This window comes from Myotis myotis, unplaced genomic scaffold (genome assembly GCF_014108235.1).
Source record: "Myotis myotis isolate mMyoMyo1 unplaced genomic scaffold, mMyoMyo1.p scaffold_m19_p_12, whole genome shotgun sequence".
In the NCBI taxonomy this organism is placed as follows: domain Eukaryota; kingdom Metazoa; phylum Chordata; class Mammalia; order Chiroptera; family Vespertilionidae; genus Myotis; species Myotis myotis.
Window position 1 is genome coordinate 22,839,615 of NW_023416316.1, and position 288,358 is coordinate 23,127,972.

General features: G+C 41.8%; 2 protein-coding genes and 1 pseudogene across 3 annotated transcripts; 2 read left to right on the top strand and 1 right to left on the bottom strand.

The window, feature by feature from the left end:
- Positions 1–12,412: 12,412 nt before the first annotated feature.
- LOC118667244 (acyl-coenzyme A amino acid N-acyltransferase 2-like) lies at positions 12,413–18,119 on the top strand. The gene is made up of 3 exons (XM_036330181.1): positions 12,413–13,611; positions 13,840–14,042; positions 15,120–18,119. The coding sequence occupies exons 1-3, from the start codon at positions 12,978–12,980 to the stop codon at positions 15,759–15,761; spliced, it is 1,479 nt and encodes a 492-aa protein (XP_036186074.1). The 5' UTR covers positions 12,413–12,977; the 3' UTR covers positions 15,762–18,119.
- Positions 18,120–23,325: 5,206 nt separating this feature from the next.
- Positions 23,326–215,264, bottom strand: PLPPR1 (phospholipid phosphatase related 1). 2 transcript variants are annotated; one of them, XM_036330184.1, is made up of 8 exons: positions 214,951–215,264; positions 112,104–112,211; positions 60,149–60,337; positions 46,171–46,303; positions 38,478–38,728; positions 34,128–34,304; positions 30,313–30,444; positions 23,326–24,658 (listed from the first exon to the last, which is right to left on the bottom strand). In XM_036330184.1, exons 2-8 carry the CDS (start codon positions 112,164–112,166, stop codon positions 24,626–24,628), a joined length of 978 nt encoding a protein of 325 aa, XP_036186077.1. In that variant the 5' UTR covers positions 112,167–112,211; positions 214,951–215,264; the 3' UTR covers positions 23,326–24,625. The 2 variants fall into 2 exon arrangements, with proteins under 2 accessions (XP_036186077.1, XP_036186078.1); XM_036330185.1 differs by lacking the exon at positions 30,313–30,444.
- On the top strand, positions 119,948–121,034 carry LOC118667703 (annotated as a pseudogene).
- Positions 215,265–288,358: the final 73,094 nt, after the last annotated feature.

Genomic DNA, 288,358 nt, shown 5'->3' on the forward strand with positions numbered 1-288,358 from the left:
AACACCTCTCCCCTTGGCCCGGTGGAGAGATCCACTAACCGGGACTTAGAAGGGCCCCGACCCACTCTTAACCCAAGGGAGAGGGTTTGCTTGTGTTTTTCCAGAAGGTGAGAAAAATCCCACGTGGATTCCTGCCCGCAACATCAAACCCTGCACCACCAGCGATGAGCCATAGAGCACCATCACCATCACCTCCGGTAGAGGAAATGGAGGACCTGACCATAGAGGACAACCAGCTGCAGCGGCGGAGACGACCAAGACATTGATGAGCCCACAACATTACCTGGGTAAACATCAAGAATCTACAAGACCAAGCTGCATGCATGGCACCAGAAGGCAATCCGTCAGAAGGGACATTATTCCTATTAATGTGTGCCATCATAACAGCGAACTCTCAGGCGCGAGCACAACATGTATGGGCGGCCATACCTCATCCAGGGCTGCTCATGCCTGTCAGCGCTGACAGCCTACAATTCCCTGCTGTCCAAGAGTCTGACTCCTCTGTGAGCTTATCCTGTGACGGAGCGGAACCGGTCTCATTGCCATAGAACGGGACAGTATGGGCTGATAGCAGTAGCCCTAACCTCCTTAAGTGGACTCTAGATAATGGGACTGCCCCGGGACAAGGGTGGATATACCTAGCACCTCATGCAATAATACCCGAGTAAAACCCGTTGAGTTTAGTTTCTTAAGTGATGCCCTCAACCGTCTAACCTCCTGGTTAAACCCAGCCAACCTCCTCATTTGGGAAGTCATGATAGTAGGATTCTTTGTAGGAATAGTATTATTTCGCTGTTTATACAACATGTTCAATAAGCTAAGTGCCCAGCAAGCCATGATCATACACGTCCAGCAGGCGCTAATAAGAAAAGAAGGGGGAGATGTGGGAAGAGCTCAGGAGATTTATCTCAGTGCAGTGGCAGATGCAATGGCGTGAGCGCACTCCGCCTATACAAGCTTACTCGGCACACCGGGAAGTGGCAGTGCCCGCCTGAGTAAGCCCCCTAGAGCCCCTACATAGTACCCTATCTTTCCTACCATTGGTTGCCCTAAGGATGGTGTAAACTTCTGATTGGTCTGGAATGTTATATATGTCCCTGTACTTAAACAATAAAGTCAGACTGCGTCTTGAACCTGTCTCCGGAGTCTGGCATGCTTCGTTAGGACTCCGTCGGCCTCACCCCCGCGGGACCCCCTGCCTCAAGTCACTTGGAACTGCACCCAAAACCACACCGCAGCCAGTCTCACCAAGGCCAGCCCGGGTATCTTCAACTGCATGAACTCCTCTGACCCCAGGCCTTGCTTTGTGGTCACAATAGTTCCCCAACTAACCTTATATGGAGAGTCGGAACTCACTTGGCTGCTCCCTCCATCCCACCCCGGACCTGCTGGGCCGCCTTCCTCCCTGTCATGTTAGGGGTGAGTATCGCTGCCTCAGTAGGCCTCACCGGGGGGGCCCTCGGGAACAGCCTGGTCACTGCTTAGGACTTTAATGACAAGCTCCAGTTAGCCCTGGAGACTACTACTGCCTCTTTTAGCCTCCCTACAGTGGCAAGCGACATCAACAGCCCAAGTAGCCCTTCAGAACCAGCACGCCTCAGACCTTCTGACTGCAGAAAAAGGAGGAACCTGTATATTCCTTCAGGAAGAATGCTGCTACTACATCAACGAGTCCGGAGTAGTGTAGCAAAACGTATAGACCCTGACTAAGCTGAGTGAAGAACTACATGCAAGACACTTCGAGGACAACTCTCCTTTTGACTGGTTCCAAAGCCCCTTAGCTACCTGGGTCCTACCCATGATAGGGCCCCTGATTCTCATCTGTGTCTTTTTTCTCTTAGCCCCCTGCCTCCTCAAGTTCATCCGATCTTGGATCACGGAGATGTCACGAGTGACTGTGAATCAGCTCCTGCTCCATCCCTATACTCGGCTGCCCTCTGATCTGCCTCTGCCTGACCATGGCCTTTAAAAACCTCCCCTTCGTTGCCCCTGGTCAGCTGGAAGCAGTCAGAACGAGTAGGCATCCCCTATCACCAAAAGGCCAGGATGTTAGGTCGGAGAGAGCCCAGGATTGGATACATGCAGACGTGTGATGAGATAATGGACCCTCCCTGGAATTTCTAACAGATTGGCGTGCCAGACACAGATACCGGCCCCTTCCTGGAATCCACATGACCCCCACACAGATACTGACTCCTTCCTGAATACCCTGCTGACCCCCTGTGGCGGGGACTTCCTCAGTTCATGCCCCCGCCCCTCACCCAACCGCAGTATAAAACAAAGTGCCCCCTCCCTGTGGGTGCGAATCCACGGGCCCTGTCTTTGGGGTTTGTGGGTCGCCCGGGGACGCAGATTAAAACCTTTTCCTTTTCTCCTCTTTAACCATTTGGTTCTCTTTGTTCTCTATGCCGCTTCCTGAGCCACCTAACCTAACATCTATCATTTAAAAAAATTGAATTCCTCAAACATTTACTGAGCCATTAATATGTGCCAGGCACTATTTTGGGAATCAAGGAATAGAGTGTTGAGCAAGGTATAATTCCTGCCCTTGAAGAATAATTTATCATCTAGAGTAGTGCTATCCAATAGACTATTCTATAATGATGAAAATGGTCTATATCTACATTGTCCAAGGCAGTAGCCACTAGTTAACTGTGCCTACTGAGCAGTTAAAATGCAATGTGAGTGAGACATTACATTTTAAATTTTATTTTTTATTTTTTGGATTTCTTTTCTTTTTTAAAAAATTGTTTTATTGCTTAAAGTATTACAAAGAGTATTACATAGGTCTCCTTTTTTCCTCCCCTTTGACTTTCCCCTGGCCTCCCCTACCCCTCAGTGTCTTATGTCCATTGGTTATGCTTATATGCATGCATACAAGTCCTTTGGTTGATCTCTTACCCCCGCTCCCGCCCCCCAACCCTCCCCAGCCTTACTGCTGTAGTTTGACAGTCTGTTCAATGCTGGTCTCCCTCTGTATCTATTTTTGTTCATCAGTTTATAGTGGTATTTATTATCCATAAATGAGTGAGATCATGTGGTATTTTTCTTTCATTGACTGGCTTATTTCCCTTAGCATAATGCTCTTTAGTTCCATCCATGCTGTTGCAAATGGTAAGAATTCCTTCTTTTTTACAGCAGCATAGTATTCCATTGTGTAAATGTACCACAGTTTTCTAACCCATTCATCTGCTAATGGGCACTTAGGCTGTTTCCAGATCTTTGCTATGGTAAATTATGCTGCTATGAACATAGGGATGCATATATCCTTTCTGATTGGTGTTTCTGGTTTCTTGGGATATATTCCTAGAAGTGGGATCACAGGGTCAAATGGGAGTTCCATTTTTAGTTTTTTCGGGAAACTCCATACTGTTCTCCACAGTGGCTGCACCAGTCTGCATTCCCACCAGCAGTGCACGACTGTTCGCTTTTCTCCACATCCTCTCCAGCACTTGTCATTTGTTGATTTGTTGATGATAGTCATTCTGACAGGTGTGAGATGATACTGCATTGTTGTTTTGATTTGCATCTCTCGGATGATTAGTGACTTTGAGCATGTTTTCATATGTCTCTTGGCTTTCTGAATGTCCTCTTTTGAAAAGTGTCTATTTAGGTCCTTTGCCCATTTTTTTAATTGGATTGTTTATCTTCCTTTTTTTTTTTTTTTTTTAAAATATATTTTATTGATTTTTTACAGAGAGGAAGGGAGAGAGATAGAGAGCTAGAAACATCGATGAGAGAGAAACATCGATCAGCTGCCTCCTGCACATCTCCTACTGGGGATGTGCCTGCAACCCAGGTACATGCCCTTGACCGGAATCGAACCTGGGACCTTTCAGTCCGCAGGCTGACGCTCTATCCACTGAGCCAAACCGGTTTCGGCTATCTTCCTTTTGTTAAATTGCATGAGTTCCCTGTAAATGTTGGAGATTAAACCCTCATCGGTGATAACATTGGTGAATATGTTCTCCCATGCAGTGGGCTTTCTTGTTGTTTTGTTGATGGTTTCTTTTGCTGTGCAGAAGCTTTTTATTTTGATGTAGTCCCATTTGTTTATTTTCTTTTTAGTTTCCAATGCCCTAGGAGCTGTATTGGTGAAGAAATTGCTTCGGCATATGTCTGAGATTTTGTTGCCTTTGGATTCCTCTACTATTTTTATGGTCTCCCGTCTTACATTTAAGTCCTTTATCCATTTTGAGTTTATTTTTGTGTATGGTGTAAGTTGGTGGTCTAATTTCATTTTTTTTTTTTTTTGCATGTATCTGTCCAATTTTCCCAACACCATTTATTGAAGAGACTGTCTTGACTCCATTGTATATTCTTGTCTACTTTGTCAAATATTAATTGAGCATATTGGTTCGGGTCGATTTCTGGATTCTCTATTCTATTCCATTGATCTATATGTCTGTTTTTGTGCCCGTGCCAGGCAGTTTTGAGAACAGTGGCTTTGTAATACAGCGTGATATCAGGTATTGAGATCCCACCTACTTTGTTCTTCTTTCTCAAGATCGCTGCAGCTATTTGGGGTCTTTTTTTATTCCAGATGAATTTTTGGTGAGTTTGTTCTAGGTCTGTGAAATATGCTGTTGGTATTTTAATGGGAAGTGCATTGAATTTATAGATTGCTTTGGGTAATATGGACATTTTAATGATGTTGATTCTACCAATCCATGAAGATGGTATGTTCTTCCATCTGTTTATGTCTTCCTCTATCTCTTTTTTCAACATCCTGTAGTTTTCTGAGTAGGGGTCTTTTACCTCTTTAGTTAGGTTTATTCCTAGGTATCTTAATTTTTTTGGTGTGATGGTAAATGGGATTGCTTTTTTATTATCTCTTTCTGTAAGTTCACTATTGGTGTATAGAAATGCCATAGATTTCTTGGCATTGATTTTGTATCCTGCTACATTGCCGAATTCATTTATTAAGTCTAATAGTTTTTTGATGGAGTCTTTAGGGTTTTTTATGTACAATTACATGTCATCTGTGAATAAGGACAGTTTTACTTCTTCTTTTCCAATTTGGATGCCTTTTATTTCTTCTTCTTGTCTAATCGCAATGGCTAATACTTCCAGTATTATGTCCAGTATTGAACAGGAGTGGTGAGAGTGGGCATCCCTGTCTTGTTCCTGTTCTTAAGGGAAATGGTTTTAGTTTTTGCCCATTGAGTATGATGTTGGCTGTGGGTTTGTCATATATGGCTTTTATTATGTTGAGGTATCCTTCTATTCCCACCTTGCTGAGAGTTTTTATCAAAAATGGGTGTTGGATTTTGTCAGATGCTTTTTCTGCATCAATTGATATGACTATGTGGTTTTTTTCTCTCAATTTGTTTATGTGATGTATCATGTTTATCGATTTATGAATATTGTACCATCCCTGGGATAAATCCTAGTTGGTCATGGTGTATGATCTTTCTGATGTACTGCTGGATCCGATTTGCTAAGATATTGTTGAGGATTTTGGCATCTATGTTCATGAGGGATATTGGCCTGTAATTCTCTTTCATTGTGTTGTCTTTATCTGGTTTTGGTATGAGGATGATGCTGGCTTCATAAAATGAGCTTGGAAGTGTTCCTTCCTCTTGAATTTTTTGGAATAGTCTGAGGAGGATAGGTTTTAGTTTTTCCTTGAATGTTTGGTAAAACGCCCCTGAGAAGCCGTCTGGCCCCAGGCTTTTGTTTGCTGGAAGCTTTTTGATGACTGCTTCAATTTCTTCCATAGTTATTGGCCTATTGAGATTTGTAGATTCTTCCTGACTGAGTTTTGGAAGGTTGTATTTTTCTAAGAATATGTCCATTTCCTCCACGTTGTCTAGTTTGTTGGAGTAGAGTTTTTCATAGTATTTTTTTAACAATCATTTGTATTTCTGTGGGGTCTGTTGTTATTTTGCCTCTATCATTTCTGATTTTGTTTATTTGGGTCCTCTCTCTTTGCTTCTTGGTGAGCCTGGCTAGAGGTTTATCAATCTTGTTTATCCTTTCAAAGAACCAGCTCTTGGTTTCATTGATCTTATGTATTGTTTTTTTGGTCTCTATGTCATTTATTTCTGCTCTGATCTTTATTATCTCCTTCCTTCTGCTCACTCTGGACTTTTCTTGTTGTTCTCATTCTAATTCTTTGAGTTGTAGAGTTATATGATTTACTACCATTTTTTTTTGCTTTTTGAGGTAGGCCTGTAGAGCTATAAACTTCCCTCTCAGGACTGCTTTCATTGTGTCCCATATGTTTTGGATTGTTGTGTTTTCATTGTCATTAGTTTCCAGGATGTTTTTAATTTCTTCTTTGATCTAATTGGTAACCCACTCAATATTTAATAACATGCTATTTGGCTTCCAAGTGTTTGAGTGTTTTGGATTGTTTTTACTGTAGTTTATTTCCAATAGTATGCCATTGTGGTCTGAGAAGATGCTTGGTATGATTTCAATCTTCTTGAATTTGGGGAGACTTTGTTTGTGACCCAATATGTCGTCTATTTTTGAAAATGTCCCATGTGCACTTGAGAAGAACATATATTCTGCGGCTTTGGGGTGATATGTTCTGAAGATGTCAATTAAGTCCATCTGATCTAGTGAGTCATTTAGGATTGCTGTTTCTTTGCCGATTTTTTGTCTAGAGGATTTATCCAGTGATGTCAGTGGTGTATTAAAGTCCCCTACTATGATTGTATTGCTGTAGATCTCTCCCTTGATATCTTCCAGGAGTTTTTTTTTTTTATGTATTTGGGTGCTCCTACATTGGGTGCATATATGTTTGTGAGGGTTATATCCTCTTGTTATATCGATCCCTTTAGTATTATGAAGTGGCCTTCCTTATCTCTTGTTATGGCCTTCACTTTGAGGTCTATTTTGTCCGATATAAGTATTACCACCCCAGCTTTTTTTTCATTTCCATTTGCCTGAAATATATTTTTCCATCCCTTTACTTTAAGTCTATGTGAGTCCCTTCTTCTGAGGTGGGTTTCTTGTAGACAGCAAATGTATGGGTCATGTTTTTTTAATCCATTCAGCCACTTGACATCTTTTGATTAGAGCATTTAGTCCATTTACGTTTAAAGTTATTATTGAAAAGTACTTATTTGTAGTCATTTTAATTTTTTGTGTCTGTGTTCTTTCTTACCTTTTTATTTCTTCTTTTTACACCAGTCTCTTTAGCATTTCTTGCATTGCTGGTTTGGTAGTGATAAACTCCCTTAGCCTTTTTTTTGTCTGTGAAGCTCCTTATTTCCCCTTCAATTTTGACTGATAGCCTTGCTGGATAGAGTATTCTTGGATTCAGTCCCTTGCTTTGCATCACTTTGTAAATTTCCTTCCATTCTTTTCTGTCCTGACGTGTTTCTGTTGAGAAATCATTTGATAATCTAATGGGAGATCCCTTGTACGTAATTTTCTGTCTCTCTCTTACAACCTTTAAGATTCTCTCTTTGTCCTGAACATTTGCCATTGTAATTATGATGTGTCTTGGTGTGGGTATTTTTGGGTTCATCTTGTTTGGGACTCTCTGTGCTTGTGTGACTTTTTTCTTCCCCACATCAGGGAAGTTTTCAGACAATATTTCTTTGAATAGGTTTTCTAAGCCTTGTTCCTCTTCCTGTTGTTCTGGCACCCCTATTATTCATATGTTGCTTTGTTTCATGTTGTCCCATAGCTCCCTTAGACTCCTCCTGTCTTTTAATTTTTTTCTCCAATTGCAGTTCAGTTTGGGTGTGTTTTGCTTCCCTGTCTTCTAATTTGCTAATTCGGTCCTTTGCTTCTCTTAGCCTACTTTTGAAACTTTCCATGGTGTTTTTTATTGCAGCTATATCACTCTTGATTTCTTCTTGATTATTACATAAGTTGTTGATTTTTTCATCCATTTCTTCTTGATTCTTGCATAAGTTGTTGATTTTTTCCTCCATCCAGTTTATGCACTCTAGGACCCTTATTCTGAATTCTTTTTCTGACATGTTGTGTGCCTCTGTTTCACTTAGCTGCTTTTCTGGCGATTCATACTTTTCTTTCCTTTGGGATTTTTTTTTGTCTACCCATTTTTGGCCTCACCAACTGATCTAGATGTTGAGTCGCGCAGGGGCTGCTCCTTGGGTGGCAGTGGCTCCTCGGGCTTCAGTTGCCCCTCAAGTGGTCGCAATAGCGGCTGCTCCTCAGTTGGCAGCGGCTTCTCTGGTGGGTGCTGTTCGCAGAAGTGGTGTCTCCTCTGGCTGGTAGGTGAGGCTGCTTGCCCAGCTCCTGTTCCTTGGACGGGGGGGGCTGATCACGAGGCTGCTGCTCTTCAGGTGGGGATGGGCTGAGCGCGGCTGCTGCTCCTTGGACAGGAGCGGGCTGCTCACGTGGCTTCTGCTCCTCGGATGGGCACAGACTGATCACGTGGCTGCTGCTCCTTGGATCAGGACTGGCTGCATGGTGCTGCTGTTCCTCAGATGGGGCTGGCTGCTCGTGAGGCTACCGCTCTTTGGACAGGGGCAGGTTGCTTACAGGGCTACTGCTCCTCGTATGGGTGTGGGCTGCTCATGCAGCTGCTGCTCCTCAGATGGGAGATGGGCTGCACGTGTGGCTGCAGTTCCTTGGGCCAGTGTGAGCTGCACGTGCAGCTGCTGCTCCTCATACGGAGGCTGTCTGCTTGCGTGGCTGCTGCTCCTCAGACAGGAGGTGGGCTGCTTGCGTGGCTGCTTCTCTTTGGGTGGGAGCGAGCTGTACGTGTGTCTGCTGCTCCTCAGATGGGGGCGGGTTGCTCACACAGCTGCTGCTCCTTGGATTGGGCAGGCTGCTCATGCGGCTGCTGCTGCTTGGACGAGGACAAGATGCTTGTGCAGCTGCTGCTCCTCGGACTGGTGCAGGGTGTGGGCTGTGCGCAGCTGCTGCTCCTCGGATGGGGGTGGGCTGCACAGGGCTGCCGCTCCTCAGACGTAGGCAGACTGCTCGTGTGGCTGCTGCTCCTCGGACGGGGGATCGGGCCACTCACACAGCTGGTGCTCCTTTGACAGGGGCAGGCCACATGAGGCTGCTGCTCTTAGGCCTGGGGCAGGCTGCTCGCGGGGCTAATGGTTCTTGGACAGGAGCGTGCTGCTCATGTGTCTGCTGCTCACGTGGTTGCAGTGCCCTGGACTAAAGCATTGGGCTGGTCAGAGGGGAGTGTGCTTCAGAACTCACAGGATCCTGCACCTGGGGTGGCTGGAGACTCGGTGACCGTGGGACCACAGCTGAGGTAGCAGGTCCTTGACAGGGGTGGTTGTAAAGTCCCAGGTGTTACCTGAGGGCATCCTGGGTGGAGGTGAGGATGGGCTCTCAGTTACATCAGCTCTCCCCTTCAAAAGGCAAGGCCTCTGAGGAAGAGCTGGCCTCCTGGTCCTGTTTGCAATGGTAGCAGAGGCTGCCTAGTTAGGCGAGCCCATTTAGCTTTACCCCGAATGTCCTGGGGGGTCTAACTGTGCCTCATTCACACACACACACCCCACACGCAACCACACACTCCTCTTTTGCTTCCTTGCTGCTGCCTTCTTCCTGCCTCTGTAGCTGGGTCCAGGGCAGCCATGGGCAAACTATGGCCCGCGGGCCGGATCCGGCCCATTTGAAATGAATAAAACTAAAAAAAAAAAAGACCATACCCTTTTATGTAATGATGTTTACTTTGAATTTATATTAGTTCGCACAAACACTCCATCCATGCTCTTGTTCTGGCCCTCCGGTCCAGTTAAGAGCCCATTGTGGCCCTCGAGTCAAAAAGTTTGCCCACCCCTGGTCTAGGGTGTAATTGACCCATTAGTTAATGAAATTTCCTCTCCAGGTGTCTGGTTATGTGGCTTGTTCTCTAGCACTTTAGCCAGACAGGATAAAATTCACCTTAACAAGGCATGACCCAAAAGGAACAAAGCATGAATTACTCACGACTCCGATAACCCCAATATAAGTGACCACCGGCACCGCGTGGTCTGGTCAGGGCTTCAGGCTGCCCCCTGTGGGCTCAGTCCTCCGTAATTATGGAACCCAGATCTCAAATCCCCATGCCAACAGTCCTGCGGATTTCCTTTTCCCCGTCAAAAGCTGTACCTGTCCCAAGGGACACGGCTGTGTGCTGCTGCCAGGTTTCCCATTGACCCTCTGGGCTCAGAGATATGGCAAATTTTCCTGCCCAGATCCCTGGTTTTTACCTTTCCAGGGGAACTCTGCCCTTCCCGGCTGCAAACTTTTAAATTTTATTTTTAATGAACTGAAATTTGATTAGCTGCATGTGACTAAAATGGAGAGATGTAGCTGATAAAGAAATAATAAGCCCTGTTTAGATTCAGACAACCTATTACTTACTAGTGTAGCTAAATGTGCCAGCTCTCCGCTCCTGGGGTCTTTGTCTCGCACCCCAAAGGGCAGCTCTGAAACAAAAGGAGCCTGATGACTTCCACACAGCTGGGACATAGCCTGTGGTGAGAAGCTGCTCTGGCCTGCAGCAAAATGGTCCTAGAGCCTGCAGCTCTGCCCTGAAGGGCTGGGGGAGTGAGGTGCAAAGTGCTGTGCTGTCCTGGAACAGGGGTTTCTCAAGGTAAAAACAATCTCTGTCCCACTCTCCTCAGCTCCCACACTCCATCCACCCCAAAACAGGCTTTCTGTGATTATCTGGGTATAGCTTCTGAATGTTGGGAAGTTAGCCACATACAAAGAGTCCAGGACCAGGACTAGGATGAGGCAAAAGAGGCTCCTGGGATCCAAACTTTCAGAATTTGGGGGGCTTGGCAATGCCAATACATTTTGCTACCTAGGTGCCCTTTTGCCTCACCTTTTGTCCTGACCCTGATAGAGTGACCAGTGATTTCTGAGTTTCAATTCTAAATTGGTGGGAGAAGAACAACCCGGGCAAGTCTTGAATCATGTATCTGGACCTGATCCAATCACAATGACCCCAGGGTTGAGGTCACATGGTATAAACATAGGTACTGAGAGTTATTTTCTGGGCTTTTGGGGGTGCAATTCTCAGATAAAGGGGAATCAGGTCTTGGGGAAGAAATCTCAACATCTTATATTATTACAAAAGCACTATTTAAGTAGAGTACTTTTATTACATTTCTGGTGTTATTATGAATCTCATAGCTCCCAAGCATGTATATGGTATGAAGCATGAGTATTAATAGGATCCTTAAAGTTTTAGCCTATTGTTCCTGTCCTTGAGAAGTTTTTAGCCCAGTTGGGGGATCAGAACAGAGGCGGGATGCCTGCTGGAGAGTGGGTACGAAAACAATTCAAATTAATTCAACTTGAAAATAAAATCTGTTAGAGTCAATACTTTGTATAGAATTTTGAGAAAGAAAAGAACAAGAAGACCTGGGAATGGATTTTTAAAATAGGGGAAATCACTGGTCCCTTCTTTATGATCTCTTTTGGGGGAGACAAAGGAAACAGTAGATATAGAGGCTTGCAGGAAGGATCAGATCAGAAAATACCCACAGAGCATCAAAATGCTACATGGGACATGGGATTTTTAAAATGATTGTCCCATCTCACTAACACGAATGAAAGACCCATGAAGTCTGAACTGATGCCACCATCTCCTGTTAAGAACTTTTTGGGTATTGAGGAAAAACATTTACAATTATTCAATTAACTCAAATGGTCCAAGGCTTTAGGTTTACACACCATGACCAGTAATGCCGGTTGTTGATAGGAGATCAGGTTGGGAGGGAATGAGGTCTTTGAAGAAAATCACATTAAAAAAAGTGCAGAAAGGCACTTTCCTCTTGACCATCGCCTTCCTCCAATGACTCTCTTTCCACAGTGAAGGACTGGACACCAAGAGCCTCTTTTCTGTCTCTTTCAGTTTATTTCCTCAAGGCTTTTCTACTCACAAATCTAGCCTTGAAAGTCTTGAATTCATATTCCCCCGTAAAAAATTAAGGATCCCTTGGAGAATCAAACTTTTTGAGGGGACACCTACTGCTACAATGTGTGAGAAGATATTACTGGAAAATCCCCCACACTGCATACCTGTGTCAGAGTCTCATAGAATAATTTTTTTTTTTCAGAGCTAAATTTTGGGAAGACCTCACTCTTTTTTCCCCCTGAGGAAGTGGTAACTGTTTCTACGAGAATAATTAGAACAACGCTGACCAGGTTGGGTTGCCTTTTCTCCTTCGGTTTTCCCGACGTCAGTGCCAAACTCACAGCCCACAAAATGCTCTACTTTTCATGCTCCAGGTTTTCTTTTATCGATGCCTCTGATTCTACTTCATATTTTCCCAGGTCCCTATTTTATTTTTATTTTACTCTGTATTTGTTTGTCTGTAAATAGGTTCAAATCCTTTGAGAAATGTGGATTTGAAAAAAGGAAGGAAGGAGAGAAAGGGAGACAGGAAGAAAGAAAGAAAGAAAGAAAGAAAGAAAGAAAGAAAGAAAGAAAGAAAGAAAGAAAGAAAGGGAGAAAGAAAGAAAGGAAGAAAGAAAGGAGGAAAGAAGAAAAGGAAGGTAGGAAGGTAAGAAAGGAACACGCCAAATTTTCCTCATAATTGAGCAGAGTAAGAAATGGCTGATCAAATATACATTATAGTTTCTTTACTACAAACATAGAGACAAGATCATAAAGTTTTATTTTCCCTTAAAAGGAACCAATAATAGGAACTGTGAAAAAGCGGGAGGTCAGATTTACAAGGGCAGGGAGAGCTTAGAGACAGAAAGTAAACGCACCACAGTATATTTTCTGTTTATGTGCCTGTAGCCCAGGTAGGCTGGGGGCAGAAAATCAGCACTGGTCGTCCTCTAAGCCCTTCCTCATGCACCTTTGGGTTCCAGTAAACACCCTGTGAAATTGGTCCCATGGATATTATCTCCACTGAGGAATTAAAGCTCAACTGTCTTAAAGCCACACAACTAAGATTTAACACACTGTTATATAATGGATAAGACAGGAGACAGTGGTGCCAGACCCAGCTTGAATTTCCAGTTCTACTATTAATTATTTATGAGACTTTGACGTGTCACTTAACCTGCTTCCTCCTATTTAAATGAGAATACTGGGCACTCTGCACAGTTTCCTCGCCCTCCTCGAAATGTTCAGCAGACCTTGTGCCGTCTCCAGAAATCTAACTTGGCTGGACCTCACACAAGCCTGGTCTGGGCCTTTCCCTTGGAATTTTCTCCAATGCAAAGCCTCCTCTTCCGCTGCAGGGAAGTCGCCAATGTTCCAGCTGACGGCCACCCCAGCCAGTGCGCTTTCTGATGAGCCCGTGCACATCCGAGCGACAGGCCTGCCTCCTTTGCAGCTGGTGACCCTCGCGGCATCTCTGAAGGATGAGAAGGGACACCTGTACCGGTCCAAAGCCTTCTACAGGGCTGACGAGGCTGGTGAGCTGGACCTGAAGCAGGCTCCTGCAGTTGGAGGCGACTATGTGGGGGTCCATCCCATGGGCCTCTTCTGGTCTATGAAGCCTGACAGGCCTTTTGGGAGGCTGCTTAAGAGGGATGTGAACAGCCCCTTTTTGGTCACTCTGGACTTATACGACTCAGTTTGCTCCCAGGATTCAGCCACGGCTCAGCCCCGGGCCAGCCAGGTGGTGCAGCGCTGGTTCAGCAGCCCTGGGACGCAGCGGGTGCCCATCCGAGAAGGCCGCGTGCGGGGAGCTCTTTTTCTCCCTCCAGGTGAGACTGGTCTTCGGTGGTGGAGAAAACAGTGTTGATGGACATAAAGACAAAATCAAAGGGCATCAACGTATTGGAGGACTAGTATGTCCCACGATCTATTAAAACAAACTTGCCCTTGTGTGTTTGTGTGTGAAGGTGGAATTCATTTTGCTCTGCCTGTGCTCTCTGCTTGACCCTCTTCTCCCTCTTTCTAATCTCATTCTCTCCTCTCTTTGCTGTTCTCAGGGGAAGGCCCTTTCCCAGGAATCGTGGATATGTTTGGGGGCATAGGGGGTCTAATTGAATTCCGAGCCAGCCTGCTGGCTGCCCATGGCTTTGCAGTCCTGGCATTAGCATACTTTGCCTATGAAGACCTGCCCAAGCACATGCAGGAGGTGGACCTGGAATATTTTGAGGAAGCTGCCAACTTGCTACTAGCTCATCCCAAGGTATTAAAATTTTTTTCATTTTACCTTGTAACCTTATAGCAAAAGACAAAAAAAAAAAAAAAATCTCCGATGTCTGTTCTGATCATTTTACCAGTCTGTTCAAACCTGGTCATAGTACAACAGTTTACAGTTAAAATGGGAATGCTATTATCTACCTTGTAGGATTGATGCTCATATCTGCCTTAGGGGACTCTGGGATTGATTGGAGATCAGCTTAGTGCTTACTGGCATGAAGAAGACAAGAAAAAAAAGGGTGGATATATTATGATTATTTTCAATGGGCAGAAAGCCAAGACTTATTGCACTTAAAGTGTTTCCTTTTCATTTACGATGGTGCTTCAATGTTTTACCAGGTGATTCTGATGACAGAAGGGTGTTGGGAATACAATTGTGAGCAAAATCATTTACCAGAGGCTATGTCTTTGCTGTTGCCTATCCAGAATGCTGGCCCTTTCCTCCCTTGTCTCTCAGACCCTTTCCTCCCCTCTGCTCCCTCAGCCTACAATAGAAGGAAGGACCCACTCCTCTGACCTACTGCTTTTCCTGTTGGACTGGGTCCTTAAATTCACCTGTCGGTAGAATTCAAGTCTTTTCTCATTAGGATTAGCCTTTGGGTTAATGGACGTGCAAAACCTCTGTAGCTGTAAAATGCTACTTAAATAGGAATGACACTGAGATATTATTTGAAAGAACCCAGGAAACCTCTTTTCCTAGCTGGAGAGAAGAATTTGATTCTTCAGAAAGCTCACCTGCCTCTGCTTTTAGGATGTAGATTGTTGCTGGTGTATTAGATCCTTTGGGCTTTTACAGAACTCTGCCTTTGATAAAGAGTGTTTATTTCTATTGTTTCCCTTGAGCCTTAATAAGAATCCTGCAAGGTAGGTAATACTATCATCCCCACAAGACAATAGGCTTAGAGAGGGGAGGTGGGTAGTGTTCACAGTTGCAAAAGCTGGTGACCCCGAGTGCCAGGACTCCCTCCTCACTTGTTCTAATGGCCGTCATACTAGCTAGTGGCCTGTGGCCCGGCTTCTCAGTGGATGGCCTGCCATGGGTTCCCTTCATTTTGTGTTTCAGATCCGAGGGACAGGCATCGGAGTGCTTTCCGTGTGCAAAGGTGCAGAGATTGGGCTGGCCATGGCCTGCTTCCTGAAGCAGGTGGTCGCCACCGTCTGCATCAATGGGCCTACTGCCCTCTATGACTTTCCGTTCAGGTACAGGGGTCTGGTTATGTCACCCATTCCCTCGTTTCTGGAGCGTATGCAGGTGCACGTCTCAGGGGCTGTGAGCCTCCTCCGCTACAGGGGGGACCCCAGGGAGAAGCTGAATCAGCGGAGCGTGTTTCCTATTGAAAAGGCCCAGGGTCAGATCCTCTTCATTATAGGAGAGGATGACCAATCGGTCAATAGCAAAGAATATGCTAAGCAGGCCCTGGAGCAGCTGAAGAGCCATGGGAGAAGCAATGGAAGGATGCTGCTCTACCCAGGGGCAGGCCACCTTCTAGAGCCGCCCTATGCACCCCTGTGCTACGCATCCCGTATTTACCCCATTTCCGCTCCCCTTAATAACCCTATTTCCCTTTCCTATAATTACTCCTTTTCTCAACCCCTGCTCTGGGGAGGGGACCCCGCTGCGCATGCTGCAGCGCAGGAGCACGCCTGGGGAGAGATCCAGAAATTCTTCAGGCAACACCTCACTCAAACCAGAAGTGAGCTCTGAGCAAGCGCTGAGGCTGAGATGGAGGAGGATAAGGCAGGGATGTGGTGTGGAGAGGGGCCCTTCTGATTTCTCTATATTCACAATCATCTTGAATGAACTGCAAGAAAACTGGACGAAATCAAAGGATCAGGGCATAGGTGCCTCTGAAGTATTTATGACAAATTTGTATGTACTTTGAATTTTTGTAAATTGAATATTAGTTTATATACACCAGGAAATGTTGCTATATCAATGCAAACTGAATCTTTTGTACCCCTGTTAGGGATATCTTGGGCCCAGGTATTGCCACCACCTCAACTTTCCTATCAAAGTTGGCATCTCTAAAAATGGTCAATTTGATGTTATGTGTTTCATGATGAGATGTAAGGTATAGTACCCAGAACTACCTCTAACAACACTGTTGAATTTGAACTTAATCAAGCCTGTAGATCAAATGTCTAATTACTGTGGTGGCTAGAAAACAAATTAAATGGCACTTACAAAAATAGTCAAACAAATCCAGATTGTGGGTCATTCCATGACGTGGTCTCTTTACAAGTTGATTACCAACTGACCTGGTTCTTCACAACTTCGTTGCATGAAAAATTTGCAATGGAGGGATCAGACTGTCATCTGAATTCTTCATATAGAATTTGATGTTAACAATTATTTTCCCTCAGTGCTCTGGTCTTTTTATTTTGGCAAGTGTAATGCTTGCTATAGATTTCCAGTTGATACTTTAATTTTTTTTTTTAGAATAGGATGCTTCTTTTTATTCCCCAAATATATTTCTTATTACAATTTCAATCAGGAATGGGATTGAATTTAATCAAGTGCCTTTGTTGTTTATTTACATGCTATCTCCTTTTCCTCTTAGTTTGACTCACCAAATACTTGTCTATTTTAGTGATCTTTTCTAAGAATAGCTTTTGGTTTGGTTATCAGTCAAATCTGGTTCATCAATTTCTGTTTCTTTAAAATAAATGCATCCCCAATGAGAAGTCTGATTATTACTCCTTTGTGGGTTTTTTCCTTCTTTCTTTGAAAGCTTTTTACAATTTTCTGTTTGTTCTTAGTGTTCTGAGAGTCCATCAAAATGTGGCCAGGAGTGGGTCTATTATTTCTGTTTTATTTTGCTTGATAGTCTATGGGCCAAAAATTATCCCATGTTCATGCCTAAAACAATCACAGGCATGGGAAATGAGACCACCATAACATCTTAGACAATCAAGACTTACTACCCATGGGTATGGAGATGAGCCAAGCATCCATTGAAGAACATGTCCATTTGGTGGACAGTGAACAAAAATGAGATCCATTACTAACAAGGGCTATTGAATTGCCCAACAGCATGGTTTGCCCCACCTGCTTTTCCTTCATAATCTTCATAACAAATGAAAGCTGGGGGGAGTGTTCTTCTGGTGAAACCACATTTCAAGTGTTTTCTGTAACCTATGGACAAAGATTACTCCTGAACTGTCTTGTCCAGACATTTTGATTCTCCAGGCTATTCCCTCCTTCCATGTATCCTTTGCCTGCCTGCAGAAGTCCCTTTGGTTTAAATTAATATGTGGAAGACTTGTTATTTTCCTATTTAAGTACATATGTGAGTCCCAGTGATTTTTGCCCTATCAGATTCCCTTTCTATGGTGGTTAGACAAAAGACAACAGTTTATGTGCCTCTTAATACACAAATAATTCTAGACCTGTCAGCCCTAAACAGTCTCTGGATTTTCTTTATCTCTGAGGCTTGCCAGTCTATTGTTTCACTATCATGTTTTAAGCATGACTGGGTATTTTTTTTTCTCATTCTTCGTATGTGCTCTTCACAGACTTCTGTTGCTTCTGGTAGAAAGTTTTATTGGTTTTGAAATCTGTGCTGCATATATTCTTGGTAGCCTAACCTTCCTCCTTTCTAGTAGTATCTAATTGGGTCCCTGTGCTCTGAGAATTCTAGACTTAACTCCAGCCCCACAGGTGAGTGTTAATTGGTGTGGACCAATCATATTGGTCTTTTCTCTTCATCCAGTGATTAGTGTAGGCTTGGACATGTGACATCATTCTGGCCAATGAGATGTCAGAGACATCTGAAGATAATGGAGATTGAAAGAGACATTTGGGAATTTGGGGTGAAGTTTTCCTTGTCTTAGAAAACAAAGATATGGGAGATTTTCCCTTTGGATGTTGTTTTGTCTTAAGACTGAGGACATATTGGGGCCATGAGAGCAGCCAGACCGAGGACAAAACCAATACACAAGGTCTGAGCCAAATGAGTTGCAGAGAGTGGAACTAGGGCTCTAATTATGTTGTTTTCATAGCTGTTTAACCTTTGGATTTTTTGTTATTGGATTCAATAAATTTCCTTATTTGTTTAAGCTATGGACTGTGGGCTTGTCTCTTATTTGTACTGAAGACTATCGTGGACACTCTCCCTTGATCTGGACTGAGGTGGTATAGTAGGATAAATTGCACAGCCAAAATTTTAAAATGAAAATTGAGTGAGAGGAATTAAAAATCAGTAACCATTTTGAATTTATTTATTAGACTTTTAAAATTTTGTAAGCTCACATAATATGCATAACCTGAGCATTATGTATTGTAGTGAGCGGTGACTGTGTTACATTTTCTTTGTGATGATGGGATAGTGAGAAGTGAAATCTATGGTGAGTAGAGTCACCTTCTGAGTGGAGATGAGCTGACAATAAGCCACCTATTTTACAGAAACGCAGACACAAAAATGCTTATTGAGTGTTTACTGTATACTAAAAACTCTGCTAAGGCTTTTCACAGTTAGTTACCTGATTTAATTCTCACATTAACTTTATGGTGTACCTTCCCCATTCAATGCTCTCACTTCAACAGTGAGCACCTGGTGAGGCTGGGAGTTCAACTTGCACTGTAATTCAGCCAATCACAAGATAAGATTCTGGGTTTGATTTTTAGCAATCTCAGCCCTGTGGCTAGAGGAGATAAGGATATTCTTCAGAGCACACATAGAGGCTTTCAGATCATTTATGGGCACATAAGCTTGGAATTAAAATCCCCGAGTTCATCCTTTTCTTCTTCACTTTGTCCAGTGACATTAAGATCAACTAGGTGATCTTACATTTGTTAGTTTACCAACCAGTCAGTACCCAAATGTGTATTAGTTGAGACTCTCCAAAGAAACAACAGCAACAGAATGTATACAGAGAAATACATTTACTATAAGGAACTGGCTCATGAAACTGTAGAATCTGAGGAGTCCCAAGAGCTGCAATTGGCAAGCTGGAATCGAGGAAAGCTGATGTAAGTCTAGCCTGAAGGCCTAAAAACCAGGAGAGCCACTATGAAAATTCCAGTCTGAAAGCTGGCAGGCTCAAGGTCCAAGTGCCAATGCTTCATCTGAGCGTGAAGGCAGGAAAAGACCAATGTCCTAGCTCTAACAGCCAGGCAGGGGGCATTCCTTCTTACTTGAAGGAAGGTCAGCGTTTTCATCCTACTCAGCTTTCAACTCATTGGATAGGCTTTACTCAGTCTACTGATTCAAGACGTTAATCTCATCCAAAACACCCTCACAGACATACCCAGAATAATGTTTGACCAAATGTCTGGGCACCTGGTAGTTCAGTTAGGCTGATATAAAATGAACCATCACAGCATAAGGAGACACTAAAATATTTCCATTTTAGTGCTGTGTTAATTAAGCAGTGGAGAGCTTACTTTACCTAAACTCACATAAGTAGAGATAAGTTAACAATAGGATTGAATTTACAGTCTTTTCCCAAGACTCCTGTAACTATTATTTCACCGAGCTGACAGCAGTATCTACCCAGGTTGCCGTAGCTTTTCTGTTATGGCTTCTAATATAATTGAGGCTGAATGTGGTAAGTGTCCTTATAATTTCTCAGTTTGTTTGGCTCAGCATGTAATAGTAAAAGAGAGACTTTGGCAGTTAAAAAAAAAAAGTATTATGTAAAGTCTCTTACATAATAGTAAAAGACAGACTTTCTCCTAGTCCAAAGTCATGGGACGGGGCCTTTGCAAATACTTTGATATTACCACACGCACAGAAAGATAAAGCAGGCCAAACAGAGGTGTGTTTTGACCTCAGTGAGAAAGGTCCAGTGAGTGTTCGCCATTGTCCGGAATGAGAAAAACTGGGACAGAGAAGAAGACAACCCATCAGTTGAGGAAAATCAGAGAAAAGTCATGTTGGCCATGGGACCAGGGCTGTGCAGTCAGCTTTTCCCAGGGCTTATTGAAATATCCATATACACTATTTTATTTTATTTTCTTGGCTGGGATTTCATGCTCACCGAACAACCTTTTAACTAACAGAATGGCTTTGTAGACATCTCAATTACAAGATGGGGTACCAGAGAGAGAATGTCAAATTCTGGACACCAGAGAGAGATGATTCTACCATCAATTAATAAATGGCTTTTTAGTTTAGGTTATGATGTGTTAGAGATAATATTTTTAAATGTACTTACATGCATTTCTCTCGGCATTCCCTTGCTCCTTTCCCCACCCCGTGCTATTTACTTGCTTTGGGGAGGTTTAAAATTATTACAACAATCATGTGAAGAGAAGAAAAGTGTTAATGTCTGAAAAAGGGATTGATTTTACCATGAAGAGACTGGACTAACCGGAGGAGAGGCAAATACACTTAATAGGCAAATTAAGTTTACTTTTTCCCCCTCTACTCAGTGGGATAGAGAGGCTCATTAGGAGGTTTAGATTAGTGTTAGAAAATATTTACGCAGAGAAACGGGTTATCCTGCTACATTCAATTGGTAAGAGTCCTTCACAAAACACTGGTCATCTCTGAGGAGCTCAGAGCCTAGTTTCAGCCCCGCAGGCTGAGGTTCAGACCTGGCATGTGGTGACTTTTGTCCTGAGAATCCTGCGTGAGTGATCAGGTAGAATCAGAGACCACACCTTCCTTGCCTTGACACCCTGCCCCACCAGTTGTGGTAAAGTTACTGTGAAAAGCTATGGAAATACGCTTATGGGGGGGGGGGGGGGGGGGGGTGGTGGTAATTGTTACTCCCAAGCAGGGGAGTTAATTTTAGAAAAGTTTCTCTAGAAAGCAAGTGTTACTGAAAGCTGTCATCTCACCACATCCAATCCAGCTTCAAATCCTGCTGAGTCTACCTCCCCGCTGTTTTTCGTATCCTTCCAACCCACTCTCCATCATTACTACCACTACCCTCGTTCAAGTCGTAATCGTGGATTGCCCAATACAGCGACCTCTTAATTGATCATCTCCTTTCCATTCTTGATTCTGTTCAATACAGTCTACACACAGAAGCAGCTCAGAAGGATTTCTGAGAAAGACAAACCTGATATGTCGTTCTCTTGCTTACTGAGGGCTTTCTGTCTTTTAAGGGTGTCCTGTAACTTTAGAGTAAGTTCTAAAATCCACAACAAGGCCTCCAAAGCCACCAACATGCTCACCAGCATCATCAAACACCTCTCACTGTCCTCCAGTCACTCTGGCTTCCCTTTACTTCTTCACGTGCGTAAAGCTCTTTCCTGCCCCAGGACCTTTCCACATGCTGTTTCCTTGGACTCATATGCATTTCTCTGCTTCTGTCTAGTCACTTCCTACTCATTCTAACATATATGTCAGTTTTTTAAAGAAGCCTTTTCTATTAACTATCTTGCCTTATCTAAATCAGGTCGCCCTTCAAAGCACTAATTATGTATCAATTGGCTTGTGGTTGTTTTCCTTTTTTTTTCTATACTTGATTCTAAGTTCCATGAGGGTAAGAAGTAGGTCAATTTATTTTGCTGCACATTCCCCGTTCTTAGCATAATTCCTGACATACCATAGAAGCTCATTAAATACTTATCAAAGGAATAAATGTATCAATCGATCCCGGGACATCAGGATCAAGAACAAAGACACAACTAAGAGGTTTGGTGTTCATTACAAAATTCCCACAGTAGTACAAGGGATGATAGAAAATGACAGGCTAGTTCTAGTACACATTTTGAATTCAGCAGGGCAGAAATAGTGTAACAGCTTTAATGTAAATACTCCTTAAAACAAACTAGGGCAATCTAGTATTTAATGTATCTGCTTCCAAGATATTTAACACACTTGAGAGGTTCTGGTGGTTGCACATAATATGGAAATCAAGTCAACTTTTTGAAACAAAAACGCTACCCCTGGCTCTTCTGCTCTTTAAATCATCCCAGCGATACCCACTCCTTCTCTTTCTGAGTATGGGATTATGCCTGTTTGCATTCTCCAGTTCAGTAGAGCAACATACAGCCCTTCTGTCGATCACAGCCTAACAGGGAGATCTTTAGGCCTTACTGAAAGAGACACCCACATGTTCATAACTGCTGAGTGCAGTCTCCTCACCCTTACTATTCCTGTATCTAAATAAACTTATCTTTCACATGCCTTTAGGAGCCATTAAAATTCTCTTTATGTCTAAGTGAGTCAGGTCTCCTTTAGCCAAATTAGGAGGAAGTCTGTAATCCATAGACGTGACACATTTTAACTGTTTACCCTGTCAAACCCTGTTCTGGGTGCTGAACCAAAGACATAGTTATCCTCAGGGGCTAATCGTCTCATGAGGTTGCTTATATCAACACTCTTTGTTAGCCTTTCTTTAGTTTCTTCCTACTTCCCTCTCACAGTGAGTCAGACTTCTCAGGCTCCTCTGGGCTTTCCTTAAAAAGAGGAAGAAAAGATCATTGCAGAATTCACTCTTTCTGAGGCTAAGTGATCACTTGTCCTATGTAGACAGAGGGCTTTTTTTGGGATAAGGCCCACGTGAGGGGTCCCTAGCCCTAGGAAATGAATCTCCATTGGCAGGCTTGAAAGATGATGTGAGGTCCGTGAAGCAACTTGGGGCTAAATAGGGGCAACACCAAGGTTGCCATGGCATAATGGTAGGAATCAGACTGGCTCAGGGGTCCCAGTGATGTGAACCCAGACATGCCCCTTAGTTCCAAGTACCTTAGCAAGGTGTCCTGTGGAACATGACTCCGTCATGTACCAATATACCCGAAGCCAAAGGCCAGGAAATAGGGGTCTGTGGTTAGAGAGCTCGGGACATTTCTACTAGGTCCTTCCAGATTGAAACCAGAGAGAAGAATACAAGGATAATGCTCAAATCATCAACTTAAGTTCTTGAAAATACCATCTGGTAGGTAGATAGTTAAATGGCCTCTCATTGAGGCAAGAAATGGATAATGTAAAATCAGTATAGCCTGACAGCATTTTCCAGAATGCCTTTCCATGAGCATGAAATAGAGTTGAATTTTCACTGTTGTTATAAAATAAAAATCCTAAAATATGTTTAGAAAACGAATCAGTCTGAAATTCGGCAACATTACATGTAGATAGTTTATATAAGAGCCCAAAGCTTGCAAGTTCCTTCTCATAAACAGAATCCATCCTTCTCATGACATGCTTTTTTTTGTTGTTTTTACCTACAACATCCCCAGAACCATCTAAGTAGGCATTTCACCTGTACCACCCCCTGAACCATCTAAGTAGGTAACTTTTTTTGTTGTTGTTGTTTGTTTTTGAGGAAAAAGCCTTTGGATACATTGAAGGCATCGTGATGTAGTGGGAAGAGTGGAATTCGGAGCCAGGCAGACCTGGATTCTAACACTGGTGCTGTATGTGCAGCCTCTTTTAGGATTTAGCTCAGCAGGCTTGGAACTGCAAAGTATGAATGTATACTGAGGACACTTCATTGTGATGATTCCAATACCTCTGCCCAGTGGATGAAGCTGAAAATAAAGGACATGAGCCAGAATACATTTTGTGATAACTTTTTTTTCCCCTTCTCTTTAGAAAAAAAAAAATATGTACAAAAAAAGGTAAGAAGAGCCAACATGGAAGTGTCAAGAAAACATTCGGATAGGTACAGACAAGGGAGCTCCTCTCTTAAAGGAGTGTCACATCGGTTATCACCATGCTAGAAAAGTGAGATGCAGTTAAAATTCTAGAACAATTAAAAGCCACAAAATCAAGCTGTTGCTCTGGGCTCTGGGTTGTAGATGCTCTGATAATAACCTTTCTGTAAAATAATACTGTGCAAACTGTAAAATATTCATTTTCATATAAAGTCCATACAATATGATATACAAAACTATTGAGTTGACAGGGGAGGCTGGTGCTGGCTGCTTTTGAAAGAAGGCTAGGGTCACATGCCTGCCCAAGGGCATAATTCCAGAATCATCTTGAGTTTCGTAGATGGGAGAGACCATTGTCTAAGAAAGAATCATATAATCCCAATATCCCTCAAATTCAGGATTTTTCTGCCAATTGTTTGTGTAACGAGGTGACTTCATTAATATATTACTTTAACTTAGAATGCAATGACACATGAAGAGATCAGAACACCAAGTTCTTTTTGAAAGTAATATTTCTTTCTGTACAATTTGATTTTGACATTTGCCATTATCCAACACTGTCCACCCTGCAACTCAAAAGTTAACTTTCATTAATATTCAAAAATTCTGGAGGAGGCAGCAACTGTGATAATAAACGGTTAAAGTGAATTGTTAATATTAATTTTATTTCTGTGTCTATAAAACTGAGAAAAGATCTGTGTACAAATATCACAAAACAACATCAATCATTGAATAAATGTGGTTCTTCAATGCACACTTGAACAAGAAGAAAATTTTGTTGGTTTGAAATTCTGGCATAAATATATTAAAGCTGACCAAAAAAAAAAAAAAAAAAAAAAAAAATCAGGGCAAGCTACATCACTTCCTCATACAAAAATGTACAAAACATTAGCCTCTAACTAGATAAACATAATACTTGTCTTCACAGTTTGACATTGAGTAACTGTGTGTCTTGAAGTATTGAATTAGAGGGTGATTAAAAAAAACACAAACCAGCTTGTGACACATCAGCCGTCTCAGGTAACTTCGGTCATGGAGGCAGAGTGATTCTGCAAACACAAGCAGATAAAATCTTAGCGATGGGTTGATTGACACCTACATGCACACACTCATCTTTCCCTCCTGAATCTCTCTTGCTTTCTTATCTCCTCGAGTTTGCACAGGCTGTTCCCTCTCTTTGATATGCTTTTCTGAGACCTCTGAAATTATTGCCTCTCCTGGTAAATCTTCCCTCATTTTTCAACCCAAATCAGATGATTTTTTCATCCAAATTTGTTCTCTCTATATAATTCTGCTTTATGTTATACTTACTATATATAGGATCTCAAATAACTATAGCTATCTCCCACATCTTTTAAAAGGAAACTAGAGGCCCGATGCACGAAATTCATGCAAGAGTAGGCCTTCCTTCCCCTGGCTGCCGGCACCAGCTTCCCTCTGGCACCCGGGACCCGGGCTTCCCTCATAGCCCAAGCTTTGTGCAGAAGGTTGTGCGGAAGGATGTCAGTCTAATTTGCATATTATGCTTTTATTATTATAGATGTTTTTAGTATTGGACAGTTCTAATTTTTGAAAAATTTCCATATTATTTATTCTTTGAGTCATGAGTTATATAGCAGTGAGTTTAATATTTTCAAATGCATAGGTGTTTTTTAGATATTTTTGAAATTTTTTTCTAGAGAATATAGTCTGTATGATATAGATTCTTTAAAATTCCTTGAGATTTACTTTATAGTCCTCTATGTGGTTTGTTTTCATGTTTCATGTGTTTTGAGAAGGATTATACATAATGCACATTAGATCACCCTTTTTAAACATTGATGTCTTTACTATATTTTGTTTGCTTATTAATTACAGAGAGAAATGTGCTAAAATTTCCTACTATGATTGCAGCTTTTTCTAGTCAATTTTTGTTTATATGCTTGTTTATATAACCCCTATATTTTGTTTATATAATTTATATATGCAGTTGACCCTTGAACAACATGGGTTTGAACTGTGTGGGTCCACTTATAAGCAGATTTTTTCCAATAAATACTATAAATGTATTTTCCTTTAGGATTTCCTTTCTTTTTAAAATATGTATTTTAATTGATTTCAGAGAGGAAGAGAGAGGGAGAGAGAAATAGAAATATCAATGATGAGAATCATTGTTTGGCTGCCTCCTGCATGCCTCCTATTGGAAATCAAGCCCACAACCCAGGCATGTGCCCTGACCGGGAACTGAACTTAGATCTCCTGGTTCCTAGGTTGATTGTCAATCACTAAGCCACATTGGCTGGGCTCCTTTATGATTTTTAAAATAATATTTTCTCTTCTCCAGCTTACTTTATTGTAAGAATACAGTATTAATATATATAACATAAAATATGTGTTAATTGACTGTTTATGTTCTTGGCTTCTGGTCAATAGTAGACTATTAGCAAAGTTTGGGGGGAGTCAAAATTTATACATGGATTTTCAACTCTGTGTGTGTGTGTGTGGGGGGGTCAGGTCCCCAAACCCTATGTTGTTCAAGAGTTAATTGCATAACCCGCACCTTTTGCGGCCCAAAGCTTCCTCTTTTGTTTGAACTTAACCTCTCCCATCTCATCCTCAGCTCCCAAGTGCATAGAATTGGCAAATAACTTAAGAAACTGTGGCTATAGCTGTAATTAATTATTACAGGTTTCCTGATTCCTGTTTGAGAGCTCAAATTAGAATTTTAGAAATTACCTATTTTGTATTTTTCAAGGTACTCTTATCTGTCATATTTGTAAAAATTAAGGCTGGATGCATTTTTACCATAATGTGAAAAATAACTGTTATAGTATGCTTCCCTTTTGAAAATTGATTTTTGGCTAATACTTCGGTCATTTATAATATTCCATTTAAGAGTAAAAGCTTAAGAAAAAGTCATCCAACACTCTAAGATAACTAAATGGGTGACTTTGGGCAGATTTCTTTCTCTCCGAGTTCGTGCTCTCCAAGTCCTCTTTGCTACTTAGAATATGAAATCTTTGATATCACTGGCATGAAGGGGGCCAATAGAATTCCTCTGGGAATTTTTCTTAAATATAATCTTTTCCCCCTCCAAATTGCTGAATTAGAATCTCCTGGAGTAAGGTCCCAGGCATTTGGATCTCCCATGGATTAGATTCTTGTGTGTGTTAAAGAAAAAACAAGTCTTCTTCCCCTCTCCCCCATCTGGAGACACAAGGAAACGAAATTGTTCAACACTAAGCTTGATTGCTCTGGGGAATGTGGGCATGCAGATGCAGAGAGTGGCTTGAAGCCAATGTCTTTAGGATCCTAATAACTCTATAGGACCACAGAATAATGCTTTGGAAATGTGGCCATTTTTGTTTTGTTTGCATTCTGTAATTATCTACTTTCTGGTTTCTCTTCAGTACTTAGGAAAGATTTTAGAAAAATGCACCCTGTCTCCATCAACCCAACCAAGGGGAGTCACAGAAGGCAGACAATCAAATGTGAGTTGATATTTGAGAGAGGAAAGCAACACAGTAGCTCTGGGGACTCCATGTGGCAAAGGGGAAAGAAGGTGTCAGGAGGAAGGAAAGAGGGACGACTGGGTACCCTCCCCATCCAGACAATCTACTCTTCTCCTTGAGGTATTTTGAACAGTCGGATGGATTTCATGGGTGTGAATGGTGCTCTGAAGAGAGGTTCAGATCTCCTGTCCGATCCCCCAGATCCACCTCCTGGGTAGATGGCTCCAATTCAGCAATGGCAAAGGACTAGCTTCTAACCGAAAACATGGGTGTTGGAATTGCACAGGGGAGCTCTTGCCCACAGGGGAAAAGGGAGGAAATATTTATATGGGAAGAGCTATAGCTCAGTTCAAACACACTAACCCCTAGGACATGTTTCCATTTTCAAATGAGAGTTGCAGATTTCAAAATGAAATGTCCCTGGAATGAAATCAGGGCCTTGAGAAATAGATAGGCTTGTGTCTTCATTTTGACTGGGTTACGTAAACACTTTGTGCTTTACTCACTTCATCTATAAAATAGAATAATGATGCCAATTGCAGGATTCTTGTGAGATTGAATGTGATGGTTTGAAATAAACCAGCTTTCTTGACCAACAAATACAGGGAACATTCTCTTCACTCGCCCTGTGGAAATATTTGACATTAATAGCGGTGGGTGGTTACTTGAACCTCCCACGTTGGTATGAAAGACATCACTTGAGAGGTCAGAACTTCCATCCAGCTTCCTGTAGCTTCACTTGGACTAGCCTGCACAAGTCCTGTTCGCTGTTGCTCATACATTTCTAATTCCCATCGAGGTTCTATGGCCTGATTTTAGGTTCTTTGTTTTGACTCAAGCGTCTAGCTCAGGCGTTGGTTCTGGCTTGCATCTGTCTACTCGCCAAACATTATTTCACACCCAGTGAATGCCAGGAAATATGAAGAGTCAGGAAGATATAGTTCAGATCCTCAAAGATCTCTAAGTCCTTGTAGGAGGCAGATGTGAGGGGATATTCTTGGCTTTAATTGTGAGGGGCGGTCCAGAGGGACTCTGAGGGTCCTCTGGCCCAAGACTGGTATTCAGGGAAGGCCTCAAGTTGTACCTAGATGAGGTGATCTACCTGGATACAAAGATATGTGAAAGAAGTTCCACTATTGCCTATTGTGAGCAATAAATCAATATATTAATTAAAAGATTTTTAAAAATCTATCTTATGAATAGCAGTTTTTGAAACCCTGTTTGGCACTTCATTTTTCAATGTAAGTGGAATCTCCCAAAATATGGCCTGGTTGTCTCTTGGCCTGGTCAACTATTCATGTCTTGAAGAGAAGAGAGAAGGTGGAGAAGGCTTCAGACAGAGGGTTACGCTTGAGCAATGTCGGGAGGGAAGATGGGTCGACAAGAGGTGTCCTTAGACGGGGATGTTCCAGGTGAAGTAAACATTTACAAGGACACAGAGATTGACATGTTTGTGGAACTCAGCAAATATTTCTGTTTGCTTTTCAAACCGACCTTTGTCTTTAGTTGCTTCACCTCAAAAAATAGAGGGAGCCACTCTGACGTCACCAGGTATAGAAACTTAATGAGATAGGGGAAAAAAACTAGGGAGGGTCTATTTCACCATTTCATTACAAGGTCTCATTTTTTAAGCTAATTTGACATTCCACCTGCATCAACAGGCTTTCTATAAATAAACCAGTAAGATATTTTCAGTACATTCTTTCTAATTAGACAGTCAAAAATTTCATCTTAATACAGGTTAAGAGAAAATAAACAAATAAAATACTTGGCACTGGATTTAAGGGAGAGCCCTAAATATTTTTTCCCAGGGTGGAAATAGCTTTATTGGATTTTTCTTCTGGTTTATTGATAACATTTAAGAGTATAGTCATCTTAGAGATATGGCTGATAGTTAATGATCTTTATTTATTTATTTATTTTTAAATGTATTTCTTTATTGATTTCAGATAGGAAGGAAGAGGGAGAGAGAGAAACATCAATGATGAGAGAGAATCATTGATCGCTGCCTCCTGCACACCCCCTACTGGGGATCAAGCCCACAACGTGGGCATGTGCCCTTGGCCAGAATAGAACCTGGGACCCTTCAGTCCACAGGCTGACGCTCTATCCACTGAGCCAAACTGGCTAGGGCGTTAATAATTTTTAAATAAAATAGTGAAAAATATTTTTATACTGTACTGATATGAAGCACACACTAATTCCAGGGGGGTGGAGGTGACTTACTTTCCTTTGCAGGATCTATACAAATGGATTAGAAAGAAAATGCCATATGGAAACAAGATTTCAAGATAGATTGTTATAGAAAGTAAACATGTGGGCAGAAATCACTCCCCTCTCTACTTAAAGAGCTACCCATTTAGCTCTCTGACATGCCGGGTATGTGGTTTTGGGCAAGTGATTTAACACCTTGATATTCAGTATTCCTATATTTAACCCGGAAATGGGGATGATACTATTGATTCAATAGGTTTTTGTTCACATCAGAGAATATTTGTAAAGCCCCTTGCAACTGTCCAAGGTAAAAGTGAGCGAGTGAGGAATGCCATCTTCTCCACGCTTTCCCTGTCTTCTCAGACAGAATGTATCTCTCTTCATTTATATTCACACAGCAAATCTTGGACCTGTGACTCATCATGCCAGCTTATGATGACTCACTGACATCTGCCTTCCTTAATCATCTGAGAGTTCTTTGAGGGCAAGGATGGTGTGGCTAATTATTTTCTGTATCCCTGGTGTAAATAAGTGATCAGCAAGTATTGTTGCATCGGATTTTTGATGGTTGTTATCAGAACAGATCCAAAAGGACACTTGCATCTATTCTGTCAATAACCTTGTAAATGTGCTTCTAGTTTACATCTGTCAGTACATATAATAAAACCGTTTTCTTTCCAAATAATGTCCTAGTTATTGAATCAAATGGACCTCCCACATAAGTGGTCCAGATTTCTTAACTGTGCTATCCCCCTGGAGGCCAAGGTGTCCTGAAGCAGCCGAGGTTCACGTGCGGCTAAGAACTTCCTGGGACTCATGATTGCCAAGCCCCAGGATAAAGGCAAGACTGCCGGAGGGGAGCTGTTAAGTTACCAAGGGCCTTTACACCAGACTTTTACTGCTGCTGGGCGGATGCAGTGGTGCCTGCTCTCAATAGAATAGTTGAACGGAACAGGCCTGAGCCTATGGGCTTGGTTGCTATAGCCACTTTACTATACCTGTGCACTTAAGGTTTCCAGAGGGCTCTCTATCCTTGGGAAAGCCATTAGGGGCACTCCACGGGGATCCTCAGGTTTGGGTTTGGAAGGAGATCCTTGTGTTCCTTTAAAGTTATGGACCACACACATTCCCTGCAGGATGAGGGGTAAAAAGATCGGGTCAGACTATAGCTGTCAGGGCTTGGTCATCTCTGAGAGTGGCAGGCTGTTCCACTGGAATGTCATTGCCATAGTGACTTCTTCCTTTGAGCCAGCGGGTAGGGACCATGGAAAGACCTTGGGCGCAGCCCAGGGTACCTGCTGAGCACATTCTAAGTCAGTGATGGCGAACCTTTTGAGCTCGGCGTGTCAGCATTTTGAAAAACCCTAACTTAACTCTGGTGCCGTGTCACATATAGACATTTTTTCATATTTGCAACCATAGTAAAACAAAGATTTATATTTTTGATATTTATTTTATATATTTAAATACCATTTAACAAAGAAAAATCAGCCAAAAAAATGAGTTCGTGTGTCACCTCTGACACGCGTGTCATAGGTTCGCCATCACTGTTCTAAGTGCTGAGGAAGCACCCGTGGAATCACCAGATGGCCAATGATAATCCGTCCACCCACTGAGCCTGACCTGTGAAATGAGAGTAATATAATACCTACCTCATAAATTCATAAGGATGAAAAGACACGATGGTTATAACACACCTGACATTTATTGAGGGCAACTATGTGTTGGGCATTGTCCTGAGACTTTTACTTACTTCATTTAATCTTCTCAACAATCTTACAACTTAGGGAAGGAGGCACAGAGAAGCTAGGTAATTTGCCCAACGTCATAAAGGGATTTAAACTCCATAGCTCACACCACTATTATATTTTGCCTCTTAACAAGTGCCAAACATATAGCAAATACTCATTCACTGTTAGCTAGTCTTTAACTTCTACCTAAAATGATCATCCTTAAATCATGTGACCACTATAGGCTGGAGATTAAATAACTCATTAGTGACACTTTTATTGCTTCCATTAAGAAACTTTCCCTCTAAATAACTACCTACTCTTCTTTATTTCCTACTGAGGCCCCTTCATACCTCAGTCTGTTTTCACCATCTGGTCTGCTTCTGTTGCCCATGCAGTTTGTCTGTTTCTTTCCACACTTTTCTCTCATTGTTCTGCATCTTTGCTTCTATATCCAGTGCCTCTGAGCCTTTCCTGTCATTCTTCCAACCCTGCAGAACATTTTCATAAATATTCCCTCCCTCCCTCCATCTCTGCTTAAACTCCCTCCACTCAGGAAATGGGAGAGGTGGAAGGTGTTGAAGTTGAAGAGACTCTGGAGTTGAAAAGACTCAGGCTGGCACAGCTTATTGATTGTGTAGCCATTGGGCAAGTTACTTATCTTTGAGCCTCAGTTTCCTCCTCTATGAAATGAGGATAAGAACACTGTGAGGGCTGTCCTAGGGGCACATGAAGTGTCGGGTATATAGTAATTGCTCAACTAATAATCTCCCCCTCCACCCATCCTTTTCATCTTCATAGGAAACACAAAACAATAATGAACATATGCCACAAGTGTGCTCCTCTTCTTGGACTCTCCTCTCCTTTTCTGTCTGCTCTCCAAGTCTCTGCTTTGGAATGCTTCCAGTCTTTTCTATAACATCCTCCCCTTCCCATATTCCAGCTTACTGAGTGGGCATGTGAGGTTGTGTGCATGTGCACATGTAGTTACAGTGTGGTCTGTCACCTGCCGAGCAACTCAACAGCAGGGCTGGGTCTTACAAAAAGATCATTTGTGGAGAACAAGTTTTGACATTTGCCGTCAGTTGGGAAGCCAATAACGGGCCACGCAGTAGGAAGCAGGGCTATGAGTCACTGAGAGAAAACAAGTTTAATGTTAAAGCAGAATCTGTATATGGGGCCTTAGCAAACACAAAGCATTTTGTAGGTTTCATCCTGGAAAAACCCCATCGCATTTTTTTTTTTTTTTTGGGTAGTCAACACTGCTCTTTCTCTCTAGCTGGGGCGGGCTGGCTCCAGGGCTGAGGGACAGCAGCATTGGCTGACTTTCCTTTTGAGCCCTCTCATGGATGCAGTCTTGATGTCTCTTTGAAAACTCTACCCTCTCTGAAGTCACCTCTAGTCTTTCCCTCTTTAAAAAAAGCAGCCTTAGGAAAATATCCCCTATGAGACATCAACGCCTCAGAACATCCTCAGCACCACGCTTCCTGCGGCTTCACCCAGCGATTTTGCGTGTAAGGACACCTTTCACTGTAGAAGAAAAGCCTGGATCCATTAAAAATAATTTTGAATTGGAATGGAGTTTCCCAATCAGTGTTCTGAATAAGTGTGAGCATTTTCTGTGTGCACCTTCGCCAACAGAAACACTGGGAAACGGTTAGTGGTTGGGAGAGGCGTGTGTGCACTTTATATATGTTGGGAGGACAAGGAGGAGTTAGGCCATAGGACTGTGAAATCCTTCTGTGTGGGATGCCAGTCTTACTGACTGCAGAAAGGAGGGACATCCAGACTGCGCTGGCTTCAGTCTCAGACGGGAAGCGGGCTGAATATTGTGAGGGATTCACTTCATGAGCAACATGTGGCTCTCCAGGCCTGGTGAGTGGCCGTAAATCCTCTTGGGCCTATTTTAAATCCTTGAGAGGATTATTAAAAACCCGCACCTCTATGGTATGCCCATGCAACAGAATACTATACAGCAAGAAAAAGGAATGAATTGATACTAGTACATGCTACAACACGAACGCCTCTGATAATAATTATGCTGGGTGAAAGATGCCAGAGAAAAAATACATACTATATGGTTCAATTTCTATGAAATCCTAGGGAAGGCAAACTAATATAGGGTGAGGAAAAGAAGATCAGTGGTAGCTTGGGAATGAGGGGAAGGAGAGGGTGGGAGACAAGGACGAATCTAGATGTCAAAATTGATCAAATTGTACACTTGTTGTGCCATATGGTATAGGCCTATCAGACCTCAATAAAATTGGAAAAAACACACCCCCCAAAACAATAAAAATTAACCCATCTCTTCCAATCCAACTTGGATTAAGGGATTTCCTAATTGAAGACGTAGGCAGGTCCCCATGTATTTGAGAAACTAAAATATCATCAGAAATATAAAGATATGGAGAAAACTGTGTGACCCTCAGCTCTTCTCTAGGAAGAGAATAATAGTTGCTGAGAAGCCACTTGTAGCAGAAACAAGATGTCTGAGGGCATGCTCAGATAATAACAGGCTTTCTGAGAAGTCTGTGGTTAGCTGAGAGTGTTCGTATTTCTGAGTGAGATATGCAAGTCGGCAGGAGCTCAGTGTCCTGGGATGCAGGGGAAGAGGCTGCCTGCTTCCACCAGCGGTCTTTGTTCTCTGTGCTTCCCCCAAGCAACACTTAGCTTCTCCCAACACATCCTGAACAAACATTTTAGAACAATGGCTTGAAGGTATGCAAATCACTATCTGCCCAGCCCCAGTCCCAGCCCCAATCCCAGCCCCAGCCCCAATCCCAGCCCCAGTCCCAATCCCAATCCCAATCCCAGTATTGAAGAAAATGGAGCAACCATTCTTCCTGGGCAATCTTCTCCCCCATCCCCAGGGGGAACATGCAATCACATTTCTGAAGGAAAGGGTGCGTCAGAAATCATTCTTGCAGCAATAGGATGCATAATACTTGCAGAATAATTGCAACTCTCAAGGTTCAGGCCAGAGAAACATGGGTGTAGATTGGGACGTCTGGGAACCTGACTCCCCATGGTCTTGGGCAGCCTCTCAGAGGGGACGAAAGGGAGAAAGAGGGAAGCTGACTTACCAGAAACAGGGCTACCGCAGTGCCCAGAATGAAGCCTGCGATCACATCGGAGCAGTGGTTCCTGTATTCAGAGACCCGGTTGAGGCCTGTCAGGAAGGCCATGCAGAGGGTCCCGAGGCACAGCACGGGCTTGGCCAGTCGGCTGCTCTTCGTCTTGATTGTGCTTGTGATGTACATCTGGAACAGGACAGAGATGGGGAGTGACCCGGAGGCTCCTCATACAGTGCACGCACATGCACGCACCAACGCACGCAAACAGGGGCTGTGCCAAAGCAACCACATCAACCAGGTGAACAGCTCCCCTCAGCTACGCAGTAGAGTTTGGGTAGAAAGAACAATGAAGCAAGAACAATGGACAGATGTCCATTAATGTGGTGTTTTGTATTCTAGGGGACATGTGAACAAAAATTATGCTTGACAGGAAGAATGGGCATGTAATAATGATCAGATTCAGAAGACACAGGTGTATTTTTAAAAATATATTTTTATTAATTCCAGAGAGGAAGGGAGAGGGAGCTAGAAACATCAATGATGAGAGAGAATCCTCAATTGGCTGCATCTTGCACACTTCCTACTGGGGATCGAGCCTGAAACCCAGGCATGTGTCCTGACCAGGAATCGAATGTGACCGCCTGGTTCATAGGTCGATGCTCAACCACTGAGCCACACCGACAGGCTCAGAAGCTGCAGTTTTCACGTAACAAATTTAAGCACCATTTTGGGTATTAAGAAACCCATGTGAGATTCTCAGATACCAAATAATCCTTCTATGAGAATGAAGTTTATGGAGAAGATCAGGTAGGTGAATGACTCTACATTTTACTTTTTGCGTCCCCCAGACTGCTAGCTGATTCTTTACACTTCCAAGCAATCAATACAAAAACATTTATTGATTACTTGATTGACTAAATTAGAACTTCCCAGTCAGTGTGTCACATGAATAGATTTCAGTTGTGCTGGAAATTGATTTCCACATTCCTTGGGACAACTGTGATCAGCTCTATCCATTCATTGACTCTAGTATATTTTAAAGTATTAATTTACAAAACTGTGTCAGGACATACAAAAGACTGGGAAGACCTAAACTAAGTAAAGAATGATTAAATTTATGACACTTGAAATTTATGAAGCCTGAGTGTATGTAGGCTGTTCTTTAATTTTATTTTTCAATTACAGTTGACATTCAATATCATTTTATATTAGTTTCAAGTGTAATATGTAGGCTATTCTCATTTCACTGTGAGGAGCTGGGCCATGCTTCATAGGCTCAGTTATCAAATGGGTTCCCAGTGGCCTAGTTAGGAAGATGTGTCTCTCAAATAAAAACTTTGTTAGATCTTCTTTGGTAATAGTTACAAGAAACCAGTAGAGGGCACTATTGATCCATCATTTCTTGAACAAAAGTGAGAAATGCATTTGCAACCCTGAAAAATAGTATGCTGATACTTAATTTATAGACTGTGGTGTGTTTGTGTGGCCTGAGCACATGCAAGTTCCAATAGGTGCATTTTACAATATCAGAATGGAAACTTAATTTTCTAGGATGATTTTCAACATGGTGTGAACACAGGGTGATGGGATTCTTTTCATTACATGTAGCAGATACCCTGAAAAACTGGTGAGATCAGAGCTACATAAATACAGCATGTTATTACCATTCTGAGGCTGTGTAAGCAATGCTATGTAACATTTATACCAGGTATATTTAAGTTTAGTTTTTCTATATTGTTTTTAAATATAACCTTTATAAATCTTTCCTATTAAATTACAGACTATTAAGAGTATGAGGCCTACAGTTAATTAGCATTCTTCACAGTATGAACTAGTACTTAGGAAAAACCTGTTGAGTAATTTCTGAAAGGACTTCACACATAATAGGGGCTCAGAAATGTTTGCACAATTGGAATCTTGTATCAGGGTTTATAGAGAGGCGTGACTCGAATTGGCTTATATCTGAATCCTTGAAAATGTGCTATAGCCGCATCTATTCTGAGTGAGCTGGCTCTACTTACTGTTTCTCCCCCAAAATAAATTTACATCTTACTTGATGAGGGCAGTTTATTAATTTTTATAATGGTATTGCAAAATTAATTTCACATAGCAATGAGTTGAGCCTGATAAAAATATAGAAAATGGTGCAAAAGTACATTGCTTCACCCTGGCTGGTGTGGCTCAGTTGGTTGGGTGTCATCCCATACACTGAAAGGATTCCTGGTCAGGACACATGCCTGGGCTGAGCGCTCTCACATCGATGTTTCTCTCTCTCTCTCTCTCTCTCTCTCTCTCTCTCAAAACCAATAAAAATATTTTAAAAGTACATTGCTTCATATAACTTAGGTTCTAGATAACTTAAGGCAAGTCAATATTTTGAATATGAAAAAATATGGTGAATGCCTGCGGAGAGGACTTTCTTTGCTTAAAAGGAAAGAAACCTGGCATGGTTGTTTGTTTGTTTGTTTAAATAAAGTGAAGAAGCCTCACTGAGCTATAATGGATCTGCTTCGTAAATTGAGGCTTCGGTGTGATTTATGTTTGTGTTTTCTTACTGTGGGGGGAGGGGCAGCTGAAATAACTTTCATCACGCATTCATTAAAGAAAAACCTTAAAGGAATAATGAAGAAGACATTTTGGATAATTGGTGGTTGGTAAATTGGTGCTATGGATGTGATCCTGTAAATGGGACTCCAAGGAAACTTTGTTTTAGAGAGAATATTTATCGATTATCTTAAAGTCTACTAAAGAGACAGACTAGTCGTGAGCCGCTCTTTTCCTCCCTGAATGTATGTAATTCAGAGTAATTGCAGGAACTCTCTTCCCTCAGAGGCAGACTCTCAGGGAGGGGATGGGGACGTGCTCCCCGGGGGGTGGGGGGCATGCTCAGACGCTCTGGGCAGAATGGGCAGTTTGAACGGGGTGTTTTCTCAGTCTTCTCCTTCCCTCACCTTTCATTGAGAATCACTAGACCAGCCATCTCCTGAGTACAAAATGGGTAGAAGGAAGGGATATTTTCCACCAATAGTTGCACTTCCACGCTAACTGCCTATGATATTCAGCCTTTGATCTGATCCCTGTCAGTTCTATGCAAATGAAGGGAACCAAAGTTTTTCCACCCTGAAGCTGCCTTTTTGGGATATTGATTTTAAGCTGTTTATTAAGAAACAGGACCTCCCCACTTTTCCTGCCCAGGGGATTCAGAGAAACCTGTTTCAGGAGGGAGATCTTAGGATGCTGCTATAGCCTAATATGAATTAAGTGTGGTAAACAGGAGGGCTTGGGGCTGGAGCCTAGCAGCTAGCTGGCCCTGTGTCCCGCCATTTCTGAGTTGCCTAGCAAGGATTTTCCTGCCAGTGTGTTCTGCTTTCTCTCAATTACCTGTGACTCGCCCATCCTCACTTCTGAAATCTAATTTCCTGTTCCCCACCTTTCTCTTTTGTCCAAAATGTCTTATATACCCAAGGCGGCGTCATTGTTTTTTGGAATTTTCATGCCTATGAGAACTCCCAGTGCATATCTATTGAACTTTTGGGTTTTGCCCTTGTTAATCTATCTCTGTTAATTTGATAATTAGCACAGCCAGAATCACTTAGAAGGTGGGAGGGAAAGTATTATTATTTCTTCTAGCCCCCACAGAAGCAGAGGCCAGAGGAAGATGAAATGAGATCATTTCCCACATGGAAGAAATTAAAGATTAGGAAAAAAAAGCGAGACCATCATTTCTCCTTGTATTTTAAGATGAGTTGCACTTTAGGCTTTCTCTGTGATAACGGCAAAAAATGTAGAGAACATTATACCTCAGTGGGGGCACCAAAGCCTGAGAGCTCTGGAGAGCAGGGAGCAGCGAAGTGTTGGGTGTTGTGGGATCAGCCATCCATGTGGCAACGCGATGGAGAAGTGTCAGGAGGAGCAAGGGAAGCTGTTTTTCCCTGGGGTGTGTGCACTGCAGGGCCAGCCGTTCCTTTATGGCCCACACCTGCCAATCTGTAGGCAGGTGTGAGGAGTCTGTGCCGTCCTGGAACCAACCAAAACTTTGGCAGAGAGTGCTGTTGTGGGCTGTGAGAGAATCCTAGACACAAAGCCAGAAGCCTGGGTACCAGCTCTAACTGTGTGTTCTTAGCTGTTCTCAGGACCTCAGTTTCTGCATCAGTAAAATGGGGAGATTTGACTAATTGATTATCAACCTTCTTTCCAGAACTAATATCCTCTGGCAGGGTGGGGGCAACAGCATGATATCACCCAGGAGAAACACTTTGTAACAAGACTTTGATGAAAGAATGGGGGCGAGGACGGCAGAAAGACACACATCCCAGCCATCGCTCCACTTGGGAGAGACGGCCAGACTCGCAGACTCACCGTGGCATATAAGGCGGAGTAAACGCTCAGGGCAGCGTGTTTGGAAGGAAAGGATCTCCGAGCCTTTTCGATCACTTCCAGGTCCCCGGTACAAATGTTCCCATTGTTTATGAACTGGTGGTGGGCTCGGCAGTCCGTACTGGTGTAGTTCGGCTTGCACACCGTCAAGAAGTATGGCGTTAGGTGCCCAGTGACCACTTGTCCGGCGTTTACAAAAATGTCAGTAGCAAAAAGCCCAAACGCAAATACCCCTAGAAGAAGATTGAAAAGAATTAGAAATGGTGTCGCACACTGTTGACTGGTTTTATCTCTAAGAGGAAACACTGAGTCCAGGATAACCTATTGAAAACAGTTTCTCCCTGGTGCTGTTTGGAAATGCAACTTCTCCTAGCAGGCGTTACCTATCAGAGTGAATGAGGCTGGGGAGTTGTCCTTAAAAGAGAGAGAAAAGATCATTCCGGAAACCTTGATTGAATTGCGTGTTTCTTTTGATGTTGGGAAGAGAAAATGAGAAGAAGTAAAGAGGATTAAAGACAGATGCTGTTGACTGTATTAGTTTGCCTATTGCTGCTGTAACAAATTACCATAAACTGAGTGGCTCAGAACAACACAAACGTATCCTCGCGCAGTTCTGAAGGTCAGAAATATAAAACAGGTTTCACTGGGCTAATAACAAAGTGTAGGCAGGGTTTATTCCTTCTGGAAACTCCAGGGTAGAATTCATTCCTTGCCTTTTCAAGCTTCCACAAGATGCCTTCATTCCTATCTTGTGACTCCCACCCCCCTTTTCAGCAATCATATCATTATGACCTCGGCTTCCACTCTCCTTCTCTGACTCTCCCTTGCTTCCCTCTTGGGTCCACCTGGATAATCCAGGACATGGTCCTCATCTGAAGACCCTTAATTTAATCACACCTGTAAGTTCCCTCTTGTTCTGTAAGGTGCCATGTCCACAGTTTCCAGGGTTTAGATGCGGACATTTTGCGAGAGGAGGGCATCATTCTTCCTATCACACACACTGCTGTTTGGCTGAGAATCCTGTGGTTGGGCTTTATTTCCTGGATTCTCTCTGTTCTCTGGTAAATTCCACAGGATTCAGCCTACTAAGTGTGGAAATGATGGGCAGATTTCCTCACAGGAGGCCCCACTGTGAATTCTTCCAAAGCCTAGAGAGTACATGTAGAGATTATCTGTTAAGTATATCAAGAGAGGCTATTCAGAGCCCAGGTGTATACAAGCTGCTTAAAGGGATAAAGTCGACTTTCCAAATGCAGCTCAATTATGGGAGGAGTTGGCACGTGTGAGAGGCAGCGTAACCCTGGTGAATGTCAAGGGTCTGCTCTAGTTTCAATTAAAGTTCTACCCAATTTTGACTCCCATATTCAATGTCCTGAATCTGCAAATTGTGCTGATATCAGCACTCGAAAGTTAATCCATTATAGCAGAATGGAGACAGGTGTGGCTGAAAGCTTCATCCGGTTTCACTGTGATCTGTATTGATTGCTACAATTTTCTGTTTTGTGGCTTTGCCAGGATTCACATTCTCACAATGAGAACTGGCTCTTTCAACGGCATCAGCCAGCTCACCCTCGCAGGGTCTGACCTCCCAGAGCAGGCACTCATTGATCATTCGTGGCAATGTTCACCCCTACAGTCTGCAAGTCTGAATGGTTAGAATTTTTTTTTTTTTTCATCTTCAAGCAGGATTCTCCAAGAGCAGGTCTGGGGCTCTTTCGAGGGGGCAGTAAGTCCGTCTAGACATTCTTTTCCAGGAAACGAGGGTAATTTATGATCTGAAAGGGGAAAGTGACAGCGTTTTCCTCTGGCATTGTATTTGTCAGAAGTGCTTCCAATGAGGGCGGGTTCGTTCTTTCTGCGACAGAGGATTCCGAGGCTCCTTGGCTCATGTCTGCAGTGCCAGCTCTGTGGCCACGGTGACGGTGACAGCCGGTTCTCTTGGCTGTCGCGCGATAACATTGCTGAAAGTTGCTTTCCCCTCTCCTCTGCCTCCCCTGGACTACGTCTACCTCTCCTGATGGCTTAAGAAGCATCCGCTGCCCAAACATTTCATTCTGGTGCATTTGATGTAGCCTTAAAAGGGCACTGCAGCAGGCTGGGCAACACCCACCTGGCACAGGCCATGCCAACAAAGGGCGGTGGGACCTGCAGCGCTGGTGATTCACAGACAACGGCAGATCCCACAGCGCTTTTGTAAGAAAGGCCAGCCATGCCTGGCGCTCCACTCTGAGCTCCTTGAGTGTATTTTACAAGCCTCAGAAGCTAAAAATAGCTGTGTTTGTCCTCTGAGTCTGCCGGAACACCACTGATGGTCTCCTATATTGCAAGGTATTATTTGAAGGCATTTTAAACATGTTTAGGTACCCTAAAACTGGTGTCTAAAGGCCTTTAGGTGAGATCCTATTTTTGAAAATTTAACAGATGCTTTTTTCATCTCTGTCACTCTTCCTCCTTGTGGGTTCTATTTACCGTAGGGCTCGGCTCCCAGTGGTGCTCCCTGCCCCAGGAGCTGGTTATGTTTCTGAATGGATTTACAGCAGACACAACGCAGTCTAAAGCTGTGGGTCCAGCCTTATTGTTGTTGCTTCGTTTCTTTGGAATTCTGAAGAGGCTTGGCTGCGATGACCAAGAGCCATGGTCTGAAGGACCAGACCACTGGGTTTCAAGATCAACTCTGGGCTAGGGGAGGGTTTGGCTGAGGATGTCACCCACCCAAGGAGGAGAGAGAGCCCTCCCAATCTGGCTGCAGGAGTCAAGGGCCACTCCCATGCTCCCTGCCTCATGCTGGTTGTCAAATTCCAGGGGAAGGATAGCAATCTCCAGAACAATTTGGGAAATCCTGTGCCTCTCAAGGTGTAGCCCAGAAGCTCTGCACACCCCATCAGAGAAGTTTCACATGCAGCATGGGATCAGAGCAACAGGGCGCCTGATTAGCATGATGGGAAGACAGGAAAATGCTTTCTCCTTAACACGCCTTATTCACACGAGAAGTTTCCTAATGAAGATTGCTTATCTGTAGTTACCATGTCCATCTCATTTTCTTGCAAGGACATACTGAGCTGGAGAGATGTTTGATTAGGACTGCCACGGATACTAGAAAATAGTAATAATAAAGATAAAATAATGGAAGTTAATACACTGTGCTTAGTATGTACTAGGTATTGTTCTAAATACTTCAAAGTATTACTGCTCTTAATCCCCACCACAATTCTATGAGGTAGACACTATTATTATTTCCACATTTCACCAATGAAGAAATTGAGGCATAGAGAGGTCAAATAACATGACCAAGTTCACACAGCTAATAAGTAGCAGAGCTGAGATTAGAAACTAAATAGTATGGCTATAAATCCATACATTTAATCATTACCCTCTACGCTTATACTTTAATGTTCTTTAAAAAATATGGGTAGACATTAGGCCATGAAAAAATCGCTTTAGCTCTGTAGGCTTGGTAACACACACACACACACACACACACACACTGAGAAAATGGGAGGATATAGAGCATGCCCCTGATGAATGTATTGCCTTGAACAACAGAACAAAAATTCCTCGAATTTTTAGCCAGCAATTTTCCACCAAGAATATGACAGAATATCTATATGTAATCACTGAATGAGGCACTTTTCTCATCCCTTAGGCAAGGAATCAGCTTTTTTTAAATAGTGTAATATAAATACCATTGGTGTAAATTGATCTATAGATATCAAATATTATCTTATGCTTCTAAAAGAAGTTTCTGACAGAATTAAATGTATCAGTTCCTTGGATAGTTAATTTCGTAAGTTCAAGATTCTTTGGTCTCGGTCTCCTCTAGACTTCACAAAAACACCCAAGATTGACAGCAGTCTACTTGTCTTGATGACATGGTTTTAATTCTAAGTATAGGTTTTATTTAAATTAATTAATCTGAACCTCAGTTACTTTATATCACAGGTTTATTATGCAAATCATAGAAATAGTTATAAAAACATTTTGTAAATTGTGAGCTATATATAGATGTTATTATTTTTATATCTGAGGAAAGTAGATGCCCTCAGTATTTTAAATAAGTTGATTATAAAAATAGTTTTGAAACAGAGGGAAGAGACAAGAACCCTATAATTCTAACAACTTCAAACAACACATTTAGTATCTTACTCATGATATTAAAAAAATATCCTCTATTTGTCATATTATAACTATTCATCATCATAAGTGAAGATGAAGGATAACTACTTAAAGATGGTGAGTAATCCACTAGAAACACCCCCAAATATTTTTACTAATGAAATAACAAATATACTTCTACTTCCCTGGAGCATAAAATTAAATAATGTTTTTGTGACTTTAAAAAAAGTCTCCACAAGAATATCTTCTTTACTTCCCACCTCTGAGGACAGCAACTCAGTGCTTTCTCTCTCAAATGTCATTCAAAAGTGAGATTTGTTCTCTGCACTGAGCAGAGTAACCCCAAACAGCCTCATCACACTTCCTGGGCCTTGAGCAGAGGCTAATCCTGGCTATGCCTTTTAGATCAACTAAGGCTCTCAGCTTCAGCGTACCTCCCCTCCTTGCACCCTTGCTCTCCATCCACAGGGCCAATCCTGATATGTAGTAGGGAGTACCAAACATCTTTTTAAATAAATATATTTTTATTGATTTCAGAGAGGGAGAGAGAGATAGAAACGTCAATGATGAGAATCACTGATTGGCCCTGCAGGCCCCACACTGGTGATTGAGCCCACAACCTGAGCATGTGCCCCACCGGGAACTGAACTGTGACCTCCTGATTCACAGGTTGATGCTCAACCACTGAGCCAGGCCAGGCAGAAGTAACCAACAGCTTAGTCTCAAAGTCTGGTGGCTTGCCTACTCATGGAGTCTGGATGCTGAGGTTCCATTTACTTCCCCTAAGATCCATCTTGGCTTTTCGACCTGATCGATGTATCTTTTCTTCAACTCTGGTTCCTGCTGCTGAGTCTAGAAATACCTCCACCTGGGTTGCTCCTGACATTTTTCTTTTAAACTCTTATCTCAGAACTAAAGTTGGGTGCCTGGGCACTGAAAATTACTTTTAGAGCACCCACCAGCCTCAGCTTCCTCAATCAGCACATGGAGCTAGCCTAGTTCACTAGGCACTTGGTTGGCTGGGATGGTCCCTGTCCTATGACGTCACTGCCACCTTTAGACAGTTCTCATTGTAAAACAGGTTCTCCCACCCCATTTAAAACTGCATATCTGCCTCCACAAACTCCTTATTTCCCTTTTCTACATTATTATTTTCCCCTATAGCACTTTTCCAACAAACGCTATAATTTACTTATTTGTTTAATGTCTGGTTTCTCCCACGAGAATACAAATTCAATGAGGAACAAATCTCTTTCTATTTGGCTCACTAATATGTCTTTAATACCCCAATCAGTGCCTAACGTATAATACATGCCCAACAAATTATTCACTCAAGGTTGAATGAATATGATCAGTTTCCAAGTTTCTATAATTGAAGTATAGAAAGTAAATGCAAGTAGAAATGGATTGATTGAATCAAATAAAGTCTCTTTTCAGATAAAGTACATTTTAATGACTTTCAAAACTGAGAAGGATTTTCTAGTGCTTGAAAAGGCTAACATTAGACTTGTCTCAGGGTATCAATTCTTATAACCATAAAATACTATGACCTTTGAAACTGCATTTAAAGTATTCATGCTTCATTTAGATCACACTTAATTTATGGCAATTAATTAGTGTTACATGAATTAACTATTTACCATGGGACTTTCTATTCTGCCCAGTGCTACCAATTCCTTAGACCTGACCTAAATGGCAGAAGACTTGCTTGGAATGTAATTAAGTTTTTATTAGAAATAATAATAAAGCACTTATGTGATTCCAAATGAAAAGCCAACAATAAATAGCTTCTGGGTAACAGGCTATTTTAGGTGCTAACAGTCTAATCTTAGCATATTTGCATCCATTTTTTTTTCTTTAACTAAAAAAAAAAAAAAAAAAAAGGTAGTTATTCAGGAAGAGAAAGTTAGTTTATTTTCTTCTATATGAAACAACCCAAAAACCCTCAGCGAATTCTAATGCTTTTCAATATTAAATTAAAAAGTTACTATTGGATAATTGATATTTACATGAAAATATTTATTCAAGTATATCTGTGTATGAAAAGGATATAACTCAACTTATCTTCATGAATTTGGGGGAAAATGTGACTTCTTTATTTTGTTTTGCTGCTGAAAAAGCAAAATATAGGTGCTTATCTTTTGAGAATTTAAATCTTTGTATTGTTCTTCAATGTCATGCAATACCAAAGGAAATGGTATAAGGGAAGGGAAGGAGAGTGAAGAAATGAGAAAAGGGAGCACCCTGGTCAAATTTGTTAGTTCAGTCAATGCCTTTTCTTCCTTCACACATCATGTACATGAAATCTAAGAAATTATACAAGGTTTAGAAATGGGTAGAGGAGTTTAGTTATGAGCGTCTATACATAATGCCTGGGAGGTGGGACATCTTATAATGATAATCTTGGGAAAAAATGTATTGTTGGATTTGTGAATCCAAGGAATTCAATCCTCCCTGGCAAGGTCAACACAATAACATTTATCTACAGGAGGAGATGGCTTAATTAGAATGTTTTCCCCTTGACTTTGCTATTCTTGTCATTTTCTCATTTAACATTGAATTTGGATCTGTGGAATGGGGTGAGGGGCTATCTGTTGAAGTCTATGCCACACAGACTAGAGAAGACAAGGAACTGGAGACCTGCGGTGCCACTTTCAGCAGTGCTTTGTACATTGGAGATGATGTTAAAGAACGGGGCCATCTTTCTGAATAGCCTTTATTTTGCCACCCCTCTTTTTTTTAAAAAATAATGATTAGCTAAGTTTCTTATTTTAAAATTATACATATTCATGATAAAAAATTGGAAAATACAGAACAACAGAAAGCAAAATAATAAAAATTATTCACCCATTATCCTACAAGACAAAAGAGACAACAGTTAACTTTGAGCACATTTCCCTTTAATTTTTTTCTGAGATGCACATACACAAACAAATACAGATGCACATACCACATACATACATTTATATAACGTGGTATCCTTTTTATTTTGAAATAATTATAGATTCATAGTGTCTTGACTTTTTTTCACATAACATTGTACCCTGAATATTTCTCCTTTCATTAATAATTCTTACAAATACCATTTTCTGAGGTTGCAACTCATCGTGGTAGCATTATTTTTAAAAATTGTATTATTATATATTTCTAATTTATATTATGATAAAGTAATTTTAGTCCATAAAAAGTTATCTATATCTCTGATAATTTCCCTTGGACAGATACTTTAAAGTGGAATGTTGGGTTTAAAATAACAGTTATTTTTAAGACCATTGAAATATATTGTCAAATCACTATGCAGCAAGGTGTATCAACTTAGCCTTCCCAGAAATCTATTAGAATCCCAAGTTTCTTCTCATCCTTGGTAGCAAAAGCATTATTTTTGTTAAAATAAGTACCTCTCCGCTTCAAGGATCAAAAATGTGACTTGGCGCTATGACCAGGCTCAGTGTCTGCACTTGGTAAAAGCCTCAAAGCACCTGGCTCCAGTGGGTTTGTCTTTACTAAGTTTAGTAGGTTTTACCCATAAGCGTGACTCAGTTCAGCGCGCTCTTGTACTCACCTATGAACCTTACGATCCTTCGGAGTAAGGGGTTCAGGTAACAGCATTCTCCGGTTAGAATCGTTTTCTCCTGGGCAATCAGAGATTCTCGGGTTGACTTTATGAAATACATGGATATCTCACCAATAAAAATCTGCAGAAGGAAGGTGTATGAAATGTCAAATTGGAGAGCTGTCTGATAGAAAAGACCAGTGGATTCACCAACAACACAAAGAGCTTCTGAGGCTCCAGAATCCTTTTAAAAGATATCACGTTGGGGAGGTGGAGAGGTAAAGAATAGTTTGCATTTGAACTTGTTGAGAGTATTAGAGAAAGCAATAATTAATCTCAGATCACTTTCAGACTATAACATTAAATCCTAAGGCCATAAAACATCAGTTAAAATAAAGAATTGTAATAGAATTTACGACAAGGTTTATTCATGCTGGGATTGAATTATTTTTTAACTCCATATGTGAGTTGCAATACTGAGAAATAAGTGGGAAAGCCAGTGTTCCCAACAAGGCACTACATGCACACAGCACAATAAGTTATGACTTCGTGATATGCAATCCTACCTTTATTGACATGATAAAGCCTATTTGAATGTTTGCCTGAGCTACATTTCTCCTCCTCTAAACTGGTTGACTGTCCCTTCTTTATGACTGGCTCCTCTGTCTTGTTATCTTGAACTAATACATGTGCATTATAATTTAAATCATAATGCCTTTGCATAGATTGTAAGCTCCCTCATGACAGAAACGACATCTTATATTTCTTCCTTATGCTTATAGCTCCCAGCACAGTGTACTCCCATTTAAAACAAGGAACTAGCATGAGACAAGTTGTCACCAACTCTGACACTTCCATAATTGAAGACTGAGAACCACCAATGAAGAACAGAAAGTTAATAGTTATCATTGTCTATTAAAAACTAGGTGTCAGGCCCTGGCCAGTTTGGCTCTGTGGATAGAGTGTCGGTCTGCGGACTGAAGGGTCCCAGGTTCGATTCTGGTCAAGGGCAACTACCATGGTTTCGGGCATATCCCCGTTAGGGGGTGTGTAGGAGGCAGCTGATCAATGTTTCTCTCTCATCGATGTTTCTAACTCTCTATTCCTCTCCCTTCCTCTCTGAAATCAATAAAGATTATCTATCTATCTATCTATCTATCTATCTATCTATCTATCTATCTATCTATCTATCTATCTATCTATCTTAGAGGCCCAATGCATGAAATTCCTGCACTGGGGGACCAGGGTCCCTTAGATTGGCCTGCGCCCTCTCGCAGTCGGGACCCCTCAGGGGATAGGCACCTGCTGGGTTAGGCTCGATCCTCCTGGGGATCTGTGAACCAGAAGCCAGGCTCACTGCTCCTTAGCACCACCATGGAGGTGGTAGAGGCTCCTGCCACAGCCACTGTGCTCGCCAGCCGTGAGCCTGGCTTCTGGCTAAGCGGCACTCCCCCTGTGGGAGCACACTGACCACCAGGGGGCCACTCCTGTGTTGAGTGTCTACCCCCTGGTGGTCAGTGCATGTCATAGTGGCCAGTCGTTCCACTGGTCGTTCCGCAGTTTAGTCGATTTGCATATTAGGGTTTTATTATATAGGCCTGGCCGGCGATCAGGGCCGATCTGTGGGGCAACTGGCAGGGCAATCAGGAGACCCCGCTGGCACCTGCCTTGGCTGGCCTGGCACCACCCACTCGCCCGCCCCACCCCCGCTGCCACCATCGGTTGCCTCCCTCTCCAGGGCAACCAGCGCGGTGATTGGGGGGTCCCTGCTGGCACCTGCCTTGGCTGGCCTGGGGTCTGTGGGCTGTGGGCAGCTCCTGCATTGAGCGCCTGCCCCCTGGTCAGTGCATGACATAGCAACTGATTGTTCCACTATTCGTTTCGCTGTTCAGTCAATTTGCATTTATTATATAGGATATATATAAAGATATATATATATATATATATATATATATATATATACACATACACACACACACACACACACACATACATACACAAAACTAGGTGTCAGGCACATTATCATAGCATTTTTCATGTTCATAAGATCCCCAGTGCAGGTATTATTACTCTTGCTGTACTAGTGAAGAACGAAAGTTCAGCAAGAATAAGTAACTGACTATCTAGAGCACACACTGGCACGTGAGGTACCCAGAACAGCTGAGTGCCGAAGTCCACACTTCCCACCACCTCATATGCCACTTTTATTTTCCTAATCCTTTATTTCAACATTGCCTCAGGGCAGTGGTTGGCATACTCATTAGTCAACAGAGCCAAATATCAACAGTACTTCTTCAAAACAGACTCGACCAGGCCGAAAACCGACTTCTGCGCATGGGCCACAAAGTTTCAATCGCACTGTACGCGCGCCGGCACATGGTATTTTGTGAAAGAGCCACACTCAAGGGGCCAAAGAGCCGCATGTGGCTTGAGAGCCGCAGTTTGCCAACTACAGCCCCAGGGGAATGTGATCGGACAGATGCTCTTCTTCGCTTTGTATATCCTGTGGTCTCAGATAAACTCTACCAATGTTTAAGAATTCCCACGCCTTACATTCCCCCGTCATTAATATCTGTTTAGATGAATACAAATAACAATATCGCGAATGGCACATGGGTGATGGAAATTAAACTATAGAATTTTAAAATTGGAATCATTTATAGATGTTTGCCCTTTCCTTTTACAAGTGAGGAAATTGAAAGTCTCGGGGACTTGGCCACACACAGGCAGACTGTGTCTGAAGCAGCTCTAGGATGTGGCCTCTAAATAGACACTGTCACCTGGTTGTGCAGCTAAGATCCCTGAGCTATATGGGGGTTAAATAATTTGTCCACGGTCATCATAGCTAGTAAGTCACAAACCCTAACTTTGAAACCAGGAGAGCCTGGCTCCAGGCTCCAGCGTTCTTCCTCTTAACCACTACACTCTTACTCACTAGTGACTCAGTAAAAATATTTGTTGAATTTGTGTTTAACAATGAGAACATAGAAAACAAAACAAGTTAAATGCAATATGCCTTAATCACTGAAAAACCCATATGACACTAAAGTACAAGGAAGACTAGTAATAGCAGAAATAGAACTGTAGGCAGTCAGAATGGGTGGGAAGTCAATTGGAATAGACAGAAGTCAGGGTCAGACAGGCAAACGATGGGCCAGCATGGATCACCTTGGCCAGTGCTGGAATATTCTGGGCCTAACACCCCTGGGAATTAACAACGAGTTACTGAGCTCTGTCATGTAAAAATACCTGAATGGCTTCAAGAACCCAGTCCTCCCTCTTTGCCCCTAAGACCGATTGCTGCCAAAATAAGATGCCATGGGGCTTTGTTTGTCCCGACTGTTCATGATGGAACTGCATTGCTCTTCTTTATCTTAGTGAACAGATGGGGGTAAATTCATGGATGCTCGGATACAGGGGATAGTATTTCCTTGAGGGAGTTTTATTCCACAGACTAGCTCAGGCATTCTTGTTGTACATGAATCTCTTACCTCGTGTTTCTCCTTTCTAGGTCTTATCGCAAATAATTACATATTATTATTGTTATTCTCTGTTACGGGAAGTCATGCCTCTCTTATTCTCTTTTGCACCCCAGGGGCCTAACCCAGTGGAAGGTACATGGTAATTAATCAATGTTGAATGAATTAAGCATGTCAGAGTAATGAAGGTCTTTTGGAATATAGGTTTAATGAGGAAGATTATAAAAAAAAGAAAAGTGATTTCTATTATTTATCTTTCCAGACTCACTGGAAATGTCACTGCTCTTTTCAAAGCCTTGTCAGGCCCCCTCGGGAAAAGGGAGACCCTGTCTTGTCATTGCTCCCACAATACATCATATAGATCTCTATCCTGACATCTAGCCAATTAGCTACAATTACTGTTTGTATGCCCCTCTTCATTGGACTATGATGTCCTTATGGGAAGAACTTTTGCCTTCCCTGTATGGTACCTAGAACAGGACCAGTATATAGTAGACTTAATATTTGTTGAACAAATAAAACATTGAATTTTTAGAGGTTCTTCTTATGGATAGAACCCTCTGACCTTAATTTCTCTGAAGATGAACACTGCAGGAAATTCCTAATATGGACTAGACAACATGCAATTAGTGGTGTATTGCTTAAGAATAAATAGAAACCAAGGACTAAGGAACACATAGTAAGTGATCTTTTTCAAACAAGATTTACTTATAGATTCATTTTTCATTCACCAGTTTTGGAGAGGGAATCGTCCTAACATTGGAGACACATCTGTGGAGGTTAGGGGAGTGACACAAACAAACTAAAAGAACAAAAGCATTGCTTGCCACAGCCATTTCAGATGAAAACATTCTTACTGTATAGGAAAGAGCTCTGCAAATTCTAGAAGTTCTACATTCATTGAAGCTTTCTACTACTCGTGCAAGAGGGCAAAAAAGCAAGAAAATGGCTCTGGCTGGTGTGTCCAGTGGTTAGAGCGTTGGCCTGAGCACTGAAGGGTCATGGGTTCAATTTCCAGTCAATGGCATGTATCTAGCTTGTGGTTCGCTCCCCACCCCTGGTCAGGGTGTGTGTGGGAGGCAACCAGTGGTTGTCTCCCATGGATGTTTCTCTCTATTTTTCCCTCCCTCCCTCCCTCCCGTCCCCCCTCCCTCCCTTCATCTCTCTGAAAGCAATGGAAAAAGTATCCTCAAGTGAGGATTAAAAAAAAAGGCAAGAAGATATGTGAGAAAATCTATACACAACCTATTCTTGTTAAAAAGTACATGTACAGCCCTGGCCAGTTTGGCTCAGTGGATAGAGCATCAGCCTGCGGACTGAAGGGTCCAGGATTCTATTCCAGTCAAGGGCACATGCCTGGGTTGCGGGCTCGATCCCCAGTGGAGGGTGTGCATGAGGCAGCCAATCAATAATTCTCTCACCATTGATATTTCTATCTCTCTCTCCCTCTCTGAAATCAATCAATAAATATATATATTTAAAGTACATTAAAAAAAACCTGAAACAAAATCACTTCAAGGTATAGTAGACCAAATAGAACTTAGGCAAAAGGATATGGGGTTCAAATAAATCCATAAGTGAAATGTCTCAAGACTCTCATGTCAAAGTGATTAGCAGCACACAAAAAAATATTACCAATAGCCAACAATATTCAAACCACAATTGAGGTATGAAGCATAAAAAAAAAATCAGAGCAAGGATATCTATACTAATCTATATATTTAGTTATTGACCTAATGCCTAGAATATATTAAGTGATAATGAATGTTTACAAAAGAAAGGAAGAAAGGAAGGGAGGGAGGAAGGGGGGTCATCTTACACTTTGTTAGGAAGCTCTTCCTAGTGTTTAGTTAAGGCTGATAGGAAACAATCTAGCTCTTGGTCCCAGTGAGTGGGCTTCATGGATGTTCATTTTCCTGACCACACATAGGGTGCTATTTCTCCATCCACTGGATCCCATAGTCTCATCTAGGGCCTGATTCTGCTTGGAGAAAGGGAGAGGGAGGATTCTTCCTGATCAGGGGAAGGGGTCTCCTTTCCTGCCAGGCCTCCAGCCCACGTTGGATGCCATTTAGCACATTGTGTCAGATTTATGACTCTGATTTTGGCAATGGCTGGGTTCCTCCATCTGTATCGTTGCCACACACACTCTGCCTCTATCTACCACTCTGTTCAGAGAGCAGCTGGGGCATGTGGGATGCACCATGTGTTCCATTCTGGCTGCCCTATTATGGCCTTTCTCATTGTTAGCTGACAAACATCGTATCACTCATGGCAAATGAGAACACCCTCTGGTGAGAAATCATCAAGGCCAAACTCTAGATCTGGCAATGAATGAACTGCAAATGGATTCCATTAGTGCATTTCTCACCCCCCAGCTATACCTGCAATAATCCCTAGGGACAAAAGACATTTAGATAACAGTAAATATTCTTTAAAGTAATGAGGTAACGATTCTATCTTGATAAAGTTGTCTTTAAAATATGGAAACCCAAATGGCAAATAAATAAATAACCCTAGAATGTAGTATATCAGTTTGGTGTGCTATCTTTTAGACTTCACTTCTTCACAATGTTTTATAGGAGATCTGGTGAGTGATTAATAAGTGATATAAATGCAAAATATTTAAGGAACAGTTTTTAGATTTCAAATTATAAACAGTCTACAGAAAAGAATACACACTGTAAGATGTATTATAATTCTATATTGTAACAGGGATTCACTCCATGTTGTATGTAGTTGTCATTAAAAAGGGCATTTAGAATTACTGGAATATATGTTTTAGGTGCACATACATGCTAGGTGTAGCTCTGATAATTGGCAAGGTCAAAGTCAGTGCTGTTTTTTGACTGCGGGCTGTGAAGTTGAAATTACGGCTCTCTTCCTTCTTGATGTGTGACTTTGGGGAAGTAATTGAATCTTTTTAAGCCTCACTTTCCCCCCTTTGTTCATGATATTGAACATGAGGGTAATAACTGTTGTAGAAAATTGTTGAGAGTATTAAAAAATATGTCAAAACATCTATAAGTGCTCAAAGCATGATTGTTGCCTTTGCTTCCTGGTCTATCTAGGTAAGTATGCCTGTTGGAATTGATTTTTAAAAAATCATTGGCCTTGGTCCTGCAGCCAGGAGCCATGGTGTGGCTCCAGCTCTGCATTGCTCCAACCAGGTGTTTGACCTGGAACCTCTCTGCGCCTCAGTTTCTGATCTGTCATTCTGTCAGGCTCTCATCTGTTGGACTAGAAGACCATGAAGGTTCCTTTGCAGCTCCAACATCTTTGCTTTATGATAGGAGCTGACAAGAGAGGCTGATTAAGGGAAACTGAAATCACATCGCGGGCTTCAATCTCAGCCCTGTCGGTTAAGCTCTCCAGGCCCAGCGTGGAACTTATATATCCAGTTACTGACCTAATGCCTAGAATATGTTAGTGATAATGTTTCTCTTCCCTTGAAGCAAAGTAGACGCAGCCTCACACTCCTGATGTCCTGATCCACTGGGTTCCTGAAGGACAGCAGAGGCTGGCAGTCCCCTCTCTGAGTTTTGCTCTGAAGAAGAGGAGAGGGTTCTTTCCACATGTCCCAATATTAATGTCTAAGTGGCTTCAGAGCTTTCAGTCCTGGAAATTTTTATTTATAAATTTTTTTGTTAATCCTCATCTGAGTGTATTTTTCCATTGATTTTAAGAGAGAGTGGAAGGGAGGGAGAGAGACAGAAAGAGAAACATTGTTTTGAGAGAGACACATCGGTTGGTTGCCACACCCACACACCCCGACCAGGGCCAGGGTGCAACCGAGGTACGTGCCCTTGACCGGAATTGAACCCGGGACCCTTTAGCGCCTGGGCTTATATCTATCCTCGGAGCCAAACCGGCTAGGGCAGTCCCAGGGATTTTTAGAAGCTTCCAATGTGCTTTCTGAGAAGCTTCCATAGGCATGAGCATTTCCAAGACGAACAGACATGGTTTTTGCTGTAGGTTTTATTTAAAAGTGACACAGGAGATTTTTTTTTTAATGGGTAGCTTTTTACAAAAATATATATTTTATTGATTTTTTACAGAGAGGAAGGGAGAGGGATAGAGAATTAGAAACATCGATGAGAGAGAAACATCCATCAGCTGCCTCCTGCACACCCCCTACTGGGGATGTGCCCCCAACCAAGGTACATGCCCTTGACCGGAATTGAACCTGGGACCCTTGAGTCCACAGGCCTTCGCTCTATCCACTGAGCCAAACCGGTCAGGGCCTAGGAGATTTTTATACATGTAGACTATGCTCCAGTCCTGCCTGCCAATGTCTTCATACTCTGCTTAAATCTTTCCTGCTGGGTGTCACTGGCCAACCAGGTCTGCAGAGAGGGGCTGGTCCTCTCACTGCTCAGTTTTGGTTGTTTTAAGAGCTCTTGACTTCTGCTTCATCACACCTAAGTGTAAATAAAGAAAGTCAGCTCGAGGCACTTCTTATGTTTTTCAAAGCTCAAGGCTTGCGCTAGAATCAAGGTCACTGGGATGATGGATGGCATTTTGAAAATCGTTCAGCAACTGAGATAATAAGTGTTTCATCGATTGCAGCCTCCCTGCTGGTCTTAATCCAGGGGCTGCATCTACCCATTCAGAAGGCTGTCTTAAATTCACACTGGTTAGAAAATGTAGCTCCAAAGTGATACCCTACATTTCTAAAGCACAGTCGTCTCTTATGCCTTTTTTTCTGGACAGTGGATACAAGAGAAATGGGAATTTAAAATGAGTTAGTTAAAATACTGCTCTCAATAAAAAGTAAAATGCGTGATGATCACCAAGGAAATTGATCCGCATGTCTTTTCGGCAAACAATAGTCTTTTGAAGACATGCATGATCAAAGCTCCTTAAAACGGTCACTAGTCACTGACCATTAGAAGAGCTATCTCGAAGGTGGCAAGCAAATCTCCCTGTGGAACAATGTCAGGGCAGAAAACAATCTGTAAAGGAATTGAGAGCACTCACGGACTGAACACGGGGAAATGAATTTGTTTCTTTACATCGTTTTTAAAATTAAATCTTTATTGTTAAAAGTATTATACATGTCCTCTTTTTGCCCCCATAAGCCCCTTCTAGCCGGCCCCATCCACCACCCCAGGCCTTCACCACCCTATTGTCTGTGTCTATGGGTTAAAAATTCACGTAAATCTTTCCCAGAAAAAATTGAAAAATTGTATATTAGCAACAAAGAAAGTATGCTTATGGGAAAAAACAACAACAATAACAAAACAAAAACACAAAAAAACCACACAAAAAAGTCCTGTGGTAACGTACAAAAGGAAAAAAGATGTGAATTATGAGGCCTTAAAAGGGCTTTCAACAGATGAGATGCTCAGAGCCTGGAAGGGGCGGATGAGGAGGCAGGACAAGGTCCTACAATGGCCCCTTGCTTCAGCAGCTGTGCGCGCAGCAGCCCGCACACAGACTTGCATTTACTGAGCCCACTCTGTGATCCACAGTGTGCTTGGGGCTTTTATATTCACTGTGAGAGCTTACAGCCCCGACACCCCCTAAGTGAAGGTTCATAACTTCCTCCACATTGAGCCTTTCTACCAAACTGTGCTTGTCCCTTCCTTCCCTGGGAAATTCTAGCGGAGCTTGTGCGTGCGTGCACACTGCATGCAAATGGCGGGCTGTCCCAGTTCTCTCCGCTGGGTGTCAAATGCTCTGCAGCTTCAATGCTAAATACTCCCCTGTTAGTTTGTTGTGAGGCCAGGAAAAAGGTTTAATAGCCATTTTCTCATGCCCTGTGGCACTGGAGCGGAGATCAAATAAGGGTAAATCAGATTCTCTGCCCAGTTAAATCCTCTTATCTAAACGGCTCTCTGCCTTGGACTACGAGTGGCTGAGTTTATTGAGGAGGCCCGAGGCAGTAGTCAGCCAGGGTTTCCAAGCTGGTCCGAGTGCGCCCTGTAGATTTCTGGGAAGCGTGGGCCACCACTTTTAGCTGAAGGGTTCTGGACACAATAAATCCTCCAAGCTCTAACTGTTTGTTTCTGAAGGTCTGGGTCAGCAGGGCCTGTCCCTGTGCAGTTTCTCCCACGTGATCTTGCCTCAACACGACGCTGATCTTTTTTGACAAAGCACAAAGGAGAAATAGGAAGTGACAGGTCAAACACGTTGTTGTTTTCCTGTGTCTTTCTTGTGCGTCCCGGCAGTTTAAATGGGGCTGTGGATGTGCGTCCACAGAGACACAGTGCAGTGTAGGGTGCTAGGTGTTCCTCTGGGGAATGTGCTTGAGAATGCAGAGAAAACCAAGGGCTGGTCTAGTTCGAGCTACTTTTTTGAACATTGCCATTAGTGCCACACGAATGCGTTACCCCAGAGGACCCCTGCCTGCTTTTGACTCCAGGGAAAATAGGATATACGTTTAAGGAGGAATAAAAAAAAAATAAAGAGAACATAACCAAAAAGCTACAGTTCTATGAAACACCTGACCAGGTACAGGATTGTAAAATTAAACTCCAGAAAGAAAGTTTAGACCTGGGGCTCGAGAATCTGACATTTGGAGCCTATCGATCAGAAAGCTCTTTTCCTAGCTCTCATGAAATATTAGAACTGGAGAGCTCTTGGAGACCATTTAGCCCAACCCTCCTCTTATTTACAGACGAGACAGTGAACCCATAGAGCAGTGGTTCTCAACCTTGGCTGCACATTAGAATCACCTGGGAATCTTTTTAAAATCCTGATTTCTGGGCCTCATCCTCTGGAAATTCTGTTTCTTTGTTACTAATGTTGTGGCCCCACCCCATAACAAAGAAACAGAATTTCCGGAGGATGAGGTCCAGAAATCAGGATTTTTAAAAAATATATATTTTATTGATTTTTTACAGAAAGGAAGGGAGAGGGATAGAGAGTTACAAACATCGATCAGCTGCCTCTTGCACATCCCCTACTGGGGATGTGCCCGCAACCAAGGTACATGCCCTTGGCCGGAATTGAACCTGGGACCTTTCAGTCTGCAGGCTGACGCTCTAGCCACTGAGCCAAACTGGTTAGGGCCAGAAATCAGGATTTTAAAAAGATTCCCAGGTGATTCTAATGTGCAGCCAAGGCTGAGAACCATTGACCTAGAGGGAACATGACTTACCAGAGGTCACACAGTCACTGGAGGCAAAGCCATGCTGGGGATCCCTGCCTCACCTGTCAGATCAAACCTGAGTTGGACCACTCTGCAAGGTGAAGAATGAAGGGTGCACACTCAGAAACAGGGCCTGTGCTGAGTTGGCTCTTGGGATCTGTGTCCCCGTGGCCCAATAAAGGCTGCTTTTGGATGAGCCATCCCTACTCCTAGGATGGGGCAGAAGAAATGAACATAGCTCCTTGCTCCCAGGCAATGTCTCTGAGTGTCTGGAGAGTTCTGTGTTTTGACCTGATGCTGCTTGCTTACTTTGTGCTTTGTTTTGACCTTGGGGGGAAGATCAAGCACCATCAGCTGGGTTCAAAGGCCACATGGCTCTCTGCCACGAACGCATCAGCTATAATCAGCCCTGGTTCCTAGCAAAGCCCCTTATTCAGGAAGAAAATAAAAGTGGAGCCAATCTCCGCCCAGTCATACATAGAACTAGCTGGGACCTAGTTCTATTTTTCTATATTTGTTTTTTGACCAGGTGTGGCTATGCTTTTTAGAATTGCCATTTTCAAGTCTTATAAAAGAGTGGTCATTTCATAATTATTGCCAGAAGAACTGGAGTATACCATTTGTTTTAAAATATATTTTTTGATTTGAAAATAATATGCATTCATGCAGAAGTGGAAAGAAATACATAAAAATACTAAAGAGATTTTTAAAAATGAGCTGTACCATTAATACTCAGAGATAATCATTGTAAATTTTAGTTTATTTCTTACTAGTGTTTTTATATATAAGTACACATTTGGGATTATACTTGCAACACGCACAAGGTATCTTCTTAGGGTCTATTAAATATTAAGACCCATAGACAACCACATCCTACACGTGGCCTTGGTCCCCTTGGGAGGAATCATAGCTTGCCCACGGGGCAGCATCACATGCTCCTCTTCAGCACGTGTCCTTGCCGTGGTCCAGCAGAGCATTACAGCTCAGGTGTAAGGGGGCCACAGGTATATAAGAGGATGCAGGACCCACCAGGCTAAAAAGCCTCATGTCCTGTAGGAGCTGATACAGGCATAGCTTTCATGGACATGCCCCCAAATGGACATGCCAGTTTCTGGCGTCTCTGCCCTCGAACGTCAAAGCATGGTACCTCCTTGGCTAATTATAGTTCTCTGAGTCCAGAGGGATTCACCAATCAGGGCTTACTTTTGCCTAGTAACATAGAGCATTTTAGACATGTTTAAACATTTATTCTATTCTCTTTCTTTTTCTAGGGAAACAAAGCCAGAAAATTAAGAGAAGTTTAGATTATCTTGGAGAAGGGAAAAAGGTTTCCCTTCTATATTCAATTTTTAGCCTTTAAAAAATCTTAACAATAAATCACAAGCAGGTTTCATTGCTATGAAAGGTGTTTCAAAAACATGGCTGACCCATACTATATTTACACAATCCTATAATATTGTGTATTTAGCTAGTTCCAAGTTTTTTTTTAACTATTAAACTACTGCTGAGATGAAAATCCCTTTAGACAAATCTTTGTATTTCTTTAAAACTCTGATTATTTCCATAACATAAATTCAGAAAATGGAATTAATGATTGGTTCTGAAGTTTATAAAACTCTTAGTACATCTCTGACAAGCTGCTCTTCAGGAAGAAAAGATCACTTTACACTCTGACTAGAACTGAATAAAAGCATCCGCACCTTCAACAACACGGGCTATGTCTCTTTAAAACATTTGTCAATTTTCTATGGGAAAAGTGCTGTATTTTTAAATATTACGTTTCTTTAATAATCGGTGAGTTTAGAATTGTTTATATGCACACAGCCAACTCATGGTTTTGCTACTTGTCTATTCTTGTCCTCTCCCATTTTTACTTTGGGAAGTTCATCTTTTTAAGTATGAAGGATATTTACATTTGAGTCTTACATGCTGCAAACTTTTTTGCAGGTTTTATATACTTTTTCTTCTGATAGAAATGTTTATTTTTAGGTAGGCGAATCTCCCAGTCCTTTTCTATATGCTTGCATCGACAATCCTAAGTGAGATTGTTGTGACTATGGAGGGTGCTTTGTGGTTGGGTTTCCAGACAGGTTCTTTCTCCCTTGCTTCTAACCACTTAGTACATACATGCCAGACACCGAGCTAAGTCATGTTTATGTATCATCTGATTTAAGTCTTGAGACAACTCTATGAAAGAGTTGTCACATTACCCCCATTTTTTATGGGGGCGGGGGCAGGCAAAGAGTGACTTGCCCAAAGTCACACAGCCAGCATTTGGATCTAGGTGTCGGATTGCAAAACTGGTTGTATTAATCACTCTGACACATCATGTTTAATCAGTGCTGACCCTCACTCATCCCTACAGCAGTCTTATCAAAATGATTAAAATAATAAAGCATTATGATTCCTTATGTCTACATTACCTTTCAAAAGTTTATTCCTTTTCTCATCTTAAAGCAAGCAAAAATATGCATAGGAAACAATACTGGATCTGAATGCCTGAGCAATCAGTATATTCCTCAGTGCACCAGCAAGCATTTATATTACTGTCCAAAAAAGAAGGGAGAAGGAGAAGGCAGCTTGGGGAGGAGGCAGAGTTAGGAAAGCATTTATTGGAAGAAAATGGGGAAATGATCACTGAGATTACATCCCAGACAATCTGACTTTGTAGCATGTTTTGGCACAGAAATGTTTCTTTTAAAACCCTTGCCAAGTCATTTTTAAAATTAAAATGTCTAAGTGTTAAATCACTTTACCAGATAATCCAGATATGTGAGCTTTATGCTTTGAAACAGTCTCCCTAAAGGATTGTCTGGCCTTTGTTTTGGCCTCATGAGAGAAAGGAATGAAATAAATGAAGGTAAAGTTACAACTTAATTGAATGTGATGTAACGTGAACAGAACCAGAGCATCAAGAATGAATCAGAGCAAATATCAGGTCAAGCGATTGCTCTCATCTCTGGAAGTTCAATCAAAACATCAGGAGACACAGGCCCCGGGGATTCTACTCCACTCTGATCCAGAGGCTTTAGATCAACCCCAGCATTTGCATTCAAGACCTCTTCTTAATACACACCACTCACCGTATATTTTTTAAAGAGCACAGTAGCTGTCCTTCACACATTAGCCGACCATGCCTGTTGAGTTATCTCTCACACACACACACACACACACACACACACACACACATATTTAAATTCAGATACCAGAAAGCAAAAGCCACTTATAAAAGACAAGACCTATTTCAATGAGCTTTTATTGCAGAGTCCCACTGACTCTGTTTTGGCTGAAACAGGACACCCCTGATAAGGCTGCTGCTGAATGCCCAGGAAGGGAGGAAAGAGGAGAGAAGGCAGACAGAAATGTGGTTTAGCATCTGACGACAAAGCAGGGAGTCTATTTCTGTACTTACAATAGCAGTCGGGGTGGCAGCCAGCACACAATAGAGCACCAGAGGGGTGATGAAGCTTTCTTCCTCTGTCCCCGGGTAAGGCTTCATTAAGTCTCCGTCCTGGCAGAAGAATCCTTGGATGTGCACCTGAAAAGTGTCAGTGCATTCGAAGTAGTAGGCAAGCAGCACTGTCCCGGCCATGATGACAAGCTGAAAATACAGCATGGCCACACAGAGGCATTAGCAGGGCTTCGCAGCAGCGCTCGCCCCTCAGAGCACAGTCCCTCCATCACCCCGCAGCTTTCCTGGTATTGGTATTGGCGCGCGTGTGCGTGCCTGGCTCGGCATGCTCCGGGCTCTGCGAGTGTGTGCTCGCCTGTCTGCCTTGTAACATCTGTTATCTAAACCTTCCAGCAAATAACGCACAGCTCCCATCTGGGAGGCACAGCACAGCGAGGCGAGCAGGGGACCCAGCCTCTGTGGCCACCCTCTCAGAGGGTACGTGGGAGCCAAGGCAATGTTTCCATTCAGGACAGAGGTGAAAAGTCAAAGGGCAGTGGCAGAAGAATTGGCAAGATGTAGATGTGAGTGAGATCTGTTCATGAGAAGTTCCATAAACTGTGAGAGGTAGACTTACCTTATTATAAAATATTAGAGGCAGGGAAATCATGAATGAATGGCGAAAGAAGGAAGGAAGGAAGGAAGGAAGGAAGGAAGGAAGGCTACTACTTTCACTGGAAAACGGGAAAGATAAAAATGAGGTAAACAAAAGCAAAAACATACATATACACATACACATACATATGGTGTAAATTGTAAACGGACTTAATAGAAACTTTTAGGACATAGAATTGTCTTAACATCAAATATATTGAAATCAACAATAATGGTCATATGTCTAAATTTGAAATTTTGGATAGCTGCCTGACTAATTTAATCCTGAAAGCAGCATCCAGAGAGCATTGAACGAATGAGTGAATGAACCAATTAATTGCAGGGCATGACGTAAAGAACAGGAAAGCTTGGAGACTCAGGGTAGTAGAGGTAGGTGGGAACTTGGGCAGCCTATGGGACAGAACAGACCCATTGGCATGAGTACCCTTGCCCTTTGCTCCCCAATGAGTAGCCATGAACCCCTCCCTGTCATTTTCAAGCAATCTCAAACTGCCCAGAGAGTCCCCAGTGATGTCAGTTAGAGATACACAGATGCAAAAATAGAACAATTCAGTTCTCGATTTCTTTTCCATGGAATATTCTCTCGTGCCATATATTTAAAAAAAAAAGCTTATACATTTACTGCAGGGACAGAAACACCACATTGCTTCCACTTCCAGGCACAGAGAGGCCTGTCTGCCTTGCCGCACTGATGACACTGCACAATTAGCTATCAGCATCCTCTCTTCTTCCTCTCTGTCTGGGCCACGGTTCATCACTGTCTAGGTTTACACCACTGGTGCCAGCTGGCACACTTGCCATCTCTGTTGCCTTCTCCAGCCCCCTTTAGGGGGGATGCATGGGGGGAAGCCATAATGTTGGTGTCATATGAGCAGATGGTGAAGCCGTGCTGGACCCAAGAGCTGGTGGAAAGGTTGACGATGTCAGTGAGAAAGGAGCAGCTATGGCTGTGGGGTGGGGATGGGGGTGGAGGTGGGGGGGGATAATGAGGTGTAAGGAGCTTATGTACCAGGGATTGCCCTCAGCTGTCTCTTTCTAAGAACGACAATCCAATATACCCTGTATATGAAAATGCATTAATTCCTGATCATTCCACAAGGATTCAGAAGGCAGAATCCACCACTACTTGAAATCCAGCCTCTCAGGGTTGAGAGCACTGTGTTTCTACCCAGGATCTCTGCAGATCAGAGAAAAGTGAATGTCACAAACAGTCATAGCTGGGAAGGGCACAAAGCTGAGAGAAGAGGCTGAGATGATACGAGTGTTTTCCATCAGTCTGTAAAGTCTGGAGCAATTGCAGAGCACTCATTTATATGACCTGATAGAAGCTGAGAGAGCGGGGGAGAGGCAATGGTGGTATAGACTCATCTGAGTGAGTGTGAATGTGTGTGTGTGTGTGTGTGTGTGTGTGTGTGTGTGTGTGTGTGTGTAGTGTATAGTGTATCAGAGAGTGAGGGCAAAGACATAAGCCCAGGACTTACCCAAAATCAACCAACCAATCAGAAACTCCATAAAACTGAAGGTGTTGTCCACTATGTCCATTTGTAGAGGCCTGCTGCCCTGTGGGAGTAGGATATGCTAACAAGGACTTGGGCTGCTCAGCTTTTAAAGACGATATTGAGGGTTAGAGAAAGGATACACCAACTGTGTTCAATTTCTTCTCAGTTAAGTACCAAAGGAAGGTGGCCCTGGAAATCATTCCTGAGGGTAGCTGAATGTTCTCTTGGCCATGATGTGCCACGTTTAGCCATTATACTCTGATGACATAAGGAAGAATTAAGAAGGAAAATACCCCCATAATTTGGAGATGAAGGCCTAGCCTTTGGTCTCTGTTCTGCCACTGACTGGCTTTATAATCCTAGACATATAACTTTGGCTTTTCTGAGCCACAGTGGGGGGAAATACCCTAATGAGCATAACATAACATGGAAAGTGGAATTAAATAAGAAGACTTGGAGAAAGTCTTTGCGTAGCATATGATACATAAAGCATTATGTAATAGTACATATGTTATACAAGTACCTATAATCAATGAAAAAATTAACAAAAAAAGGCAGACCAATATAAGAGATGAATAGCCAAAAACAGTTCTGATGGAATAAATGCATACATTATTTGGATTTCCTTTAATTTATGAACATAGTTAGACCCATAGCCCAATTCTCCTTTAGGCCAAAGACTGGTGAATTTTTGCCTAGGTGAGTTTGAACCAAGTTAATCTTTAGTCTTCATTGTATTCTAATGCAGCGGTCGCCAACCGGTGGTCTGCAGACCACTGGTGGTCTGTGAGATCTCAAAGTTTGGCGACTGCTGTTTGGGGCAGAATTCTGAGCTGGCTCCCAAAATTTTTGCCCCAGGTGTACATGTTTGGTATAACCCTTCTTTCTGGGTGTCAGTAAGACCTATAAATATAATAGGATGTCACTCCCTTGATTATGTTACATTATATGACAAAGACTTAGGAATTGTGATGATGTAATTAAGGTTCCTAGTCAGTTAACTTTGAGTTCACGAAAAGGGAGATTATCATGGGTGGGCTTGACCTAATCCGCTGAAACCTTTAAGTGAAGTCAAAAGAGTCGAAGCATCAGAGACACTGAAGAAACAAACCACCAAACTGGAAAAGACCACATGGCCAGGAATGGCAGGCTGACTCCGGAGCTGAGGGTCTCGGTCCTATAGCTGCAAAGAACTGATTTCTGCACAACCAGTGAGCCTGGAAGAAGACCCTGAGCCTCAGGTGAGACACAGTCCCAGCTGACATTTTAACCTCCACCTAATAAGACACTGAGCAAAGAACCCAGTTAACTCACACCCAGACTCCTGACCCACAGAAACTGCAAGATATAAGGCTGTGTGGTTTTAAATGCCTATGTTTGTGGCAATCTGTTACATAGCACAGAACACTAATGTCAGCAGAGAGGCTCTCAGCGATCTCTATGAGCAGGTCAGTCTCAAAGGGCTGCTCTAATGGGGCAGCAGAATCGCAGCTCTTACGCTTTCCCTGAATCTCCTTCATTATGCAGTGATCCCGGAGGCGGCATTTCAACACCAGGATCCTCTTTTATTATTTTCCTCTGTGGTTCCCAAACTTGAAACATGTTTCTTTAGCAAGTTGCATTTGTTTACTTTAGAATAATTAACTTGATTTCTAATTTTAATGAAGTAATTATTTTTAAATTAAATGTAAGAGCAGGTATTCTGACCGGCATGAAATGAGCAGAGCAACCAAACCCCAAATCAAAGAAATCAGATATTTTGTTATTCCTTATAGGTTTAGCATGGGTAAATGTACATTTCACTTCTACTCAAGCTTTTTAAAAGACAGAAAATATCTCACTGGTCCTGGTAGTTGACATCATCTGAGATGTTCGTCCAGACTCTGATGTCCTCTGAGAATTACACATGAACCCACAGTCATGCTTCTACTGCAAGACTGATTCCCTGGCTGGCAGCCCACTTGAACTATGGCATGAGCTTCTCTCTCAAGAATCTGAAGTGAGATACACAGACCTTTATTTAAAAAAATATATATATCTTCAGAGAGGAAGGGGGAGAGAGATAGAAACATCAATGATGAGAGAGAATCATTGATTGGCTGCCCCACACTGGGGATTGAGTCTGCAACCTGGGCATATGCCCTGACCAGGAATTGAACTGTCACCTCCTGGTTCACAGGACAATTCCTCACCACTGAATCATGGCAGCTGGACAATTCACAGACATTTGTGTGTCTTTGTTGATCAGTTGAACTCAGGACTTACAAAGAACTACGAGCTGCCTAGTATGGCCATCTATACCTGGAACAGCTGTGAAAGCTAATGGACAGATACATAGAGAAAAAAATAAAGTGGACATGCAAAGTCAGGAGACCAGAAAGCCTGGGGAGAAAGAACAATCTTGGTTCTGGTGATTTTTCAGATTCTCATTTTAGTTTATGCGGAAGCCAGTCTATGCTTCTGGGATTCATAGGATTCACTTTTGTCCTTCTTTAAAAAATTCCTTTTTGGCTTCACATAATGCAATTGATTTTTGTTCTATGAATCTAAAGAGCCATATCCAAAACAACCTATGCTGTTCTTATAGGATATAGTCCTTTAGGGCTCTGGAACAACCTCTGCTCCAAATCCACACATACTCTTAGGTTCGACTTCTTTATAGGAATGAATCTAACTGGGCAAGCTAAGAATAACATGTGGGTGAGCTGAATGCCGGTCATTAGACACTGACACCAAAGGCATCACTTCCCTCTTGCAGAGGAAGGGGAGAAAAGTGAAGATGTGAGATCAGGGCCTTTGCTATATCACCCACTCCAGTCAAAAACACTAAAGAAAATCTTTGGGGCTTTAAAGCTGATGTTCTCCATCCACCTTCCCAGGCAGTGAAGGCTGAGGGTCACTGCAGGCGCTGAAGTCCTTGTTGAAGTCCCCGCTCCGGAGCCTCTCACAGCGGACAGGAGGGCGCGGCCTTTTCCTCATTTCCAGGTCCTTCTGACTGTGGCTGTGAGGTGAGCTGATTAACAGGCTGTGTGGATGCCTTTAAAAGCACATTTTGTGTCTCCTCAACTGTCACCTGAGAAAACATGCCTGGACCAGGATCGGTAACCAGGACCAAATGGCTGCTTCTCAGGGACCATTGACCTTCATGGATGTAGCCATAGATTTCTCTGAGGAGGAGAGGGAATACCTGGACCCAGCTCAGCAGAAATTGTACATGGATGTGATGTTGGAGAACTATAGCAACCTGGTCTCTGTGGCTATGTCACCTGAAGATACCCAGGCCTTTTTGCCAAAGCCCAGAATACAAGACTTATTCTCTGAAATAATACTGAGTACATATAATGGAAACACAAGTTATCAATAGAATGCACATTGGAAAAACTTTAAGCAAAAGTGGTATATTAATAATCATCTGAGAACTGAGTTTGCAGGGAACCATTATAAAAGTGGAAAAGTCTTTGACCAAATGTCCGATCACAATACGCATCAGGTTATTCCTATTGTGGAGAAGACACACAAGGGAAGTAAATGTGTCAAGTCTTGTCTGCAATCTTCAAATTACACTGAACAAGAGAATATTCATACTGGGGAGGAGGCTTACAAATGGAATGCGTGCAGTAGAGTCTTCAGTCAAATATTCAATCCAAATAAACTGCAAAAAATCTATACTGGAGAAAACCTTATAAATGAAAAGATTCTGGTAAAACATCTAATTGGCTCTCAGGTTGTACTCTAAATCAAATAATTCATCCTGGAGAGAGGCCTTACAAGTGTAAAGAATGTGGCAAAGCCTTTAGCCGGTCCTCAAACCTTACTATGCATCAGAGAGTTCATGGTGGAGAGAAGCCTTATCAAGGTAGAGAATGTGGGAAAACCTCAGTCAGTCCTCAAGCCTTAATTGACATCAGAGAGTTCATACTGGATAGACACCTTTTAAATGTAGAGATTGTGGTAAAGCATTCCTCCATCGTCCAAGTATTATTCGACATCAAAAAGTTCATACTGGAGACAAGCCTTACAAATGTAGAGAATGTGATAAAGCATTTAACCACTCTTCATCCCTTACTTATCATCAGAGAGTTCATACTGGAGAGAGGCCTTATAAATGTAGAGAATGTAGCAAAGTCTTTAGCAGGCCTCAACCCTTACTGCACATCAGAAAATTCATACTGGAGAGAAGCCTTATAAATGTAGAGAATGTGGCAAAGCTTTTAGGTGGACCTCAAACCTTACTTATCATCCAAGTGTTCATACTGGAGAGAAGCCTTATAAATGTAGAGCATGTGGCAAAGCCTTTACTGCCTCAGAATCCCTTACTTATCATCAGAGAGTTCCTACTGGAGAGAAGCCCCATAAATAAAGGCGGTGTGGCAAAGCCTTCCGGCATTCCTCAGGCTTTACTGACCTTCTGATAACACCTACTGGAGAGTAGCCACTGCATGTAGAGAATGTGACAAATCTTTTGGCAGCTTCCCAAACCTTACTGCATACCAGAGTGTTCATATTGGAGAGAAGCCTTATAAATGTAGAGGATATGGCAAAGACTTTAGCAAATCCTCAACCCTTACTGTACAGCAGAGAGTTCATACTTGAGATAAGTCTTACAGAAATGAGAAGTGTCATTAGTCCTTCAACAGTAGTGAGAACTTTGGGAATACCACAGAATTCTAACTGGGAAGAAGCCTTATGCATATGAAAAATGTAGAAAAGCCTTTAAAAGGCATTCTTGTATTACTGTGCACAAGAGACTTTATACTGAAGAGAAACCTTACAAATGTAGAGAATGTTGTAGAGCCTGTTTGCACAGCTGAAAATTTACTTAATATCAGAGATTTTTATAGTGGAGGAAAGCCTTGCACTGTACAAAATGTGAAAAAGTGTCTGGCTGGCATGGATCTGTGGTTTAGCTTCAACCTATGAACCAGGAGGTGCAATTCCTGGTAAGGGCACCCAGGTTGGGGACTTGATCCCCAGTGTGTGGCATGCAGGAGGCAGCCGACCAATGATTCTCTCTCATCATTGATGGTTCTATCACTCTTTCCCTCTCCCTTCCTCTCTGAAATCAATAAAAATGTATTTGTTTTAAAAGAAAGAAAGAAAGAAAGAAAAGAAAATCTTTGGAAATACAATTGCCCAAACATCCGGGATAGTTAGCCCTACTCTAGGGAATGACAGGTGTGATGTGTGCGATAGACTTATTATGTAAATAAGTAGGTGGGAGGGGGCGGGGCCCTTTGAGTGGGCATAGGGAGGAAAATCTCATTAATCTATAAGGCTGAGGCCTTCTCAATTTTTAAAAAGCCAGTTGAAGAAACTACACTTAAACTATAATTTCCAAAGGAAATGTAATTTTCTTGCCATCTTTAAAATTTCTTTCATTAATAATCAAAAGAGGTTTCCAGTAAAAGAGATATGGCTTTAATCAGCAGACATAGCCGCCGGGTGAGCAAACCTTGATAGCACAAGTGAATGCACAAGCCTAGTGTTTGAATCATCATGGCAGTTTTTGTTTTCTAACTGAGCACTGCACTGGCTTGGGGGAGGGTGGTTTGTCTTTCTGTGTAAAGAATGGCTTTCTAATTGGTCCTAACAAATCGTTTTGAGCCTTGTGCCTCCTCTGAAGAAAAAAAGAGAACTTCATTGTTACTTCCTTTGGCCTGTCCGTGTTATAATAATATCCACATTAAAAATCCTAATGTATGATGTTGCAAATAAAAGTAATTTACGACATTCTAATCCACTTAATCTTGGAGAAACAGGAGAGGATAGGATTTCAGCCCAACAAAAGAAATTTGCCTAGTCATTATGGCTCACTGGAATGGGATTGAGCTCAATGAGGCTCCATGGTATGTCTGATCCTGTACTTTTCTTATTTGGGGGTGGGGGCATGTAATGGGTTTTTCATCCCTAGGAATACTGTGGTATAGGACACTAGGTACAGATGCTGTAAAGAAGAATCCAGAGTGGATGCACACTGGCTTAGCCGAACACTGGAGTTCCTGAAATAGCTCTGGAAGTTCCCCTTGAGCACCTCTGCAGTGCGGTGAGATGTCTCCTCCGGTGCTTCTACAGCTCCCTGGCAAAACCTGCAGGACCCGAGCCCTCACAGTTTGCATCGCCATCTCTGATTTTCCTGTGTCTCCCTCCACCAAACTGTGAGGCCTGAAGGGAAAGTGTCCTTCATATCTGTAACTCCAGTTTAGCACAGGCACATAATAGATTTTCAAAACATATCAGTTGAATGAGTGGATGAGATTCTAGAATTCATTTTACTCACAGTAATTCTGGCATCTGTCCAACAAACATATAACCTGAAACTGCTTAAGACATCTTATTAGCATGTTGGCTAAAACTAAAGTTTTGAATATAAATCAACATGTTCTGAACAGTGATGTCTGGTATGCAAGATCTTAATAGGTGCTTTGAAAAGAAAGAGTTGTAATTATTTTGCTCTAAAAAATGAGGGATATTTTCATGGACCTACTGTTTCATGGTTTTAAATGGAATATATATAATATATAATATACATAATCTACACTAATAAAAGAGAAACATGATAATTGGCATACGACCGCTACCCTTTTCATTGGCTAATCAGCGAGATATGCAAATTAACTGTCAGCCAAGATGGCAGCCAGCAGCCAGGCAGCTTGAAACTAACATGAGGCTTGCTTGCCTCAGTGACGGAGGATCGTTGGAGGAAACCAACGTTCCCCGCCTGCAGCTGCAGGCCTCTGAGCGGGCAGTTTGCAGTTTAAGAAACATTGTCACAAATACCGCTGGACTTCAGCCAGCAGATTCGCAACATTGTAAGCAAAGGCCAGAAACCTACTTTCAGCCGCGGAGGCAGGCCTAAGAGCTGGAGCCAAGCCTCAAGGTAAAGCTGGCCCAGAATAAAAAAAAAAAAAGAAAAAAAGGAGCGGTTGGGAACTTCAGTCACCCACCAGCCTGAAAACAGCCCTCAGCCCCTCACCCATACTGGCCAGGCACCCCAGTGGGGATCCCCCACCCTGATCCAGGACACCCTTCAGGGCAAACCAGCCGGCCCCACCCATGCACCAGGCCTCTACCCTATATAATAAAAGGGTAATATGCCTCCTGGCACCGGGATCAGCGTGACAGGGGGCAGCACCCAAACCCCCTGATCGTCCTGCGGCTCTGTGTATGACAGGGGGCGGGGCCCCAACCCCCTGAGCAGCCCTGCTCTGTGCCTGATAGGGGGGAGCTCCCCAACACCGCCCCCCCCCCCCCCACGGGCCCTGCTCTGTGTGTGACGGGGTAGAGCCATAACCTCCCCATCGGCCCTGCCCTGAGTGTGAGAGTGGCGGCGCCCCAACCCCCTGATCGGCCCTGCTCTGTGGGTGATAGAGGGCGGTGCCCCAACCCCCTGATGGGCCCTGCTCTGTGTGTGACGGGGGCAGCGCCCCAACCCCCTGATTGGCCCTGCTCTGTGCGTGACAGGGGGTGGCGCCGCAACCTCCCCATCGACCCTGCCTTGAGTGTGACAGGGGACGGTGCCCCAACCCCCCAATTGGCCCTACCCTGAGCGTGACTGAGGGTGGCATCACAACCTCTCAATCTGCCCTGCTCTGTGCATGATGGGGCGGCGCCCCAACTCCCCAATCGACCCTGCTCTGAGCCCGACCAGGGCCTGCACCTAGGGATTGGGCCTGCCCTCTGCCACCCGGGAGCAGGCCTAAGCCAGCAGGTCGTTATCTCCCGAGGGGTCCCAGACTGCGAGAGGGCACAGGCCGGGCTGAGGGACGCCCCCCTCCCCCCCCCGAGTGCACAAATTTTTGTGCACCAGGCCTCTAGTATATATATAAAATCAGTTGCTATTAAGTATTACAATCACACTGTTATCTCTTAAATGAAAATTATGGAGACTTCCTATTTGTTATTTACAACATGAATCCTCTTCTCATCATGAGTCTTTAAATTACAGATCTATTTGGGGGGAAAACAAGCACTATAAATGATTTTATGACTCTAAATGAGAATAAAATATATAAAAAACACTGAATATTCTACATGCTGTGTAGAACAAATGTTAATGATTCAAACAAAAACCCCAGCAACACTAAAAAGAACAAGGTAGAGCTTCCTGTTTCTTTTAAAATAATTTTCGACAGAAGTACTTAAGATACCATTTTCATTTCCCTACCAGAAAGCAACATGATTCTTCTTTCTCCAAATGCCTTGCTAAGTTTCTTGGGAATTAGGCAAATGAGAAGAAAAGGAAAAACATTTTTCCAAATCAACCAGTTTGTTCTTCTTTCTAATTAAAACAGGTAAATCTCAATGTTGCACAAGATTTAGATGTTCTCATTTTCCTTTAAAAATTACCAGGTAGGGACTTTCCATATGTTCCTTAAAATTACTGGTTAAGTTGCCTCTGTAATAGTGCCTCTCCCAAACACACTGTGCTGCATAAATGAACACAGACCCGATGCTCACTCACACTCCTGGAGATTGTGTGATCACAGGTGCTCAGGCCTGCACCTGCTTCGCTCCGGCTGCATCTAAGCAAAGTCAGTTATCCTACTGAAAGCAATTTCGTGAGCATCTAGGTTCATTTCACTTGTCAGGCTTCGCTCTGTGGGAGTAACATTTTGCATCGATGGAAATGTTCTTTGTCTGTACTCTCAATATGGTAGCTACTAGCCATGTGTGGCTACCAAGCCCTTGAAACGTGGCTACTGAAACTGAAGAACAGACTTTTAAATCTTATTTTATCTTAATTTATTTAAAATCATATAGCCACACATGTCTAGTGGCTTCCTATGAGACAGGACATGATGACTTCATTAGCAGGGTTGTACCATGAACCAAACATAAATTTGAACCTTTTAAAAAATTATAAAACACTCTAATCAGAATTAAATCACTAGAGATGAATTATTATTAACATGTAGTATCTATTTATTTTTCTAGGCTTTTTCCTCCCCATATGAACACACACAATCATAGGTAGATTTTAAGATGTATAAACCAGAATTACACTGCACATGTTGCTCCATAGCTTGCATATTTTGATTATCTTCCTATGTTAGTAAATAGAGAGCTTTACAGTTACATGAGTTAATATATCCCCCCCCCCTTTTTTTTTTGCTAAGCCAGTCTCATTTTTGTTATTTCCCGTCAAGGAAACTGACACAGATGTGTTCAGGGACCAGCTTCACCTTTAGGGGTAGCATGCTGGGTGTACCAAGGGCTCCTTCTCAGGATGAGATATGACAAGGAGGTGCAAACCCAAAAGCGGAGAGCTGTGCATGCAGGCAGAAGTCCTTAACATTATTTATACTCAAGAGGAAACAACTGAAGGGTTTTGGGCAGGGAAGTGACACCTTCACACCTGTCACTGGACAGGGCGACCTTGGCAGTAACCCATGTTAGCGTGCAGCAGAGTCCCTTGTCAGAGAAATCAGAGTTGGTGGAAAGGTCTGTTTACAGGTCAGTTACCAGGGACTCGGCATATCACTGATCCTGCTGGGCCATGGCATTTCCGGAGCAAGCTCACAAAATCCCGCTTAGTTCTCTCACCACAGAGAGGAAGTAAAATACCGTGTAAGGTTAGTTTTCGACTACTATTATGAAGATGTAAAGAAATTCATTAATTGAGCTTTTATTGATAAACTATGCCAGGCATTAGAGAAACAGCAGTGCACAAAGTGAAGTCTCTGTCACATGGGGAGGCCGTAAAAAAGGGTACATTTGGGATGGGGAAAATAAGATGTTTAATTTTGAACATACACACTTTGAGATGCCTCGTAGACATCCAAGTGAAATGTCCAGGAGGCAGTCAGATAAGCAGGTAGAGACACATTTTGGGAGTCATCAGCGTATATGATCACCTAGAAGTGAGCAGACAGAGAGAAAGGAGGAGTCAAAGAAATGAGATGACTGAGCAAAGGAGACAGAGTTGGAGAAAAAGTAATAGTGAGCCATGAACTAGATTCTTCAAAGAATGAGGGAGGGAGTGGTCCAGAACTTTGTATAACTGCACCAAGGAGGCAGAGTGACTGGTACCAATTGATGGCATGAGTTTCCAAGCCTGGTGGTTTTTAAGGTGAATAGGGCAATTGTCTAGAAGTGATGAGAAGCAAGGACACCCACCTTGTCTCCCAGGCCAATAGCACAAGGGTGTGAGGAAATAAAACATAGGCACTGGGAGAGCTCTAGGGAGCTATGTAATTGCTAAAGCCAAGCTCATAGTAAGAAGAGGAAGGAACTGTTCAGACAAGGTTACAAAGACAAGGGACTCTAGTGATGACAGACTTGTGAGTTGTGGAGTGCACAGGTAGGTGGGAGATGGAGTCAATTAGAGATGGTGTTGTGTGGGCACAAGAGGCCACAGGGTGAGAGATTGCCTGGAGTCCTTGGTTTCTAATTGTGGTGAATATAGACAGGAATGAAGGACATAACAGAATTAGCCCCTGTATTTTTTGAGGCAGATCAGTGGGGATGCATTGAGAAGGAAGGAAGAGACAGAAAGCCCTTCTGTGTTGTGAATTAAAAAACAATAAACCTTTGAGTGCTAATGCAGGAATGTGATCACTTAACAAATGATTTCATCGTAAAATGTGTTTTCTAAGTTGTGGCAGTGTAGCACGAGCATCTCTAGGCAGCATGGACTCAACCCTTATCACAACAAGTGTGTGTTGAATATCTGTACTGTACTGGGCCTGGGAGAGGATGAAAAGAAAGGAAGGAAGTCATCTCTAGGAAACGTGTGTCCTTCATTGCAGCTGTGCCTCTTGCCTAGCAGGTGACAAGAAGAGACTTGGCAGTTTCAAACCTTTTGTTGTTCGTTGGGATTCCAGGAGGCGCAGCTCCTCCTTTGTCTCCGGGGCATACCACTTGTCCACTTTTCCTAGTGCTCCTATGTTGGATAGCTGTAGCTTAGAAATGCCTGCACCATTTTATAACAGGCACCCAATAAACGATCAGATGACATGCATACAGGACTGACATCTTCATTGTTCAAAAATGTGGAGGACCTAAACCCATCTGCCACACCCAACTAGGCTTCCTGTTCCCTGTGTTTTCTTTAAAGAAATGAGAAAAAAATAGTAGTTTTAAGTCAACAGAACTAGAATGATCAAAACATGCCAAACATGCCATGCTCCTTCATCCATAATTATGAAAGACAGCAGTAATTCTTGGGGTTCTTTCCTGATGAAGCCAGTTGGGTCTTCCAATCTCTTTCCACATGGTACTCCAGCCATTACAATTGATTAGAACTAGGCCACCTCTGATGACAAGGAGCACCACCTGTTCAGACACATAAAATGGGTCCTGAAATGGAATATCACAAGGTTTTTAGTAGATGTTGGAGGCATTTCTGTGCTCCTTCAAAGTACTTCATGTTCCTGCAACAAGAAAACTAGTTCCAAAGTATCCTCTCCAGAGGAGAGGGCACAAGAGGCAACCTAGCATGGGGGGTGGCCAGTTGTTTGCTCATCAATGATGGTTTATTTTAATGTTGGAGGAAGCCAGTAGCTTCAGTTAAGATGGCTATCTCCTGCCCCAGGGATGGCCCCAATTCTGGCATCTGATATTGTTGCTGTATCACGGAGTTTGGCATGAAAAGTGATGCAAACATGGTGATTCTACTAAATTTAGAGCATTGAATGGAGCAAAGATGTTCTCCCCTCTAATCTTAGGCTAAGGTGTCCGCCAACGTATTTCGTTAGGAAGATGTTATTATACACCATCCCCCCACCCCCGCCCCACTAACAATCCTAAGACTGTGTCTCAATTTGAGTCTCTGCTTGGGAGAGGCTTTCTTTTTTTCTTTTATTTTAAAAATATATTTTATTGATTTTTTACAGAGAGGAAGGGAGAAGGATAGAGAGTTAGAAACATCAATGAGAGAGAAACATCAATCAGCTGCCTCCTGCACACCTTCTCCTGGGGATGTGCCTGCAACCGAGGTACATGCCCTTGACCGGAATCAAACCTGAGATTTTTCAGTCTGCAGGCCAATGCTCTATCCACTGAGCCAAACCGGTTAGGGTGGGAGAGGCTTTCTTTACCTTGTCTTTGAGAGGAATGTCTAGCCATGAACATAAACTCAGAGCTTGGAGTCATCTGAACAGTTCCATTTAGAGAAGCAGATACTGAAAAGATACAGCATTTTTGTTCTTATGTTCTCTCTAAATTGAACTGAGATAAGAACAGGAATTAAGCTGCTTAGAAATCTGAATTAGGGGGACAATTATTCTAATACCCAATGATAGGGGAAAGGCTCCCAGAGTGCATAATCTCCCGATTCTGATGAAAAATTGTCACTCTCTGGCTATCTATGCTTGACTGGAGGTTCTGCAAAGTCATCTAAGCCTCCTTTTCTTGCTGTTATTCTCTCAGATTGATATTTGTTCCTTTTCAAATGATTGTTCCATTTTAAAACATTCTGAACAAGGCACAATGCATAATCTGTATCATTTAGCACTCCAAATACTCTGCCATTATGCCAGGGTTCTTATGGCTGAGCATGCCTTGTCAATGGAAATTTATTCAATGAAATGTGAAATTACTTTAGAAGATACATTTAGAGCATTCGCTCTAGCCAGGCATGTTGAGCTGAAACGGTTCAGGGATTTAGTTACATATTAGGAAGTTAATAATTGTTTATCATTGGGTACCTTGTCATTCTTGACTGCTGCCTCTGCCTTTTGATCTGTCACATGGCCTCAGAGGGTAGAAAGTCCAGTGTGTGAAAGTTCATTTCAATGGTGTCTTTACATTCTCATGACATTTTTTTTAAAATATATTTTATTGATTTTTCACAGAGAGGAAGGGAGAGAGATAGAGTTAGAAACATCAATGAGAGAGAAACATCGATCAGCTGCCTCTTGCACATCCCCCACCGGGGATGTGCCCACAACCCAGGCACATGCCCCTGACCGGAATCGAACCCGGGACCTCTCAGTCCACAGGCTGACGCTCTATCCACTGAGCCAAACCGGTTTCGGCTTCATGACATTTTTGATGTCAGAACCAGAGTGTGTAGTCAAGGTACTGGTCTGAGCTTTGCCAACTGTCCCCTTCCAACCTGCATCATCACCATCATAGAGTCTCCAAAAGTAGGTTCTGATGACTATTAGTATTGCTGTATGAGCTAAGCCAGGTTTAGCCAAACCCATTCCCAGGCAATGGCTCCCTTGTTTCCTATGAAGGAGGACAGCAACTCTATTCCCTTGGAATCAGAAAAAAAAATATGTTTAGTTGGATATATTCAAGAGGAGGTTATATTCACTTAGCAAGTTCAAGGACTCAGAGGTGTTGGAGAGGGAATCTATAATAATAAAAGCGTAATATGCTAATTAGACTGGATATCCTTCTGGACGACCTTCCAGATGAAGCCCGGGTCCCGGGTGCCAGCCAGCAGCCAGAGGGAAGCTCAGGTTCCGGGTGCCAGATGGGAGCCAGTGCCGGCAGTTGGGGGAAGGAAGACCTATTCTTGCATGAATTTCGTGCATCAGGCCTCTAGTAATAATAGTAATCATGCAACTTCAATTCCTAAAAAGATTACAATGAGTACCCTAAGTCTGAAAGATATATCCTTCCACCTGGGAGCCTATAAAAAATCAGTGTCCTGGACCAAGAGGTCCCCAGGGATGGTGCATACAGCAGAGCCATTATGTTCCCGAAGCCTGGTGTGTGGTGGGTGCTCCATGAGGGCTTGTTCAGTAAATGAATAAAAGCCAGACTAGGATTCAAGATCCAGATGCTAGCCAGATGGGTGCCAATACCCACAGACCACTGCTCCTACAGCCCACGTTCTCTCAAGCGCCTCAGGACAACCATTAATAACAAGGAATGCTCTGTAAATTGCCATGTAGTAAATCTAAACCCCATTAGAAACCAAAAACACTTTTCCTCCTAAATATCTCTTTAGAGTCCCTTCCAGTCTTTATTATGGTTGTAAAAATCCTCTTCTCTGACATTACAGGTGAAGAACAGGTTGATGTAAGCACCCAGTGACATTATCTAGAAGGCCGAGGCAGGAGGAGTGAGAGGAAGCTGGAGTTGCTTTTGTGTTGCTTATTTTCTGTGTGTTCCTCTCTTTTTGAAGAATCTCCTCTGGAGGCCAGATTTCTGAATCTAGTTGTGTAAAGGGTTTGGCTCCAGGTGACATATTACTGGGGTCTCCCTCCTTCTGGGAGGTGCTGCCCATGGTTCAGGGAACAGCATTGATGTTGGGAGAATCCTTGTCACTGCAGCAAAAACCTCATTGGATGTGACTACAAGCAGAGGTATAAAAAGCATCTGTGTGTTCCCATTTGCTCTTGCACCTCTGCTTTCACCAGGAGAACATGCCTGGTTAGCTTGCTAGAGGGCGCCATTAGATATATGGAGGAGAGTCAAGTCACCCCAGGTGACAGCCAATTAACCCACAGAGATATGTGAGCCCCAGGCAATAACTGGTCAACTCTCAGACTTATGAGTGAGCCAAACCAAGATCAGGAAAACTGCCCAGTAAGGTCTAAAAAGCAATCTACAGATTCATAAGCTAAATAAACGATCACTGTTGCACACCACTGAGTTTTGGAGTGGTTTGTTGTACATCATTATTTTGGCCAAAGACACCACTTTCCATTACTGTTAAGGGGTATAATTCAGTGATAAAAGCACCTGACTCTAAGCTGGGAGCTTAGGTTCAAATCCTGCCTTTGTCCCTCACTGACCTTGGGAGAGTCACTTAAATTCTCTATCTCTCAGTTTCTTCATCTATAAAATGAAGACAATACTATCTACCAACCGATGGGTGATGTGAAGATTAAATGAACTAATTACATATGAAAACCTTAGAATAGTCTCCAAGTAGCACTATACATGTGGTATTATCACCTGCTATTTGTTGATTTGCAACTTTCTTTGCTCTTAGAAGAGGAAGCACTGATCACTCTGAGCCAGGATGGGTTCAGTAAGCATGAGTCGGGTCATCTCAGACTGATCTTATTTCATTCTTTAATGGAGTTACTAGGTTGGCATAGCAGGGAAATGAGTTATTTGTGGTATATTTAGATTACATCCAGGAACCTGGCAAAATGTGACCTTGAGAACCTGGTGGACAAGATAGAAAAGTGGACTGGATAATAGGTATATTGAATATTGGAGGAACTCAAAGTGAGTTTATTAATGAATCAGTAGTAATATTAATGGAGAATTCTAGATGTGGTCATTTCTCAGTCTTATGCCAGTGAATTAGAAGTCAGCCTTATCAAATCTGTGAATGATGTGGGCTTTGAAGGATAGCCTATGTACTGAAAGACAAAATCAGAATCCGGAGATTTCTCAACAGGCTGGAATGAATGACTAAATTTAACTTAAAAAATTTCATAAAGATAAACAAAAGCCCTAACACTTGGGTCTAAAATATATTGCTCAAATACTGGGTGATGGTAATGAGAGGAACATTAAATGTAATTTAATTGAATAGCAATACTTAAAGAAACAAGACAGGGGAAAGCCCATTCACTCTCAGTTGTTAACTAATTTGTCTTCCTTGGAAATACTGCTCTCTCTTATTTTTCTTCTTTCTGAGTTGTGGACCTTCCTGTCTTCACTGCCTCTGAGCACATCTTAAACATTTAAAACAAACAAAAAAGTGTAAAGCACAAAATAAAACCCTCCCTTGATTTTATTACTGCCTTTAACCCAATGTGTTTACTTTCCTACACTGTACAGTTACTCAGATAACTTCAATTTCTGGGTGAAAAAGGTGAAGGGATTGAACAAAATAAAAACAACCCAAACACCAAACATAAACAGACAAACAAAAACAATAAACCCCTCATAGACACAGACAATAGTATGGTGATTACCAGAAGGAGCGGGAGGGATGGGGGCAAGCAGAAGTGGACAAAGTGGAGTTAAATGGTGATAGAAGGAGACTTGACTATGAATGGTGAACACAATACAATATACAATTACTAGAGGCCCGGTGCACAAATTCATGCACAGGAGAGAGAAGGCAGCTATCAGGGCCTGCTGGCTGTGGGGAGGGACCGCAGGAGGTTGGCGGCAGGCCCTGATCTAGTTGTGTAGATGTGCTGAGGTAGCGGCAAGCAAAGACCACAGACAGAGCACCCCAAAATGGCCTGAACACCAGCTACACTCTGAGGTGGAAATACAGCTCTACTTCACTGCCCATGCTTGGGCCGCCTCACTCTCCCCAGGGCAGAGTTGCTAACAGACAGGTCATCTCTCCTACCTCAGCCACACATTTTCTCGGGGCTCCACCCCCAAGCATGAGAGGTAGCTGACTTTGGCCAATGGTGGCATACCGCTGTAGGAGTGCTAGCCAATCAGCGATTGGGAGCCCAGAAAGGCACTGGCCGAGCTAGAAGTGGCTGACTCACCAGTGGTGGCAGAGGTAAGATGGTGGTGGTGCTTACTTGATACCTTTGCAGTTAGGCTGCTGCCTTGCTTTTCCCCTTCTGCCCCCTCCAAGCTGCTACACTGTCTCAATCAGCATTGGGGTCGCTCTCCTCCTACAGGCTTCCCGGACCCAGATTCTCCAGTGACCAGAGCCTTAGCTGGAGAGGTTGGGGGGAGGGACCATGAGAGGTTGGCTGACAAGGAAGGTTGGCTGAGGGAGCTCACTGACCACCGGGAGAAGCTCCTGCATTGAGCGTCTGGCCCCTGGTGTTCAGTGCGCATCATAGCGACAGGTCAACTGGTTGTTCCAGTTGTTCAGTCGTAATGGTCACTTAGGCTTTCATATATATAATTATATGGTAGCACACTTGAAACCTAAATAATTTTATTCCCCAATGTCACCCCAATAAATTCAATGAAAATTAAAAAATATATATTATAATTTGTTCCCTCAAAAAATAAAACCATCTTGCATTATCTTAGGAACACTATAATAGCAAAGAGCAACTTTTAAGACTCAGTGGCAGAACAAGGCTAGCAATATGAATGTGGCTATTGGTGCTTGGCTTAAGGTCATTGCTTGTTTTGTTATTGGTTATTGGCTACTAGGACAGCAAAATTAACTGCAAATGAAAGGAGTGGGTGTGGGCTGCATAGAAAGCACTAGGAGCTTTGATTTTGCATCTGCCTGAAGAGACGTGGCAGAGCTCAATGGAATATGAGTCTCACAAAGATCCAACTGGCCTTGTGCTGATTAAAACATCTCAGTCCAAATTCACTAATTTTCCAATCTCGTGAGGAATCCGCATCTGACATGACACTGCTTGCTTAAGAATATGTGGGCCGAGCCAGGAGATCTAACAATTTCTAGGCATTTATGAAGAAGCCCTGAGATTGCATGTTCTTGGGAACATTCAAATTACACTTTACAGAAATGGAATTTGTCTCCTCTTTCCTTTATTGAGTTAAAAAATAACTCTTTTTTTTAAAAAAAATATTTTTACTGATTTCAGAGAGGAAGGGAGAGGGAGATAGAAACATCAATGATGAGAGAGAATCATTGATTGGCTGCCTTCTGCACGCCCCCTACTGTGGATCCAGCCCACAACCCAGGCATGTGCCCTTGACCAGATACGAACCCGGGACCCTTCAGTCTGCAGGCCGATGCTCTATCCACTGAGCCAAACCACCAGCTAGGGCCAAAAATAACACTTTTTAAAGTGTTTTGTAACCAATGAAGAGAGAGAGAGAGAGAGAGAGAGAGAGAGAGAGAGAGAGAGAGAGAGAGAGAGAGAGAGAAGACTAAAAATTAGCATACCATTTGAAAATAGGAATTTTATATTCTACTGGCATTCTGACATTTTGTCCCTTTGGTCAAATGTAAATGTATTTGTCTTTTTTCTTATAGTTGACAGTATTCTTCCTGGGAAAGAAAAGAATGTCAGGAGAAGAACATTCTTTCTTTTCAACTTTTGAAGAATTAAAAAGAATTAGATTTGTTATAGCAAAAGCTGTTATAGCAGGCAAAGATGCAATAGGTTGCTTTGGTAGGTGACATGTTTCTATCACTAGGGAAACCAAGAAATTACTTGATGGAGGTGACATTAGAAGGAATTCAAGTAAATCAAGAGCATTAGGTTTTAAAATCTCATTATGACATAAGTTCTAAAATACCAAAGAAACAAAGACAAATATGAAGATATTTGTTGAGAGACGTCTCCCATTAAATGTAAATATAATGTAACAGAAATTATATTATCATAATCAAATGTTAGTTCTGGTTCTCATTTTGTCAGGTGCAAATCTCTATCGATACCTTTAAAATTGTTTTTGTAATAAATCCAGCCAAGCATGAAATAACTTCGGTGTTAGTAAAGGCTAATAGAGGAAATTACACTAGTGAGAGGCTAATAAAGCCAACTAAGATGACCCTAGAAGCACGAGTCCCTTTCAGACAAGGCTGGTGAATACCGTGCCTGTTGTAACACAGAGGGTTATGTTCTCATTTTCTGAAGGAAGTTCTGGGGAATTTATCAGCAGGGGGCATTGGTGTTCTAGCAGCAGGAGAAGAATAAGTGCTCTTGGTAATTCTATAAGCACTATAAAATGATCAACAAATCAAAGCGGATAGGAAACTATTTTTCTTAGAAAAATCTGCATAGAAACATCATCTGTTTTAAATGAAACTGAAGGAAATAAAAGTACAGCATGTACATATTCGGTTTTTTCCCCCCAAAATAAATGAAAGATGTTGGTGGCCTTAAAAATTGTTTTTGAGCAGAAAAAAAATATCACAGCAGCTGTGGATTCAGCATTTCCAAGTCCTAGGAATTGAGGAGACAGCTGAATCTGCATGGTGGTGAACAGCATCAGTGATGCTTACAGCTCCCACTTAGTTGTAATGAGAATAAAATTCAACCGTTCTCTGTGTGGAAAACTTCTCTAATACAACAAATACTGGTCTGGTCTCTCCCCTTCCACTGGTACAGACAGGCAAAGGCACACAATCATGAAAGGAATTGGGAGGGAAAGGGAGAATATGTAGATTTGGAATGCACAGCGTATGGCATGAAGAACTGCATTTCTTCACTCTAGAACACATACAGCCCTGTAATTTGTCAGGGATAAAAATTATTAAACACCAATAAAAAATAAGTGCAAGTTTTCCCATATCTACCATCATATAAATGCCAGATGGCTGATATAATTACTTATGAATGATTACACTTTATAGAAAATTTTAATATCCTACCTTTCTCACCCTCTATCCTCAAACATACTTTTAGTGTTACACCTTAGAAGTTAGAATTCTAGGATTTAAAATTTGATATCTTAAGGAACAACACAAAGGAAGAATACATCAAACCCACATAGACACACCTCTAGATTTCTCATATTTAATTCTACTTGAACCATGGTATGGCTGTCTAATTCCAACCCACCCTAAGGCTCATCCAGGTTTTTGCCTTAGTTCATTCCGTACATACTAATGACGCCCTGCCGGGTAAGTGGCAGACTTGAGCTAGGAGTACATACTCCTCTATAACATTTGCCCTCACCCCTGAGGGTCATACTCTGAACTCCTAGAACATGAGTTTCCAGTTGAGTTATATTTCCCTCAACTTCATAAACTCTTAGAGTATTTCTCCCTGCTACTGCCTACAAGCACAGAAAGAAAACAGCCCCACTCTACAACGAATAAACATTGAGCAAAGTTCACTTGGATATTTCTGTAAAATATGGGTTCTGTTATTGTGGTGACATGAATAAATCTTAACCTTCTCATAGGCAAGAAATTTCTGAGTAATAAACTCAAAAAATGTTGACTTTTGTAGTGACATTTTCAAATCAGTTCAACAAATTTGGAAGAAAAGAGTCATCAGAATAGTTTTGCAATTGCAAATAATTTTTAGACCAAAAGCATATTCAAATAAGAATTTTTTTTTTAAAAAAATGTGGGATCTCACACAGGTCTTTTTCAAAAGCACCTGGAAAAAATAAATTATTGCAGTAGGAGAAATTTTGCTAAATCCCTGTTTCATGTGGATTAATCTGTTTGGGGGCAGAAAAAAAATACTTAAAAAAACTCAGTTTATAGCTAGCAGACTTGAAGCCCAACCGGTATGGCTCAGTGGTTGAGTGTCAACCTGTGAATCAGGAGGTCACCGTTTGATTCCTGGTCAGGGCACATGCGTAGGTTGTGGGCCCCATCCCAAGTAGGGGGCAGGTAGGAGGCAGCTGATCAATGATTCTCTCTCACCATTGATGTTTCCATTTCTCTTTCCCTCTCCCTTCCTGTCTGAAATCAATAAAAATATATTTTTAAAAAATGGCTTCCAGGCAAATCACTGCCCTCTTCTGATACTGTAGACAGTCAGTCAGAGGGCCAGGGAGTCTCCCCCACTGACCAAGATGGCTCTGGGGGAGGTTAACACTGAGCCACTGAGCATTGCCAAAAGTTAGAAAGATGCATGGATAGGGCCCCCATACATTGAAACCTAGAAAGATGAATGGACAGGACCTGAGCATGCCAAAAGCCAGCAAGATAACCGGATAGGAAAAAAAATCCCTCCCCTCTAAGAACTGAAGGCTTGAGCAGGAAGGGGAGATGGTCTTTGAGATGAGAGTCCACCATTCTCCCAGGTTGCATGGCACCTGAATAAATCTCTTTCCTTTTGCACCAACACCTGCCTTATCAGTTTGTCTTTCATTGCAGCAAGCAGCCAAAACTACATTTTTGGGTTACACTTCCAGCAAGTATTATTTATCAAGGCAACATTTTTTGTTCCTTATTTCTCCTCCCATTCTAGTGGCCTTGATAGTGAAAGGGTAGATAGGGTTGTGAGGAGAGATGTAATGAAAGCTTACATGAAGAAAAAGCTCTGGCCTTCGAACTGTACAGTTCATTTCCCTGCTCTGCTGCTAACCAGCTATGAGAACTTGGGCTAGTCATTCAAGCTTACCTCATCCCAGTAAAATGGGGAAAAATCATTCCTAATACAACGGGGGGGGGGGGGATATCAATTTGTGAAGATAACAGCCTTCTGCTAAGGAAAATTCTGGCCATTGATAGCTAGGCTTCTTCTCTATTCTTCCTTTTAATTAAATAGATCCAGAATTAAATGCTAAAAGGCAGGGTGTATTAGAGAATTTACACTGAAAATTTAGAATAGAGAGTGACTAAAGAAAAAAGCTCCTTAAAAACATGCCTACAAATAGAGTGGTGTTTTTGTTTTGTTTTCTTTTTAATTACCAGCCTTTGTGTTTAGTGATGTTCATTTTTAAGGGAGCCAGTAAATAGCACCCTTTTCACCCACCAAGTATTTTGAATCCATTAAGAGAGGTGTGAGAGAGATCAAGCTAGTCTCCCTTGGTATTTCTAAGGACTGGTTTGGAGGATGGGGTTGAGATGGATCTTCTAATACTGAACCACAGAATTAGGTGGGCTTACCTACTTAAGCACAGACAGTGCTAGAAAACCACAGTCCTTCCCCACAAAGAAGGCACAGATCAGAACATGTTTCCCGTGGTATCTGGCTCCCAATGGGTAGGAAGGAGGAAGAAGCTGAGCCGTGCATGTCTAGTGCTGCTTCCAAACTTTGCCAGTGATGAAACTTACTCTACCCCAGAGCAGGGGCAGCTGAAGGGGTGGAGAAGCCAGGATTTACATATACCCTCATCCATATCTCTTCTCATGAAAGGAAAAAGCAGGAGTGGGAAATGTGCTTCTGAGAGCATAAATCATGTCAGCATTCCTGTTCAGCAGAATGAATTGGATTTTGCAATAATGAAATTTATCCTAAGTAACAGAACTCTGCATCCATAGCCTTAATGTTTAAACAGACCGCACATTTCATCACTCTGATGAATACATTCTGGTTTTATTCTGGAACGGCCTGAAATGAGACGTGATATGTCTGGATTCTCCCCCACCCCCTCTTCTCCGCTTTATTAAACCTTTTACTGCATTTAATTTCCAGAGAGGACTGGATGGTTTCCAGGGGAGGGAGGGGAGAAGGATGTACGCTGCTGTCATGATCTCTGACAGTGAGACACAGGGCACTGATTTTGACAGCAGTACTCAAAATCATAGTAATTAGGGAAAATACCCACATCCTTATAAGCAGAGTGTTAACTGATTCTAAGAAACTTAATGAGAACTTACAAGAGGAAGTATACTTTTGCTACTGAGAATTAAACATTAATTAAAGTCAGACGGCAATGGTTACATTGCCTCTCCACCTCAGTCACTTGGCAAGGCACAGAGACGGGAGAGGCCTTAGAATCTGCTGACCTTGCTGCTGCGGCCCTGCAAACGGGTCCTTTAAATTTATGGTCAGTTTTAAGGCTGAATTTTACTTCCCGTTAAAGAGCTTGTTAAGATCTTGTTGTAGAGATGGAGGCTTTCAAGTAGCCAGTACTTTAGACTTAGGCATCTTATTTTGCAAAAGCCCTTTTAATCACCCTTTTAATTACAAAGATAAAAAGGGTGATTAAAAATCTACTGCTAATAATTTGTAACAACATCAAATTATTAGCAGTAGATTTCTTTGAATGATTGGACAATGGATGTTTTCTTTTTTTTTCTTTTCTGCGTTTTATGCTCCCTGCTTTTATACATGGAAAAAATAAAGTAAATTTTCATTTCTAAATGTCTACTGATTCTCCAGGAAGAGTTAATCAGTGACCCCAAATTAGCTGTAAGGCACTTAAGAAACTAGCTTTTGTTTCTGTTTCTATGATCTTGGAGATGTGGAAAATTTGATGAACTGGAAAATAAACAGATATTATTTGAACCTTACATTGAATTTTTTTTTTACGAAACGACTACAGACACTCTTTATTTTTATTTCAATATAAAATTGAGAATTAATTAAGAATTAATGTCTCACTTTATATGTGGAATCTAAAAAACAAAATAAAACAAACAAAATAGAGACAGAGAATAGACCGATGGTGGACAGAGGGGATGGGGTAGGGGACTGGGTGTGAAAAAGGTGAAGGGATTAAGAAGTACAAATTGATAGTTACAGAATAGTCACAAAGATGTAAATTATAGCATAGGGAATACAGTCAATAATATCGTAATAACTATGAGGCCAGGTGGGTACTTGAAATATCGGGGGGGGGGGAGGAGGGGGAAGATAGGGGGGATAGGCCCACTCTAAAAGTACATGATTGTCTAACCACTATGCTGTACACCTGAAACTAATACAGAATAATATTGAATATAAACTGTAATTGAAAAAAAAGGATTAATATATCATTGTGGCTTTGATTCAATAGCAAACCTCTGATCCAATAATAAATAAGGCAAACTTATGGAAGCAGACCTAATCATTTTTTCATTCTGAGCTAAGAACTGGTTGATTTTGACAGGGCAGGTCAGGGGAATGGCCAATTTGGTCAGAAGAATCTCCTAGGGGGATGCAGCTCAAAATACTTTATATTGACTCCTGGGTAAATAATATAGTGACTTGGGGAGAGGGATCTTTAGACATTTGATTCCTTCAGCTCACGTAGTTTGTATTTCACCCCTGCAAATTTCTATTAACTTCCTATTGTTCCTCCCAGTAAACTCATTCTCCTCCAAATTTAGCAGCAACCCTGTCCAATCACCTCTACAATGAATTGACTATTTTACTCTTTTAAAATTATGGTTTCCCCAGTTTCTATGTAGCATTTATGGTGAAATCAATGGGCTCTGCTTTTAAACAATCTCATATTTCCCAATCTATCATATCTCCAATAGTCCCACTGGAATTTATTGTCAATTTTAACCTCTGTCCAGTTTCTTTTTTGTGTGTTTAAATTTATTGATTAAGTGTGCCTTATTTATCCTTTTTATCTCTTTATATTCTATTTTCTCCATTTAATTCCCTGATATCTGTTTTATATACTTACTAGAGGCCTGGTGCATGAAATTAGTGCATGGGTAGGATCCCTAGGCCTGGCCGGGGCCTTCCTTCCTGCTGGCCAGGGCCTTCATTTGTTCTGTGCTGCCCCCTGGTGGTCAGCGCACATCATAATGAGCTATTGAATTCCCAGTCTCATAGGTCGAACTCCTGAGGGAACACTTTGCATATTAGGCTTTTATATATATAGATGCTTTCTTTGACAGCCTTTTTATACCTTTTTTTATACTGCACTTTTAAGTGTGATATATTCTCACCAAACTTCTGAGGAAAATACTATATCCACTTCCAGGTCCAAATAAAGGATGTGGACTCCTTGCTTTCTTTCTTTTTCTTTTTCTTTTTTTTGACTCCTTGCTTTCAGAATCCAGCCTTTGTACTCCTGCACCCCACCCTGATGTGACTTGCACGGGTTGGTCTTTGTACCAGAGTTACAATCAGCTGGGTTTATGCTAGTCCTGAAAGAGGGTCCTACAGTGGGTATGACCATAAGGGAATTTGCAATATGGTTTTTACTCACCATTTGTATTGGTTTTTGTCTACCCTCCTCAACAGGTCAGGAGCTTCCAGATCAGGAGCTTCCAGATTGTGTGTGTGTGTGTGTGTGTGTGTGTGTGTGTGTATGCAAGCGAATAGGCACACTCTTTCTCACAGCAAAGTGCCCCAAATATACTAGGTACTCCCCTTAAGTTTATTGAATTGACCTGAGTTGAAACAACAGCAGCAACAAATTTGAAAAGCTAGACCCCTCACACCTTCTAAATAACTTTGGGCTTTCTGATTTTCATTGGGTCAAATGAAGAATGCACAGGTTTGTTTGTGTTTTTTAACCTCAAGATGAAATGACATGTAGCCTGAGCTGCTGATCCCCAATTCGTCCTGAACCTCTTTTCAGGAAAAAGGCTACGGGAGAGCCACAGCTCCGACTGCAGCATAATACAGAGATGCTGATTTACCTGCATGCCCGAGTTAGTGCTGGTTCCCGGGGATGCCCTGAAGACTAAGGCACACATTTAATGAACTCACAGTGTAGGAAGGGAGATGGTCCTATGCAAAACTAGTACAATGCAGAGGGGCAGGCACAATTCTAGAAGCATTTAGAAGACACAGTAAAAGCCCAGAGAAGGGATGTCTGGTCAAGAAAGGCTTCACAGAGCAAACAAAACCTCCACCCTACCATAAATCTTTTGGGGAAAATCATTAGTTTTGAATTTGGGTCTTTTTAGATTCTGAGAACAAAAGTTGCCAGGATGCCAGTTGTTGAAGCAAAGGTAATACCTATGCTTTTATAAAAATTTTCATACAAATGTAACAGATAAAAATTTTGCCTATAAAATAGGATATTTTAAAAAATTCCCTTTTAAAAAAAAGTCAATTTATATCTGAGTTTGAGTTGCCATCGCATGGGGCCACAGAAATTTATTCTATAATAATTAATGGGATTCCCCAGGATCTTAAGGGTGCATCAGAGAGCCCCAGGGTGCTGGTCTGTACTGCGCTGGGCAGCCCCGAAGCCCTCAGATTCCTGCTCACTCAGGTCTTTCTAGTTCCAGTGGCTCCGCTAATTCTGTGCCACAGTTTGGTCACAGGTATCTTTGCTGGGACTCCAAGCCTCTGGGCCCAAGGTCCAGCCTCTTTGATGTCCCAAGTGGTGGTCACCTTTGAGGTCTTGCCAACACACAGAAGTTCTGCCACCCAGCTGGACATATGCCCCAGTAATTGAAAGACCCACCCATTTTGTTCCTCTTGTCTAGTCTTGGGGAATATCCTTCTCCTCTGAATATAAGCTTTGCTAAAAAAACAAGAAAAGTCAGTGAATTTAAGTAGTTTCAGCTGTTTTCATGGCATGGCTCCCTGGCATTTGTCAAGTACACTGAGCCCCTGGCTACTGGCTTGATGTTGAAATGGAATGGTGTGTGTGTGTGTGTGTGTGTGTGTGTGTGTGTGTGTGTGTGTGTGTGTAGGGGAGTGGGGATAAACACACATACAAATTAATATCGCACTATATTTTTCTGCCACATAAGCTACATGTTTCCCAGGAAACTCACTTTTAGAAGAGCTACTGTGACACCTGCCCAGGGGACATGCAGTGGAATCCTCAGGTCAGGGTGTAAACTCGGGGACTCAGAGAGAAGGTGTGGGGGGAATGTGGTGAGTGGGAGAGATCAACCAAAGAATCTGCATGCATAACCCATGGATACAGACATTAGGGTGGTGAAGACCAAGGGGTAGGTGGGGGGTGGAAGTGGGCTAGAAGAGGTTAGTGGGGGAAAAAGGAGACATATGTAATACTTTCAACAATAAAGATTTAAAATTAATTAATTAAATGTAAAATAAATAAAATGAAAAAAAAGGGACTGAGATTGAAAAAGATGAAAAGAAGTCATGGGCTCTTTGGTCTTGTAGAAAGAACACTGAATTGGGAGTCAGGAGGCATGGGGTTTGGTCTTCGTTCTCTCACTAAAGTTACTGTGTGAGTGGACAAGAGACTTTACATAATGTCTCTGGGCCTCAGTTTCCCCAATGCTAAATAAGTGATATGGATGGGTTGATCCTAAGGGCCCTCCAAGCCCTAATACATGTATCTGGTTGGTGTAACAGGAGTGGATCTATCATTTTTACAAAGGCATCTTAATAGTCACCAAGTTATTGTCCTAATTTTGACACTTTTAAGCACTATTATTTGGCTGGACAAGAACAGGAACAGTGGGGAAGTAATGTGAAGTGGGGGTGCATGAAGCCTCCAAAGGTAAATTTAGTTCATAAGTAAGCATGGGCAGAAAGGTGTGTCTGAGGCATGTCACTCCCACCGGCTGCTGGGGGCCTCCTATTGTTGCTCCTTTCTGGCCATCTTCACTGCGTGCGCCTTGGTCAGCTGCACATTTTGCACCTGAGATGTGAAGTTCTGGGAATCTGGGAGTTTATGGGTGAATTCTTGTAAGGTAGCGGTCTGTCTGGCTCTCGCTTTGGGCGAGCTGTGTGGGACCAGAATGAGCCAATCAGCCCTGCGCAGTGAGGTGAGGAAGGGCCCTTGTTAAGTCTGTCTGCGCTGTCTTCTATTTTTGGGATCCTGCCATGTGAGCAGTGACAGTATTTCTCTCCACAAATGGCCCATCAGAAATATTAAAGATGCCATGTGCTTTAAAGGAATTGACTTAATGATTCTTTCCACTTAAGGAGGAATTGCTGGTAAAATCCATTCCTCAAATGACCCCAAATGACAGATTGCTGAGCAGGCTCAAATTCAGGCCCCACATGTGAACAGCCTTTCACACCCACAGATCCTCTCCGGAGTGTTGATAAGCGCCAACCCTGGGCCATTGGTGGACACTGGGAAGGAGCCCACAGGGCATTTTCTCCACCAAGTGAAACTGCCACAGGGGTGTCCTCTTCATAAGGAAGAAATAGGACATTCCCTCCAGGCTCAATGACAGAGGCCTGGACATCAGTAACTTTGGGTTCAGTAAGAAGGAAAAAGAAGTTCAGTCATCTAAGTGGAAGCTTTAATTAAGTTTCCCGCCATAACTGAAATGAATGCTCAAAATTTAATAGTGGGTCGTATCTTTTGGGGTATGGCCCTGGAATCCTCGTTATTTTCCTAGCAGAACATTTTTAACCATTGGTAGTGTGTAACCATTAACCACAGCAAAGAATCCACCACCTGATTGGGAGAGAAAACTCTTTGCAGAATCTTTCCATCGCATTCAGCCTCTCCCATTGTCAATTGTCAGAGGCTAAAGCTCAGTGGCATCTTTTTATTATTCCTCACAACAGCTCATCTAGGGCAGCGAGAGGCTTTGTGAGTCCATCTTTATAAGATGGGCGAGATTTAGCCCCAGATATCAAGCCACAGGTTCCAGCACAGCAATAGGAACAAGAGAGGGGTTTGAACAGGGGTTTCATATTGTTCCATAATTTACTGAAAATTTTTATAAAACTATAATCTGAAGATTGACTTGTTTTCTACAATGATTAAGTACTGGTTTGGTTACATATATTGACATATTATGTGTATATGGTTCACATCTATATTTATATATAATTTTCTTTAAATTGACAGAATTAAACTAACTGGGCTTTTCATTTATACTAGAATTGTCATGCCATCATTTCCCAGAGAAGCTCAAGCTACCTCAAAATAGAGCATAATTTTCCCAACCCATGTATTAAATGCATTTCCTAACACCCTTAGGTGGCTGGTCAGGCAGAAAATAGTCTGTGGCTTTCTTTTGCTGCCCCATAGATGGGATGGGCAATCCCCTTAGAACTTATCATTATAGGTCCTTGTTGCTGCAGGTAAATTAGCAAAAGGATTTAATAATTGGGTGGGGGAGGGGGAGTTGTTTTTCAGAATATGATGGATAGTCTTTACTAAAGTTCTGGAAGTTCTATCTTCTGGATGTTATGGCCAGCACTAGTCTATGCCAACTAGAATGTTGCCATGCAAATTCAGGAGACATTTGTCCCCCAAAGTTGGTATCCTCTATAGCTGTTGACTTCTAGTCCTTTTGGGACCTGTCATCCTGAGGCTAGCTCAGACCTTTCAGAGGCAGAAACATGGTGTTTCCTTTAGGACTGTGGTTTAAAGCCTTGTGAGTAGTGAAAAGTTTGCACGATTTCCTCCAGAGCTCCAGTATTAGAAGCATACTGCCATGGAGGTGCCCAGGAGATGGGGCGGAGGGAGGAATCACACAGGCTTCCTCCTGGCCCCATCCCTCACCTTCTTTGAGACTGTCAGAAGCCTCATTCTCTGCAGAACCCAACTGGAGGGCTCCTGCTCTAAGTTATCTGCAGAAAAAGCCAAATCCTATACAGCTGTCGGCATTCTCAGAACATATAATAGAGAAATGGCTATTTATGTTTGTGCCATCCTACTATATAACATGGATCATGGCAAAGGGCTGAGTTTAACTCACAATCTGTGAAAGGTTTACGTGGGTTTGGGATGACAGCTAAAAGGAATATAGAGATTGAGTTGGTTAGGGGGTTGTCTGATGCATTTTGGTGTAGCTAAAAGCCACATTCTCACCAGAGCTGAAATAAATCCACATGACACCCTGTCAGGTAAAGAGCATGCACAAATTTTATGGCCAAGTTGGCTTGTCAAGATAGCCTGGGAATGAGCAAACATTCTTCCTATTTGTTCTATTCCAAACAGCAGAGTTGGAATTTTAGCAAAACCCATGTTCCTGTACATTTGTGTGCTATCTTTCTCCAAGTCCCTTAGGGCATACCTATCTGGGGCAGGGCTGGAATGCTTTATAACTGTCACATACTGCTGGCTGACCCTCTTTCTCAAGTGCTACTTCGATTCTCACATTACTGCAGGGCTGCCCTAGCTGCTGCTAATTTCTCTGAGGACGCGGTGTTACTGCCTGAAGAAGTCCTGCTCTGCACTTCTGCTGAAGAACTTGCTCCGCCATTGCTACAGATGCTCTTGTTATTACATTTTGATGCTGATTTTCCAGGCACTCTGTGTACCACTGGAAGGGCTAAGGATGCCATTACACTCAACCTTTATCTTTCCTATTTTCTTTCTTTCGCTCTTCCATTCATTTGTTCCTGAAGGATAGGGGAAAGGCAAATAATGTTGAGCATATGTCTTGGTAAATAATAGATTCTTTGTAAATATATATTTGTTGGTTGATCTCCTTGGAATTAACTTTTTTTTGTTTTTTTTTGTTAATCCTCATCCGAGGTATTTTTCCATTGATTTTTAGAGAGAGTGGAAGGGAGGGGGAGAGACAGAGAGAGAAACATCGATGTGAGAGACACACATCGATTGGTTGTCTACAGCACGGGGATCAAGCCTGCACCCAAGGTACATGTCGTGGCTGGAATCAAACCTGGGACCCTTCAGTCCACCGGTCAACATTCTGTCCACTGAGCCAAACCAGCTAGGGTGGGAGTTCACTTTTGATGACAAAAAGCACAGGCTTTGGCGTGAAAGACATGCCAGTTTGAATCCATGGTCCATGGTCTGTTTTTTGTAAGTGGTATAACTTTGGGCAAGCTACTTCTCCTCTCTGAGTTTTCATCTCCTGATCTTTCAAGTGGGATAGTGATACCTGTGTCAGGGTGGTTGTAGGAAGACACGATACAGCGAATGCAACTTGCTGGGTATACAGTTGCTGCTCAACAAGGTTACGTCACTTTCCCTTGCACTTGAAGAATGAAGAGCAATCCCACTTGCAGTGTGGACAGTTGGGCACTGCAGTCCCCATAATGAAGACAGGTTCTGACTGAATGATAGGGACTGGCTGGGAGGCTCTCCAAAGAGCAGTGGGCTGTCCCCTAACTTGGCCCTGTCCTAGGCTGAAACCTGTTCTGTTTCACCACATTGGTCTACTGGGTGATTGTCAAGTGGTTTCCAGAAATGCCAGGTTAAAAAAAACACAAACCCACACAAGTCTATGGTAAAAAATCTGTGACAGAATAAGCGGGGGGATTAAGTAATGAAAACTACCAACTGTAGGAGACAGGTTAAAAGATTTGGTGTAAAGACATATTACTTGGCCCTCCCTAGCAACACTGACCTGAAGACAATTCTGGTTGCCACACCTGGAGGGGAGCCGCTGCTGGCATTTAGTGGGTGGAGGCCAGGGGTGCTCCTAAACATCTTACAATCCACAGCACAGCCCCCACCCCAAAAGTCATCCAGTCCGAAATGTCCCTGTGCTGAGGTTAGGAAACTCAGACCTAGAAGACAGGCCTACTGGTGTCAGTGGAGCACTCAAACTAGGTCTGGAGCCACATTTTTTCTGCCAAAACACTACGGGAAATGGCAAGTATATGAGATGGCATCACCAAAGGGAGAACTGGGGGGACCCCCTGCCCCTGTTCTGAGGCCAGGGGAGTTCTACTTGGGATCGGTGGGTTTCAGAGTGAACCAGGGAGAGAAGCGTCAGCTGAGAAAATGCCGAGATTGTAGAGCAACTGGGGGGTGCAAACCTGAGTCCCCAGCGAGGGCTCATGACAGTGCTGCAGTAGGAGGATGAATGTCACCCTGGGGGGGGGGAGGAGGGGGAGGAGAAGAGGTGCGGTGGGGTGGGGCAGGTGTGGGAGGCGCAGGACACAGACACAGCTCTGGAGCACTCCCCGCATCTGAGTATTGTGAGGTGAAATGCGGTCAAAATGTTGAGAACTTGGAGTCAGAAGGAATAGAACATCTTAATTTCATCAACCAGCTACTGGCCTCCTCTACGTGATATGTTGTTTTATACTCTTTATACACAATTGTATATATTACTATGTCATATTAATTATGTTATGTGTGTGTGCATGTGCTGAGGGTGCACATTATAGAAACTTCTAACAGCTGGCTTTAGAAATGTAACCATGAAGACTACAGCAGCATTGCCTAATTCAGCCTAACAGGCATTCCCAGGTGTAAGAGAGAAAAGGGTGGGACGGTCCTGGCAGTCATAACCCGGCCCTTATGGTAATGATAATCATCAAGGGGTTGCAAAATGCGTCCAGATTTCTGCACTAAATGCTTCTTTTCTCATGAAGCTTTTGTCACCAAATGGCTGGAGTGAATTAAAGGTCATGCACCCCGCACCCCAGACCCTGGGCAGAGCTGCTGAGAATAACTCAACTGGGGAACCCCACCCCTGCCCCCCAGACCATCCAGCTGCTAGGTGTCAGGGAGCCCCATTCATCTTCAGTGAGAGGCAAGGGCAAGGACTAGGTGTGAATGGCAGAGCTTCCTGGCCAAAACGAGATGACATGTTTCTCTTTTCCATGGGGGAGAAGTTGGGCAGAGGGGAGTGTTCACTACACGACTGGCTTAGTAACGGCTTCATCAACCTCTCTAAAGTCTTCATAGATGAGTGTGGGCTTGCACTGTGCGTGGATCTGGTGGCAGCTTTAATTATCACCACTCATCTCCCTCCCCTGTGCTCACTCTAATTGCCTTTGTGACTCTGCTTAGCAACTTATGTTAAGACATTTGAGCAGTTCTTTTTCCATTGGTGAAATCTTTGAAATAGTCTTTCTGTTTTCCATGCTTTAATAGGTTTAGTTTGCTACCTGCTGAGGTTGCTGTAGTCTTAATTGTTACATTTTAAAAGACAGCTGTTAGAAGTTTCTATAAGTGCACACATAACACCATAACAACTCAATTAAAAATTAAATACACTATTTTACTTTCCCATGCAGTATACTAAGATGTTTAATATAATAACAACCTCATCCACCCACCCACGCTGTTGGTTCTGTTTCATTAGAGAACCCTGACTAATACACATTTTCAGTTTGGATTCTAAGGTGACCCTTTATGTCCAAAGGACTATACTCTTTTCAGCATATAAACCCATTAAGAACAAAACTCCCAGAAGAACTGAAGTCAGAGAGGGACAGAGCTATTGTATCAGTAAGCTATGCCCAGGGTCAAGGAGGTGGGCATAACCAGAACAGTTCAAATTTGTTTTCCAGAAGGGATACAACCAAATAATAAATGCACTTCCAGAATACTCTCTAGCCAAGGCCACCAGGGACACACCTGCAGGTGAGCAAGCTGGGCTTGTTACTCCCTGCAGGGAGGAGAAGGCACGCCGAGGGGAACTGTGGGAGTCTCAGGAAGAGGATGTTAGAAAGGACGACAGGACTGGGGATTTGACAGCGATTTGAAGAAGATCCAAGGAAGCAGGCTTCGCTCTGGGTCGGGTAATTTCGGAAAGAAGGAATAATTTCATGATTATCTGAATAAATCTTATCTAAGGGCAGGCAGACTAGAGGGAGATTAAAGCTGTAACTAGTAAAGAAACAATAGTCACTCCTATTAGCTGAGAGAGGGGATGTTTGGCATTTTCTTGCTTGGATAATGTGTGTGTGTTGTCGGCTCAGATGTGAACTCAGAGTGGTCTTGTTTTTGTCTTCATCCATCATCGTCACAGAATGGCCCTGTCCGATGTTGATGTCCTATGCAACTGTCTGTGTTCAACAGGACGCCACGGCCTAGCCGGCAGTACCAGGCCAGCTCCTGTGTGTCAGGGCTGCTCTTCTCTTTCCATCTTAATGAAGTTCATTCCTGACTGGCCGGGTGTCCCCTGTGAAATCTCCACTCCTATCTTTTTGATTACTATTTTCAGCAGCAATTTTAACTCTGAAATTAACCTGGGGCTCATAATACTATAATTACAATTAAAGCATGAGTAGAAAATTAAAATTAGTTAAGATTAAAAAATGGAGGGGTGCTTAATTACCATTGTAAAGATAAATAAATAAAAAAGAAAATTGCATTCTTCTTCTAAATTTTTGGTTTTAAATGCCTCTCTATTTTTACCAACAAAGTTGCCAACAGACATGTGTACATTTTATCATATTCATAGGATACCCTGTCAAATGTTGGGGGGACATTGATGAGAGACTATGAATCCTCTAACACTCAAGGCAAATCAAGTATCCCCTGAAGACGGCTCTGGGGAGTGGGGTGGGTGGGATGCACCAACTCATTTTCCCTGTCTGTTCCTAACACTGGGTCTTCCCCACACAAACCCCACAGGGCCCAGGGAACTCCTGCGCCCCCTGAATTAAGGATCCACTGGCCTCTGAACTGCTTGCTTCATTATCTACACATGTCTACCTTTTTCCAAATGACCCCCTCAGTGCTCTGAAGACGTAGCACGGTTACTTTAATTTCTTGTGAGGTGCATACGATCTATACCTCACTACCCCAAAGCCAGTGGTGCAGTGCGTATGCCTAGGGCAGCATGCTACTGTGTGTTTGATTGCAGCACTGACCACTGTTGGTGGGGTTAGCAAAGCATGGCTCATGATCACAACTTAAAGCAATTGTTAGGACATAGAAAATATACTTAAACCAATATACTTGGTTTCATAATTCTAATAATCATTTTACATCTGAAGGAAGCTTAAGTGGTTATGAAAATAATCCACATATTTCCAAGAAGTACCGCTCATTCCTCACATGCAGGGCTCCATTATTCCTGGGCTGGGACCTGGGTTAATCGTCACTGCACAATCAAACTGTCTGCAGGAATCAGAATTAATCTTGAAGACAGAGCAAATGATTAAATCTGCAAGGCTGTGATCCAGAAGATAGCCGATGTGCTATTTTTAAACTTCTCACTGCTAAAATAACCCACACTTGCAGAAATTCCTTCAAGGGACTACCTCAGTAGCTGAAAAAATGGGCAAATCTGGAATAACCAGATTCCTTTATATTCATGTGACGTTGAAATCAAATACTCTGGCTAGCAAGGAAATTGCACTGTCAACTGCTCACAATATGTTGCCAATTTTACCCTGTGCATTGCCATGGGTTGGACTAAACATGAGTCCTTCATTGTGAGAATTGGTCGATCCTATCTCTCTGATCAATTGACAATGGAAAGGAGGTTGTGAGGAAGGAAGAAGCATTGATTACTGGGCTGTGGAGGCACTGGCTGACTAAACATGCCCAAGAAATCTGAGAAATGACCTTAAATATAAAGATAAATAAGAAACGAATGTTTCATCCTCTCCAGAATTATCTGAAAGGTTGGTCCTGTCTGTAACACACCTATGCTGCAATACCCATTCAGCACACATCTCTACTAGCCAGGAAGAAGTTACAGCAGAAAAAAGGCTGCCTCTTTGAATACCATGGACCTCACCCCTTTGTTTATTTGTTTAGTTTCAGAGAAAGCTCTGTGAGGAAACTCAGAGTAGATTGCTGTACATGGATGGAACACAGAACACTCCAGCTCTTAAACTTTAATATGTGTCAGAATTACCCGGAGGGCATATTCCAACACAATGATGGGGCCCACCCCCAGACTTTCTGATTCATTCTATCTGGAGTGGGAGTTACGAATTTGCATCTCTGACAAGTTCCAACATCATGTTGATACTACAGGTTGGAGATTACCCTTTGAGAATCATAGGTCTGGTTCTTCCACGTTATTAGTTTCTGAGCTCTCTCTTTCACTGCCCAGGGCTCTCACAGGCACACTCAGTAAATGATTGCTAGAGAGTGCGTGAGGAAACCAAGGACCAGGGGGCCAAAATGGCATACCCAGGTCAGACATTTCTCTTTTTGAGTCTGGCCCAAAGGGAACCACTAAAGAAGGTGGTAGTGGCCAGAGAGATCTCTCATTGCAAATGGGAAAAGGACCAAATTGCAGTTTACAACTAATAAGAATTTGTGTGGGTCTTTTAGAAAATCACTCTAAGGATTCACTAGACATTTTCTATCTCCTTTTTCTCACTGCTGTGGAAAAGGTAGTTAATGAAATTACCTTTACAAATGTATTAATTTATTCTGCCCCAAGGATATTATATTCAGTGATTTGGCAAAACTAATCTGAACTAATAATAGACACACATTTACTGAGACTAAGCATATTTTCCAATAGAGAGATAGTTAGCCACTTGGAACAAATGAAGGTTGAAGTATAAAGATTACAGCATAGCTGCAGTATCCAGAAGAGGTGAGGGTGTTTACAAAGAGAGCAGCACAAATTGACTAAAATGCAAAGCTTGGCATGCTGACAAAGAAAGCTATCACAAGGGAGTGGAAAGCCCACCACCACGACCAAAAAATTCTCAACCACCAACGGATACTCGGGGTCAAGAGACATCTCCATGTGTGTGTCTCTTAAAGATGCCCAAGCAAGAACCACAATTTCTCAGAGCCCTGGATTTTCTCCAGTGTAATCAGTGACTGCCCATTCACTTCCATCCTGACAATGAAATACATATCCAGTGAGTGCTGTTCCTTTAATAATCCTAAATCTATTCACAGACCAGAGTTGAAATCTTATAAGCCTATAGGGACCAATATAAGTTGAGTGAACTTAGAAGAACATAAGATAATAGTAATAATGGGACTTGGTTAACCAAGAACTCTAGCTTCTATTTAAAGGAGACACTGTTTCCAAGCTCTAGGAGATGGTTGCATTACGGGATATGATCCAGGTATTGCCACATCTTTCAATTTTTCAAGAGGTCTCAGAGCTTGGTAAGTGTCCTGACTGTTAAAATGGTGTGTGAGCACTAACTGGTTTGGCTCAGTGGGTAGAGCATCGGCCTGTGGACTGAAGGGTCCCAGGTTCAATTCCGGTCAAGGGGATGTACCTTGGTTGCGGGCACATCCCCAGTAGGGGTAGTGCAAGAGGCAGCTGATCGGTGTTTCTTTCTTATTGATGTTTCTCTCTATCCCTCTCCATTCCTCTCTGTAAAAAAATCAATAAAATATATTTTTAAAAAATAAATAAGATGGTGTGTGACCCGAACAAATGATGCTTGTGGTTAGGATGGGGCCACTAGCCTTTCATAGGACCTCTCCTTAGACTCTAGTCCTCACTGTTTTCCTAACTATCTCACTATTTAATTCTTCTCCTTCTAATTCCTGAAGGACAAGCCAGGCAGATCATAGTTCCATCAAGAATTCTTTGATCAGTTCACATGCTAAAATACAGTCCATTGGCGATAAAATTGCCATTGGTGGTGAATAGGAGTGGCCCAATGTCACATAGCCTGGAGCTGACTTAAGGGGTAGAAGCTTGGGTTATATTCCCCATGCTTACCCCCACTTTCTCCTCACCCCATCATTCCATCTCAGCTCCCTGCTACAATGTTCTGAAAGTGCACATGGGCTCCAAGAAAGGGAATACTTTGCCCAATAGTTTAGACTTTAGGGTATGAAAACCTTCAAACCATGGCTGGAGGAAAAACCACAGCATCAAAACACACATACACACACTAAATCAAAGCAATCCTATATAATAAGAGGTAATATGCAAATTGACCCTCACACCCTCATGTCACAAGATGGCCACCCCCACGTTGTCACAAGATGGCTGGCAGGGGAGGCAGTTGGGGGCAACCAGGCCTGCAGGGGAGGGCAGTTGGGGGCAACCAGGCCTGCAGGGGAAGGCAGTTGTGGGGGACCAGGCCTGCAGGGGAGGGCAGTTGGGGGCGATCAGGCCAGCAGGGGAGCAGTTAGGTGTCAATCAGGCTGGCAGGGGAGTGGTTAGGGGGTGATTAGGCTGGCAGGCAGAAGCGGTTAGGAGCAATCAGGCAGGCAGGCAGGCGAGCGGTTAGGAGTCAGCAGTCCCAGATAGTGAGTCGGACATCCCCCAAGGGGTCCCAGATTGGAGAGAGTGCAGGCTGGGCTGAGGGACACTCCCCCCCCCCTCCAGTGCATGAATTTCATGCACCGGGCCTCTAGTAGAGGATATAAAGACAACTCTGTTTAATTCTCCCAGTCCAGGTACAATGAAATAGAGGGCAGCCTTTGTAATAATCCTACAGGTTAGTGTGTTCTGATGCTTCTAGTTCATTCTCTATCTCATTCTTCTTCAATTCTTGAAAGTGGAAGAAAAGGGGACTGGATATTTAGATTTTCCTTGAGGGTTTATTTATTCATCCACTGAACCAATATTTATTACCTTCCATTTGCTATACATAGAGTTATAGTACACTGAGTGAGACAATAAAAACACAAACAAGAAAATTAAGATAACTGCAGATTGTGAAAAGCATAATCTGGCAAATAATCAAGAGAATGCAAATAATCACAGCAGAAAAACCTCTTACCACATATGTGTTTGTTGCATGTCTACTCTCCCAAACTGTGATAAGCAATGTTCCTTTTGGAGGGATTCCAGTAGGAAGGGGCTATGATCACTCTAAGACCTGAGGAGGCAATGGAGAGGTTGTTCTGGTGTCCACTCTGCGTCCTCAGCTGAGCATCGGCCAAGCCGGGGAACACCCTTAAGGGATCCAGGTGGGGATGTCAGAGCCAAAGGTGATTATAGGTAGTGCTAGCATGGGATGTGAGCCCTCCTTCTCTTTAACATTTATATCATGATATGACTTTTCATCCCTATCTTGAAATACCTGATTTCCCTTATTCATAGTGTGATACAAAGTCCTCAAAGAGGCAGGGGTTGGGGCAAGTGAGCCTTACAAATCCCTAGTGGACTTGAGCTGGGTGCTAGTAACCCCTACACACCACTTAGAGTCTAAATCAGCAAAAAAAAATACAAAGTGTTTTTTTAAAAATATTAAGAGATGGAGGATCTTTTATACTACTCTAACCCTGCTGAGCTTAGAAAGACAAATGAGAAATTCAGAGAAATTTGCATCACATGGGGGAGCACGCAAATTTTCAATAGATATTAATCTCTACAGACCACTTAATCATGTCAGTCACAAGAAAAACAAAAGACATAATTCTCTTTCTCACATTCCTTCCCCTGTTCTGAAACATGAAAAATAAATAGTCTCATTTGTAAGTGGGAAAAGAAATCATTTTTTAAAATGTTTTTATTGATTAGTAGAGAGGAAGGGAGATAAAGAGAGTGAGGGAGAGAGGAAGAAGGAGAGAAAGAAACATTGCTGTGAAGGAGAACATTGATTGGTTGGTTGCCCTCCATACATGCCTTGACCAGGGATCAAACCCGAAACCAGGTATGTGCCCTAACTGGGAATCAAAACCATAACCTTTTGGTGCATGCGACGATACTCCAACCAACTAAGCCATCCGGCCAGGGCAGAAATCATTTGTTTCTAAGGAAAACAAAAAAACAAACATTTGAAAAGGACATATTCTGAATGCCATGGAAATTTTTGCTCATTTTGGGAGTAAAAATAAAGACAGAATTCTTTATTTTGTCAGGGGAGAGCAGTTGGGGGTGGCCAGGCCTGCAGGGGAGGGCAGGCACATTACATCTAAGTAGACACATTACATCTTTCAGAAATAAATATGTGTTTTTGCACATGTTTTAAGGCTATATTTTCCCTACTGATCCCTACTTGATCCACATAACAGATATAGGTGTCATTGCTTTATTTCATAGGACAATCATACTTGAAGCTAGAAGAAACCTCTGTATTCAGTCTGTACCTTTTACAGATCAGCAAAATGAAGATTAGAAGGTTTAAGGTGAATTCTGCAAGGTCACATGGCTACAGGTCACACAAGACAAAAGTTGGAAACCTACATTCCCTACCTCCTGGCCTAGTACTGTTTCCAAAGGACCATGAAGTATCTTCCCCCCAGCCTAGCATCTCTTCTGGGATCCCATACAGCTTGATTTTAAAAAAAACCAAAAAAAAGCAGAAAAAGTACTTTTATTGCTCCATCTATAACATAGCCTGGGCATGGGAGACATCCCAAACTGACGGAGTTAGAAGAAAAACTGCCTTGCGGCTGCTTTCAGGGATGGCACTGCCCTCAAGTGACTCTGTCCTGACAAAGTAGAAACTGTGGAAAACATGTATCTGCAGGAGGTGAGTAAAAATCAATGGTTTCAGGCCTTAGGATCACTTGACATTTCTTATAGCTCTTGGCAAATTCCATTCAATTCCGTGCAATGAGTTTATTGAACATTAACAGCAGAGGCAGCCAGTGTCCTGCCCATAGTCCCTTGGCATTCACTGTTTTCTTACAAAGCACCTCTCTGCTTGAGAGCTTCTTGAGGTGCAGGAGTATGCGATGCATGCAGGACTGGCCAGTGTTCAGAATCAACACCCGTTGGAGTAAACCTCAAACAACCACACAGCTACTGTATGATAAATACTCCAGCTTCCTCACCCCACAGTTGGGATAACTCTGAGGCATAATCTGGGTAGCCTTCCAAAATCTCCAGCATGCACTGAGCCCCAGACCTCCACCTGGGAACCTGCTTTTTCATGCCCCGCCCTGTATTTGCTTCATTCCTCTTCATTTCCCTGCTCTCCACAGGGACGTTCTGGGATTATCATCCGGATAAACTACCTGAATTCAAATCTTTGTTTCAGGCTCTGTTTCTGAAGGAATCCAACCCAAGATAAGCATCTACTCTGTAAAAATAACTTATTTTTAATAGGTATCAAGAGATATAAAGATGAAAGAAATAGATATGAAGATGAAAAACATATTGTCTTTTTCTACCATGCATAATGCTGCAATGCACACAGGAGTACATATATCTGTACGCCAAGACATGGAAACAACCAAAGTGCCCTTCGATAGATGACTAGATAAAGAAGATGTGGAACATATATACAGTGGAGTACTACTCAGCCATAGAAAAGATGAAATACTGCCATTTGTGGCCACATGGATGGGTCTTGAGAATATCATACTAAGCAAAATAAGTCAGAAAAATGTAAAAAACCATATGATTCACTCATATGTGGGATATAAAACTGAAAACAACAAATGAACAAACAAGACAAAATAAACAAACAAAAAAATCAGACACAGACAGTAGTATTGTGGTGACCTGGGAGAAAGGGGAGTGGGGGGCAGTAAAAAAGAGTAAAGGGGGTCAAACGTATGGTGACAGTAAACTTGACTTTGAGTAGTGAATACACAATGTACTAATACTATACAGATGATGCATCACAGAATTGTACACTTGAAACCTATATAATTTTATTAACAATGTCACCACAATAAATTTAATAAAATTTAAAAATAAATAAATATATTCACTCATGAAGGAGTCTCACAATGAAAAGTGGAATTTGCCATTAAGAACTCAGCATGAGCCCTAACCGGTTTGGCTCAGTGGATAGAGCATTAGCCTATGGACTGAAGGGTCCCGGGTTTGATTCTGGTCAAGGGCATGTACCTTCGTTGCCGGCTCGATCCCCAGTAGGGGGCGTGCAGGAGGAAGCTGATCAATGTTTCTCTCTCATCAATGTTTCTAACTATCTCCCTTCTTCTCTGTAAAATTCAATAAAATATATTTTTTTAAAAAAAACTCAGCATGGAATTCTCTATAGCAGGAAGGCAATGTGGTAAGATTATACACATCCAGTAAACAATGAAGGCCCTGATTTCACCTGGAAATATATGTCAGAATTTGTCACTGCTTATACAATGCATGCTTGGATGTTCAGTCCGAATGGAAAAATTTCACCAACCCAAGGTTGTTTTTCAGTGGCCAGATCAACACAGAACCCCCCAAACTGACTGGACAAATTTAGTTGGCTATTTTGCATCTTGGGTTTGAAGTGTGTCAAAACTATGCCTTTTCATTCAACTCTGTCAAAATAGTCTAATTTCTGTGGAAAGCAAACAAATTAAACAGTGAAATTGTGTGTGTCTTTAGGTTGACAAGTCAGCAATTTGAGTTTTCACTTGAGCCAGAGGCCGTGCCAAAGTCACCCAAACATTTGCAGGTCGCAGACTTTGGCTGCCTGGAACCCTATAAATAACTCTCCTTCCACCCACGACAGGTTACCGAATAAAAATGACAAAACAGAGCAAGTTGAATAAACATAAATGTAAAGAAACCTCAAGGGCACCCTTGAGCTGATCAAAAGCCTGCTTTTCTATGGTGTGTGGTTCTAGCTGGTTTGTCCTGTGAGCTAATGATTAGAGAGCATCTACCTGCTGTGTGCTGGGACCTTAAAAACTATTTAACCTCAGAACAACCTAGTAAAGTAGGTATTATTATTATTATCCTTTTATAAATGAGAGAATGGAAACTTGGAGATGCTCAGTAGCCTGCTGAAGGGCATACAACTATTTTGTCAGATACTCAAGTCTAAAGTTCCCCCAAATATTACACTGTCTTCCTTCAGGGCTGAAAAGAAAGCACACCAATATTTCAGCTTCAAAGGGTTTTGTCTCAGGAAATGCCAAAGATGAATTTGAACAATTATCAGTTGAGGGAAACTTATATTTTAGTAACATAGAGTTGAAATTTTTACTTGTTGAAATAACATATAGTTCCAAAGAAAATGAGTCTTTGAAATGCCTTCCTTTTTTTGGCTAAGTATTCTTTTGTCTACTATCAAAAGAAAATGAATTCACAAGTTACCTAAATTCCATGTAATATACCCAAAATTAAGTGTTTGTACTTTTGTATAAAGAATTCTGTATTTCATACTGGATGTCAATAACTTACGTCAGCCTTAAAAAAGTTATTTAGTTATTTAATTTTTTTTCTGATGGAAACAGTAATCAAATTCATGCAATATATATTTATATATATATATATATATATATATATTTAATCCCAACACCCAGAGATGAGTACTGATTTTTGTGCATATCTTTTCTTTCTAGGCATATGGTTGCATAGGCACATGCACATATTTCCAAAAAGGCATCACATTTTATGTCTGTACTGAGGAATTTGAATGAAAAAGTTATCTGGCTTGGAGGCTACAATATCTACTGCCATGATCCTAACATGTCTGAGAAGTTAGTGAGTCTGATGGTCCGCCCCCAAAAAACATTTTCCATGAATTAATCTGCACGGAGAAAGCAGAAGGAAACAATTGAGGGTAGGAGAGTTAAAGTGTGTGCTTTTGGGTATTGGTCCTTCCACATGGATTCATGTCTAAGTTCTGTGACCAGGAGGGCTGTAGACAAAAACGTCAGCCACAGCAGCATCCACTGTAGCTCAGGTGACAGAGTGAGAGGAGGAGTTCGGCGCAGGGCTTCTTCCCAGCCTCTGTGCAGGGAAGGCATCAGGGGCTCAGCGTTAGCCTTCCCCATCTGCACAATGTTAGTGATGACGAGAGTGAGGCGCCTTTCTGTTGCTTCTGTGCTTGAGGGAGTGAATGTGCATGGCTGGAGATAATGAGAATCCTCTAATTCTCTGAGTAACAAGAGCCGGCTTCATGAGCGCACATGACAATCCTGGGCTTCACTGGGGAAGACCGCAGGGCTGCTGGATCGTCTGTGAGCAGGTGTCAGCAACAGACAATGAGATTTTGGTTCTTACTGATGTCATGCCAGCTATATGCACAGTCTGGTGAAGCCTAGAGAAACGCAGGTCATAGTCTGCTCTGAACCCATTCCCTCTCCCCTAACATTCTAATTTGAATATTTTTTCATGGAATTAAGTATTTTTCTATAGTATGATTTTTATGGATGCATAATGTTCCACTTTTTTAATGAAGAAAAGAATTTTTAAACCCCCTGTATTTTAATATTAGGGCTATTTCATCATTAATGATTTTATGAGAAGTAGCCTTATAGCAAAATATGCCATATCCATGATTATTTCTGTAGAGTAGAATTAAAGTGTACTTTTGGGGTAAAAAGGGGGAATGCAAAAGCTTGAAGATTTTGGTACCCAGTTCCAAACTGCTTTCCCTACAGATTGCTAATTTATACTTCTTTTCTTATAAGTGAGCATTCCTATAAATTGTATTTTTATATGCTGTGAGATAGATCAGAATGCTTTTGTTTGTTTTTTTTTTTGGAACAAATAATCATAACTTTGCATTGACTTAGAAATTAGGTTTCATATAATCTTGGAATTAAGATTCAAAAAAATAAATAAAGAGCTTGGCCAGCCACACATACCAATGACAACTTAGACTAGTTCATATTATATTTAAAGGATAAATTTTATGCAAGAAAAATGCATCAAAATCCTTTCACCTGCAGACTGTGCAAAATAATATACTGCAGAGAGTTATGTATTTCATTACAATGTAGACAGGAGCAAAGGTGCCTTTCTTCTGACCTCAACCCTGCCTATGCAAAATCCTCCCCTGACATTTTATTGTTATGGCCATTGGCATTTTTAGAAAACAAGAAGTGGGTGTGGTGGAAGGATTACAAAAAGAAGGAAGTGGAAGGTCCCCAGGCCCAATGCTCAGTCCTTCCCTCAGAGTCCAAGCACTTGATTTCCTGCAGAGCTGTACCTCCACCTCTCCTGATCCTTTGTCCCCTGGGGCCAGATGCAGTTGCTTAGTCCTAACTTCTCTTCCCCTCGTGATAATTTGTTTTAACTGGAACCTTGATCTCAAAACATCCCACTTGGAGAGACTCAGTGCTGAGGAACAGAGGAGCCCTCACTCAGCCGACGAGTATCTGAGGATAAGGGTAAAGGGTAATGACCACCATATTTCATTTTAAATATCAGCACTGGTGTTTTGATATGATGGAAAATAGGTACCTAAATATTGGTATTGTTCTTTTGCTCCATATGACAAACACTGGTCAAAATGATGATTAATAAAAAATGGGAAAGTACTTTACAATTTGCATTTGTCATTGCAATTTAGAAGACCCACAATTTTTTCATTGCCTTGTTTGAAATCTTATCCAACAGCACCTCAGTATATATTCTAAAAACATTGGTCCCCAAAACCTAGCAGTATTGCCAATGTCCCTCTCTAATGTCAGGATTTTGGTATTTGTGTGTGTATGTGTGTGTTTGGTTTGTTTCATTTTTTGTTTTTATCTGTGTTCCAATAGGTAAGAGCAGTTATTTTAAATTATTTTTGTTAATATTTATTAGATACTTATTACTTGGCAAGTACTTTCAGGTCCATTACATCATTTATTTCTTTTTAAAAAATATATATTTTATTGATTTTTTTACAGAGAGGAAGGGAGAGGGGTATGCCGGAGTCCATTCATTGTCTTTACTAGCTGAGTTTAGACAGAGATCCCCCAAAAGCTAGTAGCCCTTGAAAGTCCTAGCAAAAGTCAGGGCTGTGCACCACCCAGTTAATCTAGGAACCACTCAGTTAATTTAGGTAATAATAGTTGAAGCATCCCCACCTTAGTTCACTTAATTCCTTAGATACTTTTGTAGATCCTTGTTGATTATTGTTAATCAGATACTCCCGGAAATCTATTGATGAGCTAATCAGATACTTTGTCTATTCCTGGAAATTGTCTGCTGATCTGTGTGTCATTGAAACCTCCTTACCCTAAGGGCTACTCCAGATCAATAAAAGCTTGGTGAGGCCTGAGCACAGAGGAAGTCCTTTGGGATTTGCAGCCTGGTCCCCCAATATTGCAAAATTATCTCGTGTCTTTTTCTCTCATTTGCTGTGCGGCTCCTCTTTCAGATACCGAACCCTACTCCACGCAGAACGTGGAGGGAGTCTTACTCAACAGGGGTAGAGAGTTAGAAACACCAATGAGAGAAAAACATCGATCAGCTGCCTCCTGCACACCCTCTCCTGGGGATGTGCCTGCAACCAAGGTACATGCCCTTGACTGGAATTAAACCTGAGATTCTTCAGTCTGCAGGCCAATGCTCTATCCACTGAGCCAAACCGGTTAGAGCACCTCATTTATTTCTTAAAAGTGCCCATGAGGAAGTTTTTATTTCCATTTCACAGATGAAGCAACTGAGGTCCAAAGAAGTTACTGTGTAGCAGCAACAAACGGCCAACTGAATGAACCTAGGACTTTCGACATCAAGTCGTTTTCTCACTCTACTCAATTATACATGAGGATTAGGTTTTTAGAATTCTCCTAGGCAAAAACCAACTGAGTTTTAAAAAATTAAAGGAGAAAAAGTTCTCAATGTGACTTAAACATAAACATCTAAGACAGTAACAATCTAAGTCTCAGGACTAAAACATTCAGAGCTGCTAAATCTAAGCACCTGTAAGTAAAGATCAGAAAGCCAGACCAAGACTCATTGTTTTTTATAACCTGAGGCACACAAAAAATGAGAAACATTGAGATGGCACATTTCCAAAAATGATGATGTGAAATTCTTTAACTTCTGGTCCCTGAGAAAAATGCTCAGAATCATCAGGTTCTTGCAGAATTTCATGAGATTATTTATCTCCAGGCTGGGTTTTATAATATTCACCTAGTAGGTTCAAACTGAGAAAAATGAGTTGTCAAAAACAGGCAATAAAAATCGCAGGTACAAGCAACCGTCAAAATGATAAAACTGTCACATCTGTACACATTAAGGAACAATTGCATTCATTACACCCAAAGTCCTGGTACTTAATATTGTCTTCCAAGGAAGCTAAGCTCCACTTAGAGTTTTGCTCTTAGCACAGATATATTTGAAAGAGACTTGACTGAGTTATTCATGAGTTTACAGAGAATTCGGTGAAATTGTTGAGAAAAATCTGTTGGTATCTGGGAAGATTTGTCAAAGGAATATCTCAGTCCTAAGCATTTTTGGAAGAATATATCTGGAACTGACTATGGAGGCATAAAAGACCTTATACAGCTCATATTTTTTTTTTAGGGGAAAACTGATACTCTAATCACCAAAATGAGTGTGTTTTTCCCCAGGGAAACCCTCCTTCTGTAGGTCCTCAAGTATGAGAGGGGTTGCTGAAATGACAGAGAGAAAAGGAGAAAGGAGGAACACAGCGAGAGAGGGAGAGAAGAAAAAAAATGCATAGTGAAAGAAAGGCAGAGAGGAAGGTAGGGGAGGTGGAAGGAGGGAAAGAAAGAGACAAAGAAGTACCATGGGGGAAAAAGTACCATAGAGAGAATATCTGATTATTTAGATCACTATTTTTTTAGCTATCTTGTTGTAAGTACCTTTACCTCACCAAAAGTTAATATTATTGAGTTCAAGGAACAGAAATGAGAAAGTAAATGCCCTCAAAATAAGAGCAGTAAGTGAATAACCTGATGTTACAGTAGACCTAGATGGGAGTAGAGAAAGGGTTACATGTCAATCTCAGTAACAGGATTTGGGCTTTAATGTCCATGGTGATAGGACATGAGGACTCGAGTTGGAACAGAGACTCCTGTGTAAAAGTCAGAGTTCTGAAAGTTTGCTTTTCATTTCAGAGAAAATTTGTTCTATATAAATCCACCTGCTGGCATCAGAAGACTACACGGAAAGTGAACTTGGACTAATTACATTTTCGGGATGTACAAGTTTGGGTTCTGGATAAAGAAGCCTAAGCTCAACAGAAACATGCATGCAAAATTCCTTCAAAGAAAATACTCTTAAAACCTAAGGCCCACAGGAATCCAACAAAGGAAGCAAGTTCTGCTAAAAATTAGCTCAAAACAAATTATAAAAATAAATGAGGTAATAATTCACCATGTGCTAGAGACAGCAGACACAACATTCAGGAGAATTAGCATACCAATAATTTCAGATAACAGAATAATCTGAAAGAACATAAAGGAAAAACCGTAACTATAAAAACAGGCAGATTTTTAACAACATAAACAGGTTAAACAAATCTAATCTAGCAGTCAGAGAACAGAAGTGAGAGATAAGGTAAAGATGTAAAGTCAGAAACAAGGTAAAGGTGTCTGTCCTCTACCACTGCTTTTACCCAATATAGTACCAAAGCAATAAGACAAGAAAAACAAATTAAAACCATAACAATCAGAAAAAATGAAACAAATCTGTTACTACCTGCAAATGAAAATAAAATCTAAGAAAATTACAGACATACTCATAGAGTTTAACAAAGTTTTTTCAAGGAAACTGATATAAGAATATCAACACTGATCCTATAATGCAGCAATAAACAACTGGAAAATGTAATTATCCCCCAGTAATTCCACTGCTAGGTGTTAATCCAAGGGAAGCTCTTGCTCACATGCACATGAACACAGAAATAAGAATATTTTCTGCAAAAGAAAAAGTTGTAAGAGTAAAAACAAAACCAACTTGTAAAAGTGAAAAAAATTAGGAAAACAAACAAAAAAGAACCAACCAAGCTGTCCCTCAATAGGTATATTCACACAATAGGATAAAATGCAACAATTAAAATGAATAATTGCCAATCTGGATAAATCTCAGAAACCTAATGTTGAATGAAAAGGCAAGTTGCAAAACAAAGAAAAGAAAAAGTTCAGTACAGTATAACTTATGTGAAATCTCCCTAAAATATTATTTATGGATATGTACACATGTAGAAAAAATATGAAAAGCACATGTGAATCATACAGAGGAATGAAGCCTCTAATTTCAAAAATCTAGTTACTTCTGGGTTCAGGACAGTAAGACTTTAACCTTAGCTGTCCTGTAATATTTTATTTTCCTTGAAATAATATTTGATGAACATATAGCAGGGTTTTAAGATGTGGTCTTGATGGTGGGTGCAAGGATGTCTATTGCATTGTTTTCTCTGTTGGAATTCTTTCATGATTAAAAAATAACAGTGAAAAGATATTCATTGATCAAACTGACATTTTACCCAAGTTATTTTTGACCAAGTTTTCTGATATTTCAGTTAAGTCAAAATACCTGGAATAATGTAGATAAACAAGAAGTGTTTGATGAATGTAACACATGAGAGTTTTAAGAGCCACTTTGAGATTCACCTCCTTCTCTTTCAATTTCTACTTAATTCTATTCATTTTCTTTTTCTTTCTCCTCCTTGTTTCTGAGAGAACTCACTGGTAAATCTTAAATTTCCATGCAAAATAAGGATGACAATGCAGCAAGAAAAAGAATAAACTATCTTTCCTCTCCCAGATTTTTAGACTGATATTTATGTTTGTGTCAAGTTAAGGCACAGAAAAACTGATTTATGTCTCTTGCTGCCTGCTCTACCAGTAAAGCTCATCATTCACGCATTAGCAGGCTAAAAAATCTTCAGAAATATAGCTTCCAGCAATAAATTAAAGCTCTTACTTTGAGGTTTGGTTCCTGTTTGATTTTTAAGAAAATGTCCAATAAAATTGCTTTCGGGAGCATAAAGATGATGACAGATGACTTATACTCCAATTTCTGCAGCTCACTTTAAAAATTCATTTTTCTTATAACAAAAGAAAGTTTTACCATAAAAAATTAATTCTATGGTGTTCTACCCTTTCCTGGATGAGCAGCAGGAGAAAGGACTCCTTTTCCTGCATTACAATTCCAATATGAACAACAGCGACTAGAACTCAAAATATACATGACGGATAGTTATGGTCTGAATGGAGTTACCCTTGGTCTTGTATAGCAAGTTAAAGGAAGAGTATTAAGAATATGTGTTTATAAAGAGAGATGAGTTCTTTGCCTACCCTTTCAGAGATTTAGCTTAGCTCTTGTCTATGTGCATCTCAGCTTATATTAATACCTCTGTACCACCCTAATTTCCTATTTCCACCTGACTCTGCAATACAGATTCATAAATATCACTAGAAAATAAATCATCAAGTAATATTTGCTCATCTAAACTACAAAGGGGTGTCTATAAGGTGAAACTTAAGGATCAAACACATATATTATTGATCCCAAATCAGAATGCTCAAAATCATCCACCTGACTATATAGATGAAGTTATTTCAAGAGTTAAAAGATAAAAACACTTGTTGCATTGATTCAAGAGTGTGTTTAAATAGCACGTGTACTGAAAGTATATCTCTGCTAATATAAGCAGAGGTTTAATCCTAGTGTTTGTTTTCACCTGGCGAATTAAATGGGTCAACATCCATGTTCCTGTAACACTCAGCTAAAAAGATCCCACAACACAAGAACATGCTACAGCTGACTGACCCTTGGGATGTGGAAACTACCAGGCAGTTACCCTGAAAGGAAATTCTGACAGTTACTTTTCAGCTGTTTACATTTTCATATTTGAAACCTGATCTTCAGGATAAAAACATACCATTAGATACCTATTCTCTATTGAGAAGGAAGAAATACCACTGCCTCTGGCAAATGAACATCTTATGTTGAGATAACCTGGAATAGCTTTTTTTTATGTGTGTGAATCATATAATTCTACATTTCTTAAAATTTTCATGTCTTTGTCTGCTCCATAGCAAACACATACAGAGGGAGATCCAATGGGAAGGGGTACAAGAAGTTTAACCAAAAAGGTGCTAGAGAAACTGTTTTCGGGTACAAACTTGGAGCAACTCAAGAGAATCATTCATGACCAAAGAAAATGGCACAGTACATGAGCTTTCAATACTCCACTGAAGAAAAATGCCCAGTAGAGATAGACAACTTGAAGACTTTTTTCTTTATTTGGACTCCAGGGCAAAGGACTATCAACTAACATCATCTGTAAACTGCCTGGTGTATTGAATTCCTGAAACATGATATTGATTTTTGAAGAATAGCTTCATTTAAATGTTGCACTCATAATTAATAATATATTGAAGTTAACACTGAATATAAAAGAAATATAATAAACACAATTATTTTGTACCCCCATGGAGGTAAAGTTTATATGTTCTATGGCTTCCTATTAAAGAAACATTGCATAATTTATTAAATCTTTATCCTGTTTGTGCTATCAAAATGTAATTATCAATCATAAGATGAAATAATTTTACTCCAATTTCTCAGCATAAAAATTGCTACTATGATTGCAATTTTTCCATAAAGGTAAAAAAAAAAATACACATACCTCAACAAATATAAAACATGGGATGATGGAATAACTTCGCTGAGTGTTGTTTCCTACAGCCATTTCTTACACCATGAAGCAAGGCTGCACCGTCGACAACTGTCCAGGCTGAAACAGAAACACGTAGCATGGTGTAAGACCATATGTTTACCAGTCCCTTAGGTATTTACCTAAAAATATCAGTTGTCCTCTAGATAAGCAGGCTGTAGTCGAACAATGCAAAATAGTGATCTACAATGCAGTCAAGTCAAATTAATAATCATTCCAGAGAAAGGAAAATGATATATACAAGCCATGAACAGTCTTAGAGACAAAACCAGACAGGGAGTCCCTGTGCACACAGCCGTAATCAGCAGAATTCTAATTGCCTGGCACTTCACAGTGCCTCGTGCCATGAAACGGTTTCTGCTACAAGATAATTTGGTATTGTCCATCCTACAAGGATCTCCTCTTTCTGTGCCCCATCCTCTGGGTTTGCAACTTAGGGACTTATGTGTTTCTGCTCTTGCGGACAATTGTGCCCACATACTCATCTCGGATGTCCTTCCATGGCCACTCTTTGCCCTGGCTCCCTTGACTACACGGCTTTAACCACCTTGGATCAATACATCACTAATCCCTCTCACTGGGTTCCTTCAGCCGTGTGTGTGTGTGTGTGTGTGTGTGTGTGTGTGTCCCAAACACAAAACACTGACGCCATAATACATTCTCTTAACTGGTAAGAATGGAGTAGTTGGGCAGCAGCAGATAATTTTAGAACATTTCTGTCCTATTTTGACCTGAAACTATTTTATTAGGAGATGAGTCCATTGCGGTCCTTCTCTTAAAAAACCCCAAAACAACCAAGCAGAGATTTGAGACTTTTATTAAACTTCCGAGGCCAGCTAAAATGAATTTTCCACTACACCTTTCATTCTCTATGCAAAAGAATGCTTACTTAACACGCTTCAGGGGTCTGCTGTTTATTTCTTCTTTTCTGTTTGTCTTGTTTCTGTGTCACCCTTCCCCATGGTATGAAGAGTGACACAGGGGCTGCTATGGCCACCAGCATTTTCTTAAAGGTCATGAATTAATGCCAATTTTTTTTTTAGACTTGTGTTTCCTTTAACTAGGTCCTTCCTTACCTCTTCCAGAATGAAACTTTAAAACACATATCCTTTTCCAAGACACCAACTTTGGACTTTTCGATTAACACTTTCTCTGATCAAATTCAACATTATGTCTGACATGCAGCCCGCACCAGTTTCAGGGCTATGCTGGACAATGCTGAATATTTACTTATATCCACCCACGAGACGCCAATAGCAGCAACCCTCCTGCCCAAGCTGTGGCAACTACAATGTCTCCAGACACTGGCAGCTGTCCCTGTCAGGGTGGGGAGGAGAAACAGCAAGGGGGGCATATGGCCCTGGTTAATTTAGGGGGACAGAAAGTGAGCCCCTGGGACATGAGAAGTTTTTGGCTGAGGAACTTGCTTCATCTGGGGTAAAGGCCACAGTTTTTCCAAAGGGGACAAACCTTTTCTTGCTTGGTACCTAACAGAGGAAAATCTGAAAATGATTGAGTTGCCTTACTGACATTTGTGGAAATGAAGGGCACCTCAAGCTCAGAGGCCATGATTGGGGTCATATTAAAACTCCTGTAAGTGGTGTTATTACCACTTCAAACCCATAAAGGAAATCAGGGCTGTTTTATCCATTGGGTGCAATAAGGCCCAATTCCTAGGGCCTGTGAGCTAGTTAAGAGCTCATGAACATAGACGAAGTGAACAAAAAGGCACCCAAACCATGAAAAACCAAATGAATAAATATGTAAGTATAAACCTAAAACTGTAAAATTCGTACAACTACATTCATGACTAAATATTAGTGTTCATAACAATTTAATTCATTTGAAAATTATTTGTAGGTAAAATTTTCTTAATTCTAAAAATTCCTTTGCAAAAAAACGATGATGATTGCAAATTAAATTAATGACACAGGAACATAATTCCAAGAGAAAAGTCTTAAATTGTCATTTTGCCACAAAATAAAAATTTATCATCAGATTACTCTCTCTTATGAAGTGGCACCTCAAAAAAGCAGCACAGAAAACAATCTTAAACAACCTTAAAATAGTCCTGGAGGGATTTTGCTTCCAGCCAAGAGGAAATGATTGTAACTGGATTTCACGCCTGACACAACTGAAAAATAGAGATAAAGGAGACAATGGTATTCAAGGCATTGGCCTGGCTGTGAGGCAATGAAGGGCAGTGATCCCTGAAAGGTGGGAACCAAAAGAAGTGAGTCCCCATGATTGCCCTAGTTTACTTCCTGGAGACAGTCTCCAGGCCACACACAGAAAGGGGGAACCCAGAAAAGTGGCTGGTGGTCTCCCAAGTTGAGTAGTTAGATCTGGGAACATAAGGTGGCCAGAGCACCATAGGGGAAGGCTGCACAGAGAGCTGGGTGGCTGTGCATTGGTCCCCTCGAGTCTTCTGCGCAGTGCTGAGGGGCATGGGAAGAAACTACTGAGGGCCAGAGAGAAACCATCCAAGGATTGAGGCCAATAGTCATCGGGGTTCACACAATTCTCAAACAGGGACCCCTAGTGGCGCTGAGAAGTATTCCTTGCAGAGTATTGATTTTTTTTTCCTTGAATATCTCTGCTACAGAATGCTGATTATTTATTGAGATTCTGGGCCACCGAGCAGTGTACTTTTCCCTGGTGTCAGGGGACACCGGAAGCAAGAATGTGACAGCACAATCCATTCTCAGGTCTTTGACATGAGTTTTACAACCTTCAAAGTGGAGAAACTTTCTAAAAGCTCCTCAGAATTCGGTGGTATCAGATTGAAATGAGATAATGTCGAGAAAGGGGAAGAATAGAGCTTATTTTCTATGTGGTCCACATCTTAATTGGAAGTAAGGTGGGGGTGGGAGTTTTCAGTAGAAAAGAGAAAACTGAAAGGCAAGAAAAAAATAAGTTGAGAGAGGTATAGTTTATGAAAAATAAAATATATTTAAAAATATAAGGGAGTGAACAAAAAATAAAATATAAAGAGAAAGAACTCGTGGACATGAACAACAGTGTGGTGATTGCAGGGGGCGGGGAGAGTGGAGGCAGATGGAAGTGGTATAAGGGGATAAATGATGATAGAAAAAAATAAAATAAAGAAAAACTTATATTACGAGTTAGCCACAATTCCCAAATCCAACTCCTCTTTGACACATGTTAAAGAGGCATTAACTTCCTTGGTGTAACTGAGCTACCCCTTACTGTTCTGGATCATTTCTATTCAGCACATTATCTCCAACCAGGATCACAGCGTGCATTTAACTTCCCAATGCTGAAAAACCTTTTCTTTTTTTTAAAGCAGCAAAGACATTAAGGGATAGGAACAAATTAAATGGGATTGTAGACGAGTGCAAACTAGATTTCATCAAGAGATGGTGTGGGATTTAAGAAGGCGCTGTTGAGGCTTTCAAGAAAAGACTTGACTGTTAAGTTTGAGAGGTGCTTTTCAAAGCTTGTAAGGAATGACAGTGTGAAAACCCACGTATGACATTAGGGTGGAATCGGCACTCCCTTTTTTCTCCAGTCTAGCCCCCTCCACATTCTCTCAGAACTAGATCCATAGTTTAGCCCTTGAAACAGCCCAGATTAAGGCAGAGAGATACAAAGGGCATAAAATCCATCCACAATCCAGTCAAATTTTCACCAACGACACAGGACTCAGGGGTCCTGTGAGGATACCAGGCCCCCACATTGTCGTCAGTGGCTTTTTAGACCTAAGGATCATTCCTGGTTCCCTCGGGCCTCCCATCGTGCACTGGCCTGGTCCTTGTGACCAGTCACTAGCTCTGTCCCTACTGCTTACATATGATGAATCACGCTGATTCAGGTGTCCAATTTACCCATGGCTGTCCTTCAGGCAGACTAGCATGCCTGGCTCACACTTCAGCCCTAAGCCTGAATGGACAGTCTTACTGCTCCCCCCGCCCGACCCCCCCCCCCCCCCCCCCCCCCCCCCAGCCTCTATCACCGGAGCAGTACTTGATGTCCAGGGCCCCTGCTCCCAGGCCTCTCAGAACTGAGACAGAAGGTTGCCTGGCTAATGTGTAAGCTTGCAATCATTTTTTTACTCTCTTTAACCTCTCCAGGCCCATTTTATAACAGTCTCTGCTCCCTGCTCACCCCAACCTTTCTATACGTCAGCCTCTCACTGAGTCTCTGCAACATGCCAAGCTCTTTCTCAGGCCTGGGCCCTCTCACATCCCACCTCTTAGAGCACTCTTCCTCCTCCATGTTTGCCCAGCACATGTCTGCCTCTCCTTCCGACTGGCATTAAACACCATCTTTAATGGCAAAGTACCCTTAACTGCCTGACTGGCTCCGATCTCTCTACTATACACTTTCATCCTCCTCCTTCGTGATATTGTACAATTGTTTAATATCTGATCCTTTTCTAGACTGTCCGTCTGCTTCACTCCATGTGACCAGAACGGTAACCTTAGCACCTTGCACATCGTCGGTACACAAATGCTGACACTAACATTGTGCTTAATCTGCTCAGCTCCATCATTCAATATCACACGTGCCCTGGGTCCGTTCCTTACCTCCTGACCCCGCCCTAAGCTAGGTCTGGGGTCCATCCTTTCCAGGTCTTGCATGAACCCAATAATACAGTCCTAATACAGGTTTTAGGTCAGTCCCTTCTGCTCACTCCATCCAGATAAGTCCCACTCTACCTTGGACCCAGACAACAAGGAAAAATAAAGTGCCTGGAAAGCCTAGAAATAAAAATGTAAACCTAAAACGTATGTCAAAATGTAAAATTGAATGGGGAAATTATTCCACTGAATTCTACCTCTGGATCTCTTTGATTGTTAAAAAAAATCACTTTCGATTGCTGTTCTAAAAGATGTGTTCCTTAATTATATAGAAATAACAAAAGCTGAAGTAAAATGGGGGGTGTGGGGGTGGGGGGGAGTCCAAGTGTACCTAGAAGTAAGCCATCTCTGGTAGAGGCCAGTCTTTCCAAAACAAGCTGTAGCACAAGGATGTGCTGAGCACAGAGCTCAGCAGATGCCCGGAAGCTGGGGAGAAAGCAGAGAACATACTACCATCTAATTGGCTGTTGGAAGGGGTACCCTGGGTCATCTAGGGACCACCGCCAGGAGAACTGCTTAATAGGAAAACACATGCCCAGACACGCAGAGCATGGTCCTAACTTCTTTTTAAATTGTTAATATTGTTTACCCCTACTTTTCCACCAGGAAAAAAAAACATAGCTGGGAAAAGTAGCAGGGCACAAAGAGCTTTTCTTGATGAAAGTGTAGTTAATGTTTCCTTCAATAAAATCAAAGGCTGGAAGGAAATGAGGTTTTGATGCTCAGTTAAACTGGAATCTCAATGCCCTGAAGCAAGAACACTCAGGGACACACATGCATGCACCCACCCCTGAAGGACGCAGACATTGGGTAAATTCCAAGGAAAGTTGTGCTCAGCTTAAAGTCTGGGGAGAAAATAGGCAGAGAATATGTCCCAAATGCTCTCCATTGAAAAGCAGTGAATGTGATTTTGTTTTGTTTTAATCATCACCCAAGGGCATTTATTTATTTATTTATTTATTTATTTATTTATTTATTTATTTTAGAGAGAGTGGAAGGGAGGGTGGGGGAGGGGGAGAGAGAGAGTGGGGTGGGGGGAGAGAGAAACATCGATATGAGAGAGAGGCATATTGATTGGTTGCCTCCTGCACTTGCCTGGACCAGGGCCGGGGATCGAACCTGCAACTCAAGTACGTGCCTTTAACGGGGCATCGAACTTGTGACCCTTTGGTGCATCACACCAGCCAGGGCAGTAAATGTGATTCTTAAATGTACTTCAGTGTTTGCATCCTCTTGCATCTGGCTCTGGTTATAACATTTCAAAAGTGACTGCAGTATCAACAACAAACTTTACGATGATGTTGTCATCATGATCTATGTTGTACGACTGACTAGATTAAAGGTAAAGAATTCCCCTTTACCTGAAAGTGGGTGACTGCTGGAGTTAGGAAGACTTATCAGGGACCACAATCATCTAGGTGAGAAGGAATCAGAACCAGGTAGGAGATGGCTTCAACCCAACTTTCGCATTTTTGAGATCAGCAGAGAGAAGAGATAGATAAGAGCCCCTGGTTGTGCCTAGGCCTCTCAGAAGCGGCCTAGAAAGGGAATTTATCTTCTGAAGGTCGGGGGGGGGGGGGGGGGGCGGCAGAGCGCCTTGTCAGACTTCCCAGGCACTGGTCCCTCTACATTTCCCTTTGACGTCTGTTGTGGTCCTCGTTGTCAGGGCCACGGTGGTTTCTGATGATCCAAGGGATGGGATCAGTAAGTAAGTGGAGAGAAAAAAAAGCAAAAGATCAATCCAGGTGAGAAACTGCTGGAGAGGAGCGGAAATGCAGCGCTGGAGTAGAATCCTAAAGGAAATGTGCAGGGAGGTCCTTTAGGGGGGTGGTTCCAGGATATTACACAGCCCTTTATGGCCTCGCCTGCAGGGGTGTGTGTCACAGGCTGCTCCGAGCAGTGGGGAGGCTGTGACACTGCTGTTCTGCCAAGGAAGACTGCATTTCCAATTTAAAGCTCAGCTGCCCAGGAACCAAGCTATTGTTTTTCAGAAGAGAAGACAGGGAAGGAAGGAGGGAGGGAAGGAGGAAGAAAGAGAAGGAGAGAGAGGCAGACAGAGAGAGAGAAAGCCATGAGTTGAGATACCAAATCTATGCTTACGTCAAATCTCTAAAACAGAGTAGGTGTGTGTGTGTGTGTGTGTGTGTGTGTGTGTGTGTGTGTGTGTGTGTGTGTCTCATTAGCTCCTTGGTCCTTGGGCGCTCTCAGGATTCACTGCCAGGAAGTCCTTGTGCCCTCATGACTGGTTAATTAAATAGCTCTGTTGGGCCCTGTTGGGGTCTCACAAAAGACAGGAGAAAAAAGTGAGACAAATTCCCTTTCTCCATGAGAGATTTCAGAGGAGGATTCAGACAACACTGGCACCGCCTTGCTTTGCCTACACTGCTGCGTGATCTTGGGGTGACTGCACCTGTTCTGTAGTGGATTTTGAATGAGTGTAAGTATATGAGTGTATTGCCCACTCGCCTCTCTGATCAACGTGTATTGAGGGCTTACTATTCCATGCCAGGCTTGATACGAAGGTATAGCTTTATAGTCATAGTTTTATGTTTACCGTAACATGCCTTGAGTAATTGGCATATGGTATTGGAGATATGCTGACCATTCTCTTTTACTATTGCAACCTGCTTCCTTCATCTGGCATTCCTGATCTCACCCTATATCTTTCTCTTTTATTTATACCTCTGTGGTCTAACATACTTTATAATTTATTATGTTTATTTTATTATCTTTCTCTAGCTGTGAGAATATATGTTTCACAACTCCTTGCTTATTTTGTTTGCCAACTGAACCCCAAGTGTCTCTTGGAAAGATGATGACATTCAACAAATAATGACAAGTCATATAAAGACAATGTCTCTCTGAGTCCTGTAATGGGGTTAACCTATAGGGATCCAGGAAAGTCTCCTCCAAAGAAGCAATCTATGGATACCCAGGAGTGAAGAGGGTGGTGGGAACAGCATATGGAAAGTACCTGACAGGAGACAAAGCGTGGCCACGTGGCTGAAGCATGAAGAGCACCGGCAATGGGACCTGTAGAGACCAGAGCAGAGAGGGCCCAGGTGATACAGGGCCAGGGAGGCCTTGTTAAAAAGTTTAGAATTAGTTATGAGACTACTAGTCACCTATCGAAAGGTTTAAGGAAGAAAGCTGCTATGCCCGGCTTTATTTTATGAAAGGATTGTTCAGGATATGGAGAGTAGTTTGGAACAGTGGGGCAAGAATAAAAGGGTCCTTTCCGTCCCTTTCTGGAATTCAAGATTACAGAAGTGAGGACGTGGTGTGTCCTCTGGTGGGACATTCCGGGTTTCCCCAAGTCTTCTGGGAGGAGCTGTCATCAACTGTGCTGACACCACAGGAGCCAAAAATCTGTGTATCACCTCTGGGAAGGGGGTTGGGGATGACTGAACAGATTGCCTACCACAGGTGTGGGTGGCACGGTGAGGGCCCCAGTCAAAAGAGGCAAACCAGAGCTCAGAAGGAAGGTACATCCAATGATGGTAATCCAACAACAAAGTCATACGGGAGAAAAGATGTTTCTTTATTTTGAAGATAATGTGGGGGTCAGAGTCAATAGTAAAGGTGAGATGAAAAGTCTGCCATCACAGGACCAGTTGCAAAAGAGTGTGCAGATTTGTGGCCCAGGATTGCGTCCGATGCTGGCAGCATCGCACGATTCTCTGGTGTATTTGTGAAAAACAAACAAACAGAAAGTAAAATAACCAACAATAAGAAAAAAAGCATTAAAAATGATCTCTCCCTCCCACCGCCCCAGAAAAAGGAATGAATATAGTGAGGTGGCCAGTCGAAGAGAACTTCAATCATCCAGACAAGAGGAGAAGGTGGTTTGGGGTAAGGATAAGGCAACAGAGACAGACAGGCGAGTGAATTCAAGATAATTGGAAGCGCAAATAAGGCTGAGTAAGGATTAGAGTGGGAGTGGTGGGAATGTCAAAATGCCTTTTCTTACTTGCTTAAATCCCTCAAACTAAAACATACATCTTTTTGTGTGCTGTCTCCAGTCGTGATGAACAGGTGATAAGAGCTTTCTGTTTGCTCTGTTCAATCAGCTGCAGCCTCCTCTTCAAGCTCCCCTCCTGAATCCCAATCGTGTCCTTTCCGCATCAGCTTCCTCTGGCCCAGAATCAGGCGCAGCATGAAACAGTCTATTCTTGAAAATCAACACATTGCCTTTTAAAACACCGTGCTTAAAGGAAAGATCAACCGAAGGACTTGTATGCATGCATATAAGCATAACCAATGGACACAAGACACTGAGGGTAGGGGAGGCCAGGGGAAGGTCAAGGGTGGGGGGGAAGGAGACATATGTAATACTCTTTGTAATACTTTAAGCAATAAAACAAAATTTAAAAAAATAAAAATAAAAGAAGGAAAAAAAATCAATACCCTGTTGTAAATGTATTCCCCTGATAAATTGGGGTCCCTACATATATATGAATGCCTTTCCTTATTTCCTTTCTGTTTTTCCGATCTCCACATACCCTTCGAGGCATAGTTCAGTTTCTGCCTCTGCCAGGAAGCCTTCGGAGTTCAGTCAGTCAGTCAGTCATTCACAACAATCATGCTTTGATCTGCCAATAAGCCATGAGCCACTGGTGTGGCATTTAATCTCAGGCAACATTAGGACATCAATGAAAAGATGAGGCAGGGCAATCTCTTAGCCTCTTTCCAGTCTATGACTTCCCTTTTGTGCTCTCCTTTTATCTTTCAGCCAAACTCCAAAGTTCATGGTTAACTTTCCATGAGTGAGTGGGTTCTGTTTCCTTCTGGATTGTGAACTGCAAGGCTGGTCTGACTTGCAAGTCTGTGTCTCTCACAGCAGCTAGCACTGCGCTAAATGACAAAAGTGGTGAATATTTATGCTAGTTCCAAGGAGAAGTGTGGAAGAGGTGATTAAAGTTTGCCTTAGCTCCAACACCCTTTCCTTTCACTTCACCACCTCTGCAATAGTGTCCCTTCTCTCTGTACCAGGCCAGTTTATAACCTACAGGCTCACCAGTAGCCTACACAGCAGCCTGATGTCTCAGAATGCCACTGAATGGTAGGGTTCCTCCAGGGTCAGCCACAACCCTCATCACAGGAGTAAATGTAACTTTGATTCTCAATGAAAAGCCACAGTCGTATGGACTTGAGCGCTGGAGTTAGAGCTGTCAGGTGTGGATCTGGACCCAGGTCACCACAGAAAGTAAATTATACTAACTCCCTGTGCCTTGCTGTGTTGCTGTCTATTCCTTTGTCTCGCTGTGGCTGCACCGGGGAATGGTTCTGAGGGCTAAATGACACAATGTGCGTGGTGTTTAGCACATGCCAGGTGTTCTGTAAACATTTGTTGAATGAAAGCTCTTTATATTCAGCACTTGCAGTTCAGTTTGCTGCTTTTCCCTTCCGTGTCCAGACACCATCAATTAGGGAAACACTACTGTACTATTCTGCTTAATAAGAGGGGACTGCTTTGAAAGCACAACAAAACTTATTAAACATCTCCTTATTCATCCAGATAGAAGGATTATTAATTATCGAACATTGGCTAGTTCCCAGGACACCTCATTTGCTCACATCCATTTTCAGAAAAGCTTCAGATTTGGATGTGAGTTAATTTCACATTTTTCCCCCTCACAGAGAAAGCACAAGGCCGCTGAGCAGGTAGCAGTCTGCAGGCCACCTTTCAGCCAGCAGGGATTTACAAGGAGGGAATTCATGCTAGAGTCTGGAGGAGAAATGTGGATAATGAGATAAGGGGAGTGGTGGAGGAAACAGCAAGAAAAACTAAAAAACACTTGTGGGTTCTGCCTGGAGCTCTTAATTAACCACGTTCTCCACAACGCAGAGCAAATCCATCTGGGCAACCCCAAAATAACAACAGCCCCTAGAGCTCAGGGATAGGTCAATGGTGCAGAGTGATAGGTCACAGGCCCTGAAGAATTTAGAAGCCCCTCCTCCCCCAAATAAGAATCAAAAGTAATGGTGAGGTTGAAGCTAGAATACCCTACACTTAATAATAACTAATAAATCCAATTTCCTCAAGTTTGGCACATGGTGCTAAGACAGCTTTGCCACAACAGCTCAGAAAAGGGGGAAGAATGCTGCAGAAGCCTGTACATGTGCTGTTGGCACAAAACTCCCAAGTTTTTCCCTAAGTAAATAAAGCCAGTCGCAAACTCATTTGCTTTGCCCTTGGGAAGTCAGGTACTTTTGTCACTGATGTGTGGATGAGCCCCAACTGTCTCTAAGGAAAGCATTTTATTTATGGCCTTTCGAGTAACACAATCTGAGTGTAATTCAACATGTTACATTGATTTTGTGTTGGGACCAAGGCAAGGCAGAAGCTATTCGTGCTTTTGGGGTCAGGCTGGGTTTAATCATGCAGACACATCTGGCTGAAAAGTGACAGCTGCAGCCAACAGAAAGATTGTTTCCTGGAGACCAAGTGCCCTAGGATAGAACACCCACTAAGTCGTTACCTCTTCGTTCCAGATATTCTGCATAGTCTGTCCTCCTCATTCTACTGTTGTGGATACTGAGGCTCAGGTTAAGTGATTCGCCTCAGATGGTTACCAGACTGAAAGCGTTGAAGCTAGAACATAAACTAGGCCCACTGGGCTCCAAACTCCACTGAGTACCACTCCCTGCTAGCTCCCCGCCCTACATGATGCTTACCCAGGATAGCCACACTATTGATATCTGGGGATAAGAAATAGTGAAATATTTACCCTAAGTAAATACTTTGAATCAAATCTCCAAAAATAATGGAGTCTCAGGATAGGAAGTCACCTAGTCCAAGGACCCATCCTATGCTTAGAATTTCAGAAGAGGACTTTTACACAGTTTGCAATCCTATCTAATAAAGAGGGAATATGCTAATTGACCCTCATGCCATCGCAAAGATGGCAGCGCCCACAGCCAATAAGGAGGGACTATGCTAATTGCTGTCACGTCCTCAAACATGGCGGCGCCCACAACCACAAGATGGCGGTGCCCAGTCCTCTCAGCCCCACTGTGCACCTGCCTCCAGAGTCCCCCAGTCCCCTCAGCCCCCCAGCCACCCAGGACCGGCCCAAGGCACAGGCAAGCCTCGGATGTTGGCTGCCCAGCCACCCAGGGCCACCCGAGGCTCAGGTAACCAGGGCCGTCCAAGGTTTGCACTGCTGGCAGTGACAGCAGCAGAGGTGTGATGGGGGCGTCGCCTTCCCCTGATGGCCTGGTCACCTCCCACCCCTGAGGGCTCCCGGACTGTGAGAGGGGGCAAGCCGGCCTGAGGGATTCCCCATCCTGTGCATGAATTTTCATGCACCAGGCCTCTAGTTAGGTAAAAACATTCCATAAACACAAGAAAATCTTGGGGTATGAGGAAATATCTTTACAAGGCACTATTTTCCCCCCCCCTTTTAATAAATAACATATTTTGAATGCCTACCGTGTGCTATGCTGTGCTAGGCACGCCAGCTTTGCCTTAAGAATCCCCGCAATAATCTTACAAGGCAGGCACTATTATTAACATCCCCATTTTACAGGGAAGGAAACTGAGGATTAGAATGGCTGCACAACTTGTCCTAGGTCACACAACCAGTAAGCCTTAGTACAAAGATACAAACCCAGTTTATTAATGTGTTCTTCAAGGTATGTGGAGACACAGTGAAATATAGAAACAAACCTAATGAGTTCCTACTATTTTCTGACAACAATAGACAGTTGTGCTTATTTGCAAGTTATTGGAAGGATATCCAATAACCCGATACATTCTTCAACCTAAGGCACGTCCAACTTCTCTTCAGTTTCCTAGAGTCAGAGCATTTTGGAGTAACTGAGGCAACATGCTAACTACCATGTACAGAGCCTGCATTTGAACATCTGCAGGGAAGGAAAATACTCTCACAGCTTGTTCCACTTAGGAGCAGCTCTGGTGATCAGGAAATCATTCTTATCTTCAGCTGACGAGGCCATTCAGTTAGGAACCTCCCACTTGTATCTCTTGTAGGTCAAGGGCAAAAACAATCCTGTCGATGAAGTGACATTATCAAAAGCAAAGAGGTTTAATGCTATTCACTGAAGCACAAGTGATCTTGAAGGAAATTGAGAGATTCTTTTTCAAGGACAGCTTTAATAGCTGAAGGGGAATAATGTTTTATATCCAGCCACCCAATCCGCTACAGACAACTTGTCACACTAAAGTGGCCACATTTTTTTTTTTTTAATATTTCAATGACATTTTGAATGCACATAAGAGGTTGGAGTGAACAAGAAAGCCAAAGACTTTTAGAAATCGCATTTGCATTTAATTTGAAATCCTTTCCAGTCCTATGACTTCTGCATAAATATTTATGGAATCCCAATGGCTAATTAGATTATAAGCCTTTTATCCAGGAATTTGTCCAATTTTATGCTGTCCGTGAAACCTGAGCTCTTTGCTGATCTCGGTTTGGTCCATATTAAAAAAGCATTTGTTTCAACAGCCTTAAAGGCTACATTTTAAATTCTCACATTTTTAATGCATATTACATCATGAAATGTATAATCCTTGTTTTTGGACAAAAGTCTAAAGACTCAAATCCCATGATAAAATGGCTTTCTTGGGTGATTGCTTTCATTTTGATCAAAGAGGAGTCAAGTACCAAATACCCCCAAAACCAAGAGAGGAAAAAGCACAAATTGGTGCTTTATATCATCAACAAGGCAGCCTTCTACATTGATGTCTTCATGTGGTCCCCACAACCACCCTTGGAAGTGGAGATTACTGTTCTACTTAACTGTGAAAGAAACTTCAGTATCACACAGAATTAAACAAAAGGAGTTCTCCAGCTGGGTCTTCAGATGCAGCACCACTTCTTTAGTTACAGAGGAAGGCCAGAGAGGAATAAACCATTCTCTCTGTTCTACCCACTTCTAGAAGTTCAAGGTTTCCCCAGGTTCACACTTTAGGAACCCAATAGGTCTTTTCATCCACACTTAGTACCCTCACTCCATCTTTTTGTTTGTTTGTTTTACTTTGTTAATCCTCACCGAGGATATTTTTCCATTGATTTTTAGAGAGAGTGGAAGGGAAGGAGGGAAGGGAGAAACAGAGAAAGAAACATCAATGTGAAAGAGACACATCCACTGGTTGCCTCCTGCACATGCCCCGACTGGGGCCAAGGATTGAGCCTGCAACCGAGGTACATGCCCTTGACTGGAATTGAACCTGGGACCCTTAAGTCTATGGGCCCACTCTCTGTCCACTGAGCCAAGCTGACTAGGGCCTCACTTCATCTTTTTATCCTATAAGGTAATGCTATTACCACCACCAAATTTTTCTAGGTACAAAAAGAGCTGCATTGTGTTCTGGTATCATCATGTCATAATAAGTGAAATAATTCCTTTCTGTGGAAGAATCTTAATTATAGTCTTAAGGGTCTGACTCTCAGGGTCTTGGTTCCTGGAAAGTGAGGTGCAAAGCGACACCCTCTTACAACACAAGGGCTGTTCATTTCAACTAACTCAGTCCCCACCAATGCCCTCTTCTATTCAAGTGTTTCACGTGATATTCCTTCCAGCTTGTTTCAGATGTGGCCGCTTTATCAACTTCACCTCCCTGGAGTCTCTGTTCTTTCATCCTATAGCTCTGACTCACCACCTCTTCCCACTTGTCTCTCTTTTAGCCTTTCTCTCTTGTTCCACAAACCATTATTTATAAAGTAATCTATGTGCTGAGTTTAAAAGGTCAGATAAAACTACAAGCTTATGACCCCAATAGCAGTCTCCTGTTTCATCTCTTCTCACCTCCATATCCTACTCTTTAGAGGCAATCCCTTTGAAATATTTTAATTCTTTTTTCTGGTATTTAGTAAGCAGACTCACGCATTAAAGGGAAAGTAAAGTGATCAGTTCTTTATGGAGGCAAAAAGTCATTTTCAGTTTGATCTAAACTCCAGAGAAGAAAGTCTAGACAAAACTTATATTACTATAGACTAAATGATCCCTCAACTCTTTCACACCTAGACAACTCAAAATACAATGAATTTGAGAATAATGCCTGTATTTAAGTCTCTGTAATAAGAGAGCCCAAACATGTTATGACTTATTTTTAAAATTTAGTTTTACAGAGAGAGGAAGGAAGAGGGAGAGAGAGAAACATCCATGTGAGAGCAATACATTGATCGGCTTCCTCCTGCACACCTCTCACCAGGGATTGAGTCCTCAATCTGGGCATGCGTCCAACCGAGTCATACCAACCAGGGCTCTAAGACTTATCTTAAGGTTATGAATTGCTGGGGGCTAATTCCAGCAGGCCATAAATGCAAGAAGTTTCATCAAAAGGTTGATGGAACCTTGAGGCTTCAGCAGGGCTGAAGATACATATTATTGCCTGCTGGAATAGCTGAAAGCATTTCCCCAAACCTGAAGATTTGCATATATCATTGCCTGCTGCCAGACAGCAGAGGGCATTTCCCCAAACCTGAAAATCTACATGTTATTACCTGCTGCTGCCGAAAGCAGTTTCCCCCAACCTGACAATGCCTACTGTATGCTAAACCTTAACCTTTGATGTGTATACCTTCTTTGCTTTAGGACAATTTGTGTTAATAAAAAGCGAGGGGTCGGGAGATTCAGAGAGAGAACTTGGTTACTGAAGCTAAGCCCTCCTCTGGCTCCCCCATGTATTACAAATTTATATTTCATGTCTAGTCTCTATTAATTTACATGCAGCCCTTCTCCAGATTCCTGGAACCCTTCTAGATGATGAGAAAGACCCCAGCAATGAATTCTATAGGGGGAGAATTTAACTCAGATATCTAGACCGTCTGATTGATGATTTTCAATTTCTATGTATTTAGTCACATAAATTTGATTTTTCACAGTGAAATTTCATTTCCAGGTGTTTGTGAAAGATCAGTTATGAGAAATCAAATAAGACTATCTAATTCTACTGAAAATGGAGTCAGGCATCATTAAGATGATCAATTAGATATGTAAGATGGAAAAAAGAAGGTCTTTATCTTATAGATTCCTGTCTAGACACACTTTTAACTCTTAAAATCAAGGATATGTAACAAAGATCTGAGCTAGATTTAATATACACACACCTATTACATGAAAGGTAATGGAGAGTCCATTAAATCCCACACTTCTATTCACTCTTCCAAGCACAGGAGAAGCTCTTGTTGCCAGCACATATCCCTTGAGCCTTACTACTTCAGTTAATCTGGTCAAACTCCCAATTCTGCACTCTCTACATCTCTTAGCCTGGGGACATTTTACCTGAAGCAGAGGATAATGGCTCACATCCTGCAATGCAGGCTGAAAGTGCCAGAGAATGAGAACTCTTGGACCCAGATCTTTTAATATTAACTTTGTCTGAAGGACTTACTGGGGTGGATTGAATTTTTGCCACGATGTTATTTACAACTGGAGATTCTTTCCATCAGACTTCTATTGGGTTGTGTGGGAGTGGAGCTCCCAGATATTTTGATCGTCGGCTAGGTTTGATAACCACTGCTGTTTTCAAATCAGAGTTTGTTTTAATGTAAGCACATTGACTATGTTCCTCGGTAAGAGCAAGATGGATGATGTGGTTGCCAACATCATGCCTTGGAACTAAAATCGAAACCTGTCAACACTCTTTCGTGTACTGTTTACTCGGTTATTCAACATTTACTCATCACCTACTAAATTCCTGACCTATGTGCTAGGCATATAAAGATGAATAATAATCATCCCAGTCCTGGGAGAGCTTTGGCTACAGGAGAGGCAGATAGACAAACGGATATATCACAATGTAACCTGAAAAGTAATTTTAAAACACTTTATCACACACCGTGAGAGCACAAATTGCCATATGGGGAAAACTGGACATGGAACAACCTTTAGTTCATTCCTTTATTGCCATAATACTAAATAGAGCCAGGCCCTGTACTTTTATTCTCAAAATATATTGTGTTTATTGTAACAAAGCAACATATGCTCATCTCAAAACAAAACAGAAGCTCTTGGAAGCAGCCCCAGCCAATGGCTGATGGTAATTGGAGTAAAATGTCCCAGCTCCCCGGCCCCTTGGAGAGAGAACTCTGAGGCATGAATGCCACACTGTTCCCCAGACTTTCCCCACATGATTGAGGTAGAGGCAACCAGTGTAGCTGGCTTGAGAGTTCATCTTTTATCGGCTGCCTTCCTTCCCACTCTCACTTTTCCTACGCTTCCCAAAGAAAGGATTTGTACTTGCTTTTTTGTCTCACATGTTTCTAGGATGAGGGCCAGTCCCTCCACTTGAATTCCGGTCCTGTCATCTTCCATCTCACTTTCTCCCCCACTGACTTCCTCTTCTTCCTAGGAGTCAATCTTGTCTCATTCCATGAAGAAACCCTCTAACTCCTTTCTATTTTCCTAACTCCCCTTCCCCTTTTCTTTTCATGTAACCTAAAGAGTGCTCTATATGATGTAATTTTCTCATCTTTACCAATTGCAATCTGGCTTCTTCCTCCATCATCTCTTTATTGAAGCTCTTTTCACCTAATGTCAAGCGACCTTCTAAAGTCATTGGGTGGCTGGGCTGTGACCGCACTGTGTCAGAACTGAGGTGACACTGTGCTCAAAACTTGATCTCCTTTTTTCAAGGGGAAGCAAGCCATGGAGGGGTGAGCACTGGTCTCAGAAGCAGTGGAGCACTCTTCCAGAATTTGGGCAAGAGTGAGTTTTACAGGACGTTAGACGAGGCAACATGGGGAGAGGGCAGGATTGGCTGGGAGGTTGGGGATTTCCCTGATAAGGCTAGCGGGTCCTGTGTTCCAGGGTAAGGTTTGAATCCCAGCTCTACCATTACCAGTGAGACTTTGGGCAAGTTACTTAACCTCTGTGCCTCAGTTTACTTATATGTACTAGTAAGAGTAACTCTAATGGGGTTTTTTCTTGGTGAAAGAGGAAACTTCTAGTGAGAGGGATGTTCAGATGGAACTGGATTGAGAAACACGGTAAAGGGTTGGGATAGAGAACAGAATTTCACACCAACAGGGAGAACCAAATTGGGGCTGGGTACAATGTGCAGTGATGTGGCCAGTTCATGCTTTCTTTCCCATATACTGTTAGGCACCAAAGAAACAGGAGCAGAGAAAATCAACAATGGGATTGATCTAGTTGGGGAATCACAGAATGGGTACAGGAACTGAAATTTACAGAATGTAAACATATAGGGTGCTGGTGACAGAAGTTCAAGAATCAGGTAAGGACATTTCCTACTGCAGCTTCTCAATTTCAATTACATATTTATTCAAGGCTTTCCTGTATCCATGCTATGGCTAGAAAATTACCTTTAAATCAACAATTTTTACTTAGTCTCATTTAAAAAATACCCAGAATGAAGTCATGTGTTAGATTTCTTTCTAATCTTCATTCAAGAAATAGATAGGTTTTAAAGTGTTTACCCATATACAACCTAGAATCCTCTTGCTCATCTTGTGCTAGGAAAAAGCCATCATTATTATTACAACATGAGCTTTGACCCGACTTCAATTCCATCAAACAGAGAGTACTCAGATTTGCCACCTACAGTGTGATTTTTGGCAAGGTATTTAATCTCTCTAATACTCTATTCTATTCTGAAAACTGTCAATGATAATAGCTACCTCATAAATCATCATGAAAAATAAGGTAGTTTACACAGAAGGCTTACCCCAGTGATGGGCACAGAGTAGATGCTCAATAAATTATGATTATATTTGCTATATCAACCCCCATTTGTGCCTAAGATTTTACGATGCCAATGATTAAATGACATGAGACAGAAGAGCTAATATTTTCACAGACTGGAATGTTCCCTGTTGAGAGAGAGAGAGAGAGAGAGAGAGAGGGAGAGAGAAAGAATCATTATAATGTTCCCTGTTGTCAGAGGGTCCTAGGAGACCCATCTCTCCTCAAAACATCTCTAATAGAACCCCATGTCCTTTGCAGTTGGTAATTAATGCTTATTTTCTATTCAAAGAATTGTTACTCCACATGACACTTCTACACAGAGATATTGGAGTGTTATACTTTTTTTGCAGATAGAAACTTCCATATTTTAATCCTTTTCTCATGGGATTTCTTCCAGGTGCCATTGTTGTGACACCTCGAAGCAGAGAGTGTTACCTACTGGCAGGCCTTGGTGTCACTCACCTGTGCAGCACGCTCTCCACCCGTTTTTCTCACATTCATGTCTTGTTATGCTGCTCATCCTAGCACTGAGTTGCTATACTTTCTGTTTGGCTGGGAAGAGTACATACACATCAAATTGTGGAAGTTCAATAAGCCTTATTACACATTCCACCAGAACAATCCTCCCAACACAACAGCCAAATTCTATGGTAGGTAATTGGCTGCTATCTTCTCACCCCCATTCTCCCTCACTGTTCCTAAAGGGTAGAACGATCTTGTTGGTGTTTTCTCTGTTATTCATGTTATTATTATGTGTCATTAAACAGCACTGTACCCTTCAGAAGGGGCCATTTATCCTTCTAGAACAGATGAGATGATAGGGGGCATTTAAATGGGGGGAAGTCCCTGGAGAAAGAGACTGTTCTCTCTCAATCGATGAGGCACCTTCTCCTGTCTTTCAACCACCTGCCAAAGCACATGAAATGCAAAGAACCTTTCACACTCCTAATGATGCCACCCTAACCATTTCAATGCCGTTTCATTCTTGCTGGTATTTCAGATACCTGTGTCTCTTATGTGCTGTGCTGAGCAGAGACTCTGGTATATAGAACCTCAACAATCACTTGTTGAATGAACAGAACTTAGACTCAGCTTCAGTCCATTCAGGGAATCGGTTGTGTGTGTTTTTCTCTATGTATTAACCTTGCTTTCAGCCTTTGCCCTTTAGATGACACAAGGAGGGGGACAAGGACACCTTTCCAGATCACATCATCCCTCTCATTTGAAGATACCACAGGCTCATGAGTTTTGCCTCACTCCAGCGGCCAGTGCATGGTAGATGTTTAGTCCACTTGTTGGGGGAGCAGCTGAGGCAGGAGTAGAGAAGCGCTCCAGCGGACTCAGGTCTGGGTCTGGTTTCTGGGCTGCAGCCCTTGACACTGGCCTCACAATCACTTGCATCTTTTACTTCAAAATGGCCCTTCTCTTGACCAATTATAATCATATGTAACTTCGGTTTTATATTTCCTTGCTGCAAAAATGACTATAATGGTGTCATTCCTAATGTGAGGGCAACACATGGACTCTTCACTATCTTTGTGATCGCCTCCTGCACCTTATCTGACTACCCACTTACCGCACTGGCAACCCTAGAGCCCCCACTAGGCCAGGCCCTGGACCAGGTCGGCCACATCTGTTGCCTCCTTTAGTCCTCACAGAGGGCCTGCGACACAGGGATTGCCATTCTCATATGAGAGAGGATGGCCGAGGCTCAGCAGGGAGACTATCTCACCCAAAATGACAAGGCTAGGAAGTGGCAGAGCTAGGGTCTGAACCCATTATTTATTTATTTTTCCAATTACAGTTTACATTCAATATTATTTTATGTTAGTTTCAGGTATAAATCATAGTGGTTAGACAATCCCATCTTTACAAAGTGCTCTCCCCCTCTGATATTGCCAGTGCCCACCAGGCACCAGGCATAGTTATTACAATATTACTGACTATATTCCCTATGCTGAACTTCACATCCCCGTGACTATTTTATAACTACCGTGTGTTTATTTTTATTTCAAAGTCATGTTTTCTCTTTGTAGATGGGGTTTGGTAGGATGGGAGCTCCCTCTTTTCATGAACAGCGGTCACTTCTGCGTCTATTTTATTGTTGGCACACAGTTGTCTGCTTTTCATAGTAAGGGGTTATGGGGTTCCGGGAACTCTGTTTGTATCATTAGAATTTATTATAACTATTTACTTGATATTTTCTAAATGCCATTTTTTTTCTGTTTCTGAAAGGTGAAGAAAGCTAGATTACTGATTGCACACAAAAACCCTACCAATTGCAATATTAAGTGCTTTACCATGAGGCCTCTTGGGATGCATACATTATGAAGACAGAGAACTGTGTCTACCACCATATGGGATGTTAGTGGCTTTTGGCTGCTCCTCTATCCTTGGAGAGAAGCCAGTATCATTGTCTCCCAAGCTGTGAGACGGTGAGAACAAGACTCACCAAAGCTAACGTGGGGTAGGTGTTTGAAGGAGAAAAAGCCATCAATTGGTACCCACAAGAAATTGTCACCACAGAGAGCCTGACAGGGAGAGAGAATCTTGTTAGTGAGCCGTCAGAAATTGGGCTCCCAGTTATTTACCAACTAAAACCTCTTATTCCTACGACATTTTATTTGTTTATTCCTAAGACATTTTATTTTTATTTTTTAAACATATTTTTATTGATTTCAGAGAGGAAGGGAGAGGGAGAGAGAGAGAGAAAGAAACATCAATGATGATAGAGAATCATTGATTGGCTGCCTTCTGCATGCCCCCTACTGGAGATCAAGTTTGCAACCCGGGCAAGGGCCCTGCCCAGGAATCGAACTGTGACCTCCTGCTTCATAGGTCAACACTCAATCACTGAGCCATGCCGGCCAAGATTCCTAAGACATTTTAAAATAGGAACAGACTTACAGACACAGAGAACAGACTGACAGTTGTCAGAGGGGAGGGGGTTTGAAAGCTGTGTGAAAAAGGTGAAGAGATTAAGCAAAAAACCCCAAACAAACACACACAAAAATTCATAGACACAGACAACAATATGGTGATTATATTCCCTATGTTGAACTTTACATCCCCGTGACTATTTTATAACTACCGTGTGTGGAACTAGATTTAAATTTGGGTGGTGAGCACACAATATACAGATGATGTATTATAGAACTGTACATCTGAAACCTATGTAATTTTATTAACCAATATCACCCCAATAAATTCAATAACTAACTAAAAATACAAAAAATAAAAGTGATCATAAATTTTAGATTTAGAATGAGAAGGGGAATTTTCACTAACAAAGCATCTCAGTGTCCCACACAGTGCTAGATCCAGTACCTAATGTTATTTAATCTTTCAAACAACTCTAGTAGCTAAGCGCATACACTGTAGAATCAGACAATCTTGTGCTTCAACCCCAGCCCTGCCTCTCACTAGCTGTGTGACATCTGGAAAGTTACTTCACTCTTGGCGTCATGATTTCCTCACCTGTGAAATAGAGGTTACTATACCCAGCCTGCAGATCTGTGGTGAGGAATAAATAAAATAACATTCGTAAAGCCTTTTGCCCAATACCAACAATGCAGTAAACATTCAAATTCATGTATTCTTTTAACAAATATATATTGAGCACCTATTTGTGCCAGGCATTGTCTTGTCTTTGGAGATAGTGATTATAGGAAACACACAGAAACCCCGTCCTGTGGAGTTTAATATTCAGAAATATAATTATGATTATGAGCAACCTGGTGAGATCTGGGGTAGATATTACTAGTCTCAGTTTACATACCAGGAAACTGAGGCAGAGGAGTTCATTCCTCCAGGTGACCTTGGTGACAGGCCAGTTATCCTGGTATAGACAAGAGGCTGAGTTGTCTTAATTATCGCATATGCCTAGCATAATGAGGCTTATCCATGAGGAATGGCAGTGATTATTCCCAAACACAGCCTCATGTATTCCATCTGGGTGCTGTCAGTGCGGATAGCCTGATACAGTGGAAAAGCTCAGGACTTCTGTCAGAGGATCTGGATTTAAATCATGGCTGCTTGGTGTCATGTGTTCTCTGTGAGCAACCTGATCTCCAGAACCTGTCTGTTTGTCTACACAGTGGGGATAGCAATACACTCACAGGGCTGCTTGGGGGATCAAATGAGGCAGGATGTTCAGAAAACTTGTAAATCCCACTAGATTATGTAAAAGGATATTATAATATGACCACCAGAGAGGAAGGTTTCTCTCCAGAGGTAACATACTAAAAGTAGACCACTGCTTAGAGCAGTCATGGCGAACCTTTTGAGCTCGGCGTGTCAGCATTTTGAAAAACCCAACTTAACTCTGGTGCCATATCACATATAGAAATTTTTTGATATTTGCAACCATAGTAAAACAAAGACTTATATTTTTATATTTATTTTACATATTTAAATGCCATTTAACAAAGAAAAATCAACCAAAAAAAAAATGAGTTTGCGTGTCACCTCTGACACGCGTGTCATAGGTTCGCCATCACTGGCTTAGAGCATATTCTTCTTCAGTCCACTCAGAGCTGCACAGACAGTAGGCAAGCCATGCCTTGCACAAGGACACCACACCAAGGAGGCAGACAATAGCTAAAATCCAACCTAGTCTCTGCTCACCAAGCTGTGCACCCGAACATAGGACCACCTCCCCACTGAGTAACAGGCAACTTTTTCTAATTCGCCCAAAGGGAAAGTATGGGCTAGTGGCGTCCCTGCTTAGACTCAGTGCTCTTCTTTCATCTTCGTCTATCTACTTCTGTCCAATTAATTCTTCTTTTTTTTTTTTTTTATCCCACCAATTTCCATTCCTTCTGGCCTGTACTCTTCTCTTTTCCCCCCACCTCTCAGCTGGCGGTGGTGCCAACAGTTGTTCTAACCAACATGGTGCCCTCCCTGCCAGCTGCTTCTTCTCTTGACTGTACAGTGGGGCCTTGACTTACGAGTTTAATTCGTTCAGAGACTGAGCTCGTTAAGAAGCTCGTTAACTCAAATTACTCTATCAACTCAATGCAAAAAACGGCGGAGAGACAGCTGGTATCTCAAAAAACTCGTTAGTCGGGACACTCGTAAGTCAAGGCCCCACTGTATATACCTCCAAGGCCCAATACACAGAACATCCTTCTCTCCAGATCTGCCACCTAGTCTGCCAAAGAATGTCATCTCTTGGCCTGCTCTGAAGGCCTGAAAAAACAGGTGTTGTGAGCAGTCCATCTAGACTACAGGTCAGAGGAGCCAAATGTTGCCACTCAGAAAGTGGGTAACCACAGTCCACAGTCAAGTCCTAACCAGGTAATTGTGGTTTATAATAATCACAACCACACAACATATTTTCATACATAAACGTCCATAAAGCTCTGCAAAGCAAACATAACAGAATAAATGCAGTCCATAAAGAAAGACACATACATCTAGTGAACCAAAACTGAAGAGGAAGCAAGGGATTTCTGAGCAAAATGTTCAGTAGTAACAAGATACACAGATTGGAAGCTTGACTAAGGTGATGAAAACAGCTTACAGTAGGAGGAAAAGAGAACATTGTCATGCAAACCATGTGTTGAATGGCATCAAATAAGGCAGCAAAGGAGAACCCAGGAGACTATTCCTGTTCTCAAATTTTAACACATTCAGTGACATAGGTCTCTGATTTGACAAGCATACATACCTTCATTTATTCTCTCAACTCTAAAGCTGACAGCATAAGCTGTCCCTATGAACCCACATGCTTCTTCAGGGCACTCTGGGCACTTTGCAACATGCAAGCAGGATCTTACGTTTTAATGGGAAGTGGGTGGGTGATAAGTGGTAAAAGAGAAGCAGATGAGGTAATTACTCCTCCACGAATTCTGACTCACCTACCTCTAGGGGCTGTGAAGGAAAATGGAAGGAAGAGAGGAGGAGGAGGTGAGGTGGGGAAAAACTCTGAAGTAATTTACAGCCACTCAGAGGTGAAGGAGAATTAAAGCTGATGAAAAAAATAGCAGGGAAACTCCCCTATATCCCCATAACCTCAATCACAGCTCATGCTATATAGTACTTTTGCATTTTATCTGCAGCGTTTCCAGCTGCCTCCCCTTCCCAGGACAGCCCTGTAAAAGCAACCATGGTTGTGCTAACACTCCATGGAAAGTGAGTGAAGAACAAGAAGTGGTGGCAAGTCTCTCATATCCATGAGCAGATGTTGTGTGTGAGAAAGAGCCCTCCCAGGGCCAGTCGAGGGGCTTCCTGCCTCGAGGAGAGCCGTCTCCTTGGCTCCCTCTGGCCCTTTCTGCCTCCATCTCCCAGACAGAGCTTCTGGGTCCAGCTTCTCCTCAGGTGGTCCCTTTATACCTTATGGTCCCAAATATGGACACACCTGGGCCAGGGAGTGGGCCTGCCTTAGGAATTAGAGTTGGTTTGGAACAGAAGTACTGCTTTAGTTTTCTGTTTGATTTGTTTTTTGCCTTCCAGCAGTTGTGTTTTTTTAAATATGCTTTTTTACATTGATTTTTTAGAGAGAGAGAGGAAGGGAGAGGAATAGAGAGACATCAATGAGAGAGAAACATCATTGATTGGCTGCCTCCTGCACTCTCTCTACTGGGAATCGAGCCCACATCCCAGGCATGTGCCCTGACCAGGAATTGAACCAGTGACCTCTTGGTTCATGGGTCAAAGCTCAATCACTGAGCCACACCAGCCAGGCCCAGCACTTAGTTTTTAATGTGACAAAATTTTCTCCTTAAAAGAAATATTAATAGAAGGACTGGAGAGATGGGGCAATTTCATCTCTCTCTCTCTCTCTCTCTCTCTCTCTCTCTCTCTCTCTCTCTCTCTCTCTCTCACACACACACACACACTTATTCCACAATAAGTTTGGTATAACACCATTACTATCAGGTTAAATTGTGTGTTTATCATCAGTGCACAAGTTGCCCTCCTTGATAATAAGAAGTGGAATAAGGACCATTCTATGTATATTTACTCTTGAAATTATTTCTAATATGAATATATTTGTTACAGTAAATTTGTGACATGTAGACTGTTATTTACATATCACGAATGAGTAAAGGGAGGGTCTGAGAAGTTCAATAACCTGCCCAGGGTTTCACATACAAATAGTAAGTGGCCGAGCTCGCATTTAAAATCAGACTCAATCAAAACCCACCCTCTTTCAAGTACCTCTGGATGCTGTTCAGCTGGTCAGTTCCCTCCTGGCCCGTGACCCACATTCTCTGTATGATCCTGTTCTCCACTTAGAACATCTGAACACACATGTGCTGCCAACCCAGCTGAGCACAAATGACGGAGAGTGAAGTGGACAGGTGCCCAGAAGTGATTTTGTATTATTTATATTTTCAACTCCTTCTTTGTTAGTTGCTTTATTCTCAGTAATTGGTTGGGAATCAGTGAGAATGAAATCAAGCTGAGAGCGTTCTCAGTAACTGGGTGCCAGTCTCATAAAAAAATGGAAAATAAAAAGGTCTTAGCAATAGGTAATGTGTGATGTTACCCTTTATAAAGTGCTAGGCCTTTTACCTAATTTATTTTTTTGTACCATCTTTCTAAAGTGGGTATATAATTAGTTCCATTTTATAGAAGAGGAAACTGAGGTCTAAGGACTCTGAGTAACCTGCCCAGGGTTATGCACTGTGTAAGTAGCACGGTTGGGTCCCACCAGCTCTGCCTGACCGAGAGGTCCCATCTGCTCATGTCGTCTGTATGCTTACCTCAAAGGGGAAGCTTCTCACCATGGAAACATGGACACGGTGGAATACTTACGGGAAAGTGATGGGTGCAGAATAGTTTCAGCGCTTTCCTTTTGCTCCTCCCCCCGCATCTTTATGAGGTATAGTTGACAATAAACCAAACACATTTAAAATGTAAGTTTGATGATTTTTGACATATGTATATATCTGTTAAACATCACCACAATCAAGATAATGAATGTATCCATCACCCAAAATGCTCCCTCATTGTCTTCATAATCTACTCCTCCAGCCCTCCCATTCCCCAGGCAGCCACATGGTATATCAGTTTGCATTTCCTAGAATTTTATATAAATGGAAATACAATATGTACTCTTTTTTGTCTGCCTGTTTTGCATTCAGTGTACTTATTTGCAGATTTATCCACATTGTATGTATTAATAGTTTGTTGCTTTTTTAAAAAAACCTCACCTGAGGATATTTTTTCCATTGCCTGTTCAGACAGAGAGAAAGGGAGGGAGGGAGAGAGAGAAACATGGATGTGAGAGACACACATCAACTAATTGCCTTCTGCACCCCAACTGGGGGTGGAGAGTGAATCTGAAACCCAGGTGCATGCCCTTGACTGGGACTCGAACCTGCAACCCTTTGGTGCACAGGCCAATGCTCTAACCACTGAGAACACTGGCCAGGGCAATAGTTTGTTGCTTTTTACTGGTAAGTAGTACTCCAGTGTATGAATAGATCACAATTTGCTTATCCGTTTACCTGTAGATATACTGGTTGTTTCAGTTTTAGACCATTACAAATAAAACTGCTATGAATATTTGTGTACAAGTCTTTGTATGAATATATGTTTTCATTTCTCTTGGATAAATAACTAGGAATGGAATGGTTGGGTCATATGGTAGATGAATGTTTAACTTAAACAACAAACTTCCAAACTGTTTTCTAAAGTGGCTGTGCCATTTTACATTCCCACCAGCAGTGAATAAGAGTTCCAGCTGCTCCACATCTTCACGACCATTTGGGACAGTCAGTGCTTTTGATTTTCAATAAGGATTTCTTTGGCTCCTACAGTGTACTGTTCACTGTGCAAGTGGGCATGGTGACATTAAACAGTTAGAGGACAAAGGAAACCCCATGGAGCTCAAAGTCTACCTGGGGAGACAATGAAGTAGTTAGCACCGTTAGTTCTGTTAGTTCTGTGTGTATATATGTCTATGATCTATTATTATGTATATGATAAGGGTAAACAGGATAGGCTATCTAAATATGATAAAAAACAATGTAAAGGGGAACTAGGAAACAAGAGCATAGCATGATTAAGTATCGTTGGTCAGGTTTAGCTTCTGGGAACAGACACATTTTGTACCAATCTTGAGAGAACAATAGGATTTGTGTTGTTAGAAGAAAAAGGTGGTGTTTCAGAATCTGCTGCTGCCTGGGTTAACTTGGGTCAGTTGTTGAATCTCTCTGTTCCTCATAACAGGGGTTATACTTGAATGACCCACATCAAACTACAAGACAGAGCACTGTGGAGTCACCCCCTTCCAAAGTTCTCATCAGAGAAGTGTGTCAACCCTGCAGATGTCATGGACTTAGGCAAAGAAATGAATAATTACCTACATATTTTGAGAGAGAGCACCAATGACCTTGGGCGTATCAACAGAACAAATGCCACCCTTCTGTCACGTTAAACTCGCACTCTGCTGGGTGCCAAACATCCTATCCATTTGCTGCTGTTCAGGGAGTGCGGGTTTCCCACCCCCTCAGAGCAGCAATTGGAAACTGAGCTCAGCACTTGGTAAACTGTCTGCCACACATCGACTCTGATGGTACAACGATTTGGCAAGAAGAGATAAGATCATTATTACATCTCAAAAGAAAATGATTTCTAGCTACCTTAAGAGAAAGCATTCACTCTTTTGAGAACAGAACTTCTCTGAATTTAAACAAAAATCTATCAGATTCTAGTGTGGTTCTTCTTCCTTGGAATTTCTCTGTCACTGGAATGTTCTGGGGGTTGTCCCATGCAAGCCTCAGACCTCATGGTTCTTTGATGCTAGAGGTCCCTGTTTTCCTTTAAGTGTATCTCCAGACACAGCACCAGGTCCTCCAAGAAACTTCCCAATATCCTAAAGTGCTAATTCTTTTCTAGATCCCCACACAAATCCCTGGACTACCCTTAGAAGACATTCTGTCAACCTCAATCCGATAGCCCCTACATCATGTCCGCTGTGGTTTCACTTTTCCTCTATTCTGTCCCATTGCTCACTGATCCTCTTGAAATGATACTCCAACTATCTACTTGCTCTCACTCCACTCATACCCCACCCCTCACCATGGACTCCCTACTGTCCCGTGAGCACCCAGTCATCACTGGGCACATTACATTTACTGTCATCCATATTTGCCCTTCCTGGTATAAACCAGGCTGTCTGATCTCAAAGTGTGAAGGCTTCACTGAAATGTTCTACTTAGTGTCTTAAAAGCCTTGGGACTAGCTTATAGGTAGAGCCATTCAACATTCCTAACGTAGGGGGACTTTCAGATTGTTTGGTCTCGATTTCCTATAAGCAAACTCAACGTATCTATACATTTCCAAAGCCCCTTTGGGAATGTATAGATACGTTGAGTTCGCTTATAGGAAAACCACCCATAACAAAGTCTCTGAGGGGCTTTAGGAACACCAATTCCTTGGCATAAGCCCAGGGGAATCTATCAAAATGGAACTAAATTCAGGTCGAAGGGAAAGAATGATATTAAGAAGCCTTAAAAATATTGCATGGTGTGTGTTTTTTAATATATTTTATTGATTTTTTACAGAGAGGAAGGGAGAGAGAGAGAGTTAGAAACATCGATGAGAGAGAAACATCGATCAGTTGCCTCCTGCACATCTCCTACTGGGGATGTGCCCGCAACCCAGGTACATGCCCTTGACCGGAATCGAACCTGGGACCTTTCAGTCCACAGGCCGACGCTCTATCCACTGAGCCAAACCGGTTTCAGCAGTGTGTTTGTTTTGATAAAGCCATCTATATACTCAGTGTCACTATTTGCAATTCTGGAGGCAGGTATAGAAGAATACTGACCTAGCTTCTACAGACAGACCTGAAAGTCAGCAGTCTCTGAAAGTAACCAGGTGCTAACTAGGTATCAGAAGAAAGATGGGTTAGTTATTGGGTACAGCGGTTCTCACCCTGTGGGTCGCGACCCCTTTGGCGGTTGAACGACCCTTCACAGGGGTCGCCTAAGACCATCCTGCATATCAGATATTTACATTACGATTCATAACAGTAGCAACATTACAGCTATGAAGTAGCAACGAAAATAATTTTATGGTTGGGTCACAACATGAGGAACTGTATTTAAAAGGCCAGAAGGTTGAGAACCACTGCGTTAGGAGCTGGAAGTTAGACAACAAAAGGCAATGACTTCAACTCAGAGTTTACCCTGGGTCAGTTTTTTAACAGGCAGTTTTTTCATAGGGACATCAAGTATCTCACAATAAATTTGATTACATGAACTATGGATTCTTATTAGCTACAGAAATTGTTATATAAGATTGAAAACTAAGGTGATCAGTAAAAATGACTCTACAAATAACTTCTAGAATACACTTCTTTGAAGTTGTTTGTTTTTTTTTAATTAAATATCATTCTAAAGCTTGTGGGGCAGCAGTGGTGGTATTATGTCAACATTTAATATTTCTACTAGTCTGTTTAGGAAAAAAACATTAAGCTTGATGTAGTATCCATCTCTGTAAAAATGAGAACTATTCCGAGTTGTGAGATAAAAAGCTCTTAGAACGGTGCTGGGCGCAGAGCAAGTGCAATGAGCTGTTTGCTAGTAATGCCATGAAAACCAACAGTTGTAGACAAAGTCAGTGTTTGTTCAGCAAAGGGAAGACGGCAAGGTTTACAATGTCTGGAAAGGGTATGTATCTCTATAACGCATGACAGAGCTCCTGCGGTGAGATGAGCCTTTAGTGGCAGATCCGGGAAGACTGCCAGATAAGATTCCATGTTGAGGCTCAGATGCTACTTCTGAAAAATCCCTCTATGCACATTCAAAGCAAATTGCAAAAGCTAACCTGGAAAACAAATGCATACAAAGTAAGTTTCAATGTCTGCTTTTATATAAAGGAAATAAATACTGAATGGTGGACTGTTTGGATGGGCTCCCATTTTCCAGCTAGCACTGGGAAGTTGACATCCATGTTCCTTGGGGTGACTCTGACTTCTGAGTTCTTCAAACCACAAGTTAGTGGAATCGCTTGGCCGTGTGCCATGCTGCATTTAGGATCAGACCTCAAATAGCTTGCTTAGTGCACATCCCATATCCAAAGAAGAGGAAAGAGACTCAGCCAGAAGAAGGGTGGCATGAAAACCTGCTACCTTCTGGAAGAACTCGTTCTTACCTGCCCCCGTTCACCATTCTGGCAGCATACTAATAACCAGTAATCAAAACCTTGCTACCCCTGCAAATCTAACATGGTCAATTTTTCTTCACCTTCCTTGAGCATCACTCCACTTGCCGGGGTCTGAGAACTGACTGACTGTACACATGTGCTGAAATGAATGTAGAATGAGGCTGAGTTATGTTTACCCTACAGTGGTTTATAAAGAATTACAACAGCTCCTTGATCATAAATTACTATTGAGAATGTTGTTACTTGTGACTAAAATGCATGGTAATGCTCAGAAGACAGAGCTTTGGCAAGTGTAGCTTTCTTTTCTTTTTTGTTTCTATTAAAGGTGGCCCAGTGTGTTGAAAAGACAGACTTACAGACAGATCTGGCTCCAAATCTGGGCTCTGTTACGATGTAAACTTGAGTACGTGACTTAAACCCTCTGAGTCTCAGTTTTCTTACCTGTGGAATGAACAAAACAAACCTTGCCTCTGATACAGTACATGGCATATAGGAGTTCAATAAATGCAAATATGTTCTATATGCAGAACCCATAGACACAGACAATAGTGGTGAAGGCCTAGGAGTGTGTATGTGGGGTGGAGATGGTCACGGGGGAAGAAAAGGGGACATCTGTAAATACTTTCAACAATAAAGATAAACAATTAAAAAAGCTGCCGAAACCGGTTTGGCTCAGTGGATAGAGCGTCGGCCTGCAGACTGAAAGGTCCCAGGTTCGATTCCGGTCAAGGGCATGTACCTGGGTTGCGGGCACATCCCCAGTAGGGGATGTGCAGGAGGCAGCTGATCGATGTTCCTCTCTCATCGATGTTTCTAACTCTCTATCTCTCTCACTTCCTCTCTGTAAAAAATCAATAAAATATATTTAAAAAATAAATAAATAAAAAAGCAAATCCATTCTTCATCAGGTAAAAAGAAGCTAACTGCTGCTTCTAAGATGCACTGCACTATTCCACTGGCTAAGGCTCAAGTAAATCCACTCTGGAAGGTCATCATCATTATGTGTCCTGAATGCTACAAAAGACTTTAAAAACAATCGGAGCATCAGAGAGATCAGTGATGATACGTAGCCTTCCACCTTCTGCCTAAGTGGCTATCTTTGGGCAGGTTCCACTGTGAGAAAATGCTTCTTTAAATTGAGCCCAAATTTCTTTCTCTGTGATAACACCTGCTGATGGATTCTGATTCTGTCCTCTAAGCCACCAAGAATAATTTCTGTATGTCCAATGCGATGTAATTGTGGTGATGAGACTGAAGAGCTACTAAGTCCTGGAAATGACAGATGAGGAAGGGCTTCGTGGGGTCATCCTCTCTCCCAAGGGTACAGAGATTCTGAAATGAAAGTGGGATCAGTGGCTGAACGAATGATCCTTAAGTCTTTCCATTCTGAGGACCCCACATGTACATCTATTAAAAGAATATGATAAGGAACCATTTCCCTTGTTTAGTGAAGAAATAGAATGGTGATAGGTGAAAAGAAGGGGATGTTACTTATTATATAAGGCACTCACCCATCCATTCATTCAATAGCACTTGCTGCTAACTAAATAACACCTATTGCTAACCAACTCTGGGGGGAAAAAAGCCATTGATAACACATTTAGAAAAACACCCTATCAGGTAATGTGGCTCTAGTCAATAGACTATTGGTGCTTCTTTGAGGAAGAATAAACTTAGATGACAAAAACAACAAAGATGTTGATTAATAAGATGCACCAGCCAGTGAAACTGAAAAAAGTAATAGAACATTTAAACGTTACCTCTCTTTTAAGTAAGTCACAAAGCCTAACGTCAGTAATTCTAACCATCAAGGCCAACACTGAGAATTCACAACGATTGATTCCATTGGCTGTTATAGGTAGGGTAAAAGAAAAAAGAAAAAAGAAATTGTGAGAAAGTGAGTGCGGTATCTCATTCCATAGCTCTTTCTCCCTCTTTGTGGATGATTACTTTTATTATTATATGGGTAAAGATCTTTTTTCTCCAGGGAAGCCACAGTAAGAAGAGGCTGGAGTACCACGTTAGATGTGAAGATGTGGGACTTGAATCAGCCACCAGAAAGAACCCAGAGATCTCTTTAGCCAGTAAGCAAAAGTGCAATAAAGCACAGGCGAAAAGTAGGGAGGAACATCTCCTACATTCTGCTAGTTATGGCAGTAAACTGAGATAACTGGCCTCTACTGAGGCCATTGAGATACCAACAGAAACCTGGGTTGGTACCTGAGTGTAGGACTAGCCCCCACAGCTACCTATAGAACAAACAGAGGAGGCAGAAAAGAGTGGTTTAGGTGGGGAGGAATGTGGGAAAGGGTACGGGGAGGGAATTTTTCCAGAGAGTGGAACCACTGCATTTTTTGAGTAAATCAAAGGGCAAAAGATCATTTGAGGTTCCCTTTGAGGTCCTCTGGCAAGTGGGTCTCATCCAGCTCACCAACGATTCTGGTGGTCTACAGACGCTGTGGGATTGCATTTCTCCTGTGCTCAGCTCAAGTTCCTAGTACCCCATTGGCAGTTCCCAACCTGTTGCAATTTTTTCAAGGGGACAGCTCCTTAATTTCTCCTAAGGGGCTACTGGCTCTTCTTCTTGGTTGCCTATGAACATTCCCTGTCAACTCTTCACTCTTACTTCCTCCACCCAGAGACATCTCTTGATAGTTCAATGGCCTCCAGAGTGAAGTTTATGAAAAATTGGACCTTACTCTGCAGCCCTCTGCTGCCCTCTGCTGGCCACATCTTATGGCCAGGGTTTGCTGTTCAGCTCTGGGCAATAAAATAGGAAATGATTTTACTCTAAGCATTTCCCAGGAGACTGGGTGAGCTTCCACATTGCTAAAGCAACATACTACCACGGCTGTCTGTAGAACAAACAGATACCATAACAGAGGGGAAAGCACCAGTATGAAGAAGGTTCCACCCAAGACCACATTCCAAAGAAGAGGTACCAGCTTCTCATTTACTAAACACGTTACATGCTGTGTGCAAAGCATAGGTGATGGCTGGAAATCACAGATGAAAAGGACACAGGGAAAGGACTCGCAGGAAGCTCCCTGTGCTGCCTGCCCAATTACAGCTGACCCATTCTAGTGCAGGGGGGTTGTCACTCACTGCAGGAGCCCCAAGCCAACTAGAGTTTCTGGAAACAAATTTCTCATGGGATGTCATCCAAAACAACACGTTATCTTTGTGTCTTTCTCTCTCTTTTGTATATTTATTTAATTGATTTCAGAGAGGGAGAGGGGGAGAGAGATAGAAACAACAATGATGAGAGAGAATCATTGATTGGCTGCCTCCTGCACGCCCCCTACTGGGGATCAAGCCTGCAACCCGGGCATGTGCCCTGACCGGGAATCAAACCCTGAACTCCTGGTTCATAGGTTGACCCTCAAACACTGAGCCACACCAGCCAGGCTTTTTGAAGGTATAAAATCTCATACACTGGGTCTTTCTTTAAGGAATTTCACAATTGGAAGGAGGAAGACAGTCATGGAAAAGAATAACTGGAACATAAGTCATATGGTAAGACCTAAGCTGTGTGCGGAGGAAGATGCAATTAATTAGGACAGTGGGGATAAGAAGAAGCAGGTAATGAGGTCTTTCTAAAACAAAAATTTCATCATGCCATTTGCACATTTTAAAAGAAAATAATGTTATGGCTCCGCATTGTCTATAGGCTCAGATGGAAAGCCCTGAGCACGTCCAAGGTGGGCTTCATCACCTTTGTCTACCTTCCTGAAGGACCTCTCTCGTCACTAACGCCTGCTGCTCCTGCTAAAAGTGCACTTCCATCTCCAGGTGTGGCCGGAACCCAGAGAGAGCATTCCAGGGATCCCTTCTCATTTCATGGGACGAGTTCTAGATCTCCTGTGCTCCGCTCCTCCTAAACACCTATCTCTTCATCTCCCATTCCATTTACTCGGCTCTCTCTTTTAGACCCTGCTTCCAAGAAAGTAAATTTGGTCTCTAAGATGTGGCCCCAGACACATTCTCTCTCTTTAGCTCCCTCATATTAGCCCCACTAGATTCAGAACCCCAGAACCCATGCAGGCAGCACCTTTGTCCCAGACGGCAGTGGCATTTAACAATTTAACATCATTGCAAGTTATGCTTGCCTATAGCCTCATGCCCATTTATCTCCTAGGATGTTAGTAATTAATCAAAATTGTTACAGCTACACCTTGCCTTGGTTAATTTCTCTGGACCAAGCCTCTGCTTTCTACTCTGAACATTTGCTCTTATCTTCTACCCCCATTGGCTGCCATCTGAGTGGTTCCATCATACTTTCCTCTGGAAACCATTTCTGACACAGAATCTGTTTCTGTTGACCTCTTCTGACAAATCAGCTCTTGGGCAGGAAATCCTCAATATCCCAGGGCCCCACTGATTTAGGAAGAGGGACTCAGACGTAACTAAAGTGATGATGAGAACACGGGCAGGATTAGGTGAGGCTGACTGAGTGCTCACCATGTGCCGGGCTCCGGGCTGGGTACAGTATCTTACTTAACTCCGATAGCTAATTTTTGAAGGAGGTGTTCATAATTTCTCCACTTACAAAGAAGGAAACAGAGACTCTAGAGATTAAGTAATCTGCCCAAGTTTTTCAGACATCTGATTTCAGAGCCTGCACTTTTCACCACATCTTTTTCCTGGTTGCCTGCCTTGCAGAGAGTAAGGGCTCTATATTAGATTGTCTAGATCAGTGGTTCTCAACCTTCCTAATGCCGCGACCCTTTAATACAGTTCCTCATGTTGTGGTGACCCCCATTCATAACATTATTTTCGTTGCTACTTCATAACTGTAATTTTGCTACTGTTATGAATCGCCATGTAAATATCTGAGATGCAGGATGTATTTTCATTGTTACAAACTGAACATAATTAAAGCCTAGTGATTAATCACAAAAACAATATGTAATTATATATGTGTTTTCCAATGGTCTTAGGCAACCCCTGTGAAAGGGTCGTTCGACCCCCAAAGGGGTCGTGACCCACAGGTTGAGAACCGCTGGTCTAAATGATACTGACTTCTGGCCACAGGGCCACATTGGGATTTGTGGTCATTCCTAGAAAATCTTGCAAATTCTGTGCTTCTACAGAAGCTTCCAAATTGGAAATATTTGAATGAAACCCAAGAATCACTGTTAAGCAGTGAGAATGATCTGGAACTCAGCAATCAGTGATGGTCCTAAATACAGTGGCTTACTATATTGCTGCTATTAGAATCCCTCCTAACTAAAGCTGAGGGAATGCTGTCAGTATACAGAGAGGAAGTAATCCCTCTCATCAAAATGAGCTGCAGCTAAGTGTACATTCAAGTTACATGATAAAAGCGTAATGCACACATCCATATGGTGTGTAGTCTTCACCACCAGGTTTATGTAACGGTTGTTATAAGGGCTATTATGCAATGTGGTTTTTTATGCCTCTCGCGGCTATGTTTTTAGGCTTGATTCCTGGTCCTCTCTTTATTCCCGAAGGGAGGAAAAGACATCCTTCAATCTCAACTGGCAATTTGCACTTTTTAAGGTGAAATTCTGAAAGTATGATGAGACCATGTCTGTTTTGTTCATTACTGTAGCCCCAAGTGTTTGGCCCGGGGTAAGCACTCAATAAATAATCGCATAATTGAAATCAGTCCCTGTTCTCACAACGATCACAACCGCCCTCGTAGGCTAATTTTACACAGGTTGCCGAGCCTCTGTGTGAGTCAGCCTCGGAGCGTGGATGCATGTAATGCTCAGGTTGCCTCTTTCTCCACGTGCTCCAGAAGCTCCCTTTGCAAAGAGGAAAGCGTCCCCCTGGGAGTGAGCAGGGCACTTGGTTTCACTGGGCCTCTGCTGTGAGCATGGAACAGGTGTCCTGAATGCACGCCCTTCCTCTACTGCGGAGACTGGACAGAACGGGATGAGGCAGCAGAATCAACCACAGGATGGCCCAGGAGTGTGATGCCGAAGTTATCTGGAGAGTCATTCCAGCAGCTGCCAGGATCAGACTATTCCAAGAAACAAAATTAGCTACAAGCAGTTACAAAATAAAAGAGCCCCCTCCTTCACGCCTTCAAAGTACTGAGTAAGTGAATTAATTAGTGGCCCTTAGCTCTCCCCTATAGAGAAGCAGCATTCGCCTCCTCTGCTTTCAGTAACCCTCCCCCACCACTCCGGTCTCATTAAACGGGGACCAGCACCAGTTAAGCACTTTGTACCAGAGAGACAGACACAGGCCATCGATAAGAGCATCTGTTCTGGAACCAGATTGAAATCAAATCCCTGTTCCATTGCCACTTGCAATCGACCTATCTTACCTCCGCCCCCGCTCTGTGTCCTAGGGGCTGCTCTGTGGGAATCACATCAGCTGCCTCCCTTACCTTCCTGCTGTGCAACGAAGGGCCTAGCAGGAGATTTAGGGAGAGAGCATGGTCTGGTATCCCCACCTCTGCTTTCTTCTCTGCATGGTCACCTTACGCCAGCTACCTTCACCCCTCACACAAATATCTCAGTCGTTTGCAGGTGACCCTCTCTATGCAACCCTGTCTACTTCCTGGATCTTCAGGTTTATAGGCTCCTTAAATCAGGCAGGTCCAAGTGCACTGTCTGTCCTTGCTGAGATCCTGGCTGACACACCGATGATTAGTACGTGATTTGGACAAGTTTCTTGATCTCCGTGAGTCTCAGGCTTCTGTTTATGTTGAGGAGGATGATAGGGCCTAGGTCACAGGGGTAACAGGTGGAGAGTTCAAAAGGCCTGTGACAGAGCAGGCAGGGTTATAGGCCTGTAAACTGGAAGGTCAGGAAAGGCCTCTCTGAAGGTTCCGTTGAAGGAGGAGCAGGAGTCAGGCAAACTGGGGACAGTGGGTGGAAAGAAAGGGGGAATATTCTAGGCAGAGGAAACAGCATGGGGAGAGGCCCCGAGTTAGGAAAAAGCTTGACATATTGAAGGAACCAGAGGCGAATTTTCAGGAGCATAGAAGACAGGGGAGGGTGGTTGTGTGGGAAGAGATCAATCAAATAACTTGTATGCATATATGTATAAGCCATGGACACAGACAATAGGGCGGTGAAGGCCTGGGGCGGGCTAGCGGGAGTCAATGGGGGGGAAAATGAGGACATAAGTAATACTTTCAACACCAAAGATTTAAAAAATAATAAAATTGTTTGATGCAAATAAAGAAGAAAGAAAAGAACACAATGGGCTGTATAGAGTAGAGAGATGGGCCTAAAGGGGAAAGTGAGAGCCAGATCTTGCAGGCCTTTGCAGGCTTTGGTAAGTAAGGATTTTGGACTTTTCCTGTGTGCAACGGGAAGCCATTGCCGGACTCTGAACCCTAGGTCTGGATGCTGCTGTTGGCCTTGCTGATTTTTTCAATATTCCAATTTTCCGACTCCTGTCCACTTTTCAGGACACCTACCTTGCTCTTCACCTGATCTGCTGTGGGGCCACCCAGCTAGCTGCCCCATTGTCTGTCAAGTCACCACCCACCCCTGCAGCTGCCTCTCCCTCCTCCTCCAGCTGTATCCCTCCCACCTGCCCCTGACAGGTCTGCTCCCAGGTTCCAGGCCTCCCCTCCTCCTCAGTTCACCAGGCTTCCACGCCTGCTGTCACTTATCGCTGGGCAGACAGACCTCTCTCCACAATTCAGCCACGGAACCAAAAGAGCCATAAAGGCTTACTTACAGAAATACACAAATTATTTTGTTAATATTTTAAAAATATTTTTAAAGTTTCTTGTGGAAAAAAATTCATTTGTTTATCAACAGTGCAAGGGTTTGGTTGGTTTTTGTATTTTTTTTTTGTGTGTGTGTGTGTGTGTGTGTGTTTTGAGGGGGGTTATTTCGCATGTGAAACAGCTGCAGTGTCAGCATAAAATAAAGTCTGATTTTTGACTCTTCTTTCTTAACACCACCACATTTCCCCTGAAGCAGACTGAATACTGACTTTATTTAAGAAGCTGCATAAAAATTTCCATTAGGAATGCAAATTGAGGTTCCATGGTATATGTGAATTCTGATTTGTAAAGATCTTGGGATGATACATTTTCTGTTTCGTGCATCTGCAGAAAATTTAAAAACATCAATAACAGTCATCTATCTCTTACTCATGTCACTTTCTTGCTGCTCCTCTAAAGGACGAACATCCCTTACAGAGCATGAGGCAAAAATGCACACAAACACTGAACTGGCTTCTTTCTATTTATTGTGTTTGGGTTTGCTTTGGTTTAGTATAGTTTTCATTTGGGTAAATCAGAACCAGGGTTCCCATTGGAGGCTACTGAACCGTGCTCCAAGGTAAGAAGCATTAAAATGCTCAAAATAAAATTCTTCTTATCACTTTCTCTCCCATTTCTGATTGTCATTCTAGCACCTCCTAAATTTGAGGGTCTACACCTTTAAAAGAATAAGACAGCCAAAGTTGAGGTTCCCAAGCATCTACAAATATCCCAACAGATAGTTAGGGATATCTTTCAGAAATTATCCCAAAGAAGAAGTAAAAAAAAACAACAACAACAACAAAAAACAGAGGAAAGGATCGACCCAACAAGCCCAAACTGTGTTCATTACAAATGGCCAATACTGAAGCAGACATCTCAATGGCGAGGCCAGTTTCTGCTTCATCCTGTGTGACTTGACAAGGACGCATTTCTGCTGGGTTTATTTATTTCAACATAAATGATAAGCAAACAAGCAAGTGTCACTCCCTAGCATTTGGCAGTGCAAGGATGAAGTTTTCACATACCTGCTCAAGCTGTCCATAGTCAGACAGCTGCCAGCACCCCTTCCTGTCTCAGTTTGGGGGACAGAAAGTGCACCCTCAGCATTCCTCACTCCCACGTTTCCCCCAAAGTGTGAGGCACTATTTGGAAACTGCCAAGCTCAGCTCTGCACTGCTTGGGGTAACCAAGTAACAGTGCACGTGTTCTGCACGCAGGGGAGACAATGATTAAATGCAGGCAGAGGGAATTTCTGTTCTACAGCACTCGGAGTGCCGAACAATACTGCTTGCATTTGAAGCTGATCATCTGGGATATTTTTAGATGGAAACAGTAGTCAAACTCTAAAGAGCTATGGGAATATGAGCACAGTATTAATGGATAAGGACAGTATAAACAGCCAACTCGGCTAAATGTTATTCATGAAGGTGGGCTTTTATTTCCACCTGTACTCCCTTTTTAATTTAAGACTTATTGCCTGTGGGTTTAAAATAAAGACACGTCCATGAGCTTCATGATACCATATAGAAATGACTGCACCTCAAAAGCTGTCTTTACCACCCTGAATGGTTTTGCGGTATAAGTGATTAAGTCAGTATTAACCTGATATACAGCTAGGGTGTTCAAATAGGGTTAGAAAACCACATGGTCTTTATGTATGATTATCAACTGGCATGTATGCCTGCTGGTAAGAGTGTGTAGATGGGGCAGGGAAATGCCAAATGATCCTCTGACCTCAAAATCCTCTGAGCTCAAATTTGTTTAAATAAAGCAAATTTGAGGGTTAGGGAGGGGGGCGCTAACATTGAAGCAACGTATTTATTTTAAAGCATTGGTATTTGAGAGAAAGAATTCTATCCTGTTCTTCTGCTACAAAGTCTTTCTAGTATTCAGTGCCCCTCTAAATTTCTCATTAATAGGCTGGTTGGATTGGTTGTCACCTTAAATGACCCGGTTCAATCAGATCAAGCATTGCATTGTTCTGTGATCAGGGAGGGAGACTCAGAAAATCCTAATGTACAGTGTTTATCACTGTGTGATTAAGGTTTTACTACCTGGTATCTGAAATTTTCACAAAGTAACTGACAATGCTTCAGTTTGTCCATCTTACCAAAATAAATAAAATCTATTTATAAAAGCCAGAGTAGCACCAACAGAATATTGGCAAACCGTAATGAATTGCATCGATCATTTAATGCTGTTTAGTTACATAAATACAAATATAAAAGAAAAATGTTATTCCCAGAATATTTCACCACAGGAGCTCCAAAATATTTTTATTAAAGGGTCTGACTGCTACAGAGACAGGGTTTTATGAATGCATCAGTATTATAGGAATTCTATGGCATGTAAGCCAAGCAGTGAGTAGCATTACTGAAGAAAATAGAATTGGGTAATGAAAATATGGAATCAGATGTTTGAATAATGCTAAGAAAAGGTAAGATTAACTCTTAGCAGAAATACTTTTTTAAAAGGCTCCTAGTCTGGTTTTAAAGGAAGAAGTTTGAAAAAGAGAAGCTAATCTGCTCTGTAGTATACCAACATACAAGGGTTGTCTTTCTTAGGTTCATAGACTTATTCTTTAAATATATCCAATAAATAGTTTTTAAGCACCAGTTTTTAGGTATATAATAGTAAAGAATGCAGTAAAAAACTTTGCCCCTACGGAGCTTACTTTCTTGTGCAAGGGTTTAAACTACCTGGCTCATTAACATCTAAAGAGTCTATAGTTTTACTAGTATTCTTCCATTCATCCACTTATTCCATTTATTCAACAAGATGACCAAATATTGGGTAAAGTGGCCAATAAAATGTTGAGAGAAAGTTATGCCTGATAACCAATTGTTAGTTTTTCTTTTATTTTTTGTCCCCTCTTGAAGCACCTCAAGTCACCCTCAGGTCCCAACTTAGTGTCCAGAGCTGGTTCCAGAGTTTCAGTTGGACCAACAGGTGACATATGGCAACAAAGGTAAAAAATTAAAGAAGAAATATAGACCAAGTATGACACAAAGCAGTAAGTGCTATCATAAAGAATACACAAATATCCTGTCCCAAGCTAAGCAAAACACAAGCAACAATGGGTAAAAGAATGCACATTTCCTAAGGATTACTTTACATGCACATATTTTTTGTACACACAGGTATTGCATAGTGATTCAAAAGCCTGGGCTTCAGGGTCAGGAAGACCTGTGTTCAGACGTGACTCCACCACATTTAGCTGTGTGACTTTGGGTGCATTACTGTCATCACTAGCCACGGTTCCCTCAGCTGTACAATGGGGGAAATAGTCCTAAGTGTGGGCTCTCACAGTGTCGTTGTAGACCTAATGGTGGCATCCTAACTGTGAGGATTTAATTATAAAGAACGTGGACAGCACCTTGCTATTCAAAGAGCTCAATAAATGTGAGCTATGATCACAACTACACACACACACACACACACACACACACACACACACACACAACAACAACAAATTATTTCTGACAAGCTGTTCTTAAGTTTATCTCATCATATCAGAATACAATTTCTTAAAATTCTTAAATGCTAGCATATAAAAATGTATGTTCCAAAATACATTTCCGTAATAATTACAGTATTTTCAGTGGTTGTGATCACTGATGGTGTATTTCAAGGAGGTGAGCTGGGCAAAGTGTGAGGAGTTGGGATGGAAGACGTATACAGACATGAGCATTCAACTAATACCTAGAATCCTAGATTTTTTCTCAAATAAAAAAATAAATTCTTATTCCTTTTCCAGATCCAGCCTTTACCCCACTAGCTCTCATTAGCTTGCCTTTGCACGGAGATGAGAATGGTTTTGCATTGCAAAATAGTGGTTGTCACTACAAAGGTACAATTTCATGTTCTCACTTTCTGAGTGCAACACGCTTCTTTATACTTCCACCTTACTGGGTCCTAGATTTAGTCAGAAATCTACATTAATATCGCACTTTTTGTAAACGTCACATATTTCTAGATATGCCTAAGATGTGACTCTCAAAGGAAGTAATGAGATCCTCTGACCAAGTGTGATAAAAGGGAGAGGACTAATCAGCCACCACATTTTTCCCAAGCCCATAACTCTTTCTCATTTAACTGCAGTATTCTGAGAAACAAAAAATCACCAGTCACAGTGACTGGATCTAGGAAACAGTTTATTACGGGTCATCGGTTTATTCGGTTCCATGGAGCTCAGGCTGTTCAGCTGCTTCAAAGGGTGTGGGGGAGGGGCACTTTCTGCTGAGCCATATTTTTTTGTGTGTGTATTTGCATTTTATGCTGTTGTTGTTTTTTTAAATCAGAATAATTTTCTCTTGACTGTGTATAATATATGTCAGAAATCAGAAGCCAAGTCCTTCTTCCTAGTCAATCTTTAGGCCATAAAGGTATCTACTGAGCCCCTCATCAAAGGATCAGACAGAAAAAAGAGCAAAGAGCAAAGGGTGCTGGGTAGGAAGACTTTAGAGATGATCTCTAGTTCAACTTCCTCCATCATCATAATTTTCACCAGGTTTTGTTGTTGCCGCTGATGGTTTTTGTGTTTGTTAGTTTGAATGTTTTGCACTAGGCATAGTGTGTGAAGCACTATACATGGCTTGTTTGGATACACACACACACACATACACACACACACACACACACAAAATCCACAAGTCTACTGCTGCTAGCCCTATTTTATAGGAAACTGAAGCTTGGAGATATTAAGTAAGTTGCCCCGGGTCAGAGAACCAGGAAAGGATGCCTTCAGGATTTTAACCCAGAACTGAGCAAATCCAGAGCCTGCCCTTGTAACAAGCAGGCCAAGGACAGCCTTTAAAGCCTCATCCACAAAACAGAAGCCACCTTATTTTTATATTTTAAAACTCAGACCCAGAGATTCAAATTAATGGAGCAAGGCCACAAATGTACCCAGTGGCTTTGCCAGGATGGCACGCAAGACTCTATTGAATCACACGCTCTGTCTGGGATCATCTGTAAGTCACTTCAATGGCTTCCCCCTACTTTAGAAGGGACTCACTGTTTCATGAGGTCACATGTTTGCACCCCCCTACATTTCTGATGATTCCCCATAATTTCCCTTTCCTTGAGTCTCTTTTACTGCCCACCTCTCAAATGTTGATGACCCCTTGGGTTCCCCATCTTTGGCCTCTTTGCTTTTCACTCTTCTCACCAAGTCAGTTCTATTCCCATGAATGTAGTTATTACCGACAAATCCAAAGTTGTAACTTTGGCTTCAACTACATACAAAATCTCCTTCTGAATGTGGCATAAGTGCCTAAACTGATGGTGTCTAATACCAAATACATCATTCCTTCTAATTCATTCTCCCCTCCTCCCCTGTCTCTCCCATTCATTGTACCTGATGCGCAGGTCCATAAGTCCTGTTGGTTTTTATCTCCTAAACTAGCTTCTAATGCCTTAGCAAGTTTGGCTCAGTGGATAGAATGTTGGCCTGTGGACCAAAGGGTCCCGGGTTTGATTCCAGTCAAGGGCTTGACCCTTGGTTGCAGGCTCCTCCCCACCCGGGCTCTGGTCAGGGCTCCTGCAGGAGGCAACCAATTGATGTGCTTTTCTCACATCGATATTTCTCTCTGTCTTTCCCTCTCTCTTCTACTCTTTCTAAAAACCAATGAAAAAAATATCCTTGGGTGAGGATTAAAAATAAATAAAAATAAGCTAGCTTCTAATTTTGCCCCTTACAATCCATTGCATTTATTATAGTCTAAGACTTCATCATCCGTCATAAGAAGATGTTGCGGTTGACTTCTACTTCATTTCCAATCTACTTCCACTCGAGCTCCAGAGTGAGATTTCTAAATCTACACTGATGACATTACTCCCCTGCTTAAAATCATTCACCGAGCCTCTATCACGGACTGGGAGGAACAAAACACCGTGTTCTATATCCTGGCCTGCAAGGATCTCTGTGGTCTGACATCTCGGGAACACTAGCCTCAGCCCCCTGCTCCTTCCTCATCTTTTATTTTAGAAATCCTGAGCTACTTGTGGCTCCCCAAAGCTCTTTCATGCTTTATGCCTTTGCCTATGCGGGGCCTCTTACAGAAATACCTCTCCCATTTACCTCATCCTCTCATCTTAGAGCATTCCTAATCAGCGTTTAAAACAGACCTCACATGTCATCTCTTCTGCCCACACACCCTCCTCTGGTAGCTTCTGCTTCTAATGTAGATAAATGTTTCTTGTTCATCCTTGTTCCTTGGACACCCACTGCTGCATTTCCCACAATGTACAGTAGTTATTTCTGTAAATGTCTGTCTAGTCCTACAGATAATGAATGCCTTCAGGTATAAAACACATACACACTTTCTATGTTATATCTACTCAGATGGTGCTCACCCTTATTCAGATCCCCCATGTACCCTTAGATTTCACATGTGCTGGTTCAGAGGTTTTCACCAACATATTTAGGTTCAGTTTATCTACACGCATCACTCACATGTTCCAGGTGTTTGTGTAGATGTTAATCAGTGCCCTTAAACATTACCCATGGGTATCACACACACTTAACACCGTGGTTCTCAAAGTGTGGTTCCTGGTCCAGCAGCAGCAGCATCACCTGAATGCACATGCTTGGGCCTGACCTGAGACCTTCTCCTTCAGAAACTCTGGGGATGAATTCCCAGCAATCTGTGTTTTTAGACGCCCTGGAGGTGATTCTGGCACATTCTCAAGTTTGAGTCCCCCTGACACAGATGCTACGCATCCTCACTCAGATGTTCTCCCTGCCTGTGCAGATCATATCCTTACTACTGCAGGTGATACACGTTTAATAAAATATTACACGTGTTAGCTGTATAAAACATATTCACTTAGATAGTAAACAGCTCAAAGGTTACACACTGATATTGAGATCGTGCATGTGCTTGTATGGAAGTCACATCTGAGACATCACAAACCCCCACCAGACAGTACACCTGCGCGCTGAGATGACACACAGATCAGTGTGTTGCTAAAAATGTTTGCTTAAATCTTACATGTGTTAACCTGTTCACTATGCTCTTCCACAGATGTCACCTATCTTTCTTCAGATAATACACATGCTCACTCAGATCCTACACATGTTCATACATGTTTCACAGCACACATAGGTGTTTCACAAGCCGATTCTGATGGTAAATGTGCTTATTCAGATCACGATGCTCAATCAGATGTCCATGGAATCATTCAGCTGTACGCTCACTCATTCAGATACTGCCGTCCATGCCCTGTATGCACTGCCAACCAATCCACCCTAGAGATAAAGGGCATTCATTCTTCTGGCCACGTCCCTTTTTTAAATTAATATATTTCTATTGATTTTTGAGAGAGAGAGAGAGAGGAAGGGAGAGGGTGAGAGATAAACATCGATGAGAAAGAATCATTAATCAGCTGACTCCTGCACGTACCCCACTGGGGACTGAGCCTGCAACCCGGGCATATGCCCCGACTAGGAATCAAACTGGGGACCTTCTGGTGTATGACACAACGCTAATTTCACTGAGCTACACAGGCCTGACTCCTCCTTGATTATGGTTTTTGGAAGGTTACTTGGTCTTCTACGGCACCTGGCCTCTGAGATGCTATTGGTGTGTCACTCCCTTCACAGAATGTGCTGAGTCACCAGCTGCCTCACTGCTTTTTGTGATCTTCAGGGTAGCCCAATCATGCCATTGTTTGTATAGAATTTATATCAGTTTGCCACACTCAAATACCCTTATCTACGTGGGCAAAGTTGTTCTAGCAACTGTAAGCCTTTCACTGAATTTGAATGTACTTTTAACTACATGGTCTTTCATGTGTGGGCAATAGCAAGGCATTCAAGGTTTTGGAGCAGGAAAGTGACTTGAGTTGATTTATCTTTTAGGAAAATCACTCTGGCTACAAAGTGAAATATATCTGAAGGAAGGCAAGGCAGGAAGAACGAAACCGTGCTAGAATTGCATTCTTGCTGAAATTCAGATGGAAGATGATGGTCTGTATTAAGTAGTAGCAGGAGAGATGAAGATGCGAACACAAATTACAGAAAGTTAAGAGCTAGAAATAACAGCATTTGGCGACCACTTGAACAAGGGGTCGGAGAGACAGAGAAGTATGTCCTATCACACTTTCAGAATAACTGCAAGTTTTAAGTCAAAAACTTGCTCTGCTATCTGGCACTCCTACGGGGCCACCTTAGTTGAAGCATCCAGAAACACTGGCCATGAGCCGCAGATATCCAGTCAGTAATGCATTCTGGGGCTTTGCCTGCTTCTTCTGGGATGATAAAGCAGCACAGTTGAGCTAATGAAAAGAGATGGTCACAATCTCCATTTCATTTAGCAGAGATGGTAGAAGCAGCTGCCACAGTGATGGGCTTACATGTCAATTGAGTTGACGAATGGAAATTCTAAAGTTAAAGCGGAAGGACCCAGATCGAGTGAAAAATTGGTCAGTAGCTGCGATGTATTTGCTGGCTGCGTCAAAACAGACAGGAAACCAATTATATGACTTCTGAATGGACAGAAGTTTGGCATTCTGAATTTCAAAGCTCTACTATAGTTGCCACAACCAAAATATTCAGTTAAAAATGTCAGGGTTACATATTAAGTGGGCACTGAATTGAGTGACTAAATAAATGAATGGATTTCTCTGAAATATTAAATCTAGCTTTCAAGATTCCCTGGTGATTACATTACTGTTCACATTCTCTACATGGGCTTGGTGATGGCATATTAATAACTGAGAGTGTTGATTAATGGATCAGCATTAACATGAGAGGAAGTTTTGGTGGCATTCCCAGGTTTCTGTTCATAGCTCAACCCTGTTCAACATTTCTGTCTAGAGTTTGGATGAAAGCACAATTGTCATTTTTATCAAGAGACTCAAGGATGATACCTTCCCTCTGTCCTTCCTTCCCTGTCCTCTGTGATGATCAGGGCAGGTCTGATCCTGAAGAGGAAAATGCGAACTAGAGGTCATCTAGTTGCTTTATATGTTGGGGGGAATTAAGTAGAGAAAGGAAGAGGAAGAGAGGAAGGAAAGGGCAGAAGGAAACAAAAGGACCAGGGGGACAGGGAGCAGGAGAAAGGAAGAAAATAAAGCAAATAAATAATGAGAAGAGGGAGGGAAGAAGAAAAAAAATGGGAGGAAAAAAGGCGGGGGAGGGGAAAGAAGAAAGGAGATAGGGAGAAAAGCAAGAGAAGAGCCATAAAACACAAACAGGGTAGTAATTGTTGAAAGTAATAGAACCTAGAAAATAGTACTGGACAAGTCTTAACTGCCTTTAAATACTTGAAGGGAGTCAAGTAGAAGAGAAAATCACTTTATCTTGTATTGCAAGAGAGGGCTGAGATAAGATTAATGGAAGGAATTTAAGAAAATGGTTGTTGGTTTGATAAATGGAGAGTTTTCAAACAATCAGAACTACTGAAAAATATAACGTACTAGAGGCCTGATGCACGGATTTGTGCACTGATGGGGTCCCGAAGGCCTGCGGGGATCAGGCCGAAACCGACAGTCTGACAACCCCCGAGGGATGTAGTAGTGGTTGAAGTGGCAGGCGGCTGGGAGCCCAGGCCAAACGCAGTACCACTCCCACTCATCCTGGCCCCGATGTGCCTGCCGCCGCCAGCTTAGTAGTGCTGTTGTGGAGGCGGGAGAGGCTTGCGCCACTGCAACTGCACTCATTAGCTATGAGCCTGCATCTGGTGCCCATCAGTCAGGTGAATGGCACTCCCGCTGTGGGAGCGCACTGACCATGAGGGACCAGCTCTTGTGTTGAGCATCTGCCCCCTGATGGTCAGTGAGCATCATAGTGACCGGTCAAACGGTTGACCAGTCGTTTAGGGTTTTATATATGTAAATTGACATGTCATAGCTACCAGTAACTGAAAAAGTTCATAAGTTATCCACCCAAGCCCCAGGGTTGGTGAATGCACTTCGGCCTGATATGAGATGGTCCTGATGATTTCAGGATCTTACCATTGTCATTTGAATTAGACAAAGAAACTCTTTCTGTGCTTATGTGTTTATGATAAGTTGCCTAGCTAGCACAGTGGAGTGGAAGAAAGGAGAAAGGAAGAGAAAAAGAGTTTAAAGGAGAGGATAAAAGGAGAGAAATTCATTCATCCATTTATTCATTTTTTCCATCCACAAATATATATTTATGGCTAAATGTAGATATAATGACGAGTCAAAATAGATAATGTTCTCATGGAATTTAGTTTGTTAGTGAGGCAAACATTAATTAAATATCTCCTCTAATTAATGCATAAATACTAACTGAGATAATGGCTCTAATATAAGTGTTTTTTGAAAAATATATAACAAGAGAGTTTGACTGGGAAAGGGGATGGAAAGTGTCTTAGTGAGCTTGAACTGCCACAACAAAATACCATAGATGAGGTGGCTTAACCGACAGACACTTGTTTCTCACAGCTCTGGAGGCTGAGAAGTCCATAATCAAAGTACCGGCCAATTCAAGTGTCTGGGGAGGACCCTTTTCCTGGTTGTAAGTGGCTGCCTTGTCACTGCATCTTCCCACGAAGGAGAGAGAGAGAACTCTGGCCTCTCCCTTTTCTTATAAAGACACTAATCCCATTATGGGGGCCCCACCTTCATCTAAACCTAATTACTTTTCAAAGGCCCAACCATCACATTGTAGCTCAGTGCTTCAATATATGAATTTTGGGGGGAGGGAAACAAACATTCAGTCCACAACAGGGGGAGAGTCAAAGAAAATTTCCCTGAAGTAATCAGCCCTGGACTGAGGTCTGGAGGATCAGTATGGGCATGAGAATTTATTCCAGAGAGAAGGTGCAGCATGGGCAATGATTCTGCAGCACAAGGGAGCAGCAGCCCTGGCAGCCCTGAGAGGCCAGTGTGCTCGGATCACGCACATCCAGAGCGAGAGAGAGGCAGGATGCATTTCAAGAGGTGGGCAGGGCTGGACCCCGCAGAGCCACTTTATTTGATTAAGGATTTGAACTATACTGACTCTTTCTCCAGCTCAACAAATCTATATTGAGAATTTACTACACATCTAGTACCAACGAGGCACTAAAGTACTCCAGGCCTAAGAAGCAAGATATGACTCCTGGTCTTCATGGAACTTAGAATTGCCTTATTTTGCATTAGGAAAAAAGACTCCCTCTGTGAAGCTCTGATTTTCCACTTTTTCTTTACTAAAAAAGTCAGAAACCTTTCTTTCTTCCCTGTAACCCAGGTTTCACATTAGTATCAACTTCACAGAGAATTGTGTTGATTAAAGAAAACAAAGCACATAGAACACTTGGCTCTGGGCCTGCACAGAGTAGCTTTTAAAAAATGAAGTCATCGTCGCCATTGCTATCATCATCTTTACCTCTGCATTCACTCTTACTACTCCCAGCCACAAGGCTGTAGTGACGTACAAGAGAGTTTTAGCCTTCTCTCACATTGGTAGGGACTGCCACCTTGTACTTTGCTGGGCAGAGCATCCAAGACTCACTCAGATCCTGGAATTTAGAGAAGAGAATAGGCCCTAGGTCCCAATGGCATTGCACAGACTGGGCTGCTCCCCAGAAACCTAAGATCACCTGAACGTTTTTAACAAATTTTCCCTGTTTAAACAGCCTCCAGGCATCCCCGCACAGGCAGCTGAGTCAAAGTCCTCTTGTGCCCAAAGCTCAGAATAGGCTTCATCGCTGTGTCTGTAGAAAGATCTGTTAAAACCAGCTATTCAGAGCAAACACGATTCATCTCTGTTCCTCAGTTATTAGATCTACAGATTGGAGGACATTAAAACTGCATCCTCCTTACGGGCAAACCGTAAAGATTAATTAGGCGACATCAGCCAAGTGGAGTCCTCCTGAGGTTTACACATAAATATATTCGCTCGTTATTATGGGGCTTAGAAATATTCTCTCTCTCTGTCATTTAAGATAATGAATCTGATCATTAATAAGTAAACAGATGAAGGGTAGACCTTTGTATTCACCATGGCATTCCTCACTCAAGGCTTCTCCTTTAAAATAGATAATGGAACGGGTACTGCATGGTGGGCAATTACCCGTCTTAAGGGGCCACTTCTTTATAGCATGATACAGTTTCCAATACCATTTTGATTCAATCTTTTATTAAAGATCTACCTGCAGTAGACAATTGATTTTCATTAGTCCCTGGAGTAACTGCTTAAAGGAGGCATCATTGCATTTATTTGCAGAGGCTCCTGCTCCTTTATGAAATGTATCTGAAATGATACATAGGAAAAAGAAAAAAGCTTCATTGACTAAGGGCTATTCTTTTCAAGTCAATTTTGCAATCCTTTTTTTGTTAATGCCAGAAACCCAGTTCTGAATCACGGATCCTTTGAGTCCTGCTCATTTCCCTGGCTCAACTTTTTGTTCCCAATACTCTCTCTAGTTCTGAAAATAAATCAGCTAGGAGGTTTGAAAACAAGGATGTCTGGTGTGTGATAAGAGAAATTATAAGGAGAACTAGTGGATATTCCATAAAGCAGGATTCATTTTCTTTAAATTGAACTTATTGGGGTAACATCCTATATAATAAAGAGCTAATATGTTAATTAGACTGGATGGCAGAAAGACCTTCTGGAACGACCTTCCTGAATGATCAGTGGACAGGGAACAGGGCTGCAGCTGAGGTGGGCAGGGCCTCGAGGCAGCCAGGGCTGTGAGGGCTAAGGCAGCCGGGGCTGTGAAGGCCTACCCTTGCACAAATTTCATGCATCAGGCCTCTAGTTAATTAATAAGATCATATTAAGTTTCAAGTATACAATTCTATAATACATCATCTGTATATTGCATTGTGTAGTTACCACCTGTAGTCTACTCTCCCTTTGTCACCATATATTGGATCCCTTTTACCCTCTTCATCCTCTCCCCATTCCCCTTTCCCTCTGGTGAACTTCCTATGCTTGTCTGTGTCTATGAGTTTGTTTGTTTGTTTTGTTTGTTCACTTGTTGCTTTCTGTTTCGCATCCCACATATAAGTGAAATTAAATGGTTCTTGTCATTTTCTGTCTGGCTTTTTTGGCTTAGCATGATACTCTCAATATCCATCCATGTTGTCACAAATGGCTGTAATTCCAGATTCATTCACTAGTCTGCTATGGAACCAAGTTTATCCAGCTTTTCCACTAGATTCTGCAGGAGAAGCAGGCTGAACTCACTGGTTGTCTTTGGTCACTCCCAAGCCACTTCTAAGATGCCTCCCCCCTTCTCCCTCTGACAATCCCATTCTTCCTTTGACTAGTAATAATAGCAATCAGTCATGGTGATGACAAAAGCTGTCCCTCATTGGTATGGGCTGGGCAGTTTACTTATACTTGCTCGTTTAATCTTCTCAGACATACATAATGAACATAATTCTCATTTTACAAACAAGGAGGCTGAGAGTCAGAGAGATTAAGTAGCTTGATCAAAGTCACTCACACACATTTGTCTCACTGCAAAACCCACACTCTTTACTCACATGTGACAATGACCCCCAGAAATGAGGGATTAGAAAATCCTGGCCAAATAAATAAGCATTATATTGGTGCTGTCCTTCCAAACTTAAAATCCAGAAAAGACAAGGAGTTGCCAAGCTTCCACTGCAAAGTAGTAAATGACTATTTCATTTTCTTGAGTTTGACTTCGCAGTTAAACATAAATCCAATCCAATTTCTTGGTATGGCAACCATAGCTTTTTCCCAACAGCACTGGTTTCTCAACATGCAGGAACACTTGCACCTCAGGGGAACTTCGCATGTGAGACCACGCTGAACAATTGTAATCCTCTCCTTGAAAAAAAGAAAAGCTTTCCAGCTCACCCCAACACCCACAACCCTCAACATAAAAAAGATGTGAGCTGATCTCAGAGACAACTTTGCAATATCTAAACATGCATCCATGAGAGCATTGCATTTGCTTATAATGCAGATATTTCTTAATCCCAACAAGAAGAGAGTGCTTGCTCCTGCACTAATTGCTAGGCCTCCCAAAGCCAATGCCAGCCAAGAGAAGATCCATACTTATGCTCCCATCTCTTTGTCAATTCAACTCCTCACCAGTTTCAGTGGATTCCCCTGATAACGCATTTCGCAATCCACACAAGGAGATTTCTGCTATTATCTAATCTCCATTCCACTTTCTGAAATTTAACTACATCCCTGCTCATCTTAAGCAGAAACAAAATCGAACCATGTCAATATGCAGCACAGGGGAAAAATTAAATCTAACTTACTGTAGCCTTTTCTGCTTTCTAATGAGAAGTGTAGGGATAGAGATGCCACAATGCATATGACTCTCTACTTCTTCCAACCCAATTCAGAGACTAGAGAAGAGGAGAGAAGTTTGAAAGCCCTTCTGGTTTAAAACAGTGAATGAAACACATGCATTTAGTTCTGCTCCCTCTCAAACCCTATTAAATCTCACGTAAAATATTATTTTAATGTGTGAACTCACAAAAGGAAAATGGGAGAGGAGACAATAAACCAAAAAGTTGGGGGTTAGAAAGTGGGTGGTTGGATGGTAACTGACTTAGTAGACTTAAAAAAGCAAAAATCCTAAATCAGCAGCAGGGAAAGGCAAGAAGCAATTTGCTTTGCATTGCAGAACTCCCAGTAGGCTCAGGAATGAATGGCACCCAATGCTTCTGGAAGGCGTAGAGAAGATGAGGCTAATGACAAGAAATGTGTTGAGAGGATGTTTAAGAAGCAGCTGTCTCCCCAAAGTATTTTCCCACTGTTCTTCTTCCATGTTGTGGAAGCTTGGAGCTTTATGTTCGAGAAAGGGAACAGAGGCCCTCTGAACTGGCGGACACCAGGCACAGTTGAGAGTTGGGCCCCATATTGAAAACAATGGAATTACACTGCCTTTGCTTACTGAATGTTCAGACCTCAGACCTTTCCCACATCCACTCAGTTCCCAGAGGTTGGCAGCCCGCCAGGGAACTGGCAGAATCTTCTCAGGATTGTAACCAAAAAGAAAATTCTAAAGATGCTGATATTAGCAATTCCCCCAAGAAAAGAGTCCATCCAATCACCTGACTGTGAAGACCAGAGTCAACAAGCCTCTTGGCAGGCTCAGAATTTCCAAATAGCTTCACATTAAAAATAAATAAATAAATAATCAGCAGATAGAGCAGAGAAAATGGAGAGGAAATCAGTAGTGAAATAACTCAAGAAAATTCCCTACACAGATATCAGATTTTAAGTTCTGGCCAGCATAATGGTTTGGTATAACAGGTGAAAATAAACCCACACCAAGGCATTTCACAACGAAATGTCAGAATTCTAGGGAGAAAGAAAAGATGCTAGAGACTCCCAAATGGAGAAAAGTATATGTTTTTACACAAAGATTCTGAATGGCGCTGGAAATGAGAAGACAATGGAGCAATGTCTTCCAAATGCTAAGGAAAAATGATTTTTAATTTAGAAGTCTTTCCAACTGCTATTATTTAGTGTGAGGATAAAAGAGTCAATTTCAGACATGAAAATTCGAAAAAACAAAACAAAAAAGCCGTATCTCTCATGCACCCTTCTTGGAAAGTGAGGGGTGTGTTTCAGCAAAACAGAGTAAAGCAAGAAAGTGGAAACCATGAATTCAGGGAACAGAGAATCCTACATAAGAACGCAGAGAACAGGATCCTCATATGTCAGTGAAGAGCAGTGTGCAGCCTGCCTAGAGAGTCACCAGCCAGACTGGGCTATGTCAGAAGACTCTAGGAGAGATTTCTCCAAGAACATCAGATGTAAAGCTTGCCTAATGAGAAACAAGAGGAAATGTACTCTAAAACATGGAAAGTAGATGTCTGGGGGGGCGGGGAGGGGGGAGTAGCAGGCATCCTGCCTGAGTCCCAAGGAGAGAGGAGACAAACAGGAATGGGAAAAGAGGCTTTCTCTCACAATGTCTGAGATTTGGAGAAGTAGAGACAGCACTCCTTTGGGCTTAGTGTGTCTAATCGTGGGAGCAGCCTTAGCACTAGCCCTGCTGGGATGCTGGCACGGAGTCAGAGGGCATGTTACAGCAGGCAACACCTCCAGTAATGGGAGATAGCATAGGTACACCTGTGGTAGTTGTGGCACAAATAACACACCCTCATGTGTTATATCACAGGAAGAGAGGAAAATAGAGACGAAGTGAAGGGAAAATGGCAGATACAAGTGGGACTGAGAAGACTTGTTCTAGAACACTCTGGAATTGTCCCTGAGAAACTCCATAATATCCAAAGGGATTTTATGGTAGGAAGGTTAAGTTCCCAGTCTATGAAGCATGTTTTACACCACACACACACACACACACACACACACACACACACACCCTACCAACTCTGGGCTCTGATACCCAGGGCATAATAGACAACATTAATTTATAATTGCCCTAATTATATTTCATTGCTAAAGCCAATTGTTTGTTTCATCTAGAAGAAAATCACAGTTGATAACGGGTTTGCATTTCCACAAGTATGTTTGAATTTCAGTTATCTGACATCTCACAGTAGGGAATTACTATTTGCATCTTTAGGTAAGGACATCTGGAATTCAGGCATGAGATTGAACACAATTATCCTTCACAGTAAAAGTAAACAGAGCCTGGCATGAATCTGCTAATTGTTCTTTCCTACTGAGCTACAGTTTTTAGTTAGAATATATCCATTAAAAAGTAAGTACCAATCTGTCCATTCTCCTCACAAAGGCCAAAGCTATCTTGTCAAGGCCTAAATCACATTATTTCACACTTAAAACCCTCCCGTGTGGAATAAAATTCAAATTCCTTATCATGGCAAACAAGGTGTGGAGCTTGCGCACCCATCACCAGGAGAGTTGGTTAAAACTCACATTGGCTGGCCACACTCCGGGGACTCTGATTCGTGGGTCTTAGATGGGGTCTGAGAATCTGCATTCCTCACAGATTCCTGGCAACGCAGACGCTGCTGGTCCAGGGTCAACACTTGAAGAGCTACTGCCCTACCTGCTCAGGTCTCTGTCAAATCTAGCATCATTTCCTAATACTACCCACCTTCTTGCCTATTATGCTTCCACCACATTGATCACCTTCTGATCCTCAACACCTCATGCTTCCTTCAGTTCAGGTTTTTGCACTTATTGTTTCCTCTGCCTAAATCTGTTCTCTCCTTGATCTTCATTTTCTCAGATGGGTCTTCTTAACCACCCTAGGTAAAGGAACTCTCCACCGACCACTTTCATCTGTACTATCATCCTATTTCATTCTCTTACCACTGACACTTGTCTCTATCTGAAGGTGTGCTAGAATTATTTGCTTGCCTCCCCTACAGAGAGTAAGTTCCATGTGGGCAGGCACTTCCTCTGGCTCTTAGGTTTATCTGTAGAGTAGTTGAAGGCAAATAATAACTAAATTTTAGATGAACAAATAAATGTGTGGAGACCAGATCTAGTCACAAGAGGGCTTTCATCTCTAGCCAAATAGGCATCTAACAACTTTATATCGATTGGTCGCTTTCCATTACTCTCATCCAAGAACCTTTTGTTCCCTATGTCATCTGTAATTAGAAAATTTATTCCACATGTCATCTGTAATTAGAAAATTAGACCAGGAGGTAGAATTTATAACAAAGCTGGTGGAATGCAGTTCAGCTAAGCAGAAGTATAGTAATATTAGCCTTAGTCAAGGAAAATCAAGCTATTTTACAGAGAAGGATAATGGTGTTGTAAGCAAATTTAACACATTTTAGAAAGAAGCAGAATGGGATTTATTTTGATGTGAAGCTACATCTGTGATCCCAGGCCTATGACCCTTGGCAAATCACCAAACTGCAAATCCATAAAAGAAAATGCTGACTTTCAAGATTTTTTATGTTGTTAGAGCCATTAGAATGACACGGTTTTCAAACTAAACAAAAACAGTTTTTAAAAAATCACTTCTTAATGAAATAAAATTAAATATTAAAAATTTAAATTAAAATGAAAAGTCACTTCTCTTAGACACTGGATTATCTAACAATTGTCTGTTCTCCAGTTCTTACAAAAATTTTAATTTTTACAGCACTCATTTGAGTGGTTTCTCAGAACTGCTGGCCATGAAAACTTGTTTTCAGAAGAAGCTTAATGTTTGGTTCAAATTCTATGGCTCACAGTAAGTGATCTCCCTTAATTTCTTTCAGTTGGAAAGGGAAATGAATCCCTGCACTTTAGAATCAGATCACTCCTGGGGATTTTAATGGCACTTCATAAACTCGTATCTGCAATCTTTGCCCTCATAGTCCTTGTACCGAATATGTTCCCATTATGTGGACTTTTCTCTGGGTAATCATGTGATAATTAGCCCACTACTGGGCCCCATTCGTATATAAACATATTCACCCTTCTCTGGCTAAATCCTGCAGGATAACCACACATGTGATGTTTACCAGGTACTTAATGAATAAATGACCAACACAGCAATCAAAGAGAACAGGAGAATAAAGTCATATTTACAGAAAGGAAACCTGTTTTTACGGTAACCTGTACTGCCCATGACCTCAGAAAAATATTTTATTTAAGAACAGACAGACCTTTGATGTTTATTTAGGAGAGGAGCATTTATGGACCTGTTTCTGCAAATGGGCTATCATGTGATGGAGCAAAATTGTCATTAATTAGCTGGGCTATCTTAGGCAAGCTTGCTTCATCTCTCAGAACCTTGCTTTTGGGGGGAGAAAATTCAGGGAGTTAAGATAATTCATGAGATCTGAAAAGCCAATATTTGATCCATTTCTAGCAACCCCTTCTGGGAAAATGGAAAAATATTACAGCTTATATGATTTCTGTAATAGCTAATCACCTAAGCTGAAATATAAGTAAGCATTCACAAACCATCAGGCTAATGTCTTTCATTTTATTGATCCACAAAGATATTGGATGCCTGCTTTACTTTTCCCGATGCATCAATATACCACCAAGGACTTTACAACTGAACTAAGGGTTGAAGCCTTAGAGCCACAGCTTCTTCCTGTGGTAAAGTCCTTTAGGAAATCATACTTTGTTTTCATGTTCTTTCCTAGCTCGTTGCTTTGGGACACAAATGATACAGGTGACCCCAGGATCCTTTCCTTTCATATTTTGAGATTTTTATGGTGAATGTGTTTAGAATATCATCGCACGATAATAGGATATTAATATTCATGGTTTCGTCTTCTTTCTCCATGAAACATTCATCTAGATTAGCCCTGTCTGCTTCAATACAGACACACACACAGGAGCCAGGGCATGGAAATCTGTGTAAGGAACAACTTAAAACTCAGAAGGAATGAAACAGATCAATCTACTTTTATTCTGCGAACTGAACACATTGTAAAAATGAAGCAAAACAAAAGTCAAGTGTGACAAGGGTTTTAGTTGGAGAATATAGTAGATTGCCATCATCAAAGCCCAGAGGAAAACACAAGGCTAATCTTATTAAGGTTATCTGGGTATTCGGCAACAACCAGCCCTAAGAAACCCACGGTTCAACAATCAATTTCTCCGCCAAGGGAACTTAGTTTATTCAGGCTAATGAACTGGGGGAAGACATGGGACTGGAAATAACATCTGAGCAATTTTTTAAAATGAAAATGTAAATAATTCAGGCTGCACACAAACCTATACGTTGGTTCATTTTTAATGAAACATGCAAATTTTCCTTTGCATGTGGCTCTGAGAAGTTGCCAATTGAAGAGAGCCTTTCCCCGGATTAGTGGCCCTTTGAATAACACCCTCCACCATGTAGTCATTGAGATGAAACACATGCTGTGCACAGCTGCCTCAATTTGTGCAATAGATCTGCTGCAAAACACATCTCAGCTGAGAATCCTGTATTGGTGAGCTCCTATTGAAGTAGAAGTTCCTTTGAGAAATAACCCAGCAAAATTAGACTTTTAAAGTATCACCATGCTGTACAAACATGCTGTGATTTATTACTTGGTGCCTAGTTCACACGACTCAGACCCATTCCTCCTGAACTGCCTTTGGTATAGCCTCATAATGATAGTAGCTACTTTTTATTTTCCAAGCGCTAAACATTGTGGTAGGTATGTTACACATATTATCTCCTCAATCTTCAGAACAATCTGTCAAGGTATTTTAAAAACAACAAACAAACAAAAAAAAAAACCCACAGATTTTTCCCCTTTTGTTGCAATGTTTATCTCTTATTAAACCAATAAGTATTCCTAAACCTCACCAATTTGGATGCAGGCTTTCTTAAGCTTTTAACTAACAGTACACATGAATGGTGACCTTATTTTCCTTAATAAAACATAGGAGAATAAAAAGCTTTCATATTGATGCAAGAACTTCTAAATTTCTCTGTAAACCTTCCCATGAGTTGCTACAATACTATTTGTCTCCTCAAATAGAAAGCATCAGGGAAATCATTTCAATGGCCTATGAATCTTTTCATTTGGAAAATGTATCCTTTGCCCACAGCCAACCCCTTTCCCCCCTCCACCCCCCGCATTCCGTGCCCACTCAACTTACTGTCAATGGTACTCTCCCAAAACATACTGAATGCAAATCTTCCTCTTCATCCCCTCAATTACTCTTTTTATCTCTCAGTCATTACTGTGGCAGAGTCTAAGTTATAAAACAAACCAGCTCCCTTTTCCTCTGGGCCCACAGACTATATTTCCCAGCCTCCCTTGTGCTTGGCTAAAGCCATCGAGTTGTATTCTGGCGAATGGAATGGGCCTGCAAGTGTTGTCTGCTCCTTCAGGCTGGCCCACAGGACCCTCTCAAGAGCACCTATTTTCCTTTCTCTTCTGCAACCTATGAGCTAAATGGAGGAGACTCCAAAGATCGAGAGCATAGCTGACCCACCACATATAGGGAGGCTGGGGTTTGACTTAACTAACAATTTGGAGGAGAGCGATCTGTCTGCATGGGCCACCTAACTAGAAACACCTGCAAGGGACTGCAAAAACCAGACGCAAACTTTCATGGTGTTGACACTAAAAAATAATGGCTATTTGACAGAAGCCAGTTTATCTGAATAATACACTAGTAAAATAGCCTCGTTTCCTGACTTCTCCTTTTTGTAATCCATCATCTGTACTGAAATCATGTTTATCTTCCCAAATCAGCACTTTGTAACCATCACCCCCACTAAAAATGATTCACAGACGTACCGAACAGACATGTGCTGAGCATCTATTATGTTTCAGGCTAATTTCTTACAGAATCTTACAGTTGAAAACCCTTCCCCTGGCTTTCAGGGTTCTCCATCTGTGTTCATAAGTTTTTCTCTCCTTACACCTAATACCCTATGCCTCTGAATTTCTGACGATCTAAATTATTTGCTATTCCCGACGTATGATCTAGATTCTTTTGGCCTCCATGCTTTGATTCCATTGCCTTCTCCATGTTTCTAAAAAGGGTGTCCTTTAAGCTCCAGTGTAAACGCTACCATTATCAGAAAGTTGCTTTTCCCTGACTCACAGCTGAAAGTAATATCTCTTTTGGGGTATTTCTCAATCTCGATTTCATTCCCTCTCTCTCTCCCTCTCTCTCTCTTCCTCGAACTGCCGCAGCACTTTGCTTCTTTATATAAATTCCACAACTGCAGGGGGATGTGGAATTGTTCATCATTGTATCCTTTGGAGGCAGCACCATGCCTGGCACGTAGTAGGTATTTTTTTTTTCAAACTCTAAGAGAAAGTTTATTTAGAAAGTCAGAGTCAGAAGAAGTGAGCTGTAGAGGAAATGGGCCCAGGAAACACGTTACAGAGGCAAAAGAAGGGCCCTTGGAGTTTGAGAGAAAGAAAGGTATGCTCCGGTAAGGGAGTGCATGCCAATGTTTTTTGAATGAATATCACTTACTCATTGGCTTAACATAATGCCAGGAATTAAAAATATATAGTTACTTAATGAATGTGAAATTCAAATTTCCTTCAAGTTCTATAAGTCTAGAGCTTAATGCTTTACAATTGCTTTACTCTTTCTCTCCAAATATCTGTTCTTCCCCAGCACTCTCCATCTCAGTGAGGCTGTTCATCCTTCCAGTCGCTTAAACCAGAAGCCTAGGATGAGTTTTCTCTCTCCCTCAGCCCCTTAAGCTAATCACTGCGGATGCGACTTCCTAAGCAGGCCTCAAATACATCCCATCTTGTCCAGCCCTGTTCCCCTTAGCACAGGCTGTCACTAAACTGGCCCTCCTGCCTTTAGTCAAGCCCTTAACCTCCCCACAGCCCACTAAGCTACACAGCAGGTAGAGGTTCTTTCTAAAAATCAAAGGCAAATCTGATCTTGTTCTTTACCCACTTAACGTTCTGAAAAGGCTCTTGAATTTCACAATCATGTTGTAGGGAAAGTCAGCGTGACCTGCTCAGCTCTTCAGAACTTGCTTAGTTAACTGAAGAAATACATAGGAAGCACCTTTTCTAAGTGTTAGATCCTGTTCTCCGTGCTGGTGCACAACCAACAAAATCAGGGCATTCCCTGAGCTGGATTCTAGCTTGAGACACGCGGCAAAAAAGACAAAGAGTAAGTACACTAGGTAGCATGTTAGAAGATTTAAGTTTTACAGGGGGAAATAGAGCAAATAATGAAATCTGGAGGAAAAATGAGAGTAGAAGCTTATTGAGAAGGTGTCATTTGAAAGAGTATTGAGAGAGCTAGAGGAAGTGGCCAGCGCCAAGTCCTGCGGCAGAAGCGTATCTAGCCTGTGCGCAAAGGTTGATCTTATACCCCCTTGGTAATCTTTGCTTCAGCCACAAAAACCCACTTCTAGTTCGTGAATATGCCTTTCTTTCTCTTCTGGAAGTTAAACCCTCTCTCTAGAATGCCCTCCACTTCTGTAACTCCTCCTCGTCCTTTAGGAGTGAGCAGGGCACTGCCGTTCTCTTTTTAAAATTGATTTCAGAGAGGGAAAGAAAGGGAGAGAGAGATAGAAGCATCAATGATGAGAGAGAATCCTTGACTGGCTGCCTCTTGCACACCCCACACGGGGGATCAAGCCTGCAACCCAGGCATGTGCCCTGACCAGGAATAGAACCGTGACTTCCTGGTTCATAGGTTGACGCTCAACCACTGAGCCATGCCAGCTGGCCATGCCGTTCTCTTATACTCTAGTGTGCATACGAGTCACCTGAGTGTAATCTGGCAGTCTGCATGTCTAATCAACTCCCAGGTGATCCTGATGCTGATAGTTCATGGGCCACAGGAGTGCCCTGTCTTGAAGGGCTGGTCTAGACCAGTGGTTGGCAAACTCATTAGTTAACAGAGCCAAATATCAACAGTACAACGATTCAAATTTCTTTTGAGAGCCAAATTTTTTAAACTTAAACTATATAGGTAGGTACATTGTTATTAACTCAATTAGGGTACTCCTAAGGCTTAGGAAGAGCCACACTCAAGAGGCCAAAGAGCCGCATGTGGCTCGCAAGCCGCAGTTTGCTGACCACGGGCTAGGTCAGTGGCTCTCAGCCCTGACTCACATTGGAACCACCTGCAGAACTTTTAGCTACCTCTCATCTCCATAACGAGGCCACATGAGGCTAATCAAATCGGAGGCCCTGAGAGCGGGGCTCAAGTACACCAGTATACTTTCAAATCTCCAGATGATTACAACGTGCAGGCCAGCTGAGAACCTGTGGAGGCTCTACAATCCCTTCTAACTCAGAAAGCTTTCACTGCGATGACTAGGACTTCCCACACCGAGCACCACAACACTGCTCAGGCATTACATGGACGTGTCCATTCTAGACACAGGTCTGCAGCACAGTGGCTCCGATCACGGGCTCTAGAAATGACAGGTGTGGGTGGTTTCACTCCCAATGCCGTGGCTTAACCTCAGACAAGTTGCTTTACCTCTCTCAGCCTCAGTTTCTTCATCTCTACAGTGAAAGTCGTAATGTCTAACATGTTGGTCTGCCTAAGGATTTTAAAAGGTAAGGTTATGCACAGCATTTTGCAAGTAGCCAGTAATTTGGGCTGCTGTTGATGTGAAATTTTAGATTTTACAGTATTGCAGCTTCTTTATTAAACAAAGATGCTAGTTTGTTCTTTTGCTTTCCTCCTTAAGAGCATCTGCATGGAAAATAGCCACTAGGGAAGCCTGGATCAGCTTAAGCATCATCAGGGGAACTCTTTCCAGTCATTAATTTCCTCCTCTGTCTTCAGCTCCCAAAGCTATCCTGGGAGAAAGCCACTGTTTTATTTTATGAAACATTTGTCCACAATAATAAACAGTAATTTTAAGTAGTCTTTTGGCTAACAGACCATTTCTTATCTCCGGTCACCCTTGTGCAAATTAAGCAAATTGATACACTCAGTAGGAATAACACTCTTGTCTGTCATCATTTGCAAGCCGTGGGTTATGGTTCTGATGGCCTTACATGAATCACGCACTCTCCCGGTGGAAGCTGCAACAGCCATGAGATCGTTAAGATGGTTCCACCTAATTAGTAAGTCACGGGCACTTTTGTCTCTTGGTGTTTGGGGAAGAGATCATGGAGCCAGTGAGGCCAGGTTTCCATTTCTTCCAAGCCAAGGGCACCCTAAAATTGAGACCATTTTCGCTGCTCTTAGTGGATGAATTTTCCCCCATTCAAAATGTTTAAGTATTAGGGTGGTCCTCAATACCTACCTGCCCCCACCCCCACCAGGCCTGGCTAGCAAGTCCCGAGAAAGAAGATATGGGAAAGTTTACCATAAATTCAGGTCTGTAGAGCCCTCCAAAGATGGTTGAAAATTGTGCTCTAATAACTGTTTAAAACCAGACCTGTCTGCTCTGTTCACTTCCCTCAGCTTCCAACAATATACCAACCTACACATCTACTCTATGCCCATGACTTTACTCATTTTGGAATGTTCTCTGTCTTCTCCCCCACATCTGAGATTTGAGAAGTATTTTCCCTAGACACCCTATATAATAATCCTATCTAATAAGGAGGTAATATGCAAATTAATCCTCACGCCCTCACAAGATGGCTGCCTATGAACAGGCCAGGAAAGGGGTTAGTGAGGGATGGCCAAATGACTGAACAAGCAGGCTGCATGGGGCGACCAGGGCGACTGGGGGGCTATGAGGGGCGACCAGGCTGGCAGTAGGTAGCAGTTGGGGTGACCAGGCTGGCAGGGGGGCAGTAAGGGTTGACCAGGCCGGCAGAAAGGGGGAAGTTGGGAGCAACCTGGCTGGCAGCAGGGGGCAGTTAGGGGCAACCAGGCCGGCAGGGGTGGGGGGAGTTAGGGTCGATCAGGCCAGCAGGCAGAGGCAGTGAGGGGTGATGAGGCTGGCAGGGGGGCCGTTAGGGGCGACCAGGCAGGCAGGCAGGTGAGCAATTCGGAGCCAGCAGTCCAGGATTGTGAGAGGGATGTCTGACTGCCGGTTTAGGCCTGATTCCCGGGATCAGGCCTAAATCGGCAGTCAGTCATCCCCCGAAGGGTCCCCGATTGGAGAGGGTGCAGGCCTCCCCCACTCCTGTGCACAAATTTCGTGCACCAGACCTCTAGTACTATCATAAAGACTGGTTGGATTTAGTAATATTATTAGTACAATTAATTCAGTTCATATGCGCAAAGTGCTTACACTAATGATGTGTACATGGTATATGTTCAGTAACTATTTGGCATTAATATAATTATTATTGTCAACTACAGTATACCTTAAAGCAGTGGTTCTCAACCTTCCTAATGCCACAACCCTTTAATACAGTTCCTCATGTTGTGGTGACCCCCACCCATAAAATTAGTTCCTTTGCTACTTCATAACTAATTTTGCTACTGTTATGAATCGTCATGTATTTTCATTGTTACAAATTAGTTACTTCATAACTAATTTTGCTACTGTTATGAATCTCATATGCAGGATGTATTTTCATTGTTACAAATTGAACATAATTAAAGCATAGTGATTAATCACAAAAACAGTATGTAATTATATATGTGTTTTCCTATGGTCTTAGGTGACCCCTGTGAAAGGGTCATTTGACCCCCAAAGGGGTCGCGACCCACAGGTTGAGAACCTCTGCCTTAAAGAGTCTTTTGTGGGCTGACCTGCATTTTAGACACCTTTGAATAATAACTGTGTACCTTCTGAGCATTGAGCATTATGCTAAGCACAGTGTATGCTTTATTTACCTCAGTTAAATCTCACATCAGCCCTATAAGGAAGGTACTATTATTCCTCACTTACACAATAAAGAAACTGAAGCTCAGGAACGTGAAAGAACTTAGTCAAATTTGTACAGCTGGTAGGTGCCTGAACTAGGAATCAAACACATGGTATTCTGTCCTTAAGTCTTTTTTTCTCTTAGTCACGATGTTCAACTTCCTATCAGAATAATGCTTAGTGTTCCCCATCCATTTTTGCTGTTCTCAACTCAAAATGTTAAGGCTGCCAGAAACCAGGAGAGCTTGAAAATTGTAAGAGTGTGGAAGAGTGTAAGGAGACATGACAAATAGACATATTGTGGCATTGTAAAGGGACCCAGGAACAGAAAACAGACACTAGGTGAAAACCAAAGAAAAATAAATAAAGTATGAACTTTCATTACTAATAATGTATCAGTATTGGTTTATCAGTTTTGGCAAATGTACCATAGTAATGTTAACAATGTGGGAAGTTGGAAGGAGACATATATAATACTTTAATCAATAAAAAAATAGAGAATAAATAAAAATAAATAAATAAAAATAAAAGAGGAAAAACTACATTATTGTTGTAATAGAGCCAGAGAAAACACTTGATAAAATTTAATAACTATTTAAAAAACACACACCACAATATGGGAAGTTGGGTGCTAGTTATATAAGAACTCTTGGTAATTCTTGCAACTTTATATAAAAATCAATGAATACTTATTCAAGGTCACACTTGGAACAGTATAATATTTCTAACTATAAAGTCTCAGTAAAAAGTACATTTTGAAGTGTGGAGCAATATAGCAGTTCGTGAGTTTTCTAACCCAAATTATCTATGTTTTAAAACATCTCATTAAGTAAATTCAATGAGATGGTTAAAAAGCAGGATCACAGAATTCACGGTAATTCCTCCCTCTGGAATTCTAACCAAAGTAAAACATATTAGACACATTTGTTTTTAAAAATTGCTTTAATGAAAACAGAGAATGTGCTATGTAGAATATTAAGGCTAGAAATCCAAAACCAATTATTCTGAGAAAAGCTCTTTTCTACAAATGTGCCAAAGCAACGGTAAGGATTTAATGCAGCCTAATTCCAATGGTATGGAAAGAAGTGAATACTCAATTCAATGTCAGAGTGCTCATAATATGGTATCTACAACACCCTACGAGGAGGCACTTTTCAGGTACTAAGTCCTGAATACATACATATCTTGGCTACTGAACGAGTTCTGTACTGGGAAAAATTCAATGCCAGGGAATTCCTTGGTGGCCTGTGTAAAAAGTAGGGTGAGAGAGAAAGCCTGGTAATAGTAATTCCTTCAAATACTTTTACAATTCAACGATTTGTTCCCTCCTGGTCAGTATGGTGATTTAAAATGTGTCCACAAAGTCTTAGACACTCATCCTACCCAGGTCTGTGTCCTCCATGCTTGAAACTGTAGGCTTCGACCAATAGCATGCGGCGGAAGTTACACATGCTTCCCAAGGCAGGTCTAAACAATCAACCTGCTCCTGCTTTGCTCACTGGGATACTTGCTTTTGAGGCCTTCGCCCCCTGTACCTGCTCTGGTCCCACTGTTGTTATAGCTCCAGCGCTGTTTGACCATAACCATGTGAGGAACTCTGAGCCAGGATGACTGAAGTCAAACACTTCCTGAATTCTTGGTCCACAAAATCTGTGACAGGGGATAAAATTGTGTTGTCTTAATTCGCTCAATTTTGAGGCAATCTATTGTGCAGCAACAGCTAACTGAAATAGTCACTTTATTATTGTCTAAGTGGTAGGTTAATATAAAGTGTCAGCACAGAGTAATCATGATTCATTGGCTGTGTCAAAGCCAGTCGTAGAATCATAAATGTATAAATTTATATTAGCGGTAAACAATGGTGTTTTAGTATAATGTTGTAATTACCTATTTATTACCCACAGCCTCTGCCTTCATTTATAAGATATTTGTTGAGCACCTACTGTGTCAGGCACTGTGACAGGCATTGGGAGTTTTGTGGTCTGAAAGACAAATATCTACCTAGTTTCATGGAGATAAGAATCTAGTAGGAGAAACAGAAATGAACAAGTACATAAATCAAACGACTACCAATGATGATAAGTGCTACCAAGGAGACCAACAAGGTGCTTTGGAAAATCCTACTTCTGAGAAGTTGTTAAGAAAGGTCTCTCTGAGGAGATGGCATTTAAGACAATGCCAAAAGGTGAGGAAAAAGCAGAACTGTTCCCAGAAGAGGAACAACATGGGCAGCAAAGGCCCTGTGGTAGAAATGTGCAAGGACCAGAGTAAAGTCAGTGTGGTTTGAGCTTACTGTGCAAGAGGAGTGTGGAAGAGACAGCTAGTCTTCCACCAAAGATGCCCCTTCGAGTTGTAGAGTTGTTTTGGAAAGATCGCTTTCCAATAAGCGATTTTATTTCTCATCCTAATGTAGTTGAAACTGATTTCCAGAGATCCTGACCAACCATCTATTCATCCATTACACAACCATTAACGAGCCTTCACTATGTAACAGTTATGATACTATATATTGAGGACCTTGCTTGCAAATAATCACGTGACTGAATGAGGGTGGAAATGTCACCATGAGACTTGGCCCATACAAATACTTCACTGTATTTACTTAAGTGCCAGCTGGACCTTAATACCAATAGTGTTCTTGAAAATTGCGTGTGAGATGTCCTATCACTATCAATGTGAGTCCCTGAGTAACTGCATAGAGCAAAGGCCCATCCTTTCTCCCTCTTTCTACCAATTGGGCTTATATGAGTAAGAAATAAACCTCGACGGGTATCAATCCATGAGATTTCAGGGTTTAGCTGTTAGAGCAGCTAGTACTACCTTAACTCAAACAAGGGAGAGTGATGTAAAATTCAGTTGCAATTCACAATGAGGGGCTGAATCAAACAGTGGGGAATTTGATTTTTATTCTGAGAGCATTGAGAACCCATTATTGTATGCAGGGAAGTGAGATGATCTAATTTATACTTTAAGATCACTCTGGTCTCTGTAGAGATTGGATTGGGAGGCAAAAGAGTGAAAGTATTGTGCTGTGTTATTACCAAAGGGCAACATGAAGTAAAGAAATCGAAGTCCCATGTTCTGTCAACTGGGAACTCTCAGCTTGGTCCAAAAGAGTACAGTTCACAGAATCAAAACCTTTTTTTTCTTCTTAATGAAAAAGAATAACGATCTGGTTCAAGAGAGTGATCTGGACATTACCTGGCAGCTTTTAGATTTTCTGGGATTCTTAATAAACACTTTAAATGTTTTATAAAACATATACTCATATCATCTCACTCTGACTACATTAACTAAAATGTCGGGCTTCTCACCACTTGAATTATATGTAGAACAGTCGGCATACAGACAGTGTGATCTGCATCAAGCCTAGCCCTTGTTGCTGCCCCTAAAACCAAACTCAGAGCATGACCTAAGACTCTATAACAAATTAAGATACCATCATTCTGAAGACTAAATAAATCAGGTGGACACAATGATGAATAACTAATATAAAGTAAACCATACTTTCAAACGCAAATCCAGTGGAAACATAGGAGCCAGTACACTTTCAATCCAAATTATCCAGAAGACCAGGAATTGCCCAGTTGGCCAGTAGTTTGTGTAATGGGGGTGAGCAGACCTGAGGACAGACCCTGAACTGATCCAGGCAAAGAAGCATTATGTTCTATGATAACATAGAGTCTATCATTTCTTTGCTTTATCTTATAATTGTTATCTACTGGATCTTTCTAAAGAAAGACTCTTTAGCCAAACACAAAGTTAAGTTATCTTTCCTCTCTAAATAGTATTTCATGAGTTAGTATACTCTCAATGCACTATAATAATTTGTCATAAGGGAGTCTTAACATGTTCCCCAAAATGTAATTGGTTAAATAAATCTGAAATAATAGAGGCTAATGTATAATTTAGCATGACAAGGGTGTTTGTTGCTTTCTATTTTTAAGGATAGTCTATCAAAAGCCTTCTTATTCTGCAAGACTCAGGGTCACCAATATTTAATATACAAAAAACTACTAAACTTAATAAATGAATTCAGCAATGTAGCAGGATACAAAATAAATACCCAGAAATCTATGGCTTTTTAATACACCAATAATGAACTCACAGAAAGAGAAACTAAAAAAAAAAAAAATCCCATTTACCATTGCACCAAAAATTAAGATACCTAGGAATAAACTTAACTAAGGAAGTAAAAGACCTGTACTCAGAAAACTACAGGACATTAAAAAAAGAGATAGATAAAGACATAAACAAGTGGAAGAACATACTGTGTTCATGGATTGGTAGAATCAACATCATTAAAATGTGCATACTACCCAAAGTAATTTATAGATTCAATGCAATCCCTATTAAAATACCAATGGCATACTTCACAGACCAAGAACAAACTCTCCAAAAATTCATCTGGAATAAAAAAAGACCCTGAATAGCTGCAGCAATCCTGAGAAAGAAGAACAAAGCTGGAGGTATCACAATACCAGATATCAAGCTATATTACAAAGCCACTGTTCTCAAAACTGCCTAGTACTGGCACAAGAACCAATGGAATAGAACAGAGAACCCAAATGGAATAGAACAGAGAACCCCAAAATCAATCCAAGCCATTATGCTCAATTAATATTTGACAAAGGAGGCAAGAGCATACAAAGGAGTCAAGACAGTCTCTTTAATAAATGGTGGTGGGAAATTTGGACAGATACATGAAAAAAAAAAAATGAAACTAGATCACCATCTTACACCATACACAAAAATATACTCAAAATGGCTAAAGGACTTAAATGTAAGATGGGAAACCATAAAAATCCTACAAGACTCCATAGGCAGCAAAATATCAGACATATATACTAGCAATATCTTTACTGATACAGCTCCTAGGGCAATGGAGACTAAGGAGAAAATAAACAAATGGGACTACATCAAAATAAAAAGCTGCTGCACAGCAAAAGAAACCATCAACAAAACAACAAGAAAGCCCACTGCATGGGAGAACATATTTGCCAATGCTCTCTCAGATAAGGGTTTAATCACCAAAATTTACAGGGAACTCATACAACTTAACAAAAGGAAGATAAAGAATCCAATCAAAAAATGAGCAAAGGACCTAAGTAGACAATTTTCAAAAGAGGACATACAGAAGGCCAAGAGACATATGAAAACATGCTCAAAGTCACTAATCATCTGAGAGATGCAAATTGAAATGACAATGAGGTACCATCTCACACCTGTCAGAATGGCTATCATCAACAAATCAACAAATGACAAGTGCTGGAGAGGATGTGGAGAAAAGGGAACCCTCGTGCACTGCTGGTGGAGCCAGCAGACTGGTGCAGCCACTGTGAAAAATAGTATGGAGATTTCTCAAAAAAATTAAAAATGGAACTCCCATTTGACCCAGTGATCCCACTTCTGGGAATATATTCCAAGAAACCAGAAACACCAATCAGAAAGGACATATGCACCCCTATGTTCATAGCAGCATGTTTTATAATAGCTAAGATTTGGAAACAGCTAAGTGCCCATCTGCAGATGAGTGGATTACTACACTATGGAATACTACGCTGCTGTAAAAAAAGAAAGAACTCTTACTATTTGCAACAGCATGGATGGACCTGGAGAGCATTATGCTAAGCAAAATAAGCCAGTTGGAGAAAGATAAGTATCACATGATCTCACTCATATGTGGGATATAATGAACAACATAAACTGATGAACAAAAATAGATCCAGAGACAAAGAAACACTGAACAGACCGTCCAACCTCAGAGAGAAGGCAGGAGGGGGAGGGAGGTAAGAGATCAACCAAAGGTCTTATATGCATGCATATTAGCATAACCAATGGACACAGACACTGGGGCAGGGTGGTGGGGGCTTGTCCTGGTGGGCGGGAATGGCGGGGGTGGGGGTGGGGTCAATTGGGGAAAAAGGCAACATATGTAATATTTTAAACAATAAAAATAAATAAAAATAAATATATAAACCAATGTGTGACCTCAGGAGTGCTAAACTGAAATAAACCCAGGCCCCATTTCCCCCCTTTTTTTTTTCTGAAAAGAATATATATATATTTAAATTATCTTCTTTCAGAGAACATCTATCAGTTGGAAGGGACTTTTGTTTTGTATTGTGGTGGTTAATGTGGTCTTAATGTGTGGTGTTTATCATCTGCTTAAAATCCTCATGTTTTATGAAGATTCTATATAACACATACAAACATCAAACCTTGTCATAACTGTGAGTGCCCCAGAACTACTTACAAAAGGCAGAATTTGATTGATAGCAAGCAACTGTATGCATTAACAATTTTTAGCTTTTACCCTTATTTAGCTTTGACCCATGCAATTACATGGCCCAAAGGACAAAAATGCAACTGTTTACAAATATTCAAAGTGATTCCTAAATGGCATGATAGTTCTTGTCTGTCCTGAAGATTCTAGACTCAGGCCAACCATATAATATTTTGTGATTTTCCCACCTGAAGATTTTGTTCAGATTTGAGAGAAGCTGTTGAGGGTTATCATCCTAATGTAGTTGAAACTGATTTCCAGAGACTCCAACCAAACATCTATTCATCCATTACACAATCATTGATGATTGTGTATTCAAGAGAGTTTGGGGAAATGAGTGATTCGCTCATACATGGGAAAAATGTAGAGGGAGAAAATATAAAGCATGGGATAACAATATTGTTTAGGTTTGAGCAGACTGAGAAAGACAAGTCAGAAGCCTTCACTATGTACCAGTTATGATACCATATATTGAGGACCGAGATAAATATGACATCATCCTTACCCTTGATGACAGGACAATCTCTAACGTAATGCAAAACATGTTTTGAGAACATAGACAAGGGACAATTCACCCAGGTAGTCTAATGAGTTCATCTTCACATGCATTTTCAAGTTTTGCTTGTTCAGTAATTTTCCTCCAAGACCTCAATCTTGAGGAAAGCCTTCCCTTAATATTTCAAGGCATCTTTAGGAGGCATCTCACATAATCTCTCCATTCTCCCACCAGGCCTCCATGTCCATTGGTCATCCCAGTCTCCTTCATGCTCTGTCACTGACAGGCCAGGGCATCTCATGGTTGGAGTGATATTGAGTGAAGGAGGTTCCTCTCTCACAGTCAGTGTCACACTTCATTTTCTAGTCAGCTAAGTAGCTTTCAGCTTCTGTCCATAATCTCCTTCTCCATAGAGCTCATACTCACTTGTGGCAGGGACCAGAACTATTGGAACCCATTGGAGAGAGAGACAGACAGACAGACAGACACTAGACCAAGCCCTTTAAAGCTCTTTGCACTCTCCTGCATGAGTGCGTATACTTCTTACTATTCAAGGCGGGTGCCCGGCTACTCTCTGAGAGACTACCAGTTTTTGCACAATCTTGCCAACCCCAGATATTGTCAATTTGGCTTCTACTAATCTGATAGGTGAAAAATGGAACCTCATCAATTTCTCCCTGAGAAGGAGTGAGGTTGAACATTATATTGGATGCACCTTATCTGCCTACTTATCTCTCTTGGCCTCACTTGCTTCTGGGGCTCTCAGTTTCTTACTTTGCCTTTGCTGTAGCAGCAACCAAGGGCCCTCACACATGCCTGTGAGAGTCCTTCCCAGAGGCAAGCAGTTCCCTGCTCAGGAATGCAGGATTCACTTTGGCTGTCAGTGTGGTCAGGCCTACCAGCTCTATGACTCCTCCGGCCGCTGACTGGTGAAAGGCCACACCACAGGCACAAGATCCGACTTCTGAGCTAAAAGTCACAGCGTGGGGGAGTTCAGCTCCATCAGACTTTCAACAGTGAAGAAGCAGAAGATGATAGGGATCCAGAGAGATAAATCTCGTCTCCTCCCTCACTTCCACAGCCCGCTGTAAGGCACAATGTCTGTACACGAGCTGTTCTGAAGATAGCCCATGCGGCAAGTAGACAGGCATGCCATTCATCTCTCTTTTTGGCTTTTCGTGAAGCAGTGGCCAGAGTATAACACATCACCTTGGATGGTCCCCTCCCTTCCTCACCTCCTTATTCCCTCAAAGCCTGCAGTAGCTTGTAGTGTGTGTGTGTGTGTGTGTGTGTGTGTGTGTGTGTGTGTGTGTAGGTAACAGGATTCATTAACAACTTCTGAAGAATGTGATGCATGGATTGGATCTGTTTCAGCAAGATGACTCTGGAGACATACTGGAAACTGAGTAGGACTTAGGGAGAGACAAAGACAAGGAGACATGATTTTAGAAGTTTATTCCACTGGGACAGGGGCTAGAGTGAGGGCGGTGGAAGTGGAAATAAAAAATCATATTCAAGAGAGTTTGGGGAAATGAGTGATTTGCTCATACATGGGAAAAATGTAGAGGGAGAAAATATAAAGCATGGGATAACAATATTGTTTAGGTTTGAGCAGACTGAGAAAGACAAGTCAGAAGGTATGGGAATTTGAAGAAAATAGAATTTAAATAAGGAGAGACTAACTGCCCAACATTGCAGAAAGGCCCAATAGCCTAAGAATGTGGGAGGACAAGCCCACCATCAGGCATGGCTTCAATGACAGCATTACAGGAGGGATGGAGTCCAGAGGAGACGGTGGATTTCAAACACGGATAGGTCGGTAAAAGAAGATGATTAAAGAATGGTCTGAAGTACGAGAGGGAACCCAGGGGAAAATCCGGGGTACAGGAGAACAGAGGGCATGGGAGCCCCGAGTGAGAGAGGCCAGGGTTGCAATTTTAATGCAGGGCAAGGGGAATGTGTTGATATTTCTCAAGCAAGAAAGTAGAAGTATTTGGGGGGAAAGCTGGAAAGGAGATGCTTATTAGTAACTGTAAAGAGGCTCCAGAGAATTCGGGGAGTGGGAAAAGAAGGGGGAGAGTTCTTATTGCCAAGTAAAGGTGCCACTTTTAATGATTCCTAGTTTTGTGAAAATTTAGCCTCCATTTTCTAGCTAGCCCTGGGGGTCTACAGTCATCAGTGTGTTTGGATTTATGGTTTCCTGGGAGGCCATTCTGTCCCCAATTACTACATATTACCATTGCCTGGGAGACCACCAATACAAATCTATTGCCTTGAAAATTAACTGTTTACAAATGCTTCTGGGTCAGTACCCTCCATTGTGGTTGTGAAGATGAGAAACATGCACTGTGGCAATTAAATACTAGGAATGTCAGGGGTTCCAGGAGGTAGGAGAGGGGTTCTGAGGATTTGAAAGAGGAGGGCATTAGTGATAAAATGCACCTACTTCATTATTCTTATTTAGGACAATGACTTCTTCTAAATCCCAATAAACGAACTGCTCCTTACATTAAGTTATTACTTCTCCAGCAAGCATTCACACACACACACACACACACACACACACACACACACACACACACCCCTCCCCCTCTTTTTTAAAGTAAACTCCAGAGAATGCAAAAAGAAACTCCCTACCAGTCTGTGTGAATTGCTGCAAATCCAAAAGAGGAACCAAATCAAAAGAATATGTTTCAACTGTTTAATATGTGACTTATGCTCCATAATCAAGATGTCTGGCTGAGCTGTTTTTTAATTCGGTGTCAGAAGTATATCCTGCAGCTAAAATCCTCAATTACTGCAAGCCTCCTTCCAAAGCAATTACAAAGTGTCTTGCAAGTTTTTAATTAATGTGTTATTTAAAAAATATCATAAGCAAAAGTTAATAGGATGAAGAGTTCAAAAGAACACCTCACAATGTCTAGAAATTTGCTTCTGGATTCATTGAAAAATGAATGGCAAAATGAGATCACGGACAGACCGGTTTTTTTAAGGACAGGCCTGAGTCTGTACTCAAAGGTACATGGGCCCAATCAGGTATTATCCACTTTGGGAAGTTACTAAATTATTCCCTCATTTTAGGGACTCCCTCCAGTCCTTTGGCTCTCTTCAGAGGTGACACTGAGACACTGGGATTGGTTTGGGGACATAGTCAAAGGCAGTTCAGAGCTTGGATGGGTAAGAGATTAGATATAGGATAGAGAATCACCACTTTTTAAAGAAAGGAGGATGGTAATAGATTAATGAAAATTACTTTCTTACTCCTTATAAACTGACTTTGGGAGAAATTCATCCAGGGACCTTTTGAAGGTGTCTTAAGAAATGGCAGTATTATTGAAATAATCTCTAAAATGACTACTTTGGAGAGGAAAACACACATGGAGATATATAGTCCTTCAAAGCTTGCTATAGAGTGGAGGGCTTATACTAGGCATACTATTTTTTATGTATTTTAAAGAAAATTTGTGCCAAGGATTGTCTACATTCTTATATATTTTAAACGTCATTACTTTATAGCCATATTGCCTATTTCCTCTGTGTGGTGACAGAAAGCATTTTTATATGCACTGAATTCAAAAGTCTTCAGCAGACAGGTGGCTGATGAATTACCAGATCTTTAATTCACAATTTAACTTGTTATACTCATTTGCTTTATTGTGTGTAATACACACAAACCCTAAATGACTCGCACAAACTATTTTTTACTCATAAAAACATGCCAAAACCTTTTCAGAGAGTTGTTTTTGTCTCTCTTTTGAGAGCTCAATCTTCAGTGTGTATAAACAAGCAAATGCTTTGATATTCAAATTAATGAAAGCACTCGAAATGAGAAATGAATCCATCTGAAAATTATACGCTTCCATTTGAGTCATGAAAAGCTCACATACCAAAAACTTATTGGAAGAGGGTATCTACCGTACATGCAATGAAAAACTCCCCTGCAGGTAAAACAGATGGAAAGGTTATTTTATAGTTAATCACAAAATCTGACTTTCTGGTTCTGCTCCTGCCACAATAGTAAGTAGCTGGAAGTTCGGACTTTGAGGTCAGGGAGATATGGATTTAAAGAACGACTCAACTATTTGACCTTGTATGACTCTAAGCAAGGTAATTAACTTTTTTGAGCTTTAATTTATTCATCAAAAATAAGAAAATACTGACAATATTTGTTTCACAAAGTGATTTTAAGGATTAAATAGAAGAATACAGGTAACATTCTTAGCATAGTATCTGGGGCTTAATTAGTTGTTATTATTAATATAATTATTAAGTTGAGCTACTCTATTCTGGGCATCAGTTTTTCTCCAATAAAATGGGATGATTACCTAATTGATCAGTGAGAAATAAATGAGACAACATAGAACATTTTAATGCTATGCAGTGCTGGATATTGTCATGAAATGCATAACGTTATTTTGCCTGCCTTACAAAGAACAATAAAAGACCGCATTCCCCATGCCATTTCAGACTGGACACCAAGGGTTTGGTCATTTCAATCTGAGATGCTTGAGTTTCTCCCAGCTTCACCAACAGATGGAATCATAGTAGGTATAACAAAGCAAATTTCACTGGTCCCTTCTCCTTAGACTCAGGCAGGACCTGCAAGCAACCCCACACCACACATCCTCAGAGTCGCACTCAGGGATGTCTGCTGGCCCCACAAGGTATCTCCTATGTGCTCACAAACATCTCTTTTAGTTCCTGTCACATGGCACTTATCAGGCTCTTCTCCTACTTCAGCTTTCCTGTAACAATCAGGCTGATGGGGGTGGAGGAAGCCACACAAATGACCGGTCTAGTGGTCCACGAGGGAGTCAGGGTCCAACTACTCTGCATGTCAATATAAACCTACCTTTGCTGAGGGAAACCCCCCAGAAGTTTTCACCAGTGCCTGAACCAAGTCTTGGCGGCCCTGTGCACCATGAAGGGATTCTGAGATCAAGCTCTTTCCCAGGTTCTCACTAAGAAAAGAGAAGTGAGTCCCCTCTGCTCTGGTATCCTCAGACAGCTTTTCTTTCTCACCCCCACCCAGGCTCTGCTTGGGGGAGGAAGGTGTAGGGCCCTTCCTCTGGTCCAGTCCTCAGCTGGGCTCTCTCCTGGCTTCCCTCTAGCTCTCTCCATCACAAGACATGTGTGGAATATAGAACAAAAATGGTGCTGGAAAAGTAAGAAATGCCCCCTGCCTTCTCTCCCTCCAGGCTGGCGGGCTCTGACTACTTGGAAGAGGTGAAGTAGTTCATTTTTTTTTACTATAATCAGTGTGGTCATTGTTGTTCTGCAGTGCATTTTCAATGTGTCTAGAATCTTCTTTTTCTCATTCTGGCTGAGAGGAAATTCTCCCTTTTCTTTTTTTTGCTCCCTCAATGAAATAGACAAGGGTGTGTGTGGCCTAAAGGAGAAGAAACAGGGCCCTTGAGACCTGGGATCTTCATATTGCTTTCTAAATACCCCGACAAGTCACCAGGGAGGAAAAGGAAGAAGGGATTCAAGTGGACATTTCTCTCTGGGAAAATCTGAGCATAAGAGACTCTGCACAGAAAGCCCTGTGACCCAACAACACTTACCAGAAGCTCTTCTCCCTAATGACACCCTAATAATCCCAGGAGCAACTGAACCCGGAGAGTAACAGGGGCCCCCACCCATGGCGGTGACCTCTGCAGCCGGTACTGAGCCATATACCCAAGAGCTGAATGAACACTCAGAGGCTGGATTAAGAAATTTTAAATGAACCGGAGGCAACTGTTAGTATAACATTTTCCCAGCCTTAGAAATCTTCAAAACCAAAAGGACACTAGGGACATATAAGGATCTCTCATAGAATACTAAAGGTAGATTTTAAAATTTATTTATTATTTTTTTTTATCATGAGTTACAGTCAGGTAGTCCTCAGGGAATGAAATTCTGATTTGATGTTAATCTAATCCTAGTGGAGAAGTTCAGGTATGTGTGGGTAGGTGTAACATCTCGGCCCAACTTGGCAATGAGGGGACCTGATTTCCCAAATCAAACAGGATCTCTTGGCCGTCCACTGAGTTGTCCTGACTCTGTAAGATGACCTCAGGATCTGCAGGTGACTTGGGAACGGCTGAAACTTGAAGGTGCCCTTGTTTTAGAGAGGATGCTATAGGTGCAGCCTGGTCCAGATCTGATAGAGGCATGTGACCAGAAAAATAATAATTAAGGGATAGAAATAACCCAAGACAGTGTCCTTGATATATAAGGATGAAAGAGAGACATTGAAAAATAAACTCTGTATAAGTTATATGTGGTTCTGAGGAGTGAACAACACTTTCACGGGAATATCCATGGGTCAAGTGCCCAATACATACTTCCAGAAAGAACTAGGAATGTTTTGCCTATAAAAAATAACCCACAGAGAGAACGGAAAGTCACTTCACCTAGCCAAAATAACACCAATGAGTAAAAGCTACAGGAAGACAGATTTCAAAGACATTTAAGATAAAATGTTTTAACAGCCAAAGATGAAACAGGTTACCTCTGCAGCCTATATGATAAAATTGAGAATCAGAAAACCATGAATGGGAATCCTGATGTTTAACTCATACTGATTCTGCTACTCAATTTTTGGGGGAGTCTCTTTTTCACCTGAGGATGATGACTAATAATACTTCCCTAGAATGTTGAAGGATTAATGATATAAATATATATAAAGCCCTTATATAGAATCTGGCACTTAAGAAGACTTAATCAATGGAAACTTATTGTTACTGCTTTTGTGTTAATAACTGGAGAAAGTAGAAGTTGCCAACTGCAGACAGAGGAGATGGTTAGCTTTGGGGAATTGACATCATGTAAACAATGTTTGTTCCTGTATTTTAAACAAACTACAACTTTAAACTGACAGCTCAAAAGAGATGAAGTTAATTGTGTCCACTAGCAAGAGAAAACTCAAAATGTGTAAGTCTGTTCACTGCATCTCTCCATCCCACCCACGTGACCTGAAACTGTACCTCCCAGCAAATAAACCAGGCGGATCAATAAAGTTTAAACAAGAATTCCCACATGAGGTAATGCAGGGAAAAAAACCCATCAAGTTGGATTATGACATAAAGGGCCTCCCTGTACATGTTGGAAATATCTATAAGTGATTTTCTATGACCTGAAGCAGACTACCAAGGGCTAGTGATTATATAAATAAAGGAGCAGGAAGGTAGCAACCATACTTAGGGTTTGCTGGGGTCCAACCCCAGCAGGTCCAGGGGTCCCCAAAGGTGTGGACGGAGTCGGCGAAGAAGGAATGACACGGAGACAGCGTTCAGTTGATCAGCAGCCTAGCCAGGATCTCTAGCCAGGATCTCCAGCCAAGTTCTGGTCTGGATCTCCAGCGAAGTTCTGGCTAGGATCTCCAGCCAGGTTCTGTGTCCATGTTCTCTTGCTAGGTTCTCCAGCCAGGTTCTGTAGACATGTTCCCTCACTAGGTTCTCCAGCCAGGTTCAGTCACCAGGTTCTAGTCAGGTTCTCTTGCCATGTTCTATCCAGGTTCTGTAGCCAGGTTCTGTCTCTAGGTTCTTCAGCCAGGTTCTCTCACTAGGTTCTGTCTCTAGGTTCTGTTGCCAGTTTCTGTCCAGGATCTTTTGCCATGTTCTCTCCAGCGAAGTTCTTCTGTCTCTAGGTTCTGTGTAGGTTCTGTCTTCTAAGTTCTGTCTCTTGCTGTCTTGTTACATCTGTATTTATACCAGTTGATTCAATCCTATCAATCCCTATTACAAAGGTTAGGGCGTTTCTTATCTCCATTCCAGGGAGTAAAGATTATGTAGCTTAAGCATGATTGTTCGTAGTTAAAGTGATTAATTACCCGCCTGGCACTTAGTTGAGGGGTTTTATTCCCTCCCTAACTTCAGGGGAAAATCCCTACCTGGGGAAACAACCTTTCTCAGAGAGAAGACCTTGGTTAAAACACATAGTGCCAAGAAGTTGAGCAAACATATTAAGAACAGTATGCCATATATGCCAGGTCCCTTGAAACAGAAAGGATGGACCGGCTCCCGGCAAGGGTTATTCAAGACAATGAGTAAGCATAAAGCTGCCATTTGAAATGAGAATGTCTAATCCGGTTCTATAAGGAATTAACAAACTGATCTTTGAGTTACTTGACACACTTGAGCAAATCGCTTTCAGAAAGACAAACACACTGTCTCAGCTGGAGAATTAAAGGTAAGCCCTGTCTTGAATGAAATAAGAACTCATAACACATCTCAATCTGTTTTTTGGTTTTAGAGATTGTCTTTATAGATGGGTATCAAAAGGATGCTTCTGGGATTAGCAAAGAAGAGGAAAGGACTAATAAATTTAAGCTCTTTTTCATAGTCAGCTTAAAAAAATAAAAAAACAAGATGATATTACAGATGACGCTGTACAGAAAGCAGCTCCTTCAAGGTCTTATTCGAAGTGTGAAAAAGCCTCATTCCAATGATACCTGCTTTATCCAATCATTTGTTTCAACTAAAAGCAGCTCCCAATCCTAGACACTGAACTGATGAGCTCAGGCGATCCTTGTGTTTATGAAATGGCCATGCTGTTACCGAGAAGCAAAGAGAAACATGGATCCTTCTGTTTATGAAATGGCCATGCTGTTACCGAGAAGCAAAGAGAAACGCACACCTGTCTCCACACCCGCCACAGACACGCCCCCCCCCCACCCCTCCGCCCCCGCTTCCTGGCTCACAGCAGGGCCAGTGACTCTCCTTATCAGGTTCCTGCTGGTTCAGCTCCTAATGGCCTTCCTCAATTCCCATTCTGTCTGCTTCACTTTGGGCTGACACAGCAAACGCACACACACAGAAGGCTTTGCAGCCTGGCAGGAGCCAGAGACTTGAAACAAAGAAGGCTCCTTTCAGATTTATTTATTTATTTGTTTGTTTGCAATTCTCTCCCTCCATCAATGGTCAAGGATTTCGGTGGCTGGCACCAGGGAAAGGCACTGGGAGAAATCAATTTTCAATAACCTCAGAGATCACAGGGCACTGGATAATCAGCGGTAAGTCTTTGTGAAGAGCAAATCCTGTGTGAAAGAGGGCTCCTGGGTTTGTGCAAAGCACAGCTGAGGACAGGTGGGAGGGCCTCATAGAAATATGACACCTTGGCTCCAGTACACCAAAACCATTTTGGATTCTGCTCCAATCGACTGTGTCATTGCCACAGAAATGTGGCCGGGCCGATTTTCTGACACAGGTCAAAGGTTGTGTCTAAAGAAATGCCGGCATGAGAGGGGCTCCAGAAATTATTTTGTGAACTTGAAGACTCTGTGAAAGTCAAGTTATAGAATTCAGGCTATTAAGTGGACTAGTTGTCATCAGGGAATTGTGATTCAACATGGAAATGAACATTTACGATCATCATTTTTTTGACATTGAACTATACTGTAAATAGGGTTTGCTAGTTCCCTCTCTAGGGATTATTTCAAGTAGCAGAGGCTATCACATGCTCCTGGTTTCTTACAGAGCCACAGTCCGTCTTCTCGGCCTGACACACAAGGCAATTTATAATCAAGTCTCAGCTGCCCTTCAATCTGCATCTTTTCCTGACAACTTCCAAATCCTTTACTCCAGCCACACAGGAGTACTTCCTTTTTGTTCATTGGTTCATTTATTGATTCATACATCCTCCATTTATTCAGCATACACACAGCGTCTCATGTATTTATCTGAACAATCTCATAAGATGGGTAGAGTATTATCCATTCCTCCTGGAGCAGGGACGTAAATGCTCTGCTAAGGGATTTGAACTTAATCCCTGAAGGATATGCAGATTGACTTGGTTTGATTTTTATTTTGGAAACGTAACTCTGGAAGCATTAGAGTAAGCGGGTGTTCTGGGGTAATTGATAGTGGACACGGAGGATATTGTAACGATCCAAGCAAGGAGTAATAAAAGTATGAATTAATCCTGTGCCGATGGGAATAGGGAAACATGGAATCAATATGAGAAACATTTAGGGGGTAGAGTAATGGGAGGATATTGAAAAAGGATGTAAGGGAGAGGGAGGTTCCTGGAGGAGAGCTGAGTTTCTGACTTAGACAATGCTGGTGCCGTTAACGGAAATGGGAAATACAGGGAAAGCAGGTTTGTGGGAGAAAAGAAATCCTTTTATATCATCTGGCTTAGATACTGTGTGACATCCACATTGAGATGCCACCAGGCTGTTTACCACATGAATCATGGCTCTTCTGAGAGAAAACATCAAAAATAATGTTTATAATATAAAGTATCTAATTTGTTGTTTCCATCCTGCCCTTTTGCTTTCACCTAACTGATCAAAGACTCTAAGTGCTAATATCTTTTTTAACACCAACTTAGGAGTATTGGGGAGATAATGAAATACAGGCAACTGTTGGGTGAGTAAATTGGCCCAGCCCTCCTGGAGGGCAGGTTAGCAGGATGAGTCTCAGTTAAAAGTGTGCCCGACCCTACGGGGTAGATCTTTAAAAAGCCACAATGGTTTGTAGCTCCTCCCAGCAAAATGTGGAGTCTATTTCTCTACCCCTTGAATCTGGGGTTGGCCCAAGAACTCGATGTGGGCGGTGGACATTAGAAAACCAAGACAAGCAGAGGAGTGAAAAACATTTCCACAGTGGGGTTTGCCCTCTCTTACTGCCGGGAAGCTGTCCTCCACCATGCGAACAAGCCCAAGCTAGCTTCCCACAGGAAGAAAGACAATGTAGAGAGAAACCCCACCCACCCAGTCATCTCAATCATGTCAGCTGCGCCAACTCAGGAAGGACCATGGAAAGGAAGCTGTGGGAGGAGACAAAATGAATCTAGAGTGACAGTAGAGTTTGAGTGAAATGTTCGATTTGTGAAGAGAAGGCTGAGTCCAGGTAAGAGGTGACGGATGAAAGGACAAGTGCAGAGTCAGTCAGATGAAAGGCTAAGACGTAGTGGTGCACAGCTGCTCAGAATTTCAGGTTTTAGAAGCAGAACAGTTCTGGTTTGTCTGGGATCAATCAATACCACCATTAATTGGCATCAACGTGGGCCAACTTTGACTCATAGATATGTTTTCTATTGACTTAGCATTACCAATAGCGAGACAAGATCCACTGAGTACTCTCTCATCAACCTCCTCCCTCTCCTGGGATCCTTCATCTAGCTACTCCACAATACTTTAAAGTCTTCTTACAATACCCCCTGTCTCTTCACACGTACTTCTCCCAGTAACAACTGAAATAGCAGAAAACACAGCAGTTCCTCATTGGGGATACCTTCTCCACATATATCACAGCACCAAAAATTAGACCCCAGCCGCACTTGGAAAGCTCAACTATACATAGTTTTCATTGCTTTTCTGTCTTTTACATTCATGACTTCATGTTTAAAACAACCTGCTCTGTGATTCCTCCCTACTCATCAGAGTGGACAGTAAATTCTCTCAGTACGTAAGTTATTTTGCTAAAAACAACAACAAAGAACCATTGAGGGGGATTCAAATCAATTTTGAGAATATCCTGGAATCTTTGAGGAGGCTCTTGTTTTAGTTGTTGGGGTGTGATAAGCTCAAAGACAAACTGATCTCCCTATCTTATTTTTTAAAATCATTAAGGCTCTTATTAGAAGCATCATTTTTAACATAAGCACATATGCATCGATACATACATGTGTATATATACTTGTGGTTATTTTTGTGTTTTTATACAAAAATGGGATTTTTCATTAACCATCGCCTGAGGGAACGTGCACCATGGTCATTACAAGTGCCAGCTTTGGAGCTACCCAGGAAGGTTTAAATCCCAGCTCTACCGCTAAGCCTTGTGTGGACTTCAAGGTCATTCAGCCTCTCTCTGCTTTATTTTCTCAACTGTAATTGGTAGTTTGACATTTGAATGAAGTAATATATGCAGCTTAGAATAGATCCTGGAACATGGTAAGTAATATATATTTTAGTTACTATTATTAATTTTCTTTTCCTACTTTCCAAGCGGTAATGGATGTCCCTCTGAATACACATAAAGCCTCATTTTTCAAAGTGGTGCAATATTTCGTTTTATTTTGTATTCTATAAGTTATTCAATGCCCTATTGATAAGTATTCAGATATTTTTCCCATAATTTAGCTACTAAAAGCTCTATTATTGTGTGTGTGTGTGTGTGTGTGTGTGTGTGTGTGTGTGTGTATAAATTCAGGCCCTCACTTCCTTAGGATATCTTCCCAAAATTCAGATTATGAAGTGAAAGGGGATATACATTTTTAGTTTTGAAAATATTTTCCAATTAAGTTCTGAAACTGTTGTAATAACTCATATAATCAATAGCAGTACAAAGTACCCACACACACATTTGCCACCATTGAATAAAAACATTAAAAATATTTTAAACCAGAAACACCAATCAGAAAGGACATATGCACCCCTATGTTCATAGCAGCACCATTTACAATAGCTAAGATTTGGAAACAGCCTAAGGGCCCATCAGCAGATGAGTGGATTAAAAAACTGTGGTACATCTACACAATGGAATACTGTGCCGCTATAAAAAAGAAGGAACTTTTTACCATTTGCAACAGCATGGATGGAACTGGAGAGCATTATGCTAAGTGACATAAGCCAGTTGGAGAAAGATAAATATCACATGATCTCACTCATATGTGGGATATAATGATCAACATAATTTGATGAACAAGAATAGATCCAGAGACAAATGGCAGGGGCAGGGGTGGTTAGAGAGCAACCAAAGGACTTGTATGCATGCATATTAGCATAACCAATGGACGTAGACACTGGGACGGTGGGGGCTTTCCCGGGGTGGGAATGGCTGGGGGGGGGGGGTGTGTCAAGTGGGGAAAGAGGAGATATATGTAAAACTTTAGACAATACAAATTATTAAAAAAAATATTTTTAACCAATCTAATGGCTATAAAATGGTGTCTTTTCTTTTTTGCTTTTTTCTACCTACTAGTGAAATTGAACTTCCCTTTATATGATTCTTGCCTATTTGCATTTTACCTTTTATGAGTTTCTTATTTGTACCTTTGCTTGTTTTATTATTGTCTATTTCTCATCATTTTGTAGTGCTCTTTGATAGCACGTTTATTAACCCACTGTATGCCACGTGTACTCCTGTCTTTCAAGGCTTCATCATCCATGTTCTAATGAATGGCCACTCTTTAGACAATGACTCTGAATCAAAATCTCTGCTGGCCTCTGAGGATTTGTGGCTATTGAAGTATGAGCATGTAATGCAAATGCATTAGGATATATGCATATTTCCTATTATAAAATCAATACTTCTAAGAATCTCCCTGCAGTGAAACAACATCACATCAATGTTCATAGTTTACCTTAAAAAAAATAAACCTTTTCCTAAAAAGGGATATCTGGTTTATTCACTGTCTCATTATGACCGTTTTACCAGGACAGTCTCGCAACCCAAAGCGTTGTGTTCTTCTCTGATACTTTATAGGAAATATGACTCACTAAGAAGTTTACAGGAAGGGCCCTAGGACCCCTGTGGTTTTCAATTAGCTCAGGGCAGGCCTGGTGTATCTGAACACTCACTAGCTCAGGATCATGCAGTCTGTCTTATGGCTATGTGTTTTGTCTTCCCAATAAAATGGTAAACTCAGTTGTCATTTTTCATTTTGCTTTTCAGGAGCCCCGATGTTTTCTTGGATCCAGAACAAGGCCATTTGGCATTTCTCCCTCTGAGCAATGATCTATTTATGGACTTGTTTCTCTGGCACATTTCTCCTGACACAGTTCTCAAGACACAAAGAATGAAATTGGGCCAAGTGGCTTCTGAATATGGCAAATGGAATGAAGGAGCAGGAGATTCAGTCATTCAGTCAATCTACAAATACTAATTGAGTTTCTTTTATGAAATAGGCTGGGTGCCCACCTACCAATATGGTACAATTTGAGGAAATCATAAGATTTATCTAAGCTAAAACACCTCCCTCCACAATAAAAATTCAGTTCCTAAATATCTTAGTAACGTTAGCCAAACCAGCAGTCTTAGAAAAAGAAACACAGGACTAATCAACAGGGACAAGAAGAAAAGAAATGGAAGGGTTGCTCAAAGATAGGAGGGCATTCAAGGAAAACTAGTCACAGATGTATTTAGAGACAGAATTTATTTTTTTAATCTATAGCATGACCATTATAGAAAATTAAGTTGATTTTACTTATTTTTTACATTCATTATCTTGTATTAGTTTTGGGTGTATAGCATAGTGGTTGGATAATCATATACTTTACAAAGTGTATCTGATTATCACTTTACAAAGTGTTCCCCCCCGATATTTCCAGTACCCACCTGGCACCATACATATTTATTACAATATTATTGACTATATTCCCTACGCTGCACTTTATATCCTCATGACTATTTTGTAACTACCAATGTATACTTCCTAATCCCTTCACCTTTGTCACCCAGCGACCCTTACTCTCCAGCAATCATAAGTCTGTTCTCTGTATCTGTGAGTCTGTATCTATTTTGTTTGCCCATTTATTTTGTCCTTTAGATTCCACATATAAGTGAAATCATATGGTATTAGTCTTTCTCTGATTGACTTATTTCATTCACTTTTATGGCCAAGTAATATTCCATTATACATATGTATCACCACTTCTTTATTTTGTACTGATGGGTATTTGGGTTGCTTCCGTATCTTGGCTATTATAAATAGCACTGCAATAAACATAGGGGTGCATATATTCTTTAGAATCAGTGTTTTGGGTTTCTTCAGATATATACTCAGAAGTAGAATTGCTGGATCATAAAACAGTTCCATTTTTTATTTTTTGAGAAACCTCCAAACTGTTTTTCATAGTGACACCATCAATCTGCATTTACACCAACAGTGCATGAGGGTTTCCTTTTGTCCACATCCTCACCAATAATCATTCAAACACATATTTTTTTAAATATTTTATTTTATTTTTTTAATATTTTGTTTTATTGCTTAAAGTATTACAAAGAGTATTACATATGTCTCCTTTTTTTTTCCCCTTGATATTCCCCCGGCCTCCCCTACCCCCCAGTGTCTTGTGTCCATTGGTTATGCTTATATGCATGCATACAAGACATATTTTTTTAAAGCACAAATACTGAGCATCAAATGATGAGGAAATCACATGGTTCAGACTTGGGAGTGCTGGCTACAACCTAAAATGGGGCTAAAACAAGTACAAGGAGAGAGACAGTAAAATGATAACTTTGTAAGAGCATAAGGGACACTGCTTGGGCTAATGAAGAAAATGAATGGTGTGCTCCTGATAGAAACCATAGCACGGACAGCAGGGCGAGGCAGAGCAGGGATGGAAGATACACTGGCTAAATGAGAACTGGACTTACCCAATGCTCAGATACACACTTAAATTCACTCTGTTTGTGATTTCATTTCTCAAGGAGCAGATGAAGTCATTAGGTGGACGACTCTATAACTTATTCTGATGAACAGCTTTGTGGAGTGAGGGAAACATCCTTAAAATAGGAACATGAGAGTTCATGATAGCCAATGACAAATATTTCAAGAACTGCAGAGAAGAAAGGAACAATATCCCTTAATCTAAAATTCTAGAAATGTTTAAAAGGACTAGGTGTATGTATGTGGGGTGGGGGGAGGGAGACTCGAGAGTGAAAATATGACTCAAAAACGATAAATGATTCTTCTGGGGAAGGAAAGGTGAGTTATCTAGACAGGACAGTATGACTACACAAGATTGGGTTTCAATAAGCTCCAATTTAAAGACTACATGCTAAAAGGGACACATAACCAAGATAAATGCATTACAATAAATTATAAGATTTGTAAGAACAGTAACAGCAAGAATAAACTAAAGGAACTAAGTGTTCAGAAAAAGTTAAGAGAGAAAATGGGGGTTTCATTGGCTCTGATTAGCATAAGAGAGATGGCAAATGGGGGCAGATGATGGAAAAGAAAAACATGGAATTTGGTAATTCTCCTATTGATCGGGGAGGAGATAGGGACTTCAAAGTTGTCTGAGGGAGAGGGAGGGACGCCTTAGGGGTCAGCAGCAAGGGCTGTCTAAAATGGTCAAGAGAGTAGATAAAAAAATATGCAAAAGAAAGGTAGCTCATAGAAAAAGGGCAGAAGAATGGAAAAATGTCAAAGGAGAAGCTATCTTGGGTGAAGTCCATATGGACCTACTGATCAGGTGAAATTTGTGTTTAGCAGGCCCTCAATCTAGTGCATTTATAAACACAAACATGCTTAAGAAGGATATTGTAGGAGTAAGCCAGTGTTGGTTAGGTAATACGCATTTCTGAACGATGGAAGAAGTTACGATCCTTTGTTCATTTTCAACATGTCTGTATCTAAATGGTGTTGCCGATATAAGAGTAAATAAAAGAGAAGGCAACTGACATTTATTAAGAAGGAGATTTAGAAACAGCTTAGACATTCCTTACAATGGTCATATGAGGTAGATGTTACTGACCCACTTTTCGATGAGGAGCTTGAAAGTCAGAAACGTTAAATATCTTGCCCAGGTTAAAGCCAACAAAGAAGAACTGATAATTACCTACACACTCATCTCATTCTATACTATGTATATCTCTGGGGCAGGACAAGGATATCACAAACTATTTTTTTATAAGTATATTTTTACTGATTTCAGAAAGGAAGGAGAGGGAGAAAGAGAGATAGAAACATCGGTGAGAGAGAATCATCGGTCAGCTGCCTCCTGCATGCCCCCACTGAAGATGGAGCCCACAACCTGGGCATGTGCCCTCACCAGGAATCAAACTGTGACCTCCTCCTTCATAGGTTGGTGCTCAACCACTGAGCCACACCAGCCAGGCTATCACAAACTCCTTAAGCATTAGGTGGCATAATAGCTTATTGCCTACACAGCTCTGGGGCAAGCCTCTCAACTGACACCATCTAGCGAAAATGCATTTGTTAAGAGCAATCATTCGAAATCTCTAACCCAGCATATTTTTGCCTCACTCTCCCCTACCCTTTGCCCAATTAAGTTGCTCCATTCGACATCTAGCTTTCAACTCTCAGAAGCTCAGGGTAATTCCATTCATTCATGACTCCTTTAGCTCACTTACTCATTCACTTACTCTTCCATTCATTTACCCATTCAATAAATATTTGCTGCATACTCGAATATGTCTAATAATCAAAGAAAAGCAATGTGTCCAGTTTCAACTGTTGCCTGCCATGAAGACCTCAATCAGCCTCTCCAGGTTTTGCCTATTCATCCACTTGAATTTTTCTGGTGATTTTCATCCAAATGGTTTTGGTTTCTCCAACTCTACAGAGATAAAGGGCGTGGGACCTTTATTTCCTAATTGAATTTGATGCTTTCAAACCCACCCAGCCTTATATGGCAGGCCCTATCCTTCTATTTTAGGTTCGTATTAAGTGGTTCTTTCTGGACCAGTTCAGACCCCTCCTCCCTCTGACCTCTTCATTTTCCTTTGCAGGCAGCCCCACTCTCCACCCACCTACAGTTTTAAAATCAAGGCTGAGAGCCTTCTCAACTCCTCTGGGTAATCTCAGACACACTTCATATTAAAACAGGAACACAGTAACCATAAAACTCAATAGCTTTAGGTAAGTAATTTTGGGCAAATTAGGTAAAGTGATTCCTGTATGAATGCTGAGCATGCACTCTGTTTACCAGAGAACACTTCCCAGTCACATCAAAGAGAAACGCATCTGATCCCAGGGTGATTTATATCTGCAACCAACACAGGCATTTCCATCTGATTCATCCGACATGCTTTGAATTTCAATTGTGAAATGAACAGTAAAAACTTGAGCCTTGCATTCCTGGAATAGTTACTTCATCTCCCTTCATTTTCTATAGAACAATGATGCTGCTGAATTAGTAATGGTGTATTAATAAATGAGCACTTTTGCAGAATTTTAGAATGATTCTTTATGAATTACATTTTCTATAGAACAATGATGCTGAATTAATAATAATGTGTTAATAAATGAGCATTTTTGCAGAATTTTAGAATGATTCTTTATGAATTACTCTGGTCCACATTTTACAAATGAAGCACTTAAATCTAGAGAGGTTAAGGAAACTCTCAGGTCATGCAGTGCATAAGTAATGTAGTCAAGGCTCAAACTCACACCTTTTCATTGAAGTCTCATCCTTTCTACTACATCCCCCCACTTCCAAATGATCTTTATGTTCTCTTTCAAGTGCTGGGGGTGGGTATGGGCTGCAAAGTTACCTGGAGGAGGGTTGGGAGTCATGCACTAAGGATTAGCAGCAGTGGCTGTCTACAATCAGCAAGAAAAATAAATGTGAAGAAAGGGACTCTGGAGAAAGGGGGTAGAAGGCTGGAAAACTGTCAGAGGAGAAACTACCCTGAGTAAAGCCCGTACAGAACAATTATTACAGTCAATTCTGTGTTTCATCTTCTATAACAACAAAACAATCATTCTTTTTCATTCATATTTTAACAATATTTAAATAACCTTCATTTATAAAATACTAGAAGCCTGGTGCACGAATTCATGCACAGGTAGGGACCGGCCGACCTGCCCCGATGGGGGCCGATCAGGGTCAGGCCGGCAGTGGGGAGGGGACACAGGAGGTTGGCCGGCTGGCCCCACCCCCGATCGGGGTGGTGGGGGCCGATTGGGGGCCAGGCTGGCCAGAGGGTAGGGAGTCAGGAGGTTGGGGGGGGCTGCCACAGTGCATGTCATAGCGACCGGTTGTCAGGTCGTTCCATCATTCCGGTCACTTGGCTTTTATATATACAGATTGCCCAGGTAATTATAATTTTCCCAGGTAATTATAATTTGATAAAACATCCTTTTGTTCAAAAGCATAATCACTTAAGTTATAGTCATTAAACCCAAATCCTATATAATAAAGAGGTAATATGCAAATTAACCCTCATGCCCTCACAAGATGGCTGCCTACAACCAGGCCGGCAGGGGGGTTAGTGAGAAATGACCAAACGACTGAACAAGCAGGCTGCACGGGGCGACCAGGCCGGCAGGGGGTTAGTGAGGGACGATAAAACAACTGAATAAGCAGGCTGCATGGAGTGACCAGGCTGGCAGGGGGGTTAGTGAGTGATGCCCAAACGACTGAACAAGCAGGCTGCATGGGGTGACCATGTCGGCAGGGGGCTTAGTGAGTAATGACCAAACAACTGAAGAGCAGGCTGTGTGGGGTGACCAGGCTGGCGGGGGGGGGGGGGGGCAGTTGGGGGCGACCGGGCCAGCAAAGGGGGCAGTTGGGGGCAACCTGGCCAGTAGGGGGAGAGTTGGGGGTGATTAGGCTGGCAGGGGGGCAATTGGGAATGACCAGGCTGGCAGGAGGAGGCAGTTAGGGGTGACCAGGCTGGCAGAGGGGGGCAGTTGGGGGTGACCAGGCCATGGGGGGGAGGGGGAACAGTAAGGGGTGATCAGGCAGGCAGGCAGGTGAACGAATAGGAGCCAGCAGTCCAGGATTGTGAGAGGGATGTCTGACATCCCCCAAGGGGTCCTGGATTGGAGAGGGTGCAGGCTCGACCGAGGGGACCACCCCCTGCACGAATTTTGTGCACCAGGCCTCTAGTCCTATATAATAAAAGGGTAATATGCAAATTGATCCTAACAGCAGAACGACTGGGAATGACTGGTAACTATGACACACATTGACAACCAGGGGGTAGGTGCTCAATGCAGGAGCTGTCCCCTGGTGGTCAGTGCACTCCCACAGGGGGAGCTCTACTCAGCCACAAGCCAGGCTGATGGCTGCCAGCACAGCGGTGGTGGTGGGAGTCTCTCCTGCCTCCTCAGCAGCACTAAGGATGTCCAACTGCAGCTTGGGTCTGCTCCCTGCTGGTAAGTGGAAATCCCCCGAGGGCTGCCAGGCTGCCAGAGGGATGTCTGACTGCCAGCTTGGGCCGATCCCCCAGGGAGAGGGCCTAAGCCAGCAGGTGGACATCCTCCAAGGAGTCCCAGACTGCAAGAGGGCATAGGCCGGGCTGAGGGATTTCCCCCCTGCCCCCCAGTGCACAAATTTTTGTGCACCGGGGCTCTAGTTAAGAAATAATTCAGAATTACTTTTGAGAAAAAAGAAGAGAGCTCAAGTTTCTTCCTATATTTCTAGATGCTCTGAAGCAGGTTTACTTAAAAGCTAAATCTACTTTAAAAGTAACTTACTATTATTTTTTGGGTGGGGGTTAGGAGGGAAGTGGGGATCTCATACCTGGGAGAAAAAATTGAGTAAAACTGTTGGTGTGTAGATATTTCTCTTTGCTACTAATGGATGTGGTAGGCCAGAAAAATTCCTGACAGAAAGCATCCTTTGGGTGGTCTGTACATGTTGCTGGAAGAACAAGAGGAAGAAGATTCTATGCAAATGAGTGGAATCTAGGGAACCTACCAGTACAACCAAGGAAAATGAGACTTAAAGCATGCACTTAACCAATTGGAATTAATAACATTGACTTAATGTTTGAGAAAGGCATACATTTTCATCTGTTCCAAAGCATTTCCATGAAAGTACAATTATGCAGAGAAAGAGGGCTGAGATTTATTCTTTAAAGCAAAGCTTCGATGTATAATCAAATCCCGCCATTACCCACTTCTTGCTATGCTTCTGGATTCCATGGTTCATGCATGGGTCAGCAGCAACTGTAGGTGATATTCTGACAAAGACCCACAAATTTTGAGAGGTTTCCAGGATGATGAGACATAATTTCAGGTTTAAACATTAATTTCCAAAAAGAAGAGGAGATTAAAATGTTATGGAAGAAAGGGGAAATAACCCAGTATTTCATTTTATTTAATTTTTATTAACTTGAATCTCTATTTTTTTTTATAAATCCAGTACTTTAAAGCTTGACATCCAAGTGGTTCTAAGAGCTATATCAGCTATATGTCATGTGTATATCATAAGTAATGAATAATAATTGCTTCAATTTCCTTAGTCCTTATATTCTCAACTCTGTATTAAGGCAAGTAAGTTATTTATTCCTTACAAAATCTCGGTTGTGGGGAGGGGTACTTTTATTATCTCCACCTACACTTAGATCTCAGACTTAGAAAGACCAAGGGATTGGCCTGACATCCAAGTGCCAGTGAATGGCAGAGCTGGGACTGGAACTCAGCTCCATCTGACTCCACAGCCCACGCTGTCACCCACCACAGGATCCTGCCTCCACAGCAGGAAAAGACAATTAGAGTATTTAAGAATCAGGGCTTTACTTATGCTTCCATCAGGGAGAAAAGTCATCAGTTAATGTCAGGAAGGGTTCATGCCTTGGTTAAAGTTGGCAGGTAAAACACATTTATTGTGGAAATCATTCCTTCAGGTTCAAGACGGCAAGAAGCAAACTGAAAAATAATCTCTGTAAGTAGGTTTACAGAACACCCTCCCTAGGCAATGTGAGCACCATCTCTTCTCAACATTATGGTCAGATTGTTGCTAACTTCAAAGAGTTATTAAATTTGGAGACTATCAAGCCGGGGAGGAGGGGAAGATGGAGCTTGGGCAGAGCTTACATGGGCACAGAGGGGTATGAGGATAGGGAGGCAATCTCTGGAGCAACTTGTAGGTGAAAATGTTTACATAAACCGTAAGTTTTGCCTTGGCTGGGAAGCTTAGTTAGTTAGAGCGTCTTCCCGAGATGTCCAGGTAGCAGGTTCGATCTCTCGTCAGGGCACATACAAGAAGCAACTAATGAATGCATTTAGGGAAACAACACATCAATGTTTCTCTCTCGCTCTCTTAAAAAAAAAAAAAAAAGGTGTAAGTTTCAATCTGCTAGGGATTCATTGCTTAAACTAGTGTTGGAAAGTGAATTCCCTAGTTCCCTCTTCCAGATGTGAGGGTTGTTTCGCAGGCAGGTATAATGGTATCACCACTAACTTAATAACAGGCTGAAAACCAGCCTGTCATCTCAGCCTCTCCAATCACCAGCTGTGGGACCCTGGACAAGTCGCTTAACCCCAATGGACCTCAATTCTCGTCTGGAAAAATAAGACAATTGGAATAGATTATCCCTTGCAGCAATTCTGTGAATCAAGAAGAATTTACAGCTGTTGCTATTCATTGGGTTCAAATTAAATCCTCTCATTACTTTATCTCTTGCTAGAATGTGACCTCCTGAAAAGCACAGGGTATGGTAGGTGGCTCCTAGGAGGAGCTCAGAAAATTGTTCATTGATGGTATCTACAAAATATACAGGAGGACAGACGGCCAAAGACCCTAGGGTATGTCAGCTGAGCTCTATTTTAGGATGGAAAGTAGCATTCATCCTGATATTTACCAAATGCTTACTAATCTGAAGAAATTGCTTTCATTTAAAATTGTAACTAAAAGCACACAGTAAAATAATATGTAAAGAATATTCCCACCTTACAAAAAAGAAAATATAATAAGATAAATAGCTGTTAATGGATCAAAAATGTTGAAGGAGCGTACACAAAACAATTGAGAGTCGTTTTCTGGGCAAGAAGTTACAGCAGCAATACGACTGATCTTGACTTTTACACCATGTGCTTCATTACGTCTGCATTTGTACAACACTGTAGTGCGTATATAATGGGATTAATTCATTTTTTTATTGCAAAATTACTCTAATTGTTCCAAACTAGCCAGGCCAGGAATTGTTTGTGCCACATGTTACATGTCAGCCCATGGTAAAAACTAAACCCCAAGGATTTCCTCAAACCTAGAGATACTGTTTTGCTTTTACACTGAGGAAAAAACACACACAGAGAGACAATGTTTTTTCCAGTTAATACAAGTGCGAATGAAAAGGTCTTACTTTTTTTTCTTTTCTTTTTTTTTTTCAGTTCCTGTGACCCTCAAGAGAAAAGGCTGCGGGCTGATTATTATAGCATTTGAGTGTGGGGGTTTACGTAGAAGCGACAGCTAGCCAGGCCTGGAAATGGGAATAATGAGAAAGCATTCTCAGCTTGTAGAGCTGTGAACTGAACAGCATTACCCTCAACCAGATTTTATTTCCTGTTAATTATATCCGATTTCACTTGATTATGGATATTATTGAATTTTAAATGTTGGGAGACTGGGGGTCACTGCTCCATGCTATTCATCAGGAACATCAATAGAAAGAGCACCCTAGAAGCCCTTGACCGTCAACCGTGCAAACACATTACCCCCTCATCGTGACAGATATGCTCCAGTAATTATGATCACCTTTTCTTCAGTCTGTGTCTGGGAGCATTTCTAGCACACTCAATGCCATAATGCCTAAAGAAAAAGGCCCTTCTAGCATAATGGAGGCGATGTAAAATCTGTGCATTCGTGTCGCATCAAAATTTATGACCTTCGCACAAAGGGGTATTTATTTCCTACGTGTATGCATTTCTGCGTTCTGCTGTTATTGATGAGTGGGAAAAGATAAATGTAGCGTAGGGAGAGAAAAGAATGGCTGGAGAGGAGCTAACGGCTACTTCCCTTCCACCGAACCCAGACACGCCCCCGAAGCCCTGCACCTAAAGATGTGGTGAGAGCGGAAGGTAATGGGGTGATCTGAGAAGCAGAAGGATTAAGTGGGATGAGTAAAGGTTTTACACCCAGACCTGGGTTTGACTCAAGCTCTAGTTTGAGAGCTTGGGTAAGCTAACGCACCTTTCCAAGGTCTGGTTTGCTCAGCTGGAGAATGGAGACACTCATGCCCATTAAAGCATGCCAAAGAAATTAAGGAAATAATATATGTAAAGCCCCTTCTATACTTGACAGTTGTACCTTGGATGCTACTTAGTAGATAGATTCCTCCTTAAAATGTCCTCCATTTATATCTCTTTCTCCTTTCCATCAATGCTATTTTTCTTGCTTTCTTATTTTGGGGCAGAAACACCAAGCTTTTGTTTGTTTGTTTGTTTGATCGCTTGCTTGCTTGTTTTTAACTTCTGACCTCAAATCTTCAAAACAGGCCAGTAGTGCCATAAGTCAAGACTAGCCAAGCTGATGGGTAGAATAATTTCCTTCTTTTTCCATCTTGGATCTTAAAAAACTAAAAAAAATATAGTATATGTATAAACAGCATACATATACTTACAAATGAAGACAATCTCTACAATGTCCATTAGCCCTGAGATGTATGAATAGATAGACAGGTAATAGATAGCGCTTTTATTCAACTTTTATTTTTTCCCTCTTGGCCTTTTATACTGTGAATATGTGTACTAATTAGCAGGTCAGCCAGGTCATGAAACTGTTTATTAACAGCTCACACCACCGTGTCGAATGGTGTTTCCTTTGTTATTTTCAGTTAGGGCCCATGCCATACACAGTGTAACTGCATTCTTACACCAGTGTTGGAAAGAACAGGGCTGGGACCAGTGTGAAGAGAGTCAGGCATTTGCATCCAGGCACAAAATTTAAAGGGATGTCAAAAACTCAGTAATCAATATAAACAATATGTCTAACACAATGTTTAAAAAAAATCAAAATTAATGCAAAAATACCCAAGGTGAACAAAACATCAACATTTTAAATAAAGATAAGAACCAACCCTGACTTTCAGGACACTGCCTCCCTCAGCTCACCCTGATCCTGGCCCTGGGTGGCCCTGCACTTGAAATCAGGAACTGGGGTTCTGGCCCCAGTTCTCACCCTATTTAGCTACATGGCCCTGGGCAAATCACCCAGCCTCTCTAGTTCTCAGTCTACCCATCTGGTTTCACTTGGAAGTCTGATACTAAAACTTCCAGTAAAGCTTTGAACTTGAAAGTGCTGATTTTCTATAACATAAAGTCGCATTATAGGGGCATTAGGAATGACTCAAAAGAATAAGTCATTTGCTTAGGCAGTCATTCAATCCAAAGTGTTTGCTGAGCAATTATCATGTGAAAAGCACTTTGTTAGGTGCTAAAAATACAAAGTGGAGGACTACAGAAACACACACGAAAAAGGAAGCCAACCCTAATGCTAAAAGGTCAGGACACTTTTCCCTGAAAAATGTCTTTGACCAAAAGGACTAGTGGAGTTAAGCTTAGGAAGGATGGAATTCCAGAGAGAGAGAACAGCATGGCCAAAGACCTGAAGGCAAAAACAAATACCTCAGTTGGAAAACTATGAGTTTAGTATGGCTGAAGCACAAATAGGATCAATGAAACAAACAAACAAAAAATCAGTCTTTGATTGCAGAACAATAAAAAAGAGTATTTGGCAGAATGTAATGCAAAGAGCACTGGTCAGACCTCGGTTCCAGTCACTGCCCTTTTGTCAACTGGTTAGATAACAGGGCTTCCATACCACTAGGCTTCTATTTTCTAAAACACCACAAACATTTCCATGAACAAGAGAGGTTTTTAATTCACCCCAAATGCTGTAAACGTCATACATGAGCTATTTAGAGTTTACATCCCTCGGTAGCAAAGAAGCGCTGTAATTAATACACGTAGTCACTTCCCTAAAAGCAATTTGCTAAGTAGCTGTTGTGTGATGCCCATGAGCCTGAATAATGTGAGGACCAGCCTCAAAGCAAGCAAACGTTTGTTGTTGTTTTGGGTAGACACACGCAGCATGCGTCTCCTCCACCTAGACGTATGATGGTAGACCTGGTCTGCTCCTGTCATATTCATGTCTGTTGGTTTAATTCCTGCACTTAGGAAGATAGGATTACAGCCAGATATTTATAACCAACCAAAATATTTTTAAACCAATGAGGAAACACACAATCTCTAGAGTCTGGAGCATAAAGTCAAAGCTTGGTGTTTTCCACCTCACTGCTGTCACACATAATACCTACTATTTATTGAGCATGCACTCTCTGCCAAGCTTCACACATATTAACTCATCTAGTCCTCACAACTGTAGGCAATGGGTTAAGATGGTTATCTCCATCATAAGAGCAGGAGTAATCTGAAGCACAGAGAAGTAAATTGTGTGCTCAAAGTCACGCAGTTGATAAGTGGCACAATCAAAATTTAAACACAGCCTAACTCCAGAGTCTGTGTTCTTGGTCACTGTGCTACACAAACTAAGTTTATCATCCTGCGTGCCCAGGGACACCCTTAAAGCACAGCACGCAGACACTGCTTCAGTTCCTAGAGCACTCAAGGATCTAAATTCTCTGGGCATCAGTAAGCAGCTCAGTAATTTAGTTTTGGGGGAGAAGAGCATTCCCCCTATCGGTCTTCAAATCCCTCTTTCCATATTCTTGGAAAGAGGTCTCCCTCTTCCCCTGTCTCTTCTCTCATGCTCTCACTTCTCCATAGACACCAGCTCTTTCCATCTGTTACCCCCTGATAATCACTGCAGTCGAGGCTCACTGAACCTTCTCCCTTTGGCCCCATAACTCTTTCCTTGAGCAGACATCATAAATGACTGATAGGAACACCTCACCTGGATTTCCTCAGCTCCCATTCCCCACTGAACTCCCTGAAATACAGCTTCTGAGCATGCTGCTGGACTAAAATTGCTTTCTTAATAGTCACCAGTGAACTTGTCATTGTCTTTTTTCAGTTCTCTACTTTCTGTCCTTCCAACATCTCTGCACTTAAAATCATCCTGGTAATTTATGCCTCCGATGAGAGGACATAGTTTGTAAGATTATTAAAATGGGCGTTGAGACCTCATTCTGCCACTTACTGGCTTGGTAACTGTGGACAAGCTAATGGAATCTCTGTCTCAGGCATCTCAGCTGTCAAGGGGAGAAGGGAACCTCAGGTGGCATGGGGATTAAACAAGGTTCCACACGTGGGCCCTCACACAAGGCCTGACCCACAGGTCAGATGCGTTCAGTGAGGTCGGACCACCACGTCTCATGATTCTCTTAGGCTTTTGTTTTCACACCAATTCTTTCCTTTCTTGTCTAAGTATTCTATGATAGTTGTTTTTCTCCTAGTTCCTAAATTTTGCAAAATGCTAAGACTTAGTCTTTGGCTTCATGGTTTCCTGCTCTCTCCATCCTCTCCCTTAAAGAAAATAATAGTTGGCATTTACCATGAAATCACTACACACTGGGATCTATGCTATGTGCCTTCCAGATGTTCCAGTGTCACCCCAAAATCAATTTCTACAAAACAGCACTAAGCCTTTCACTCCTCTGAGCTCACCTCCCTCCCCCATTCTTTGTCCACCATTCATCCAGCTACTAAAGGTCAAACCCAAGTGCTACCTTTGACAACTCCTCTTTCACCCCCTGTAGTCAACCTGAAAACAAAGTCTCATGTTTTTGTCCATTCTAACATCGCTTATTGGGATTTTAAGGATTTTTAAGATTGTGACTCAGTATATGTGGGTTTGGTTAGTAAGGGATTCAATCCCTAGGGCTGCATGATTATGACTGGAATGTGGGTGGTCAGGCCCTCGTCCCAGGATACCAAGATGCTATGAGCTCTTTAATATGAGACCATGGGGCTTACAAACTCCCTGGCCCAAGATTATCTTAAAAGTTAGAGCAAAGTACATGGAATCAGAAAATCCTAACAAATCAGCAGGAAAGAGAGAGACTCACATTTACTAACAGCCTACTACGAATGAAGAATTGCACAAAGTTGGACTGACAATATAATTTTTTAAATATAAAAATGTGATGTCACAATGCTGCTTTCTTATTGGCACTTCACAGGACAGTTCCTTATGGAGGTAGTCTCCTTGGATCATTTTGTCACTGACTTCCCAAAGGTTGATCACCTTGGACAAACGGAAGTCTACTACTAGGTGATTCCTGCATAAGAATACTAGGTGACCCGGTTAATAATGCGGATTAATTTTTAACCGGTTAATAATGCGGATTTTGTGCGTTTGGGATTCTCAAAATAAATCCACTTTTCATCGCCAGTCACAATTCGATGCAAAAAAGACTTTCTTTCGTGCCGTTGAAGCAACATTTTACTGATGACTTTTCAGTTTTCCACTTGTCTTTTGTTCAGTTGATGTGGCACCCATTTTCCTTCCTTTAAAAAGTTTTCCCATTGCTTGTAAACAATCAAAAACTGTTTGCTGAGCAACGTTTAATCTTCCTGCAAGTTATTTTTGAATTTGACACGCATCTTCATCCAATAATGCTTGTAATTGTTGGTCTTCAAACTTTTTCGGTTGACCTGGAAATTTTTTGTCTTTCACATAGAAATCATCACTTTCAAAGCATTTGAACCAGCATTCACAAGTATCTTGAGATGGAGCATGTTCACCATAAGCTTCCGGAAGTATACGATACCTTTCAGGACACTTTTCTTCAAAATAAAGTAATGAGTTAAAACCTCCCACAAATGCTCTTTTTTTGGCACGAAATTCAACATTTTTAAGTGTAAAAATATCTGTGATATTAACACCTTCAGAAAATTTGACGTGAAGTTTTGAAACTTGTTGTCAATACAACAAAATAGCATACATATCAAATCGCATATATATCAACATATGTGCAACTCCATCTATTGAAAAAAATCCGCATTATTAACCGGGTCACCTAGTATTCTTTTGCAGGAATCATCACTTCATGACTGGACTTCCTCATTCACTGATTTAATCATTCATTCAACAAATATTTATTGAATTTCTACCCTGTAGCAAGCCTGTGATGAATGCTGGAGGTGCAGCTGTGAGCAAAATACAGGGAAGTGAGCTACACAAGTGAACGCTGAGGAAGTAGGGGGTAGGATAGGAGCACACAGAAGGAGGCCCTTCTTAGATTAGCAGGATTCTCTTTTCTCACTAGTCTCCTAGTCATAGCTCTTTTGCTCCACCCCCACTGCCTCCATCCTCATCACTTCACACCTATATTTCCACAATAAGCTCCTTGCCTCCAGTCTCACCACCTCCAATCCATCCTCCACACAGTAGTCACAGCTTTCTTTCCATAATGCAAATCTTATCATCCCAAACTTTCCCAACTTTTGAACTCTCTCCTAGCCTTTTGGATAAAACTGAAGCTCTTTTGCTTGGGATATTTCCATTCATACTTGATCTCTGACTCTCTCTCTGGCCTGATGGTTTGCTATGCCATGTAGCTAAAAATCCACATCTCTCACTGCAGCCTACAGAGCTACTTCCAACTCTTACATAGTTTTTCCTGCCTAGAAAGTCCTTCTCTACTCCTTGTCCTTTAAGACTCAGCTCACCACAACCTCCCTAAGAAACCTTTTTGACCTTCTTTCCCTCCTGTAGATGATGTCTAATCCCTTTGTGCTTACAAGAGCAACCTGGGCATATTTGTATCCAAACACTAACTCCATGTCATTAGTTGTTAGTGTCACCCAGTTGCTGTTCATCTCTGTATCCACACTCCAGTGCCATGTGCTCTACCCACATGGCTTATAGTTACCCTAATTCATTGGGCAATCTCACAAATTTCCTCCGCCTGGAATGTCCTTTCTATCCTTCCCTATCTGGTAAAAGACTACTCATTTTTTAAAAAAATATCTCAGAGATCACCTGCTCCAATCCCCCAGAGGAAGAAAAAAAAATCATTTACATGTCTGTGCTATTGGCACTTGATCTGCCCTACAATTATACCAATTAATCAGACTGCATCACGATTAGCTAAATACTATATTATGCTTCCTCTTCCTTGAAAGCTGGAGCTATTTTTTTTTTTACTTCCTTTTGTGTGTTTTTCTCTCCAGCATCCAGCATATAGTAAGTGCTGAGGTATGTTGTCTAAATGTGGGAAAACCCAGGAGTAAGGATGGAGTGAATAGCATGTATGTTAAGGGCTTACAGTCAAGTACAGAGCTATCCTACCCTTTAATTATTTCATGTGTGTTAATCTTGTATTCACAACTAGATCATAAACTCTTTGAGTGCCAGGACTATGTTATACATTTTGACATGAACTCCAGTGCTAAGTATGGGATAGGTGGTCAATGAATACTTGTAAATACAGTCTAATATAATCAAATGAATTGAACTTGCAGATGTAGGAAAAGGAAATAGATCATAAAGGGAGAAAATGCAGCTTGAGTAAAAAGCAAAAAAATAATTTTAATCTTTTCTTGCCACATTTGGCAAAGAAAATGATGACAATGTTCACCATGAAATAAAAAGGACATATCCTGACAATTATATTTAAACCCCTGCTATGCCAATTTCAACTTGGGACTATTTCTGGAAAGGTCTTTACTTCACTAGTTGTTTTAAAAATAAAAAAACTTTCAGGTTATCTTACTGAAAGCTTTTTAAATATCATAAAAGCAAAGCTGTTTTTAATAATATGCATCACTTTTCCAATTTCTTTTTATTCCTTTTCAAAAACTTCTTCACTTTTCACTATGTTAACTTCTGAATCAAGCTACCTTTCATATGTGAGCTTTCTCAATTAACCTCATGCATAACACGTTTTCTCCCACTTCAAAAAAGTTACAAAATGTTAAATATTAAAAACGGTCCCCAGAACAGCAGAGAGATGTCCTCCACCTGTCATCTTAATGGAAGAGAATACCTTCTGACAACCCACAGCCACAAGTCCTGGATCCAGCTTCTGGTGTTTTCCTCTGTCAGCATCCCCACACTTCTACAAACCCAAAGCTCCTGAGGTACAGAACCCAAAACATACCGGTCTGCCCTTCCCACCGTCCACGTCTAAATAGAGCATCAAGATAGAAACTCTCACACATGGCACTTTCTAGACTTGAAGAACGGATTTGTAATTGTGCTGAAGGTTAGCCTAGGAATAACCAAGTCTTGGATACTCCAGATGTGACATTCCAGAAATCTCCAAATTAGAGTCCCACTGATGAATAAAAGCCAACAGCCGAAGTAGAAGGGATCCACTCCGTTAAGGCTGCTGAATACCTTGCCTCACGCTCGACCTTTTCCTGCCTTAATGGGCCTCTAGTCACTCCTCTCCTAAATGACCATAGACTGGCCCCCTTCTACTTGCCTTTGTCCCAGTCCTGGACTCCTCACACGCTAACCCAGTCCCTGCGGTTTCAAGGAGCCATTCGATTTGAAGCAATTCCCAGGAGCACTCTGAGACCCCGCCACAATGGACCTGGCATTTTAGGGAATCCTTTTCTGGGGACCTCTTCCCTGGGACCGAAAAATATCAGAACGGTGCCTGTCCGCCAGCTACATATCAGGCTGCAGAGAATCTTTCCCACGAAAGAGGCTAAAGGGAAAATGATATCCCCACAAAGAAAAATAACCCAGAATCCTCCACATATTCTACGTGTGTCACAAAACCCCAGGGCAAAAATAAAGCCCAGCTTCCCCCTGCTGCCGCTGCTGCCACAGCAGCCCAGCCCAGCCCAGCCCAGCGCCCAGTGCTGCCGCCTGGGTGTGCGTGAGGACAGCACCTTCCCGGGGGGAGGAGATCCCGGCGCCCAGCGTTTCTAGAGGTGATTATGGCAAGCCTTTCAGTAACTCATCATTCATCCCGCACTGACCCGAGCCTCACCCCGGCGCCTCTGGCACGGGCACTGAACGAGAAAGCCAAAGGCTGCCCCTCCAATCCTCCAGGTGACAACCCCACCCCAGCCCCCAATACGTCTAGGGTGCGGGGGTTGGGAGAAGGCAAGGATGACAGGTGCCCACGCCTGAGGGAAAATCAACGCCCAGGCTTACAGATCTGGGGGAGAATCCCAGCCCCCGCCCAGGCGGGAGATACTTGGCATCTGCTACCTGCAGGGCGCCCCCGCTCGCACACCGGCTCCGTCGCAGCCCCAATGCAGCCGCGAGGGTGGAATGGGACGGAGGGAGCCTCCACGCCCCCTTTGTCTCCACGTTTCCCAAATGACAGGGGAGGAAAGTTTACGAGCTGGGACGGTGCAGCTTTCTGCCGGGTCCATCTGACACCTCGGGAGGCGAGCCTCCCTGCGATCTCCCCCTCGCCTCGCACAGCCCCCGCGCCGCGTTCATCTGCACCTGGAAACCCACGAGCCGGATGTGGGCCACCTGCGCCGGCACGTCCGGCCGGGTACCTGGCCCCTGCCCGGCGTCTGGGAACTGCCCGCGGCTGCGGGCGCCCTACTCACCTCTGGTGGCGGCGCGTCCTCCCGCACGCCCTACTGGGCCGTCCCGCTCCCGCGCGCGAGGCGCATTCAGGCGGCGGCCGGAGACACGCTCCCCGGGCTCTGCTGCATTCCCCTGCGTGGGAGAGCGAGCCGGCGGGCGTGCACGAGTGTGTGTTTGTGCGAGTGTGTGTATGTGTGTACGAGTGTGTGCGCGCGCGCGGGGCGGGGGTGCGCGGATCACAGATCCCCCTCGGCGCCCATCGCGCGCTCTGCCTCCGCCTCCGCCCCCTCCTAGCGCCGCGGCTCGCGCGGGGTCCAGGTTTCAGGATCTCGTGTTTGTTTAATGAAAGGAAGGAGCAAAAGGCTGGCGGGGAGGGGGCGGAGGGGGGCGGGAGAGGCGGTGAGAGCGCCGGGCCGCGCATGCTCAGAGAGGGACACTGAGCGCTCACTTCGGAGCTCAGGCGGAGGGAGGCGGGCGATGCGGGTCGAGGCGAGAATGACGGCGCCACCCGAGCCGCAGGGGCTCCACGGGGTTCCCGGGAGGCAACTGGGAAACCCCACAGCAAAGGTGCGCTCTGCGCGGGGACTCCCTGCGCCCGCGGTGCGGGAAGCCGGGGCGGGTTCCCCGATCCATCCTAGGGGACCGCTTTAGTCCCGAGTCCTGGTGAGCTGAGCTCTCTTCTCCCTGTATCTTTAGTGCTGGCTGCGCGGTTTCTGTGCACCGCTCTCCAGCCTCTGCGCTGCGGGGGACCAAGGAGCGTCTCCCCAGAGGTCCAGCAGGAACCGCAGGCAGGTCTCACCTGAACTAAAAGGAGTTATCTGATCTGTGCTTCGTTCTCTCCCTCCCAGCTTCCACTCTGTGAAGCGCAGAAGACAACTGTCCACTCGGGTCCCCAAACAGGTTTGATGGGACAAGGGCGGGGAGGGTCACACAAAAACCCTCTTCCGGAGAACAAAGCAGGAGTGGAAGGAAGGCGAGGCTCGGAGGGCTCCACACTCAGCCCCCTTTGGTGACGGTTAGAGCGGGGAGACACGTGCCCTGTGGAAGAAGGCCAAAAGAACAATAGATCCATTGTTCCCCCTTGACCCCCTCTCCCCAATGCCGAAGAAGCATTTCTTCGTAGGTGAGGACTCTGCTACTTGGTAAAGTGGAAGAACTGTCAACGCGAAGGGAGTCCAGTAGAGAACCTGAGCCTGCCATGGCGCTGGCGCAGTAACCTGAGGCCAGTGGAGACACTGGGTGAGAGGCTTTGTGAGTGGAGTGGAAACTCTTCTTTGATGAGATTGTTCTATGAGCAAAACAGGCCAGTTAGGACCCAATCAAGAGCTTCCATTTTCAACCTCCTTCCTGTTAAATCACCCTTTTCCCTCCCTCCCCATTTTCTCTCCTGCAGAAGACATCCCAAGCAGGGATGCCTACGTCCTGTTTATTCAGTTTTGGTCCTTCCAGGAAAGGGCTACCTTTTGGCCACCCAGCTTTGGAGAGACAGAAGACAGTCTACTCTATGCAAATCTTTCCCAAGCTTTCATTAAAGGTCATCTCTGATACAGAGGCAGAGCAGCCTCGAACAGACTGTCAAACTACAGCTGGAAGGCTGGGGAGAGTTGCGGGGGCGGGAGGGGGGGGGTAAGAGTTCAACCGAAGGACTTGTATGCATGCATATAAGCATAACCAATGGACATAAGACACTGGGGGGTAGGGGAGGCCCAGGGATTGTCAAGGGGGTGGGGAAAGGAGACATATGTAATACGCTTTGTAATACTTTAAGCAATAAAAAAAAAGAGAAAAAATAAAAAATAATAAAGGTCATCTCTGAGCACTTCTATGCAATGCAAGTGAGCAGATGCCTTCCTGCTGAACTCTGACCCCAGTCCCATTCGTCTTCCCAATAATGCCTGGTGACATTAGAACAGCAGGCCAATTAGATCAGAACCGAGAGCACACCCAGAGGAGAGAACACAGCATATCTAAATACCCCCCACAAAGGCAACGTTTAGAAGAAAAGACAGAGGAAGGAAAGAAGAAAGGGAAAGTTGTTAAAAAGTATAAGTGCCCTGAGTGTTAGTGCCTGCTTTCTTCTATCGGTAGCTCGTTGATAGGAATAGAATTGCAGCATCTCTTTGTTTAAAGGACAGTGAGTCTGAGTCTCTATGCACCAGGTAAGGGAGATCAGGTTCTCCTGAAAAGCAGCGAAGTCGCTATAGTGAACCACTAACAGTATCTGGGGCTCCTACTTCCCTGCCTATTTTTCTCAGGCCTTCCTCTTGGCACCAGGATTCTTGGAAGGCATCCAAGACAGATCTGCCTTGTTACCACATTATCCTCAGAACAGTGAATAGTGTTCCCTGGGATTTCAGGGTGTTAGGATTGGCAGGGCCTTGAGGCAGGAAAGCCATCCTCCTGCCCCGGCATTGTATGATCAGGAGGTGAGTGAGGACTCTGAATCCAAGAAGTGGGTGGGAGCTGAAACAGGGAGGTGGGGCTGGGGTAGCTGTAGGTTTCAACTCTATCGTTCTGTCAGTAGAGATGTACTGGGACTCTTCCTTCTATGGTAAGTGTGCAGGGCTGCCTGACCAACAAGCACATTTTCCCTTGTCTGAGCCTGGCCTTGGGTGATGAGAATGGGGACATCTTGTTCATCATCTCAAAGCTCTAACAAGGTCAAGGGTGAAGGAGACTTTGTAAATCTGGAATTGCAAATAAAGTAGAATGCCTTTATGGTGCTGCTATGAGAGGGCGAACTGGCAGTTCTAGAAGAGAATTTTACTGTTTGGGGAGCATGGAGGAAGCACAGGGGATATTAAATGAGATGATACACATAAAACACAGGGCCTAACGCAAAGCAAGCCCTCTGTAACTAATAGCTGTTATTATTTTGGTTATTAACATTTTCATTATTATAATATTTTTTTTAAAGGCTGAGGAGATACTTTTTCCCCCTAAGCTTCAACAAAACAGATGAAAGCTAACTGCCTTCCAATTTTCCTGCTGGCTTCCTCCATCACCCCCTCACCCTGATCACTGATGTATTCAAATCAGGAAATGAAAAGCATGCTATAAAAATGTGTGGCAGTGTGCATGGTGAATAACCCCACCCTCACCCTCCACCCTGGGATGTAGACATAAATGTGAGATGGCATGGTTTTTCGGTAATATGCCGCAACCATTTTCTGCCACTCCCATCTCACAGAGATTGAGGCCCCCTCCCCCTAGCAGTTGTGGTCTCCTGCTGTAGCACCCCCACCTACACTGACTTACCAAGCTTTGTATTTTCACTTTTTTTTTTGCCTCCCTTCTAATTTTAGACATTTAATGTGTAACTCCTCCTAGGTAACAGAATGCCCAAAGCCAATTAATATGCACACATCTGCAGATGGTTTTGAGAGAGATTAATGGGAAGAATTTCGGTGGCTGCAGGTATTTCTCAATGCTCCTTAAATTCAGATTGCAGACTTAGCATTCATCCTCCTCCCTACTGGACACTCACTGAACTCAGCACCTCTCCAGCAAATATATCCATTGGCCTCACTTCCTATGTTAGTAAAATAACCCAGTATTGTTGGTGCTCAGAACAGCGTATATACAAAAGATATCCAGAAATAATTTTTAAAAAGCAGTAATAGGCACAGTGTTTGAACATAAAATTCTCCAAAGTTATGGAAGCAATAGAAATGCCTCAGTTCTTAGAAAATTATATGAAAGTAGCTCCAGTAGATTATGTGTTACTGAAATAATATAACAACCCTATGGTGATCAGTATGCATGCAAGTTCTGCTCTGAATATATTCTAATAATTATGACGCATACTCACCATCTGCATTTGAATTGTGTTCTACCTATAAGTTTGTTTTTTCAAATCCACCCTCATCAGAAAAATAGATTTATAAGTTTTTCTTCTTGTATAAATTTCATATACTGAATATATAGCAATCTTTTCTGGTTCAGTAAAAATGTCAAGCCATGACTATAAGGGCTAAACTAGTGATTTATTGTAAGAATCAAAATGTTGCCCCAGTGGGGAGGCTCAGTTGGGTGGAGTGTCATCCTGTGCACTGGTAGGTTGCAGGTCCGATTCCCGGTTAGGGCACATACCTGAGTTGTGGGTTCAATCCCCCAGTTGGGGCGCTTTTAGGAAGCAACAGATAAATGTATCTCTCTCACATCCCTCTCTCTCTCTTCCTTCACTTTCTGCCCTTTAACTTCTGCCACCAGCAATGCATTAGGTAGAAGGAACCTGAAGAACCCTGCTTTCTGTCCTGTCGGTAGGAAATACCACAAAAGTGATACAGGAAGTCTTACTCCATTGTCAGTTTAGAGGATCCTTGTCAGTGTGGCTTTCACACTATTTTAAGAGTATACTCAGAAAATTATTTTTTTTCTACCCAGCAGTTGACTATGTTTTCCACATGGAACAGTGGCAGCAACAGCAACTATTCTATTTTTAGTCTAAAACAAACGTGTGTAGTGTAGGAGTTTAATGAAAGGAATATTAGTGTGAGCACAATATTCCTGCCTGTTAAAATAGGGCAGGTAAATTTATTCTAATTATGACTAGCACCTTAAGAAAACTTCCTCTCTAAAGATAAATAAACTCGACCCCAATAAAAGAAATACATTCTTATGTAAGTCCAGTGTAGGAACAACACCTCTACTAAGTTGGACTCACACAAATTGAGCTGCTGGCTGAACATTTTTACATATTTAGTCCAAAGTTATGAAATCAGCCTATGTAAAAATTTCATTCCCCCAAAGCAATCTATAGATTCAGTGCAATCCCCATCTGTATTAGATTACTGAGGCTGTCATAGCAAAGGACCACAGACTTGGTGGCTTAAACAACAGAAATTTATTTTCTCACAATTCTGTATCTAGAAGTCCAAGATCAAGGTGTTTGCAGTATTGATTTCATCTGAGGCCTCTCTCTTTGGCTTATAAAGGGCTGTCTTCTCCTTGTGTCTTCATCTGTCTTCCTTCAATTACATGTATATGTCTAAATTCCCTCTTCTTTGAAGGACAACAGCCACATCTAATTAAGGCCTACCCTAAAGACCTGATTTTAACTTAATTACCTCATTAAAATCCTATCTCCAAATACAGTCACATTCCAAGGTACTAGGGTCAGAATTTTAATATGTGAATTTGGGGGAGAAAGGGACACAATATAGCCCATAACACTATCCAAATCTCAATAATGTTGTGGGTTTGTTTGTGGGGTGTTTTGTTTGTTTTTGCAGAAAAAAAATCCATCCTAAAATTCATATGGAATCTCAGGAATCTGAATCGCCAAAACAATCTTTAAAAATATGGAAATATCACACTTTCTATTTTCAAAACTTACTACAAAGCTTCAATAATCAAAACATTGTGGTACTGGCATGAAGATAGATATACAGACCAATGAAATAGAATAGATAGCCCAAAATAAATCCTTGCATATATGGTCAAATGATATTCAACAAGGATGTCAAGACAACTCAATGGCGAAGGGCAGTCTTCGCCAATGGTGTTGGGAAACCGGATAGCCTTACACCATGTACAAAACAAACACAAAATCAATCAAATACCTAAAATAAAATCTAAAACTATAAACTCTTAGAAGAAAACAGGAAATGTTTCGTGACATTGGATTTGGCAATCATTTCTTAGATCTGACACCAAAAGCACAAGCAACAGAAGAAAAAAAAATAGATAAATTGTACCACATTAAAGGACACTATCAGCAGAATAAAAAGGCAACCCATGGGATGGGAGAAAATATTTACAAATTACATTTCTAATAAAGGGTTAATGGGATTTATAAAGAACTACAGTTTAACAACAACAGCAAACACCCAATTCAAAAATGAACAGACATTTCAGGACCTGAATAGACATTTCTCCAAAGAAGATATACAGTATCTAATTGCCATTTTTTATGTGTGAATATGAATATGAAAAGATGCTCAACATCGCTAATCATTAGTGCAATGCAAATAAAAACCACAATGAAGCCCTGACCAGTTTGGCTCCGTGGATAGAGCATCGGCCTGCGGACTGAGAGGTCCCAGGCTCGATTCTAGTCAAGGGCATGTACCTTGGTTGCAGGCACATCCCCAGCAAGGGATGTACAGGAGGCAGCTGATCGATGTTTCTCTCTCATCGATGTTTCTAGCTCTCTATCCCTCTCCCTTCCTCTTTGTAAAAAATCAATAAAATATATTTAAAAAAAATTAAAATAAAAACCACAATGAAAATGGTTATAATAGGTAATAAAGTGTGATTTTCATGGAAATGAAAAAAAATGAGATACCACTTCATTCCCATTAAGATGACTACTATAAAAAAAAATTTAAATCAGAAAATAACAATTGTTAGCAGAACTGTAGAGAAATTGGAACCCTTGTGCATTACTTGTGTAAATGTAAAATGGTGCAGTCGCTATGGAAAATAGGATGGCAGTTACTAAAAAAATTAAAAATAGAATTATTATATGATCCAGGAATTCCAGTTCTGGGTATATACCTGGGTATGTCATTCTGGGTGTATTCCTGAGTAACATACCAGGTAAGATAGTCATTTATTCTTTCTTTTTAAAATTTAACCACTATGCATTAAATGTTTGATGCCAATGAAATCAGGGAATTTGAGATCTAGAATTCCAGGTATTACTGAAAATTATGCCTAATATCCTGCCTCTGTATTTGTGTGATTTTTAGTTTATAAATATATTTGCTAAAATAACAATTCTATGAAAGGTATAAAGGAAGTGCCTTGAGGATTTAACTAAAAACAATCTTACAGTGTTACTGGAACAGTACAACAATCGCATGAAAATTTTATTTTAATTATCTAACTTTGATATAGACATCAATTATAACAAAATTATTTGATAAAACTTTTTAAGAGTATGTCTCTTCGTCCTCAGATCATCCCATAGTCCTTATAACTGGAATATGATACATGAACCTAGCAAAGTGCCTAAACTATAGACTAGGAAATCTCGGGAAATCACTGAACTATATACCAAACTATACAAATCGCTTCATAAAATATCAATGATAATTAGCATGACCATCGTTATCATCACCAGATAGTCTTCATCAGAATTAGTCAACTTCAGTTTACATAGCTTGGTAAACCAAAGATTGGGTAGCTGTTACTTTGGCTTGCAATACTCCCCCTTTGACCAGTAATGGCATCCACACTTCCTCCAAGAAACCACCATTCGCCAACTACTAACCCACATAGTATTGGGATGAAAACCACCTCCCAGTACAAACATGGGCATAGAACCCTGACCTAATTTATCAGAAGTGCCCACTGTCCTAGCCATTGTAGTGTCTCAGAGATGGCAAATGATCCAGACCAGGAAAATTAGATTAAAATCCAGGACTTTTGCTAACAGTAAAGGAAATGTCTCCTTTTAAAAGACTTTAAGGATCCCCAGCCAGTTTGGCTCAGTGGATAGAGTGTCAGCCTGCAGATTGAAGGGTCCCGGATTCAATTCCGGTCAAGGGCATGTGGTTGCAGGCTCCATCCCTGTGGAAGGCAACCAATCGACGTGTTTCTCTCACATAGATCACATCGATGTTTCTCTCTCTGTCTCTCCTCCCTTCTACTCTCTCTCTCTAAAAATAAAAATCAATGGAAAAATATTCTTGGGTGAGGATTAACAACAACAACAACAAAAAAGACTCTAAGGAGAGAAGCCTTAACACAGTTCTGAACTCTTGAACCTAGCTGTGTCTTAAAATATCACTGGACTTTTCAATTACTTGAGAAATTAATTCATTTTTGCTTAAGGCATTTTGGATTAGGTTTTTATTCCCAGGCCCCATTGAAAATGTCTTTATGATACATTAATTTTGGCAGCTCTTTAAGAATAAATGGCAAAAGGGGAAGCCAGCAAAGGGTGAGAACAATGTTTCAAGGATCATACACTGTGACTGATTTCTAGGACTGAACATTTTAGGCAGTCTTCCACCCATACACATACATCTTGCGTGTCCTCTTCCCCTTTTCTGAATGGCCAGATTCAGAGGCTGGCACTCTTCAAGGCTGACACCTACCGTTAGACAGATGGAGCTGAGGGGGGCAAGGCAGAGGCCAGGCAGACCCTGCCAACTCATTTGGCCTCAGGCCCAGCCCTATTCTATAACCACTGCTGCTGTCAGCTAAGGGTGGTCTCCATTCTCCAAACTGTCAGCTTCTCTAGGCTCCTGAAGATGACAGTGGTGTTGGAAACTCCTTGATCCTCCCAGGCCTGGTGGGTTCGTGTGCCAATCATGGCTTTGTATGGTCAGGCAGGTGTCCCTTGGCACTCAGGCAGGCTGAAGCTGCCCCCAATCCCAGAGGCTCCTGCACTACAGGAGGAGTCAGGGAAAGTGCCAGGAGCAGCTGTCACCTCTCTGACTGCCAGGCCCATCTGATTGGCTTGGTGGGCGCTCCCTTCTTCCACACAGCTCCCAAAGCTGTTCAGTTCAAACACATCAACTCCCCAGAGAAAGAAGAATGTTCTTGTTGCCACCCTGCCCCCAGCTCCATCTTTTATTCTGCACCCAGAAGTGATCAAAAACAGCAGTCACCAACCTTTCGGACCTCAAGGACCATCGGTTGGCGACTGCTGATCTAAAATGCCATCTGACCATGTCACTGACTGGCTTAACTCTTCAGTGACTTTCCCCAGCCTAATGCTCAAGGTTTTTCATGATCTTGACAAAGACTTCATGAGTATCGCCCCAAATCTTATCATTCATAACCACCCAAATCTTGTCAACCGCTCCCCCCCACCCCCGCCGCCCCAACCATTCCAAGTGTGCCAAGTGTTCTCTCCCCAGTACCTCCCACATGCTGTTCTGACTTTCCCCACCATGTCAACCTAAATCTTTCTGGTCCTTCAACTGTCAGCTCAGACACTACCTCATTCCAAGAGCCTTCTCTGAAACCCCCCAGGTAGGAGGGAGGAAATGAAGCACCCTCTCCTCTGTGATCTCATAGTACCCTCAGTTTACCTCCAGCCTAGTACTTCTCATACTGTATTGCAACTGCACATTTATATTCATGACTCCCTTTATAAACTCTGAACCAATGGAAGATAGGAGTTTCGTCTTCTACCTGGTATGTAATAGGTGCTTAGCTTATGTTTGTTGAATGAATAAATGGCATATAAATAGGCATGCTTCCCTACTAGAACTAGGACATGAAATGTGGCAGTAAATGTTGGGTTCTTAAGGGATGTCTCATCTAGGGGAAAATGCTACTGTCTTTTTCTGCTCATCCATAGGAGTGCCTTATCCAAAGTGAGTGTGGACTGTGCTGGCCTGGACATAGAGGAAGCAGGAGGACTCTTGCCACATTATCCCTCCACTACTTACTAGGTCTAAGATAAAAGACTCTTGGCTCTGGAGCATCCCATCACCACTTCCACTGAACCAGATCACGTTGAGCTCTGTGCCCACTCCCCAAATAGCAGCATGTCATGGGTGTGCAGAGAACCAGGGAACGCAGCCCTGCTTGTTGCATTAGTGGTGCCAGTACCCCCACAGGTCCAGTGGCTGCTGTGCCACCTCATGCCTATGTTGATAAGTGTCAGCAGTATCGAGGGCAGTGGGACTTCCGTGGCACCTGCAATGCTGGCTAAGTGTATTGGTTTTGTCACAAAGATCAGCGTCTGTGCCAGTCATGATGGACATCAGCAGCATTTGCAATGTTGCGGCTCCCATTTCAGTGTAATGGTTTTTCCTTGCCAGCAGCCAGGATTAAATAGAAAAATGGTTGGTTGTTTCTATGTGGTAGAGAGAGGATCTTTTCATCTCTATTTGTGACCCCATTTGATAACCATAACAAACTAGAAGAAGCCAGAGGAATACTGTTCCTGCTTTTCCTGCCCAATGAGATAACTCCCTCTACACTGGTATGGCCTAAGAGAACATTACAACTCTAGGGACTGTATTGAAATAGAACCCCAAACCTTGAGTTTAAATCCTGGTTTTGCTCTTTATTTCTCACTCTGATGTTAGGTAAGGTCCTTCTAAGTCTCAGAGGCACAACAAAGCCCCACCTCCCTGGATGAACTTATGGATTAGATAAGATCATGTAAATCAGTGCTCTACAAGCATGTATCGCGATCAGCAGCCACTCTGCCCAGCGTGACACTTTATTCAAGTAAGATGCTCAATGAATATTTGTTGAATGGAAATATGACAGATCTATCTATAGTTCTGAACACAGCACTGAAATGTTGCCAGGATAAATTGATAGATCCTTACTTTCTCCACGTCACATCATTCTCCTCAGTTTGGGGGAAAGGATTGACATTTGACAATGGTTTGCAGCTGGGTAGAAAAAATATTCAGGACCTGAGTCTTCGTTTCAGTGGATAAGATGCCTCCGAGGTTCTGATGCAGCAATCCCACTTCCTGGGTATCCATAGAGATTGCCACAGTCCCACGGAGCTCTGCCTTGTGCCCCTGAGGACGGGGAGAGGTGAAGAACTGCAGGGAATAGTTAGCTGGACTCTCCCCTGACTATTTAACAGCATAGGGTTTTGCTGATTGTGGGTAGATATCGCCAAGGACAACCAAACAAAAACCACACACAACTTCACCATCAGGTCTGAATGGAAAAGAGCCCCTCTTCTGAGACTTCTTACTTTAATGAAGTAAGGCTACACAAGGCATGTCCTAGAGCGTGTGGATGACTGGATTATGTTGTGGTCACCAGAAAATTTCAAGGCACAGTAGGACCTATAAGACAGGACCAGTGATATCATAGGGTACAATTTCTTGTGAAGCAGGGGCAGTAAGGTGAGTGAGGTGGTGAAGGCTTTCCTACGCAGCTCAAAGAGTATAGAAGCACATGCGCTCTCTCTCTCTCTCTCTCTCTCTCTCTCTCTCTCTCTCTCTCTCTCTCTCTCTCTCCTTCTCTCTCTCTCTCTCTCTCTCTCTCTCTCTCTCTCTCTCTCTCTCACACACACACACACACACACACACACCTAGGTCTCATGGATTCATCATATAGATAGAAACGTATGCAGCAAACTCAACAGAGGAGTACCAGAGATGAGTGGAAATAGCATTATGCTAGGAAACATAGATTCTCTAATGGCTGAAAATCACCCAGCTTGGTTTCATCTGTAAAGTAGTGATATAAATAAGATTTGATAAGATAACATGTTTGGCACCCAGCACAGTTTCTGGCAAATAGTGTATTGTCATTGTTGTTGTTGAGATTAAGCCCCATGCAGGCACAGGCTTCCCCTTTAACACCCATTTCATAGCAGCTAACAGACAGAGTGCTGGACCCTCACCAATGCCATCTATGGTGGGCAGCTCCATGCTTCTGCACATCGCTAATGAGGAAAGGCTCCTTAGGCTTCACCCGGGAGACTGGTTTGGAAAGTGCGGCTGCACTGCTTCCTCCTGCAGCTCCTGTCGTAATTCTCCATTGGGATGGGAGTGAGGAGCAGCAGGGCGGGCCCTCAGAAGCAGCGCTCTTTGCCAATGATGAAGTCCTTTCCATAGTGAGAAATTCAGCAGAAAAATTAGGCCATCACCTGTTTTATTATAGACATATTTCACTTCACCACTGCCTGAGCTAGATCTTTGTGAAAATGGAGAAACAAACACTTAATGACATTTTTCCAAAGGAGTCTGATGCGTCTGGGGTCTGATCGGCTCCAGTTCAATAGATGGAGATTGTGTGGAAGCAGTTCTGAATTTGTCAACCTGTCCACCTGTCAATGTCAACGTGCCTTTACTCAGACTCCCTGTCAGTCTTTCAGGCCTGCTGTTCTTGAATGACTGGTATATAGACAAGCTATCATAAAGTGGGCAACACATGTAAATGTCTGCAAATAAAAAACTGAAAGATAGACAACTCCTTACTGGCCTCCAGTCACGTGTGTTTATCCAGGGGAACAAACTAGCCCAACAGGCAATACTTGATGAGATTCTCATTTCTTACTGCCTCTCTTCAGACACCTGGATGATTGTGCTAAAAACTATAGGAGTTGTCCATGAGAAGACATGGTTATTATTTTGGGAGACATAATAGGTTTCTTCTCTCCTATGTTTTGACAAAAGATGAAATTTATGGTTTCCATTTTAGGGACTATAAATTCCAATTTAACATATTAGTGGAAGGCTTCTTTTGGGGGGTAGAAACCTATTGCTATGAATTGAATTATGTCCCCCCCCGCCCCAAAGTTCTTTTCTAGAAGTCCTAACCCCCAGTACTTCAGAATGTGATTTTATTTGGAAACAGGGTCACTGTAGATGTAATTAGTTAGGATGAGGCCAAACTAGAGTAGGGTAGGCCCCTAATCCAATATGACTGATGTCCTCATACAAGGGGGAAATTTTGACACAGAGACACACAGACAGAGAAGGCCATGTGAAGATTGGAGGATGCTGCCACAAAGGAAGGAACTGCCAAAAGCTAGGAGGGAAGCCTGGAACAGATCCTTCCCTAATGTCTTCAGAGGGAGCATGGCACTACCGACACTTTGATTTCAGACTTCTGGCCTCAGAACAGTGAGACCATAAATTTCTGTGGTTCTGAGTTGCTCAGTTTGTGGTACTTTGTTATGGCAGCCCTAGCAAATTTATACACCTTTAAACCACTAAACTGGATTTTGGTCAATGGAATATAATAGGGAATCTGGATAAATTAAAGGAATTACTTGATTCTTACTATAAAGTTTCTCCCATAAGGCTGCAACGTGTATTAATTTATTACACATTTATACATGATACATTCATGTTGTGGTAGCTTCCAAGGAAGGACAGTTATTTTTTTAATAGTTAATAAAATGCAAATAGAAAGAGAACACTTCTTTTAGAAGCTTTAGGAAGTTGGATTTTATGTTTCAGTTTATTATCCATTGCAAGTTAATTTTTGATATAGTGTGAGAAAGAGATTGAGACCCTTTCTTTCCTATGGATATCCAGATATTCCAGCAACATTCATTAAAATGATTTTCTATCTTCATTTAATTGACTTGGCACCATAGTAAAAAATCAATGAATGATTTATGTGTAGGGTTATTTTTAGACTCTAACTCTTTTTACACTAATATCACATTGTCTTAATCACTCTAGTTTTATAGTATAGCTTACGAGCAAGTAGTATAAGTTCTCCAATTTTTCACTTCTTTTCACACTAACACTTTTTTTCTTCAACCTTGCTAAATTTGTTAGTTTTAATTAGTTTTTTTCAAACACTTTTATTTATTCTATTTTTTATATTTATGCCATTATTTTCTTTAATTGCTGAATAGATCTGGTTAGAGTAGACATCCTTTTCTCGTTTCCAATATCAGAGGAAAGACGGGTTTAATGGTTCACAATTAAGTACAATGTTATGTTCAAAGATACTCTTGATCAGCTTGAGAATTTCTTCTATTTCTACTTTACTAAGAATTTTATCATGAAGGGTGTTAAATTCTGTCAAATAGTTTTTCTACTATATCTACTGATACAGTTTTAAGGCTCCTTTTTACTTATCTTTTTCTTTTATTCTTTTAATGTGGTATGTTACATTGGTTAAACATAAAAACTTTGTATTACTGGAATAAGTACCACAAGCTTATGGCATATTATATTTAAAAAAATATTTTTGGATTAAATTTGCTACTATTTTGTTTAGGATTTTTTTTCATCTATTTTCATGGTAAATGTTAAGCTAGCAAATTCAAAATCATCTAAATAAGAAGGTTTCCTAAATAAGGTTTCAGAAAAGTAATTTCCTTTTCTGCCTTTTCATATAACTTTTTTCTTATACCTATAAGACATAGCAAGATAGTTTTATTACTTTTTACATTTTTCAGCATGTCCCTTAGGCTCTTATTATTTTTCTTGTTGTTAGTCTTCACTAAATGTTTATCACGTGCCTAGTGTTGTACTAAGTACTTTACATTACTCTTGAATTACCTCATTTAATTCTTCAAATAATTCTATTTTGTAGGTATTATTACTCTCCCAATTTTTTAAAATATGGAGACTAATACTTAGAGGAATTAAATATATTACCCAAGATCATAAGTGATAAGAGTTTGGGTTTAAACCAATATTTTTATGATTCCAGAAACATAATCACCACATTATTTTGCCTCCCAGCATCATCCCGGGATTTAGGAAAAATATCTATTGAAGATGTAACTTCCCAATTAAGAGTTAATAGTAGGTATTAATTACCACACATTTGATGAATTAAGACAGCAGAAATGCATTCTCTCACAGTTCTGTAGGCCAGAAATCAGAAATCAAAGTGTTGGCAGGGCTGTGCTCCCTTTGGAGGCTCTAGGAGAGAGTCTGTTCTTGCATCCTCCAGTTTCTAATGACTGCCAGTATCCCTTTGCTTGTGGCAGCATCTCTCTCTGGTCCCTCTTCACATCACTTTCTCTGTGTATATGTGTCTTCTACATTCTGTCTTACATCTCCCTCCACCTCTCTTTCATAAAATACATGTGATCGCATTTAGGGTTTCTCCACCCCAGGTAATCCAGGATAAACTCTTGCCTCTCAATATCTTTAACTTAATCCTATCTTTTGCCCAACAAGGTAATGTTACATGCTCCAAGGATTAGGAAGTGAATTTATTTTTTTGGAGGAAAGGCCATTTTTTTCAGCCTGCCACGACAAGGCAAGCGTAGTTGAAAATAGCAGGCTTTCCAGATCACACACAGTTTGGGGGAGAGGGGGCTAAAAAACCCATGGACTGTTTGGATTACCTAGGCTGGCTCTTATGCTCATTTCTACAAATGCTCAGTCTGTAAAGTCAACATCGTATCATTTACTCTTGCCTACTTAGTGGGCATGTGGAAAAATAAAATGAGGTAGGACATATAAATCACTTTCTAAATGGTATCATGGAAAGAATATAGGACTTAACTGTACATTCTAGGTCCTAGAATCAGACACTGGGATTATAGCCTGAGCCCTGCCACTTATTAACTTAGTGACCTTCGTCTTTTCATTTATAAAGGGAAGGGAAGATACCCATTTTTCAAATCTGTTGCCCTAATTAAATGAGATGATGTATATTAAAATGATGGGCATGCTGCCTGGCTCATAGTAAGATCCATTCTCTTTCTTCTCTGCTAAAAAGGTCCTGAGCGCACTCTATGTATTGCTAGAAGATGTTATGCAGATAAGCTTAGATCAGCAGTTTTCATTTTAAGCAAGAAGGACAAACATAGATAATCACTATTTAAATAATTAATAGGCTGAAACAAACCATTCACTGAAATAAGAATTCTCTGCCATGACCCAATTCTTGTCCTTGGTTGATACATTTTCCCTTCTTTGTCCAAGGGAAGATTAATAATATTGTGCACAAAAATGTCTAGTCAGGGCCTGGAAAAGTATAGACCAGTAAATTGTAGTTATTGCTACTCAAGTTATTATCATTTCCTTGCATTCTAGAAGACCCTACTGGCAGTATTACTGTTCAAATATAAGAGCAAATGAGACTGTGATTCAAAGTACTAATAACTAATCCTAAAATCATATAGTAGTTCTATTCCCTTTTACATTTCTGGCTAAATGGTCCCATTCATTCGTTCTACAGACTGGTAACATCAAGCTTATGGTCTTAAATGCTAAGTGACCTTTTACCCATGACCTCAACATGATCACAGAATGAAGCCCTGATGTCAGGAAGAAAACTCATAAATAGGGGCCTTTGTCGAAAAGCAGGACTTGATGAGGAGCTGTTCTTCGTATTTAAAACAAATTTCTACTCTACTTCCCATCATTTAATTCCCACAGATTCATTCTCCATATTCCTATTTTCAGGGGGAGGGAGAAGGTTCCCTGGGGAATCTTACTCAGTCTCCTGCATTCATTTATGTTCCATGACTTTCAAATATGTAACTCCACCTACAGTGCAGCCTTTTATCCTCTCCCTCTCCCTCTGCCCTGCTTCAGGCCAGTTGCCATAGCCTCTAGCCCAGCCGTGGGCAAACTACGGCCCGCGGGCCAAATCCGGCCCGTTTGAAATGAATAAAACTAAAAAAAAAAAAAGACCGTGCCCTTTTATGTAATGATGTTTACTTTGAATTTATATTAGTTCACACAAACACTCCATCCATGCTTTTGTTCCGGCCCTCCGGTCCAGTTTAAGAATCCATTGTGGCCCTCAAGTCAAAAAGTTTGCCCATCCCTGCTTGCCTTTAGGTCACTCAGGCAAGGAACCATATCCAGCTCGCTGGAGACTGTCTCACCAGTTTTCCCCTGGCCCTCTGTGCTCAGAGCCGAGAGAGGCAAGAGAAACCATCAGAGGGTGGAGGGTGGAGGGTGGGAGAGTTAGGAAAGGTCTCACTTAACTGCCGACTCAAGCCCCTTCTTGGACCTGGCAGATGTTTCTAAATGACTCTAGCTGTTGGGGTGCTTTTCTCATCTATTGATGACTTCCTACTCAATCTGCCTGACGACTGGAAGTGGTTCCCCTTCATCTGGCCATCACAAATATCCTTCTATTTCTGTGCCTAGTGACTCACCCTCAGCTTCTATCTGCTGGAAGATAACCCTTTAGACAGAATGTCTTTTTAAATGACTCCAGGTCAACATAATGGACATGAATTTCATGCCTGTTCCTCAGGATCTCCCTATCATTTGCCCCTTGTTGGAGGGAAATATGTTGTTCTCCAGATTCAGGCTTTCCTCTGCTTCCATGGGCAGCTTCAATAGCTTCTCTCTGGTATTTTCAGATTTTGGTCAGACATCAGTCTAAACATGCAGGAAAGAATCCTCCCTTTCATTAGGCCTGAGGGGAGGGAAATATACTCCTCCCTTGCTCCCCACCCTCTTCAGGCATCACAGTATAGTTCTATACAAAATCCCCTCATCGCTAATAACATTATCCTGTTATAGGCTCAATTTGTGTGAGTTTCTTTATGCCTTGATCAAAAGCTAGAGATGATGCACCCCATGATAATATTCTTCTTTTTTTAAGTTAAAGGAGTTTAATAAGGTAACCTTCATGCTTCCCCCTCTTGTTCTCATGTCACCATCTTGAGTCTGCAAAGGTAAAATCCTGCCCCTAGTGCACCTTTATGAATTTATACGTAATGAGACTTATTCAGCATTAGGTTGTGAATATAGACTCCTTTTTTCATAGGAAGGAATATTCATTTGTGAATTTTATACTCACAATCTCATTAGCTGGGTTCTAATCAAACAGTATGGATGGACATAACTGGGGCTGGATAAATAACTGAGTTAGTTATGGACTTTCGAATTTTCAAGGAACATTAAATCATGAATAGCTGGGTAATTGTTCTTGATCTTAATCCCCAGAATAGAGTTTAGGGAACTGATACCTTGCTAATTTATATAATTTTGCTGCAAAGGAAGTGAGTAGTGTTGGTCTCAGCTTTATTCTCCACGTCAGCATTCCATCTTCTCCTTATACACAGGGCTCCTTTCACCCCATTTACATTGCTGGCCCTACTCCCAGGTATGAGGGGCGTATTAATTTCCTATTGTTGCTGCAACAAACTGCCACCAACTTAGTGGCTTAATAACACAAATTTACTCTCTTATGTATCTGGTGGTCAAAAATCCCAAATGGGCTGGTTGCAATGGGTAAAACTAAGGCTCCATTCCTTTTTGGAGGCTCTAAGAGGAATTCATTTTCTTGTATCTTCCAACTTCTAGGGCTCCCTGAATTCCTTGTCTTACAACCCTCTTCCTTCTTCAAAGCTATAATGGCCAATCAAATCTTTCTCACATCTCATGATTCTGATTTCTGCTTCTGTAGTCACATCTCCTTCTCTGACTCTGATGGACTCTTCTACCTCTCTCCTCCACTTTTAAAGACCCTAGTGATTATATTGGAACCCCTCGGGTAATTCAAGATACTCTCCTTATCTTCAGGTCAGCTGGTTAGCAACTTTAAGTCCATCTGCAACCTTAGTTTCCCTTTGCCAGTAACAAAATATATTCACAGGTTCTGGGGATTAGAACTGGGACATTATGAGTGGGGCATTATTCAGCCTACCACATAAGGAGCAACCTCAAACCTCACCAGAGGTTACCTGAATCCCTCCTTGTCTTCCTCTCCCACTCAGGAAGCAGGTGTCTATCACTGCAGCTGTTTGATTAACTCTGGCACGATGGCCAATATCTGCTCCATAATCCCAAGTGTTAATGGAGAATAGGAGCCTAGGTCTGTGTTTGTAAATAGAATTTTATTGCAACAGGCAGTCATACCCATTCATGTGCATATTGTCTATGGCTGCTTTCATGCTACAACAGCAGAACTGAGTACTTACAACAGAGACTGTGGCCTGAAAAGTTGAAAATATTTATCATCTGACCCTGAAAAATGTTTGCTGACCCCCAATATAGAGGGCTGCTCTCCTTCTCTCACTGATTTATTCTCTCCTAGGTCATAGCCTTTTGTGGTCTCTACTGAAAGCCACGTGTGTGGACTAGGACCTCCCTGCTTTGGTGGACTCTGAACTTCATCTTTCACACCACCAGAGCCATTAGTCTGTCATGAACTCTAGGCTAACACATTCAGTATCAGCAACTTTCTTTAAGAGAAAAGCAGTACCAGATGCAAGGTTTGCTTCTTCCCCAGATCTTTTTTCCTGCAAACCCCTTCCATTTTAGTGGCTCACCAATGGCTTCAAACAAATAGTTTAGAATTTGTCTAATTTTTCTAGTTGTTCTCAACAAGAAAAATGATGCAAGCCATCTGGTCCACCATTACCAGTAGCATATTTTAAAGTGCTGCTATTGCATTTTATTGCCTCTAAATCCTTATTATATTATCCATATACCTTCATATCTTGTTCTGTTTTCTCCCATGTTTAGTTTATAATTTTTAGTTTTCTTTATAGTATTCTGACTCTTAAGAATTATGCTTTCTTGCTTTCTAATGACAAAGTCAGGTTTTACGAAATATTCTTCTGAATCCCAGTTAGACAAACATCCTTGACCCTTGAGAATAATATTTCCTTCTCCTTGTTTTGTATTAATTTACTAAAGCCCCTATTTATTTGTTTCTATCTCTGTATCTTCCCACTAGGTAAAGTCTATCCAAACTTAATAATAAATTGGTTGGTCTTAACACCACTTCTCAGATAAACACAAATCTGCTCATGAGATTTGCCCTCAACTGGAGGACACATTGTTGCATAATTTGCATTCCAAACCAGTTTTCCAGCAGTTTCTCCTTCTTCTGGTGTCTCTTTGCTCTACTCATATGAAATATCCTATTCCCACTGCTTTATGCTTTCTGATTCTGAACTGATAAAAATTCTTTTAAAATTCCTGTCAGAGCCCTAGCCAGGTTGGTTCAGTGGATAGAATGTTGGCATGTGGACTGAAGGGTCCCACATTCAATTCCAGTCATGGGCACATGCCCGGATTGAGGGTGTTCAGGAGACAGCCTATCAGTGATTTTCTCTCATCATTGATGTTTTTAGCTCTCCCTCTCCTTTCCTCTCTGAAATCAATAAAAATACATTGAAAAAACTCCTGACAGAGCATTTACAGCAACTAAAGGGTACATCTCTCACATCTCCCAATTACCTTTTCTGAATAAATATACAAATGTGAGGTACAGTACTTTAGCCATCTTGTGGAGAAGCACCTGTGATCAGGGACAACTGGCACATTTTCTGATTCACTGGCACAGTCGCTGGTCCTCTAGTTCAGAAGACAGATTAAAATAGAAGTACAAAGTTACTCCTGAACTTCTCAATGGTGTCTATTTCCAGAGGTAAAGCCTGATTAGGTTCTTTCTCAAAGTCGCCCTTTCTGCCTTAGCAGAAATTTCTCTCAGATGCGTGTACTTTATTTCCTATCAATGTTAGTTTTTGTATTGCCATGAAAGATATTTTTTATATTTATGTTCCTATTTTGGGATTCTAGGAACTCTGAATTAAAGGTCAGCATCTACTACCAGTAACAGTTCTATAGAAATGAATCCAGGGACAGGATTTACGTCATTTCCTTGATTCCATATCCCTTCATGACTATTCTTCTTAGGTCTTCCAAATTCAAAGAAATAGCATGGTTTGGGAAATAAGTCACAAAAATGCAAATTAATATCAATGAAAATACCTGGCATAATTTAATCCTTTCCTTAAAAATTGCTGCTTTGGTATCCAGGAATTTGGTACTTTGAATGAGTTATGAAAGAAGCCACACTGAACATTCTCTATTTTGGGTAATTGCATTAGGATGGTTTGTGATCTAATAAACAATATTATACGGTGGAAAAAGTCAGATGACCTGTATTTGAATCCTTTCCTCTAAAATTCAACTATGTGATCATGAGCAATGCACTTATCACTGAACCCCTCTTTCCTCTTCCATAAAATGGGAATGATGATGATGATGATACAGCCTTATCTACTTCACTTGTTCATTAAGAAAATGAATTGATAGATGTGGGAAAACTTTGTAAATTATTAAGCCCTGTTTGAGTCATATTCATTTTTTAAACTATTTCAGAATGAAAACCGAGAACAACTCTTTGCCAAGGTTAAATTTGAAAATATTCTTGTTAATCTCTTAATTATTCATTCACTCATTGCATAATTGGCACATAAAATTCATAATATTTATTTTCAATATGATGGGCAAATGAACAGCCTACGTGTGATGAAACTAGTTTAAACTTTAATGGTAAATGCATCCTCCCTTCTCCTGGTGACATGTCAGATACCAATGACAAACACATTTCTTAGCTTCAAGTGCCTGAGGTCCACTGCCTGAACCTTCAAACAACTTAAGGGAAGTTCAGACCAAGACATTAAGGTTAAAAATAAGACAAAGAAAACCCATTAGGAGCTATACCATAAGAAATTGATTTCAGATTTTTCACTTTCAGTTGTATTCAGAGGAATTTCACATAGGCATCATGGTATGTAAGGGATTTTTTTTCTTTCATTTTTTTCCCCACAGGAGATTTTGAAACATGCATTCTCACTGCCAATGAAAAAGACTCATCCTTGACAATACAGTTCCTCATTAAAACACAGAAGAACAGACTGCAGTGGAAGATTAGCTCACTAGGATTAAGAATGTTTCTGTTTGTCTTTCAGAAGAAAATATTACTGACCCAGGAACAAGACTTCGATAATTTGCATACATAGAACAAAGGGGGAGGGTATTCCTGAAAGAGCTGCTGGTGTACTGACAGCACTGAAAGTGAACAGAAACAGACTTCTAGAGAACAAACTGATGGCTGCCAGAGGGGTATGGAGAAGGATGATGAAAAAAGTGATGGGAAATAAGAGGTGCAAACCTCCAGTTATAAAAAAGTTTCAGGAATATAATATACATAAGAGGAAAAACACTCAACATTATTATAATAACATTGTATGGTGACAGATGGTTACTAGACTTACTGTGGTAATCACATAATAAAGAATATAAATGTCAGATCACTGTTGCACACCTGAAACTAATATAATATTGTATGTCAGCTCTAATTAAAAAACTGAAGGGCATTATATTGAGATCTTCTAATACCACTGTGAAATTCATAGTAAGTGGATTATTTTTAAATGCAAAAATCTTTTATACTGTGCTTTTTGAAAACGTAGTGTAACCCCATTCTGTCAAAAAATGTGAGAAATTGTCTTTAATTAGAAAAGGATTTGTAAATCCTTACTCAGTTTTACTAACAGTGGTGGTTATAAACTTGCTTAGCTGGAATATTACAATTATAAAAAATTAGCAATAAAAACTTCAGATTCCTCTATTTTCTCAGATACATTCAGACTTCAGATACATTCAGGATACTCATTTGAGCCTACAAATAAAGTGATTAATGTTGCAAAATTCTTATTATTCATTCTTGTTTTTAATGTTGTTATTGGATGACTTTCCTGGAAACCAAAAATTATATGTAAAGATTTAAATAATTAGAAAGTACAGAAGAATATTACAAAAAATATTTATAATCTTACTATTCAGAAATAATTGTTTAATTTTTAAAATTTTTTCTGTGAACATAGCCACCTACATTTATACTATGTTTTGCAAAATTTTTTCATATTGTGTATTCAGTTTTATTTAATGATTTTGTGCTTTTTACTTAAAATTCATGGATATTACCTATGTAACTAGACATTCTTCAAGAGTATGTTTAATTTATGAGACACATATACTAATTTTGATTTCCACAACATGATATTAGAGAAGTCATCATCAAATGGTCAGTCTATAAGTACTTTTTAGAGGTAATTATCATGTAATATTTAGAATTTTTTCCATAATTACAGAAGTTTTTCTTCAATTTCTATTTCTTTCTTTAAGCAATTGAATTAATGTGTGGTCTTGTTTTCTTAATATAAAGTTAGTTTGCATTCTCTATAGTATATTAAATAATGTAGACAAAGATAAACATCATCTGTACCCTCACCACATAACTTTCTATTGATCTCATATCTACCTATTAGAGTTCAGCTATGGTTCAAATATTCTCCTTCGCCAACTTTAGATCTCTGACTATCCTGGCTTCCCCTAAGAACACTTCCGGCTACAACATTACTTCTCAAATTTTCTTTGCTAAAACAAAAATATAGTTTTTTAAGAGGTAAAGTGGTCTTATTAAGGTTTTATACATTCAAGTGTGAATGCCAATAGTTTTAGCCTCCCAGGGACATTTCTCTTAGAGATTCAGCTTTAATTTTCAATAGTTGAACTTTACGCAGCAGGAAAGGCTGATAATGACATTGTGATTCCTCTCAAATTGAACTTAACTCAACAGACATATGAAATTACTCTTTGGAACCACATTTGGGTTCAATACTAAAAATAACTGAACTTCCTGCATCTTCATTGTCTCAGTCATAAAATGTCTATCTGTCAGATTTGTAGGGATAAATAGGATAGCATTCGTCAAGTGTAGAGCAAAGTTTATGGCATTCACGCCATATCCACGATTAGTTATCTTAATTTATTTGGTAAGGTGTTGGAATTGCCTTACATTCTACGTCACCTGCTCTGTCTTTGATTACAGACAGCCCTTTTATTAAGGGAATGTCTTGGCTTAGGTGGTCTCACAGCAGAGGAAAGTGAAAGCCTGCAGAAGGGAATGGCAAGCACTTGGCACAAGTGCCACCAATCCTGGTTTCTGTGATTATAGCAGACTTGGCTGACTGACCTCAGCACTCATTTTCATAGACGAAGGACGTGGTTCTAGAGTTTTCAACGCAATAGCCCAAGCAGCCACTCCTCACTAATTTGTGCTGGCATTGAGATTAAAGCATTTTACCATTAAAGGTCTAGGGCAAAGATCAGCAACTTTTTCTGTAAAAAGCCAGAGAGTAAATATTTTTTTATTTTGTGTGTCATATGGTTTCTGTTACAGCTACTCACCTCTGCCTTCATAGCATGAAGGCAACCAAAGACAATAGGTGAACAAATGAGGGTGGCCGTGCTCCAATAAAACTGTAGTTACTATTGTAGGTAGTGGGCTAGATTTGGCCCATGGCCCAGTGTTTGCCAACTCCAGGTCTAGGGCTCTCCTAACATCAAAGGGAGTCATTATAATGGCAAATCTGTGGAAATCATTTCAGGAGAATTTGCAAAGAGGTATTTTGGCTGCCTGGGAAAGTCAGGGATATAAAAATGGGCCTGAGACCTGAGGGCTTCCTTTGCTTAATTCTACCTGAAATCCTGTGGAGCCCATTTTCCTCTCAGCTCTCAAATACTGCAGAGGTTAGGTGGGCACTACTTTCCTTGAATCTTGGCTGATTCAGTTGGTCTGTTCTGGGTGTTTGTGTTGATGCTAAAATGCACCACCTGAAGTCTCCAACCCAGGCCATTTATTGTAAATGTCAGATGACAGCACTGGCCGTTAACCTTGAGTTTGAGGTTCCTTCCCACTTAAACTCACAGTCCAGAAGATCATAAGGAGACTCCCATTGCCCCAGAAATTAAAGTAACCCTTAAGCGTTGCCTCCCCCATCACCATGCAGTGAACTGAGTTACAGGTAAGTATATCAAAACCCTGCACTTTCTCTTGGAGAGTTCTCACATTGAGAATTTTTTTCAATGGGAATAAGTAACAGATTGTTGAGTGTAGGATACTGGACACGTTGTTTTACCTTTCTGAGCCACGGTTTATTAATCCATAAAATAGAGCTAATAATACCTTCCCTACCTATTTCATAGAGCTGTATGAGATTCATTGGGTACCTTTTTAAAGCTTAGGCTTATATGTGTCACAAAAACTACATCACCCAGTAAAACTGTTTTTAGTCTGCCATTCACTTCCACCCACATCACCATAATTACATCCTGTGACAAACATCAGGGTTAATGTTGCAGGAATAAGTTTGCTAATGCAACTTTCATTCCCAAGTCAGAGATGTTTGTCCTGATGAGTGTTCTACCTTCTTCATCCATCAGCCCCTTGTGACAGAGAACATGTAAAGTCTCCCAACGGATCCTGGCTTTCATTGCTTTTTGGCACCAAGATGCTTCCAAGTATCCAGCATCAGCAAGACAGACTACTATAAAGTTGCTCAAACCCTACATGTCTATGCCAAGGAAGTGATAAAATATTCTAAAACATAAAGGACTGAAGCAGTGACTGTTGCTAGGGAGCATTAGGTAATAAGCATTATTTACCATAATAGCTTTGATTTCGGCAGAAGAGCCCTTCAAATTCCAACTGACGTTCCCTTCAAGAAAAATGAGTGACTAATAGTATTATTATAAAATCAAAGCTGCTGTTCACCTTTCAAAGTCCCTAAATTGCATGGAAATAGTGGCTTGATTTCCTGGGTAAATTCAGATTCATCAACATTCCCAGAGAACTCTGAAAACATTCATTTCAGAACAATCTACATTTTCTCCATACATGTATTTACCAAATGATTGTAAATATTACCTTTCTGGTGTCAAAAGGGATCCATAGCAATAGCTTTTTCCAAGGTATTTATTTCCTTTGTTCCTCCGTTTTCCTACCTTACAAATACCACTTCAGCCTTTGTAAAGCAGGATTTACAAATATCTGCTTTCCTTCCTCCTAAGGGTATAAAAAAGAACAAATGGAACAATACCCATGAAAGTACATTGGAGCTGAAAGAGCCACACAGCCAAGTCCAGCAAACTTTCTAAATGGTTTCCTACAAGTTAAATAGAAAGGATGAGCTCTTTGCAAGCAGCATTTGTCGCAAAATGATTTTTGCAACAGAAAAGCAAAAACTAAGGCTTTTAGTACCTTTGCTTTTCCTTCCACTTAAGAGATAGCTAGGTGCCTTGCCCCAGCCAGTTTGGCTCAGTAAATAGAGGTCAGCAGACTGAAGAGTCCCGGGTTCGATTCCAGTCAAGGGCAAGGGCTCATGTGGGAAGCAACCAATCAATGTATCTCTCTCCCATCAATGTTTCTCTCTGTCTCGCCCCCTCCCTTCCACTCTAAGAATCAGTGGGAAAATATCCTCAGGTGAGGATTTAAAAAAAGAGAGCTCCCTTTTATTAAGTCTATTAAGTCTCTGCTATTCAACAGTTTCCCAGTTTATTCATAAACTAATATAGTGACCAACTTTACTGTATAAAGCAAGACATAAATTATTTTTTCAAAGTTCATCATGTTCACTCTTCATAGGGAATGATGGTTATAATTTGTACAGTCAAAAACTGACAGTATGTCTGGCTATTTCTGATCAGCTGCTTAGGTCCAGATGTTGGGAGACCTTTCATTGCACAACACCCCCAGTGGTAAATCCTGGATTCCACTCTTCTATGCAAGGGGCTATGAGTGTCCTGAACTGTCAGGGTGGAGGGTCAGCCACATTAGTTACTTTAAATGGACCAAGTGAAGTGGCAATGTACAGACAGCATCATGCTGCCAGAGGGTCAAAGGTCATGTCTATAGGGAGCTAACACAAAGCCTTCGCAGTACATTGCTCAGACTGATGGACAGTCTTCTCATGAAGCTCACAACCACAGCTTCATGGCTCTGGCCATGGAAGGTGCTCATTGCAGCAGAGACCAGGTGTTCTGTCAGACTGATCCTGTAACCACGTAGAAACTTCGTTTCTTTCTTTCCTTTTGATTCATACTGGCCTCATCCAGCGCCCTGACTCACCTGCTTGCTTCTCCCTTGCACATCCATTCCCTAATCATTAAGCCCTCAGGACAATGAGGTTCTGATCAGCATCAAATAATCTTAGGGATAAAGCCTGGGGTCTGTTGACTCCAGAGACAGAGTTTCAATCAAATTAAAGATAACATCTAAGCCTCAGTGTGTTTCAGCTTCAGACCCAGGAAAGAGGTGAAACCAGATGAAGAGGCCATGTGACATTAGGACCAGATGCAATAATCACCTCCCCGCTCCCCCAGCACCAACCAATCAGTAGAGGCCAGAACCCTGACCACGATCCTAATATGATTAGTGATTTTCCCCCTGTATGACTCATCCCCTAGAAACTATCGGGGAGCCAGGTCTTTGCGCATGAGCTAACCTGTCTCCCAGCATGGGCCACTTCCTAAAAATAAACCTTTACTTTCTAGTTGTAAACTCCTGTTCATGTCTTATTGGGCTTTGATGCATGCTGGCAAACAGCCCCTTTAGTCTGGTAACAACCCCTCAACCTCAGGAGGACTCCCCAAGCAATAGAGCCCACTGGCTTCCTCCTCAGTCCCCTTTCTCTCAATACTCTCTGGGTTTCCCCAACCCCTACCCTCCCTTTACCCGCAGGTTAGGGACTTTTAACTAGTCATCTGGCATCCTAATTTCTATTGTGTATGGATTAACTTTATGCTCTGGTTCTTCAGAGCTTTACCTTAAGATTTCTGAAATGCTTTTTTGCTCTCTAATAGCCTAGTTCTTACATATCAAAACCTTTGCCTTTCACAACTGTTTCTTTGGATCAGACTGCAAGAGCTAAATTTGGAAGACAAAAAAATCAAACAGCTTCTCTTTTTACTAGAGGCCCGGTGCACAAAAATTTGTGCACTCAGGGGGGAGGGGGGTCCCTCAGCCCGGCCTGTGCCCTCTCGCAGTCTGGGACCCCTCGGGAGATAACGACCTGCTGGCTTAGGCCTGCTCCCAGGTGGCAGAGGGCAGGCCTAATCCCTAGGTGCAGCCCCTGGTCGGGCTCAGAGCAGGGCCGATTGGGGAGTTGGGGCGCCACCCCCCGTCAAGCACAGAGCAGGGCGGATTGGGAGGTTGCAATGCCAGCCTCAGTCACGCTCAGGGTAGGGCTGATTGGGGGGTTGGGGCACCGCCCCCTGTCACACTCAAGGCAGGGTCGATGGGGAGGTTGTGGCGCCATCCCCTGTCACACACAGAGCAGGGCCAATCAGGGGGTTGGGGCGCTGCCCCCTGTCACACACAGAGCAGGGTCGATCAGGGGGTTGGGGAGCTCCCCCCTGTCACACACAGAGCAGGGCCCATGAGGGTCTTGGGGAGCTCCCCCCTATCACTCACAGAGTAGGGCCAATAGGGGAGTTGGGGCACCGCCCCCTGTCACACATAGAGCAGGGCAGATCAGGGGGTTGGGGCGCTGCCCCCTGTCACGCACAGAGCAGGGTCGATCAGGGGGTTGGGGAGCTCCCCCCTGTCACACACAGAGCAGGGCCCATGAGGGGGTTAGGGAGCTCCCCCCTGTCACTCACAAGGTAGGGCCAATAGGGGAGTTGGGGCACCGCCCCCTGTCACCCACAGAGCAGGGCCGATCAGGGGGTTGGGCGCTGCCACTGTCACACTCAGGGCAGGGCCGATGGGGAGGTTATGGCTCTACCCTATCACACACAGAGCAAGGCCCGTGGGATGGGGGGGTTGGGGCGCCACCCTCTATCACCCACAGAGCAGGGCCGATCAGGGGATTGGGGCGCCGCCACTGTCACACTCAGGGCAGGGCCGATGGGGAGGTTATGGCTCTACCCCGTCACACACAGGGCAGGGCCCGTGGGGTGGGGGGGTTGGGGCGCCGCACCCTGTCACACACAGAGCCGCAGGAAAATCAGGGGGTTGGGGAGCTCCCCCCTATCAGGCACAGAGCAGGGCTGATCAGGGGTTTGGGGTGCCTTCCCCTGTCAGGAACAGAGCAGGGCAGATAGGGAGGTTGTGGCTCCGCCCCCTGTCACACATAGAGCCGCAGGGCGATCAGGGGGTTTGGGTGCTGCCCCCTGTCACGCTGATCCCGGTGCTGGGAGGCATATTACCCTTTTACTATATAGAATAGAGGCCTGGTGCATGGGTGGGGGCTGGCTGGTTTGCCCTGAAGGGTGTCTTGGATCTGGGTGGGGGTCCCCACTGGGGTGCCTGGACAGCCTGGATGAGGGGATGATGGCTGTTTGCAGCTGGTCACTCACCCTTCAGGGTGGGGGTCCCCACTGGGGTGCCTGGCCAGTCTGGGTGAGGGGCTGAGGGCTGTTTTCAGGCTGGGACTGAAGCTCCCAACTGCTCCTTTTTTTCTTTCTGTTTTTCTTTTTTTATTCTGGGCCAGCTTTAGCTCTGAGGCTCCAGCTCTTAGGCCTCCGCTCCTGAAAGCAGGTATCTGGTTTGTTTAGGTTCTATAATCGAAACTCTGTATCAACTCCAGCTCTGAGATTCCGGCTCACTGAAAGCTGGTTTCTGGGGTTTTTTTTAGCTTCTATATGTTACAATGTTTCTTAAACTGCTCAGAGGCCTGCAGCGGCAGGCGGTGAACGTTGGAGTCCTCCGTCACTGAAGCAAGCAAGCCTCATGTTCAGTTTAAGCTGCCTGGCTGCCGGCCGCCATCTTGGCTGGCAGTTAATTTGCATATCACCCTGATTAGCCAATGGGAAGGGTAGCGGTCGTATGATAATTACCATGTTTCTCTTTTATTAGATAGGATAATAATCCACTCAATCACAAAATCATGAGTGTCTCCAGCTGAACTGGAGAAAGGTGACCTTTAGGATGTAAGTGCATTGCATATTCCAATACATGGTCTTCTTACATTAGCCAGTGCTCTCTACACCCTTTCTTCACAGGCACGAGACCCAAGCTGAGGTAATATTCTTCTGATTTTCATCTCTTCTGCTCAAAGACTTGCCCAGACTAAAAAGCTGCTTCCCATTCTAAAGGGAGCAGGAGAGAGCCAGGATCCTGGCAGCCATAGAGCCATGCCTCTATTACACGTGTCACATTAAGCAATATATTTCTATTAGATACCAAGAGTTATTCTGAAATCATGTCAAGGTGCTTATTGGAAGTCATAATAAAATATAGATACATTCATTTCTTCTTGAATCCATAATTCCAAAGTAGGCCCAAACAAACAGCTATATAGATATAATGGCCACTCCCACACCCTCCAAAGAATGCTTCTCAGAGAGTGTTATCTGAGCATAAAAAGACCTGGTAAACCCTCCAGAATAACAGCACTGCCTCACTCCCCCCTACCCCGCCTTTTTCTTTGCCTTCCCTTTATTAAACACTAGAGGCCCAGTGCACGAAATTCGTGCAGGGGGAGGGGAGGAGGAGGTCCCTCAGCCCGGCCTGAACCCTCTTGTAATCCGAGAGCACTGGCTCTTAACTGCTCGCCTGCCTGCCTGATCACCCCTAACCACTTTGCCTGCCTGCCTGATGCCTCTAATTGCTTGCCTGCCTGCCTGATCGACCCTAACTGCTCTGCCTGCCCACCCCTAACTGCTCTGCCTGCCAGGCTTATCGCTCCTAACTGCTCACCTGGCTGCCTGATCGCTCCTAACTGCTCACCTGGCTGCCTGATCGCCCCTAACTGCCTCTGCCTCAGCCCCCGCCATGGCTGCTTCATCTGGAAGGACGTCTGGAATGATGTCCAGAAGGTCATTCGGTTGTCTGGTCTAATTAGCATATTACCCTTTTATTAGTATAGATTACTTCTTTAAGAAAAATCAATGTTTATTTTCATAGTAAAGATTCTGACTAAGGGTTATGCAAAGCAGAAAACGAGAACATGGGAGTCAGAGTATTAATAAGATATTGATTATTTTTAAGACTTCATGTTTTGAGAGCAGTTTTAGGTTCACAGCAAAATTTATTGGAAGGTAGAGAGATTTCTCATACACCATGTGCCCCCATACTTGTATAGCTTCCCATTATAAACATCCCCCACCAGAATGGTACATTTGTTGCAATCAATGAAGCTATACTGACGCATCATAATTCCCTAAAGTACACAGTTTAGTTGACCTTAGGGTTCACTCTTGGTCTATACTCTATAGACATGGACAAATGTATAATGACAGGTGTCTGTCATTGTGGTATCTTATCAAGTATTTCCCACATCCCTAAAAATTCTCTGTCTTTTGCCTATTCATCCCTTCTAAACCCCAACCCTTGACGTTTTTACTCTCTTCATAATTGGACTCATATAATATGAAGCCTTTTCAAATTGACCTTTTTAGTTAGTAATATGCATTTAAGTTTCATCGATGTCTTTTCATGTCTTGATAGCACATTTCTTTTTACCACTTCATAATGTTCCATTGTCTGGATGTACCCGTTTATTTACCCATTCGCTGACTAAAGGACAGCTTTGATGCTTTGAAGTTTTGGCAATTATGGATAAAGATGCTATAAACATTCATATGCAGGTTTTTGTGAGAACATAAATATTCAACTCCTTTGGATACCAATGAGTACAATTGCTCAATTGTATAGTAAGAATATGTTTAGTTTTGTAAGAAACCACCAAATTGTCTCCCAAAGTGGCTATACTTTGTATTCCCACCAGCAATGAATGAGAGCTCTGTTGCTCTACATTTTCATTAGCATTTGGTAGCATCACTGTTCCAACTTTTGGCCATTCTAGTAAGTGTGTAGTGGTATCTCATTTTAATTTGCATTTCCCAGATGACATATTATGTGGAACATCTCATAAGCTTATTTGCCATTTGTATATCTTCTTTGGTAAGATGTCTATTTGGATAACAGCCCTCTATCAGATATGTCTTTTGCAAATATTTTATCCTAGTCCATGACTTGTCTTCTCATTCTCTTGATATTTTACAGAGCAGAAAGTCTTTAATTTTAATGAAGTCCAGCTTATCAATTATTTCATGCTTTGGGTATTGTACCTAAAAACTCATTTTCATACCCAAGGTCATCTAGGTTTTCTCCTATGTTGCATTCTAGGAGTTTCATAGTTTTTCATTTTACATTTAGGTCTGTTATCCATTTCAAGGTAATTTTTGTGGATGTAAGGTCTATGTCTAGATTAATTTTCTTGCATATGGATGTCCAGTTGTTCCAGCACCATTTGTTGAAAAGACTATCTTTGCTCCATTGTATTGCCTTTGCTCCTTTGTCAAAGATGAGTTGGCTATATTTATGTGGGTCTATTTCTGTGCTCCCTGTTCTGTTCCATTCACTTATTTATCTAGAAAAATTATTTTTTTCAAAATTATATTTCTTCTTGCTCACTGTCAATATACATAATTTAACAGTGATTTAGAAAAAAGTTTATAAGTGAAAAAAAATAATATGTCTTTATTAGGTTTGTTTGGAGTCCTTTTGAAGAAAAAAAAAAAAAGAACATTTCAGATGTGCCAAAGTAAAAATCTAGCTAAATAATATATTTATTTATTCATTCATCAATTCCTTTTTGAATGCCACTAGCATTTCCACCTCTGCACATGCTCAATAACCAGGTGATTCTCAAAATTAGCCTCTAAGTTACCAAGATATTTTAGCTGACATTCTGGGACTTTGGATCCTGATTAACTTACTCTTCCCACGTGGACACCACTCCAGGGAAACTGTCACAGCCCAGCACGAGTAATCTCTGATCTCCTCTCTGCATCTGCCTTCAGAGCCTCGTGTAGATTTTTCAGGACGTCGTCCATGCCCTCTGTGAGCTGATTAGTAATTTGGAAACAGCCAAAAATCATTTTGCATTTGGACAACATGGCAGGTGGTGAAGCTGGGGTGACAAACAGGAATGTTTTTGGCAATGACAATAAAATTGCCTCCCAAGGCTTTACTTTTCAAACATGCAACTAGTCGCATTCATGGGTCTGTTTATAAAACCAACCAACCAACCAGCCCATTCTCCTTTTCAAAAGTCATGTTCCGGTTGTGAAAATAAATGTATGCTATTGTCAGAACATGGATGATATCAAAGTGTTTTTCAAGAATTTAGAAATAAATTTCACACACAATGGATATGACTAGTCAGAGATAGAAACAAACCAGAAGAATGCCTATGAGAGAAACAGATGTGACTAGGGAATAAACTTAGGGAAGCAGACCTTGATTGTGACACTATTTGGGAAGCAGAAATCTAATGAATTCCATGTGAAGAAGAGAATCAACATAATTCATGGGAAGGGAAATGCAAAAAGCTAGAAGTTGACTGTTTTGCTTAGCCCTGTTCGGGGGATAAGCACAAGCTTTCCTGCCAGTGGAGAGGCCATTTCTGTGGTGGGCAGGGTGATTTATTGCCTTTCCCTTTAGCCATGATAAAATATCTCTCAAGACTAACTACCTTCCTTTGCTCTGATTACAGGCTAGACAAGTAACCTTCTGATAATACTGGAAGGTGATAGCCTGAGGGCTGACCCAGGGCCATGGCAAACTCTCCAAGATAATGCAATGTTATAAAGCCCCTTTAAGACCCTGCCAGTCTTCTGGCAAAAGCCACCCTTTCTGCCTACGAAATATGGCCATGACTGGAAATCTGAAATTACAGCAAATTATTCAGAAAATTGAAATCACAACTCAGAGACAATCACCGTTAACATGTTGGGTATATTTGACCTGAGCTCCATTTTTTAACAATATTTATATAACTTAGATTGAATTGTATATTCGGTTTTTCATCTTGTTTTTTTAATTAAGCATTGCAACCTAGGTATTTTCTGAATTACTTAAATTATCCATAAATATAATCATTAAAATTGTATAATATCCCACCAAGTGGGTCTATTTTTTTTTCAGTGTACTTAACTAATCCTCTGCTACTGGAATTTGGGTAGCCTCTAATTTTTCTTTTGTTAGGAATACTACAGGTATACTAATGCAGAAGTCCTAGCTCCATTTTGAATTAGTTCCTTGGCTTGAGTCCTCAGGAATGATTTGCAAGCTTACTGAGCTCCGTTTCTAAATCCAACTGCATATTGGACTCCTCCATTTGAAAATTAACATGGCCCGAGCTGAGCAGTATTGCGGGTGAGCCCACCCCTGGCAGGAGCATTCTGATGTGCTTTCGGCTTCAGGAGAAACCTGTTCTTAAGTGTGAGCCAGGGGATTGCTGGCAGAGGGAAGTTCCAGCGACTAATGGGCAGGAGTATCAGGGGAGAGAGCAACTGCCCTTACCACCAGCCTTTACAATCTGGGCCCATAGATTTCAATTATGTAAACTTTTATGCTCAAGTCAGACACTGTGACGTTTCATTCTATTTCAAAAACTCTCATTTACTGGCTCCCTCATTGCCTTATTAATCTTCAGAATAGTCCCAGTTCTGCAGTAGATTCTAATACCCACCCCATTTTACTGAGAAGTGGCTGGTCCAAAATTGTGCATGTAATAAGTGGTAAAACTCTATTCAATCCAGATCTGTTGGCTCTGAGTTTGTAGTATTTCCATTTCACCATGATGTTTCCTCAATAGTTACATTGGGGTGGAAGAAAAATACGCCAGGATGCTACAGCTTTTTACTATTCCTTTTGAATGTGTTTGAGAGATAGTGGTAGCAAGCATCAATCTGTAATTCCAAACAAACACAGTTTAAAATCCCAAGTGGACTATCTCTCACACAGATCCACCTGAGACCCCCAGTTTGAGTGATGATGAAGCAGCTGGAGATCTGCAGCAGTTATGGGAGATTATATATGTTCTGGGAGCTCAGGAGGTCTAAGCACTCCACTATCTGTAATTGAAAATGTACTGAAGCAAATGGAGGCTTGTGATCCCTTGTGTATTTTATCAGATGCTTTGGACATTAAAGGAATTCCTGAAAAATTATAAATTGAAATACTTGTCACATAGTGGTAATGGGGAAAATAATCAGACTTTGGAAATAAAAGAATAAATTGCCCATAAAATAATTCATAATAGATTTGCAGCTAGAACTGGCTATGAGAGAGTAATGTGGTATAAAAGATAAGAAACAGAATTTCAAAAATGCATGGGAACCGCTGCTAACTCTTTATACAGGAGTAAGAATAATTGTACAGAGACAGTTAATTGTTCTGCGTGGAATGCCCGAGGAAGACAAATATAAGATAACAGCATTACTTTAGGCATGTGAGACAGAAATAAAGGAAATCTATTTTCTCTTTATTCTAAGTGTATAAGAATGAAATTCCACTCAAAGTAAAAATCAACAAATTGCTGTCAAAATAAAAAGTAAGATGGAAACATAAAAAGTATGCCCTTCTTTTCTCATTTTGTGATAAGAGGGACTCTTTAGACAAAGAATCTACGAATTGGTTTTAGTAAAATGTACAGAAACATTCTTTAATTAAGTGCTGCAAAGATACTTCCAGACAGGATGTTGGCATGGGCTGCCCTTCCCCAAATTCCCTGGAAAATGATGAACAAAATGTACAAATAGGATCCACACATAAGAAATCAGAAATGCCCAGCTGGCGTGGCTCAGTGATTGAGCTTCAACCTATGAGCCAGGAAGTCATGGTTTGATTCCTGGTCAGGTCACATACCCGGGTTGCAGGCTCAATTCCCAGAGTGGGGTGTGCAGGAGGCAGCTGATCAATGATTCTCTCATCATTGATGTGTCTCTCTCTCCCTCTCCCTTCCTCTCTGAGATCAATAAAAATATATTTAAAAAAAAAAGAAATTGAAAATGTGTCCCTGTGAGAATAAATAGAACTAAATGGACCAGATTAATGGAACCCATTGCAAACTGACCCAAGAGCTGTTATTGAGAAGGAATAACATACCTAGAGACCAAATGAGAGAAAGCTCCTATCTTGGAGGGTAGAAGCTTGAGGAAAAGTGTAGGCTGAGGAGTTGATGGAAAATGCACCACCTAAAATGTCGGCATCAATTGGCCCAATACTGAGGACTACTACAGAGATGCATAAAACAAACAGAGAAGTAGGTCTGTGTATGGTGTGATATGTGTGTGAGTGCTTTGTGTGCATGTGTATGTACTGCAGAGAAGACTTCCATGGAGATCTAGTTTGTAAATGCAGTGAATAAAAGAAAATATAATCTTAGGCTAGAGCTGATAATCTACTTCCCTCCCTCTTTGTTCTTCCTTCCTATCTGCATCTAAAGTTTCATCTATAAAACATTTAGACAGAAACACAGTCTCTGACAGACCCTTCTGAATTTTATTCCTAATAGTGGGTAAGCATAGATTAGGACAATAAAGCTATGAAAAATTACTGCTATTCAAAGAAAAGGGGAAATTGGCAGGTATTTTTCTTCTCGTATACTGTCTTCATCGGGTTTTGATGTCAGAGTTACCCTTTAAAATGGAATGAAGAATACCTTCTTCCATGAACAGAGACAGTTTAACTAGCATGGAAATCACCCATTTAAAAGGTTGACGGAAACTAACTTGCAAAAAAATCTAGACCAGGTGCTACTGTAGGAGAGAACTCTTGGACAGTCTTTCACAATTTTCCTTCTTTTCATTGAATCATCTAATCTTTTCTATTTCTTCAATTACATTTGTTTTGGGGCTTCCCTAAAAAATTCAGCAGAGCCTGGCCGTTGTTGCTCAGTGGTTGAACATTGACCTATGAACCGGAAGGTCACAGTTCGATTCCTGGTCAGGGCACATGCCTGGATTGGGAGCTTCATCCCCAGTGTGGGGTGTGCAGGAGGCAGCTGATCAATGATTCTCTCTCATCATTGATGTTTCTCTCTCTCTCTCCTTCTCCATTCCTCTCTGAAATTAATAAAAATATATATATATTTTTAAAAATTCAGTAGAGAAAATAACAGGACTGTTTAAAAACCTTTGTTCTAACTCTGAACTCAGTTTTGGAAGCCTCTACTCATGTCACATCACACATTAGTTTTTTGTCAGAGGACTATAAAATAATTGGCCAGAGAGATTTGGCAAGACTTACATTTTTTTTTTATTGTAATCATGTGAAGATAATATAGTAACATGACTCAAAATTCAAAAGATTCCAAAACCTAAATATATAAAAGCCTAAGTGACCATTTGACTGTTCACTATGACACACACTGACCACTAGGGGGCAGGTGCTCCAACAAGTAGGTTAGGCTACTGGCTGTAGGTTAGCTTGCTGTAATGTTAAAATATTTCTTCTAATTAATTTCCTTTCAACGTGCATGAATCTGTGCACCAGGCCACTAGTATATACATAAAAAGTCTTCATACTTTTGCCCTAAAGCTATTTGGTTTCATTACCAGGACAAAATTGATTTACCATGTTATCTTCAAATGATTTGTAAAATTTTAGTTTTTGACATTAGTAACTGTAGTTTACAGCTGCCTTCTTATTCTCTGGTATTTTTGTGTTTCTGTGTGCTTCCAGGCCTTGGAGGGCCACCAGCTCTGGGGCTCACCACAGTGCCTGTTATGCCCCATCCAGCACAGGGCCCAGTCCTGGCTCAGAAACTAGAAGTGGCCGGTGTTAGGCTGGGAAAATCATTTCTTCTCATCAACTTCCATAATGCCATTTCCAATTTCAGACAGACTTTCAAAGAATGGTACCTTAAACCTGCTGCTCATGGTTCACCTTCACTTTCCCTCTTCCATGGAAGACAGTTGGAAGGTCGTAGAATAGGCATTTGGCATTGTGTGATGCTAATAGATTTCTGGGGTCTATAGAGTTTACATTCCTCCCAGAGTAAGCACTAGTTAACCATAGAGGGGCTCTCTTACAGAGAATTCAAAGGAGTGTGCATTTCATAGTTCAGTTATACAAAGATAATATGAGTGTGGTTTATATGTAGATATACTACCCCTTTTAAAATCTACCTGGATATACTACCAGACAATATTCAATATTTCACATACATACCACATATTTTGGGGTATGTGTACATATAATGTGTAGATTTCTTTACTAGGACCTTGAGCACTGCCTGTTGAAATGGAACCAGCAGTGTCCATCTACCCTGGGAGAGAGGGGATCAGGAGAGTCTTTTTAAAATTGAAGAAAAAAAGATCATTGAAGTTGATTTGAAGAAATTATCTTCCCAGCCTAAGGCCAGTCACCTCTGATTTCTGCAGCTCAGCTTTCCATTACGTTTGACACGGTGCTGCTGCAGACTCACTCAACTGAATGAAAACAGGCTCATTTGTGCTCATAGTCAAATGCATTCCAAAGCAGCTGAGATCTGAAGGCAGTGATGACTTCTGTATCTCGGTGTGTGAAATAACTTCCCCGAGGTGAAGGATCACTCGCTCCCCCTGAATTGGACAACTACTGTGTCCGGTGCAATGCCCACTGCCAGCAAAGCAGAGCTCCCGGGGAGGTACAGCTCTCCCCACTTCATTCACAAAGCAAGTCTTCTGATAAAGGCTTGGTTATCATATGGTATTCCTTGACTTTAAGCATTTTGTAAGTATTAAATCCTAAGACTTCTGGAGAGGTGGAAGAAAAAGAGCTGAAGGTCAAGAGCCTTGTACTCAGCCGTGGTTCTGGCAACAGTGGTAACACTGGTGCAAAGTCTAACTCCCTGGCTCAGAATCCAATCATGTTCGTGGAAGTTCAAAGAGTTTCATATTTGCCCAGAACTATTAATATTCTCATCTAATAACTACAGGTGAAAAGTAGACATTTATGTAAAGATATTAATAAGTCTGTAGGGATAAAGAAGTTTAGGCATTATGAAATTGATGATTCTTTTTCCTTCAACTGTAACTTTAAACAAGAAACACAAAGTTATACCAATAATATTAAAAGGATGACAAACAGTAGAAGCCAAAACTGAACAATTTCCAGAAAGATACCCTGATCCTTGAGAAAAGCAGTAGGAGGAAAATTTTAGGTTATGAGTACCACTGAAGATTTTCAGAACCAACGGGAGCAGTATCGGGAGTCTTCAGCAATCACCACTAAAATGCAGCAATCACAAGCAGAAAAAGGCACTGGAAAAACATAAAACTCCCAAATCAGAAGCAGGAACTAATTCTCTTTGCAGCTGTAATGTAGTTAGTAATTACTTACATTTAGAATGATTATGGTAGAGGTGATTGTCACGGTGAAAAAATATGTATGTGCTACTTAACACCATGTCAGGAACAGAGTAAATGTGTAATAAGTGATAACTGTCATTATTGTTTAATTAAGTTATGATTATAGTCAACAGCAAAGAAAGGCAGAACTAAAGTTGAAATAGCAGAGGGCACACTACTGAAGAAATTTAGGGCACAGCAGGTTCTGTTATTAGTGAGTTTACGGATAATGGTAATGATGCCACTCTAAAATAGAGAAGAGCTAGCCCTAGCCAGTTTGGCTCACTGGATAGAGTGTCAGCCCTTGGATTAAAGGGTCCCAGGTTCAATTCCACTCAAGGGCACTGATCAGGGATGCATGTGGGAGACAATCAATCAATGTGTCCCTCTCCCCATCGATGTTTCTCTTTCTATCTCTCCCCCTCCCTTCTGCTCTCTCTAAAAATCATAAAAATCAATGGAAAAATATCTCAGGGTGAGGATTAACAAAAATTAAAAATAAATAAAAATAAAATAGAGAAGAGCTAAAAAAGAGTAAAAGCAAGATGAGATCCCTCCTAAATCAGAATTTAATATTGTGACTTTACCCATCACTATTCTGGCGACTATCACTATTTAGAGGTCTGTCCATTCTAAGGACACACCAGAAAGTCACATGCACTCTCAGACTCAGTAACAGTCTAGAGGCTCCAGTGTGTCCCACCTTCAGAATCAAAGCACACAGATCCAATCTAGCATTAGAAGCAGACAGCTTCTAATCATAGGCTCTGAGTGTCCGGTTTACCAAGAGTTAAGCCTCTGCAACCCAGTGCTGCTCCCACTAAAAGAATTAAAAATGAAATCTTCTCTAATTAAGGAAATTGCAGGTTTCAATATATGTTGATGTTTGAAAGGATATTGTAATGTAAATATTCCTAAATGATCCTGATTACTGTCTTTGAAAATTAAGAGACAATGATGAGGTTTGTATGAAATGTCTTCTAATTTCCTTTCCTTTTCCTTTTTTCTCATTTTCTATCCATGATATCACAAATGCATGTCCCTATATGGCATAACAGTCTGACTTACACGAAATCTTCACACATGGTCACTGAAATCCAAAATTGTACTTCCTTATTTGGGCTAAGTTTTAACTTGCTCAAGTTTATATCAAAGAATAGTATAGAATTTACCTGGAGGAGTAAAAATTGTGGGGTTTTTTTCCCCAATAAGTCTTTTGTAAAACAAATAAGGTATGGAAAATACAGAAGCTTTCGAAATGCTCCTAGATTTCTCCTGCTGTACAATATACACACTAATTAGGGAATATATTCTGATCCAATAACTATTCTTGGTATATAAAATAAAGTTGAGCTCTTATTACAAAGAATATTACACTGATTAAAACACACACAAAAACGTTTCTCGGCAAAACCTATAATCAAGCTTAAGGAGCCCTAGATATTTGAAAAGTGACCTAGAAATAGAAGGAAATTAGATACAGAAGGTTGATCCTTTGATCTCTCTGAACCAACTCATATTAAACATTTACTCTCTGACTTCCAGAAAATTGGATTAGATTCAGGCTCTGATCTCATGGAGCTCACCATATAATATGGAAAGTAAGGATAATAATAACTTCTACACTATTCATGATTGTCCAAACTGCCATGGCTCCCTTAACAGTTTCTTTACCAACCAAGGGCTCCATCCAGCAGCTTTCAGAAAGGCTCCTCCCATTCAGTCCACTTTGCCTGTTCCCTGTTTCCAAACCTTTGCTTTAATGTGCTGCCTTTTCTCTCTTCACTCCCTCCTAGGTCTTGACACTCTGGAGCTTCTCTGTTACCTGAGCTCATCCTTGCCCAGGACGCAGAGTCTGATTCTCTCCCTTCCACACTCACAGCTGCCTGCTAGTCTCACTCATTCCCTGCCTTAGGTGAATCCTGGAACTCCCGCGGGCCCTGAGCTCTGGGAATTCTTACACTTCTGTTGAGAAGTCGGGGAATCTTCTCAATGAACTCAATGTAATAAAATGAGGTTTAGAAAGATGCAGGAATACAAATCAATTCCATGAGGACATTAAATTGACAAGTACTTGAACAACTCAAAATTAGCAGCCATCATTTATCCTTAGGTATTCTATTCCTATTTATAGGTGAAGAACAGGTCCATATGGGTTAAATAATTTGTCTAAGTTCATACAACTTATAAATGTGGGACACAGAGCTAATATTCAACCCCAAGTTTATTGAGCTACAATGCTGTATTTGATGTAAGCTTATGTACTTTTGTTTTGTTTTTAATGACAGTAACATTGGATTCAATTAAGATGGAAAATAGTGTAATGGGGGAGCTGGAGGCTACTGCCATTCAAGAAAATAATTACTATCTGCCATGTATGGGGCTATGACCTTTACATAAACCATCTCATTTAAACCTTAAATGTAACTCTATGGGATACATATTTACTATTATTCTTATTTGACAAATAAAAGGATAAAACTGAGGCATAAAGAAGTTCAATAACTTGCTGAGGTCCCACAGCTACTAAGCAGTCGAGCTAAAATATCCCGACTCCATAGCCTATGACCCTATTCACCATGCATCCCCATCCTACCAGCCCCTCTGCCCGTTTGTCAACTACACAGATGTGAGGGAGTTGGATCTCAAAGGGGATCTGCCCAATCTCCCTTGCTTAGATGGCATCCCACCCCTCTCACCATCCCTGTAGCCTCCAACTCAATCTATAAGATCAATACTTGCTGAAACAAGATCTTACAAATGAGTGTAAGTAGTAAAAATGGGTTAGACTTTCCTTTCCCTTTCATGCAGCGCTGTCAATACCCTGCAAGAACATAAATCTCTACATCAGATATAAGGGGTGCTATAATCTCTTCCAAAACTGGAGATATAAGCACTTAGGAGGTATGAACTGGCAAAAGAGGGAAACCCTGGATTAGGAAGACTGGATACATTTGGCCAGTTAAATGATATAGTGTGATGTTGTTTACATGAGTATTATTCAGACTGTTGTCCACTAGCCTCATTGCTTTAGAATCATCTAAGACAAATTTTAAATGCAGATTTCTAGGCCTCCCTATGTCAATCTCCAGAAACTCTGAGGGGCAGGCAGGGCTCCATAATCTTATTTAACAACTAACAAGTTCCCCTAGTATTTCAGATGTAGTTGCACACAGACCCCGTGTGCTCACAGGGTCTTCAGTATTATAATCTGTTTTTGCAACTGTTTTGACAGATTACTATGAGAACTTACGTTATTTCAGAGCTTATAGAATAACTAGAGGCCCGGTGCATGAAATTTGTGCACTGGGGAAGGGGGATGTCCCTCAGCCTAGCCTGCAACCTCTCTAATCTGGGACCCCTCGGGGGATGTCCAACTGCCCATCCATTGGGATCAGGCCTAAACAGTCAGTCAGATATCCCTTTCACAATCCGGGACTGCTGGCTCCCAACCGCTCACCTGCCTGCCTGCCTAATTTCCCCTAATCGCTTCTGCCTGCCAGCCTGATCAACACCTAACTGCTCTCCTGCCAACCCGATTGCCCCCAACTGCCCTCCCCTACTGGCCTGATTGCCCCTAACTTCCCTCCCCTGCAGGCCTGGTCGTCCCTAACTGCCCTTCCCTGAAGGCCTAGTCCTCCGCAACTGCCCTTCCCTGCCGGCCATCTTGTGATGACATGGGCGTGGCGATCTTGTGACCACATGGAGGCAGCCATCTTGTGCAAAGGTGTGATGGTCAATTTGCATATTACCTCTTTATTATATAGGATTTATTACTCCAATCATTATCAGGATAGATTATAGATGATATAGATATATTTAAATATTTAGAAAATTTCATTCTCTATTGTCATTGAGGTCTAGCACATACATACATACATACATACACACACACACACACACACACACACACACCCCCTAAGGTAGCAAACAAAATTCAGTTCAAGCATATTTTTTTATATCATACTTATTTTAAATGCATTATCCCAAGCACTGTAGAGAGATGCTAATAAATACTGTGAGAACAAAGTGTTTTTACATTAAAGAAAAAAAAGCTTGGGACACGGCTTTGTTAAATCCATATTAAAGATTTGCAATGCTCCAGAGTGAAAAAGAAACTTGCTATCTTCATTTACTATTTAACAAACAAACTTACTTGCACAGAGGACGATTTTTTCCTTCTTCTCTGCACATTCTTTACCACCAATTTGCTTAGCTCTGAATTCATTTACTCTACAAATACATGTTACAAACATATGCAGCAATTATAAACTAGGCAGTGTGTTAGATTAGGGATAAAATGGCGAGTAAGCTAGATAGACAGCTACATTCGCTTGAAACTTATCAAGTCACAAAGGCTTCTCATAGCCCAAAGGGCCCTGATGCAATGCAATCGACTATATTGCCTCAGTTCCACCACTGACCTCACTTTAGTTACAGTTTGCAAGGAACTTCAAGAATTTCCAAGCAAACTTAGAGACACTGCTAGGCTTGATGCAGGAAGCTGCATACCCAAGTTCATTCTATAAGAAGGTACAGTATGACAGGATCTGTCTTGGTGTACTTGAGAGCACCATGGCTACTTCAAAACGCATTTGAACTAGATGTTGAATCAAAATTTAATTCATACATTTTATGCTAGTCAGTGGTTTCTTTTGTTTTTTTAAAAAATATTTTTTTATTGACTTTGAGAGAGAGATAGATCAATCTGCTGCCTGCCCTGCATGCCCCCTATCAGGGATTGAGTCAGGCATGTGCCCTGACCAAGGAATCAAACCAGAGACCTTTAGGTGCACTGGGAGATACCCAACCAACTGAGCCACACCGGCCAGGGCCAGTAGTTTCTTTATATTATGGAATACTGCTAATCATTTGCTAGGCTATTTCAAATGTCCACTGACAAATGAAGTTGAGAATTGGGGTATTTGACAACTCAGATGTGCAATGCTTTGTCATCATACTTTTCTTTTTATTGGCTGACTGTTTTTTGCCTGAAATAAGGAGCACTAAACAATTCCCCTCAAGGAGCCAGTCTTCGTATTATATATGGCATCGCTTTGAGAATGATTAAAAGAATGCTAAATCACTGGCTCATGTAAGAATTGATTTTGTGGTTTTATTATTTTAGTGACCATGCTGATGATAGGTACTCCAGGCTGTAAATTCTGTGCTGCTATATATTGCCTCACATCTGTTACAGTGCAGGCAGTTTTGATTTTGTCTTTGCAAAAGATGCCTTCCCACATGGAGAGGTTTTATTACTTAAACATTAGACTCCCTTAAGTTCTCTCCTATGGCAGAGGAGATAGAGGCAGGAATTCAGGAATTGAAATGGGGTCAAAACCCAGGTCATTTACACATCGATGTAGCAATCTTTCCACTGTCACGTCTTCTGTTTTGCCCAGCTGTAACTTAACCATGTATATACCTATGTCTAGGACAATATAAGACTCCTGTGACCCTTGAGAAGAATAAGTTCACTCACTTTGGAACCCCAAATTCTAGACTTCATCTGGATCAGCCCTGCTTACAAACATAGGGTAAATATTGCTGCCTGGTCATACACACATCTACATTAAAGTGATTAGCTTTGAATGTTTATGTATTGCTCCACTACCCCCCCCCCGCCCCCCCCCCCCCCCCCCCCCCGCCGCCCCGGCCCCCCCCCCCGCCAAGTTTGTTTTTCCAAATGGAATGTTTTACTTTGGGATGTGAACAAAATTGAAAAAACAGTCACCTAGATTAAACAAAATATACTTATTTCTTTGGAAATGTTTGAAGTAGCAGAATTATCCTCCATCTATTAATTCAAGAACTATTTAGTGAAAGTTTACTATCTGTCAGATATTCTACTAGGGACTAGAGATACAGCAGTGAGAATAAGACAATGTCTGGAATTAAAAGTCCATTTTCTGCAGCCATATGAGGCTCAATTCTGAATGAGCAAAATAACAAGTGTCTTAGCTTTGAAGTTGCCTGACCAGTTTGGGTCATGTAGGCCTATCACACTCTTCCAGGCTCATTCCTACTCACACCCACTTTGAGGATATTTATGGAATCTTACTCCCAGCTGGAGGACTTCCAAAAAGAAGACTATGAAGAAAATATGATGGAAAAACTAAGGTTCATTTGAGAGGAAGACTTTTAATAAATGGTATTTTGAGTGGAGATGGAATTAGATGACCTAACTCCCTTGTGCAGGGGAAGATGGTGCACAAGGTCAGTCTCTGCACGAGAAGGTAGGTCATCAGAGAGGGGAACCACTCTGCCAGTGTAAAGTTTACCATTTAACACAAAAGGGGGAAACATGCAAGTTGTGCTATGACTTTACAACCTGAATTTTGAGAATTACCATCTGGTCTCAAGAGGGAAAACAACACAACTAGGAAATCAGCATTCCATTACTAAATGACTAGACTTATACCCACCATTTATTTACCTTGTAACACGTGGGTTTCTTATTGGTCTGTATTTATGATTTTCCACTGAATAAAATCGATATTGAGTCTTCTAAAGTGCTCTTGGAGAGTACAGTATAGCTCCATGTGGCGTGGAAATGCAGTGTGTTTGCACACAAATAAACTTTATAGCACTGAGCAATTCATCCTCAGAGCTTGTGTGTGATAGCACTTTACGAGGTGCCTTTAAACAAAAGCTGGAAGAAACTGGAGCTATTTGTGTTTGTCTCAAGAGGAATAAAAGCTTTTTCCTTGAGTTCTCTGATGCATATAATGTTTGAGATTTACAGAAATAGCATCCTTTTCCCCTGAGAATAAAATCACCCCCAGGCAGAAAAATAACCCTGCAACATGTAACTAGCAGGTAGTCTATTTCATCAGCTACTCAAATAAGAGCTGCAGAAATTTGAAGGGGAAAAACATATTTTAAATTATATTGCAGATGCACCTAATTTCCTGACGGAGCTAAGAGCCCTTTGTGCTCCACCAAAACAAATGATGTAGAATTACTAAAGTTGCCTTTTTCTGCGTTGTCCCTCTGCTTGCCCAATCTGCTTCTCTGCCCCATAGAAATCCTATGGTTCCCAAAGAGGCTTTGCAATCAAGGAGCTGTTCACAAGCTCAGGATTTAGCTGTTTACATTGCTGCAAATCCCACCAAGTGCTCCGGGTATTCAGAAGACAGGTAAGTGGAGAATGAATCCTCCCTCTTTTGCAAGACAAAGCTGCTTCGTCAGCAGACTCCTGAGCTTCCTTCTGCCCTTTCTTCAACCCCATCTGTGTCTCATGGTCCTGTCCAAAGTATGCTTCCCCTCTGACAGCTCTAGAATCCTAGACTCTCCCTCCTTCCTGACACGCCCTCCCCTGGGGGGTTCCCTATCATTCCTCAAATTTGCTCTTCCTTGAACACGTCTGACTCTCCATCTCAGCTTGTCTTACCTTCTTATTCTTTACAACAGTGGTTCTCAACCTTCCTTAATGCCACGACCCTTTAATACAGTTTCTCATGTTGTGGTGACCCCCAACCATAAAATTATTTTCGTTGCTACTTCATAACTGTAATCTCGCTACTGTTATGAATCGTAATGTAAATATCTGATATGCAGGATGTATTTTCATTGTTACAAATTGAACATAATTAAAGCATAGTGATTAATCACAAAAACAATATGTAATTATATATGTATTTTCCGATGGTCTTAGGCAACCCCTGTGAAAGGGTCGTTCGACCCCCAAAGGGGTCGCGACCCACAGGTTGAGAACTGCTGCTTTGCAAGTTGATATTGCTGATGTTTCATCCTCAGTCTTCTCTCCTGTATACTCTCCTTAAGCTGCACTTCCTTCGGTGAATCACTTCTCCTCTCTGGTCTTCACTTTACACATATGTGGAGGGAAGAAAATAATAGACTAAATGAGTTTGAATCCTATCTTCAAATTCTATGACAATAATTCAGAAGGCAGACATGACAGTGAAGCTAGAGAGCTACAGGTCCTGGGTGAGAAAAAGATAGGCTTGGGAGAATGAGTCTCAGGAAGGACATAGTGAGAGAACTGGTTATCACAGCTCAGGGCAGGGCCCATGGATGACCTGATGGCCAGGCCTCCACAACCCTGTAGATCTCACCCCCCTGGAATCCCATTGAGATTCTCTCTAATAAACACCAAAGGCAGCTTGAAAAGGGGAAATAAGTCACCAGAGGAAGGACTGAGAAGTGTCTAGACGAGAGCTAGGATGTGTTGCCTCCTTTTCCTTCCTTCTTGACCCAGACACAGAAAAACAAAATCGAAGCAACACTCTCTCAAAGGCTGCTCAGAGCTCACTTGGTTTTGCTCCAGGAAGCCCAAGCACCAGATACCTGACTCTAAAATATTCAACTAGGGCTCACCCAGCATTCAAAACTAGCTAAAGTACTCTTTAATCAAGAACTCTATAAGGTAAACTTGATAATGTGAGTGTTCTGGAATGAAAATTCTATACACATGGTTTATGGGTTACTTATACATAAAAAGTATAAAGTTTATTCATTTGGGAGTTGATATAAATGTCCAGCTGTTCCTCATTAGGGACCTGGTAAGAAGCCCTCACCAGATGTGACTGAAGGCTTCTGCTCTGTCCCCAGCCCCAACCCCACCTGCACTAGGATGTCTTTGTTGGTTTGGGGCCCTGAATGCTGCCCTCTAGCACTGCTAAAGAAGTTTGCTTGTGTCAGTAAGTCTACAAAATGCCTGCAGCATAAATCACTTGTTACACAGGTGTAATGGACAACAATTATAAGGGCTAGTCTACAGGTTCAGGTTCAAATAATGTCTTTTCCCCCATGCTGTCATATTTATTTAGAACAGTGGCTCACAACTGGAGAATTCCAAGAGATACTTGGTAGTGTCTGGAGACAATTTCCATGATCACTCTGGTGAGATGGGGGTGGTACTGAAATCCAGTAGATCAAGGCCATATATATTGCCGGGAACCAATTCCAGCATGTCATAATTTCAAAAGTTTCATCAAAAGGTTGATGAAACTTGGGGACTCAACAGGGTTGAGTCACACTTGTAGTCACCTGTTGGGAATGGCTAAAGGCATTTCCCCAAACCTGAATAGGAAACTGATTGTGGCTGCCAGACAGTTAAAGGGCATCTTAATCTACATGTTATTGTCTCCTACTGGCCAAACACCTGAAAAGCTGTAGGCTATTCCCCAAACTGACAATGCTTCTGTACCCTCTGAAGTGTATTATCTCCACCTTGCCTTAGGACAAATTGTGTTAATAAAAGCAAGGGTCCTAGACAAGGAGGGAGTCTTCAGTTCCTTTAGCTGAAGGTCCTCTGACCCCCAATGCCTTTCAAAATTATATCTCGTCTCCGGACTCTTTATTAGTCTCTGGATTCCTATGTAATCTATGCACAGCGCCTTTTCCAGATTCCTGAACCCTTCTTGATGCCGGAACAGAACAAGAACCCCGGCAATAGATGCTGCCAAACATCCTATAATGCACAGAATAGTGTATACACACACACACACACACACACACACACACACACACACACACACACACAAAACGCACACACAAATATAATTACTGCAAAATGTCAATAGTGCCAAGGTTGAGAAACTAATTTATAATCAATTCAGAGAACTATCAGTCAAGATTCATGGTAAGTTCAGTATTGTTTACACAGGGACTCTCTCCCCTTCCTTCCTGTCCTTTTGGGGGCTATGTTAGGGTTGAAAAGAGATCCATGGGACTTCCAATTTGGGATGGTGAGCTCTGCCTCTCTGCCTATGGTTACTTGATGTTGCTCCTTATGGCCACATGGTACCATTGGTGTGAAACACAAGCGGTCCACCCTTACCTTTTGTTCTCCCCCAGTAGCCCCTGACAGTCCCCAGAAGTACCTTGTTGCCAGTGGGATCTAGGACTACCTAAACTTTTTTTGTTTTTTTTTCTATTTTGCCTTTTCCAGAAGTAAGGAGAGCCATGGCCTTGGGCATCTATGCCTTCATTAACCTTTTAAAAGAGTAATCTATATGTATTTCCAAGTCTTGCTGAAGAAGCCACAGCAGCAAAAAACAAAGCACAAGAAACTTCCCAGTAGGTCCTCTGCTATGTTAAATTCTCAGTAACTTCCCGGTTTCTGGTAAGGATTTATCTCACTCTGCCAACCTGACCTGCCTGGGACTCTGTCTTCTCCCACGCTGGGGCCTCTGAGTCCTGAATTCTGCCCCTGGGAATTCTGCAGGTGGTTTTACCAGCCCTAAGGGATGGGAGAGATGAGAAAACTAGCGCCCTTTGGAGAGAAGGGTAACTGTTACAGGATTAGAGCTACAGCTGAGCATGACTCTTCGCATGGCCTGTACTACACATCACCATTGGTGATGGTGTGAGATTTCCCCATTTAGCCATGCCATTCACAATGCGTGCTCACTCCAAGTCTTTATTAAATTGCTAGTGGCCCGGTGCACAGATTTGTGCACACTGAAAAGAAATTAATTAGAAGAAATATTTTAATATCGCTATTCGCCCTTTCTCTGTAATAGAAGTGACAACCAAATTCATGATCGACAATGACAGATCGAAATACACACGTGCGATTGGCGCCAGCAAGAGCTTTTACATGTATCACACGTGTGCAAGTCAACGTTTATTTTTAAATTGCAAGTGCCCGTCATATGTACCAGCCAGCCGCAGCACACAATTCTTCTGAAGGTTTTAGTACAATGCAATAAAAATCAGCAAGACATACATATTTTTTTTCTGTCATTCAAAAATTGTGGCAGCAAATAAACTGTCTTTTATTTGTGGAAGGCACAAATAAAATTTCACACGTCATCATTTGAATTGTCCCACAAGGTTAGTTGAAAAACTTACCTGCAAATTAAACAGTACGGATGGGGGTGGGCTTCCAGAGGCCTGCCAACTCTCACCAGCCTCCACAGAAAAAGGACTGATATCAAAGTGTTATAGACCCGTAAGCAGCTTCTCTCCTTTGATCTAAAGGCAGCTTAAAAGCTGCCTGCTTTTAGGGATAGTTTTCAGTTGTATAAATGATCTGTTCACTGGGTTTGTTTAGCCCAAGGTCAGGGAACCAGCATGCAAATGTATTTCATGAAGAGGACTCCTATTTTACACCATTGGTTTTATTTGACTCACAGGAGTGAGAAATCAATGAAGTCAAATTTGCACTGAGAATTTTTCTGACTCTTGGGTCCTTGAACCACCTGAGTTAAATCTCTAGATTAAGTTTGAAATTTTTTATTATATAGCAAATTATAACCTATGTTAAAATTATCAATACAACTTATTTTTATTATCAAAGATTGCATTTTATCGAGCAAATAATGAATTCAGGTGAAGATTATAATATCAAAGTAATAGCAATTATAGCTAATGTAGATAATATTTATCTCTGTTTACATCTCAGATGTGCAAATAATTATAACTTTATAATAATTATTAATAACTTGATGTAATGTCTATTTCCCATTCCACCAAGATGGCCGAAACTTAATCTCAGATAATTTGGGGCCCCCTCCCATTATCATAGAGTTTTACCTAAGTTCTGAGTGACTTGTACAAGACTGTGGCATTTGATAACAAGGAGTGGGATCCTAATCTGGTCTTCAATATCATATGACCATGCATATTTCTTCCAGGATAGCTATTTCCTCTTCTATTTCTCTCTCATCAATCATACAGGTCACCACTGAAATCAGTATCACTAGCTTCTCTCTTCTCTTCAGATCTGATGGCTCTCTCTCCTATTTCCTTTCATTTTATGGGCACAAAGTATATTCTAATATTTCCATGTCATGCTAGGACACCACAATCTCTGCCAAACTGGCCAATATCCTTTCTTTCTAAAGTTACTAAATTAATTTCCCAGACTTCCTCCAGAAATCAGGACACAGGGTCTGCTCTCCCTGAATAATCCATCCCCTTCCTCCAGTTTGGATAGAAAGGTAAACCTGTTTCTATTAACCCTAATATTTTAGCCAAGGACAAAGTCCTCTCCAGCCCCCGAAGGCCCTAGGCTTTTGCCAACAAACTCAATAATACTTCTTTGTTTCTGTCTCTGTCCTGTTCCATCCGTACCCTGAGCAAAGAGCATAGACTGCCAGCTCCTTGAATGGGGTAGGAGTGCAGGTATAGGAAAAAGTGAAGCACCAGAAGAAAAAAAAAATAGGTTAGTATCTCAAAATGTTATCTCACCACACTCACACTTACTGAGTGTCCTCCCCTTGTACATATTTTTTAAATTGTGTCCTGTGGTGTATTTCCACATTTGTTTTGTTTTTCTATTTCCTCATTTTTCAGTCCAAGTCCAGCCTTTGTCATGAGACAGCTTTGCTGCATGATTACTCATCCTCCTTACAACCCATTCAGACACTGTCATTTTTTTCATATATTTCTAAATATAGGGCCTAGAGGTCTGTATGGAGTCCACAGTGTCATTCATGACTCTTAGCAGATCTCTCTCTAGTGATGGGCCACTGGGATGAGGTTGGATCTTCACTTCCCCAGTCTGTTCGTTTCTCTCACCCCTCTGTATTCACTACTCTGACTCTTGCTGTGTTTTCATTTCTGGGGCTGACAAAAGATCCACACAGGAGACTTCTCTCATAGTACATCAGACAATGTACTTTTTTCCTGGGCTCCTCTTCCTCCTGCAAAGTTGGAATTGTATTAACTCCATGGACTGGAGAAAGAGACTTGCCATTTGAGGGTTGACAGATTAGGAAATTATATCAGAGTGGGGAAGAGATGGTTCCATCTTAGTCTGGCTTGGAGACCATTTCATGTACAGCTGTATAATGGTTCTGGGTTATTCTGTGTGACCTTGCATTACCCTGGAGTAGAGCTATAGAGGGGGGCAATTTGAGTTTTCCAAAACCTTCAGAGGGAATATTTCATGTTAAGCACATGGCATGTCATCTAGGAAAGTGCTTCTGGATCTCCTTCAATGATGCAGCTAATGAAAAGTCAGGCCATATTTTAAACTATAGTCTCCTCTTTAACTGTCACTGCCATTGTTGTTATTTTCATATTCTTTTGGATTTTTTCAATGGGATTTTGATAGCATATTTATTAGGCACATTTAATCTGCCACCCTGTTAACCCAGATGTCCAAAAGCTAAAATGTTTACCCATGTCTATCTAACTCCAAACCCCCACACTTTCTGCTACTTCACTTTGCCATTTAACTCAGACCTTAAATGTAGTGCATCCAATTCTGCTCCTTACATACTTGGATCTATTTCAAAATAGATTCTAATTTGTTATTATTACTTTGATTTGTAGTTCCTTAATCCCATCAGGGAATTCAATAGTGAAAATGTGCTTTGTACACTGTGTGGCCTAATCTGCAAAAACATCTGTGGATGGAAGAAGTTCCAGACCAAAGTCAACAAAAGCCATGTGAAACACTGAACACACAGCTTTGATGAGACATCTACGAGAGCTACAGGTGACTTGAGACTCTATAACTGAGTTATAAAATGATAAAAAAGGGAAAGTCCAGGCTTTGGGTTTTGATGGACTCAGATCCAAATTCCTGCTTTGCCATCTTCAGCAACAATTCTGAGTCTTGGCTTCTGATTTCTAAAATAGAGGTAACGATGTTCATTTCTAGGGTGGTACATCTATTAAAGGAGTTTATGGCTAAAGTTTTGGACATACACAGAAGGTACATTAAAGACAGTAGTTATCAGGTGAGATTCTATGGTTTCAAGTAACAGAATACCGAACTCAGATTGACTTAATCATATAGGAGCTATGTTTTATGTAGATGAAAAGTTCTAAAATAGAGTGGGATTCACATACAATTTCACACAATAGCTCTTAATGTCAATCAGGACTCCACGTGTTCTCTGAAATTGCCTTTTTTGCTCTCCTCCTTAATTCAGCTTTGTGTCCCTCATGCTGACAGAATGGTTCATTGTACTCCCCAAAGGAAGGAAATGAGCATTTGTTGCAGAATTACTTGAGATTCACTCTGATTTATCATTCCAGAACAAGTGGCCAAGAAGATGAAATCCATTACTGGCTCATCTTTGGACTATGTCTTGGGAGCAGGATACAAGACCACTCTTTGCAAACCCTCAATATCGCTATTGTTTCATTTTCCCTCCATTTCTCTCCCATACCCCCAACACTCCTTCAGAGAAAACCATTTCTAGCCTGAGTTTTGGAGATGAAGAACGAGACCCCTCTCTATTCAAACTCCCACATATTTTGTCTGTGACTTGAGTTCTCTACATAATCTTAAATATTTAGGATTCTGAAAACCAAAGCCATAAAATTCTCTTTGGTTCTATGTTTTATCCTAGCATATCCCTCTTACATGACAATATTCACTAAATACTTCATTTTTCCTTTCCTTGAGTCAGACAAGTTAGAAAGTCTTGCAATTATTTAAGTCAAACACTTACATTTGTCTATGGAGACAAGATACACTACACACATAATACTTATTTCAGTAATCATCAGTATTTTCATCTTGATGTGAATTTTTTTACAGCTGCTTCAGTATTAGCAATAAACTCTAAGGACTAACTTGCTGATACTGTTGAACAAATAAATAAGGACATTTCTAATCCCCAGTCTACAGGTGCAAGGACTTAAGCATGCACAAAATATTAACATATTCCCCAAGGAGTCCTTGTGGGGGCCCTACCGTCTCTTGGATCGGGTTCTTATTAGCAGTTACAGCTGAATCAAGGTGTTCTCATTTTACTCAGGATAGTTGAACCTAACAATTGTTGTTTGGAATTATCCCTTTGTTCTTATAGTTTAAAAAAGAGAACAAGCAGCAACAAATAGCTGAGAATAAAGAAATGCAGCTTTTTCCATTCCTGATTGGTGGTAGCAGACTATATTTAGTTGCATATCTTGAGATATTTTGGCTATTGTTTGCCAAACAGGACATTGCTTCAATAGATCTATATATAACCACCAAATAAATATCCACACAGAAAGACAAACAAGAAAACTTCCCAGGCTTCTACAATGGCTCTTTTTTCCCCTTTATAAACTTGAAGGATGGGTGACATCATAATTAATGTATGGCTCTTAGCATATACTCAATTCTTGGTATCTTCACTTATTATTGTGTGAAGAAAGGCTGTAGTTGGGGCCTTCAAGTCTCCTTCTCAATACAGACAGCCCCAGTGGGATGTGGTAAGGGCTTGTAGTAGAGGCCCTAACTGAAATGGGATACTTGGGCTTTTCAGTGAAGCTGCAAGTAGGGGTCTGTGTTAGATTATTTTAAATACTGTTCTGTGTTGTTAAAGTTGTATTACATATGTGTTAATGTTGGATGTGGCTGAAATTTTGTCTGAAAACAATTTATTCAAGAATTTCATAAATGATACCCCAAGGGAAACTTATAAAACTTTCAGGAAGAAACAGCCTGGTAGTTCATAACTGTGCTCCTCAGGCACCCTTGAAAATAATGAACCAGAGCTGGGAGTTGCCAAATCCTATCTGGACACTCAGGGCTCCAGGTATATAAATGAATATGACCTTGCTGGACAATGCATGAGAGTAACAATTCCTAACACTGGACTCAAGCCATCTTTTATAGACAGAGTCCTTTTAACCAGGCTTCTTCTTTTAATAGTTTGTCTAGAACCATGGTTGACACAGGGTGGGCACTTATTATACACATGTTGAAGGAACAAATAAATTAATGAATGACCCACCTTCAGGTTTTGGTGTGTTCTGGCATCCCAATCACCTTCATCCCAAGCATTGGCCTTTAACATTAGAGATTAGCTAGATATGCAAAGACCCTAAAATGAAAAGAGATCGCCACTGAATCACAAGTTAAAAGAATCAATCTTTTCCCCCATAACACATTAACCCAGAAAAGATAAGCATAAAAACATGCTGCCAAGACCAATTCCAACCCACTCATCAATTTAGAATAGCCAGTGTTTTTTAGGGGATAACAGGTAAGTGTAAGAATGGGAGTCACGGGGGATGGTGTTGGGGGGAATGCAACATGGATTTCTCTCCAAGTATTTTCATTAGATTTTCCAATCTGGAACAGTCAAATGCAAAACTAGAAAAGGTGAGAAGGAAACAAGTCCTTCTGAGCAGATCAAACAGGGAAGTATTCTCTGTCATTCTATTAATCTAATCTCATTCATCTATCTACTGTCCTAGCGCCTAGAGTAGAAAGTCAAGGCCAATCTCCCTCGGCCTCCCAGACTGCATCCAGCTGCCCGAGCTCTAAGGATGCGTACTCTTTAGTTTCTCCCCTGATACCTGTATCCAGCCCTGCAGCCACCACAGACAGGATGAAACTGTAGACCACCAGGTGAGAGTATGAGTAAAATACTAAGTAGACAATCAAAATAAACCTTCTTCCCAAGGAGTGCATTAAACCCACTGGGTATTTCACAAATTAGTTTACAGAGCTCAGTAGTTTTAAATTCATCAAAACAAACCAACCAATTGAATAAAAGGAAGGGGGAAGGAAAGGGGGGGAAATAAAGGGAAGACAACATTTAATTTTCATTTCTTTGCCATTTAAAAACATCATACCTGATACCATTCTAGAGACTGAATAATGTAACCAATGCTTGATTTCCACAGCTATAATTTGGAAATGAAGAAACCTTTATTTCTTAAAAACTGAGTAAATAGTAATTTTTTTTACTTTGATTTATCAAAGTAAATCAAATCATGAGCTGAATTATTTACAAAACTCAAACTGTGTGGTTTTTAATGTAATTTCATTTTTCAACTTCTCTCATTTATGTCCCTCAAAGTCCCTCTTCCTTGCTAACAATCATTATGTAGCTGGGCTACAGCCTTGTGAAAACACTATCAACCAGTTTATCTGCTGGTGGGAGATCCAGGAAATGATTGCCCTAAGAGATTTCAAGTAAGGAGGCAGACTAATTTACAAAGTCTTTCCTTATGTTTCCTTCCAGCATAGTAGTAACTGTAGAATAAATGTATTTATACTATAAAAAATAATTTCCCACCTCTTCATTTATTCAAATATAGTTTAAATTCAAAAGGCTTCATTTGAAACATCATTGACTCCCTAAGCTTAAGAAATGATTGCCTGTGGGATTTTTAAATTACCTTTTGAAGGAAAAAAAACAGTTGGATTCAGGATTTGGTTGGTAACGGGGCACATTTTTGACTTTTTTTTTTAATTTTTTTCCCTTTATTGATTAAGATATTACAAATGTGTCCTTATCCCCCCAATGTCCCCTCATCCCCCCAATCCTGCCCTCACCCTCACCCCCTGTTGTCCACACTCATCACTTATGCTTATATGCATGCATACAAGTCCTTTGGTTGATCTTTCCCCCTCACCCCCACCCTTCCTTATCTTCCCTCTGAGTTTTGAGCATCTGATTGATGCTTCTCAGTCTCTACATCTGTTTTTGTTCATCGGTTTACATTGTTCATTATAATCCACAAATGAGTGAGAGCACGTGATATTTTTCTTTCTCTGACTGACTTATTTCACTTAGCATAATGCTCTCCAGCTCCATCCATGCTGTTGCAAATGGTAGGTGTTCCTTTTTACAGCAGCACAGTATTCCATTATGTAGATGTGCCAAAGTTTTTTAATCCATTCCTTTGCTGATGGGCACTTAGGCTGATTCCAAATCTTAGCTATTGTAAATTGTGCTGCTATGAACATAGGGGTGCATGTATCCTTTCTGATTGATGTTTCTGGTTTCTTGGGATATATTCCTAGAAGGTGGGATCACTGGGTCAAATGGAAGTTCCATTTTTAGTTTTTTTGAGGAACCTCCATACTGTTCCCACAGTGGCTGCACCAGTTTGCATTCCCATCAGCAGTGAACGAGGGTTCCTTTTTTCTCCGCATCCTCACCAGCATTTGTCATTTGCTGATTTGTTTGACGATAGCCATTCTGACAGGTGTGAGGTGGTACCGCACTGTCGTTTTGATTTGCATCTCTCGGATGACTAGTGACTTTGAGCATGTTTTCATATGTCTCTCAGCCTTATGTATGTCCTCTTTCAGAAAGTGTCTATTTAGGTCCATTGCCCATTTTTTGATTGGGTTGTTTATCATCTTCCTTTTGTTAAGTTGTATGAGTTCCCTGTAAATGTTGGAGATTATATCTTTATCAGAGATATCACTGGCAAATATGTTCTCCCATGCAGTGGGTTTTCTTGTTATTTTGTTGATGGTTTCTTTTGCTGTGCAGAAGTCTTTTATTTTGATATAATCCCATTTGTTTATTTTCCCTTTAGTTTCCATTGCCCTAGGGCAGTGGTCGGCAAACCGGGGCTCGAGAGCCATATGCGGCTCTTTGGCCCCTTGAGTGTGGCTCTTCCACAAAATACCACGTGTGGGCACACACGTACAGTGCGATTGAAACTTCATGGCCCATGCGCAGAATTCGGTTTTCAGCCTGGGTGAGTCTATTTTGAAGAAGTGGCGTTAGAAGAAGTGGGGGTATGTTCGCTGAGGTCGACCCCTCAGATTGAGAATGTTTTTAGCAAAGGCCAGCTTAGGAATACACTAATTAAGTTAATAACAATGTACCTACCTATATAGTTTAAGTTTAAAAAATTTGGCTCTCAAAAGAAATTTCAATCGTACTGTTGATATCTGGCTCTGCTAATGAGTTTGCCGACCACTGCCCTAGGGGTTGTGTCAGTGAAGAAATTCCTTCAGCATATGTCTGAGATTTTGCTACCTATGGATTCCTCTAATATTTTTATGGTTTCCCGTCTTACGTTTAAGTCCTTTATCCATTTTGAGTTTATTTTTGTGTATGGTGTAAGTTGGTGGTCTAGTTTCATTTTTTTGCATGTGTCTGACCAAATTTCCCAGCACCATTTATTGAAGAGACTGTCTTGACTCCATTGTATGTTCTTGCCTCCTTTGTCAAATATTAATTGAGCATAGTGGTTTGGGTCGATTTCTGGGTTCTCTACTCTATTCCATTGGTCTATATGTCTGTTCTTGTGCCAGTACCAGGCAGTTTTGAGAACAGTGGCTTTGTAAAATAGCTTGATATCTGGTATTGAGATCCCTCCTACTTTGTTCTTCTTTCTCAGGATCGCATCAGGGTTTTTGTAGTAAAGGGGCACTTTTTTGACTTTTAAAAAATACTGCATTTTTTTTTTATTTTTTCATTATTATTTTTTTAATATATTTTATTGATTTTTTAACAGAGAGGAAGGGAGAGGGATAGAAAGTTAGAAACATCAATGAGAGAGAAACATCGATCAGCTGCCTCCTGTACACCCCTCACTGGGGATGTGCCTGCAACCGAGGTACATGCCCTTTACCAGAATCGAACCCGGGACCCTTCAATCCACAGGCCAACGCTCTATCCACTGAGCCAAACTGGTTAGGGCCGTGGTCGGCAAACTGCGGCCCCTAGAGTGTGGCTCTTCCACAAAATACCACATGTAGGCACGCATGTACAGTGAGATTGAAACTTCGTGGCCACACTCAAGGGGCCAAAGAGCCGCATGTGGCTCACAAGCCGCAGTTTGCCGACCACTGGGTTAGGGCAATACTGTATTTTTTAAAAGCAGTTTTAGGTTCACTGCTAAATTAAGAGGAAGGTATAGAGATTTCCCATATACCTGTTCTCACACATGCATAGCCTCCCCCATTATAAACATCCCTACCAGGTTTTATGTGAACATAAACTTTCAATTCCTTTGGATAAATACCAAGGAGCATGATTGCTAGATCACATGATAACAATATATTTAGTTTCATAGAAACCACCAAACTGCCTTTCAAAGTAGCTGTATCATTTTCATTCCCACCAGCAATGATCTACAGTTCCTATTGCTCCACATCCTTGCCTACATTTGGTGTTGTCAGTATTCCAGATTTGGCCATTCTAATGGGTGGGTAGTGATATCTTGCTGTTTTAGGTTGTATTTCGTGATGACACATAATGTGGAGCATCTTTTCATATATTTATATGCCATGTGAACATCTTCTTTCGTAAAGTATCTGTTAAGGTATTTGACCTATTTTTTAAATTAGGTTGTTTGTTTTCTTATTGTGGAGTTTTAAGAGTTTTTATATATTTTTGGATAGCAGTCCTTTTTTCAGATATGTCTTTTGCAAGTATTTTCTCCCAATCTGTGGCTGGTCTTCTCATTTTCTTGGCATTTTAACATAGCAGAAATTTTTAATTTTAATGAAGTCTAGCTTATCAGTTATTTTTTTCATGTTTCATCCTTTGATGTTGTGTCTAAAAATTACTGCCATGCCCAAGGTCATCTAGGTGTTCTACTATGTTATCTCCTAGGAGGTTTATAGTTTTGCATTTTACATTTAGGTCTGTGAACCTTTTTTTCTTAATATACTTTATTGATTTTTTACAGAGAGGAAGGGAGAAGGATAGAGAGTTAGAAACATCGATGAGAGAGAAACATCTATCAGCTGCCTCCTGCACACCACCTACTGGGGATGTGACCGCAACCAAGGTACATGCCCTTGACCGGAATTGAATCTGGGACCCTTCAGTCTGCAGGCTGACGCTCTATCCACTGAGCCAAACTTGTTAGGGCGTGTGAACCTTTTTGAGTTAATTTTTGTGAAGTGTGTGAGGTCTGTGTCTAGATTACTTTTTTTTTTTCTTGCATATAGATGTCCAGTTGTTCCAGCACCATTTGTTGAAAAGACCATCTTCCAAATGTTGCAATCCACATGACCTGCTCATTCCAATGAACCTTTGTCATTTGTCAAACAAGCTTTATTGGGAGTTAGGCTTGCAGTGTATGAGAACTACAGAGACAAAGAGATCAGCCTACATAAAATCTCACTGTTGGCTTCCCAACCATATCTATATATATTCTGCTCTTGCCTCCCTATATTATTTGTTTAAACTTCACTATTTACATTCTTACTTTAAATTCAGATTATTAATAAACAAAAGACCAAACAAACCAACCTTCAAAATATTTAGGTTTCTCAGAGCTCAAAAGACATGTTTAAAGATTAATGTTCAAAGGTATAATCCCCATCACCCTCATTAAAAGTTACACATGCTAAGGCTGAAATGAGACAATATACATCTCTAGCTCATTTCACCCTCCTTTGAGGAATGACGCTAGGGACATGTACAGTGTGGCTGTCACGCATGATTCATTACCACTGCTTAAGACTGTGTTTGTTTTGTGAACACCAGTGCAATTTTCTGAGCCTTACCTTGGCAGTTTGAATTCTCCCAGTCATATTTACCCAAGTGGCCTGTTTGAAGCTTTCACTGAGGCTGATCATAAGTTTATGTCCTGACCTTGCTCTTGGGTTAGCCCCATTTGAGCTCATCCAATACAAGCTGGTTTATCATCTGTCGTAATCTACTCTCCACACATGGCCTCGATCAGTTGTGTTACATCCTTGCAGTCCTGATAGGTTTCACCAAAATTACACTTCAGTTTTGGCCTCATACTTAGGTTTATGAAAAAACCCAAAACCCCCCAGTGTGGCATCTTGAAGCTGATCTGAGTTTTTCAATCACCTAGGACCGTGGTCAGCAAACTGAGGCTCGTGAGCCACATGCGGCTCTTTGGCCCCTTGAGTGTGGCTCTTCTAAGCCTTAGGAGTACCCTAATTAGTTTAATAACAATGTACCTACCTATATAGTTTAAGTTTAAAAAATTTGGCTCTCAAAAGAAATTTCAATCGTTGTACTGTTGATATTTGGCTCTGTTGACTAATGAGTTTGCTGACCACGGACCTAGGAGATAGGATATTGCCCCTACTTGATAGATTTGTATTTGGCAGTGAGTTTGGTGCCAAATCTATCATACTCTCAGAGGAAGTTCTTCAATTTTTAACCATTTTCTAAATTCTTCAGTCTTCAGCACATTGCTGACAAGAGTGCTATTTATGTGGTAGAATTAACTGATAGCTTTCTGCTTTCTCAACCAATCTAACAAGGCTGGTAACCTCTGAGTTTTAGTTTTGTTTTTTCAGTTGCTTTATGTTTATAACACTGAACCAATTTTCTAAAAATTAATCCTTTGTATTTTATACAGCAGTACTGGCATGTCCTATATTAACAATTAATGGATTAATGCTATTAACAGTTACATTTATTTTTTTAATTACCACTGTTATTATTCTCGGATGATGCTTCCTGACTTAATAATCATGCCCATGAGAGAGCAACATTCAGTGACTAAAAGCAGTTACGAGGGGAGTAAGTAACTGAAATCAAACTCTGTCCCTAAGACAAATTCAAAAGTATCTACATTTATAAATACTCATATAAAACACTGCATGAAATGCAAAATAAGTAAAAAGTATTTACCACTGGGCAGAGTAGAAATTCTAAGTTGGATGCAAAAAATACAAAATTCTGCCAGTTACTAAATAAGTAATTTCTAGAAGCACAATCAACACTTGGCAGATAGTAGCTGGAGTAATCATGTGAGAAACCATGGCAAACTGAACACCCATCTGAGTGCTTATAAGTATAGATAAAGAACAGAGAATTGCAACTTGGAATGACATCCATTCTGGGCTAGCAAAGCAGTTCGGTATAGCGATTAAGAAAGTGAACTAAAAGATAGCTATCACATGACCTCACTCATTTGTGAAATATAATGAACAACATAAACTGATGAACAAAAACAGATCCAGAGACAGAGAAGCATCGATCAGACCATCAAACCTCAGAGGGAAGGTAGTGGAGGGTGCGGGTAAGGGGGAGAGATCAACCAAAGAACTTGTATGCATGCATGTAAGCCTAACCAATGGACACAGACACTAGGGGGGTGAAGGCATGAGTGTGTGTGTGTGGGGGCAATGGGGGAATAAGGACACATATACAATACCTTAATCAATAAAGAAAAAAAAGTGGACTAGCCCTGGCTGGTATGGCTCAGTTGGTTGGGCATCATTCCATGCACTGACGGGTTACCAGTTCAATTCCTGGTCAAAGGACACATGCCTGGGTTGCAGGCTTGATCCCAAGTAAGGGGCATGTAGGAGGCAGCTGATCAATGTTTCCCTCTGGCATTGATATCTCTCTTTCTTTCCCTTTCCCTTCCTCTAAAATAGATAGGTAGGTAGAAAGGTGATAGATAGATAGATAGATAGATAGATAGATAGATAGATAGATAGATAGATAGATAGATGATAGATAGATAGATATGATAGATAAAGTGGACTAAGGGCCCAGAATGACTGGGCTCAACTGCTCTGTCACTTCGTAACTGTGTGGTCAAGTCACTATGCAAGTGTTTCATCATATATAAAATAATAATGATAATATACATACCTCACAGAATTGTTCTGAAAATTCAAAGAATACATATTAATAAAATATATAAAATGTAATAAAAATAATAACAACTACAACTTGTGCTTACTACATTATAGTACCTAGATATTGTACATGGAAGTATTAAGTATAAGCAATAGTTCTTATATTGTGTGTGTGAAGCCACAGTTATTATTATTTTTATTTCATTGGGTATCTGGAGTAGTCATTGTGTCTGAGATGGTCAGTCTGCATGCAGGTGCTGGTCAGTGTGTATAAAGCAATCAGAATACCAGTCCTAAGAGTCTGTCAGGAATTAGGGAAAGGATAGTGGTTCTGGTCAGGTCACCCAAGACCCCGTGAATACAGGGTGGTGAGGCAGTTGGAGGCTATCAGGCTATGGGCTGTGCTTTCATACTTCCCCAATACCCTCTCATAGGCCTGGGCAAAATCTAGCTTCTCCAGGGGGAGTGGGCCCCAAGGGCAGCCGTAGGCCAGATGGAAGCAGATCGTTACTGGTGGCTACTAATATACAGACTTCCCCTCTTCTCTCTAGCTGGCCACTCAGCCTTTAAAGTAGTTGCCCCCAGACTCTTTGGCTCTCTGTTTGGGGAAGGGAGATCTTCCTCCATTGTAGCTATTCTATCAGATATTCCAGGGGACCTCAATCCCTACTAATGCTCCAGACCAGGACCCAGGTGACCTAGGATGCAGAGTGCTTCCCTCCCTCACCCTGACTCTCACCTCTTCATTCACACACCTCTACCTCTGCCTGAAGTTACCCTCTCCAACTCCCAGTCCCTGTCCTAGTGAGGGCCTCAAAAGACAGCACAGCCAGCATGCTACCAGCAGGTACAGACACTTAAGGAGCACTGTCAAATTGGACTTTCTACAATAAGCATGTCAAACTTGCTGCCCACAGGCCGCATGTGGCCCACAATGAATATTTTTGTGGCCCAGCCAATATAACGGTATGTAAGAAATGTTTTAATAAAAATTTCATAACTTACTTTTTACAATATCCTGTAATATATAATTATTAATAACGAACTACAATGTTTGCTAATGACTGATTACTAAAATCATATTGCATTCATTTCCCTTATGCGCCTTACGCGCAGGAGCACCATTCTATCCACTAATACTAGCAGCAAATATTTTAGCAGCCACGTTATTAGTCTTGGACTGGCTTGTTTGGTGTGTACAACAGGAACTATTTCGCTTTCTGAGAACAAGAAAAATAGGTTTATTTGCATTACACTTATTAATCTGTGCAGTTATTCAGTGTCTAATAAGTTAATGTTCAAGAAAAAATATTAATTTTTATTAAAATGTTTTATTATTTTATGTTAACAATCACTCATTTATTTCAGCCCTTTCTATTAAGCATGTCCCTATCGAAATAAACCTACATTTCTATGAAAATTGAAGCTTTTGGTTTTTTGTGGCCCATATAAACTTAAACCTTATTTCACCCATGTTATCCTTTGAGTTTGACATGCTTGTTCTACAATGATGGAAATATTCTATATCTGCACTGTCCAATATGGTAGGCATTAGCCACATGTGGCTCTTGAGATTTAAAACATTCTTAATAGCAAAAACACTGAATTTTTATGTAATTTCAATCAATTTATATTGGACAGAACAGCTTTAGAAACAGCCTGAGTCCAAGTCCCACCTTGGCATTTTCTGGCCCCATGACATTGGGAAAGTGACTTTAATTCTCTGAGTTTCAGTCTATCATTATATCTGGGAGTCATATATTAGTTACCTCATAGTACTGCTGCAAAGACAGAATAAACTCTAAATTGAAGCACATACAATAGGATGTATTCTAGAGTAAGCTTTCAAGAATGTTATCTATTATATTTATTTAACAACTAGAGGCCCAGTGCACAAAAATTTGTGCACTCGGGGGGGAGGGGAGGGGTCCCCTCAGCCCAGCCTGTGCCCTCTCGCAGTCTGGGACCCTTCAGAGACCACCTGCTGGCTTGGGCCTGCTCCCCGGGGGATTGGGCCTAAGATGGCAATCAGACATCCCTCTGGCAGCCCGGCAGCCCTCAAGGGATGTCCACTTGCCAGCGGGGAGCAGACCTAAACTGCAGTCGGACATCCTTAGTGCTGCTGAGGAGGCGGGAGAGGCTCCCACCATCACCGCTGTACAGGCAGCCATCAGCCTGGCTTGTGGCAGAGCAGAGCTCCTCCAGGTGGGAGCTCACTGACCACCAGAGGGCAGCTCCTGCATTGAGCATCTGCCCCCTGGTGGTCAGTGTGAGTCATAGTGACCAGTCATTCCCAGTCTTTCTGCTGTTAGGGTCAGTTTGCACATTACCCTTTAACTATATAGGATAGAGGCCTGGTGCACGGGTGGGGGTTGGCTAGTTTGCCTTGAAGGGTGTCCCGGATCAGGGTGGGGGGTCCCGCTTGGGTGCCTGGCCAGCTTGAGTGAGGGGCTGATGGCTGTTTGCAGGTGGTCATACCCCCTTTAGGGTGGGGGTCCCCACTGGGGTGCCTGGCCAGTCTCGGTGAGGGGCTGAGGGCCGTTTTCAGGCTGGCGGGCAACTGAAGCTCCCAGTCTCTCCTTTTTTATTTTTATTTTTTATTCTCGGATTTATTTACCTTCTATAATTGAAACATTGTTGCCATTACTGGCGCTCCCAGCTCTGAGGCGGAGGCCGGCTGAAAGCAGGTATCTGGGGTTTGTTTAGCTTCTATAATGAAACATTGTGGCTTCTGGAGCTCAGAGCCTGGCTGTGGCAGGCGGGGAACCTTGGCTTCCTCCATCACTGGAGCAAGCAAGGCTCCTCCTCGCTTCAGCTGCCTGGCTGCCGGCCGCCATCTTTGTTGGCAGTTAATTTGCATATCACCCTGATTAGACAATGGGAAGTGTAGCAGCGGTACGGTTAATTACCCTTTTTATCTTTTATTAGATAGGATACTTACATTTCCCCATGATTGAGTTGGATTTGCTTCTCAGAGTATTGAGTGGTTGAAGTAGTCACACCAAAATCATATTCAATTGATCCTAAAAAAAAGGGAGAAAACATCAACCAATAGTAACTAATAGAAATATAACAAAAGCTATTCTCAACTATACCTTGGGGAAATGCACCCACAACCAAGCCTAGCTGAACCTTGGAGAAACATACCTCAGCCTTTTTTAAATCAAGCAATATCATATTCTGCCTTGACTGGTGTGGCTCAGTTGGTTGGGGGTCATCTTTTGCACACAGAAAGGTTGCTGGTTCAATTCCAGATCAGGGCACATGCCCGGGTTGTGGGCTGGATCCTAGGCAGGAGGCATGCAGGAGGCATCTGATAGATGTTTCACTCTCTCATAGATATTTCTCTCTCTTCCTCTCCCTCTCTAAAAAAAATAGTAATAATAAATAAAATAATAAATATTCTGTGGGCATTTCAAAGGCCAAGTCATAAGAAAGTTTCTTAAAGCAATGACATATTTTGTTTGGTTGAGTCTGGAGGGCCTTGCCTGAAATACCTGACATAGATATTTAATGAAGGGCCACCAACAATCACTTATCAAAACAGGAAATCAATTGAATAACCTTTTATTGAATACCTGCTCTGGATTCCACAAGAATAATATGATGTAGTCTCTGCTTTTAAAAATTTCACAGTGTTTTTGGAGATACAATCTTTTCAAAATATGAATGGCAGAAATACAATAAATGCCATGGGTGTTTAGAAGAAGAGAGCTCAGTGTTGGTTTAAATGCTTGAGGGGTGCTTAACAGATGGGAGGTGGGCATCAGATCACAATGCCCAACAAAAGAGCACGGCTCATCTTCCGGGTTGAAGAGGGCAGTACAGGAGGAATCATTCTGGAGCCATGTGCTTGTGGCAGGCATGATTTCAATTGTGCAGACGAGTATGCAAGTTACATATATGAGTTTCCTTTGAAATCAATTCACTCAACAAATATGTATTGATTATCTCGTATGTGCCTGACAAAGACTCATCATAGATAGCTTGTGGTTCGCTCAAAATTGTATAATTGAAAACTACATATGGAGTGGGGAATCTGCTCTATGCATGGTAGCTGTGTATCTCCATACTTATATATCAGAATATTCTGGTGCATGAAGATGTACATTTACATGTTTATCGTGACAATTCCTACAGAAACATTACTGTCTACATGTCTAGGTGTTGACTTTAAATCATTATGGGAGGGCTTTATGTTTCATGTTTTTCATTTTTAATGTCCTTTTATTATTCCTTTTATAAAAGAATATTTTTTACAAAGATTCCTATTGAGTAGATCAAAATTTTGTCATTTTTAAAACAGTCACAGGTAAAGTGAAGGGATTAGCTAAAGAAGATATATGCATAGCACATGGACACAGAAAACAGTGTGGGGAGGACCAAGGAAGGGGGTGCTGAGTGGAAATGGGCAAAGGGGGGGAACATGGGGAACATCTGCAATAGTGTAACAATAAAAATTTTTTTAAAAAAAACAGTTATGAGTATAAGCCTATCAGGGCTTTTATATCTCTTATTCTAAGCAGCAACTTCAAAAATGTAAACTCTAAAATCACAGAATCATATAATTCTCTCCTAAAAAATATAACTTGCATTTTGGGCAATATATGTAAAATAAGCAGGGAATTTATTTAGTGTTAGGAGCCAGTAAACTACTCAAAAATGTTTTAAGGATATATAAATAAATATAAACATATAAATAATAAGTACATTTTTTAAAAGTAAATGAGTTAAAAAGAAAACAAACCTAGCAAATCCTCCCATTTCCATTTCCATATGGAAATATTGGAATCAGGGTAAAGTAATGAGGTGGCAACCCCCACACCCTCCCAGTGTAATCCCTGGCCCAACAACATGAGCATCATGGAGGAAAGTAGCAGGAATGCAGAATCTCAGGCCCTGCCTCAGACAATCAATCAGAATTCACTGAACCTGCTGTTAACAGCATTCCCAGCAGGTAGACATGCACATGGTAAGTTGAGAACTGTTTCTCTGAGGAACATTGAAGTTCACTTAATTAACTTGAAAATAGGGTGCCGGCTAACTCAGCCTTGTGCCTTCAGTTACTTTCTGAGCTAACGACAAGGATATCTGGGCCTGCAGAATAGACAGGAGCAGTGCTTTCACAAGTGCAGACAGTCCCTCTTCCTCAAATAAATACTGAACGTGCATTTTTAAAATATCAGTTTAAAGCAATGACAAACTGCTTTTCTCCTAGGTCACATACACGACTGTGTAGTCATTGTTTCCATCAGCTATTTCTTTTTTTAAAGTGTGAGGTATAAATGCACCTTAATAAGCAAAATAAACAATCAACTAGAATAATGATGAAAGGAGAATTGGAAAGATTGAGGAAGAAAGAGTAAGGTGGTCGAGAAAAATGGAGGGGCAGCAGGGTCAAGGCCAGCAGTGTCCCAGATGGACCCCTGCTTTCCTACTACTCAGGGTCTCCTCTCCAGCAACCTGCTGGCCCCATGCTCAGGGTGACAGTAGAGCTGGGAGCAGGGCCCTAAGCCTGAGGCACTCATTTATAAAACACTCTAGGGCAGTGGTTCTCAACCTGTGGGTTGTGACCACTTTGGGGGTCGAACGACCCTTTCACAGGGGTCACCTAAGACCATCAGAAAACACATAATAATTACATACTGTTTTTGTGATTAATCACTATGCTTTAATTACGTTCAATTTGTAACAATGAAAATACATCCTGCATATCAGATATTCACATTACGATTCATAACAGTAGCGAAATTACAGTTATGAAGTAGCAACAAAAATAATTTTATGGTTGGGGGTCACCACAACATGAGGAACTGTATTAAAGGGTCGGGGCATTAGGAAGGTTGAGAACCACTACTCTAGGGCAAAGGAAATTAAGTCTATTGTTGTATAAAGAGGTATTCAGCCTCCAAATGATGTTAAAGATTTAAAACAACAAGAAGAAGTGAAACTTTTAGTTTGGAAAGATTAATGATTTAAAAAAACAAAGAGGATCTAGCTTATGGTTGCTGCCCTTTTGTAATTATTAGCTATAACTAACAATTTCTTATGAAAAAGAAGGTACGAAAATCATTGCTTGAATATGAGCTCCTACTTTTGGGTAAAAGCAAATTTATGAAAATTCAAATCCAATATCACTTGGGGACTCAAACACTATAATGAATTCTGGGAGTTTAATATAAATAAACCAAATATAACCATGTCATCACCAGGAAAGAAAGTATAAAAAGGGCCTTAATAATAGTGGTGGTTCTGATCAATGTTTGTCAACTGGCTCTCTAGGGGGGAAAATTGTATAATTTTCCAATTTCTATGACATAATGCTCCCCACATGGTTGGTTTCTGTCTACCACTGTGATGTTATTGAACGCAGAGCTTAGAAGAGACTTGTACAATTGGTTCTCAGAAATCAATAAAAGCTGCCCCAGCCCAGCACACTCCTAAAAAATAACTAAATGTGCAGTTTTTTGCTACTAATCAATAGGTTAAATAATACTTGGTCACTGGTCCACACATTCTTCTTTATACCAGGGGTGGGGAACATGCAGCCAAAGGGCCATATAAGAGGCCTGCGAAATCATTTGGTCTGACCCTGCAAAGGCATCAGGAGTGAGTTAATTAAATGACCTTTGGCAGAAGAAAAGGTTACCCACCCCTGATTTATACCATGAAAAATTAAGTAGTTCTACTGTTCATCTTAATCAAAGGTTAAAGGCCAAAGTTCAAATTAACAAGCAGGTGAATTTGAAACTTGAATTCCTTTTTTTTTTTAGTTTAGCATATCAGAAAAGGCCTTCAAAGGCTTGCACTTTTTATGTCACCCAGTTGTACAACAATCACTCTCAGGATGATGTTTTTAATGCCTGTTAAAGACAGAGGAGTATTTTGCATGGCTTATGTTTTGCTCTTTTGGACCTCTTCCCCCGAGTTTCTGTCACTATGTTGGATGTAATCATGAATTCTGAGGATAGACATGAAGCAATGGCCATGAATATCTACACTTTGGAGCATTCTGTCATAATTTTTGACAGCAATATTCCTCAATATCAGCAGGTAGATTAAAGTTGAGGTTATTGGCTCAAAAATAATTTTAAGGTAGACATTTATAGCACAAAGTAGGCTTATAAAGTTATTTGTCACAGATGATATTTTAAACCGGTAGTAGAAACTATTGTTTTGTATAAATAAAGTTTAAAACACAAGAACTCACAAAGCCTTATTGGTATACATTGTGTTCAACTAATTAGACAAACTCTTATGTGCTTATTTTAATAGACTGGAAGATGAAATTTCTCATTCAAAAGCGTGTCTCAGTGACATTTACTTACCCAATATCTCCCAAACTTTCACAGAAATATTGATGATAATACATTAAAAGAAGACAATTCACTAGGCCACTAGAAATTAAGACTCTCCTACAATCTAGTAATAACTGATAAACTAGTAATAGTTACAATAAATACGAACATGAATTTAGAATACTCACCCAAGCATCAGCTCATGGCATTAACCAGTTTGCTTTAGGAAAAACGTACCAAGTAAAATAAGGTAGGGAAAAAAATCTAATGTCACCCTTGCAACATGTTTCTTAAACAGAAATGTAGGGCCTGCTCTGAGAAATCATACCTCTAAAATGCTTAGACCTGTACTGTACATTGTGGAATTCTCTGAACTCCTAAGACTACTCTTTTCCACTTTCACTGGCATCCCCCTACCTCCTTGTAGAGTCTGTAAAGGAAACAGGGAGAAGGCCTAAGAGTGGGCACAATTAGAAATGACATGGGACAGCCTAAACAATTTAACTATAGTTGCTAATGTCCGCCCCCCCCCCCCGCCCCCCGCCAAATTAGGCAATGATGAAGAAGCCCTCCTGGGTTCATGCCTGCTAGAGAGTGGAAATTTTCCCAGCACCTGTGTACACGAAACTTCCCTCTCCTAACAAGGGACCTAAAAAAGGGATCTGATTTCTGTGCAAATAGAAAGAACCACATGGGCCAAACTAATCACCCTATTTGTTGATAAACACTAAATCTAGATAGATGTACTTTGCCAGGATGAGTAGAGAAGAAATTTCAATATGAACCAAAATATAAAACTACAGAACAAGAGGGAAAATCAACAGCCAGAAGACCCAGAGAAGAACAGACCACTATTATATGATTAAGTGCAGGATCCAAATGAAAATTCAGTAAAGTGTAAAAGATTTGTCATATATGAAACAAAAAAAGTCATTTTAAAATCTAAGATGAGATGAAAGGGACAGATAGATGAGATATTGAGGAATTGGAAAAACATAACAGTAGAGTTTAAGACCACACTGGGGGCATAAAGAGCAAACCTGATGCTGCAGAAAACTGAAGGAGTGTTGTGGGTAACAAATTTGAAAAGCCTTCTTAAAATGCAGGGAATAAGAACAAATATACCTAAGTTATAAGAGATGTTTATAGATATGGAATAAGAGAATGGAGACGGAATATTCAGATATTTAATGATGCTTAGTGATATTAGAAATGAGACCAGAATAAATTAAACTTCATGAAGAAATCAGAATAAATTAAAAAAGAAGAAATCATCAAAGCTATAGATAAAATCCTTGAGCTGAGGCAAGACCAGTGCATATTTTTAAAGAGTTCCTAAAGTCCAGGAAAAATGAGTTAAAGAAATATAACTTCTAGGCAAATCAGACAAAATTTTGGGTAATCAAGATACATATTTTTAAAAATCTTTTAAACATATGAATAAAGTTACCTATACCTGAACAAACTCACCTAAAAATAACTATCTTCCAGTGGGTTCCCCCAAAAGCAGACTCTGAGATAGGGATCTGGTGATCCCAGGAAGCATCTGTAGGGGTGTGGGAACATGAGAAAAGAAAGAGAAAGAAATCATCCAAGGGAACTTTACTGAGCTGGTTTGAGCTATGGGCAATGGAGACTCAATCCCTAACGGAGAAATCTAGGAATATCAAGCACACACCTCTATTATCCACCCAAGGAGTCAGGAAGTGGGAATATTTATCCTGAACTTCCATCCATCATCAGCCCATATGCTGGGAGAAGCCCTCAGACAGAAGATCCCAGATGACTGCAGTGGGACACTACTGGCACATACATACTGAAATGGCAGATATTTAGGTGATGTGAGGAGAGCACTGAAAGGATCTACTAACAATGACCAAAAGCCTCGTTAGTCTCAGACTTCACCTCTACAACACAACGAAAATAATAGAAGGTGGTGAATTAATGTCAGCAAAGTTTTGAGGAGAAGTGAATATGTATCAGTATGTGGATACACAACTCTTTTACAGGTAAATGCAACAGTAAGATAACTTCATAAGCAAGACCTCAAAAACTGTATTGCCTATGCAGCTATCTTTTTAAAAATCAGTCAAAATTTTTCATATAAAAATAACATTTGATTCTGCATATTTAACTCCCTTCCCAAGTTCACTTTGAAATTTCAAAGCAAAAATAAATTTTCATCCTCAGTGTGACCCAGAAAATAAATGCATTAATCAGCCAGCAAGTTGGAGGAATTGCTACGAGCTAGAGTAAAAATAGAATCTGGCTAAGGAAAGTACAACTCCCAAGTTCAATCATGAATATTTAAGATATGTGGAACAATTGCTGAAGAAGAAACCCAATATGGTAAGCAGCACTTGAAATGACTCCCAATAATCTCTGCCTTTTGGAATTCACACTCTTGCGTAGTCCCCTCCCCATATATATGTGTGTGCTGAACCTAGTGACTTGCTTCTCACTAACAGAATACAATAAAACTATGGGATACCACTTCTGAAATTTAGGTATAAAAACTATGACTTCTGTCTTGCTATTCCTCTCTTGCCTTCTCATTTGCACACTCTTTCATGTTGTAAGATGCTCTATGAAAAGGCCCATATGGCAAGGAACTGAGAGATGGGTAATCAAGATAAATACATTTAAAAAAATCTTTTAAACATCTGAATAAGGTTCCCTATACCTGAAAAACAGGACCTATAAGGAATTCCCGCTTCCTGACTCCTCTGGCCAACAGCCAGCGAGTAATTGAGGCTCCCAGTCCAACAACCCTTGAGGAATGGAGGCCAGCCAACAACTGTGTGAGTGAGCTTGGAAGTGGCTGCTTTCCCAGCTGAACCTTGAGGTAAGACTGCAGACCCTGTCTACATCTTGGTTGAAGTCTGTGAGAGACTCTGAAGCAGAAGACCCAGTGAGGCTGCCTACATTCTGAGCACTCAGAAACTCTGAGATAACAAATGCTGTTTTAAGCCATTAAGTTTTAAATTAATTTGTTACAAAGCAATAGATAATACACCCCAAACCATCCCACCTCCACCATCAAAATTCAGGACTTTGCAATAAGCATGGGTCATCAGGAAGCAGGGAACAAATTGAACGAATTCAAGATCTGCATCAGTGCCTGCAGTAACCTTCCTTGCAAATGACCAGTGTGCTCAGTGATGGAGGTTATACAACTAATAGAGGCCCGGAGCACGAATTTGTGCAAGGGTGGTGTCCGGCTGGCCCATCCCAATCAGGCTAGGCCATCTGGGGGGAGGGGCCATGGCAGTTGTCCAGCCCCACCCCTAATCAAGGTGGGAGGCCAATTGGGGGCAGGGCCAGCAAGGGGGAGGGGCTGTGGGTTGTTGACCAGCTGGCCCCGCCCCCTGGTTGAACTCCTGGCAAACTCCCAGTTGAGGGGACAATTTGCATCTGAGCCTTTTATTATATAGGACTAGAGGCCCGGTGCACAAAAATTTATGCACTTGGGGGGAAGGGGGCGTCCCTCAGCCTGGCCTGTGCCCTCTCGCAGTCTGGGACCCCTCGGGAGATAACGATCTGCTGGCTTAGGCCTGCTCCCAGGTGGTAGAGGGCAGGCCCAATCCCTAGGTGCAGCCCCTGGTCGGGCTCAGAGCAGGGCCGATTGGGGAGTTGGGGCGCCACCCCCTGTCATGCACAGAACAGGGTGGATTGGGAGGTTGTGATGCCACCCTCAGTCATGCTCAGGGTAGGGCCGATTGGGGGGTTGGGGCACCGCCCCCTGTCACACTCAAGGCAGGGTCGATGGGGAGGTTGTGGCACCACCCCGTCACGCACAGAGCAGGGCCAATCCGCGGGTTGGGGCACTGCCCCCAGTCACGCATAGAGCAGGGCCCATCAGGGGGATGAGGCTCTGTACGCTGTCACGCACAGAGCAGGGCCAATCAGGGGTTGGGCGCTGCCCCCTGTCACACACAGAGCAGGGCCCAACAGGGGGACTGGGGCTCCGTACCCTGTCACACACAGAGCAGGGCCCATCAGGGGTTTGGGGAGCTCCCTCCTGTCACGCACAGAGCAGGGCCAATCAGAGGGTTGAGGAGCTCCCCCCTGTCACTCACAGAGTAGGGCCGATAGGGGAGTTGGGGCACCGCCCCCTGTCATACACAGAGCAGGGCGGATCAGGGGGTTGGGGTGCCGCCACTGTCACACTCAGGGCAGGGCCGATGGGGAGGTTATGGCTTTACCCCATAACACACAGAGCATGGCCTGTGTGTGTGTGTGTGGGGGGGGGACGTCGCCCGCTATCACCCACAGAGCAGGGCCGATCAGGGGGTTGGGGCACCGCCACTCTCACACTCAGGGCAGGGCCGATGGGGAGGTTATGGCTCTACCCTGTCACACACAGAGCAGGGCCCGTGGGGTGGGGTGGTTGGGGCGCCGCACCCTGTCACACACAGAGCCGCAGGGCGATCAGGGTGTTGGGGAGCTCCCTCGTATCAGGAACAGAGCAGGGCTGAACAGGAGGTTGGGGCGCCTTCCCGTGTCATGAACAGAGCAGGGCGGATAGGGAGGTTGTTGCCCCGCCCCCTGTCACACACAGAGCCGCAGGGCAATCAGGGGGTTTGGGCGCTGCCCCCTGTCATGCTGATCCCAGTGCCGGGAGGCCTCTTGGCTCAGCTGATCCCGGTGCTGGGAGGCATATTACCCTTTTACTATATAGGATAGAGGCCTGGTGCACAGGTGTGTGCCGGCTGGTTTGCCCTGAAGGGTGTCCTGGATCAGGGTGGGGGTCCCCACTGGGGTGCCTGGCCAGCCTGGGTGAGGGGATGATGGCTGTTTGCAGCTGGTCACACACCCTTCAGGGTGGGGGTCCCCACTGGGGTGCCTGGCCAGTCTGGGTGAGGGGCTGAGGGCTGAA

Coding starts and splice junctions, on each gene's coding strand:
- PLPPR1 (XM_036330184.1), bottom strand. CDS start 112,166: ATGGCTGTAGGAAACAACACTCAGCGAAGTTATTCCATCATCCCATGT. Junction 34,305..38,477: donor ACTCCGCCTTATATGCCACG/GTGAGTCTGCGA, acceptor GTCCTGTTCCAG/ATGTACATCACAAGCACAAT. Junction 30,445..34,127: donor CTGCGGTAGCCCTGTTTCTG/GTAAGTCAGCTT, acceptor CTCATCCTGCAG/GGAATGTGTGTGGTCCATAA.
- LOC118667244 (XM_036330181.1), top strand. CDS start 12,978: ATGAGAATACTGGGCACTCTGCACAGTTTCCTCGCCCTCCTCGAAATG. Junction 13,612..13,839: donor AGCTCTTTTTCTCCCTCCAG/GTGAGACTGGTC, acceptor TGCTGTTCTCAG/GGGAAGGCCCTTTCCCAGGA. Junction 14,043..15,119: donor TGCTACTAGCTCATCCCAAG/GTATTAAAATTT, acceptor TTTGTGTTTCAG/ATCCGAGGGACAGGCATCGG.